This window comes from Nomascus leucogenys, chromosome 10 (assembly GCF_006542625.1).
Source record: "Nomascus leucogenys isolate Asia chromosome 10, Asia_NLE_v1, whole genome shotgun sequence".
Classification (NCBI taxonomy): Eukaryota; Metazoa; Chordata; class Mammalia; order Primates; family Hylobatidae; genus Nomascus; species Nomascus leucogenys.
The window spans coordinates 98,029,411-98,310,469 of NC_044390.1; the positions used below are offsets into that span (position 1 = coordinate 98,029,411).

The 281,059-nt window shown below is 48.6% G+C and overlaps 1 protein-coding gene and 1 long non-coding RNA gene across 2 annotated transcripts; one reads left to right on the forward strand and one right to left on the reverse strand.

Moving 5' to 3' along the window:
• Positions 1-50,609: 50,609 nt before the first annotated feature.
• ADGRD1 (adhesion G protein-coupled receptor D1) lies at positions 50,610-238,806 on the forward strand. The gene is made up of 25 exons (XM_003276131.2): positions 50,610-51,236; positions 51,329-51,365; positions 63,544-63,627; positions 68,452-68,574; positions 78,492-78,671; positions 83,744-83,998; positions 87,680-87,744; positions 88,906-89,061; positions 94,648-94,707; positions 97,521-97,638; positions 98,550-98,660; positions 100,213-100,288; positions 108,382-108,523; positions 173,684-173,757; positions 181,374-181,497; positions 201,828-201,931; positions 202,760-202,871; positions 205,929-206,082; positions 215,613-215,679; positions 218,079-218,145; positions 229,080-229,171; positions 233,390-233,516; positions 234,331-234,372; positions 235,469-235,561; positions 236,511-238,806. Exons 1-25 carry the CDS (start codon positions 51,171-51,173, stop codon positions 236,604-236,606), a joined length of 2,625 nt encoding a protein of 874 aa, XP_003276179.2. The 5' UTR covers positions 50,610-51,170; the 3' UTR covers positions 236,607-238,806.
• LOC115837020 lies at positions 87,292-90,633 on the reverse strand. The gene is made up of 3 exons (XR_004032098.1): positions 90,479-90,633; positions 89,018-89,137; positions 87,292-87,803 (listed from the first exon to the last, which is right to left on the reverse strand). It is a non-coding gene; the product is annotated as an uncharacterized LOC115837020 (long non-coding RNA).
• Positions 238,807-281,059: the final 42,253 nt, after the last annotated feature.

Below are 281,059 nucleotides of genomic sequence, written 5' to 3' on the forward strand. Positions count from 1 at the left end.
CCGGCTAACATTTTCTGTATTTTTAGTAGAGACAGGGTTTCACCATGTTGACCAGGCTGGTCTCAAACTCCTGGCCTCAAGTGATGCACCTGCCTTGGCCTCCCAAAGTACTGGGATTACAGGCATGAGTCACCACACCTGTGGAACATTTCTTACACTGTATATAAGACCATTTTATCCAATTGAAAATGTGATTCAATTACAATCTTAGAAAATATTTAGAATAATGAGAGGAGAGTCAGTCTTTTACAGTTAGTTTTCTTATCCAGGGATACAGTATCTTTTTCTATTTGTGTAGATCTTGTTTCATATCCTCCAATACTCCAATAAGATACTATGTTTTAAAGTTCATCTTATTCTGTTATTTTAACTGAAAAAAACTGAGTCTCACTCCGTCACCAGGCTGGAGTGCAGTGGCACCATCTCGGCTCACTGCAGCCTCCTCTTCCCGGGCTCAAGCAATTCTCCTGCCTCAGCCTCCCAAGTAGCTGGGACTACAGGCGCATGCCACCACGCCCAGCTAATTTTTGTATTTTTAGTAGAGACGGGGTTTCACCATGTTGGTCAGGCTGGTCTCGATCTCGTGACCTTGTGATCTGCCTGCCTTGGCCTCCCAAAGTGCCGAGATTACAGGCATGAGCCACCGTGCCTGGCCAATTTTTCTTCATTTTTAAGTGTTATCTGGTTATGGCTAATTTACAGAAAAAAATTAAAGACTGTATTTATCTTTAATCCAAGTGTCTTCACACACTCCTTTGTTTCCTTTGTTCATTAGTTTATTTTTCAAGTATTTTGCTTTTTCAAGGTATGTAATCGTAGACAGCAAAAGAGATTATATTATCACATTTCAAATGTTTATACTGATTATTTTATTTTCTCATTCTTAAGTATGCTGAAATTGCTAATTGATAATAAATGAAAAGGTATTAGTATTTACTGTTTTTTTAAAAAATTATTTGAGGCTAACGTGGTGAAACCCTGTCTCTACTAAAAATACAAAAAAATTAGCCAGGTGTGGTGGTGGGCACCTGTAGTCCCAGCTGCTCGGGAGGCTGAGGCAGGAGAATGGCATGAACCTGGGAGGTGGAGCTTACAGTGAGCCGAGATTGCACCACTGCACTCCAGCCTGGGTGACAGAGTGAGACTCCATCTCAAAAAAAAAAAAAAAATTATTTGATAGAGATAGGGTCTCACTATGTTGCCCAGGCTGGGGTCAAACTCCTGGGCTCAAACGATCCTCCTGCCTCAGCCTCCCGAACTGCTGGGATTACAGATGTGAGCCACCGTGCCTGGCCAGTATTCACTGTTTTAAATGATCTGTATTCTTGGGGTTCGACAGGTAATTTTTAACATTTAAGAAATTTATTTAGAAAGACTTTGTTAGAAATAGTTAATCAGCTTTACCAACTGCCTTTTCAGCATCTCTTCCTATGAAATTTGTTTTCCCTTCCTGAGTTATTTGATGTGACTTTCAAACGTTGACAGATTCCTGAACATCAATCATTCTTGAATTTCTGGGAAAAAGCCCTGTTTAGTTTTCATGCTTGGTCACAGTGTTTATCTGATTTATTTCTGTTCTCTTTGTTCATTTTTGTGCCTGTATTTCTATGGGAGATTGATCCACACTTTTCTAGTTTTCAATGACCATTGTCAGGTTCCGGTGTAAAGCCCAGGCGCCGTGGCATCACACAGGCTGATCTACACGGGATCTGGGAGCCGGCCGCCTGGGTTCGGCCCACCCCTGCCTCTCACCAGCTGTGTGCCCGGGACACTTGCTCTCTTCCTTTGATTGTCTTGTCTGTAAAATGAGAATATGGTAACATTTCCTCCACATGATTTCTGTGAAGATTAAGGCAGTTAGAAGAGCGTTTGGTGTGTAGAACACTAGGACATGTTAGAAAACTTTGCTCTGCTTTTGTGTGTATGAGACAGGGTCTTGCTCTGTCGCCCGGGCTGGAGTGCAGTGGAGTGATCATAGCTCACTGCAGACTTGAACTCAGGGGCTCAAGGGATCCTCCCACCCCAGCCTCCTGAGTAGCTGGGGCCACAGGCGTGTGCCATTCCGCCTGGCTAATTTTTTTGTTTTCAAAAATACAGATGGAGTCTCACTGTGTTGCCTAGGTTAGTCTCAAACTCCTGGACTCAAGCGATCCACTTGCTTTGGCCTCCCAAAGTGCTGAGATTACAGGTGTGAGTCACCAGGCCTGGCTGCCCTGTCTTTTTAAAAGGAAATGAGGACTGGGCACAGTGGGAGGCCAAGGTAGGCAGATTACCTAAGGTCAGGAGTTCGAGAGCAGCCTGGCCAACGTGATGATACCCCGTCTCTACTAAAAATACAAAAATTAGCCAGATGTGGTGGTGCAGGCCTGTAATCCCAGTTACTCAGGAGGCTGAGGCAGGAGAATCACTTGAACCCGGGAGGCAGAGATTGCAGTGAGCTGAGATGGCATCACTGCACTCCAGCCTGGGCAACAGAGCAAGACTGTCTCAAAAAAAAAAAAAAAGGAAATGAGGATCTGTCTGTATTCTGTATTTTCTATAGTCTGGAATTATTTAAGGAATTTATCTACTGACTTCAACCTTGTACCTGAGGCATAAAATATTTGTATCAAGTGGGCTTGAAATGATGAGAACAGCAGATAATGGGAAGGAAAGGTCTGTACTCAGTGTTCCCACAGTAGAAAAGTCATCAGTGTCTGGTCTTTGACGTTCTCTAAGCAGATGGGAAAATCTCCAAGGTTCTGAAGTTTGCTGGGGAGGCAAAATAATGCTGTTTCCTTCTCTCGGAAAAAGTCAGCAAGGAGCGTGAGGGTTCAATGTGGTAACGTAGCTGCATGTTCTTCCCTGAAGCTCTCAGCTTCTCTGCAGAAAACGTTGGACACACTCTATCTCTCATCTTCGAAAACCCCATTCTCAATTGGGCCTTTTAATGATGGGTTGTTAAATAACAATTTATGCTAGAAATTTCTTTCTTTAGTGAAGAAAGAGAAACTCCTTGGGAGCAGAGTTGTGCTTTGAAAATGTCTCACACGAAGACAGTTTTTTTTCCTTTTGTTTGAGACAGGGTCTCACTCTGTCCCCTAGGCTGGAGTGCAGTGGCATGATCTTGGCTCACTGTAGCCTCAACTTCCTGGGCTCAAACAATCCTGCCTCAGCCTCCTGAGTAGCTGGGACTACAGGTGCACGCCACTGGACCTGGCTAATTTTTAAAAAATTATTTTTTGGTAGAGACAGGGTCTCACTATGTTGCCCAAGCTGGTCTTGAATTGCTGGCCTCGGTTGGTCCAAAAGTAGTGCGTTATCACAATTGATTGTTCAAGGTCAGTTACAGATCAAAGTCCTTGTTCTTCCCTTCCCCCTTCTCACTACTGCACTTGACTAGTCTTAAAAATATATTAAATATATATATATTTTAAAAAAGCCCTCCCGACTTCAAGTAATCCTTCTGCCTTGGCCTTCTAAAGTGCCAGGATTACAAGCATGAGCCACCAGGCCTGGCCTAAGACAACCTAAAATGTAAGGGTGTGTTTAAATAGGAAAGTGAAAAGTGGGGGATTAAGTTCCGAGATGAGTCCATGAATATATTATTGAAGCAGGGGATAGAGTTAGTTTTTAAAGAGGTAGGCCAAATCATGTCACTTCATCACTCCTAATGGCGTCTGAGAGCACTTAGAATAAAACAGAAATCCATCTCAACATTTCAGATTCTTCTTGTCAGACTCCACATTGCTCCAGCCACATCCTCATTCTGTCTACTTTTTCTTTTTTCTTTTTTTTTTTTTTTTTGAGGCAGAGTCTCGCTCTGTCACCCAGGCTGGAGTGCAGTGGCGCGATCTTGGCTCACTGCAACCTTCACCTCCCAGGTTCAAGCGATTCTCTTGCCTCAGCCTCCTGAGTAGCTGGGACTACAGGTGCCCGCCACCACGCCTGGCTAATTTTTTGTATGTTTAGTAGACACGGGGTTTCACCGTGTTAGCCAGGATGGTCTCCATCTCCTGACCTTGTGATCTGCCAGCCTCGGCCTCCCAAAGCGCTGGGATTACAGGCGTGAGCCACCGTGCCCGGCCCATTCTATTTCTTAAATATACCCGGCTCATACTCTTCTTGGGATCTTAACATTTTTTAATCCATCTGCCTAGAAGGGTTTTGCTCCAAGTTTTTGAGTGGCTGGTTCCTGCTGAAGGTTCGGCTCTCTGTTCAGATGCCCTTTGCTGGCCACCCTCCCTTTAGTATTGCCGTGGGTTCCACCAGAGTTCTTCGGGCTTGTTGACTGCCTTATCCCTAATGTCAGGATCATGGTTGAATAAACAAATCCACTCACAGGATGGTTGGTGCATACCAGCCAGTGTTGTACACCCCGGAAGCAAGGTGCTTTGAGCGGGCTGGCCAGCTCATTGCAAAATGGTGAAAACAGCATTTCATGAAACTGTATGAAATTACCAATATTTTAATATTTTGATCTACAAAATAGCATGTCTTAGTCTATCTGAGCTATTATAAATTTAATTGTATAAGTACCATTAAACTGGGTGGCTTATAAGCAACAGAAATTTATTTCTCGTAGTTCTAGAGGCTGGGAAGTTCAAGAACAAGGCACTGGCAGAGTCAGTGTCTGGGGAGGGGCCACTTCCTGCTTCGTAGATGATGCCTTCTTGCTATGTCCTCAGGTGGTGGCAGAGTGAGACAGCTCTCTGGGGTCCCTTTCATGAGGGCACTAATTCCATTCATGACAGCTCCACCCTCATGATCTGCTCACCTCCCAAACACCCCACCTCCTGATACCATCACCTTGGGGGTCAGGATTTCAACAGATGAATTTTGGGGGGAACGCCAACATTCAGGTTAGCATGGCGGTTTCCCATGTTTTATCATGATGATCTGGCATCTTCCTGGTTCTTTGCTGAAATGTCTCTCACTAATAGTCTCACTTGGAACACAGCTCTTCCCACTTCCCACCCAAGTATATGATTCTACCAAAGCTTACTCTACCTCCTCCCCCAATTTTTGACTTTTTCTTTTTTTCCCCTCAGCTAAACTTATCATTTTTAGTTTGGTCGATCTCAGCTAGCTATGATGAGGAAAGCAACCAGAAACAAATTCATCTGAGTAGGTGAAACTATTGATAGCACTTTGCTCCTATTTCCTATGGAAATATTGGCATTTAAGAAAGATTCTTGGCACCCCTATATTCATGTTTAATTGACATAATTTATGACACTTTAATAAAGTGAAATGAAATAGTTCAGATTGGATGGCTGTATTTATCAGGTTTTTTTTTTTTAATTACACATGACAGAAAATCTAAATTAATGTGGCTTAAATACAAAAAAGTATTTTGGACAGATGTGGTGGCTCATGCCTGTAATCCAAGCACTCTGGGAGGCTGAAGCAAACGATCACTTGAGCCCAGGAGTTTGAGACCAGTGTGGGAAATACAGTGGGACTCCATCTCTATCAAGTCAATAGAAATAAAGAAATACATACATAAAGACAAAAAAGAGTATTTATTTACACAGGGTGAAAAGTCTAGACTTGCTTCTAGCCACAAGGGAGCAAAAGGGACTGGATTTACTTTCTCACCTGAAACAAGTGAAAATTGGACAGAATAGGTAAAACAATGGTTTTCAAAGATTGGACTTTAAGCAATGAAAATAGTGATACCTGAGGGATGGAAAACTGATGGATAAGCCCTTCAAATACTCCAGCTTACTGCCCAGAGAGGCCATGGCCCAGCGTGGGTGGCCCAGGTGGAGCCCAGCCATCCCAAGTTGAGACTTGGGGGTCAAGGGAGGTAACTTGAGTTTTCAGGGAGGGTACAGGGAGGGAGTTGCACAGAGAGAACTTCGTAGACCTGCAGAGGACCCTTCTTGTGTTTTTCGTCTGAGTACTGATAAGTGCATGTGAGGAAATTACCTGAGGCCAGAGAAAGAACCACCCAAATGGATTAAGGAGGACCAATCTGAGAGCACACACAGGGCTGGGAAGAGTTTCTGTTCTTGCCAGCATGAAAAACTTCCTATTTATGGGCATTAGGTAAAGTCCCCAGAAGGCTTTTTTTGAAACCTTAGAAGTGATGTAAAATTGGACTTTAGACCTAAAAACTGCCCTCACCTTGCCTCAAACCTTAAAATCAAGATCTAAAGGGATTAAATTGTTTCCAAGTAACGTGTATCCCAGGACAAAATAACATTCCAGTACAAAGCTCAAGAATATTTATAGGGATACACAGATACACAAATATCCAGCCACCAACAGTGTAAAATTTACACCACTTGACACCCAATGAAAACAATACAAGGAATGCAAAGAAGCAGGGAAATATGATGCTTTTTTTCTTGTTGTTGTTTTGTTTTTTTTGTTTTGTTTGTTTGTTTGAGACAGAGTCTCACTCTGTCGCCCAAGCTGGAGTGCAGTGGCAAAATCTCAGCTCACTGCAACCTCCACCTCTCGGGTTTAAGGAATTCTCCTGCCTCAGCCTCCCAAGTAGGTGGGACTACAGGTGCGTGCCACCACACGTGGCTAGTTTTTTGTATTTTTAGTAGAGACATGGTTTCACCATGTTGGCCAGGATGGTCTCGATCTCCTGACCTTGTGATCCGCCTCCTCGGCCTCCCAAAGTGCTGGGATTATAGGCATGAGCCACCATGCCTGGCCATGTGATGCATGTTAAGGAGAAACATCAATCGACCAAAAAAAAAAAAAAAAAAGAGTCCAGAAATGACAGAGATGATAGAACTGGTAGTAAAGGACATTCAGTTATTGTAAATATGTTCTACATGTTCAAGAGGCTAGGGGAAAGACTGATCATGGTAAGCAGTGATATAGAGAGTATTATAAAGACCCATATGATCTCTCAAGGTGAAAACTATAATTCAATTAAAAAATACAGGCCGGGTGTGGTGGCTCATGCATGTAATCCCAGAACTTTGGGAGGCCAATGTTTCAGGATCCCTTGAGCCCAGGAGTTCAATACCAGCCTGGGCAACATAGTGAAACCCTGTCTCTTCAAAAGATAAAAAAAATTAGCTGGATATGCTGGCACATGCCTGTGGTCCCAGCTACTTAGAAGGCTAAATCAGGAGAATTGTTTGAGTCCAGGAGGTCAAGGCTGCAGTGAGCTGGGTTTGTGCCATTGTTCTCCACCTGGGTGACGGAGGGAGACCTTGTCTCTAAAAAAAAAACACACACACATTTGATAGGATTAATGGCAGAAGAAAATATTAGTGAAGTTGATGACATAGCAATACAAAATATTCAAAATGAAATAAATAAAAAGGACAAAATAAAAATAACCATAGCATTGGTAATCTGTGGGATTACCACAAGTGTCCAGATGCTTCTCAAATTACAATAGGCCACGTCCTGATAAACCCATCGTAAGTAAAAAATATTGTAAGTTGAAAATTCATTCAATGTCACAGTAAACCCATCTTAAATTCAAAAAGTCATAAGTTGAACCACTGTTAAATCCAGATACCCTCAATATATGATGTGGTTATGTCCCAACAAGCCCATCATAAAGTCAAAAAATGTTAACTCCTCCATTGTAAGTCAGGGACCATCTGTAGATATAAAAGGAGTGGGGTAGACAGACAAAATATTTGAGAAGATAATTGCTGAAAAAGTTCTATATTTTATGACAGCTATGAACTCACAGGCCCAAGAAGCTCAATAAACCCCAAACATAAAAGACCTGAATAAAACCACAGCAAGGTGTATTATATTTAAAATGCTTAAAACTAGTAATCAAGAGAAAATCTTCAAAGCAGCCAAGGAATGGCAGGAAAGGGAGAAAGAAAGACACATTTTGTTTAGAGGAAAAAAGATAAGGAAGACAGCAGATTTTGCATCAGAAACAATGTTAATGGAAAAGACAGTGGAACAGCATCTTTAAGGCACTGATCATGAAATAAACCCCCCAAATGACAATTTAGAATTCTACAGCCAGAAAAAATATCTTTCATAAACAAAGGTGAAAGAAGGTTTTAGACAAACACATGCTGAAAGAATTAATCACCAGGAGACCTGTACTATAAGAAATGCAAAAGGATAGTGATACCAGGTGGAAATCTGTATCTACACAAGGGAACAAAAAACACTGGTTATGGTCACTATGTGGGTATATAAATATTTTACCTATTTTTAAAATTTCTTCATATCATAATCGATTGTTTAAAGCAATGTCATATGAGGTTTGTGACATATGTAGAGGTAAAATGTATAATGGCAATAGTACAAAGACCAATAAGGGAGAAATGGAAGTGTATTGTTACAAGGCTTTTATACCATACATGAAGTGATGTAATGTTACCTCAAGGTAGAGTGTGGTAGGTGTAAGATGAATGTGATACATTCTAATGCAGCTACTAAAATAATACAGTAAAGACTTATAGCCAATAAGCAAAGCATGGAAATACAATAGAATCATTTAAAACATTTAATCTAATAGAAGGCAGAAAAAGAAGAAGGAACAAAGAATAGATAGGATAAATAGAAAATAAATGGCAAGATAATAGATTTAGATCTAACCATACCAATAATCACATTAAATGTAAATGGTATAAATACCTCAAATTGAAAGAAAGAGATGCCAAATTGGACAATCTAGGATGCTGCCTACAGGAAACTCACTTCAAATATAAAGGCTCAAGTAAGTTAAAAGAATAGAAAAAGTTACAGTATGCTAATACTAACAGCAAGGAAGCTCACTACCATATTAACATTAGAGACAGTAGACTTTGTAGCAGAAAACCCAGGAATTAAGAGGATCATTACAAAATTATAAAGGGGGTAAATTCATCAAGAAATCTTAATAATCATAAACATTCATGCACCTAATAAAAGAGCATCAAAATATACACAGCAAAAACTGATAGATGTGCAAGAAGTAGAAAAACTACAAATATTGTCAGAGATTTTAACACCCTCACTCAACAACTGACAGACCAAGTGGACAAATACTCAGTAAAGATGAACATCATCATGAACAACATGAACATCATCACCCAAGTTGACACTTTTAAAACGATCTACTCAGCAACGGTAGGACACGTTCTTTTCAAGTGCACACAGAACATTTACCAAGGAAAACTATATTCTGGCCATAAGAAAAGTCCCAGTAAATTTAAAAGACTTCAAGTCACACAAAATATATTTTTTAGTCATGTGGAATAAAAAATTGGAAAAATTGGAAATCAATAAAAAAAATCTCAGCAAAATCTCTAAGTATTTGGAAACTCAATAACACATGTCTACCCATAAGTCAAAAAAGGAACCGAAATAAAAATTAGCATTTTGAAGTAAATGAGAATGAAAACACAGCATATCAAAACTTATGAGTTAAAGTGGTCTTAGAGGGAAATTTATAGCATTACATTCTTAGAGGGAAAGTTATAGCACTGAACATCAATATTTGAGTAAAATTCTTAAAATTTTAGCAAATCCAAACTAACATATATATAAAAGATAATACATCATGAACAAGTAGGCATTACCCCAGAAATGTAAGATTAATTTGACATTTAAAAATTAATCAATATAATTAAACATATCAGGAGCTACATTACACGATCATCTCAATAGCAGCCTAGTGGGCGTTTGACAGCCTTCAACATCCATTTCTGATTAAAACTGTCTGTCTGCAAACTACAATTAGAAGGCAGCTTCCCCATCATAATGAAAGAAATCTACGGAAAATTTACAGTTAATATATATTTATACTTAAGCAGTTAAAAAGACTTTCTCCTATGATAAGGGCAAGGCACGGGTGGGTGCCTGTTCTCATCATGTCTACTCAACGTTGTACTGGAGGTGCAGTGCAATGTGCAATTGTCCATGCAATAAGGCAAGAAAAAGAAATAAAAGGGAACTGGATTGGGAAGGAAAGTGTAAAGGCATTATTTATTTGCAGATGGTATATTGTATATGTAGAAAATTCTATAGGATCTACAAAAAAGGTGCTATAACTGAAAAGTGGGCCAGGTATGGTGGATCACGCCTGTAATCCCAGCATTTTGGGAGGCCGAGGTGGGCAGATTGCCTGAGCTCAGGAGTTCGAGGCCAGCCTGGGTAACACAGTGAAACTCTATCTCTACTAAAATACAAAAAACTAGCCGGGTGTGGCGGCATGCACCTGTAATCCTAGCTACTGGGGAGGCTGAGGCAGGAGAATCATTGGAACCCAGGAGGTGGAGGTTGCAGTGAGCTGAGATCACGCCATTGCACTCCAGCCTGGGTGACAGAGCAAGACTCTGTCTCAAAAAAAAAAAAGGATATAAAACATGTATTGAATTTTTATATACAACATGTATTGAATTTTTATGTAATCATAATGAACAAGCAGAAATTGAAATAGAAATATAACTTACAAAGGCATAAAAATGATGTATACACAAAAGATGTAAAGGACACTGCACTACAACCCACTACTACGAGAAAGAAGGTCTAAATGAATGGGCCATAGACTATGCTCTTGGTTTGAAAGTTTCAGTATTATTATGATGTCAATTCTCCCCAAATTGATCTATCGATTCAATGCCATTCCAATAAAAATCTCAGCAGACTTTGAAGAAATTGACGTGGCGATTATAAAATTTACATGGTAGTTCAAAGGACCTAGAAGAGCCAAAACAACTTGGAAAAAGATCAGTAGAGTTGGTAGACTTACATTACCCGACTTTAGAATTACTGCAAAGTTATCATAATTAAGACAGTGTGGTATTGGCATAAAGACAGGGAAAAAGATCAATGGAACAGAGTAGAGATTCCAGACATGAACTCATAGGCATATGGTTAATTGATTTTTGGCAAAGCAGCAAAGGAAATTCAACGGAGAAAAGATAATCTTTCCAACAAATTATGCTGTAGAAATTGGACATCCATAGGCAGAAAAAGCAAGCCTCAATTAATATTTTGTATCACCTATAAAATTAACTCAAAAGGGATAATAGAATTAGCTGCAACACCTAAAACTGCTAAAATTCAGGAAGACAACATAGGAGAAAATCTTTGTTATCTTGGGTGAGGTAAATAATTCCTAGATATGACACATGTATGATCTATAAAAAAGATTATAAACTGTACTTTATCAAAATTCAGAATTTCTTGTCTTCAAATGATACTAACAGAATGAAAACGTATGTATATCCCAGAGTGGGCAAAAATACTTGAAAGCCACATATCTGATACAGGACTTGTATCCAGAATATACCAGAACTCTTCAAACTCAAGAAGAAAAACATGCAACCACATTTTTTTTTTTTTTTGAGGCGGAGTCTCGCTCAGTCACCCAGGCTGGAGTGCAGTGGCTCGATCTCCGCTCACTGCAAGCTCCGCCTACTGGGTTCACGCCTTTCTCCTGCCTCAGCCTCCGAGTAGCTGGGACTACAGGCCCCCGCCACCACACCCAGCTAATTTTTTTGTATGTTTTTAGTAGAGACGGGGTTTCACCGTGTTAGCTAGGATGGTTGCGATCTCCTGACCTCGTGATCTGCCCGCCTCGGCCTCCCAAAGTGCTGGGATTACAGGCGTGAGCCACCATGCCCGGCCCATGCAACCGCATTTTTAAAATGCATAATTTCCTTTTTTCTTTTTTTTTTTTTTAATTTTTGAAATGGGGTCTTGCTCTGTCACCCAGGCTGGAGTGCAGTGGTGTGATCATAGCTCACTACAGTCTCGACCTCCCGAGCTCAAACCATCCTCCTGCCTCAGCCTCCTGAGTAACTGGGACTACAGGCATGTGCCACCACGCTTGGTTAATTTTTATTTTTTAATTTTTTGTAGAGATGGGGTCTTACTATGTTGCCTAGGCTGGTTTCAAACTCCTGGTCTCAAGACGACCTTGGCCTCCCAAGGTGCCAGGATTACAGGTGTGAGCCAAAATGCCTTGCCCAAAATGCATAATTATCTTTTTATTTGTATTTGTTCATTTGATACATATTTATTGATCACCTGTGCCAAGCCCTTTCTAGATGCTCAGTGATTATTGGTAAACCAAGCAGGAGGTCCCTGTCCTGTGGGACTTGTTTGTGGAGCACACAGATATTTGCTGTCCAGCTGAAATATGTGCTATGGGGATAGGGCGCCTGTCTGTCTAATGCACGTCCGCATCGCCGGCACCCAGGACCCTGCCCGGCTGCAGCCTCTCAGAATCCCTGTGCAATTGGTGATTGCAACATTCATGGAATAAATTCCCCTACGCGACACATGGGGGTGCTCACGCTCCATGCTGTGGCCACACTCTTACGAGCATTTGTTCAAATGGTCCGCGGTAATCATCCCTCCAGCTTACCTTCTCAGAAAGGGAACATGGATGAGGCTCTTACGATTAATGATCGCAGTACGGATTTGTAACTTATTACGGAAGAAAAGCCACATCAAGCAGGTGTCGTTTGGAACAAGAGAGATTCGGCTGCCTAAGCGGTACCTAAGGACGGTGTCCTTTTCTGGGTCACATTTTTTTTTTAGGTCTTGCAGAACAGTGATTTGTTCATTGCTAATGAAATCCTTAAGTGCTTCAAAGCATTACAACTTAGGGGAAGAAAGACTGGTGTGTCTTCTGAGACGCCCTGGGCAGCACAGATGACTAGAAATGCGTTTACGCTCGGCTACTTGGGCTGATTGCCTTTGCAAAGAGGCGCATGAAACCGCAGATATCTGCATGCACAGCCAGCAAAGGAATCGTAGAAATAACAACGTTATCAGGAAGTCATATTTTAAGCCGAGAGAGACTTTGTACCACTGAATACCTAGGGTAGTTCAGATGCACCTAATATCCAGGTTTTTAGGGAGACTAAGATGTGTGTGTGGAGCTGTGTCTTGAAATAATTTAATGTTCCAAGCCTCAGTGAAATCGTGTCTCTGGAAGGTCAATCATTGAAAGTATAACATAAAAACTCAAGAAAACAAGAAGACTTTGTGGCAGCTCTTAAGGTCGTGACGCCAGCTGCAGTAGCTCTGTCAATTGCGGGGGTATCAGATAAATCATTTTAAGCTGGAAAAGTCCTTTGAGGTATCCAGGTGGTTCGTAAGGCCACGTAACTCTGTCAAATATCATTGCTTTAGGGATTTCTAAGATTTCAGAGGATATTAGGTCTTGATGCTTGGAAAGAGGCAATCGGCAAGATTTTAGCAAAGGGACTCTGAGACAAAAGCCACAGGTGTTTGTTCGTTCATGCATGCTTTCCTCAGTTTCACTCTGCAGCACCTCTCAAACTCTCATGAGAAATTGGGGGTGCCCTGGCGCTCTGTGTTTCTAACCGGCCCCCGGCCGACACTGATGTCAGTGGTTCTTGAACCACGCTTTGGTATTAGGGTGCCGTGCAGTATGTACCTCGAGGAGAGCACTTCCTCACAGGGCAGTAGCCTACCTCCACCCTGTTTACCACCTGCAGGATTCATCTCATTCCTTTACTCAAGAAAATTGGGCAGCCCTGTGCGGGAGGCCTGACTTGCGCTAGTGGCTGGAGACAAAGGGTGAGTCAAACTCAACTTGGTGCCTCTCCTTTTGAGGCTTATTATTTTTGTTTGGGAGACAAGCACAGAGATTGGCAATTCCTAACTTTTAAATGCTGTGCAGTGAGGAAGCGCAGCGGGCAGCTGTGAACGCCTCTAACGGGGGCTGTGAGCTTCAGAAGTCAGGGAAGTGCTGAGGTTCAAGGAAGAATCGGGGTTCATTGGCCAACAGAGCCACAGGTGGGGCGGGGTAGATAATATTCCAGGGAGAGGGGGCGTGTGTGCAAAGCCTCTGAGGCAGGAGGGATGCGGGCTTTTGGAGGACCTGGCTGGTCCCTGTGGTTGGAACATGGTGGGCACACGCTGGGTGAGCGTGGAGTATCTGGAGGTGAGGATCCTGGGAATCCTGCTAGGACACCAGGTCGTCCTCCGTCATTAGATGATGGCAAAGATAGTGGATATTAGGGGAAAGTGAGGACTGACGGCTCCCCTTTTCCCGATAAGGGTGGCGTGTTTCCATTTGACGAACGGACCCCCTTACTAAGTACCTGTTAGCACAGGTGACGCCCACCTGCTCTGTGAGCTCAGTAGACACCCGTCTCCACGAGGGGGCAGCAGAGCAGAACGCTGAGGCTCACAGTCTAAACTGCATGAGAAAGGTTTTGTCGTAGAATTCTAGAATTGACAGTTCTGCAGACATACTCTAGATGTCTGGAAAGAAGCTGTGCGCTAACAGCGGCCCACACGCACCTGCTCACTCCAGCGGTCCTGTTTCAGTTCCTTCAGGGTGGCTGGGCTGGTGTCTGGGTGAGAACGGCATCTGGAGAGGGAAAGGTCACCCCTCCCTGACCCACATTGCACTCATCAGGAACGTGGCACAACCTCCCAGTATTAATTCCCACCGCGCCCTGTGGCGGGGCCCTGGCAGACATGTAGATTTGCCAGACGGCCAACGTGATTGCATCCTGCATTAAATATGAGGTGGGGCAGGAGGAGCCGTTGACTCCGGGGGTGGCAGGTGGTTTGGGGGCCAGGTGGCCAAGTTTATTGAGTGCCTATGGTCTCACCCCACCTCGCGGGCATCGGGCTGTCGGCCGTCGCCTCTGTGAGCCTCCCCGGCTTTCTGCACTCAGAGAAGGGAGCTGGTGGCAAACAGGCCTTGAAGAAGGGGAGAAAGTGCTACTCAATGCTGCCATCAGCTACTCAATGCTGCCATCAGCTTAGAATTGTAAAGGGAACTGTTTGAACCGGGGCATGAGAAGAGTGGTTTTCTTTTATTTTCTTTTGTTTGTTTTGGTTGAGGCTAAGAGTCCCCCATGACCTCAGAGCATCCAGGGCCGGCCCAATTCCAAAGGGTCTGCCAGTCTAACGTCTCTGCTGCTCAAACTTAGCACCTAAAAATCATATTCCCCCATGTCGAAATCATATTTCTCTATTTGAAATCATATTCCCTCATGTTGAAATCATATTCTCCCATGTTGAAATCATATTTTCCCATGTTTAAATCATATTTCCTCATGTTAAAGTCATATTTCTCCATGTTGGAATCATATTCCCTCATGTTGGAATCATATTCCCTCATGTTGAGGTCATATTTCCCCATGTTGAAATCATATTTCCCCATGTTGAAATCATATTCCCCCATGTTGAAATCGTATTTCCCCACGTTGAAATCGTATTTCCTCATGTTGAAATCGTATTCCCCCACGTTGAAATCGTATTTCCCCACGTTGAAATCATATTCCCTCATGTTGAAATCATATTTCCCCATGTTGAAATCATATTTCCCCATGTTGAAATCATATTCCCCCATGTTGAAGTCATATTTCCCCATGTTGAAATCATATTCCTCCATGTTGAAGTCATATTTCTCCATGTTGAAATAATATTTCCCCATGTTGAAATCATATTTCCCCATGTTGAAATCATATTTCCCCATGTGGAAATCATATTCCCCCATGTTGAAGTCATATTTCCCCATGTTAAAATCATATTCCTCCATGTTGAAGTCATAGTTCTCCATGTTGAAATCATACTTCCCCATGTTGAAATCATATTCTCCCATGTTGAAATCATACTTCCCCACGTTGAAATTGGAGCAGTCAATTGGGGTCACACTTTTATCATCTTGTCCTGGACTTTAGCTCCCAGGGGCAGACCAGGCAGTCATCAGAAACACCAACCTATTTAGAGAACTGCCTTCTTTCAACACACACCTGCCCCGATCATTCGGGTTGGAATATGGCTGCTTGCGGTGTTTTCTGCGCTCTCAGCCCCTGACCATTCGGGTTGGAATGGTTGCCTGCGGTATTTTCTGCGCTGTCAGCCTCCACATTGGAGAGTCTTTGCGTGGCTGAGTGTCAGCACTTGCCACCCGTTTCCTCTTCCTGGGCAAATGGCCTCACTCTCTGGGCACGTGGTAAGTGTCCTGGCCTCACCGCACAGTTAGATGTGGCCGATGGGATGTGAGTAGAAGCCGTACGTGACACTTGCATTCGTGACCCGCAAATATTTCCTCCACAGGGCCAGCCATTCCCTTTCCCTGCTACTGGCTTGATGTGACTAACAAGGCAACTTCACTGGCCACACATTACAAAGGGAGCCACGGATGGAAGGGACCGGGGTCCCTGAGTCACCACGTGAAGGACACAGTTGACAGCTGCCTGGAAGCACCCTTTGGACTTGTGAGAATGAGAAAGAAACATCCACCATGTGTGAGCCATTCTGTGTTTGGGTTTGTTTGCTGCAGCGGTGGCCACAGCATTAGATTTTCGTTCGGATCCAGGGACACTACAGTTGGAGGAGAGTTAATGGATCCAGAAGTTGTGTCAACTGCCTGGTGAGCCCAGGCATTGGTGAGACCACGGCAGGGCTGAATGGAGAGAACAAAACTCTGTCCCCTGGGCGTTCACTCTGGCCATCTCTCCTGTTCTGCCCTCTTCAGAGTGGAGGTCCGTGTGCTCAGACGAAGGAGGCGTTGTCCTGACCTTCCTCCACCCAGAATCGAGTTTTATCACTTACGCTCAGAAATCTGAGATTGCTCTTGGAATTCAGCACTGTCTTCATGGATCTTTCTCTGCCAATGTGCATTTTATGGCCAACGGATGACCAGGACTGGCTGGTTGGATTGTCGTAAATTCACAAGACATGTTCATGGAGATCTTGCCAAGGGTGTGGCCACTTCAGCCATTGCATCAGAGCTAGTGGAGGGGAGGTCGGGGTGGCCAGCTTGGCCGAGGATGCACGAAGTATGTGTAAACATTCTTTCTCCACTGATATCAAGTGTATTAGTCAGGGCTCTCGACTGCAAGCACTCTGACTTTCTTAGGCAAAAAGGGAATTTTTGAAAGGATGTCAGGGGTTCACAGCATCATTGTGGAGCTAGAGGGTCTATCTTGGAAAATGGAACCAACCAAGGGCACTTCAGAAGGCTGGACAGCAGGAATCACAGCCGAGGCCAGGATGCAGGTACAGACTGTTCATCACTGCTGGAGATTCAAAGTGCCAGGGGAGAGGGCTGTCTGCATAGAGCCTGAGTCACAAGCTTGCTCCCAGCTGCACCAAGGCTGGTGTATTGGTCTGTTCTCACACCACTGTAAAGAAATACCTGAGACAGGGTAATTTACAAAGAAGAGAGGTTTAATTGGCTCACAGTTCTGTGGCTCTACAGGAAGCCTGGCAGCACCTGCCTCTGGAAAGGCCTCAGGGAGCTTTTACTCATGGAGGAAGGCAAAGCGGGAGCAGGAGGAAGGGGGTCGGTGCCACATACTTTTAAACAACCAGATCTCATGAGAACTCTATCACGAGAACAGCCCCAAGGGGAAGGTGCTAAACTATTCAAGATAAGCCACCCCCATGATCCAATTACCTCCCACCAGGCCCCACCTCCAACACTGTGGATTACAATTCAACGTGAGATTTGGGCAGGGACACAGATCCAAAGCATACCAGTCGGGAAAGGAAGGATTTTACCCAGAGATTTGGGCAGGGACACAGATCCAAAGTGTACCCACTTCAGCTTTCATGGTAGGTGTAAATGTTCCCTTCTACTGCACCCACACACAAAGGCAAATTCCTCTAGACATTTCAGGGGCTTCACCTGATACAGGTTCATTTTCTGTGTCAGAGTCTAATGCAGGTGTTCCTAGTGAGTGTATTCCCTTCCATGCAGTGACTCAGGGATCCAGGCTCTTCCAAGCTGGGCTCCATTTCAGGACCCTCTTCTTTCAAGCAGAAAAGAAGGAGAGGAGTTACCTCCAATGCATCTTAAATGCCCTGGCTTGGATAGAGCAGAGGATGGGGATGAATGATATTCTTCACTTTTGCTTATATTCCCATAACCCATTACAAGGCTAACATAATTACAAGGGATGCTGGGAGAGGCATAGAAGCAGAAGGATGCTGCGTGGTGCCAACCACTTCTGCTATAAGCCTTTACAGGAAGAGAGGATGTTTGGTTTCTGGACAGATAAAAAAAAGTAATTGATATCTGCTCCTAGGGCTAAATATATGTGGGGATGGGGAACTTGAGAATATGGTCCTTTCTTGAACTTTGAGGAGAGAGGGATGGGTGCTAATATTTGTTGAATGGCTACTACAAGTGGGAACTTTGCAGATGTAAGCTCACTTAATCCTTAGGGGTGCTAATTTACCCTTTGGCATAAATACCGTTCTTTCCACTTTACGAATGAGAAAACTCAGTTAACAGGCGGTGGAGGTATTTTTTTCGGCTAGGCAGTGACAGAGCTAGGATTCACACGTTCCATTCACCACCCAACCTTAAGGGTCGCTGGGCTGCAGCCTTGACTTGAAATATAGTCTACTTTGCACTGGGAGGGTTTGGAATGAAACGCTACAATTTGGATCAAGATAAACCACAGGCAGTGAAAGTAAGCTGCAGGGGCCAGAGGCTGGATTTTCCCACAGATGGAATTTTGGGAAAAGCTGTACAGTTTGGAGGGGCCGGGTAGGGAGGAAGAAGGGAAGGGGGATAACCTCATCCAAGTGAGAGAAGTTATGGTCACCAAATATTTCTCTAATTGCAAAAAAATAAGGGACTTAGGGATGCCAAAAAAATAAAGTACAAGTGTACTAGGCGCTGGCTTTTTTGGCAAAGCAAATTTGTCTGTAATCACTCTTAAAAAGATATAAAAGGAATTGCCTCACACAATGTGATCACTTAAGCCTGGCTTTTATCTGTTTCTTCAGAAACATTGCATTTTGAAGGAAACCATATTAGCTGGAGATGGTGAATTTGTCTGGTAATGGCTTTCTATTATAAATCTAAGCAACATTTAACACCACTAGGGAATGCAAAATTATCAAGAAAGCTGAAAGAAGAAAAAGTCTTTTTCTGAGTTGAAAGTTCTGTTTTCCTAGTTGAAAATAGATGTTTTAAGGTTCACAGAACACCATTTTGTATCACTTAGCAAGATTATGGGGCAGAGCTTGTAAAGTTCCAAAACTCCCTGCTGGTTAATAGATCTTAGAAAAAGCGTCTGAGGCAGATCCCTTGACTGGCAGCCATGGTCTGCAGTATTCAGCTGTAATAATAACAATTATTTAAAAATGGGCGTGAGATGGGGGGCAATTGTGACGCCTCTTCTGGCCTTAAACATCTGCGATGATCTTTGCTATGGTCTGAATGTTTGTTACTGCTCTCCCTGTAAATTCGTATGTTGAAACCTAGAGCCCCAGGTGATGGTATTAGGCGGTGGGGGCCTGTGTGAGGTGATGAGGTCATGAGGGTGAAGCCCTTAAGAAGGGGATTAGTGCCCTTATTAAAGGGGATCCAGAGAGCTGCCTCGCCCCTTCCGCCAGGTGAAAACACAGTGAGAAAGTGCCTTCGATGAACCAGGAAGGGGGTCCTCACTGGACATGAAATCTGTCATGCTTTGATCCTGGACTTCCAGCCCTCAGAACTGTGAGAAACACATTTCTGCGGTTTATAATCTACCCCACTCATGGTATTTTGTATAGCAGTCAGGATGGACTAAAACAATCTTTGACCCACTTGCTATTATTTTCGTTGTCAAATCCATTTTGTACGTAGGTCAGCTTCACTATCTTTGTGAGATCAGGGCACTGGATGTCCCCAGGACTTACTTGGCTCCAAGGCATCCTTTTTTTTTTTTTTTTTTTTTTTTTTGAGACAGAGTCTTGCTCTGTTGCCCAGGCTGGAGTGCAGTGGCATGATCTCGGCTCACTGTAACCTCTGCCTCCTGGGTTCAAACGATTCTCCTGCCTCAGCCCCGAGAGTAGCTGTGATTACAGGTGCCCACCACCACACCAGGCTAATTTTTGTATTTTTAGTAGAGACGGGGTTTCCCCATGTTGGCCAGGCTGGTCTCAAACTCCTGGTCTCAGGTGATCCTCCCATCTTGGCCTCCCAAAGTGCTGGGATTACAGGCGTGAGCCACCGTGCCCGGCCCCAGTACATCTTTTCAGAGCACTTGAATGGTCAGTGTTGAAACATCAGAAGGTTTTACACAAAATTCTGAATTTTCAGCTTCTCCAAAAAACCCCACAAAAATCAGACAATCTTACCAAACTGAGTCCTCACTTCTGCCTGGCAGAAAGGACTATATTCCCAAGATCCCCACACAGGCGCGGCGCCTCTAGAGCAGATACTGATGACTTTTTGGCTTCCAGAGCCACTGTCTTCTCTTCCAGTGAGCACTCTGGAGCAGAAATGTTCAGGACTGCCGGCAACCGAGAGAGAATTCTGACTCCTCCATACCCTCGCTGACATTTGGGGTCCTCAGTCTTTTATGTTAGCCTTGCTCGGAGTGTGTGTGATGTGTTCAGTGGGAAATCATTGTGATTTTGTTTTCCTAATGACCAGTGATGTTGAGCAATGGTTCCTGTGCTTATTGGCCATTTGGAATTCTTTTCCATGAAGTGTCATTGTCCCAGAGGTGGGTCACTATGCTGGTATGTTCAGCTTCTTCTTGCCTTTATAGAACCAGTCTTCTTCTTCTTCTTCTTCTTCTTCTTTTTTTTTTTTTTCTTTCTTTTTTTTTTTTTTTTTTTGAGACGGAGTCTCGCTCTGTCGCCCAGGCTGGAGTGCAGTGGTGTGATCTTGGCTCACTGCAACCTCCGCCTCCCAGATTCAAGCTATTCTCCTGCCTCAAGCCTCCCTAGTAGCTGGGACTACAGGCGCCCATCACCATGCCTGGCTAATTTTAGTATTTTGAGTAGAGATGGGGTTTCACCATGTTGGCCAGGCTGGTCTCAAACTCCCAACCTCAGGTGATCCGCCCACCTCTGCCTCCCAAAGTGTTGCAGGCGTGAGCCACTGCACTCGGCTGAACCAGTCTTCTTAATCCCCAGCTCAGAGAGCCCAGCCCTGGTGAGGCAGGCCCCACTTCCTGGAGGTCTGACTCCAAGCAGAGCCAACCAGAAGCTAGAGGGCAAGAGTTCCTTGTCGATGGCAATGGGGGAGATCAGCCTCCTGGTGCACAGAGCGCAGGGGAGGGCGCGGCGTCACGTATGTGTGTCTGATCTCGGCTTCCATCAGCTGATGTGAGCCTTCGAGTCTGGGCTCAGGGCAGGAGTGAGTGAGTGAAGATCCTCATACCCCAAATGACCGCTTAGATAGAGGGGCTAAAAAGGGAAGCCGTGGGAACAACACGCCAACGAGTGCCTCAAGCGTGACCCCACCGAAGCACTGGGCTCACGTGGCAGAGGAAACCCCCACTAGACTCTCGTGGATAGAGCAGATGAGAAGACCCAGTGCCCGTCCCCACTGCCTGTAGATCTGTCCCGTTTCCTCCTGCAGATAATTTATAGTGAGGTCGAGATGCCCTTCAGCTGACAGCTGGTGCCTGCTGTGGCCGCTAATCACACACCACATTTGTGTTCGTTCTTAACTGGAGTTCCCTGCGGGTTTGTGTTTCCAGCAAGATTGAGAATTCTTTGGGTCAGAGACCACGCGATCTCTGTTCCTTCTGGCCCTCAGCAAGAGACCAGGCACCATCCTTGATCCTTATTTCTGACCCACAGCTAATTGCAACAAGTGCCAACCAGGCAATGAAAAATAAGAGACTTGTGGTTTTCCAAACATAGGCCGGTTTCTTACTACAGAAGGCAGCTGCTTCAACAGGTCAGCTGACGCTGGCCCCAAACAAGCAGTGATTCACAGCATCCTAGGAACTTCATGCTAAAGATAGAAGAGGAGAGAGGTCGGAATCTTGAAGAACACGGCGTTCTTTCATCTGCTATTTTAAAGTCTCTAACTTAGTGAAGAATCCTCTTTGTTTTCTGGTTCCGCGTGAAAGTAAGGGATAGGTTTGGTTGATGTGGTTTGGGAGGAGCGTGCTTTCCCGCCGGGCTTCTCGCTCTGCAAAATGCTGAGATGTTGTTAAGAGTGAATTACACAGATTTGGAAAAACAAAAGATGGATGAAGAATTGAATATATAATAAAGAAGAGTGCCACAGGCTGGTTTCTTAAAATGAGAAGCCTTAAGATGTGCTTGAAACTTTTATAAAACAGCATTTTTGGCTGGGCATGATGGCCCACACCTGTGTTCCCAGCACTTTGGAAGGCTGAGGCAGGCAGATCACGAGATCAAGAGATAGAGATCATCCTGGACAACATGGTAAAACCCCGTCTCTACTAAAAATACAAAAATTAGCTGGGCGTAGTGGTGCACACCTGTAATCCCAGCTACTCAGGAAGCTGAGGCAGGAGAATCGCTTGCACCCGGGAGGCGGAGGTTGCAGTGAGCCGAGATCGCACCACTGCACTCCAGCCTGGGCAACAGGAGCGAAACTCCATCTAAAAAAAAAAGAATTTTTATTACGTAAGTCATTGGTTGGATACATTCTTCTTGTGAAGATGTAAAATGTCACGACAAGGCTAGAGAGCTCTTTTTTTAAACTTCATTAATTTCTTTGAGACGGGGTCTTTCTCTGTCGCACAGGCTGCAGTGCCAGTGGCACGATCTTGGCTCACTGTATCTTCAACCTCCCAGGCTCAAGCGATCCTCCTGCCTCAGCCTCCTGAGTAGCTGGGATTACAGCTACTCAGCTAATTACCACCACACCCAGCTAATTTTTCTATTTTTATTAGCGATGAGGTCTCACTTTGTTGCCCAGGCTGGTCTCAAATTCCTGGCCTCAAGTGATCCTCCTGCCTTGGCCTCCCAAAATGCTGGGATTACAAGCATGAGCCACTGCACCTGGCCTTAATTTTTTTTTTTTAAGACAATGTCTTACTCTGTCACCAAAGCTGGAGTGACAATCTCAGTTCACTGCAGCCTTGAACTCCTGGGCTCAAGTGATCCTCCCACCTCAGCCTCCCAAGCAGCTGGGACTGTAGAATAGTCCCAGGCACACCCCTGGGCAGTAAAGACCTGTGACTTCTGGCCCTTCTCTCCATTCTCCAGAAGTATATTCTCTTTTGGTTTGCATCCTATCCTTCCAGAACTTTCCCTATACCTTTGCATAATATGTACCCAGGTGTCATTTATGTATATGCTGTATGTAAATAATATCACATGATCTTAATAGTTCTGTAACTTGTTTCTTTTGTTTTGTTTTTGTTTTCATGCGACATGTCTTGGAACTCTTCCCATGTTAGTCTCGTGTATTCTGTAAACTGCCACCCAGGATTGAAAAATATTAGTCAGGTTATTTAGGCCACTCTAAAGCTTTTGGAGAATTCTAGAGCCTCAAATTCATACATTTTGACAACTTGCTTCCTTTACCTGGCAATAGGTCATCTTGAATTTCTCCAACCTTCCTAAAATCCCCATTATTTTACGAATTTTCCCCTATATATCTGCAGCAAGTCAGAGTTCCTTCTTGGAACAATGGCCACCTTCTCCCCTGTGTGGACCCCCTCTTCTACGTATTCACTTGCTTGAATTAATGAGTTGCTATTTTCTATTCTATTTCTTACTAACCAACAAGAAAATGATTATGATTTCTCTGTCATGTTTGTCAGAAAACTGGTCTAATGAGGCCTGGCACAGTCACTCAAACCTGTAATCCCAGCATTTTGAGAGGCTGAGGTGGGAGGATCGCTTGAGTCCAGGAGTTTGAGACCAGCCCTATGAACAACATAGCCAGATCAAATTTTTTAATTTGTGGGGACAGGAGGTCGAGGCTACAGCGAGCCATGATCACACCACTGCACTCCAGCCTGGGCGAAAGAGGAAGACCCTGTCTCAAAAAAGTAATAACAGGCCAGGCACGGTGGCTCATGCCTGTAATCCCAGCACTTTGGAAGGCGGAAGCGGGTAGATCACTTGAGGTCAGGAGTTTGAGACCAGCCTGGGAAACATAGTGAGACCCCTGTCTCTACAAAAAATAAAAGAATTAGCTGGGTGTGGTAGTGCACGCCTGTGGTCCTGGCTACTGGGGAGGCTAAGGTGGAAGGATTCTTTGAACCCAGAAGGTTGAGGCTGCAGTGAGCTGTGATCGTACCATTGCACTCCAGCCTTGGTGACAGAAGGAGACCCTGTTTCAAAAAAGAAAAGAAAAAAAGAGAAAAGAAAAGAAAAGCTGGTCTAGTGACATAATTAAGACAAGTCAGAGAGTGACTCCAGGCTTGGCACTGCTTGTAAATATCCGCAGCAAGGAAAGGGTCTGAAAAGAAGGGCAAAGCTGAACTCCAGGTTGTCACCTGAGCCCTGGATCCAGTTGTGCCTGCAGCCAGCATCGCCACTGGCCTTTCCTTCCATGGACCAGGTTGTTTTCCTTCTGCTTCTGTCAGATGGGTTGGTAACTGACAGCCCTGACAGACAGGGCCGTAGTGTCAGATCCCATTGCTGTCTTCTCATGCCTCTTTCTGGTTTCAGCATCTGCCAGGAGCTTCTGTTATTCCTTCTTGGATGCTCTGCCCCTGTTCTCTATTTATTCCAACCCTGCAAAGAACCAAAAACGTCAACAATCTGTACACAGCGTAAATCGTTACTTGTCTGACTGCATTCATGGTTACTGTGTGTACTTGTGTATTAGTTCATATTTGGCTTAGGTAACACAGCAAAACACACACACACACACACACACAGAAAACAACAAACCCAGCAATGCTTTGTATTTATGCAGCAATAGCATAACTTATTTGGCAACACATTTTTGCCATGATTTTAACTCTAGTGTGTGGGGAGTGGCATGTGGAGAAGTGTCACTCCTTCCTGAGTTTTCTTGTATTTGTCATTCTTGAGTTCCTGCCAAAAGTTTACATCTAATTGCCCCGACGTCATCCTTCCTTCCCCTCAAATAGAAAAAACTATGAGTCCTGGAAATTTTTTTTTTTTTAAACAGGGTCTTGCTTTATCGCCCAGGCTGGAGTGCAGTGATGCGATCTCGGCTGACTGCAACCTCCCTATCCTGGGCTCAGGCGATCCTCCTGCCTCAGCCTCCCAAGTAGCTGGGACTACAGGTGCATGCAACCATGCCTGGCTAATTTTTCTATTTTTAGTAGAGACAGGGCTTTGCCGTGTTGCACAAGCTGGATGTAAATTCTTACAAACATGTTCCTTGCACATTTATTTTCTCATCCACCCGACTGTCACACTGGAAATTCTTCCCGAGATGCTTGTGACTGTATCAGGCAGAGTGGAGCGTGAGTGGTGCTCTCTTCACGAGGACACGGCTGGGTGTCTTGACCACCCATTTTTATTCTTCATTACTGTGGCTGAGGAACAGGGACTATTGTTAAAAAGACTTGAGCAAGGTCGGACTAGGAAGGTTTTTTTTTTTTCCATGGGTTAAAGAAAGAAACATTCTCTTGAAGATGCTGTGAGATGGGAAGGTTTCCAAAGCCTTTGAATAGCTGCACAAGAAATCATCTTAAAAACGTAAAAATAATCCTCTTGGTGGTGCACGTGATTGTGAGCCTGTGTGTCCATCTGAGATGTTTAGAGTGTGAGAGAATTGAGTTAGAGGTGACCACAGGTCATGTGTCTGGTGATGATACTGTCTTCAAGCACCACAGCATATAATATCAAGGTAATGATAAACTCTACTTGCGCACTTCTTTTTTATAACATATTTTTCTTTCAGAATGTTTAGGACACACGGAAAGGACGTGGTGGAGTGGTTAAGAGCTCAGGTGCTGGAGCGCGGCTCCCTGCTTTGGAACCTTTAATCCTCCACTCACAAACTGGCCTTGGGGAACTTACTTTACCCCTCAGAACTTCATCTTTAAAAGAAGGTTTTAAAAATAGTGGCTCATCTCTACAAAAAAATTTTTAAAAATTACCTGGGCATGGTTGCACGTGCTTGTAGTCCCAGCTACTGGGGAGGCTGAGGCAGGAGTATGACTGGAGCGCGGGAGGTCAAAGCCGCTGTGAAGTGTGGTCACACCACTACACTCCAGTGGGGGCGACAGAGCAAGACATGGTCTCCAAAAAGTAAAAAAAAAAATAGCATAAACTTCCTAGGGTTGTCCTAAGGAATCAGCAGATGCCTGCAGGTTGGCACTGGGGGCAGGGTTGGCATGGGGGGCTGCCCTACCAGTGATCACTTTGAGGATGAGGATGACATTGTCTCTGATCATGAGATGAAAATGGTGAAGGAAGGGGATGGTGATTTAGCCTTTACTAAGACTTGGCCCCACTGGACAGCCTGCTTGACTGAGGAGTTTCTCTCTATAAATTCAGAGACACAGAACTTAAGAGCAGTCTAAAAGTATGCTCGTTATTAAAAATCTCAAAAAGGTCATGGTTTCAGGTGTGCGTTCTTATCTTCCAGGATGAGTTAAAGCTTCCTCATTCCAGTGCTTCCTCTGTGGCACTCACAGGTCTGGGTGTGCTCGGGTCCTCTGGATGTTCGGCTCAGCAGCTGCACAGCTCAAGGTTATTTTTCTCCCGGAGGGAAACAAGGTGGGCTGCAGACACGGCGCTGAGTTTGGAGTAGGGCCGTGTGCAAGGGTCATCCCTTCCCACTTCTTTAGTGGCTGTTCCTGCAGGTCTCAGTGAGACGTGTGGCTGGCTGCACAGTAACTGCCAACTGGCTCTGCTGGTTATAATCAATGGTTCAGCCTTCTCTCTCTCTCTCTCTCTCTCTCTCTCTCTCTTTTTTTTTTTTTTTTTTTTTTGAGACGGAATCTCACTCTTGTTGCCCAGGCTGGAGTACAATGGCATGATCTCGGCTCGCCGCAACCTCCATTTCCCAGGTTCAAGCAATTCTTCTGCCTCAGCCTCCCAAGTAGCCGGGATTACAGGCGCACACCACCACACCTGGCTAATTTTGTATTTTTAGTAGAGACAGGGTTTCTCTATGTTGGTCAGGCTGGTCTCAAACTCCCGACCTCAGGTGATCCACCTGCCTCGGTCTCCCAAAGTGCTGGGATTACAGGCGTGAGCCACCTCGCCCAGCCTCTCTTTCTCTCTCACACACAACATCTTTCCCAGGGCTTTTTACTCCTTAGAAGTACTTTATTCTGATTTTTGTAAATAATTTTGAAAATATTTTCCTGAAATTGTCAGTGTACAGATTGGGAGCCCCAGTTCTCAAGGGGATTTTGGCAAATCCATCACCCCAACAGGGTATGATCGGGATCCTAGGCCAAAGGCTCTCAGAAGAATGTGCTGTTCTGTAGCTTAATATGATTCATGTAAATAGATTACAAACTGTTACTTCCCACATTTGTCATTACCACTTGGCATGCTTTGTGTTTAATAATCTCTGAGCACATGTACAAAAGAAATAAATTTAAAAAGAATAGTTTCTGGGCTGGGGATGGTGGCTTACGCCTGTAATCCCAGCACTCTGGGAGGCTTAGGTGGACAGATCCCTTGAGCCTGGAAGTTTGAGACCAGCGTGGGTAACATACTGAGACCCCATCTCTACAAAAAAATTAAAAAATTAGCTGGGTGTCATGTCACATGCCTATAGTCCCAGCTACTCAGGAGGCTGAGGCGGGAGGATCGTTTGATCCTGGGAGGTCGAGTCTGCAGTGAGCCATGATTGCATTATTGCACTCCAGCCTGGGAAACAGAGCAAGACCTTGTCTGAAAAACAAAAACAACAGAAAAAACAATAGTTTATACCATTATAGGAATAATGTGACAAAGAACCAGAGACGGAGTGAGGGCCGGGCATAGTGGCTCACGCCTGTAATCCCAACACTTTGGGAGGCCAAGGTGGTGGATTACCTGAGGTCAGGAGTTTGAGACCAGCCTGGCCAACATGGCAAAACCCTGTCTGTACTCAAAATACAAACATAAGCCGGGGTGGTGGCGCATGCCTATAATCCCAGCTACTCGGGAGACTGAGGCATGATAATTGCTTGAACCCGGGAGGCAGAGGTTGCAGTGAGCCAAGATCACACTGGCACTCCAGCCTGGGCAAGAGTGAGACTCTGTCTCCAAAAAAGAGAAAAAAAAAAAAAAGGAGTGAGGCACACAAGCGACGCCCCTGCAGTCACTGCATTTCTACTAAAAATGGTAATTAATGAGTTTAAAGTGACATGCAAGAGGTTATGCTCCGGATCAGGGTTCAGGAAATATGATCTTTGGTAATTGCCTAAATAGCATATTTTTCCTCAGTGATGTGGAACCACATGGTGTTGGTAAATGGGAGGCAAACGAATGAGCTCAGGGCATAAACATTTTCAATTTCCCAAATTCCTCACATTCTGAGTTAGAGAATTTTTTTAAAGTGTGGTTTATAGACATCCAAAATTTAGGGTCAAGGAAATAAATAAAATCATTGAGACACAGAAATCATTATTCATCCCTTCACATATGTTTTCTGTTGTCCCTCTCCCCCTGAGGCTGGGAGGCTGCAACTTCGAGAGCGAGGTTGAACGCTGGGATGCCGGGACACACACTTACACTCTTCCCGCTCCCCTCCTTGTACCCTGTACCCTGAGCCACGGAGATACCAGGAGAGCCTCTGGTTCTGCAAACCGTGCTCCCCTAAACCTGAAACCCCCAACCGCAAAGTCGTCTCCGTTATGGCATCTCTCTTATTTCCCTTCTAATGAGACAAGTCTCAGACTCATTAAACAGCCGATAGCTTTTGCCACTTTATTTTAGAACAACACGATGTGAGATAACCCAGCTCCTCTGGAGTTTCCGTGGGTTGTAAGTCTTTTTGGGAAATGAGGCCAACTAGAAATGCAATCTAACAGATGGGAAGTTTATGAAACCATTTTCTTCCAGATTTACTAAATATTTTAGCACCAGAGATGGCACAGGGATCTCTTAGCTATATTATCAACTAACCTCCGAGTAAAATGAGACTATAGATTAAAGCGAAAGATAAAAACACCAACCCTGATGAACTTTCTGCCAGCCAGGGAGAGTCTCCTAAGCTCATTCCCCTTCTTTTTATCATAACTGTAGTCAAAAGTGACATCTGATCTATTGCCTTCCGTGTGGCATCATGAAAGGACAGAGCGTGGCTGGGGTTTCAGGGCTCTGAGGTACATCTGGGGTCTAGCTGTGCTCTAGGGACTCAGCAGGTGCCTTTCATTCTGGAAAGATGAATGACAGCTGAGGACAGAAGAGAAGCTGACAGAGAAACAGACAGGGTGCTGCTGCTTCCTTGTTTTTTAAGAAATGATTTTTAAGGAATTAACGGCACTGATGGCCGCCTCCTTCTCTGTTCTATTCCAGCTCAATTGGCAACCGAGACACATTCCACGGACACTTAGCAAAACACCACATCGAAAACAAATAAATACGGGTGAGCCCTGGAGAAGAGATACAAAGGCAACCTCTAAGGGGCATGAAGGGCTCTTTTGTTTGCAGCTGGCAGGGGCGGGAGGCAGGGAGGTTCTCACCAGTGAAGTGGACGTGAACACATGTCAGACGGCGAGCCCAGACGTGGTGTCACCACCCCCTTCAGTGACAAGCCCCACAGTAGACACGGACGTTTTTGGTTGTGCAGGCGGCTTCTGAAGTGGTTCCCGTGGGCACTGCGGGAATTCCCCGGAGCCTCACAGTCCCCGATGTGGGATAGACCCAGAGAGCTGGGAAACGGGAGCCCGCCTGAGATGGAGGATCCAGGCCCCTCGGGGCGTCCCCACGTCAGATCCCGGGGGTGAAGCCTGTTCCCAGGATGACTCCCCAGGTTTTGACCTGATCGCTGCACCCGTGAGTCTCCCGGTGTCCGGGCACTCCTTAGGGCCCCGACGCGGAGGCAGGCTTGGGATGGCTGCAACCTGCTGTCATGAGTCACAGCAGGTGCCTGTGGAGACCCACACGGACCCGGGCGGGCAGGACCTCGGATGCTGATTCCCTGCGGGGTCAGGACCTCCTACCTCCGGGTTCTGCCGTCTGAGGCCACAGCCTGCTCCTCCCCAGCCTGCTTCTCATCCAGGGCATGCCCGCTGCCCCTGCTAGCTGCTTATCCCAGAGCTCGGGAGTCAGTCCCACTCCCCGGATTCTGCGCCTGGTCTCGTCCACTCCATCACTGCATCTTTTCAGCTCTGTTTCCAAAAGGATGCCTTGACTTTACCCACGTCTCTCTGCTCCACTCCCACCTCCGCTTCCCTGGTCCAAGCCGCCATCAGTCGTGGCTGGATGTCCTCAAAGGCATCTCAGCTTGACTTCCAGGGTTGCTGCCCTCCACCCCGGGAACCGAGGATCTACAGCGCAGCCAGCGCAATCTTCTGGCAGCGTCCATTGGCGAATGCATCCGGGCTTCCCGTTACCCTCTGAGTCCAGTCCAGCCTCCTTCCCATGCTCTGTGGAGCTGCTCGCGCCTGGACCCTGTGCACCCCCAGCCCCTTCTCAGCCTCCCCCTTTGCCTACTGCTTCTGGTCATGCCAGCTTTGCCAGCTCTCATAAACACCAGGCTCATTCTTGCCATGGGGAATGTGAAGATCTCTTCATCCAGCACACTCTTTTTTTTTTTTGAGATGGAGTCTCGCTGGAGTGTGCAGTGGTGCAATCTCGGCTCACTGCAACCTTCACCTTCCAGGTTCAAGCAATCCTCCGACCCCAGCCTCCTGAGCAGAGCAGCTAGGATTACAGGCATGCACCCCCACACCTGGCTAAGTTTTTTGTATTTTAAATAGAGACGGGGTTTCACCATGTTGGCCAGGCTGGTCTCAAACTCCTGACCTCAAGTGCAGGTGTGAGCCACAGCACCCGGCCAGCACTCTCTTTCTTCAGATATTTGCATGCCCGGGCTCAGCTCAAATATTACCTGTTCAGCAGAGTCTTCCCTGGCCCTTAAACTGCAGTAACACTTCCCTTCACCCAAGTCACGAACACCAAGCTGTGCCTCTTTCTCCCTTCTTCCTTTCCTTTCCTTTCCTTTCCTTTCCTTTCCTTTCCTTTCCTTTCCTTTCCTTTCCTTTCCTTCCTTCTCTCCATCTCTCTCTTTCTCTCTTTCCTTCCTCTCTTTCTCTTCCCTCCCTCCCTCCCTCCTCCTTCCTTCCTTCCTTCTTTCCTTCCTTCTTTTGTTTTGTAGGTTGATTCTCTTTTACAATTTTTACAATTTAAACGGACTACATTGATAAGCTGACAGGTGACGTGTAACTCTTTGCTGATCTGTTGTTACCCAGTGATAGCTGAAGCCTCTTTAGAACACAGATATTAGTAAAACATGCTTTGTTTCAGGGAGGGAGGTGGTGATGGTGAGAGGAAAGGCTGATGCTGAGAAAAATCTCATGATATCAGATCTCTACAATTTTGTGCAAGTTCAGAGAATTTTCTCCATTGGATAAGGGTCAGCCTCACTTGTCCTCTTAAAGCACTTACGACACCACCTGAAGGCTTTGGTGGCCTTCCCTCCCTCCTCCATCCCACAAATATGTATAAAGTCTTAATTTAATTCAATAAAAAGTTGATATGGTCTGGTCTTTGTGCTCTGGAGACTAAGAATCTATTAAGGGAGTTGAGATAAGGATACAAAGACTGAGACTTCAGGCAGAGTTTGGTAAGTGCCATGATAGGTGCAGACGTGATACTTTGGAAGTTCAGAGAAGGGAAGCAGGGCCCTGAAGTGATTAGGGGCATTAATGCAGGAGGAGGCCTGTCTGGGTTCAATTTTCTATTTCTCTTTTTACTACTTGTGTACTCTTTGCTAAGTTATTTAATAGTTCTGTGCCTCGGTTTCCTTACTTTCTAAAGATATAGAAACTATCAATACCCACCTCTTAGAATTATCAGAAATATTAGATAAAACGATGCACATAAGACATATATAAAACAGCATCTTACTGCTAAATATTCAATTTGTAGGACTAAGGATAGAGGCATTTTATCTTAAGGTTGAATAGAATTTAAATGTAAGATAAAAGTGGGCAAGGAACTTCCAAATGGGACCATGTAAACAAAAGAAGCATGAGGAGCAAGAAAGCATGGTTGGCAGTAGCTGGAATACTCAGTTTACTTGGGAAAATGGGAAGGAGAAGATGATAATATTGGGAAGTTATGTGGGATCATAATGGGGAAGAACATTAGTAACCATTCTCTTTTTGGTGAGTGATTATATGTCATCGAAAATCTCTAAGCAGGAAAGATGTTGAGATGGCTTAGTTTCTCCAACAATTATCTTCCTCAGAAATCATTGGCAACATATAATAATGTAATAAAACTTATTTTTTCCCTTCTGCTTGATTTAGGTTTATTTTGCTCTATCTTCCCCTGTTGCTTAACATGACAACTTACTAGATTATTTATTTGAGGCTCTTTTTTCTTTTCTAATATATTTTGCTCTATTTTCCCCAGTTTCTTAACGTGGCAACTTATTAGATTATTGATTTGAGGCTTTTTTTTTCTTTTCTAATATATGGATTTGATGCTATAAATTTCCCTCTAAGCACTGCTTTAGCTATACCCCACAAATTATGGTATGTTGTATTTTCATTTTCACTTAGTTCCAAATAGTTTCTAATTTCCATTGAGAGTTAATACTTTACCTATGGATTAGTTGGGAGTATATTTGTTAATCGCCAAGTGATTTGAGATTTGCCTACTATTTTTTCTGTTGTTGATTTCTAGCTCAATTTCATTATGTCCAGAGAGGATATTTTGTGTGGTTTTACTTCTTTTAAATTGATTAAGGTCTGTTTTATCTTGGTGAATGCTTCTCATGTGCACTTGAGAAGAATGTGTATTCTGCTGTTGTTGGGTGGAGTGTTCCATAAATGTCAATTAGATCCAGATGGTTGATCATGCTGTTCATTTCTTCTAAATCCTTTGCTGATTTTCTGCCTCATAGTATGGCCTATTAGTCTATAGTCACAGCTCTTTGGAGAAACGAAACCAATAGGATATGTTTCTATCTATCTGTCTACCTATCTACCTACCTCTCTATAAATAAGAGAGATTGATATGGAAATTGGCTTATGTGATGATGAAACCTGAGAAGTTCTACTATCTGCTCTCTGCAAGCTGGAGAAATAGGAAAGCAGGTGGTGTGTTTTTGTCTGAAAGCCTGAGCACCAGGGAAGACAATGGTGTAACTCCCAGTTTAAGTACAAAGCCCTAAGAACTTAGTGGGGCACTGGTATAAGTCCAGGAGTCTGAAGGCCCAAGATCCAAAAGCTCCCATGTCTGAGAGCAGAGAAGATGGATATTTCAACTCAGGAAGAGAGCAAATTCTTCCTTCCTCAATGTATTGGATCTTGGCTACCTACATTAATGAGGGTGGATATTCTTTATTCCATCTACTGATTCAAATGCTAATCTCTTCCCAAAACATCCTCAATGACACACCCAGAAATAATGTTTTACCAGCTATCTCTGCATCTCTTTGCCCAGTCAAGTTGACATATAAAATTAACCATCACAGTTACTGAGGGAGAAATGCTGAAGTGTCTGATTTTAACTGTGGATTTGTCCATTAAGCCTTTCAATTTTGTCAATTGTTTATGTGTTTTGAAGCTCCGTAGTTAGGTGCATACACATTTGGTATTGTTTTATATTCTTGATGAATTGGCTTATATATTATCTTTCTTTATCTTTTATAATTTTATTTGTTCTGAAGTCTATCCTGTCTGATATTAATATAACCAGTCTGATTTTTAAAATTAGTGTTTGTCAATAGCAAAGACTTGGAACCAACCCAAATGTCCATCAATGGTAGACTGGATTAAGAAAATGTGGCACACATACACCATGGAATCCTATGAAGCCATAAAAAAGGATGAGTTCATGTCCTTTGCAGGGACATGGATGAAGCTGGAAACCATCATTCTGAGCAAACTGTCACAAGGACAGAAAACCAAACACCACATGTTCTCACTTATAGGTGGGAAATGAACAAGGAGAACACTTGGACACAGGGCGGGGAACATCACACACTGGGGCCTGTCATGAGGTGGGGGGCTAAGGGAGGGATAGCATTAGGAGAAATACCTAATGAAATGATGAGTTAATGGGTGCAGCAAACCAACATGGCACATGTATGCCTATGTAACAAACCTGCACGTTGTGCACATGTACCCTAGAACTTAAAGTATAATAATAAAAAAATAAAATTAGTATTTGTGCGAGATATATATATATTTTTTTCCATTCTCTTACTTTTAACTTACCACTATTGTCGTGTTTGAAGTGAGTTTCTTGTAAACAGCATATACTTACATCATTATATAAAATTTAATCTGACAATTTGTATCTTTTAATTGGCATATATTAAATTTAATTATGGGTAAGTTTGGATTTAGGTCTATCATTTTAATATTTGTTGTCTGTTTATTGGATTTTTTGGTTCTTCTGTTTCCCCTTTTCTAACTTATTTAGGTTTATTGAAGCATATTTTAGCAGGTCATTTAAACTTGTTTTGATTCTGAGTATTTTTTGGTATATATCTTTCAGTGGTTAATCTTGGGATTACAAAATACAGTCTTAACTTTTCAGTTTATATAGAATCAACATTTTATAACTTCAATTTGTTTTTTCTGTCTGTTTTAGATACAAGGTCTTGCTATACTGCCCAGGCTGCTGGTCTTGAACTCCTGGGCTCGAACTATCCTTCCCCTTCAGCCTCCCATACAGGCCTGTGCCACCATGCCTGGTTTTACTACTTTAATTTGAATGTAGAAATCTTGTCACTCTAAAGTTCCTTTCTCCTCTTGTCTTTATGCAATAGTTGTCTTACATATTACATTTACATATATTAAAAACTCCACTAGACGATGTTATATTTTTTCCTTTCAACTGTCAAACGTATTTTTTAAAATTCTGGAAGGGAAGAATATTCTATCATATTTACCCAGATATCTACCACTTCTGTTACTCTTTCGCTATTCCTGATGTTCCATTTTTTTTTTCTTCTGGTATCGAAAGAACTTTCTTTACCATATCTATTTTTTTTTTTTATTTAAGATACAAGGTCTTGCTCTGTTCCCCAGGCTGGAGTGCAGTGGTGCAGTCATAGCTCGCTGCAGCCTTGAGCTTCTAGAATCAAGTGATCCTCCCACCTGAGCCTCCCAAGTAGCTGGGACTAGAGGTGTGTGCCACCGCACACTTCTAATTTTTAAATTTTTTGTAGAGATGGGATCTTGCTTTATTGCCCAGACTGGTCTCAAATTATTGACCTCAAGTTACCCTCCTGCCTCCCAAAGTGCTGGGGTCACAGTCATGAGCCACTGTACCTGGCCTCTTTAGTATATTTTTAGAGCATGTCTGCTGGATATAAATTTTCTTAGCTTTTCTTTATCTCACAATGTTTTTATCATCTCCCTGAAGAATATATATATATAAAATTTTTTTTTTTTTTTGAGACAGAGTCTTGGTCTGTTGCCCAGGCTGGAGTGCAGTGGTGTGATCTCCATTCACTGCAAGCTCCACCTCCTGGGTTTACGCCATTCTCCTGCGTCAGCCTCCCGAGTAGCTGGGACTACAGGCACCTGCCACCACGCCCAGCTAATTTTTTTGTATTTTCGGTAGAGATGGGGTTTCACTGTGTTAGCCAGGATGGTCTCGATCTCCTGACCTTGTGATCCACCCGCCTCGGCCTCCCAAAGTGCTGGGATTACAGGTGTGACCCACTGTGCCCGGTCTTCCTGAAGAATATTTTTGCTGGATGTAGAATTCCGGGTTGATAGTTATTTTATTTTAGTTTTTGAAAAATATTTTTTTCTTGCCTCCATGGTTTCTGATGAGAAATCTTCAGTTATTTTGAATAGTGTCTACCTATATGTAATGTGCTCTTTTTCTCTGCCTACTTTTGCTGCTTTTCCTTTGCCTTTAGTTTTCAGCACTTTGATTATGATGTCTCTGGGCATGGATTTCTGTTTGGGATTTGCTCAGCTTTTGAGTATGTAGGTTTATGTTTTTTATCAATCTTGCAAAGTTTACAGTTATTATTTCTTAAAAAAGTTGTTTTAGCACCACACTCTCTCCTCTTCTACCAGAATATCAAACACATAAATGTTAGTCTGTTTTTGTTGTCCCACAGGTCCCTGATATTCTGTTGTTTTTCTTTTAATCATTTTTCTCTATTGTTCAGACTGCTTAATCTTTATTGATCTACCTTCAAGTTCAACATCTTTTTTATTTGTTATTGTATTTTCTAGCTCTAAAACTTCCATTTGTTTTTTCTTTATATTTTTAATTTTTTTCTACTTTTGTGTGTGTGTGTGTGTTTCTAATTCTATCAAATGGTGTTGTAAACATAATTTAACTTTTCCTATGAGAGACATTTGTTATGGTACAGGTACGGTTGATGTTGTCCTAAAAGCAAATGAGCCTAAAAGCAGATTAGATGTTAATCCCAGAGAACTTTTCTACTTTCTATTTTAACTTTTGTTTCAACAGTGTTTGTGATTGCTCATTTGAACATTTTCATAATAGCTGCTTTAAATTCTGTCAGATAATTTCAACATCTATATAATCTATTATTGGTCATGAAAAGTTCTCTCTGAAGAGGTGGCAACTGAACTAAAACCTGAGTAATAATAATAAAGACAGAGGATTCCAGACAGGAGAAACAAGATGGGCAAAGTCCTCCAGGAGGGAATGACCATGATGAGGTGGAGAATAAAGGGCAGTGTTTCTGCAGCATGGTGGCTTAGCTTGGGCTTTCACAACAAAGTACCATAGACTGGGGTTTAAGCAACAGAAATTTATATCTCATCATCTGGAGGGTGGGAGTCCAAGATCAGGTGCCAGCATACTCAGGTTCTGGTGAGGGCTCTCTTTATGGTTTACAGACAGTTGCCTTCTTGTTTTGTCCTCATATGGCAGAGACAGATCATCTCCCTCATGTCTCTTCTTATAAGGGGACTAATCCCACACACGAGGGCTCCGCCCTCGTGACCAGCTGGAAGTTTTCCAGCAAAGAAGAGTAGGGTGGGGAAGATAATTCTGATGTTTTGAGCCCAGGGACATGAGGAATAGAGGTACCACTGGCTAGGAATGAAAGTTTAACCAGCAGTTTACCACTGCGGAGTGGAAATTGACTGATTGCTTGTTCAACATTCATTCACCCTTCTTTGAGTTCCAGATTCTGATTTTCATTCTATTCCTTACCCACTATATCAGTTAGTATAGGTTATAGGTATATGCTATAGCAACAACAGTTCCAACATCTTAGTGGCTTCAGACAACAAAATTTCATCTTATTTTTGCTCACATTATGTATAAAACTTGGACTGCTGGAGAGGGTCAGCTCATTGGAGTCACTCAGCTGAAGGTTTCATCCACTCACTCACATGTTTCTGCAGTCAATGAGACAGTGAAAACTTGAGTATGGTCTTCCATATGGAAGTGACATGTATCATTTCCACTCACCTGTTGTGAGGCACAGCAAGGCATATAGTCACACTAACTTCAAATGAGCAGGAAATGAAATCCTTGCACGTGCCTGGAAGTAGAACTAGAGACATTTGTTGAACAGCATCAATGACTGCTCTATTTCCTATCAGCCCTTACAGCCTGCACGTGGGTCTGCCCCAGGACCCAGGGATTGAACACCTAACTCAATCCTGCATCAGTCAGCTCAACACATTCCCTTGATCACAGGGATTGGTTTAGGGATGGGCACATGACCCAGTGAAATGCAGGAGACATTTTCTGCAGATGCTAGGGTGTAGGAAGACGTTTCAGCAGCCGTTTTGTGACAGTGAGGCACGAGGCTGATAGAGAATGGAGCCAACAGGAAGTAAGTGGAGACTGAGAAATAGAAAATAAATTCCTGATGCCATTGACTAGGCCCTGAAGATGGCCATACCATCCTCTGGGATTTTAATAGCTTGAGCGTAAATACATACTTTTCTCCTTTTTGGTTAAGTCTGTTGTATTTTCTGTTTCTTGCAAGAGAGCACCCTGACTGATACTGTCTTGAAGAAGGTTTTGTGGAAGGATATTATGGTAAATTCCTTTTATTGTTACGGGTTAAGTTATAGTACCTCATGCATCACAAAATTGTGGTACAATTCAATTGATTTTCAAACCAGATATCTTTTTTGATTTCTAGTTTAATTCTCTTTCTAGGGCTTTCACAAAATGAAGTATTAGAACACTTGTTGGTATAGGCTCTCCCCAGAATACGTCCCTTGACATGCAATTCTCTTTTTGGGGGTTTTTTTGAGCTTGACGTTGTTATTCACTGAGACAGTGAGTGAGGTATTAATTAATGGCTAGTTTTGCTGCAGTGGTTCAGCATGACTTTCTAAAAGGTGCAAGGTAATTGATTGTCTTTTCCCCTGCAGTTGATTTTGCTTCCAAATGACAAATCATTCTGTTTGCTGGACGATCTATTAATTGGTCATGTGATGGTGGTGGTGGTGATGACAGATGATAATGTAGTGGCTCACTGTCTAATAGGATTCCACCTTTTAATATCTAGAGTTGTTTACTCCTCAGTTACAGGTGGGTGAAAATAAAAATGGGCTCATAGGTAGGTATCCCATGACTTTCACTGAGTTCAGAGGCAAAGTAAAAAAGCCACTCTGGACTGAGAAATCACCTGAGTAATCAAGATGAGGCCCTAATCCACTTGTCATACTGTGTCAGTTAGAGATTCTTTTTCTTTTCTTTTTTCTTGTTTTTTGAGATGGAGTCTCACTCTGTCACCCAGGCTGGAGTACAGTGGCACAATCTCGGCTCACTGCAACCCCGCCTACTGGGTTCAAGCGATTCTTCTGCCTCAGCCTCCTGAGTAGCTGGGACTACAGGTATCCGCCACCACGCCCAGCCAATTTTTTGTATTTTTAGTAGAGACGAGGTTTCACCATGTTGGCCAGGCTGGTCTCGAACTCCTGACCTCATGATCTGCCCGCCTCAGCTTCCCAAAGTGCTGGGATTACAGGCCGCCTGGCCCAGATTATTTTTCAAGTACATGTAATAAACACAAGATTCCAGTGGCTTAGGTAAGTAAAGGGGCAATATGGCAGTTCTGCAATGTCACCAGGGACTCAAGCACCTTCTAGCCTGTGGCTCTGCCATTCTTAGCTTATGGGATATTTCAGGCAGGTGTATTTAGGTGTAACTCATACGAAAATAATCACTCTTTTTAGAGTACAGCTCCATGAGTTTTGACAAACACATAGTCATGCAACCACTACCATAACAAGACACAAAATTTGTCCAACACTCCAAAAAATTTCCCTAAAAAGGGAAGTATTTAATTTTTTGATGTTGTTATTATACATGGTAATTAAAAATTACATTTTAGATATTTAATATCATATGTAAAATGATATTTAAAATAGCATTTAAAAATTTAAATTCCCAATCATCCATTGCTATTGTATCAAAGCAAATTAATTTTTTTCATGTTGAACCTGTTTCTGTGACCTTGCTAAATTCACTTATTAGTTCTAGTAATTTATTTATTATAAAGTTCACTCATTTAAAGTGTACAGTTCAATGTTTCTCAGTGTATTGACACTCACATAAAAACCATCATAATCTAATTTTAGAACATTTTGTCACCCAAATAGTTACCTTTCTTTCATTTTGACTTCTAGTTCAATTCCATTATGATTAAGAGGACATACTTTATAGAATTTCAAAATTTCATATTTGCTGAGGTTTATTTTATGTCCCAGAGTATGGTCTAATCGGTGTATATTTTATGTGCACTGAAAAAGGATGTCATTTCTCTGTTGTGGGACGGAGTGTTCTGTAAATGTCATTAAGCCAAGTAAGTTGATAATGTTAGTCAGGTCTTCTGTATCCTTACTGATTTTCTGTCTACTTATTTTGTTGATTACTGAGAGAGCAGTCTCTAAATATAACTGGATTTGTCCATTTCTCCTTTCAGCTATAGTGGCTTTTGTCATGTATTTGTGGTTCTTTAGTTAGGGAGATACCTACCGAGGATTGCTATGTGTTGTTGGTGTGGGCGGCAAGCCACCCAGGGCCGAGGCAAGAGACCGAGGACACGAGCTGTTCCAGTATCATAAAATATAAAACAAGAATAGTCATGCCAGATATAGATCTTAGATATGATTATATATCAATATCAATAATCATTAGTTGGTAGTAATTACTCTTTATTCCAATATTATAATAATCCTTGCTCTGTAATCATAACCTAGGAAAAACCAGGCCATACAGAGATAGGAGCTGAGGGGAAACAGTGAGGAATGACCAAAAGACAAGAGTGCGAGCCTTCTGTTATGCCCACCCAGACAGGGCCACCAGGAGGGCTCCTTGGTCTAGCGGTGACACCAGCATCTGGGAAGACGCCCGTTGCCAGGCGGACCGTGGTCTAGCGGTAGCGAAAAGTGTCAAGGAACAGCACCCGCTACTTAGCAGACCAGGAAAGGGAGTCTCCTTTTCCCTGGGGGAGTTTAGAGAAGACTCTGCTCCTCCACCTCTTGTGCAGGGCCTGACACCAGTCAGGCTTTCCCGCAGTTGTCTGGAGGCCTAACCGTCTCCCTGTGATGCTGTGCTTCAGTGGTCACGCTCCTAGTCTGCCTTCATGTTCCATCCTGTACACCTGGCTCTGCCTTCTAGATAGCAGTAATAAATTAGTGAAAGTACTAATAGTCTCTGATATGCAAAAATAATGGTGTAAGCTGTCTTTCTCTTTGTCTCCTCTCTCTCTCTGCCTCAGCTGCCAGGCAGGGAAGGGCCCCCTGTCCAGTGGACACGTAACCCACGTGACCTTACCTATCACTGGAGATGACTCACACTCTTTACCCTGCCCTTTTTGCTTTGTATCCAATAAATAACAGCGCAGCCAGACATTCGGGGCCACTACCGGTCTCCGCACATTGGTGGTAGTGGTCTCCCGGGCCCAGCTGTCTTTTCTTTTATCTCTTTGCCTTGTGTCTTTATTTCTACACTGTCGTCGCCACACACAGGGAGAAGCCCACTGACCCTGTGGGGCTGGTCCCTACACACCCCTTTATCCTTACGTAATGACCCTCTTTATCCCTAATGGTCTCTCTTGTTCTGAAGTCTACTTTTTCCACTCCAGACAGCCGCTCCAGTTTTCTTTTATTTGATTTTAACCTCACTAAGTATTTATATTTAAAATGTGTTTCTTGTAGATAGAATATAGTTGGGTCTTTTTGTTTTATCCAGGGAATCTCTGTCTTCTCTTTGGTGTATTCAGATCATTAAAGCTCAGTGCAATGATTGATATGATTGGAATAAAATTGGACATCTTTGCCAGTTATTTTCTATTTGTTCCATCTGTCCATTGTTCTCTCCTTCCTTCTTTCTCCATCAGCTTTTGGATTAATTCAGAATGTATGATTCTTTTTCGTGTATATTATTGGCTTATTATTTATCCCTCTGTAACATTTTCTCCCAGGGGTTGTCCTAAGGCTTACCAAATGCTTTTTTCCTGCCCCCTGTGGTTGTCATAGAACCTATCTCTTCAAATTACCTTCTGATATTATACCACTCCATGTATAGTGTGGGCACCTCAGGACAGGGTGCTCCTACTTCCTTCCTCCCACGTTTTATTACGTTTAGTCATAAATTTTACTTTTACAAATGCTATCAACCCACAGCACCTTCTACTCTTTTATCATTAGACAGTCAATTTTTTCTCTCTATGGCAACTGAAAATAAGAAAAACACCTTTTATACTTACTTCAAATTTAATCATTTCCGAGTGTCTTCATTTCTTTGTGTAGATCCAGGTTTCTGTGTGGTGTCACAGTGCTCTGTCTAAAGAGCTTCTTTCACATTTCTTGTAGTTCTGGTTTTTGATAATAGATTCTGTCACTTTCTCTTTGAAAAATAGTTTATATCTCTGTCTTTTTTTGAGATATAATTTACACACAATAAAGTTCATCTTCAGTGTAAAATTCAGTGGTTTTGAGTATATTCATAAGGTTGTGCAACCATCATCACTATCTAATTTCAGAACATTTTCAACAACCCCCAAAGGAAGCTTGTATCCAGTAGCAGTCACTCCCCCCTACCCCCTTCCCAGACTTGTCATTCACTTCTGAAAGATATTCTTCCTGGGTATAGAATTCTGGGTTGACAGAGCCCTCCTCATCCTCCTGACCCCACAGCACTTTAGATACTTCACGACATCATCCTTTGGCTTACATAGTTATTGATAAGAAGTCTACTGTAATTCTGATTTTTGCTTCTCTGTACACAGTGTATATTTTTCCTTTTGCTGCCTTCATGATTTTGCTTTTATATTTGATTTTTGGCAGTGTGATGATAATGTGTCTAAATGTTTTTAGGGGTGTGTGTGTTTGATATTTATCTTGCTTGGGATTGTCTGAGCTTCTTGGGTCTGTAATTGAATATCTTTCTTTCTTTCTTTTTAAATTCTTAGACTTTATGTCTTCAAAACTTTCTTCTGTCTTATTTTCTCACGTCTACATCTACAGTTTCAATTACACATATGTTAGATTATTTGCTATTGTGACATTGCTCTTTCATGCTCGGATTTTAAAAATATATATATATTTTTTCACTTTGTGTTTCGGTTTGGATAATTTTAATTGACCTATCACAATGTTAATGGATTCTTTCCTTGCCTGTGTGGAGTGTACTGATGAACCCAGAGAAGGAATGTTTTATCTGTTACCTACCTTTTTTTAGTGATAGCATTTCCATTTCCTTGCCTGTGTGGAGTGTACTGGTGAACCCAAAGAAGGAATGTTTCATCTGTTATCTGCTTTTCTTTAGTGATAGCATTTCCATTTGACTCCTTCATATAATTCCCATCTCTCTGCAGAAATTCTCCATTTGTTCATCAGTGTTTTCATCATTTTTCCAGTAAAACATTTAACATATTAATCACAGCTGTTTAAAATGGTCTATCTTCTAGTTTTGATTGCTTCGTTTCTTGGCAGTGGGTTGTTTTTTCTTTCTCTTTTGTGTGTGTCATAATTTTAGAATGAGTGCTGGACACCACACATAGGACAGTGGAGACTGAGATAAATAGTATTTATGCCAGGAAATGGGGAAAAGTCTTTCCTGCTAGGTCATTAATGCGTGTGTGTCCTTGCATGTGTGTCTGTGTGTGTGTGCAGATGTGTGTGTTTACGTGCATATGTGTGAGGTATGGGTGTTGGTGTGTTTATGTGCATGTGTGTAAGGTATGTGTGTTGGTGTGTATACGTGCATGTGTGTGTGATGTGTGTGTTAAGTCAATCAGGCGAGTTGAGCTGGGTTTGGGTTCTGTTGCTATGGTTGCCTTCGGTCCACTGGTAGCTTCACATTCCTCTGGCAGAATCTTGTGCTTTGGGTGGGGCTTGGTTTGGCAGAAGGTTTTTCTCAGTGTTTCTGCTCTACTTTCAGTTTTAAGCGTTTCTTGTGTGCCAGAATGTCAGAGCGGCTTTCCTCTGGCTCCTGCCCTCTCAGTCCTAGAACGCTGGATCTTGCAAGCCTGGGCATGGGGAATAGAGAAGGTTCTGAGGCCCAGTCTCAGTCTTAGGTGGACCTTGTGTCTCTGTGTCTTGAGATGGATTTTCTTGGTGGCCCTGCCCCTCTCCCATTTGAAGGAGATCTTTGATGATCTGGGCCCAGGAGAGTCTCTGCCCCTGCCCTGGGAATAGAGGGTAGTTTCTCCCCACTGCATCCCAGAGGTTCTTCCCTGTGCCCTGGGGCTGGCAGGGCTGGCTGTCCTTCCCCCAGCAGCACAAGGACTTTGTTCCTTGGGGAGAAAGGTTCAGGCAGGGCTTCGTGCCCTTGCACAGTGGTGGCCACTCACGTCTCCAGCTGTGCAGAGTGATTCTCTCCAGCCTCCTGCCTGCCCCTAGTCCTTCTTCTCTCCCTGCTGGGCATCCAGGGAGAAGAAGCTGAGATGGGAACAAACTTCCTTGGTGTGCAGCTGCCAGCAGTCTATGCTCTCACTCCAGCCTACACTGGCCTTTAGAAATCCATCAAAAGCTTTTGCTGAATGCTTCTTACCTGTTGAGCTCATACTCTGCCACCTGCGAGATGACGCTCATGTCCCATTTCTCCTTAGACCTGTCTTCCCCTAGATCTCAGGCAGGGTGATTTCCTTGAACCTCAGCTCTCTGACGGGTTCAAGAAAAGTTAAGATTTTGTAGATTACCTGGCTTTTTCTCATGATGGGAGTGATGTTATTTCCAGCCTTTTACATCCCAGGAGGAAAAGCTTGTGGTTTTCATTCTTATGTTTGAGGATAGCTGCTCCACCTCAGCTTAGCATTTCCACATTCCAGCCAGAAAGGTCAAGGTCAGAAGCCTTCAGGAAGAGCAAAGGTCAAAAGGAGTTTGCCTTTTCAAAATGTCTTCTCAGAAGCCCATTCAAGAGACTTCTGCCTGTCTCTCATTGCATGTAGGTCACATGGCCACCCCTAGCTGAAAGGGAAGTAACCTTTTTACCTGTGCATATTGGCACCCAAATATATTTGCAATTCTGCATACAGAGAAAGAAGAGAACAGATTTGGGTAGGCAATTAGCAATGTCCTCTGTGCATACTCTTGCTGAAAACACTCCTTACTAACTAAGCAGTTTCTTACACTTTCATCCTTGCTTTCATTTTCCTTGAAAACTGGATAAAAGCTATGGACCTTCTCCCCCCAAAATTTACATATGCACATTCAAAATGTGCACATGGGCTGGGCAGTGGCTCACACCGGTAATCCTAGCACTTTGGAAGGCTGAGGTGGGCAGATCACCTGAGGTCATGAGTTTGAGACCAGCCTGGTGAATATGGTGAAACCCCACCTCTACTAAAAATACAAAAAATTAGCCAGGCATGGTGGTGGGTGCCTGTAATCCCAGCTACTTGGGAGGTTGAGGCGGGAGAATCGCTTGAGCTCTGGAGGTGGAGGTTGCAGTGAGCGGAGATCATGCCACTGCACTCCAGCCTGGGTGACAGAGTGAGACTCCGTCTCCAAAAAAAAAAAAAAAAAGTGCATGTGATCCAGAGCATTTCCTGATCCCTGAAGTCTATCTGTGAATGCCTTTGGGATCCTTGGTGATACCGGAGCTAAAAAGAAATGATTTAGGCAGTTAGTGAGGGTCCGGGAGGCCTTGGTAAGGTTTCCTTTTAATAAGAAAGCAGCCTCCAAGTCATTTCTTTTCTAACAAAAAGCAGCCTGAAAAATTGACCTGCCAGTGTAGATAAGTAAGCCGGAAGCCTGCATAGGTGAATGCTGGCAGCTGTGCCAATAGAAAAGGGAAACCCAGAAGTCAGGTATGTTCAACATGGAGGTTCCCTCTTCCCTTTTCTTTGTCGCCACGCGTTTGGGCTTCATGGCGCCAGCCAGGTAAAGACTTCATTTGCATAATAAAAGATTAGAGTGGGATAGCCAGCCTCTTTGGGGCTATGTAAATGACACATCTGGTCCGACCAATCCACTACACCTTATGTAAATCGACACCGCCTCCTCAAGCTCTTCTATAAAACCAAACACATCTCACCCCAAACCCCGAAACCCGCTGGGTCCCCCTTCCTTTACACAAGGAAGCACTCTTCTTTCTTTCGCCTATTAAACTTTCTGCTCTTAAACCTACTCCTTGTGTGTCTGTGTCTTTGATTTCCTTAGCAGGAGACAACAAACCCCAGGGATTTCCCCAGACAAACGATGCTGCTTCATTGGGACTAACCTACGCGAGTGTCTCGTTCTTGGTTCTCCGAAAGCAGAGCCCAGTGCAAACACTCACGTGTGAGCAGTGCTTTCAAGTGTGAGTCCAGGGGGCCAAAGAGGGGGACGGGGGCAACAGACACAGAAGTGGGGAAGCAGCAATGCAGGGAAATGCTACCGTGTTGCAACCACGATGGTTGGAGGGAGAAAAGCAGGTTTGTCCACTGGATCCTGCACTTCATGGGCTCGAGTCCCTCATGTTTCTGGGTGCTTATGCCTGAGGCTGCAGGGCTTCCCTGGGCCTCCCATCTGTTGAGTCAGAGACCCCAGGGTGGAGCACGCTCTGGCTTCTGAGGGCATCACCATCAGGAGCAAAGCTGGTGGAAGCCAGTGTGGAGCTGATCATCCTACTGGTAGGTAGATAAGAAGTAGGGCAGAGAAGATTTAAAGAGGTGAACGAGAGGGGCCCCATACACAGGCCGTCTTGATTATGTTGTTGACTCTCTCCAGCCTCAGCCCCTGTCACTTTTCCTACTTGTGCCTACTTTTCATTGAATATATAATTAATTGTGGTTTCTCAAATCTGTGTCATTGACCGGGACTCTTAATGACCAGGGACAGAAACCAAGCTCAAACTTGCTTGAGCCTAACATAAATTTCTCAGTGCCTGCCAGGGAATGCTGGCTTTAGGTCTTGTAGGATCCAAGGGCTCAGCTGACAGCATCAGGTTTTCTCTTGACCCTCTCCAAGGCTAGGTGGCTAGAGTCTCCATGTTTGCTTGTTATCTTCAGCTCTGTGTAATTCTTTTCTTTGTTGTGGGAAAAAGGGGCATCACCAGCCTTGATTGAAGACCATTCTGGATTAGCAACTGCAGTGGCGGAGGGAGTCTTTTCTCTCCCATGGTCAATCTATTGATCCCGGGGAAGACACTGATTGGTTCTGAGTGGGTCACATGTACACCTTTGGGCCATTCACAGTGCCTGTGGTATGGAGGAGCTGCAAGTGTTCCCACTGGGTCACAAGTCCCCCGCAACACCTGAAGCTTCTGACAGTCCCGTCTGAGCTCACAGGAAACGTCCTTCAAAAGGAAAGCCGACAGGAGCTGGAGGGGAGGCTGGGCCAGTAGAAACAACACACGCCCATGGTCCATGACACGCTGCATCGGAGCTTCAGCCCATTCCGTAGCTTCTTTCCAGAATGTCCCATCCCTTAACCGCTCAGAGAAAGAATTCCCGAACTCCTTCACGTGACTTCCTCAGTGAATTCACCCCCAGGCTTCTAACACCGTTCATTTCCATGTATGTTGCGTGCTGCACACCCCTCCTAGCACACTGCTTACGAACTGCTGCTCCGCCTTGCTTATCTACACAGGAGTAAACGTGATGGACACACAGCTCTTGCTGCCTCTCACAAATATGCCGGCGTATGGGAGGGTCTGAGCTGGAGGGAGGCGCACCTTGGAGTGGTGGGAATCAGGCATCAGGAACTCCTGTGCTCACAGCTTGTCCAGCTCTCCCTCAGCATTTGGGCCACTCCACAGAATTCTTTGTTCAGGCCCAATCTGTCCTCCTGGGACATCTGAGCTGCTCAGCACCAGGAAACACGCTCTGCTGTGCACAGGGCATCAGCTTTGCAAGTAATCCAGTTACGTTCCCATAGGCAGCTGGCGTCACACTTTATGTCCCTGTAAAATTTTGAGTGGAGTCTAATCACAACGTAAGGTCTCATTTTTAACATTTAATTAGCATCCTCCCAATAAAGTCTGATATATTTTACCAAAGCGTAACAATGTTTTTCATTCCTTAAGTAAAGTACACATGCATGTGGCCCAAAACTATGACTTGAATGTTGAATGTGAGGCTCCCTGCCGGGCACTCCCCACCCAAGCATAGAAAGAAAAGAAAATCGGGCCAGGCGCGGTGGCTCACACCTGTAATCCCAGCACTTTGGGAGGCTGAGGTGGGTGGATCATGAGGTCAGAGGTTCGAGACCAGCCTGGCCAACATGGTGAAACTCCGCCTCTACTAAAAATACAAAAAAATTAGCCGGGTGTGGTGGCAGGTGCCTGTAATCCTAGCTACTCAGGAGGCTGAGGCAGGAGAATTGCTTGAACCTGGGAGGCGGAGGTAGCAGTGAGCCGAGATCATGCCACCGCGCTCCAGCTTGGGTGACAGAATGAGACTCCATCTCAAAAGAAATAAAGAAATACAATAAAATCTTGGGTTCCTTCAAGGGGAATTCCAGCCACCTAGCTAGTCTTGAGAAATACATGAGCAACTTGAGAAGCAAGAAGGTAATAGTGGCGTGAAACAATAGTCAAGAGAGTTAGAGTCAGGAATTCATTGCTTCCCCATAGAAACTAAAGACAACATCGTAACAAACCACCCGGAGTTGTTTTTCAGAAGCTGGACCCCCACCAAATGGATCTGTTGACTTACAGACCTCAGATATGGGGGAGTGGAGAGCTGAACTCCACCACCGTTCTTTGTTCTTTGTTTTTTGAGACAGAGTCTCGCTCTGTTGCCCAGGCTGGAGTGCAGTGGCACAATCTCAGCTCACTGCAACCTCCGCCTCCTGGGTTCAAGCGATTCTCTTGCCTCAGCCTCCCGAGTAGCCTCCCGAGAACAGGCATGTGCCACCAGACCCAGCTAATTTTTGTATTTTTAGTAGAGACGGGGTTTCGCCATGTTGGCCAGGCTGGTCTCGAACCCCTGACCTCAGGTGATCCACCTGCCTCAGCCTCCCAAAGTGTTGGGATCCACCCCTCTGGGCCCACCACTATTCTTTGTTCTAAATTTCTTCCTGAGGGGTCTGGAGGAGGTCATGCCCACAGGCCAGAGCTAACATTCTTTTTTGCTGATCTCAAATTTTTTGACAAAGCCTTGCCTTCTTAACCAATCACAAATCAGAAAACCTCTGAATCTACCTATATGACCTTTGGGCCCCCAGTTCAAGATGTCCTGGCCTTTTAGGTCAAATCAATGTGCAGCCTCCAGGTATTATTCATGTGGGATTTAGCCTGTAACCTCTGCCTCTCCACCTTGAAAAACCCTCCCCCATCAGCCATGTCGGGGGTAGGGGGAGCTCAGGTCTGAAGTGTGAGCTGCCAGGTTCTCCTCACCTGGCGCCCTCCTCTAAATGCCTCACTCCCTCTCGCTGCAATCTCGACGTCCATATTTGGCTTTGCTGCGGGAGGGCAGAGCCAGGCTGGGTTCGGTGACAAATGCTGAGTACCCACCAAGTACCAAGCCCTGTTCTCGGGGCTGGGCTACAGAACGAACAAGCAGAAAGAAGTTCTCTGCTCTCATGGGGCCTACGCCTCAGTGGGGAGAGACTGACAATAAAGGAAATGAACGTCTAAGATATGAAGTACATTGGGTCGTCGTTAGTGGGATCGAGAAAATGCAGCAGCGGAAGGGCTTTAGGGAGAGGGAGACCTGCTGTCAAGGTGATGTTTGGAACCAAACACCGTGATGTTTGGAACCAAACACCCCGATGTTTGGGTGCCGAACACCCTGACGTTTGGGTGATGGAATGAGACATACAGAGACATCAGAGGCGCTTGGTTCCAGGCCCACGGACCACTCAAGGCCCTGTCTCAACTCTCCAGGCTTTAGGACACGCTGCTTTACATGGAGGCGGGAGGCAGGACGCAGGCAGATAGCATGAGGCACGAGACTGTAGTCCAGGATGGAGAGTCAGAGTGAGTCTGCGGATGAGTGCAGATGCCTGCAGGGCAAGCTCTGCTGAATTGCTTTTCTATCTAGTTTTCATTACAGCCATTGAATCGGGGTGTCTCCCGTTATCTGATGACAATTTTATGATTAAAAGAAACCATGCTGGCTTTGTTCAGTCATGGAGATGGGAAAGGTCTGCATATTTAGCAATCTGTTGAATTCTTCCAGGTTAAAACTGGGGCTGAGAAAAACCTGCAACTGCCTGTCCCTCGCTTCACCTCTTCCAGCGCGAGGCAGTGGGGGACTGGAGAGCTGATGAAATGGCAGAGGTAAAGGTTGTAAATTAGTTTTCCCTGAAGCCAACCAGCCTGAGCAACAGGATAAAGGTCGTTATTACAGACAGCCCCGGGCCTTTGGAGTTCACAGTTTCTCCAGTGCTAGGAGATGGAACTCTCTGGAACTCTTCTCCAGCTCCACCGAGAGGCTCAGGCTGTCAGAGGATCTGAGTGGTTGTAGGTTGCAGGCACAAGTTAAAAATAATTACCTAACGTTTTGACAGCACTTTCTGTTTTTCTATCCCACAGAGATTGGAAGTCATTTTCTTATCCTCTTTAGGAAGTATGTTGGATTCAGGATTCTTAATTCCCATTTAAAGTCAGGACAATTGAGATAACTGTATCAGCTAACATTTACTGGGTGTTATGTTATACTTGCTAATAATAATCATAGCCAACATTTACTGAGTGATAATTTTTCTTAATAAAAATAGCATTTATTGAGTGCCACGTATTTTCCAAGTACTGCCTGAAGAGCCTTGGATCTGTCCTCTAACTTATTGTCACAGCCCTGAGGAGGAGGAACTATTGACTCCCATTTTGTGGATGAGGAATTCGAAAACAAAGAGAGATCGAGTAATTTGCCTAGGAGCACAGCTGGTGAATGTTGGAGAAAGTATGAGGTGGTAAATATTAAATATTACTTAAATCACATAGCAAATATAGCTGTGACGGCAATTATAGGGTGTGTGTCTCTGTGTGTCCATGTGTATTTGGAGTAGATCGGATAAACTTTGGTCTTCGGTAAACTGAGGCATGCCTGGCGAAGGGGCTCTTCTCTATCACATTGAGAACATCCTCGTGGTGCTGGGGTGGGGGATATGTGGTATGGTATAATTGCGCAGCGTACCTTGTAATTAATTCCGTAGCTTTCACTGACGTCTGAAAGGATTAGAGAGAAAAATGTGGTCAACGCTTAATATGGAGGGCACAGTGGGTGTGCTGGTTTTTCATTTCCATCCCTCTATCAACTTCATTCTTTTTTGGGGGCAAACAAGACTCAGATCTAAACAGAGTTTATGGTTTGTTTTGCATTTTGTATTTATTAATATTTATGCTGACTTTGAAGGTGCTGACCAGAAGGCGTCAGTAACACACACACACACACACACACACACACACACACACACACACACACGTCTGTTTGGTTTGATTCTGAGCCTGAGATCCTGAAAATATTTCAGCCGTTGTTAAGAGGCTGGAGTTAGGACCCAGGAAGGACACAGCAGTGGGGATATAAATAGAGAAGGAGAACAGAACAAAGTTTGAGGAGAGAGACTTACATCACTCACTCCCCCTCCACCCAGAGAGCAGGACGGAGGTGTGAACTTGAGCCAGACCAGAAGGAGCTCGAGAGCGGCCGCAGGACAAGCCTGAGGAGCAGGCGGGCGCTCCAGGGAAAAACCACGCAGGAAACCTTCTTCAGAGAAAAGGGAAGCTCCAAACCTGACTGAGACAAACGGAGGCTCTTGAAATAAAAAGAAAATACCGCAGGACAAACAGCCTCGCGTCCCCGGGGCGCAGGTCACGGTCACAGCGGTGACCTGGGATTGCTTTCCCAGGACTGCCAGTCGGGTTTGGGTTTCTCCTCCCTGCATTCCACAGCTGCTCTGGTCATCGCAACGTGTTTATTGATCACTGAAGAACCTCAAGTTTTGAGACAAGGAAGAAACACCCATTAGGTCTCCAAGACAGCTGCGTTTCACAAACTTTAAGGAGACAGAACTTTTTCTCCCCTGGACCCTGTGAAAATGTCCCTTTTCCAAGGAAGTGAAGGTTAAGAGGTCCCGTTCTCACAGACCCTCAGGAATTTCACTTGGCTCCGAGCTTTGACCTCCGAGAGAGCCATGGAAAAGCTGCTGCGGCTGTGCTGCTGGTACTCCTGGCTGCTGCTATTTTATTACAACTTTCAGGTAATGTCCCCGAGTGGCCAGGATGACGACGGGCTGGGTTTCTCCGGAGGCTTTCCTTGAGCGTGTCTCACACTGTGGTCTTTTGTGCGCAGGTGCGTGGCGTCTACTCCAGATCGCAGGACCACCCAGGTAAGAGTGTTTCCTTCTCACTCTGAGCACAGCCCTCCCCCCGCCTAGTGTGGGTATCCCAGGAACGGCGCACTTGTTCATCTCTGAGGCATCAGCCAATGGCCCTTGTTGGGCTCCTCGTCCCCGACCTCACTGCCTCACCACACACTGTGGACCCTGGGCAGCTCCGCTAACCCTCACCGGCTGAGCGGTGGACGGAGAAGTGGTTCTGGGCCCCTTGAGCTGGGTCATATGAAACGCTGTGATTAAGGAAATATGATCTCCTTCACTTGAATGCCTTCTGTCTCTTTCTTTCTCTCTTTCTTCCTTTCTTCCTTTTTTTTTCTTTTTGAGATGGAGTCTTGCTCTGTTGGCCAGGCTGGAGTGCAGTGGCCCCAACCTCTGCCTCCTGGGTTCAAGCAATTCTCCTGCCTCAGCCTCCTGAGTAGCTGGGATCACAGGTGTGGACCACTACACCCAGCTATTTTTTTTTTTTTTTTGTATTTTTAGTAGAGACAGGGTTTCACCATGTTGGCCAGGCTGGTCTCGAACTCCTGATTTCAGGTGATCTGCCCGCCTTGGCCTCCCAGAGTGCTGGGATTACAGATGTGAGCCACCATGCCCATCTCATGTCTTCAGGGCAGATTCACTGGCGGGGACTTGGAGCTCTGGCCCATAGCAGGGTCTTGGGACCTCCAGCCTCAGAGTGCTGACCAGCTTAGCCTGGAGCAGCCACGAGTGGGACTCAGGATAGAGGGCCACCCTTGCTCCAGCCCCAGAGCCACATTCCTGTGGCCATTGTGACACCCAACCAGGAAGCATCAGGACGGGGCTTCTCTCGGAGGCACACACCCTTTGCTGTTGAGAGTGTGGGCACACGTTCCGGTCAGCCAGGGGCAGGGATGGGAAGACGAGGCTTTCTGGGAGCAGCGGGCAGTCACTGGGCTGTTGCTCCCTGCTGGAAGTTGCAGGAGGTGGGGAGGAGACCCTGCTAGTGCCTGAACCCCTGCTGAGAAGCCTGTTGTGAGCACAGCCTCTGCCCCAGCCCCACCAGAGCTTGGCTGGGCACCCCTCTGAGTGCTATTGTATGGCCCTGCCTGTCTCTCATGGGGAATCAGACTTTTTTAAAAAATTATTTTTATTTTTATTTTTTGAGACAAAGTCTCACTCTGTCACCCAGGCCGGAGTTGAGTGGTGAGATCTCAGTCTCGGCTCTCTGCTACCTCTGCCTCCCGGGTTCAAGCGATTCTTGTGCCTCAGCCTCTCAAGCAGCTGGGATTACAGGCCTGCACCACCACCCCCAGCTAATTTTTGTATTTTTAGTAGACACAAGGTTTTGCCATGTTGGCCAGGCTGGTCTCGATCTCCCGACCTCGGGTGATCCAACCACCTCGGCCTCCCAAAGTGTTGGGGTTACAGATGTGAGCCACTGCGCCTGGCTGGGAACCAGGCTTTAATGATCAACCACAAATGGACTCAGGCCAGCACTGTGGGCAGATCCCAGAGCGGTGCCCAGGCCTGCAGGCAGAGCCCCTTTCCTGGGTGGAGCACCAGGAGCCTGCTGGGGTCTAGGGCCAGGGGCTGTGCCCTCAGCCTCTGTCTCCTTTCCGGCTGCCCGGCAGCCCCAAGCCAGGATGTTCCAGGCATCTTCGCCTCGCCACCACCTCCATTCACCAACTCGGGGGTGGGGACGCTGCCACCTCTCTTTCGTCCACATGCATGGGGAGCTCCTTTTACAAAGGTGTGGAAGCTGTGAGTTTCCACACATTCCCCTCTCCTCAGCCAAATCGCTGAATGAAACAAGGGCTCCTGTGACTTGGGAATGAATAAACATGCCCAGCGCTGCGTTAAAGAGAGGACGTGTCCACCTTGGACACCTTGCTTCTTGTGAATGCAGGCCTCCTGGCTTGGGCTGGGCTCCAGTAGGGGAGAGGACTGAGAGGAGGGGAGAGGTAGCTCCTTGAACTGCAGGGTGGTCAGGCAGAGCTGCGCACCTGGCTCTTGCAGCAGGCAGGTGGCTCCCGAGGCCCCAGCATGGCCCTCACTGCTGGTCAGTGTTGGAGAAAATCTGTGCGGGTTCTCCCTGGACTTCTGCTTATGATACAGAGCCCACACGCATCCTCAAACATGCACATGTGTCCACATGCCCCCCATGCCAGATGTCTACAGGTGTCAACATATGCCCAAATGCACCAACACAAATCACACACATCCACACATGGTGACACATATGCATACACACACACATACCAGATGTCTACATGTGTCAACATATGGCCACATGTGCCAACACACATCACATGTCCACACACATAACTCACATCCATACACATCAGACATGTTGACACAGATGCATACACATGCAAAAGCATCCACACATATGCACACATCTGCATGCATCATGTGTCCACATGCATCCACACGAGTGTCCACACAATTCATATGTGTAGACACACATGCACACATATACACATCCATGCACACACCCACACCCACATGTGCCAACACATGTCTACATGTGTCAACATACATGTATTTACACATATTCACACATGCCCACACATATCCATGTGTCTACACACATGACCACACACAGTCAGACTACACACATCCACATGCATCCACACACATCCATACATTTCTACACACATGCATACACATGTGCACACATTCACACAAGTCCACGTGTCTACACACATCTGCACGTGTTCGCACATCTCTACATACATGCACATACATACACACATGCTCACACACGTACACCCCACACACATGTCCACACACGCATGCACATATCCACACACGTCTTCACATACTCACACGTGTGCACACACATGCACACACATACACCCTCACACATTCACACACATCTGACATCCACACACATGTACACTCATTTACACAGCTCACGTATCCACAACGTACACATATGTACACACATGTACACACACATGCACACACACATGCACACATGCACTTGCATTCTTGTATCTAAACTTGAAGGAGCAGTTTGAACTCAGTCTTTGTTCCATATAGAAGCTTTGTTCTTCCAAGTCTGGGTTTAGGGTAGAAATCAATGTTTCCTGATCAAGGCACTGTCTTAGAGAAACCATGGCCATGCTGATGACAGTAGAAAGGGACGGAAGGGCGTGGTGACCCGCAGTCTGTGTCGGAAAGCATGGTGAAGGCGGCCATGCCTCCTGAGCTCTTGAAACTGGAAGGTTTCTCTCCCCTCAGCTTTCCAGTTTCTAGCAGTCCCTCTTTTTCTCCTCATCCTTCCTCGTCCTCCTCTCACTGCAAATTGTTTTTGACCTTTTCCTTTTTTCTCTTCTTTCCTCCTTCCTTCCTTTTTAGAATAATGGTGAAGGTGGACACATTTGCTGAACGCTTAGGTGTCCTCCATGAACAAAACATCCTGCTGCCTGCCTGCCTTCCTTCCTTCTCTCCCCTTCCCCCTCACTGTTCCCCTCCTCCCCCTCCTTTCTCCTGCCTTCTCTCTCACTTTGTTTCCTGTCTCATTTTCTTTTTTCCGTTTTCCTCCCTCATTTCCTTCTCTCCCTCCCCCTCTCCCTCCATCCTATCCAATCCTTTCTTTTTTTTTTTTTTGAGACAGACTCTTACTCTGTCACCCAGGCTGGAATGCAATGGCGTGATCTCAGCTCACTGCAACTTTTGCCCCCTGGGTTTCAGTGATTCTCCTGCCTCAGTCTCCTGAGTAGCTGGGGTTACAGGCGCCCGCCACCAAAGCTGGCTAATTTTTTGTATTTTTAGTACAGACAGGGTTTCACCATGTTGGCCAGGCTGGTCTCAAACTCCTGACCTCAGGTGATCCACCTGCCTCGGCCTCCCAAAGTGCTGGGATGACAGGTGTGAGCCAACACACCCAGCCCCAGTGCTTTCTTTTTGTTTTCTCTTCCCACATCTCAGACTCTGCTCACCTCATTTCCTGCTGAAAAGCCCCATCCCTGGCTGTCTGTGTGAACCAGAATCTAGGGGCCTCCTTCATGTTCCAGCTTCCATCCTTGAGGCTCGCCTGCCCCCGAGGAGCTCTGGTAGAGGAAGCCTGGCCCTGGCGTGTCTCCTCAGGAGCGCTCATGACGGGCACGGGCGCCACAAACACACCAATAGAAGCAACCTGTTTCCATCGCAAGAGAACAGCTCCTTAACGTGTAGCATTTCATTCTAAAGAGTGCTAAACAGCTATGAAAACCGGCCAGTTTGTCTGCACGTTGGGCCTTTCAACGATTTTACATCATCCTCGCAAGAGCCCTGCGATGGTGCCACGCCCTCGCACCGCAGGTGGGGAAGCGTGTCTTTCAGACAGACCAAGCGATTTGCTCAAGGTCGCAGGGCTCAGAAGACATAGTATTAAGCCCAAGAAGCTCACAGCGTGAGGGGAATTAGGGGAGACAGATACAGACAGAGATTCTTGGAAAACAGCAGCCAAGTGGTCAGTACCGGAACATAGGTTCACTCAGGTGCTAGGGGAGCCTTAAGGAGGAGTCTCCAGTGCAGGGCAAGAGCCTACTGTCCACCACAACCACACCCAACTGGGTTATTTTGTTAAAGGTTCTCACAACTATTAAGCATTTCTTGTTTTCTCATTCTGGCACTCAGCACTGTGCCTTATGCATAGGAGGCACGCAATAAATATTTGTTGGGCTGGCGCAGTGGCTCATGCTTGGAATCCCAGCACTTTGGGAGGCTGAGCCAGGAGGATCACTTGAGCCCAGGAATTCAAGAGCAGCCTGGGCAACATAGTGAGACCCTATCTTTATAAAAAATAAACATTTAGCTGAGCGTGGTGGTGCATGCCTCTAATCCCAGCTACTTGGGAGGCTGAGGTGGGAGGATCACTTGAGTCCAGAAGTTTGAGGCTGCAGTGAACTGTGATTACACCACTGCACTCCAGCCTTGGTGACAGAGTGAGACCCTGTCTCAAAAAATATCTATATATTTATTGACTTGTCTATGCACAGTCACTGAAGATTTGCTAGACGTCTGGTAAACCGCGTCAATAAAGCTAGCCAACCAGCATGCATTCGGCTCACAGGTGGCTGTTTTGGCGTGTATTACCTGGTTTGCCTGTCTACACTGGCAGAGGTAGCCAGATATTTGCCAGATCTTTATGTCTACCATGTAGAGAGGTGTTTCGTTTTGTAAGTAATTGCCAAACAACTTGAAATCATGTTAAGCCTTTGCATACTCTGTGCTTATCTGTGACCGTAGATTGTCATTCTGGAGGCATTATAGAATGTCGTAGCTGAGGGACTGTCGGGACTATTGAGCCACCTTCTCACTTTACAGGGAAGCCAGGAGGCAGGTTTGGAGAGGAAAACCCAGGGTCGGCAGAGTCCGGGCCCCTCCCCACATCTGGAAGCTTTTCCAGGGCCCCAGGCTGCCCGATTTCTTGCCTCTGCTCCCCAGGGACACCCTTATGAAGCTGTGATGGTTGATTAATCTGAATCCATAAGTGGCACTGGCCAATAAATTGCAGGCCATTCTTAAAAAGTTTATAAGCATGCCCTTTTATAGATGACATTTGTAATGAGGAAAAGGGAACTTAAAACAAACCCGAAGCATGTCATTACCCAGCAGTTTCCTGGTCCCGGGGCACACGGCACAGCTGGCTCCAGCCGTTTCCAGAAGTTTGGGGCGGCTCACTTCACCCGCTCTATTTAGGGGTCTGGGAGCCAAGCAGATAATTACAGTAATTATCATTCTTTACATCTCCATCATGCCTTAGAGTTTCTAAAGAACTGTCAGAACTGCCAGGCCATGGCAGAAACTGGATTCTTCGTCTTCGTAGTATTTATAATAGAATTTTAAAAAAACAATGTTTATATCTGATTGAAGAAATGGAAATTTGGCAAATAGAGATTTTCTAAATACTAGAATTATACAGATAATTACATTCTATGTTTATTCATGTATTTATTTTTGCATTTTATCATTCATTCTACCTGTATAGTTAGTTTTTAAATTGCTAATATTAAAAATTTGGGAGATTTCAAATGCAAAAATCTGTCTCTCTCTCTCTCTCTCTCTCTCTCTCTCTCGCACACACACACACACACACACACACCTCCCGGGCCCCTTGTCTTAGACATGGAGGATACAGCGTAAATAGAACATTCAAGGAACAGAGTCTGATATAGGAGACAACACACAAATATACTAACAAAAAATCCCAAACAATAGTAAATGCCGTGAAAAAAACAAATAAGGACCTGAAAGAAAGAGTGGATGGTGGTGGCGACAAAGGGGTGGCATGAGGGGAGGGGTCCTGTGAACTGAGACCTGAATCAGGATCAGCTACACAAAACGTGAGGAACAGCATTCCAGGCAGTGGGAACAGCAGGCAAAGTTGTGCAGGAAAAATGAGCTCCATGCGTTGGAGGCCAAGGAGGATGGAGCCACGAAGGCCAGCCCGACCATCGGCAGGGGCCGGCGTTCCTCTGTGTGGTATAGATTCCAGCTGGACCAAGTCAGTGCAACACTGAAGATTATTTCCCTACAGGAAACCAAGGGATAAAGGTTTCCCTGGACTCACACAAGGAACAAGTAACAGGGAAGGGAGAAGAATAGGGAAATCTGGAAGAAAAATGGAAAAGGAAAAATTAAAGGTTTTATTAACTTGTTTTGAGTATTAATACTCTGTCTTTCATCTCTCTCTTATGTCTCTCTCTGACACACACACACACACACACACACACACACACACCCCAAACTTAAAACATTACATATGGATGATAAATTAATTCTGAAGAACTGTGGTGATGTGGGCTGAAAATACCCCTTTCTCTCTCTGCCCTTTCCTCTCTCTCTCTTGTTCTTTCTCTTCCTCCCCACCCCCCCATTTTCTCTCTGGCTCTGTCCCCTGCTATTTGTTTTGCAGGCTGGGGTTGTTTTGGAGTTCTCAAATGGGCCATGGTATTGCTTGGCTGGCCGACCTGCCTAAGAAGACGTTTAGTCTTTAGAAGAGTTTGGTGAAAATCGAGGTGGTTGCAGAGCTAGATGGTCTCATGCCACCTTCTCGATGGGAAAAGTGCCACAGAGTGCCTTCTTCCCAAACGAATGAGACTTTCTTGCTCTGATGAAACTTGTAAGACTATGAGTTATTTTACTCCTCGAGTTGGAGAAGGAACCTGTGGGCTGAATTCAGCTCATCCCATCAGCACCACACAATGTTTTATTTTAAAAAATGGCTAACATTAAAATTTTGATAGATTTTGCTTTAAAAAAATCTGAATTTCTGACTCCGCTTTAAAAAATGAAGACCTGACAATCCTGGGCAAATCTTCCTGCAGAGCCGCAATGCTTCGGCAACAGGAGGCGCTGCTTAATTTAGACAGGGCACAGTTTTCCGCGTCGCCACAGCCTCTCCTGCCCTATGACTCCGGGGGTACCAGCTGATGGTTTCCAGCACCTGCTCTGATGAGTCTGGCCTGTGCCTTCCAGCTTGTTAACTACCTTGGATGCCATCCCTGGACTCTGTCCAGTCACTTCTCAGGACTCGCCGGCCCCTGCCGGTGTCACGGCTTGCAGCCCCTTCATTGCTTGTTTCCAGTCAGTGTTGCTAGTTGCAAAACATCTGTGGCAACTGAGGTGTTTTACACTTGTCTGAAGTGCAGTGGTGTGGAGAGAAGGCAGTGTTCTGGCCTCAACCCCGCTCTTCTCATCACTGGCCACCTATGAACCCTGGCTGGCTTTGGGGTGAACGAGACACCATCACTTTATTCTGTCAGCCTTTCTGCCAGGACTGATTGTGGCCATTTGTAAATGGAAAGAATAGGAAGGGCTTTATCGTCCACAGGGTTTATTTTATAAAGATGAAGATTCTGAAGACACATCTGTTCTTTGTATAACAGATGTTATTTCCTTTTACAATTTTTTTTCCCAGATGACTTGAATAACAAGTCAATGAGGTTTTGTCCTCTTCAAAATGAATATCCTAGATATTAGGGGGAAAAAAAAGCACAGTAGGAATGAAAATGAATATTTTTGATTTTTGCATTTCAGATTTTTCATATTGCATTACAATAGCAGAACTATCCCCACTGGAAATCAACTGAAGTCAGGCATTACTTTCTAACATGCTACTTTATTTAGATAGGGCTATTTTATTTAGAGAGTAACAAGACACTTAAGTTATTGTTTAGATACTTCTCTTTAGCTCATATTACAGAGTTAACTTTGTTCCTGGCTTGCATTTTGAACTTGTGTACATGAAACTGGAGGGACAGATGCAAATTGAAAAGTGGAACCAAGGAACGGGACACGTGTGGATGTTTGGCACCCTGTGGACAAAAATTCAGATATTAGATGGGGTGCGTCAGTTCTTATCTGAAAATGATGGTATGCTCATAACTACCTATGGCACTTCAATTGTGAAAGCAAGCCTTAAAATATTTCTAAAGGAATACAGATTGAAAAATTCAAATAGAGGCCGGGTGCAGTGGCTCATGCCTGTAATCCCAGCACTTTGGGAGGCCAAGGTGGGTGGATCACGAGGTCAGGAAATCGAGATCATCCTGGCTAACACGGTGAAACCACATCTCTACTACAAATACAAAAAAATTAGCCGGGCGTGGTGGCAGGTGCCTGTAGTCCCAGCTACTCGGGAGGCTGAGGCAGGAGAATGGAGTGACCCTGGGAAGCGGAGCTTGCAGTGAACAGAGATGGCGCCACTGCACTCCAGCCTGGGCGACAGAGCGAGACTCCGTCTCAAAGAAAAAAAAAAAAGAAAAAAAGAAAAATTCAAATAGAACAGAAAGATAATGCAATGTAAATCTTCTTACACCTGCACTCAGTTTTTTTATTTCTTCACTCCCAAAACAGCAGTATTGGTTTCTGCGGTATCTCTCCAGACATCTCTCTCTCTTCTTCTCTCTCCTCTTCTCTTCTCCACCCCTGCCCTGAACCAACTATATTTTACACAAATAGCTCATAGTATACACATTTTTATCACCTTAATTTTTAAAAACTAGACAATATCAGTGAAAGAATATGCTATCTCAGTGCATTTATGAACCTTAGTATTCGTCCCAGCTGTATTCCAGTCCAGAGTGTAGATGTGCTATATTTATTTAGCCAGCACTCTGTAGATGAGCATTTAGGCTGTTCTCAGGTTTCTGATACTATTAAAAAATTCTGCAACAAACAAGCCTTGCATAGAGGTCTTTGATCATATATATAAGTGTATCTCTAGAATAAATTCCTAGGGGTGGAATTACTAGATCAAAGGGAATGTACACTTTTTTTTTTTTTTTTTTTTTGAGATGGAGTCTTGCTCTGTTGCCCAGGCTGCAGTGCAGTGGCGCGATCTCCGCTCACTGCAAGCTCCGCCTCCTGGGTTCACGCCATTCTCCTGCCTCAGCCTCTCCGAGTAGCTGGGACTACAGGCGCCCGCCACCACGCCCAGCTAATTTTTTTTGTATTTTTAGTAGAGACGGGGTTTCACCGTGGTCTCAATCTCCTGACCTCGTGATCCACCCGCCTCGGCCTCCCAAAGTGCTGGGATTACAAGCGTGAGCCACCACGCCCGGCCTGGAATGTACACTTAAAATTGGGATAGATATTGCCAAATTACCCTTCAGAAGGGGTGTACTGATTTGAACTCCCAACAGAAATGTGGTGGAAGTTGCCAGCTTAGTATAGCTAACTTTTTGCTTGCCAGTCTGATGGGTGAACTCTAATAGGCTCGTTGTTGTTTAATATACTTTTTAAACTTATGAGCAAGGTTGGGCATCATTTGATATATTTATACATAATTTTTATTTCTTTTTCGTTAACTATTTGATTATCTCCTTTGCCTCAATATTCTGTTGGTTCTTTTTAATAGTAGGAGTTTTACTAATATAATACGTTTAATACCTCTAAAAAGAAATCAGTACCTTTTTCTGTAATATGTATTATATAAATAACACTCCTCGGTTTGATTTTGCTCGTTTTTTTTTTCTGCACAGAAATTTTAAAAAGGTATATTGTCAAATGTATAGCCTGTTTTCTGCAGAAGCTTTTGTGTTTTGTTTTATTTTATTACATATAAATTTTGATCTATCTGGAAATTGTTCTGGTATAAAGAGTGAGGTTGGGATCTTAATTTTTTCCAGATAGTGAACTGCTTCCAATGTCTTTGTTGAATAATATTTCTCCCCTAATTTAAAAGACCAGCTCTGGGGCCAGGCGCGGTGGCTCACGCCTGTAATCCCAGCACTTTGGGAGGCTGAGGCAGGTGGATCACCTGAGGTCAGGAGTTCGAGACCAGCCTGGCCAACATGGTGAAACCCCGTCTCTACTAAAAATACAAAAATTAGCTGGGCATGGTGGTGGGTGCCTGTAATCCCAGCTACTCGGGAGGCTGAGGCAGGAGAATCGCTTGAACCCAGGAGGTGGAGGTTGCAGTGAGCTGAGATCGCGCCATTGCACTCCAGCCTGGGCGACAACAGCAAAATTCTATCTCAAAAAATAAATAAGTAAATAAAAACTAAAAGACCCCCTTTATCACAAACTAAATTTCCGTATGTACTTAGGGATCTTTGTGGATTTTTCTCCCGCTGAACTGTCTATCCGCGTGTAGCAATCAGCCATCTTTATTGTGGTTTTATGCTGTGCCTTATCATTGAGTGTGAACCTCCTCTCTTTATCCTCTTCTGTTTCTTCTCCAGATTTTCTTGCTTATTTTTTATAAAAACTCCAAAATCAGACATCTCCCCCACAAAATTCTCTCAGCATTTTTACAACAAATTTCCTAATACGCATAGATTAAAGTATAGTTTATGACATTGAGTCGGGTTTTCCAAGAATAGGTTGAATCCTTCATGCATTCAAGCGTTCTTTCACGTCCCTCAGAATTATTATTTTTTGCTTTCTTCATGAAAATCTTATACAATTCTTATTCTTGTGTTCGTAAATATTTTCTTTTTGTTGGCTGCACTTAGGAGAACTCTTCTTCTTTTTTTGTAGCATTATTGTTGGAATACAGAAAAGCAATTGACATTTGTATATTAAATTTGTACAAGCCTCCTTGCTAAATTCTTTTATTGTTTGTAATAGTGTTTCACTTACGAAATTCTTTTCCTATTTGTAATCGTTTTCCACTTTGGTTATCAGGCATACATCATTTGAAAACAATGATCTTATTATCTCCTCTTTAAAAAGTTTTTTTTTTTTTTAAACAAGGACTAACATAAGGACTATTAGTCTGTCCTTTTCTATGATCTAGCAGTCACTTGGGGCAGTTGATTATTGTTTAGTCATCTGACCCATTATTTCCACTTCTGGGAATGAATCCCACACGATTAATCCCAGAGAAGACTAAAATTGTATGCATAAAGCCACTCATGTCAGCGCCACCTGTACGAATAAGGATGGAAGCTATTGATTGTTCATTAGCAGAAGAATGGTTAAACCTGTTATGGGGCAGCCACTCAAGAGACTGTTACCCAAACTCAATTATGAGGGCTAGATAGAAACAAAGAAATAATTCATATAGCATTCAATGAGAAGAGCAGAATAGCAAATAACATACCTGCATAAAGTTATGTTTACTCAAAGTACAAGGATCATGAGGAAATTTTGAACCGAGTAATGCTTAGTGTGGAGGAAGCATAGAGGGAAAATGGAATGGCCAGGATTAAACTGAGAAAGACTTACCCTGTGAGTGTTGCATCTACAGTGAGCTGGCTAAGAATCTTACAGATTATTGTGAGCATGAAATGAGGAAGTGCTTGGTAGGGACCTCAGCGTCTGGCATACCATTCATGTTAGTTTTCTCCTCTTTTAAAATGATTTTACCCTTATTTTTTTCTATAGTGTGATTGCATTAGATATTAACTCTAAAACAATGGTAATAACAGCGGGATATGGAACATTCTTATCTTTTCCTGACATGAATGGGCAAGCTTCTAGTATGTCACCAGTAAATGCAGTGGCTTCTGTCTTCGTGCAACAAGAGGCATCTATTCCTATTTACCCTGTTTTGTCCAGTTAAGGAACTATTTACCAACTTCTAATTTAAGAGTTTCCTTTTCTAACCAAGAGTGTGTGTTGAATTTTATTAAATAAGTTTTCAGTATCTCCCATAGCCATGTGATCCTTTTACTCTTCCCCCATAATGTGTATGCTAAGCGGTTCTTACCCTTTAGTTCTTTCCCCCCTAATGATGATTTAAAACTTTTATTCTTTTTTCCCCAAGGATTTCAGGTGTTGGCATCTGCTTCCCATTACTGGCCGCTGGAGAATGTGGATGGGATCCATGAACTTCAGGATACAACTGGAGGTAGAGACACGGGTGCTGAGAGTGGCTGTGGGCCCGGGAATCCCAGGGCCATCAGGGGAGCAGATGTGGACAGAATCTGCTTTGAAGCCAGGGTGACAGAGATGAACAAATACTTGTGTAACTTCCCATAATAGTTATTTCAAAGCTTTTTTTTTTTGTAGAGATGGGGTCTCGCTATGTTGCCAGGCTGGTCTCAAGCTCCTGGCCTCAGCAATCCTCCGGCCTTGGCCTCCCAAAGTGCTGGAATTACAGGCATGAGCCACTGTGCCAGGCCACAAAGTATTTTACTAGAATTTCTATAGAGAGAGCTATTATATATTGAATGGGAGAATTTCTGATTCAAAATATGATTAAAATGTGCATTTTCCCCAACAATCTTGAAACAGAAGCTTGGCCTGAGGATGCCTCGATGTGCAAGTCAGGAGTCTGTTTTCTAGGTTGAATGGACTGGCGTCATCTGCACGCTGGCCACAGCAGGGGCCTATTTGAAGCAGATGTCAAAGGTCATGCCAACTAAGACCATCTCACATGTTTGAAGGGCCCCTGTTTCATTCAGCAAATGCATCCCCATCTACCAATCAGCTTCTCCACACATCAGCTCCATTTGAAAAGATTAAGCATCGCCTAAGACGTTTCCAATGAGACCCAATTCCAAATAGTCTCTGTTTGAGTTAATTCAGACATTTGCTGGTAGGAGAAACCTCACATCTTCCTGGGTATTTTTTTTTTCCTTTCTAATAAGGACTTTTTAAAAACCCTAAGTTTTGTATGACTTAGGATGGTTTTCCATTTTTATTTACTGATTGCTCTTGATCATGTCAGATGGCTGACATGGGCGGCGAGGGTTTACTGTACAGCAATCCTAGCACGTGCTTCGGTCGCCCCTGTTCTGGTTCCGTGGGAGGCGTTTTAGTTTTAAAACTATGTATTGCCGGTGACTGTGATTTCCACATTGACACACTGGCATTTTCCTCACTCCTGTGATTTAATATGTTGCTGGACATCACCACTGAAGCTTCTGAAATGTTTCCTTGAAATTTGCAAACTGAGAACCATCAGTGCTGCCTCTGTTGCTGGTGTTCTCAGAGCGGGGCGCAGTTGAGGAGCACGCACTCCGTGAAGGGCACCTGCGTGGGTGCCATGCACTCCCTGCCCAGCATCGCTCTCATTCGCCTGCCTGTAGGGCAGCAATATGGCCACATTTGGAAACCACCCTAGAGCCAGATGTCTTTTCCAAAGGGTCGGCCTGGCGGGGCTGAGAAAGCCCTTGTGCAAGTTTGTTTTACGACTGGCTCGGGTTCAAACAAACCACGTTCCCTTGTTGGCATCTAGTTTTCTTTTTTCAAGGCCTTTATTTTAAAGCCGTGGAAAGGGGGTCATTTCATCAAGTGGAAATGCCTTCTTGAAACAGCTCACTGTTCCAGGACCCAGCAATGAAAATGCTAGGAGTTTTTCCAAACAAGAGCTTGAATAACTCTCAGTGTCTTTCTCTCCTCACCCCTATACCTGAACTCATTGTGGTGGCTTAAATCAGTAACTCTTGGTGCTCTGAGACCTTTACCTATGAAAAATTCTTCTCCTAAGGTGATAGAATTACACAGATACAGTTACACACTGTGGCTGAATTTTGTTCCCTGAATATATTGACCTCCAGTAAAGCACTAATATATCCCTGTTTGTCCTGGAACACTGCAATGTGGAAGGTTTCTCTGCACTTCCCTACTGGATGCCTTCTCTAGGTTGTAATGCTATGCTGGCATATTTCAATTTGATTACAGGCTTCTTAAGGGAGAAAAGAAAAGAACAGACCCCATGAGCACATTTTGCTGCTGGGGACAGGCGAATGGCTTTGGCAAGCCTTTTGAGGATATGCAGCTTTGTCGTTTGTTGCCGAACTCTCCGTCGTTTTGTCCATTTGTCATCATCTCACACAGTCGTTTTCATGCAGAGTGTCTGTCTCATCAGTCCTTGTGACATCATAACCATTCATCTTTTTGTTGAGCCTGTGTTATAAGTGGCCAAGTTCAATTTCATATCTCTCAACTAAGTATCTACATAGGTGTTGGAGCCAGGAAATTAAAACTATCGCTTGCAGCCAATTCAGCAGCCATCACGCCCTGGCGTGGGAACTGAGTGGGGCCATTGGAGTGGCCGAGCTGCTGACCAAAGTAAACAAGGGTGGTGGAGGCTGGGGGACGTGAGGTCCAAAGAGAAAGTCCAGGGTGCTCTTGGATGAAAGAGCCCCTCCTCGTGCCTGCTGCAGGTTGAGAGATATGTTGGTCCCATTTGTCTTTTGTCTCACTCACTTGCTGTGCTTTTTCTTTTTGTTGTTTCACCCAGCATCCCGAACCCACAAGCTCACTGTGCTTCCTTCCCGTAATGCTACCTTTGTGTATTCCAATGACTCTGCCTACTCAAATCTCTCTGCAACCGTAGGTGAGCATTTATGTACTTTTGTTCTTCGTTCTGTCAAGTTTGGATCTACGATGAATTCTAAGGCCAATTCTGTTTGGTAGTATCTGAATTCACTATGTCTTGGCTAGCAAGTGAGCAAATGTCCCAGTCAAGAGAGCAGATCCAAGGTGTTAAAAAATAACCACTAGGGTGAAGTCTAAAGGAAGATTGCAATACATTAGAACAGGGGTCCCCAGTCCCTGGGCCACAGACTGGCAGCAATCCGTAGCCTGTTAGGAACTGGGCTGCACAGCAGGAGGTGAGTGGTGGGTGAGTGAGTGAAGCTTCATCTGTATTTACAGCTGCTCCCTATCACTCGCATGACCACCCGAGTGCCACCTCCTGTCAGATCAGCAGCAGCATTAGATTCTCTTGGGAGCACAAAGCCTACTGTGAACCGCACATGTGAGGGATCTAGGTTGCACACTCCTTATGATAACCTAATGCCCAGTGATCTGTCACTGTCTCCCATCACCCCCAGAGGGGACCATCTAGTTGCAGGAAAATAAGCTCAGGGCTCCCCCTGATTCTACATGACGGTGAGTTATATAATTATTTCATTACATATTATAATAATAATAGAAATAAAGTGCACAATAAATGTAATGCACTTGAATCATCCCAAAACCAACCTCTCCAACCCATCCATGGAAAAATCGTCTTCCATGAAACCGGTCCCTGGTGCCAAAAATGCTGGGGACCACCGCACTAGAAGGTATATATATTCTTTCAAGTTCCCAGGATCTTCTAAGCCAGCTGCTTGTTTTCAGAACAAAACAGACCCAAGATGAGACCTTTTCTAAACATAGAGATTGTTTGGATTTTTAAATGAATTGTCTTCTTTGGGGGAGGAAAAACATGCCATTTTAATGGGAAATTAAATTTAATTTAAAAATACCTCATCAAACATTTTATTTCTTACAAACATTAAAATCAGCATTTCGTCTGTAGCTGGACTTTACAAAAATCGTTAGAAGCTGTTTGTGAAACATATACCCACAAGAATCATGGTTAAATTGTTGTCTTATTTGATAACCTCCAGAGCCTACATGGCTCAACATGAAGCTCAAAGCAAAAGGGGTAGTAGCAACTGAGGCATTTATTAGATCAGTGTAGAAGCCAGCTCTGACCCTGTCGATCTTACCCTGTGATCCTTTGTAACACAGAAACTGACTGCTCTTTCACCTGTAAGGTGATTGGCTTCCAAAACTAATGTTTCCAGTCAAGCAGTCTGACTTAGGGGTTTATACAGCCTAGCTCAATCACGCAACCACTAGTGATCCATTTAACCTTGCAATATATAGGTCTCCTTCAGCAAAAATGGGATAAAATTAAAAAATGAGTTTAAAAGCAGTAAGGAAAGACTCTGAGGTCCCTAGAGCTGGTTATTCATGTGACAATGTGGCTGGAAAGCCTGAGCTGGGGTTGGGGTCAGGTCCACAGACCCTGATGGCTCTCCCGTGTGTCTTCAGCTGGGCTGATGGCTGCCAGGGGTTCAGACATTCTCCCCAACCCATGTGGTAGCAAAGATCTCTGAGCAACTATGACCCCAGTTAACAGTAAATCCTACTCACTCCTGATTTTTATAGTCTTCACTTATCTATTCTGTAAACCATTTACCCCACACCCTCACCATCAGATACCCTGGCCATGGGAACAGGACACAACAAGATGATCGGACGGGGCAGTGCCCCTCGGGGTTTGCAGCCAGCTGGGCTTGTCACCTGCAGGCTCTCCTGGGACTATGCAAAATGTTACTCGGGGTTTTACTCCTGGCACCTGAAAATGGGTTCGCTAAAATCCCGAATGTACCTGTCCAGATGCAGGGGATTTCAATTAAAACTCAAAAGGAGAAGGAGTTCAGCTGTAGTTCCATGTTCACACTTGCACTGAAATGTTCCACTTGGAACGCTCAGCCTGAGGACGGGAGTAGGGAGGGCTCGAAAAGCAGGTCGGCACAGTCAAATTCCAGGACAGGAGGCTGTCGCCATGCCATGCTTGGTAACCCATCTGTTGGCAAATATCACAATTATCACATCATCATATGATATGATATGCAATATGAAATCCATATGCAAAGGTCTGTATGCATTTGTATATAATACATGTATATTATATACAAATATATTAATATCATTTAATATTAAATTTTATCTGACACACATAAATTATTTACAATTTAATTACTAATAATTAAATATTACTGATGCTATGAATATTAATATTATAGAATAATATATGATGTTATAAATGTACAATTAAATAATACCACATACTTACACATAAGTTATTTGTAGGTCTGACACACATCTTCAGACTTTTAATCTCAGAAGGCTATTAACATATGATGTTGTCATTTTTCTTCCTTAGATATTGTGGAAGGGAAGGTCAACAAAGGCATTTACCTGAAAGAGGAAAAGGGAGTCACGCTTCTCTATTATGGCAGGTACAACAGCTCCTGCATTAGCAAGCCAGAGCAGTGTGGCCCTGAAGGTAAGTGGCTGATCCCTGCGGCATCTTTGTCATGCATTTCATTATCAGGGAGCACCTGCTCCTCTGGTGACTGGCAGATGTGAACCTGAGGTTCTCATCAATTGCAGAATGCGTGAGAATGTCAGTGACGGATCGGAGGGCAGGGGAGGGAGGAATACAGGCAAGGAAGTTACTAAGCAGAGACTTGTCCTGGTGGCTGGAAGTTATAACATCCTCTTACAGAGATGTGAGATCAAAATACTTAATCTTGTAAAAGATGAAAAAAAAAAAACCTTCCTAAAAAACAGACACAGCGATGTCACGGTGGGGATTGGACAGGGCCGTGGCATTTGTGGGAAGGAAATTGATGGCATGGCGCCTGCGTGTGATTTCGGCTCTGGGATGTTGACGGTGAGCGGGCAGGGCATACCCACGAACACTCGTGCCTGGTTTTGGTTCTTTTACATTTATCGAGAGTGGCTCGAACCGTCCTGGCAAGCAGTCGCAGGCTTGTGGCTAAAGTCGTGCCATGGACAGAGCGGAGATGCAAAAGAAAAACTGGGAATCGACTTGCTTTCGTTTGCTTTTACCGTGTGAAGTGTAACCTGCTGTCTCGTATCCAGGCTTCAGGCAATGCACGTCTGGACCACATTGCAAATTTTCTGGGAAATTGTTCTCTGCCATCCAAACCAGCTTGGAGCCTTCAAGTTCCTTTCTCCCAGGCAAAATGAAACTTATGATTTCTAGGGAGGAACAAAGCTTAATGCAGGCCTCGTATGAAGCTCTAAGGCATTTTGGACATCAGATGGCCTTCTGTGATGAGTTCATTGTACATGATTGTGGGACAATATGGACCATGTTCCAGTAAAAATAAACAACAGCTTAGCAAGGCAAAAACATGTGGGAGGACACGTCTTGGGCTTTGTGGAAACCAGAATTTGGAGTAATGGTTATGAGGCCCAAAACCACGGTCAGGTTTACAAACTCATAGTTTAAGCTGTTCCTGAGTTCAAACAGCTCCATAAACATCCCAGGCTTATTTATTTTTACAAAGTAAAAAACAACCATGGGCTCGGCATGGGCTCGGTGGCAGGGGCGAGGAGGACGGGAGAGTAATATGTGCTCTTTCCTTGCGTTGGATTCGGGAAGGGCGGGGGCATCTCTGTGGTGGCTTTTTCTGGGTTTCTAGGGAACGGCTTCTCTTTGGAGTAGAGGCATCCAGAAAGCTCCAGCAACCATGCTGGAATCGATCTCATTTGAGGACAAGGATGGTGCAGGTGCCAGGGGTTCCCGTGCCCGGGACTATCACAGATGAGGAACCCGAGAAAGGAGACTGTGGTGGGACCAGCAGGAAATCAGAGCTACTGGACAAGTTTTGTCTGCACACCAGGGTCACACATGAGAGGGCTTTGAGCTGATTCTGGCCTGTGGCTGTATTCGGTTGGACAGGCATTGGGTTAAAATTTTAAAATTAGCTGTCAACATTGAAAAATAGGAAATTTCCACAGATTTCCTGTTTTTCTTGAGAAATCTCTCCTGACTTCTCTGGCTGGCTGGAGCTAAGCCGCGGTGGCCCTGGACTTCCGTCTCCAGTTCCCCTCAGCCCGCACCAGACTTCTCGCTTCTTAATAATCTTCAGGTTGGACAGAGCCGGTCCGCAGCATGAACTCTGGGGCCAGAAGGCGTGGGTTCCACTTCCGGTTCCGACCTGTTTGTGGGGATCTTGGGCAACCACTGCCTCTCTTTGAAAAGCCTTTTCTGTAAAGTGAGTGAAGAAAAGGACCTTCCCATAGAGTTGCTGTGAAGACTGGACGAACTATTACAGCATATTCCTGGCACGTGGTTGGTCCAGCTGTCGGAGGCCATTTGGGTTTATCGCTCATGTGTCCATGATTCCAAACTTGCCCTTCTTCACTAGGGTATCATTTCTAAGAACACCACTTTGCCTGCTTGGAGGGTGACTTCTGACAGAGGGGCCGTTGTGGTTGAACTGATCATAATAGCCACATACCCTTGTTTGGGCCCCAACTCTGCACCACTCCTTGGTCTAATCCCAGACATGTATTCAGTCATTTCATGCCCCCAACATGAGACACACAAGAACCTGGGTGGAAGAAAGAGCCATGAACTCGGGCTTCATGTCCCACTGCTGACCATTTCTTTTGTGTCGCGGTTAAGCAGAACTTTTAAGATATTGTTCACGTGGCCACTTTCTTTAGAGCATGGCCAGATATAAAACAAAGCCGGGGGTGCGGTGGCTCACACCTGTAATCCCAGTGCTTGGGGAGGCAGAGGCAGGATGATTGCGTGAGCCCAGGAGTTTGAGACCAAGCCTGGGCAACACAGTGAGATCTTGTCTCTAACTTAAAGAAAAAGAAAAGAAAGGAAACCAAGTCAGGGAACCTTCAATCAATGCTGGCTTGGTGAGGGCTGCTCTCGTGAGGCCTGATGCAGATGCAGAGGGTAGGTGGGGCATTTCGCACTGGGCCCCCCTGGGTCTTGAGTTCAGCTTCACAAGGTGACGGGACCGTGAGCCTGTGCGAGGGCCATGGCATGCCCTTCCCACTTTCCTCTGCTGTATCCTTGGCTCAGGCGGATTCTCCTGGGGCCCCGATGAGCTTGTACTTGTGTGTGCGGGAAAACAAGCCGTGAACAGGGAAGACCCGCCCAGCATTTTCCAAATTAAAGTCCCTGTAGCAGGAGGCAGAGGAGGCCTTCTCAGGGGGCGCTTGGAGCAACGAAAACAAAAATCAATGGTTATGTTTTCATTTTAATATAATGGGCACATCAGAAATGAGTTTTCATATGTATTATTTAAGAGGAGATTTCAGTGAGCATTGAGCTTTAAAAATGGGTAGATGTAAAGGAAAATATTCCCTAAGAATCCTAATTCAGGTGTTATTCAGATCTGATAAAAATTGTGAATGATTAGAACGTGGGAAGCATTGAATTAGCCTTTTCAGATGTGTTGAGTGAGTCTTCCTCCACACTTATTGGTGTGGGCACAAACTTATAACCTGTTATTCTTATAACAAAAAACAACATTTAAATAGAGAAGTGCTCTCCGGCCCCTGCCTAACAGGACCACTGCTTTTATATTTCTGATTTCCAAATCCTGATGTGGTCTCTGTTCATATTTTCAACTGATTTTTTAACAAATAATGTTTCAGGGGACAGGGTTGATGCTGAGAAACGTGGCTATCCCCTGAGGGTGCCCATAGAAGGCAGAGGTCCCTGCTGCAGCCCCGCTCCAGACCCCCGCTCTGGGCCCTCCCTCCACCCCTGCTTCTTCCAGAGCCTCTCTGCTGCTTGTGTGCCTGCCTTCATTCTAGGAGCTACTGTGGGTCCTGTCTTTCGGCAGATGGTGCCTTCTGGGGACGTGTTCTTAAGGTCACCTGCTGCTAATGGGGCAAGCTTTGGAGGACATTGGAGAGAAAAAGGCTGTTTGGATCCCTGGCCATTCTTGAATGTTAAGCTTAGAAAACACAGTCTGTTCCCTCGATACTCAGGATTCTCTCTCTCAACTCCCCTGACCAGTGAGCACACAGGTGGGGAAGCTGAAAATAGGAAGGGGCACTTGCTGGAATGTTCTAGCACCTTCTTTCACCTACCTGGAGACCCTGAAAGCTCAGCTCAGGTGTAACCTTTACAGGGATGAGCTCCAGTCCAGGCGAGGTCCTCTGTCTCATGCCCTTATCGCTCCCCCTACGTTTCTTCCTAGAACTTGCACCACCGATGATGGCCTGTCACTTCCGTCTCCCTTGCTTGGTCTTCAGCTCAGTGAGGACGAGGACTGAGTCTGTCTTGGCCAGTGATGAGTTCTCAGTGCCTGGCACACCATAGATACTGCACGTTGAATGCATCTCCATCCAGGGTTTGCTGCACCTTCACTTCAATACTGAACAAGGGCCATTCACGACTCCTAGAGAAGTCATTTCCCCAACATTGAACCTCTAGTCAATACTGACTGGACACTCAAGCATGTTGCTGGGAGGTAGATCTCATGTGAAGTTTCTGACCATAATAAAGTAAATGAAAGGGAACTGATTGCATAAAATCCAAAAAAGGTCATTTCCAGCATCAAGGTGCAGATTATTAGGTAATTCTTCCTTGCTTACTCTCATTTCTACCTCTGATTTATTGCTATGTCAGTTAAGTTAATGTTATTTGATATAACGAGTAAAAACACGGACAACGGCAGAAAAAGAAGCCCATTCCATTGTCGGACTCCTCGACTTTTAGTGTGTTATTTCTCATATTGGGCTAGATTCTGTCTCGAGTAACTTCCGCCCATTGCTTCTAGTTCCAGCTCTACTGTGAATGGCTTTAGCAGCTCCTGGGAAAGGCAGCCTCCCTGATGAGCCCCTCAGCTTCGCCTTCCTCCCTCTGTGAATGTTTCCTTCGCTTTTTCCTCACACGCATTAAGAACTTCTTCTGCTTATAAACCCCAGGGAGGCTGCTGAAGTCCCGAGGCAGCAGCTGGAGCATCTCTGCACGGCCATTTCCCTCTTCTCAGCTTTGAGTTGACTTTTTCCCCCGGTGCATTTGTTTCCTAAATTTAAAAAGCTGTCAACAATATGCTAAAATACTTGCAGGTGGAGTTTTAGGATAGAAATTTCCAGAGGGGCCTGGGGGACATGGGCCTGGCAGGGATCTAGCTACTCTCTTACTCAGGTGATCTGGGGTCAGGGGGCTTGGAGACCTGTGGAGCAGATGATCCTCAGAGAAGCATTCATTCAGCACACTCCTTGAACAGATGGGGAAACCGAGGCCCAGGGAGGATGCAAGATGAGCCTGAGCTGCACGATGCTGTGGTACAGTGCATCTCCAAGTACAGCCCATAGGCCCTGGATGGCAGCAACTGCAGGTTCCCAGGCCTCAACCAGGACGTGCTGATTCCAAGTCTCAGTGGACAAGGCCTGGGAATCTGCATTTTTAGCCAGTCTCTCCAGGTGATTCTCGCAACTCACGTGATACCACATCCCGGAATCTGCAGCTGACTATACGTGCTTGGTTTGGTGGGTGCTGTGTTGATCTTCTGTTTTTATAGTGAGACTTTCTAGATTGTCTCCAGCCAGGTGGGTGGATCCAAATACCTTAGCCCACGAGGTTTCCAGTAATGGAATTTCTTCCGGTGCTTTCAGTGTTTTTCTTTTAAAATTAACATTCGATTCTGGCAGGACACAGTGGCTCACACCTGTAATCCCAACACTTTAGGAGGCCGAGGCAGGAGGATTATTTGAACCCAGGAGTTTCAGACCAGCCTGGGCACCATGGGAATACTCCATCTCTACGAAAAAAAAAAAAAAAAAAAAAACATTTAGCAGGGCGAGGTGGTGTGTACCTGTCATCCTAGCTACTCAGGAGGCTGAGGTGGGAGGATCACTTGGGCCCAGGAGGTCAAGCCTACAGTGAGCCATGATTGCACCACTGCACTCCAGCCTGGACCACAGGGCAAGACACTGTCTCAAAAAAATTCAATCTTTATATATGGGAAAATTTCATTTAAAAATCTACACTTCTGACTTCTCTTAAAATATGAGAACTGCTCCCCTGCACCCCACAGGCAGCAGCTGGTCGGGGTAAGGAGTGACCGCCCCTTAAGGCAGGGCCAGCATTTTCCAGTTGTCCTCAGCCTGCAGGACTCTCTGCTGTCCCTTGCTGTGGCTGAAGGCAGTGGCCATTCCCCAGGATGGCCTGCGTGTGGCTTTGTTAGAGGAGCAGGGAAAGGGGAAAGGGAAGAATTTCTTATTCCCGTGGGGAAAGTGAGTGTCCTACAGCCCCAGGCATTTCAGGAAGCGATTAGAGTGGGGCTTTGGGGTGGGGGTGTGGAGTGAGAATTTTAAAGGCTCGATATACAAACGAGTGTCTCCTCCTGGCCACACCAGGCACAGGGCCCATGAGGCAGCCGGGGAACGGGCTCTGAGTCTTGCGTGAAAACGTGTGGGACGCGCATCCTCGTGGCTCTTTGGGAAACGGGGTGGGCCACAGGCTGGTCCGGGTGCCAGGACGGCCATCCGACCCTGTCGCTGCCTCGCTCCGGCTCTGTTCTCAAGGCTGCTTTCCTGGTGTGGGAGCAGCATCCACTCAGAAGCTCCAAGTTCTGGTTTTGTCAGGTGACCTGCCCATGCCTGAGTCAGTCCTGGTGATTCTGATCGGCCCAGCCCGAGTCAGCCTTCAGGTGTGTGGTCTGCAGTGACTGGGGTGGGGGTATGGACGCCAGGCGGGCCCACACGCCTGTAGAACCTCGTGCCCTCCTGGCCCCCTGCTTCTTTGGCATGTGTTGATCATGCTCTTGCACGCTGCTGAGTCTGTGGGCCTGGGAAGGGCAGCTCCATGCATGATCTCCAAGGGAAGGGCAGGAGCCACAGCACAGTGGTTACAAACGCAGACTCCAGATCCAGGCTGCTTGGGTTCAAATCCTGACTCATCCCAGACCAGCTGTGTGGCCTTGGGCAAGTTACCTCACCTCTCTGTGCTTCAGTTTTCTCCCCTATGAAATGGGGACAGTAATGACCCCTAATTCACAGGTTGTTGGGAGGATTTAGCCTCAGCCCATATAAGTTCTCCTCACCTGCTAGAAATCATCCTTTGTTTTATGCAGTGGTCTTTACATATGAAGGGAATTAACTTCTCATCTAGTAAATCTATGACAAATATTCTTTCCCTTGATGGTTGTCTATCTTTGAGTTTGTTATGGTAATTTTTTTTGCCTTGCAGAATATTATATTTATGCACACAAATTTGTTAGTCTTTTCTTATGACTCCTAGATTTTTATTTTTCCTTTTTTTATCTTGTCAAAAAAGATCTTTCTTCATTTTATTTTTTGGATGTTTTAGGATTCAGTGCTTATAACAAGAAAAAATTATCAGATTAGTTTGTCAATATTGTGCTTGTTTCTCTTTCCTTCAGATTTTTCCTTGTTGTCTTGATGGCCCAACTCCATGAGGCAAAGTTCCTTAAAAGGCTAATATGGAAGGCACATTGTGAATTTGTTATGACTCTATGAAGACGTGAATTGATACTTAAATATAAGCTGTTGCTCATTGTTTTGTGGGTTGAGTTAACTAAATGAAAATCTTGGTTACCGGCACCATGGATGGCCTTCAATCTACTCTTACCTAACACCATATGGAATTTTTTTATTTTTCTTTTTCTCCTGAACAGAAAGACATTTGGCCAAGACAGGCTCATTTTGCATTGAGTGAAAGGAATTTTAAAATGCAGCAAAGTTTTAGGAAAAAATTAACTTCCATGAATCCTACTGGGAATTTGTTTCATAACAAAAATTTCACAACGCACTGTGCTGACTTCCTTGTGAAACGAGTTGTTTCTGAGTGTGGAGGGAAGTGGCGGGAGGCTTGGGGGTTTGTCCTGGCTTCTGTGCCCCTCAGAGCACAAGGCAGGTGTTGCAGGAAGCCGGTTCATGAGGCGGGTGTGGGTGGCGCCCGCCAGGTCTGGGGACACCAGCGTCAGCTGCCCCAGGCCTCTGTGCAGTCCCCACAGTCGCACCCTTCTGCGGTGACCCACGTTACTGGGCATTTGTGAGGGCTTTTTTCTTTCCCAGGAGCCCTAAGGACAGACGCCACAGGGCTTGGAGTTGTACATTGTAGCCTCTCAGAGGTCCAGAAAGGTCCAGGCCCCTTCCAATTTTTTTGAGGTGGTTCTTCTCTTAAAAAATAAAATGGAGAAATTCCATACCAGGGTTATGAAATGTATGCTGTGTTGTTCATGAATCCTGGGAGGGCTTTGAACTCACAAAGGTATAGTTGTCTTGATATATTGTCACAAGACATTTGAAAGACTTCTAACAGATACGTTAATTCATAAGGCATCACAGAAAGGACGGTGGGCAATGACACACCACCTTATACACGAATGACAAATGTCTTCTTTGAAGTCAGTGACTCTCTAAGACTGTGTCCATAACCTCATGTGAAGGTAAGGCCTAAGGTCTAAATTTGACACTATTTATAGAAATAAAGCCCAGGGCAAATATCCTTCTGCCTCTCCCCTGTGCCCACCGTCCCATCATGGGCCTCTTTGAACCAGTTCTGGGCACGTGTTCTCTCTCAGCACCACTGAACCCTCTTACCCATGTGCCCGGGCCAGGCTTGGTGGGGGTGAGGCAGCTGGATGTATTTCCAGCTGTCACAGGCAGAGTCCAGACAGCTAGTGTCACACACCACACACACACACACACACACACACGAGTTTATATACAAAGAAAGGCCAGGTGGGCAGATACTACTGGAGGCAGAGAAGAGGAATAGAGACAACCAGAGCTCCAAAATGCAACGCCAGAGACGCCCAAGCTCCACGGAGCCTCCAGCCAGGCCCTGCCCCGACTGCCCCTTCAGCAGAGAGCCTGGCCCCCAGACCAGCGGGTGTGAGTGCAGAACAGCGGTCAGGGTAGGTGGGAGCCATGCTCAGGAGCTAGGCTTTTGCAGTTCCTCTTTTTTTTTTTTTTTTTGAGACAGAGTCTCGCTCTGTCACCCAGGCTGGAGTGCAGTGGCACAATCTCGGCTCACTGCAAGCTCCGCCTCCCGAGTTCATGCCATTCTCCTGCCTCAGCCTCCCGAGTAGCTACAGGCGCCCGCCACCACGCCTGGCTAATTTTTTGTATTTTTAGTAGAGACAGGGTTTCACCATGTTAGTCAGGATGGTCTCGATCTCCCGACCTCGTGATCCACTTGCCTCGGCCTCCCAAAGTGCTGGGATGACAGGCGCGAGCCACGCGCCCGGCCTGCAGTTCCTCTTATGGTAAAAAGATGGAGAAATCCCACATCAAGATCATAAAAATTGCACTGTTTTCCATGTTTACACTGATCACAGTAGGACTTTGCACCCACAAAGGTACAATATCTAATTGTCGTAATATACTGTAATATACTGCCACAACACATTTGAGGGATGTCCTATCTGCTTCTGGTGGCGGAGGCAAAATGAACTAATGAGCCAGCTCATTCATGCTAACGTGCGTCGCTCAGACCATTTAATCCAGGTGCAATCCCTCCTCCCCCGCAGCGTGGGCCTGGGGTCAGGACTTACCACTAATGTGCAGACTGGGGTCTTGAAAAAGGTTTCAGCTGCTGGCCTCTCTGTAGCCAACTGTGGGAAATGAACAATTGAAGATATCAACAACCTTAAAAGCGTGCTTCCCTTTGGCAAGAAATCCCCTCTTGGGAATGTATCCTAAAGGCATATAATCTGAGATATGCAAAAAAATTTGCTTCAAGTTCTGTTTGAAAATTTCTTCAAAAAGTGGAAGAAAACCTTAAGATCCAGCAACAGGGGATTGTTGTTTAAAAAAAAGACTGTGGTGCTTGTTTAGAATGCGCTGCTGTGCAGACATAAAAATGACAACGTGAAAGTGTATTTATGGACATTGGAGGAAGTTCACGGCGGGGCAAATTTTATAGAAATGTTGTTTATAAACCAGTGTGCCTGAGATGGTTCATGTCTTTGTGAAATCTATTTATAGAAGAGGCTTAGGAAGGAGCCACCCTAACGGCATTGCTGGAGGAATAGGAGAGAAACCTGGAGGGTGTAGGTCTTCACATTTGCATGCTCCCGGGGAGTGGGGGCGGGGAACTGCCTGGGGCTGCAGCGAGCTTCAGCAGTCACTGGTGACCTGGAGTGAACTAGCCTCAGTTCCTTCATCAGTATAATGGGGATGAAGCAGGATTTTTGTACTTTTTAAAAGGCGAGAATTCATTTCAAGCTCCTAGAAAAGTGCCTGGCCCTGTGTGATCCCTTAATAAACATGAGCAAATATTACTGTCTGGATTTTCCGAACTGAACGTACACCGCCTTTAGAATGGGGACAAAACGCTTTTCGAATGAAAAATAAAAAGCAAAGAGAACCATGTGCTTGTGAGAAGTCAAGTCCCCTGCTCTCCGTGAATAACTGATCTTGTGACTTTCCTCTCCTCAGGGGTCACATTTTCTTTTTTCTGGAAGACACAAGGAGAACAGTCTAGACCAATCCCTTCTGCGTATGGGGGACAGGTCATCTCCAATGGGTTCAAAGTCTGCTCCAGCGGCGGCAGAGGCTCTGTGGAGCTGTACACGCGGGACAATTCCATGACATGGGAGGCCTCCTTCAGCCCCCCAGGTGAGTGACAGCGTCGGCCCCGGGAGGCTCTGCCTGGAGGAGTGGAGTCCTCTCTGAGAACGGGACGCTGAGGAGCCCAGTGCAGCCCAAGGGGCCCAGGGATGCTGCCGCCTCCTGGCACTCGAGCTCCTTTCCTTTAAGGGTTACTGGGGATGTGCACGGGGAGAGGCAAGGATGTGCCCTTGGTAAGCCGCCTTTGGGTGATGCAGAGCCTGGGCTCCATCTGCCTGTGCGCTGTGTGACTGCTGTAGGTTACCCGGCCACACTGACCTCAGTGATCACACCTGTGATGTGCAGATGATATGAACAGTACTTACCTCACGGTTTCCAGGAAATTAAGCTGAGGACATGGTGTGCAAAGTGCAAGCAGTGGTTACATTTCTCCTTCTTTTCCTTCTCATTTTCCCTCTTCCTCCTCATCCTCCTCCTTTTTCTCTCATATTCTGTCTCTTCCTCTTTCTCTTCCTCCCCCTCATCTTCTTCCTTCTTCTTAGTGGTATAGACTTGAAATTGTTTAAAGCATGACGAGAAGAAGCTTTTGGAGAAAGAGGCTGAAGAATCGGGGAGCAGAGGAAGGGGCTGGGGGAGAGGGCGTGAAGCGCTGGGCTGTGCGTGGTCTTGGAGGAGGGAGGGGCCCTGGATGTGTGGGAAGAGGACGGGGTCCCTGCACGTTGACTGAGTTGCAGGTGGGTGTTGAGACATGGACGTGGGGTGGGAGGCCGCAGAGGCTGACGAAGGTCTGAAGTGGAAGCTGGAGAAGGGGAACAGGTGGCAGGGGACGCAGAAGGACTCAGGGTGGCATGGAGTGGGGGCCTAGTTAGGACTGGAGCCCAACAAGGGAAGGGCAGAGGTGGACGGGGAAGCACAAAAGCCTAGGATGGTCTCCTCTGGTAAGAAACATCTTCGATGTATTTAAGGGAAATCCATTTTCTGGCTCGTTCTTAAGGGAGGCTGCATGGCCCAGTTATTAAAAAGTGTGAACTCTGGAGCCAAACAGGCTGGATCAAATCCCGCCTCTGGATGTTGGTAGTTGTGTGAACCTGGGCACCTTCCCTAACTGCCCTATGCCTCAGTTTCCTCATTCATAATATGACAGTAATAGCAGTATTACATCATAGGGTGACTGTGAGAACTAAGTGGGCTGCTATGCATAAAGCATGGAATGATGGCACAGTGGGCCCAGAAGGTGTTTGCCTTCTTCTGTGGATGCTTGGTGTGCTCAGATCAGCTTGTACCTCCACCTCTGTAAAGTGGGGCAGTTCAGCAAACATCTACTTCAAACTTGCCCTCTGTGATCCCTAAGGTCAGAAATAATCTCTGCCTCCCTACCCTGACACAGAACCCTCTGAACCCTGTCCGTGACCTTCCTGTTCCACTTGCTATCAGAGTCCGATTGTAAGCAGCTTATCTCTGTGCTCCTTGGGGCTGGTGGAACATGGTTTCGGGCACCCATTAGGTTCTTTGACCTTGAACAAAGGTAAAGTATGCTCAACTCTGGCTGCTTTTCCACCCAGGGAAAGGGCGACAATTAGAAACACTTCTGGGTGGCAATATGCTCTCTTGTGTGCATTGAAGGCATTTGTTATTCTTGCTTTCAAACTCAGGGGCAATAATACTTTGGACCAGCCTAGGGTCCAAGCGTGCTCCAGACTCAAAATTATCAGAAAGTTGCACAGTCTTGGGCAAGAAGCCCTGATGTCATTCCGGGTGACCTAAGATGCATAGCTGGCTGGAGGTGATGTGTGTCCTTTAAAAGGGCTGCCCTGTTCCTCCCAGCAGCAAGCTCAGGAGGACAGCTTACCACACACGCTGGCAGAACAAAGGGACCCTTCGTGGGGGAACTGACAGTCAAAGTCTGATGAACATTCTTGTTGATGAGTGTGGTTCTTAGGCCAGAGAGAAGAGTAACACAAAAGCTGGTTGATGGAGGTTCCTGAATGAGCAGGGAGGTTGGTCTTCCCTCTACCAACTCACTCCCATGTTGGTTAACATTATACACCCTCGCTTAGAGCAGAGGCTGATGCCAATGGCCTGTGGGCTGAGTCGGGTCCTCAGATGGGTTTTGTGGTCCTAGATTGTGATTGCGTAGACCATGTCTGTAAGAACAATATTTGGAATGATTTACGATCATTAGTTATGATTTCATTTTAAAATTAAGATTTTCCAATTTCTCTTGGAAATAAAAAGACTGGCAAGGCAGGCTCTTCATCTCTCGTGTTACTGATGGGGGAGGTGAGTAGGGGCCACCTCGTGATGGGGCAGCCGCCCTTCCACGCACCGCAGTCAGCACAGAAGCCACGTCCTCAGGGAAAGCTCATTACTGTGCTTACCCGCTCCTTGGCCTCTGCAGACTGGGTTTGTGGGCGCCACGGAATGCCTGTATTGCTGTTAGATTTTAACTGATTTTATTTTTTAGAACAGTTTTAGATTCACAGAAAAATTGAGTGCAAAGTTCAGAGAATTCCCATTACCCTCCGCCTCCACACAGGCACGGCTTCCCCCACTATGGACGTTCCCCCACCAGAATGATCCATTTGTTACATTGGATGAACCTACAGTGACACATCATTGTCACCCAAAGTCCATAGTTCACATTAGCATTTGCTCTCGGTGTTGTACATTCTATGGGTTGGTGAGGTAGATCTTTCGCCCATTTTAAAAATTGGATTGTTTTTCTTTCTTTTTTCCTTCCTCCCTTTCTTCTTCCTTTCCTCCCTTTTTTCCTTCCCTCCCTCCCTCCCTTCCCTCCTTCCCTCCTTCCTTCCCCTTCCCTTCCTTCCTTTCCTCCCTTTCTCTGTCCCTTCTTTCCTTTCTTCCCTTCCTTCCTTCTTTCCTTCCTTCTTGCCTTCCATCCTCCCTTGCTCCCTTCCTTCCTTCTTTCTTCTCTCTCAGTCTCTTTCTCTCTTCTCTCTTTCTCTCTTTCTTTCTGACAGGATCTGTCATCCAGGCTGGAGTACAGTGGTGCAATCATAGCTTACTGCAGCGTTTAACTCCTGGGCTCAGGTGATCCTCCCACCTCAGTTGCCCAAGTAGCTGGGATTACCGGCACGTGCCACCATGTCTCGCTAGTTTGTTTTTTGTTTTTGTTTTTTTTTTTTGGTACAGATGAGGTCTGTCTTGGTTGCCCAGGCTGGTCTCAAACTCCTGGCTTCAAGCAATCCTCCCATCTCAGCCTCTCAAAATGCAGGTTGTTTGTTTTCTTACTGTTGAATTTTAAGACCTTTTGGGTATATTTTGGATAATAGTCCTTTATCATGTCTTTTGCAAATATTTTCTCCCCATCTGTGACTTGTCTTCTCATTCTCTTGACAGCGTCTTTCACAGAGCAAACATTTTTAGTTGTAAGGAAGTCCAGTTTGTCAATTATTTCTTTCATGGATTGTGCCTTTGGTGTAGGATCTAATAAGCCATCACTAAACCCAAGGTCATCTAGATGTTTTTCCTATATTATCTTCTAAGGGTTTTATAGTTTTGCATTTTATATTAGACCTATAGTCCATTTTGAATTAATTTTTATGACAGGTTTAAGATTTTTTTTTTTTTTTTTTGAGATGGAGTTTGGCTCTTGTTGTCCAGGCTGGAGTGCAATGGGGCGATCTTGGCTCACTGCAACCTCTGCCTCCCGGGTTCAGGCAATTCTTCCTGCCTCAGCTTCCTGAGTAGCTGGGATTACAGACACCTGCCACCATGCCCAGCTAATTTTTTGTATTTTTGTGGAGACGGGATTTTGCCATGTTGGCTAGGCTGGTCTCGAACTCCTGACTTCAGGTGATCCACCTGCCTCGGCCTCCCAAAGTGCTGAGGTTACAGGCATGAGCCACCGCGCCCGGCCAAGATTCTTTTTTTTTTTTTTGAAAGTGGATATTCAGTTGTTGCAGCACCATTTGTTGCAAAGCCTCTCTTTGTTCATTGTACTGCCTTTTCTCCTTTGTCAAAGATTGGTTGACTGTATTTTTATTGGTCTATCTCTGGGCTGTTTATTCTGTCCCACAGATCTATTCCTCTGTTTTTTTCCAATGCCACACTGTCTTGACTACTGTAACTTTTTACAGTAAGTTTTGAAATTGGGTAGTGTTGTTCCTCCAGTGTTGTTTTTCTCCTTCAATATTGTATTGGCTATTCTGGCTCTCTTCCCTCTCCATAGTTTATCAATATCCACAAAATAACTTGATGAGATTTTTATTGGGATGGTGTTGAAGATATAGATCAGTTTGGGAACAACTGACATCTTCACAACATTGAGTCTTTCTATCCATGAATATGGAATATCTCTCCATTTATTTAGTTCTTGTTTAATTTCTTTCATCAGAGTTATACAGTTTTCTTCATATATAGCTTATAAATGTATTGTTATAATATATGTATTTCTTTTTCCTTTTTTGGCACCAATGACAATGGTAATGTGTTTTTAAATTGTAAATTCTACTTGTTCGTTGCTGGCAGATGGAGAGCAATTGACTTGTATATTAACCTTGTACCCTGTAATCTTGCTATGCTCAGTCATTAGTTTCAGCTTTGTTGTTGATTCTTTTGGGTTTTCTACATAGACAATCACGTCATCTGTGAATAAATATAGTTTTATTGCATCCTTCCCAATATGTATATTCTATCTCCTTTTTTTCCCTTTTTTGCCTTATTGCATTAGTTAGGACTTTCAGTACAATGTTAAAAAGGAGTGGTAGGAGGGGACATCCTTGCCTCGCTCCTGACCATTTTTTTCTTAACTGAGCTTATGGTCTGATTGGTTGGCGCTTGTGCCCTGCCATTTTTCAAATATTTTAATCACACTTGCTTGTGGGCATTTAAATTTGTAACTACTATGTTAAAATGACAAGGAGTCTCCTTGAACTGCTTCTGGAATTTAGGGCATGAGGATAAAAAGATAACATCTTTCCTGTGCTCCGAAGGACTGGGGAAAGTCAGGTCTGTGTTATACCTTGTATTAGGACTCACCAAAGTTAACAGTGATTGATCATCTTAAGAAAGAAGGATGGGCCTACAAACAGGAAAAGCCTGTGCATGGGGAGCTCGTTCCCACAGCACTCAGAATGGCGACCTTCACTCTTTTCCAGGCCCCTATTGGACTCATGTCCTATTTACATGGAAATCCAAGGAGGGCCTGAAAGTCTACATCAACGGGACCCTGAGCACCTCTGATCCAAGTGGAAAAGTGTCTCGTGACTACGGAGAGTCCAACGCCAACCTCGTGATAGGGGCTGAGCAGGACCAGGCCAAGTGTTATGAGAACGGTGCTTTCGACGAGTTCATCATCTGGGAGCGGGCCCTGACTCCGGATGAGATCGCCATGTACTTCACTGCTGCCATTGGTCAGTGAGTGTGGAGGGCTGGGGCAGATCTGCTGTCTGTTCCCAGGTTCACCCTGGTATCTGCCTCCTTTCTCCCCACTCTCCCATTACAGCTATCAGCACTGCAGGCGTGAGATGTGTCCTAATGAACCTTATAAACACAGTTGTGTGTTAGAACACCTGTTCCCTGAGATAGAGGAGTTAACAATTTACTAAAGATGCTCTGAGATGAATATTGTTCTGTTGATCATCACGGGGTTTCAAGGTATATGTGATGGAGGATTATAGAAGGCTTTGGAGAGCAAATATTCCAGATCCATTAGTGTTTTTGATCAACAAATGTTAGCCGTGTGCCTCCCAGGGGATGGGCCCTTGGAAAGCCCCAAAGATACCTCTTCCTATTCAGCACAGGGCAGTTGTTCGGGGCAGGGGACTATGGGTAGGTGGACTGGGATTCAAATATTCATTGTGCCATAATGCGCCGTGAGACTTTGGGAAGTCATTTTTAAAAACTGAGGTCAAATTCATATAACATTAACACAACCATTTAAAAATGAACAAGTCAGTAGTACTTGGCACATTCACAGCGTTGTGCAGCTGCCACCTCTACCTGGTTTGGAAACATTTTCATCCTCCTAAAAGGAAACCCCGCACCCAACGAGCACAGTCACTCCCCATCTTCCCCTCCCCCAAACTCTGGCAACCACGAATCTACTTTCTGTCTTTACCTACTTTGGAGATTCCACATAAATGGAAATGTGTAACGTATAACCTTTTTGTCTTAATCTCTCAGATTTTTTTTTGCTCTGTTAAATGGATAAAAATACTACTACTCCCTTTCTGGGGGTGGTGTTGATAATAAAAGGAGAAAAGGTGTGTAAGGCCATTAGCACAATGCCTGGCATATGGTAAGAATCCAGTGGTTCTTAGCTGTTTTTAAAATTAATATTCATCTTTCCCCTACAATTCCATTTTCATTTTGCCCACAAGTCAATGCATCATTTTTTCCCCAATGGGTTTATTTCCACATAAAATAATCTGCTAAAAAATGACAGACCCCATGTAGGCACTCACAACGTGGCTGCTGCTTCACTGGGACCCAGCACAGCGGGTGTCAGGACCAGGAGAGAAAGGCCTGAGTTCCAGACGCTGCTTGCCCTCGTTCCACTTCTGATGCTGAGTCCCTCAGTTGTTAGGACCCTATTGATTGTATGAGAGAAAACCCAATTCAAAATAACTTTAGCCAAGAAAGGCATGTGTTTCTTTTTCAGCTCTAGCAATGGAAGCTCTAGGGGAAACTGCTTCAGAACTGGTTTGGTCCAGGTGCTCACATGAAGTCAGTGGGAATCGCTGCATTTGACCCTGCCCTCTTTTGTTAGCCTCCTCCTGGTGCCAAGGTGGCTGTCATGCTTCTAGGATTGCATCCTCAGCCCTCAGCAGCCTCTGTGGAAAAGAGGGAGCTTCTTTCTCTTATCACCTCCCATGCTGGGGCTGGGCAGGACTCACATTGGCTCACATTTATCCATGCACCTTCCATGAGTCATTTTCTGTGTCTGGGAGTGCAGAATATGCTGACTGGCTTAGGTCTGGGTCATAGTCCCCCATCCCCAGCCCCCTTGAAATGACAGTGAGGTCAGCCTCGTCCAGAACATGTGGAGGAGAGGGGACTCCCAGGGGACAATCAGGGATGCTGGTCTCAGAAGGAACAGATGCTGTGCAGGCAAAACAGCCTATGTCCACTATAGCCTTCGACATTTACATCTTCCAGCTTCCACCCAGGACAACGGAATGCATTCCCTCTCCCAGCACTGACAGAGGGCAAATGATAGTGTCCTTCAGAAGAAAAAAAAGTACCAATCTACTGCATTTTATTGCCTAGGGTTTAGAGTTGTCACTTTGAAACCAAGATATCACTTGTATTTATGTTATGAAAAGCTTCAAACAAATCCTGCCCTCCTGACAGTTTACTTATTTTGGTAACACTGGAAAGAGGTGCCCTTGTTTCTGGTTCTTGCTCTTGTCAGAACAAACTCCCATTGCCAGAACCAGAACTGAACCAGAATTGAATCGACCAGAATCCCATCTCACCTGGTGACCTGGTCCTGAAGACAAGGCATGTGACGTAAAGCATGTGTAGGAGAATGGCTCTTGAAGTCCCCGGAAGGCCTGTGTGGGGCCCAATGTACCACTGCTCAGTGAGTCCAACACAGCCGAGTTCAGGGCAGCCATGCAGAGTGACAGCTGGAACTGAAATCCAGCCTGCTCCCAGCCAGGCCGGGCCTCGGTGGGGACATGGCCACACAAGTAGGTAGAAGTCTTTCTTTACATGAAGACCTGTCTGCATGTAAAGCTGTGCTGGGGCTGCAGGTGCCCAGAGGGGGCCTTTTTCTGAGTGACCTGGCCATAGGGGACACCCTCCTCTAATCTCATGAGCCAGAGCTGGCACCATTTGCTGACCGGTCCGTCCAGGTGTGGTGGCCTTTCCTGATACAAAGGCACAGTGCTGACCGTCTGTCACCCTGGCCAGGTGTCCCCTCTCCCCCACCACTTGAATGGACAGCAGCTCTTTCTGTAGATGAGGAAGAAGGTTATGTTCAGATCCATGCAATCGAAAAGCACGTACCTTTGGGCACTGGAAACACACTCAGCACATGGGAACTGGGACCGACTGAGGACCTGGCAGATTCTCATTTTCACTCCCGTCTCTGTGGTCATCGCTTGCAAGGGCTGGCAGGATTGCTGGACTGATTTTCACTATCCCTTACTCTGCTTTGTGGACACACGCCAGTTAAATGTGAGTTTGACATGACTCCTCTGTAATTCATTGGCACCTGAGGAGTGAATGTCACTCTGACTTGGAGAACAGAGCGGTTCTGGGGTCCAGTTCTCTCAGCAGCGTCACACCTTCTGCGTTCACCAGCAGCCCAGCCCCACCCAAGCCCAAGGGCTCAGTCACTCCTGCAGCCAGCAAGGGGTGATGACGTCATTTCCTCAGCTCATCCAAAGCAACTTCAAGAGATTTTCCGAAAATGAAGTAGAATATCTGGTTAAGTCTGTGTTCTCATCAGGAAATAGTGGGATTAGAAATAGCTGGGGGTGAACAGACAGAGAACAGCAAATCATGACTTAGTCTTCAGTCTTAAATGTCTTCATTGTTTGTAATTATTCATCATTAACCCCATGGGGGCTGAGCGCAAAGAATAGCTGGAATCCTTGGGCTAGAGGGGGCGCAGGAAGAGTTTTCTCCACTGCTTTACGGGGGCCTATTCTCACTTCATCGATCTCAGAGGAGGGCGCTCCCAGGGCTCCTGTCTGTGCTGGCCCAGCGAGTTGCAGCACTTCTCATTTTACCTCCGACCAGTCTGGATGCAACTGAAATCCATTTCTTTTGGTTCTTTATTTATTTGAAATCGGTAATCCTTGTATAAAATCATCTTTTGATATGCTGACTTGCATGAAGGGTGTTCAAAAGCGATTGAGAATACAAATGGAAAAGTAATGTGACCTGGGAAAATCCATACGGTCGACTCAGTCAGCTGATTTCTTAGCCCGTAATTTATCCCCAGCAACATTCCTACTCAAAACATTCTCAGACTCTCCTCCATGTGTCTGAAGTCAGTACATTTTTAATAAGGACAGGTCTTCCTTGTGGTGAAAAAAGTGACCATGTTTTAGTCCTTAATCCAGCATTGTTTTTTCCAGGAAAGCATGCTTTATTGTCTTCAACGCTGCCGAGCCTCTTCATGACATCCACAGCAAGCCCCATGGTGAGCAGATGCATCTTCCTTGGCCCCCCTTGCTGACGTCCTTCTACTTGGGCTGTTTGCTGGGAGAGAGAAAATTCCATTAGGTGTCTGGGCTCTCTGTTATCGGCAGTACATTGTCTGGGAAGAAATAACAAATGGAGGGGAAGCCAACTGCAGTATATAATTCTTGGTGCTAAGAGTGACTGAAGGGAAAACTCTCAGTTCCTGCCACCAGGAACCTCAGGTGCCCAAAAGGAAATACCGGGCTCATTCATGGGACGTGGGCACCGTGAGTGGGGAGTGAGGAATCTGCCCTGCTTGGCTTCTCTCTGTGTCCTTTTCGTTTGATGTTGGAGAAAAGTTCAATTCATATAGAAAAATTCTTGTCTGGAATTAGTGTTTGTAATTAAAGAACTGTCCTTTCCTGAGAACGTTAATATAATAGTGAGTAAACAGACTCTGACCCATCTGCTTGGGTTCAAATCCAAGTTCTACCACTTATTTTTGAGTAAGCCTCTCTGCTTAGTTTCATCCATCAAATGAGGGCTTATTTCGCAAGGTTGTTGTGCGGATGAAATGTTAATATAAGCAAAATATTCACAAAAGTGTCAGATACATAGTAGGAGCTATATTACTATTATGGTATAAAAACTTGTGACCAGCTGGGTGTGGCGGCTGCACCTGTAGTCCCAGCTGCTCAGAAGGCTGAGACAGGAGGACTGCTCAAGTCCAGCCTGGGAAACACAGTGAAACCCCATCTCTATAAATTAAAAAAAAGAGCAGCCAGGCACAGTTGCTGATGCCTGTAATCCCAGCAATTTGAGAGGTAGAGGCAGGAGGATCACTTGAGGTCCGGAGCCCAAGACCAGCCTGGCCAACATAGTGAAACCCTGTCTCTACTAAAAATACAAAAATTAGCCAGGCATGGTGGTGCACGCCTGTAGTCTCAGCTACTTGGGAGGCTGAGGCAAGAGAATCGCTTGAACCCGGGAGGCAGAGGCTGCAGTGAGCCGAGATTGCGCCACTGCACTCCAGCCTGGGCGACAGAGCAAGACTCAGTCTCAAAAAAAAAAAAAAAAAAAACTAAAAAAAGCATTCGACCCAGAGTAGGACACATTAAACTTCTGTATAATATTTTGCTTTTAGTTCTTAGTAGAAACTCATGTTGCCAATTTCTTTCAGATGCCCACAGATGCCTACCATCCCATTATAACCAACCTGACAGAAGAGAGAAAAACCTTCCAAAGTCCTGGAGTGATACTGAGTTACCTCCAAAATGTATCCCTCAGCTTACCCAGTAAGTCCCTCTCGGAGCAGACAGCCTTGAATCTCACCAAGGTAAGGCTATTTGATGTCTGTGTCTGGTGGACCAGGGGTGGCACCCTCACCGGGACCATAGATGTTTCTGTTTGACCTAGATTGAGTTTAAAAAAAGCAGGAACTTAAACGTTTGGGTTTCAGGCTTCTCATGAATGACCAGCTGGTGCGGCCCTTCTGGCCAGCTCTGTACAGCTCAGTGGAGCCTCCTTTAGGGGCACTTGAGTCTTTGCTGTGGTTTCCCAATGCCCAACCTGCCTGGTCCCCCCTGTGCAGCCACCTGGCCCCCGTGGGCGTGTGGGTTGGCAACTCCTAGTCTAAATAAACTCTGCTGCCTCCTGGCAACAGGTAAAAGGTGGAGGGGCCTCACTGGCAGATCCGGCCATGGGGCATGGACCACAGCCTGTGCACAGTGGGGATCCCCAAAGCTATCTAAACACTTAGAGAATGCAACATTTATGGCATTAAAATCAAGATGCTTTCTCTTTCTGCTCCTCCAAATAGTTTCCAGGTGAAGGCAGAGGGTGGATCGTGCGCTCTCGTAGGCTTGCTGTCTTCTGTTTCAGGGCTAGGGCTTATCTTGGTGGATGCGAAGACAGAAGGGGTTTTTAGATTGGCTCACCTTGAAAGCACAGCATATGGGTTAGCAGCAGGATATGTGGAGCCCCACGGCTGCACTGACCTTTGATCTGCAGTTACTCTGTGGCCTTGGTCAAGTGACGTAACGTCTCTGCCTCACTTGGCTCCTCTGAGATGTGGAGGAAATAATAACAGCACCCGCTTCATCGGGGATAAGTGGGTTCCTATGTGCACAGAACAGTGCGGGGTACGTGGTGAGCACTTCTCAAGGGTTCTTAATTCTTCCTGATTTCCTTGCTGAAGTCACACCCAAAGAAGCACATGCAGAGCCATGTGTTCAGGGACTTGAGACATCTTGGAATGGAGGGAGGTTGCCGTCAGCTTTTCTGTCCGCGTAAGAGAAGTTAGACTTCTCAGATTTTATTAATTAATTAATTCATTCATTCATAGAACATACTAGATTCTGGGGGTGCAGGATGACCAAGTGCTAATACCCCCTGCTTGCAAGAGGCTCAGGGTTGAGGGAGCGAGGACAGGTCATGGAGTCTGAGAGGGGCTTTAAAGGGAACCACATGGCGCTGCGGGGCTCAGCGGTCCTGGAGTCACAGACACCTGGCTTTGACCCCAGCTCCACCACTCCCGGCTCTGTGGCCGTGGGAAGGTTAGTTAACCTCAGCACACCTGCTTGCCCACTGTGACATGGGGACAGTGAGATCGCCCACGTCTCTCAGGTGCTTCTGGCTGTGAGAAACAGGGCCCTCTGCTCAGCGAACTTAGACTTCAGGCCATGCACTTGCTTCAGGCAACAAGAGGCCCAGAGGTGGGAATCCGAGGATTCACTCACTCAGTCTTCACTCACAGCAGGGGCTGGATAGGCGCCGCTACAATTCTCTTGGCACTCGGCCCTTTTCTCGCCCAGCTGCAGGCCCCCAGCACCCTCGCCTTACCCTAGCACGTCCAGGAAGGAAAGAACGGGTCCGGGTACTCCCTCCTCGTCAGGGGGAAATCTTTCCCCTGGTTCCCTTTGCTGAGACACCCCCTCACATCTCATTGGCCAGAGCTGGGCCACATGACCACACCTGGGCCAATCACTAACCAAGGGGAGTGAGATTAGCCACTAGCCCAGCCAATCATGAAGGAGCTCTAGGGTGGGGCCACGGCTGCCCAGTGTGGGAGCACTTCCGGGCTCTGAAGGGAAGGGCCCGCGGTGTTGGGTGGAAAGAAAGGGGGCGTATAGACAAGCTGGAGGGTCCTTATGCATGTATGCACGGGACCGGGTGTGAGGCGCCGAGACAGGGCTTGGTATGCAGTAAGTGCTTTATTAATACTAACACTCTTGTTTTTATTGAGATGGGCCACAAGGGGTCACTGTGACAGGCGGTGCCTTCTTTGCAGTTAGCACTTAGTAAACACACTCCGGGCACTAGTGCTCTGCCTCTAGCTAAGGTATGCAGTCGGGGCTTCATGCCCACTCTGGGCACTGGCCTCCCTCTAGCCGTGGTACACAGTCGGCGCTCAATAAACACTCACTCTGGGCACGGGCGCCCTCCCCTCTGACTGGCCGTGGGTACCCTGAAGCATCCTCAGGAATGTGCAGCAGACACTTAGCAGGCTCCCTCTGTGTTTCCGGGTGTCTAGGGAAGGAGGGAGTCCAAGCGAGGATTAATTAATTAGACGAATGTTGATTAAACACCTACTTGTGGGTGGGTTGCTCCATTAATTATAAAATGGATGGCTTAATGAGCCACAGTTGCATTCTCATGAGTGGGTTCACTGATGACTTTACTAATTGAGCACATTGGGCAGCCTCTGCTCTCTGCCAGATGCTGGGCTTGGTGCTGGGGATGTGTGATGGATGTACCAGGCATTGCCCCGGCCCTCGTGGGGCTTGTGGCCTGGGGCATGTCCAGTTATCTGGAAAGCTGCCTGTGGGGTGCTGGTCCAAAGGTCACTCCTCAGAATCTTCTAGAAGTGTGTGTCCTGCCCTAGGGCAGGCCGGAGTCACTGTGGCCCACCGCCTGCCTGGCTCTGTGATCTCTTCATCACGGGCTAGAAGGGTCTGTCTCGCACCTGACACTGCAGTGGCAGCAGTTAGCCGTGTCATTGTGGCCCACACCACCCAGCAGGGTGAACTGAGTGTGATAGGGAATGGCCAGGCTGGCAGGGCTGTGGGAAGAGTTGGTGGTGGGGCTTGCAGGAGTGAGACAGGGACAAAGTAGGACAAGCAGAACTTGGGGCCAAGGCCAGACAGGCAAGCACCCCAGAAAAGGCCAGGCAGGGCTGCCCTCTGTGGAGCCCAGGTGTAGGGGCTGGGGGTGTTGGGTGGGGATGGCATATGCTCAGTGAGGTGGGTGGAGGCCAAGGCAGCTCCGTATCCTTACTGGCTGTCTGGTTTGGAACACAAGGCAATGCAGGGCTACACAGGAAACACTTTCTTTTTAAGCTCGGTCACTTTTACTTTCCTTGCTGCTTCTCTTCCTTCTCTCCCTCAGCTATACCTGAGAGTCAGAGGTTGCAGACCCATGTGGCTTCAGGGGCCAAAGGAAATGGATGGCATGGGCCAGACAGAGCAACAGTGGGGAGTGGAGGTAGTGGCAGCCTGAATGCACCGCCTCCTCTGCAGCCAGCAGTTGCTAGCGACTCAAGGCCACCTGTCTGTAACCGTTAGGGTGACTGCTTCTGATTTTGCAAGAAAAGCCCCAGATCTGGATTTTTAAAATGGAACATCTCCCAATTTTAAGAAACGGGCAGTGAACTGAAATCTTAAATGAAATTCTATGCAGACCAAATACAAGACATCTGCGAGGCAGGCTCAGCCTGTGTGCCATCCATGTGGGACCCCTGGTGCAGACCTGTTTTGGGGTATCTGACTGGGGACCCTGGAGATGAGTCATGCAGATTTACCCAAAACCCCAGTGATCTCTGACCTGATGAGAAGTCAAAGTTTTTGGCATCCATTATACAAGTTTCTTCCTTCCTTCCTTCCTTCCTTCCTTCCTTCCTTCCTTCCTTCCTTCCTTTCCCTTTCTTTCTTTCTTTCTTTCTTTCTTTCTTTCTTTCTTTCTTTCTTTTCTTTCTTTCTTCCTTTCTTTCTTTCTTTTTCTTTCTTTCTTTTCTTTCTTCTTTTTTTTTTTGAGACGGAGTCTCGCTGTGTCACCCAGGTTGGAGTGCACTGGCATGATCTTGGCTTACTGCAACCTCCGCCTTCTGAGTTCAAACGATTCTCCTGCCTCAGCCTCCCAAGTAGCTGGGACTACAGGCATGCACCACTACACCTGACTAATTTTTGTATTCTTAGTAGAGATGGGGTCTCACTATTTTTCCCAGGCTGGTCTTCAACTCCTGACCTTAAATGATCCACCCGTCTCAGCCTCCCAAAGTGCTGGGATGACAGGTGTGAGCCACCGCGCCTGGCCCCATTCTACAAGTTTCTATGGTGTCCTGGCTTCTCACCTGTCCGCTAGCAGCTGGACAGGAAAATGGCAAGGGGTCATTTCCTGTACTGTACCGTGAGGCAGTGATTAGCTACGTGTGGCTCGTCCAACTAGAGATGTGCTGTGAATGTAAGATGCACACTGGATTTCTAAAACTTTGTGCAAAGAAAAGGGAAATATCTAATTAGTAATTTCATATGGATTCTGTGTTGAAATGATAATATTTTAGGTTTTTGAGCTAAGTAAAATACATTATTAAAATTAGTTTCACCTTTTTTATTCTACTTCTTAAAAATGTGCTTGCTGCTAGAAAATTTAAAATGATAGATGTGGCCCATATTATGTTTCTGTGTGACAGACTGCTCTGGATCAAGAGTCAGCAAACTATGGCCCTTGAGCCAAATCTGGCCCGTTGCTTGCTTTTGGAAATAAAGTTTTATTCATGCATGCCCATTTGTTTGCGTATTGTCTGTGGCTGCTTTCGCGCTGCCATGGCAGAGTTGAGTGTTTGTGACGCAGGGCATGACCCATGAGGCCTGACCTCGTCCCTGTGTGACACTTTAAGAAGTCTGCTGCCCCTGCTCCAGCTCAGGGGATGGCGATTATTCCCTATTTCATTAATTCTTAAGGCTTTGCACTCTAAGGTCTCAAAAAATATTTATCTCATAAAGATAAATGAATGCATGATGAGTTTTGATGATGCGTTCTCTAAGAATTTAGTGTCTCAGAGTGTAAGGAAGAACGTGAGCATTCTGGAGATGGCGGTTTGGTGGAAATATGAGAGTTTGGTCAGCCTCTACGTTTAATTCTGATGCTGATAGTTGGAGACAAACAGTTAAGAGTGTGTGTGAATAATGCAGATGAGTGAAATGGACGTGAGAGTATGAGGCAGTGGAGATGGCGGGGTCTGGAGTGGGCTGGGGACACATCCACTAAGCCGGTGCCACTCAGCTGTGGTCAATTACGGTTTTATGGGAATGTGGGCTAGAGGGTGTCCAAGATTCTGCTTTTTTAAAACGAAGTAGAACACCCACATGTTTTCATTTAAATCTCCTGATTAGGAAACAGTAGAAATTAATTTCATTGTTTCCTTAGAATAATAGTGAGCCGAACCAAACATGGTTTTAAGGTGACCTGACCAAGGGCCCGAGTAGCTTCTGCTTTCTAGGGAGGTCATTTTCAGTTAACACGAGTGCTTCCACGTCAATTTGGTTTCTCGCCCCAAGAAAAGCGCACCCAGCAGGCCATGATTTTCCCACGCGTCTCTCCACTCCACAGGCTTTCAATGAGGGCCTGCTCTGTCCCCCAGGCGCTGTGCTAGGGCCCCTGCCGTCACTGAGCAGTGTTCATTCTGACGTTCCAGTGCTGGTCACTGACTTGACAGGGCTGCCACGGGAGCAAATAAGATAATGTCCGTAAAAGGGCTTCATAACATAGCATGTGGTCCATGACTCAGCTATTTTTGTTGACTGCTGTGCATAAAACTGAACTGGTGGTTGATAGAGACCCATTGGAAGATGCGGGGAAAACTGAAGGTCTTCAAGTTTGTTGCCTAAGGACGGGTGCTGAGCAGTGTCATTTTGTCCACCTTTAGACCTTCTTAAAAGCTGTGGGAGAGATCTTTCTACTGCCTGGTTGGATTGCTGTGTCAGAGGTAAGAGAAAAGAACATGGCTGGTCATGGTGGCTCATGCCTGTAATCCCAGCACTTTGGGAGGCCAAGGGGGGTGGATCACTTGAGGTCAGGAGTTCAAGACCAGCCTGGCCAATGTGGCAAAACCCCGTCTCTACTAAAAATACAAAAATTAGCCAGGCATGGTGGTGGGCACCTGTAGTCCCAACTACTCGGGAGGCCAAGGCAGGAGAATTGCTTGAACCTGGGAGGCGGAGGTTGCAGTGAGCCGAGGTTGTGCCACTGCACTCCAGCCTGGGCGACAGAGTGAGACTCTGTCTCGAAAAAAAAAAAGAGAGAGAAAAGAACATTTTGATCTTCAAAACATATGTGGCTTGGGAACCATTTTGTCTTCCTAGAAGTGGCATATGGCCCAGTCACATCCATAAAAAGAATGATGTGTCTCCCAGTCCTGACATCTGGGATATAAGAGCTCATTTTGAGTAGACGTGCAACTGATTCAGAATGCCTTGTCCTCTAAGGCAAAAGAAATGCACGTGTGTCAGTAATGTGTTACTGTCCTAAGCATGGAAGAAGGAAATGATGGTTTGTTCCCCATGAGAAATGTGTATTTGGTTCATCTTGGTCATTTCATATAATATGTATTTTTTTTTACCATCACATCATTCTTGAATGATAATAGAAAGCTTTTTATGTTAAAAGTCACTGGATTTAGTAAGGAAAAGGAGAACACACGACAATATGTACTTCATGATTAAGGTGCAAAAAAATAAAAAGCTTCTCTTGTTCTCTGTACTCAAAATAGCTAGAAAGGAGAATGAAATAATTTTTCCTTTATTTCTAAAAATAACGATTGTACTTATTTAAAAAGAAAACAAATAGTTGTGGAGAAGTTAGAAAATGCAGATAATAAAAAACATAAAATAAAAATCACTTCAAATCCTAAAACTGTGAGATTATTAACATTCTTGTATATTTCCTTATAGTCTAGTTTTCAGTTCACTTATAGATATGTATTCAACGAATATATTGTATATTTGATTTAATTTGTTTTTCCTTAATTATGTCAATAACACTTTCCAATGATATTAAGTATTCACCTGCAACACTGTATTAGTCAGGACAGGCCAGGGTGCACTGCAGTAACAAATAGATCCCCACATCTCAGTGGCTCAGCACAGTAGAAATTTACCTCTCCCCCATGCAAAGTCCAGAGTGGGTCAGAGGAGCCTCTTCTCCACCCAGATACTTAGGGATCCTGGCTCCATCTGTCTTCCAGTGCTGGCTTCTCAACATGTGGTTTCCAAGGTTGCCAGGCAGGGGCAGAGAAGGGTGAGGAGGACTCTTCACTGCCTTGGCCCAGAAGAGTCCCAACCACACCGCCACGATATTAAAGTGCTCATTCTCCTAAGCCCTGATAATATTTTAAAATGTTTGCCAGTTTGAGAGGCAGAAGTGGCATTTTATTCTCTCATTATTAATAAGATTGCATTCGAGTTTACATTTGATAAACTTTTGTTTGAATAATTCAAGTGGAATGAGATTAGGTTTAACAGTGGCAAAGGGAGAAAAAAAAGGCTCAAGAATGTAAGATGGATACAGTGTTACCTAGAAAACAATTCTTTTTTAAAAGGTATTGACCTTTTTCATGATTTCAAGGGGACTTTGTGTCCAAAGCTGCAGGCTGGGAACACCCAGAGGACAGCCGACGGAAGATCCACGCAGACGTATTTTGTGCATGATTTTAAATTAACTGCTTTTGAAGGCAAAATATGCAAATCTGTTACAAAATATGAGTAACCAGGAAACTGTGCAGACTCAGGCAGGGTCCAACATGCATTAAAGAGAATATGCATGAATCGGTCTCTGCCCCACAGAACTGCATGCCAGAAACACAGACTTCCATGTGCTTAACTGGGCCTGGCTGACCGAAATCAGGCCATGGGCCTAAAAGCAAATGTCTAAAATTGGCCTCAGCGTTCTATTTCCAGCTCATGAGGCTCTCCTGGAGTACATGTCTGTGGGAGAATGCTGACGATTTAGCAGCAGGCAGGTGCTTCCCCAGAAAGGCGGGAAGAAGAGAAGCAGTGAAGGCAGAGCTCACTGGCCCAGCTCAGCAGGACTTCAGAGAGGCCTCTCCCCTGGCGATGTGTGTCTGAGGATGAAGGCAGTCAGCCCGAGAGTGGACTCGTGCACTGAGCTTTGAGCACCGGGCCCTGAGCTGTCTGCAGATTCAGATGGCCGGGAGGGCCCCCTGCTTTCTTGGGGGCAGTGTCTACCAGGATCCTCTGCTCTGGAACTCAGAAAGGAAAGAGGGCTCTTGGAGTAGAAGGCAAGCACCTGGGAAGTCAAGGCAGCCAGAGATAGCTCGGGGTGCCGGCACCTCGGAAGCAGCCACCCTTCATGGAGAAGGGGACAGAGCTGCTGGTGTCCCCATCCCAGAGTGGACCTGGGGGCGATCAGTCCCTCCTTGTGAAGCACAGGGAGGCAGGGGGAGGGTCCGGGATGTGCTGAGGGTCCCTCTGTGAGTTCAGGGAGGAGGCAGGACCAGGAGTTGGGTCCCCTCAGTCCCCGTGTCTAAGTGTAGAAGTGCAGGAGCCGGCGATGGCTGGGGTGATGGGTCCACCTGGGCTGTGTCCATGCTCCATGAGCTCAGTCGGGCATGTGGCCCTCTGTGTGGTCCCCTCCTGATCCATGGGAAGGGGCAGTTGTGTGACTTCCTCCTCCCTCATGGCCGACGTGGGGAAGCTTGATTTTGTGTGCTTGGTGCACCTGCCTGGTGCCCTGGCTGAGTGGGGTGGATTTTCATGGCGCCTGGTGCTTGTGTTGCTGCAGGACAGCGCCGTGGTACTGAGTCTCATCGACACTGTTGACACCGTCATGGGCCACGTATCCTCCAACCTGCACGGCAGCACGCCCCAGGTCACCGTGGAGGGCTCGTCTGCCATGGCAGGTAGCTGTCGCTTGTAAGGGTGAGCCACATGGCAGGGGCGGGGGCTGGAGGCTGCGTTTCACTGCCTGTCTTTTTACACCCTTAGCAGAGAGAGAGCCATGCTCTGTCTCCCTGACTGCTCTGCCTCGCGCAAACCACATTTGGAAGGAAAACCTGTGGTCAGATCAGGGCAGGTGTGTTTGGCCATGATATGCAGACAGGACCCATAAGCTTTTCCCAGTGACTTGAGGGCCAAGCTCCTGCCTGGGGCGATGGTCTCAGTTCAGAGCAGGAGGCAGAAGCAGCAGTGCCTGGAAGTGTCTGTGGAATAAAAGGGGTGGCCTCGGGTTTCTGGAGTCAGCTTGCTGTCAGCTGCGCTCCAGGATAATTGTCACAGTTGTCTAATTGTAGAGGCAGAGGTGATGACCTTTCCATTTTAAAAGTCTTTACCTGGAGTGCATCATCGTGCTGATACTTCGCTGCAAGAGCCAAGCTGGGGAAAATGGGCTGAAGCTGCACGAGTTAGTTTAGTGGCAGTTTGTCGGCCCAGACCTCTCCCTCCAGGCCATGTTGCCCTCGCCTGCTGCGCTTGGGGAGGAGCCGATGTCACCGCATTGCTGAGCACAGCCCATCCTTGTACCAGCCTTGAGAGCCAGGGGCTGTGCTGGGGCGGAGGGCGCCCCAGGTGAGGAGCCGCGTGCCCGTGGGCCGGAATGCTGAGCCTCCCCGTGCGGTCACTGCCTGGGCTCTTCATTTCTTTTTCCTTTTTTTTTTTTTTTTTTTTTGAGGCCATGCTTTCTAAAGGTAATTATACTTCCCGTGGGGAGCTTGTCCTGTCAAAAAAGAAAAGCAGATGGGGTTTTGCAGTCTGATTTCCTGCAGCCTGTGAGCTCTCTGACGGGACTTCTGCTCTCTCGCTCCTTCCACCACAGAGTTTTCCGTGGCCAAAATCCTGCCCAAGACCGTGAATTCCTCCCATTACCGCTTCCCAGCCCACGGGCAGAGCTTCATCCAGATCCCCCATGAGGCCTTCCACAGGCACGGTGAGTGTGGCCGCACCGGACTCCCTTCCGGGGCGGCTCCCACAAGTCTTTCTGAAGAGCCTCCAAGCTTTGGTGGGTGCCCACCACGCCTGTCCTGTCCTGCAGGAGAGGGGCTCTGGGCAGCCGTTGTCAAAGCGTGTCCTCAGGCCACCCTCATGGACACACTTGAGAGGATCCTTAGTGATGCTAATGCTGTGCCCACTCCAGGCCACTGAACTGGAATTTGGGGTAGGGTCTGGGAGCATCTAAACCTGCTCGCCTGGTGAATCTGGCCCACTGGGAAGTCATCCTGCCTACATCCTCCTAAATCAGCACACACCTGGTCAGCCGAAGATAAAAAGATGGGGCCACCTCCCCTTCTTGCTCAGGTAGCTGTGGGCCAGGTGAGGGGTTCATCCGTTCAGGAACCTGGGGTTCCACTCCTGTGCAGGCCCAAGTCAAATCACATAATAAAAAATGAGAGGCTCAGGGGACCCGCTGCCTCTGCAGGGAGCCCTGTTGGGAGCCCAGATGGCCCTGGCCATTTTTTGCTACAATGACCGTCACCCTCTCTGGTTCCTGGAAAAGCGAATATGACTCTGCAGACATCTCCTTCCTCTCCTTCCCTCCCTGGGGACCTCGGGCAAGCAGGGGAGAGCCTCAGATTTTTTCCCCTGTCACCCTGGCCAGAGGCCATGCCCCCTTCCCAGGATTGTGCCTTAGGGATACGGACCAGGACAGCCCTGATCAGACATCTCCCTCTGCAGTGGGGAGCCGGTCTCTGCACCCGCCACCATCTTGATTGTCTGTGGGAGAGGTGCCCTGACTGGTTCTCTGCCCTGTCCTCACCTAGCATGATGTCAGGTGTGCCCTGCTCCTAGGGCAGAGGCAGGGATGTCCCTACCCCAGAAGCCAAGGGAAGGGCCCAGGGACGATGCCACCTTCCACCAGCATCAGCAGGGAGGGCCCAGGGATGGTGCCGACATCCACCAGCATCTCCTGGCCACGTGATCTGCTGGGAGTGCCCTGATTTCCAATCCTGGCAGAGCCGTGGCCGAGCCATGGAGTGAAATAGCAAGAGCACATGTGACCCTGCTTCATGGCTGGATATAAGAGGGGTGTGGTCAGGCAAAGGCATACAGACGTCCCGGTGGCTGCTGCCCCTTGAAAACCACCTCATTCACTCAGTGGTGCCCTAAATCCTCTGTGTGCTGAGGGCAGACGGGACGCACTCGTGGGGCAAGGCTGGAGGCTGGCACTGCCCCCCATTGGCTTGCAGGGGCCCTGAGATCCGTGTGATGCCCTGGGTGAGTCTGGCTCTCCCTGGGGGGTTGCAGCCTCCACACGTCTGGAGCTGGCTCAGGGGATGGAGCAGGGAGCCACTGTCACGCTGCTGACTTGCTGCAGGGTCTCTGTCCTTGCAAATTCTGCCCGAGTGTCCTTCATTTCCTTCTCCTCGGAGAGTTCTTGGGAGTGAGGGGCGGCACCACGCATGGTGGGGCGTGGGGCTTTGTGTTTTTCCTGCCTGTGGCCTGGAGCGCTGACAGCGCCTGCCCCTCTGCTCTCTCTGCAGCCTGGACCACCGTCGTGGGTCTGCTGTACCACAGCATGCACTGCTACCTGAACAACATCTGGCCCGCCCACACCAAGTGAGTCTCGGGGGTGCCCAGCTCAGGGGCGTGGGTGTGCGTGGGTTTGCTGGGTGGCTGGCCGCAGGGATGCCCGCCCCACACGCACAACACTGAGAACTCTGGACACGAGTACCGGGCACTTCACCGCCTGGGCAAGGAAACTTGCAGCGTTTTGAAGGCCACTCAGGAACTGCAGGCCCGGGGCCAGGCTGGTGGGGTGGAGGTCAGGAGCACAGGCTAGAAGACCCTACCCACCCGCCTGGACAGAACTGTGTGACCTTGGGCAACGGACTTAACCTCTCTGAGCCTCAGTTTCCACTGCCGTGGAATGGAAGACAACAGACCTGTGTGTGTCAGTCATGGGCAAACACACAGATGGGCAAAGCCATTTCACACCAGCTTAAGTGGAAGGCCAGGAAACTGAGGGCTCAGGGGACTGAAAAGGGAGGAGCAGGTGGGCCTCAGTCATGGCTGGACCCAGGGACCCCGAGGATGCCGTCTAGACCTGCTCTGTCTGTCCCCTGCCTCTGCTGTCCTCCAGGCAGGCCCCTCCATAGGAGCAGGTCGCTTCATGTGGGTTTGGGTCCTGAGAACCCAGAGAGCAAGGAGGGTGGAGACCGCGAGGGGGACGGGGAGGGTGGGGAGGACGAGGGAAATGAGGAGGGAGGGGAGGGTGTGCCTCTTTCCTGAGGAATGTAGTCATCATTTTGTGATCTGGAGGAAACACCATCTTCTGGGTCAGATTTCTCGGGGGAAGCCTGATGCTTACCAGTTTCCTCCTAATGAAAGGAAGCGGGGAGCCCGCCACTCTTCACGTGTGATTTCCAAAATTCTTCAGGAAAATGGGCAAAGAAAAATGCAATCGATATTCCTCAAAAAGATGCCATCTCAGTTATGTGGGGAGGTCTTTCCAAGATAGTGATGAAAAGTTGACCCTTCCTCGGCCCCTCCTGCTGGAGTTTCCACCACGAAACTGGCCTTGCTGTGAAATGTATGAGACATGCATTTGTGAGGTGTTGCTGTACCTTGTGCGGCCACAGTGAGAAACTGCGTGGGAAAGCGGCATCCGTGCCACGGCCCACAACTTCACAAAGGCGGGAGGATTGCTTCCAGACGCAGGGTGCACACATTTCAGGGGCAATTCACTGCGACCACCAGAATCTGACTCCAGCCGGGTGTCAGCCAGCTCTTTCATGAAGGGCCAGCTTGTAAATTGCCTTGGCTTTCCAGAACTCTGCCCTCGCAGGAGGAAGGCAGCCAGAGACACTACGTGGGGGACCGGGGGAGTGGCTGCCGTCCAATACAGCTTTATTTACAAAACCAGGCAGCCAGCCCAAGAGCTGCAGTTTGCAGATCTTTGCCAGACCCTCCATTAGATCAGCGCTGGCAGGGATGGGCAGAGGAGAGGCTGGCGGGGCCTGCTCTGGGGAGCCCACAGCCTTGCAGATGGAAGACAGTCTGTCTCGCCTGTCCCCAGGGCCTCAGCCTTCACTCTCCCTCTGCTATCCTCACGGCCCCAGGTGTCTGCCGACAGGACACTAGAGCCCCAGGATTCAGGCCACTGTGTCCCAGAACAATGCAGCTAACTCTTGACTTCCCTCTGCAAACCGAGGGCCTGGAAATTGGACAGGCAAGTCATCCCTGGTTCGTCAGCATTGACACCAGCCCCACAACAAGTTCCATCAGCAGCACATTTACGTGCTGAAGCCAAAACAGAATTGCTGTGCAGCGATGGAACATGTTTTTCATTTGCACTGAAGTTGGATCTTCAGCTCAGGTGAAGTTCTCTTCAGCACTTGGTGCAGAGATGCCTTGTCATCAAAATTAACCTGGAAAAAAATCATGCAAACAGCTCATCCAGTAAAGTCTCTGTACTTGTTACATTGTACCTGTGTACCTTGTACCTGTAGCAGAAGAGGTGGTCTATGCAACTGGTACAGGTACAGGTACAAAGAGTTTCGTTCGCAGGTGCCCTCCTTATCTGTGTGACCCTGGGCAAGTGACTTGAGCCTGTGTCTCCTCTTAAAACAGGAGTAATAATAGCACTGATTTCTGAGGGCTGCCAGGAGGACTGAATGAGTTAATGGTGTAAGTAGGGCTTGGTATTAAACATGACATACAAGTGCTTGCTTTTGTGATTTTGTAAGCTGATTGGGCATTTGCGCCATTTTGCCTTTGAGGTAATTATCAAATCCTGGGCACGATGAGAAGCAGGTTAGTGCAGCCGCTGTGCGGGCAGCACATGTATGTGCACACATATGCCAGGTTCCTGCCAGCCTGCAGTGGACTTCCCTCTGTCTTTGTCTTTGTATTGTGTGCTGTCATCCTCATACGTCCGCAGTGTGTTGTGAGGATGAAAGGATGCTTTGGTGCCATAGTGTCCTTTAATTTCTTCTCCAGGGATGAGGGTGAGGATCTAAGTCGGTACATGAGTCTCAGTGCACAAAGGGTGGGGCCTGGGCCGGAAGGAACTTTTGTGTCCACAGCCAGCCCCAGGCAGACCATTCCAGGGCTCCTGTGACGACGGAGGGGATGATATCTGACCACCCACGGCCCGGTGGGGGCTTAGCCGCTTCCTGCCAGGCTGCCTGTACCCCTAGGCTCCTTTGAGTCTCACTTGCTGCGTGGCCCCGTAATGATGGAGACTGTTCAGCTTTTACGGGTGCTCGTGCTAGGCCCAGCCAGGCCCGGGATGGCCGGTTCCTCCAGGTGGATGGGGCTGAGACTGACCTGCTCCCACTCCTCCTGTGAGGATGGAAGCCACAGCCCACAGAGGGAAGGGCCTCTCCCCAGGCTGTGAGGGACTCACAGATGCTCGAGAAAGAGGAGTGGGGAGGTGGACCTGGCTCAGTGTGTCCTTAGTCACTGTAGAGTGACACGGAGCACCAATGGAACCGGTAGGTCGTGGTTCTGCAGCCCTCAGTGCAGTAACTGACCCCGGCAGAAGCTATCAGTGGATGTGCACACCAGCGGGAGCAGGGTTGCGGGGCGGGGGACCTCACCGACCTGCAGAGTCCTAGCTGTCACCAGGTAGGAGGGTGCCTGGTGATGGGGAGGTCTGCGGCACCCCTGCAGCCAGGTGGCCACATTCAACATTATCATCGTGGGACACGTTGTGTGCCCGTGTCTCTTGCTGCCACGTCATGGGGAGACATCCATGCCTCCTGTGGCATACTCCTGTCAGATGCATGGCCTGGCGCCCCTCACGAGGAAGTGGTCAGACACGCCTGAACTAAGGGATGTTGTGTGCTGCTGTGGTTTGGATTGCAAGGGAGAAGAAGTTGGGCAGTTCCGGACTGGGGGAGACTAAAGAGGTTCGCGCCTGAGCTAATGCACGTTCCTGGGTGGAGAGAAGTGGAGTTCTGGAGGACGTGGAGTTCTGGAGGATGTGAGTGACGGTGCGAGGTGTGTGCAGTTGACTCTGGGCTGTGCATTAGAGCATCTTGTGGGGTCCTCGTTAAATTTCTAAGTGTGATCATCATTTGATGGTTATGTAGGAGGCAGTCTCCATTTTCAGGAGACACGTGGTAGAGATGGAGTATGCTGTGATGCCTGCAACACACCACTAGTGCTTCAGCAGAAAGGAAACGTGCATGTGTGCATGTATTTGTGTGGTGTGTGTGTGCACACAGGTGCATGTGCATGTATGTGCTTATGTGGTGTATGTGTGTTACGTGTGCACACATGTGCATGTGTGTTTTGTGTGTGCTCTGGGCATGCAAATGTGCGTGTGTGCATTTGTATGTTGTGTGTGTACATGTGCGTGTGTGTACGTGTGTGGTGTGTGTATACCTGCATGTATGTGTGTGTTGTGTGTGTCAAGTGTGAGCATGACCATTGCCGGATAAAGTGAACATGGCAAGAGCTGAGTGTAGGTGAAGCGTACGGGTTGTACTGTTTTCTGGCAAATTTCCTCCAAGTTTGACTATTTAACAGTGCAAAGCTGCGGGGGTTCCTGGCATGGGCAGGAACTGTGGCTGTTGCTGTCCTTTCTGAAAGGCCCTGGCTGCAGTACTGCTCGAAACAGAGAACAATGTCACCTGGGCAGCATCGGCGCTGAGGAAGTTGCGTGTTACCCTCGATGCTCTCTCCTTCTGCTCTTTGCGCCAGTCAGGGGCTCAGGTCTCCTTCAAGAATTCACCGTCACCCAAGATCACACTCAGAGATGCCGCCATGTGCCGCCTTGTTGGCAAGATTTGGAGTTTCCTTCACACCGTGTTCCCAGGGTGGCGTTGAATTCTCGCGCTGAGGGAGGGTGACAAGCAGCGTGTGATGGATGGGTGAGGGGATTCCTTGAGCACACAGGCATGTGTCAGCAGGAGCCAGTTATCAAGGAGTTCCTTTCCCAGGGAATATTTTCATTTGCGATGTTTGTTCACTCCCCAGTGTGACATGATCACTGTGGGGACTTGATAATTCTCCAAATAACCTAATAACAGCCCTTTTTCTTACTCCACTTGTTCTGACTTCTTTGGATTGAGAGCCTGAGCTCGTCTCCTGCACATGCCGGGAAGTCTCTGTGTCCCCCTCATAGATTTCAGCACTCCTCTGAAGCCTCACATAACTTTCAAGTCCCCGCTTTGTGTAACGGAAGGCAGAGCAACAGCGTGGCTTTGGCACAGATGTGCTGCATGGGGTGAAGGACGCAGAGCCTGACCATCGGTGGGGCTCCGTGGGGCCAGGTAGTAACTTGGGGCACATCGAAGGAAGGAGGATTTACAAAGGTGCAATCAGGAGTGGAGAGCTCTGGGGGACAGCACAGTCACGGGCCAGGAACAAGAGTGGGGGCACGCTGCTTTCCCCAGGGCCAGCCAGGCAGGGAGTGCACCATGCCCGGGCAGAGATGGAGGGGCTCTGGGGCAGCAACTATGCTCTGGTGGGCTGAGGGAAGAGAATACTGGCCCCACTATCTGCTCCGACGCCCTCTGACCTTCTGGGGCTTCCCTTTTGCTGAGCACGTGAAGGCAGAGAACCCAGAGCCTGGCTGATGGGCACAGGACGGGGCGGGTGGAGACAGGGTATAGGGGGCAGAGGAAGAGCCAGCACAGCCCCTGCCCCACCCTGCCCCGCCTCACCCCTGCCCCACCCTGCCCCGCCTCACCCCTGCCCCACCCTGCCCCGCCTCGCCTCTGTCCCCACCTTTACTAGAGGAAAATGCTCCTAAGGGGGCGTCTGGCCCCATTCTCATCTTGACTTGGCCGACGTCTGGCGTCGCACTGATTACCAAACTGGGCCTGGTGGAGGCCACGTGTTCCCGGAGCGGAATCCAGGAAACCACTCCAGATTTGCTTTCATATCATTTGTGTTCATAGAAGGTTCTCACTTAATGTTTTCCTTATGTTTTTCCTAAGAAATGGATCTAAGTCATCGCTGCTTGCCTGTGAGTAGACTCATCCACTCACTCACTCACTCCCTCACTTACATGTGTGCTGAGCACCCACTGTGTCAGGCATGGTTCCAGGAGCTGGGAGAGCAGTGAACCAAATGGGAACGCCTCCGGGCCCCAAGGGAACTTCTGTTCTCGGTGGGAGATGATGACCACTGGTTGCACCATCAGGGAATGTCCACAGAGGGAAAGCCAAGGGGCAAATCATGCTGCGTGTTTAGGGCCTGAAGCCCACAGCTGCTTCTGTTCCGGCTAATGGCACAGCCCTAAGTGTTGCTAGAAACGTGGTTTTTCCAACGTGTTTGGTGGAATTGCACATGTGTTGAGTTCATGGAGCTCTGCAGAAAAGGCCACGAGCATCGGGGCACTGGGCACAGAGAGTGAGAACCAGGCTCCTGGCTGAAGCGAACGCACCACACGCCTTAGGGCCGTGGAGTCACGTGTGGGGCAGGGCCAAGGTGCTGCCGAGAGAGTCAGGCTGGGCACTGCGGGGCTCTGCCTTGGTGCCCCCTCACTTTCTGCGGCCTCGAGCCCACCCTCACTTTCTGCGGCGGGGACTGAGCCCACGCATGCGCAGTGGTGAATGTTCTCAGAAGGTGAATGTTGTTCTTCCGGGAAAATATCTGAGATATGACCCAGGTCTGCAGCTCTGCGGAGTGGAATGTTTATGTACGTTCTGTACGTAAACACAGCTTGTATCTCTGTGGGACTAAAACTTTCTGGGCAAGTTTATTAGAAAAAAATGTCTAAAAAGCCTCTTCAGAGGGGCTATAGTGAAAAAAATGGTTGAGACACATGGACCTAGGGTGATGCTTTCTTTTTTTTTTTTTTTTTTTTTAAGTTTGTGTTTTATTCCATGTGTGTCATCTGGACTTTGGGCTTGGATCAATAACATGGTCACATAGAGGAATCACCAGGTCAAGCAGTCGCTTGAGAATCTATGCCCCTGGTTTGCTCCAGACCCTGTGAACTGGTGATGATCTGCAGGAAGTCGCTTCTGTGGTGACAGACAGGGTGTTCATTCTCTATGGCGCCATCTTTGTAAACACTTTGTATTTACAGTTCCAGGAATAATTCTGCGTGCTTCTTGGAGGCCTGCTCTTTTTTGGGGTTGTGTGTAAGGAGACGGTGCAGAGGCCAGGGGTGAGGTGCGACGTGCTCCTGCTCCATGAGCCCCACAGCCCATCCCAGGCAGGGTCACTGAACATGGTGTTTGAATCTTAGTTAGAAGGAAAAACAAGTTGAGGGAGGAAAAATATGGTGCCCCCAGCTCCCCGGGCCCTATGGGATGTCCCAAAGGTGGTTCAGTGGGCGTCGAAACAGGGACCTGCAGATTCCTCAGTCAGTCAGCGCTTTGGATGGTGGACGGGGGAGGCGCACAGGACCCGGGGGAGGCCCACACAGAAGCAGATGGCTGGGTGACCGCGGGGGGCCCGGTGACAGCACGTCTCAGGCATCTTTGTGTAGTCACCCCAAATTCAAATTCATGGAGCAGATGCTTGGTGACCTGCTGTGTGCCAGGCAGGGCTGTGATCAAATCAGGCAAATGGGCTGAGGGCACAAAATTAAAGGAGCTGGTCACCCTTGGGGTCATGCCCAGTGTGAGCACCTTCTTCAATCTTGCCCTTCAGGTGCCTGGCTTCCCTCACCCTCCTCCTGGCCCTGAATATCTTTTCAAGCTCATAACCCCACGAGACAGCCACCGTAGACCTCAGTTAGGCTTCTTTAGATTGGGCTGCAAGGGGCAGAAAACTCATCTTAAACAGTTTTAGGCAAAGGGGGAATTTATTGGATCACATAAGCCGAGAGCTCCGCAGGCAGCTGGCTTCAGGAGCAGCTCGATCCAGCATCCCATTGATGTCACTGGGCTCCATCTCTCAGCAATCCCCTTCTCAGTCAGTCTCCCTCCTCATGATTGCAAGCAGCTCCCAGGGCCTCGTGCCTCAGGGCATGAGGAGAAGTCTGGCAGGGAGAATGGGGGTCTTTGAGCCCGCATTCTCCCCCCACCTTGCCTTGTGGCATCTCCTGGGATTTGACTGGATTGGGTGGCATTCCTAAATGGTCTCCATGGCCTGAGGGCTGCAGTGCACTGACTGATCCAGACCCAGATACCAGGGCTCCCTCCTGAGCCAAGATAGAGTCAACTCCAGGCTATATGGGCTGTGAGCGGAGAAGGGGATGGCCACCTAGAGGGGAATGCAGGTGCTTTGATCAGGAAAACGATGAATGAATACTGGGTGGGCAAAACAGCAGATGGCCACCGCACCATCCTATAATCAGGGAAACTGACATTCAGACAGGGTGAGTTACCTGCCCAAGGTCGCACAGCTGATTAAGTGGAATTGCTGAGATTCATGCCCTGTTGTTTTGAGCATTTCTGCTCGTCCATACTTCTTGGGCCATCTCACTTTTCTTATAAACTCTTTGAGGTCAAGGGCTCTGTCTCACCTCTTGGTCCTGGCATCAGACCTTAACGAGAGCAGGTATTGAAGACAAGAATTCAAGGGACAGAGTTAAAACACAGAATAGTTGAACTCGCCTGTAGGTACCGGCTTCACATCTTGAAGGAGAGCAGCTGGAGCTGAATGATAGCAATCACAGTTTCATCCAAAGAAGATTTCCGTCTCAATAGTTTCGGGTGGAACGCTGGCTCCCAGCCCAGGTTCTAGCTGTGTGCTGCTCCCCTGCGTTTCCCATTTTGTAATGATTTCCGTTTCTTCCCAAGGATCGCGGAGGCCATGCATCACCAGGACTGCCTGCTGTTCGCCACCAGCCACCTGATTTCCCTGGAGGTGTCCCCACCGCCCACCCTCTCTCAGAACCTGTCGGGCTCTCCGGTCATTACAGTCCACCTCAAGCACAGATTGGTGAGTGGTGGTGCCTTCACCCTTGTCGCCGCCTTTGATCTGGTTTCACACTGAGGAATGTTGGGTTGTCTGTGTGCTTGCATAAAGAATCGCCAACAGCCTTGGTGCCGGCCCGAACTGGAATCTTCCTCTCCCTGGAGCTCCTTTTCTTGGGCCTTTGTTTCTGAGCTGCAGGGGGAGGCCCCTCGCATAGTGCCTGGGCTGGCCGCGCGGTGTCAGTGTTGGGGAAGAGGCCTCGAGGTGGCTCTCTTAGACGTGTGTGGAGCGATCATGGATCTTCCTCATTTATAGCAAGTGTCCTTACTGGAGGAGGGGGTACCTTGGCCATCGCAGTTACCGTGTGTGTTAGCCATCAGCAAGATGCAGCACTGTGTTCTGTTAGAGAGAAACATGCCTCAGAGCTCAGGAAAAACCATTTTTATGCTTCAGGCATTGCGTGATAAGCTGTTGGTCCTGATGCTTCATAACCGCTCTCCTCTCCACATGTCGTTTGTTTTTGCCAGTGAGCAGGACTGACAGAGACATTGGGGATACTGATGCGCTGCCGTTCTTTAGTAAAAGGCAAAAGATGTATACAATCTGAGGAGCAACCAGAGTATAATGCTGCTGTTCTTTAAAAAACGCATGCACTGTTCCCCACGCCAGGTTCATGTCAGGAGGTATGGTGTTGATGTAACACTCAAAGGGTGAGATTTTTCGAAGTGTTTATTAAAGAACTCACTGTGTTATTGGTCAGAATTAACACTAAAGGCGTTTCCTGGCAGGATTTTCTATTTCATTCTGTTTCGCTCTGCTCTATGGCCAAGGCCGACTCTGTGCGCATACCTGGGTGGGTGCTCCTGTTCTTTCCGGGGTGACTGTGTTTCTGTCCCACCTGGGAGGGGCCCACATGCTCGTGCTGCTGGGTGAGCTGGGGCAGTCAAGAGATGGTACTGGACATGGAGATGGGACTGGAGTTGGAGATGGAGATGGAGAGGGGACTGGAGTTGGAGATGCAGATGGAGATGGGAATGGAGATGGAGAGGGGATTGGAGATGGAGATGGAGATGGAGATGGAGATGAAGAGGGGACTGGAGATGGAGATGGAGATGGAGAGGGGACTGGAGATGGAGATGGAGAGGGGACTGGAGATGGAGATGGAGATGAAGAGGGGACTGGAGATGGAGATGGAGATGAAGGGGGGACTGGAGATGGAGATGGAGATGGAGATGAAGAGGGGACTGGAGATGGAGATGGAGATGGAGATGGAGATTGAGAGGGGACTGGAGATGGAGATGGAGATGAAGAGGGGACTGGAGATGGAGATGGAGATGAAGAGGGGACTGGAGATGGAGATGGAGATGAAGAGGGGACTGGAGATGGAGATGGAAATGGAGATGGAGATGGAGATGGAGATGGAGATTGAGAGGGGACTGGAGATGGAGATGGAGATGAAGAGGGGACTGGAGATGGAGATGGAGATGGAGATGAAGAGGGGACTGGAGATGGAGATGGAGATGGAGATGGAGATTGAGAGGGGACTGGAGATGGAGATGGAGATGGAGAGGGGACTGGAGATGGAGATGGAGATGGAGATGAAGAGGGGACTGGAGATGGAGATGGAGAGGGGACTGGAGATGGAGATGGAGATGGAGATGAAGGGGGGACTGGAGATGGAGATGGAGATGAAGAGAGGACCCAGTTGTTGATGGAGATGGAGTTGGAGATGGAGATGGGAATGGAGATGGAGAGGGGATTGGAGATGAGACTGGTCACCTCAAGCTCCTTGCCCTTCCTCTCTGCAGGTGACCAGCCATGAGCCTGTTTTGTGTGTCCCCTGCCTTGCTTCCTCTGCCCCTCCCCGGTGTCCCTCTCCTTCTCAGTGACTTCTCACCACCTGGACCAGCAGCCTCCTCGTGTTCTGTCTGCTCCATTCTCCCCACAGTTTACAGATGTATTTTCAAACATACAGATCAGGTGGTGCTACTTACCTATTCAAAGACCTTCTGGGACTCAAGGTTCCCTGCAGGAGAATTTACACTCTAGGCCTGTTGGCATATCTCTAGTAGACCCTTCCCGTCTGGCTTTCCATCTGCACCTCCGGCTCTCCTTCCAAGCCCAGCAGGCAGCTGCTGTCATTGCTGGTGCCGTTCCCTGTGCCTGGTGGGCCTCTCCCACACCTCTGCTGTCTGAGTTCACCCATCTCAGGGGGAGCCTTCTCTCCTCCAAGCCCTCTGCGGCCTGCACAGAAGGGAACCTCCCTCCACGCCGTCTTTGCATTGCATTAGCACAGAGTCTCAGCTCTGTATGCTATAATCATTTATGCTAATCAGTAATCCGTAATCCCTTAAATGGCCTGCAGCTTCTCAGAGGCTGCCAGATCCAGTGTAGAGCCCACTGCCCTTCCCCACCTGCCCGCAGTGAGCCTTGGCACTGAGTGGAGGCTCAGGAGATGCTTGCTGAGTGAGTGCTGTGCTGGAGTCAGTGCCCTGTCTTGCAGTTGTGCAGTTGACATTTGTGTCTTCTCTTTGTATGGAGAGAATCCTGGTCCCCTGTACAGGCTGTCCCTTCTGCCGTGACATCAGTGAGGGTGTGCTCCACGGGCTCAGCCTGTGTTTGGAAATGTGGCTATGACGTGCAGCAGAGACAGACACTTGGAGCTTGTAGGCTTGAGGGTAGGGCAGTACTGCCCTGAGGTGTGTCAAGCCTGTAGTCAAGAGTCTGTAGCTGGGCGCAGTGGCTCAGCCTGTAATCCCAGCACTTTGGGAGGCCAAGGTGGGCGGATCACCTGAGGTCAGGAGTTCGAAACCAGCCTGACCAACATGGTGAATTCCCGTCTCTACTAAAAATACAAAAATCAGCCGGGCATGGTGGCACGAGCCTGTAATCCCAGCTACTTGGCAGACTGAGGCAGGAGAATCACTTGAACCCGGGAGGCAGAGGTTGCAGTGAGCAGAGATCACGCCAGTGCGTTCCAGCCTGTGCGATAGAGTGAGACTCTGTCTCAAAAAAAAAAAAGTCTGTAAAGGCAGGAGGTTTGTTCTGAAGGACTCTGGAACCTCTGTGTGCTCTGAGGTTGAAGCTGTCCTTGTGAGTGAGGCGGGCACTGTGAATCACAGCCCCCCCACAGGGGCTGAGGGACATTGAAGAGCAGGAGTCAGGGATCATCCCAGAAGGGGAGGCGGGGTCAAGTGGAGAGGGGAGGGCACGGGCAGAGAGGGGAGGCAGGAGATGAGAACACAGCTTGAGTGCCAGGGCTGCAGGGGGCCACACACCCAGTGAGGTTGCACAGCACACATGCACACGCATACATGTACATGGATATGCACACAGTCTGCACACACCCAGTCCACACACACCCAGTCCACACACACTCAGTCCACACACACCCAGCACAGACACAAACACCCAGTGCACACATACCCAGTATACACACCCAGTACACACACCCATCACAGACACACCCAGTGCACACACACCCAGTCCACACATGCCCAGTGCACACACGCCCAGCACAGGCACACACACACTCAGTATACACACAGCCAGCACAGACACACACATCCAGTGCACACACAGCCAGCACAGACACACTCAGTACACACCCAGTGCATGTACCTGCATCCAGCACCCATATGGGCACATACGTGCACATACCCAGCCTCGGTACACCACACACACCCACACACACACACCCACACACACCCACACACACACCCCCACATTGCATCCTTGCAGGGCCGGCAGGTAGGAGCTCTGGAATTTGGAAAGTGGAAAGTGATTTGTTTTGTCTGGTACGGCTTCTCCCTCTCCTGCACAGAGCGGGTCTCCAGAGTGCCTCACCCAGGGGCCTCACGCCTGTCTGCTCTCCCGCCCAGGCATCGCCCTCCTCTCCCACCCCTCCAGCTCCCAGGAAGGCAGGGTGGCATTAAACTGAATCACAGCCACATGGTTAGATTGCAGGGCTGAGGCCCTCATTCTCCCAGGTGTCTGCATGTCTGACCCTTCACCCAGGGATGAGGGGCTTCCGCTCGGGTTTTGGTTAAATCCCGCCGTGCCCCTGCTGTGGAGGACGGCCCCTGTGGTGCCTGATGAACCTCAGTCTTAGAGGTTGGCTCATCCCAGCGGTTTCCCACCAAGAGGGTCCACCAGTGAGACGAGACGGAAGCTCCACCTCAGGTCGGCCGCCTCGCTCAGCGCTTCCCTCCTGCTGCCCCATCATTCACTGACTTCAGGCCACGAGGACCCGTATGTTACAAAATCCAGCTATTCTATTTTCTTAGGAAACCAACTGGAGTCAGTTATGACTGGTGCAAAATGAAATAGAAAAGAGTCCACCTCCCTGATAGGGAGGATTTTGCCTTTTACACATGAAGGGCAAATAAACATATTCTGCTTAACGCTGTTTAATGGCACTATTGAAGCGTTTCTGTTAGCAGAGGTGTGGACATTCTCGTGGAACTTCTTTCTCAAAGCACAGCCGTTTCATTTCCACCATCCTTTCTCAATACGCTCAGTCGTTTTCTTTCAGGACAGACTAAGGTGTTTGAGAAGGACTTTGCTTTTGGCTTCCAGGGCCGGAAGCTTATTCTGGTTCTGTGAGGTCCTGCAGGTGGGGGCAGGAGCCCGGCTGGGGCCTGGGGACATGACAGGCAGCGTCTCAGCGAGGCCGGGGCACAGACTCACAGGTCTCTGGTTCAGAACAGCCATGGTGGCCCAGCCTGTGCCCGGGTGTGCACACTTCAGAGCCCTGCACAGACGCCTCTGCAGGATTTTGCTTTTTAACATTGTTTGCTCCCCAAACTATCAAATAATCCAGATTCAGACCCTGACCTTGGACCGACTCAGCAGTGGCCTCTGGTGGACCGGCTCCTGCTGCTCCTCCTTGGCCACCCTGACCTCTGGCCACTGTCCCACCCAGCTCTAGGGGCACCCAGTGGGCTGAGACCTTCTGCAGCTCAGGCTATGCTGTTGGGCAGAGCAGGTCTCCAGGGTGCCTCAGCCAGGGCTACGCAGGAAGCCTTTCCAGCAGTTCCACTGAGGGTCTGGACAGGGATGGTACCCACACACCACCCTGGGATGCTTGATCAGAAACTGCAGTGTTCTCTTCAGTCAAAATTGCTCAGTGCATTCAATCAAATCTTAAGTTTTAAATCAACATTGAAATGTCAATTTCCCAGGTCAGTGAAGATGAAACTTTTTTCCTTAGAAGGGAGCAAGGAATAAGCGAAGCAGAGTCTTGGGATATTTTAGAATTAGAATAAGCACCAAAAATACATATTGCAAAGAGCCCAGTGCTGTCAGTTTGATTGCTGTCGTCAAAAGTTTGCTCATCAGACGGCCTCAGCTCCATTGGAATGTGTCAGTCCCAAAGCCAGGCCATCGCTCAGGCTGTCACAAATTCTGGAAGGGACTGAGTGTAATGAGGGTGCTCCAGGGAGATGTTCCAGGGGCAGGACCCCAAGCTCCATCCAGGGCAAGGGGTGCTCGAGGGAGATATTCCAAGGGCAGGACCCCAAGCTCCGGCCAGGGCAGGGCTCTGCCCCTCATGCATGCCTAATAGCACCCCAGGGCTGAGGTCAGGGAAGAGGTTTGGTTCCCCAGGCTCACATGCAGTGGGGCACTGGTGATCTGAGGAGGGAAACGGAGGCACTGGTGGCAAAGGGAGGTCTGTAAGCTGAGTGCTGAGACTCCGAAACGTTGGCCATGCCCACCTGGACATGGGCCGGGTCTGAACGAGGCAGTTGCCTGAGCTGTGGATGCCCTCACATGAAGCCCTGGCTAAGGCTGAACCCTGGACATTGATCCGAGGCCCCCAGACCCCGAAGAAGCTGTCAGGCTCTCTCCTTGTGCAGTGCAGGGGACCTGTGTCATCAGGACTGGGCACCTCCTCAAACTAGGCCCTCCTCTAGGTGTGGCTCTCAGGGGCCAGGCCCAGGATGGCCAGTGTGAGGAGCAGCCCTGGACACAGGGTGCCTTTGGGCTGGGTTTTGACCTCCTCAGGGTGTCACCGTCACCACAGCTTGTGACTTTCGAAGAGCAGCCCGGAATCTGGGCTTTAAATTATATTCCTGGATTTGTCTTGTTGGCAGCTAATTCAAATTTGTTTCCAGTGTTGTCAAAGAAACCCTATGTGTGGGTTGCATGCAGCCAGGAGGTCAACAGTTTACAACCTCAATGTTTTAAGATTTTTATTCTGAAATGATTTTAAACTTACAGAAAAAAATGGCAAGAATAGTACAGAATTCCCCTGTATGTCTACAGACATACAGATCATTCACCCATCTTCCCTGACGGTGGTATTTTTAAGTACAATGATTGAAACCAGTAAATTGACACTGATATTAACGACAGACGTTTTTTGAATGGTGTCAGTTTCCTCACTTGCAGCTTTTTCTCAGTCCCGGGGTCTCACCTTGGCTGGCACAGAGCGTTTAGTTGTCACGTCTCCTAGGCAACCGCAGTCTGTATGGGTTCTTAGCTTCCCTTTGTCTCCCATGACTTTGACACTTCGCTGCGGCCCAGCCGGTGCTTTGTGGAGCATCCCTGGGCACTGTCCGATGCTTCCTCCTGATTAGGCCGGTGCTGTGTGTCTTTGACAGGAACGCCAGGGGAGTGAAATGGTCCTTTCTTATCGCAGCATCAGGCTGTGTGAGTCGGCCTGTGGGCTACCAAGCAACAGACACTTATTTTCTCATCGTTCTAGGGGTTGGAAATCCGAGATCAAGGTGTCGGTAGGTTTGGTTTCTCCCAAGGCCTCTCTTCTCGGCTTGCAGACAGTGTCTTCTCCCTGTATCCTCACGTGGTCATCCCTCGTGCGTGTCTGTGTCCTGATCTTCCATTTTTTCTTTTTTTGAGACAGAGTCTCTCTCTGTTGCCCAGGCTGGAGTGCAGAGGTGCAGTCACGGCTCACTGCAGCCCTGATCGCTGGGCTCAAACCATCCTGCTGCGTCAGCCTCCTGAGTATCTGGGACCCAGGCATGCATCACAATGCCCTGCTTGTTTTTCAATTATTTGTCGAGATGAGATCTCACTATGTTGCTTAGGCTGGTCTTGAACTCCTGGGCTCAGGCAATTCTGCCTCGGCCTTCCAAAGTGCTGGGATTATAGGTGTGAGCCACCGTGCTCAGCCCTGATCTCTTCTTATAAGGATACTGCTCACATTGGATTAGAGCCTACCCTGATGACCTCATTTTATCATAATCACTCCTTCAAAGACGCTGACTCCAAACACTGTCACATTCTGAGGTCCTGGGGTTAGGGCTTCAACAGGTGACTTTAGGGGGGAACGATTCGGCTTCAGCATAGCAAGTATGGGATGTGAATGTTCATTGTTGCTGGTAATGCTCACTGGGATGGCGTGGGTGAGGTGGTGTCTGCCAGATGAACCCACTGTAAAGGGATGGTTTTCCCCTTTGCCTAGAATAAATATCTTGGTGGTGGGGGATACTGTGAAACTACACAACCCTCCTTCAGCTCATCTTCCTCCATGAATTTCTACATCCATTGATGGCTCTTGCTTGCAAAAATTTTGACTGTAATATTTGCCTAATGATGACTTTCTATTTCCATCATTCCTTCTGCATTTATTAATTGAAATTCTATGATAAGTACAAACTGTGATTTATTTATTCAGTTGCTTGTGTTGCTATGACTCAGGGATACTACTTCATCCCACAGGGCGCCGTCCGGCTCTATCTGAGATCAGACGAGATCGGGCGCGTGCAGGGTGGATTGGCCGTAGACCCGGCTCTATCATTACGGATTCTGTTGCTCCCGTTGTTGCAGCTGTGACCATCAGGAGCTCTGTCCAGTTGGCTGCTGCCTCCTTTGATGCCTCCCTTATTTTTTGAGTCCCTCCTTATATTCAGGCATTAAAGATATGCTGGGCTCATGGAATCGGCTCATTCCCTGAGGAGCTCTGGTGCCTTTGGTTGGAGAATGGCATTTAGAAAGCAGGATCAGGGACAGGCGTGCTCATTTCTGCTGGAGCGTCACTCTTCTCAGTCCTCTCTCTTGGTGGACAGAGCCGGGAAATCTGTGTGTGTGTGTTCTCAGAAGCACACGCATGCACCTGCGTCTTCCTGCATTTTTCTGTGTGTCTGTGTGTGTGTCTGTGTTGCAAACTATGATTGCATTCTGATACCTGTTTCTGGTCTAAGACTGTGGGATTAATTTAGCCTTTCCTTGTATGTTCTTCTTTCTCCCAAAGTAGGAAACCTGTCTCTCATTATTCTCAATAATTTTATTTGTATAAATGTGCTGCACACACAGGTTCAGAATTGCTAACCCACACCCTTGTGGGAAACGTATGTACTGATGAGGGGACAGTGTTTGTTCACATCCTCTCTGCTTTTAGCCTTACACCATATAGTTAAGACACCGTTTCTCTGCGTTCCATAGCTGCCTCTTTTCTTCTGCCTCCCTTCCTGTAGCGTCACTTAGAACACAGCCAGGTTCATCTGCTGTCATTGGTACTCTCTTCTGGGTCCCCCACAGGTTGGTTGATTTTCAGTGTTGATGTATTTGAGGGGTATGTGAACTATACTGTGGTTCTAAAGGCAGATCTACACCAAGACTTCCTCTGAGGCATGGCCCACCCCCGCTCTGTCTCCATCCTCCATTCCCTGCACCCTGTTCCCACCCACTTCCCCAGGTAAGCAGGTCCCATTCATGTGTGTGTGTGTGTGTTTTTTTTTTTTTGTATCTCTTTTGTGCCAAATGAATAGATACATGTACTTTTTAAATAGCCCCTTCTGTCTCCTGTGAAGGGTGGTACACCATAGAAACTCTTTGGTACTCAGTTTATCCTGGAAGTCACTCCAAACCCATCTGCAGAGGCCTTCCAGCTTCTCAGCTGCACAGAGCCCCACTGTGTGGGTTTACTCAACCATCACCGGCTTATTCAGCTTGTCTCCCACTCATGGGCATTTAAGTTGTTACCCATATTTTGTATCAATAACTTGTTGCAGCAAATGGCCCTGTGAACCTGCATATTCCTGCAGTGGGCGGTCCAGCCTCTGTTCTGGAAACCCAGAAAGTTTCTGTTTACCTGCAGATGGACCTTCTTCCCCTTCTGTTGACCCTCGGGCAGTGTTGAGGGGCAATGAAGTGACAAACAGCAGGGAGAAGACGACCAGTCTCGCAGATAGACAACTCAGAATGGCCCCCAGCTAGCTGCCTTCTGCTGCTGACCCTGGTGTGTGGATTTAAGTCATTTCTGAAGATTCAACCTGATGAGCTGTCGACCACAGATGAAGACAGAACGGATCTGAGAGACGAATGATGTGTTTGGGGTTAGCATCTGGATGATCCGAGTAATGGTTTTGGGAGTGGCAAAGCCTAGAATTAGCCACCCCCGAGGGACAGTGCTTTCCTGCCCCCGGCAGAGCAGCCTGTGGGGAGTCGTGCAGGAAGCAGGTGCAGGCAGCCCCGCTGGCCGGGTCACTGGTGTTCTCTGTGACGTCAGGGTCAGAGAGGCCCACACGGAGGGCTGGAGCCTGGTGCTGGTGCCTGATGGCTAGCTCCTCAGTGTGCTGGCTCTCCAGGCAGAGGGGAGGTCGAGCGTGGCTTCTAGTGGTCCCTGAAGCCACCATGGCTTCCATTGTGGCTGGTGCTGCAGCAGACCCAATCGAGCGTCCTGTGTGTTTTGGAAACATTCAGTTGTGTTCCGGTCAGTGATAGATTGTGTATACCACAGTGGTCCCATCAGACTGTAAGACCAGATTTTCCCTGTACCTTGTCTATGTTTTGATGTGTTTCGATGCACAGATCCTTCCCATTGTGTTACAGCCGCTGGCAGCGTTCAGTACAGTAGTGGGCACAGTTTGTAGCCTAGGAGCAATAGGCTACTCCATACAGCCAGGGGCGTGGTGGGCTACGTCGTCTAGCTTTGTGTAAGTCCCCTCTGTGATGTTCACAGCACAATGAAATCGCCTCATGATGCGTTTTCACAATGTGTGCTTGTCATTAAGCAATGCAAGACTGTACTCCTTTTCCTTGAGGCACCATTCAGCCCTCCCAGACACGAGAAGGCAGCAATGGGAAGGGAGCAATGCAGCAGGCATGTCTGTGAGAAGCTCGGGCCGGGCTCTCTGGGCCATTTCCTCACTGGTCCTGAGGCCTGCTGGCCATGGCCCGAGGACAGGGATGGCATGGTGGCCTGGGGGAACCGTCTCTGCAGGCACTTCTTGCCTCCCTGCTCCAGTGAATTACAGGCCCTGTGGGGCTTGATGCCGTGGATGGAAGTTTTTAGAAGGCCATGTTTGTGTCTTCTGTGAAGTATGAAAGGTGCCAGTTTGAAAACCAGAGAAAAAGAAAGGGTGGATTAAAATGCAGTCCCCATTTTAATGGTTGGTTACTGTAGTTATTTTTAAAAAAAGAAAGTGTTTGAATAAGGAATCCTGTCTTGAAGAGAGGTGGAGAGGAATTTTTATCATACTGAAAGAGGATGGTAATTAAGGCTTGTCTTAGCCAAGTGTTCTCTAGGGTTTTGGGGTTTTTCTTTTGAAGGTTGCTTTTATATTTCTGAGGATGTTCCAGGGGCCTGCTCTTCTGAGTTAAAGTGATTTGTCTGATGGGAAGATTTCCCCTGGCGGCACTCTGTCACGGGCCGTGAGGAGGAGGTGAACTCGGAAGAGAGTCACACGTTTGTCCCCCACATCGTTGTCAGGGAACCGTGACATAGAGGCTGCAGGAGTTTTCTCCCAACATGGGCTGAGGTCTTGAGGCCCGAGGCTGAGACGCCTTCTTTTCTTTCCTTTTTTTTTTTTTGATACAGAGTCTTGCTCTGTCATCCAGGCTGGAGTGCAATGGCACGATCTCGGCTCACTGCAACTTCCGCCTCCTGGGTTCAAGCAGTTCTCCTGCCTCAGCCTCCTGAGTAGCTGGGACTATAGGCATGCTCCCTGCTAATTTTTGTAATTTTAGTAGCGACAGGGTTTCACCGTGTTGTTCAGGCTGGTCTCGAACTCCTGGCCTCAAGTGATCCATCCACCTCCGTCTCCCAAAGTGCTGGGATTACAGGCGTGGGCCACTGTGCCTGGCCTGAGATACCCTCTTTTGCTGGCACAGAATGGAGTGCAAGCTCCCCAGGGTGTGAGGGACACAGTTGCAGGCCCATCCTGGAGGCTCCGAGGGGGCACCTGGTAAAGCCTGGGGGTGAGGCTGGGCACTCCGCATGCCCCAGGGCTGCACCACGGAAGCCCACGGAGGCCCTGGGACACGTCACTGTGTCCCTGTGCCTGGTTCATGTCAAATGCGCCAGTGCCATCAGTGTGTCTGGGCCTTCAGGCTGCAGAGGGCAAGTGGAAATGGACAGTGAGGTGCCATCTGTGCTTCTCCCCTGCTGGGGAGCCTGCACTCTACAGACAGACGGGGCAGCCGCGGGCGTGGCTGGGCCACGGACTGCGTCTCAGTGGACTGTGTCTCAGGGCACAGACCGTGCTTCCGGCCTTTCCAGGTGCCCTCCAGAGGGCCGGGTGGCCTCATTACTCCTGCCCTTCTGAGCTGGACGGAATCCCTTATTCTCCCAAAGGGCTCATTTTAATGTCTGGGGCGGGGGGGTCCTTTGCCACTGACATCAGCAATCGTCTGTCCAATCTCTCAGGGCATTGGAAGGGAGTGAGCTGCAGAGCACTTCCCGACCACGTGGAGCTCCAGCGTCCGTGTCACCCCTGGACAGAGGATATTCCCAGGCATAGAGTGGAATCCAGACTTTGGCCTTTTGAAGTCGACTTGTGTTTCTGGGGCTTAATCTCCCAAGGGAACTGGTTCTGGTGTGTTGAGATGCATTGGTGTTGGAGCACTGTGGCTGTGGGGCTGGCCTGGGCATTGCAGGGAGGGTGTGGAGCAGCATCCCTGGCCTCTACCCACTTGATGCCAGCAGCCCCTCCCCAGGTATGACAACTAGATACATCTGTAGGCATCGCCAGTATCCCCCGGAGACTCCCAGGCGAGAGTCTCCCAGGGGTTATGGCAGCATTCACGGCTGGATGCTACTCGTCACTATTCCATATTCCATTATATGAATAGACCACCGCTGACTCGTCCTCGTAACCGTAATTTGGCTGTTTCCAGTTGCAGACTATTAAACACAGTCACTTTCCTGTGCTTCTCAGATTCAGAACCATATTTGAGGGAGATGCAAGCAGGCGGGTGGCTTCTCTTGGAGGCAGGAACTTTCTGGTAGGGATTGTGGCACGCAGCTGTTATTTCTCTAGGATTTGCTGTGAATGAGGGAAAAACGGTTGATTGTGAATGAAGCAAGGTTCATTTTCTTCCCATGGTCATTCCTTGGTGCACCGTAGACCCAGGATATTCCTACTCTGCAGGCTGTTTAAATAACACACACACATGCACACGCGTGCACGCACACATAGCCAAACATCGTTTGAAATCCCATCCCCCAGAGATGACCAGTGTCAACATTGTGGTGACGTCTTTCGGAGGCTTCTCTAGGTGTGTGCGCACACAATTTTATATAAATGGGGTTCTGCTGTCTGTGCTGTTTTGCAGCTTCAGTTTTTAAATTTACCATGTCTATATTTCTGTGCCGGTAACTCAGACTGTATCATCATTTTCACGGCTGCTTAATAGTCTACGTTTGTCATCCTGCTGGTGTGCGTCTGGCTTCGGGTCTGCATTCTCACAATGCTGTAATGAATCTTCTGTTTTCTTGCTGGGCTATCTCTGTGGGATGAATTCTTAGAGGTAGAATTGCTCTGTTAAATGTCTACACATTTTTTTCTCATTTTAAAATTTATTTCGGATGTTTAAGCCAGATCTGTATTTATTTACTGAGGGGAGCAGGTAGAATTGTAGAGTCATAGACAAAAAAATTAGAGCTAGGGGTTCAGGTTACTCAAACCAAACTTCTCATCACCCTGCATCCCCCTGCCAGCCATGTTTTAAAAGCAAACGTGTTATTGGAGTATAACATGCCTGCAGAAAAGCATGTACATGTGTGTATGGTACGAAGTTTTTACAAAGTGAACATACCCAAGAAATCACCCCTCAGATCAAGAAGCAGCACATGGCTGGCACCACGGAATGCCCTTCTACATGCCGGCGGAACAGAGCTGCCGGATGTTCTAGTGAGCTCATTTCTGCTGGTGAACCTGACTGTGCCCTTCTTTGTGGGATCTGCCCAGGATGGCGTCGCTGGGTCGAGGGGCATGTTCAGCATGAACAGATGGTGCCCGGTGCCTTCTCCAGAGCGGGCACTGGTTCACTCTCCCCTTGGCAGAGCATGAGAAGCCCAGTGTCCAGCATTGGGTGTGGCCTGTCTTTTCCAGGTCAGCCATTCTGGTGGCTAATGTCGTCTCATTCTGTTTTTCATTTGCTTTTCCTGAATGACGTTGGTGACCTTTTTATGTTTACTGGACATCGATATCCTTTTAAAAAAATCTACTCAAGTCTTCTGCTCATTTTTCTGTTGTGCTGTCTGCTTTTCTTTCTTATTGATTTTTTAAGGAGTTTTTGTGTATTTTGAATATGAGTCATTTGTTTGATACACATATTGCAAATATCTCTTCCACTGGGTCTTGCCTTTTGACTTTAATGGTGTCTGCTGGTGGACAGCAGTTTTCAGCGTCAGTGCAGTCTGGTTTATCAAGCTCTTCTGTGTTCAGTGCTTTTGCGTCCTGGTCGAGGAATCCTGCCTAACCCGAGGCCATCAAAGTAGTCTCCTGTGTTACCTGGAACATTTGTTGTTTTCACTTTCGTGTTTGGGCCTGTGGTCCTTCTCTACTTGTTTCTGTGTCTGCAGTGCAGTAGGGGTTGAGACTGACCACTTTCCCCAGACGGATATGTAATTTACCCAGCTCCACGTGTGGGAAGACCAACCTCCCCGCTAGTGCTGTGGTGCCGCCTTTGCCACAGTCACGGGAGGGGCGACGAGGCTGTTTCTGGACTCTGCTCTGTCCGTCATCCCATTTGCATGCCGGTACGATTGCAACTGCCACGTTCTATGCCAAGGCCTGAGATCGGCTCGTGTAAACCCTCCAGCTTGTTATTCCAGGCGGCCTCGGCTATTTTTGGTGAGACACATTTAAAAATTTGATGCGCATCATGAAACTGCCCTTCAGAAAGGTTGTAACCATTTATCCAGCCATGGGTGGGGCTTGGCAGTGCCGCCTCTCCCACGCCATTGCAGACTCTGGTACACAGGGAGTCACACCTGGTTGTCATTCGTAGGTGCGTTGCTTTGCTTATTGGTGAGGCTTCCTAAGTGAACTGGCCATCTGCATTTTTCTTTATGTTGTACACCCACTTCTTTCCTGATTTCTCCGGTGGAGTGTTTGTTTTGTTAGTGACTTCTGAGAGCTCTCGATATAGTTCCAACGTTAACTCATTGCCTGCTGCTGCAATCTACCAGGCCTATTTTTCATATTGACTATTATAGCCAGTGCAGATGAACACTTGAACCTGCAGTGCGAATCTGTTCCCCTGACTCCAGCATCTGTGCCTCTCGCTCCTCTGCCTCTGTTGAACCTGCAGTGAGAATCTGTTCCCCCGACCCCAGCCTCCGTGCCTCCCCCTCCTCTGCTCCTGCCTCCTGCCTCCCTCTGTCAAGACCCTTGGGATCACACTGGACACATGTGGCTCATTCAGGATCACCTCCCACCTCCAGACTTTTAATTTACCCACATAGGAAAGGTCCCTTTTGCCATGTAAAGTGACATTTCCAGGCTCTGGGGTTAGGTTGTGGACCTGTCGTACGGTGACATTCCCAGGCTCTGGGGTTAGGTTGTGGACCCCTCTGGCGGAGGGTGGGCGTCGTGTTTTGTCCGCCGCAGAGGGTAAATTAAGAATCTGTGGGAAGCCCTTCCAGACCGTGCTGCTGAAATTCTCAGGGCAGCGGCTGGATCTCCGAGAATGCAGCTAGATCTCAGAATGCATCCCCAACGTTGCAGCGTGCACAGGCCCTTCCTCCTGAGGGCTCCCACCTTGGTGAACGGGATTTTCTGTATCCAGATGTCTCTGCTCCAGTTGATGTGACAGACATAGGGTCACACAGAAGCTTGCTGGACATTGTCCCTCCCCTGAGGCCAAGGCCGGATGAGGGGTCTCTTCAGCTGCACATCGGGGCAGGTGAGGGGTGTCAGCCATGTCCCGGGGAATAGTAGCCTGCCCGCCTCAGCAGAATGGCGAACTCGCTTTCCCGTGGCCTTTGGCATCTGTAGCGTGGATGCCATGGAGTGTGGCGAGTGACAGCTCAATGTGGCACACTGAGACTGTAAAGAACAGAAGACACCAGTACTTTAACCCGCGGCTGAGGGCTCATCGCTTTGAATACGCCAGGGTGTGCAGAGCACAGGTCAGCCCAGTACTTTAACCCGCGGCTGAAGGCTCATTGCTTTGAATACGCCGGGGTGTGCAGAGCACAGGTCAGCTATTGTGTAGGCGAGACACTGAGCAGTGTCTGCAGCCTGTTGTTCTGGGGTCGCCTTGGTTACAGCCGCCTCTGTCACAACGCGCAGTGTGTCGGAGCCTCCTTCCAGAGGAGCACTCATCCACAGCCAGGGCCCCCACCGAGGGCCGCTCTTTTCCCCAGGGTTTCTGAACAGGCCACATGGGAGCCCGGAACGCAGGAAGGGCAACATCTCATCCCAACCCACCACACTGGGCCCCGGGGAGCCGGGGGCTGGGCGGTCTCAACTCTGAGCTCCACTGCCGGAAGCTCTGCTGCCTTGGGGGGTCCTGTTGAAGCTGCTCCCTGCCTCCCACCCTCCCTTCCTGCGCCATGTCATTTGTGGGGGACTCTGACAGTGGAGCCACTCACGTCTGGGGCAGCCTTGGGTACTGCGTGCTGCCCTGGTGCGGCTCAAACACTGGACAATGGCCTTCATCCCTTTAGGCCTGGCTTAGCCTCTTGCAGGTCTGAGCCCAGGTGCAGGAGGATTCGGGGAGACTGTGGGGCATGATTGGAATGGGGCTGAGTTCTGACATGTTGCTGGGATAACCATTTACACAGCTTGAGACATAAATGCAGTCCCTCACCCATGCGATTCTGTCGACGAGTTACCCATTGCTCACCGCTTCTCAGATTTGCGTTTGTCTGTTGTTTTCCCAAGGTTCCAGGATTAGCAAACACGGGCCCCCCCATCCTTCCTTCAGGCCTGGTCTTAAACCAGGTCACCCACTGGCCCCTCCCCTTGAGGCTGCAGGAGTTCTGGGGCCCCTCTCCACCATCCCATTGTACTGGACCCCCAGGGCCACCTCCACGGATCTCTGTGTCTTTGATTCTTGTGCCCCCAAGGTTGGGCCTGGGTGTCAACACCTTGTCTCCCCAAAGCCTCAGGAAGTGACTTGGCTTCTCCCCAGGGGCCAGCTCTGCATACCAAACATCCGGGTCACTTCTGCCAATGCTCGGAAACCCTGAGAGGTGTCGTTGCCTCCTCCCTGCACGTGCCAGGTGTCTACCTGCCTTCCCTGTGGGAAGCTGGGGAGCCATTTGTGTCTGTTTGGTGAACTGCTGCTCCGGAAGGGAGGCCTTCAGATGAACCAGCCTGACTTCTCTGCTATTGCAGACTCCACCCTTGGCCCTGGGGTTCCTGCTGCTGTGCCCCACAGATAGAGGGGGTGACATTTCTTTCCAAAGTGCAGCCCTTAGCCCTTAGACACAGCCCAAATGTCCTCCTCCAAGTGTCAGGCACCAGCTCCAACCCTGTCCCCCGCAAGGGGCACACAGGGCTCCCCCAGGCTCTGCTGAAGCCCCCTTCTAGGCTACACCGGCATTCAGTAGGCGGCAGACCTTCCCTCTCCACCCTGGTGGTGGAGGCAGAGCTCACAAAATAGCTCTATTCAAAGACAGTCTCACAGGTTCACAGCTTAGTGTTCCCCTTGCGACCCCGCTTAGATCCTCCACGAGCACGAATCAGCTCACGGGTTCTGACACCTGCTTTGAAAATTCAGCATAGTGGGAGGTTTCACAACTCACTTTGCTACCCTGGAAGTACATGTAATGCCTCCGCTGACACTTCCCCCACCGGCGTGTTGCCTTTTCCCCGAGTGTTCTTGCTGCAGGCCCGGGCGCCAGCACCTGCCCATGAACTTTCGGCTGCCCTCTTAGGACAGCAGTGAGCAAAGAGGGCTCTGCAGCTCCACGTGGTCGCTCACTGTGCTTCCTCCAGGGCCCCTCTGCTTCCTCTCGGTATGGCGGGGCAGTGACGATTATGCTTATTAGAGAAATCGCCACCCCGTCACAGAGATGACGTTCATTAGAGAAATCACCACCCCCGTCACAGAGATGACGTTTATTAATCACCACCCCATCACAGAGATGACGCTTATTAGAGAAATCACCACCCCGTCACAGAGATGATGCTTATTAGAGAAATCCCCACCCCGTCACAGAGATGACATTTATTAATCACCACCCTGTCACAGAGATGACGTTTATTAGAGAAATTGCCACCCCGTCACAGAGATGACGTTCATTAGAGAAATCACCACCCCCGTCACAGAGATGACGTTTATTAATCACCACCCCATCACAGAGATGACGTTTATTAGAGAAATCACCACCCCGTCACAGAGATGACGTTTATTAATCACCACCCTGTCACAGAGATGACGTTTATTAGAGAAATTGCCACCCCGTCACAGAGATGATGTTTATTAGAGAAATCACCACCCCGTCACAGAGATGATGCTTATTAGAGAAATCACCACCCCGTCACAGAGATGATGCTTATTAGAGAAATCACCACCCCGTCACAGAGATGACGTTTATTAATCACCACCCCGTCACAGAGATGATACTTAGTAGAGAAATCGCCACCCCGTCACAGAGATGACGTTATTAATCACCACCCCGTCACAGAGATGAGCTTATTAGAGAAATCACCACCCCGTCACAGAGATGACGTTTATTAATCACCACCCCGTCACAGAGATGACGTTATTAGAGAAATCACCACCCCGTCACAGAGATGACGTTTATTAGAGAAATCACCACCCCGTCACAGAGATGACGTTTATTAGAGAAATCGCCACCCCGTCACAGAGATGACGTTTATTAGAGAAATCGCCACCCCGTCACAGAGATGACGTTTATTAGAGAAATCGCCACCCCGTCACAGAGATGACGTTTATTAGAGAAATCGCCACCCCGTCACAGAGATGATGTTTATTAATCACCACCCTGTCACAGAGATGACGTTTATTAGAGAAATCGCCACCCCGTCACAGAGATGAGTTTATTAGAGAAATCGCCACCCCGTCACAGAGATGACGTTTATTAATCACCACCCCGTCACAGAGATGACGTTTATTAGAGAAATCACCACCCTGTCACAGAGATGATGCTTAGTAGAGAAATCGCCACCCCATCACAGAGATGATGTTTATTAATCACCACCCCGTCACAGAGATGATGCTTATTAGAGAAATCATCACCCCGTCACAGAGATGACGTTTATTAGAGAAATCACCACCCTGTCACAGAGATGACGTTTATTAGAGAAATCACCACCCCGTCACAGAGATGACGTTTATTAGAGAAATCACCACCCCATCACAGAGATGACGTTTATTAGAGAAATCGTCACCCCGTCACAGAGGCCACTCCATTTGCAGCCTCCTCTCCTCCCCAGCTAAATGGCGCGTGACGAGCCCCACCCTGCCCTCCAGGACATTCGTGGCTTGTGTGGGGCAGTGCCCTGGGTCTCCTGCATGCCCACCCTCCGTGTGCAGACCAGGCCGGCCCTGCCCAAGCTCTTTTTTTTTGTGGGCAGGGCCGTTGGGTGGGCCCCCTGTAGCCGTGTCCAGATGGGATTGTCTTGTTTTTGTGTGGTAGGGCCTGGGGTGGGTGGGAAGGAAGGACTTACAGGCCACAGGGGTTTCCAGAGCTGGTCATTGCTGGGGCGAGGGTGCCCTTCCATCACGCACCCCACAAGCACTGCCCCAGCACCACATCTGTACTCTGCACCGTCAGAGCCCTGGAGGCACAGTGAGCAGGACAGGCGTCCACACGCAGCCTTGTTCCTCTCAGAGAGTGGCATGCATGGTTGGGTTCCTTATGTCTTTTCGGAGCCCCCTGAACACAGGGAATTCTTGTCGTCTGCTGGGCTGGGCTGGGCTGCGCGGGTGTGCGGTGACGGAGGCAGCGAGGCAGGTTCTCAGTGAAGAGGGGAGTGTGTGTCTCTCTTGCCTTAGCTGACAGGGCTGGGGTCCCAGTGGAGTGGACTGGAGCCGGCCCTGGAGGGGGATGACCGTGGGCCTGGGTGGCCACAGGGGCTTGCAGGGGCACAGGATGTGGCGGTTGCCAGGTCCCTGGAGCAGGTGCCCAACCAGGGCTGCATAGCCATGTGTCCTCTGTGGTCATTTCCATGGCTGCTGTGTCTGCCAGGGGGAAGCAGCCTCCCTGGGTGGTGTGGGTGAAGGCTGGGGACACGTGGTATCCGCAGGACCTAGGTATGAGTGTCTGTGCATTTTCACGGCGCCCCTGGCAGGACAGAGTTCCACCCTCTGCCAGTCCTCCCCGGGGGATGCCGGCTCCACCTGCAGCTCACATCTGATTTCCACTAGTACCCATTGTCACCATCACCAACCTTGCCCCTGGTTTCACTGTCTCCCCTGGAGGCCAGTGCCGGCCTCCCAGCCGCCCCCCACTGCACACAGCAGCTGGAGTAATATTCGACATGGCCCTCAGGTGGCGTCACCCTGTGCTTGAACCCTCTCGGGGCTTCCTCTGCATTTCCAGTAAGATCTACACACCCTTGTTCCCCTACCCACCCCGCTGCATTCTGGGCCACTCCCCGCCCCCAAACTCCGCTCCCGCCGCTGCGTCTGCCTTGCTTTGCACCACATCAAGTGCATTCCCACCCCAGGGCCTTTGCACACCTGTCCTTTTGGGTGGAATGCTCTTCCCCTGGGTCCCCGCATGGTTGACACCTTCCCAGAGTCGCCACTGCAGACCTGACTGTCGTCCACTGCCCAGCCCAGCCTCGCCAGCCACTCATCACATCAGTTGGCTCCATTTTTTTCCTGGAAGGCGGCACTGTCTGCTGTGTTTGCTTATTCTTTCTTCTTTGTCTCCTTCACTAGAAAGTAAACTCCATGGGGTGGAGGAAGGAAGGGAGGGAGGAAGAGAGAGGGACAGAGACAGGGAGGCAGAGCGGGAGAGAGAGGGAGTTGGGGAAGAGAGAGGCTGTCATGTTTATTGCTATTTCCTGAGTCTAGAACAGAACCTGGCATATGATAGGGTCTCCACAAACATGTTTGTTGAATGACTGAGGCTAGGACACGGTGGTGGCCCCTCGCTGGGCAGGGTGGGCTTGCCATGTGTCCCCCAGCTCTGGAGAAGGTGGCTCTACCTTAGGCTCCCTCCTTCACCAACCTGGTCACATCACCTTGGAAATGTCACCACACCGGCTCCCGCTCCCCAGCCTCCATCCTGAACACAGGGCCGCTCTTGCCTGGGGCCTGCAGGGCTTTCTCACTGGTCCCCCACTCCTCCAGCTGCTCCTCCAGCCCCTTCAGCCCTTCCCTCCACAGCAGGACGAGTGCCCTTTAAAAGAAGCAAATCTGGTCACTCCCTCCTCTGCTGTGGACTCTTCTGGGCCCCTGTCACTCAGGGTGGAGACAGACCCTGACCTGTGACTCACAGCCCTGTGTGGTCAGCCCAGCCTCATCTTGAACCTCTCTCCTCCTCTGTCCATGCCCTCGCCTCTGGGCCTTTGCACACACTGTCCCCTCTGCCCAGAGCACTCTCCTCCTCCCCTTCCTGGTCTCTCCTGGCCGTCCTCCTGTCTCAGCTCTGCTGCATCTCCTGGGGCCCTTTCCCAGCACTCCTGGACCGGGTGGGCTCACTGCGCTGTGTCCTGTTCCCGTGGCTGTAGAGTGCACAATTGCCTTTCCCACCAGGTGGTGTGCGCCATGCATTATGCTTGTCCTGAAATGCACGGCCTGTGCCACACAGTAGGGCCCTTTGCCAACAAGGAAGCTGAGCTTAGAAGCAGCATGAGCTGGTCCGGGTGACGCAGCTGGGCAGTCACGCCCCAAGGGGCCGGGAGTTCTGACTGCAAGTGCGACTTCAGTAGCGTCTGTTTTCTCCATAGAATAAATTCAGACTGCAGTCTGCACCTTCAGACCGCCTCTGCATTTTAATGCCTCAAGAAGGAAATCCACTGAGCCGAGACACAGCTTCTCTGTGCTTAATTGATGATGGGGTGTTAGCAGCTGCCCCCACACATGATATCTGGTTGCCTGTTTGAAAATAGAAACACAGCAGCAGTCAATCACTTACATAGTATGATGTTGTTATCATTTATCGAAGAAACTGTATTATAACAATGTTAATAGGAGCCAAATCAAAAGGAGAAAAATGGATCCATTTTCCTAGATATAGACCTGTTATGCCTTATGCACATAGACATGAATGTTTTATAAGTGGAAATTATAATGTAGATAAAAATGTTATTCTCCTAGTTAATTATTTTCACTATATCTGTAAAAGGCAAAATGATTGCTTGGAGATTTATTCACAGCCAAGCCAAAACCGAGTCACATTATGCCACTACTAAGGTTCTCCTGTTCTCCTTTTCGTTTATCTGCTTTAAAAACAACAAAGCTTATTTGGGTTTAAAAATAAAAAGAAATTAACTTTGATGAGGCTGCTGCTGTTCCTGGCCCCTTTATATCAGGCCCCTGGAGAGGCATGGGGACAGCATGGCTCAGCCTTGCAGCGAGTCTTACTCACTGGAGGGAGCTGTACTCACTGGAGGGGGTCTCATTCATGGGAGGGGGGTCTTACTCACTGCACCGGGTCTTACTGCATCAGGCCTTACTCACTGCAGCGAGTCTCACTTACTGCACCGGGTCTCACTCACTGCTCCAGGCCTTACTCACTGCATGGGGCCTCACTCACTACACCAGGTCTCACTCATTGCACCGGGCCTTACTCACTGCATGGGGCCTCACTCACTACACCAGGTCTCAGTCACTGCATGGGGCCTTACTCACTGCACTGGGTCTCACTCACTGCACCAGGTCTCACTCACTGCACCGGGCCTTACTCACTGCATGGGGCCTTACTCACTGCATGGGCCTCACTTACTATACCGGTCTCAGTCACTGCATGGGTCTTACTCACTACACCGGGTCTCACTCACTGCACTGGGTCTTACTCACTGCACTGGGTCTCACTCACTGCACTGGGTCTCACTCACTGCACCAGGATCTTACTCACTGTATGGGGCCTCACTCACTACACCGGGTCTCACTCACTGCATCATTTGGGGGTTTGTCCCATTTCTGCTGATTTTCGCTCTAACTGTTGAGACATGTGGGGACCATCACCAGGCCCCTGTGGAGGGGTTCAGATGACCCAGCAGTCTGGAAGCCCTGGACTTCCCCCATCCACATAGCCCAGTGTCTCCACAGTGCCAGGAGGGCCTGTGCACTGAGCCCAGGGCAGGTGGCAGGTGGCGCAGGGCAGCCATGTGTTAGAATTCCTCTCAACCTTCAAACCTGCATCTCGCCTGCCTGCCGCCTCCGGGTTGTCAGGCATCCACTCTGATTTGGTATCGCAGAGCCGACACTCCTCCCACAAGGGAACGAGCCCTGCTTATTCCCACCCAGGACCGTCCAGTTGAGAGCATCTTTCTTCTCTGTGACTGGGACCAGACAACAGAGGGGCCGATACTACAGCTAGGGGGGCAGATGTGACAAGTGGAAATGCCTGTGAGGCTCAGCCACTGGAGTGGCCCAGGGTGTGGGACAGGTAGACACTCATCAGCGTGGGCTGTTTCCTCATGGCTGGAAGCAGAGGTGATGGAGGGGCCACCTGCCTCTGACTCTGCCACGAGAGCACAGCCGGGGCGCAGGCGAGGGGGACGGCAGTGACAGGCTGACCTTTGACCTCAGGGTCAGAAGCAAACCTGATGTGATGGGTCCCCCAGACCCGTCCTGTCCCCCAACCTGCTGATTTTCCCAGAAGAGCTGTTTGCCTGGGACTTCTGATTTTTAAATATTTGCAAAACACAAAAGGGAAAAGACTAGGTCGCAGGCCGACACCCGGGGCAGATGGAGCAGGGTGGTTATGGCCTCGAGTGGAGGAGGGAGCAGGGCCATTCCCCTAGGGAGGAGGAAGCCTATGGTCGTCTCCCCAGAGCCTCTCCAGGCTGAGCTCAGAGGGAACCACCTGCGGAGAGGCCGGGAAACTGCTGAGTCTAGTCCTCTGTCGGAGGCCCCGAGCTGTGTGTGGAGCAGGAACGCATGGAGCCTGTGCTCCTCCAGGCCACTGCCCGCTGAGCCCGGACGGTGCGGAGAGTCCTGTGCTCCCGGCCCCCGCAGGCTCCAGCTCAGCCCCCAGTCCCACCAGGACCCTCATGGGGTGACCCTTTCAACGCCAGGGAAATGGGGGAAAAGCCAGCTCAGCCTGAGAGGAGGTTTTCCATAAAAATAGATTTCCCGGTCCAGACCACCTTCGGTCGTTATCCAGAAAGTTGCGAAAAAGTCACACAGAGTTCACGATGGCCGTGCCTGAGATGGAAAGATACAACAAAGACAAATGAGTCCTGTTCCCTGCAGGGAGCTCTGACAAGGGACAGCTCCGAACATCTGGCCCTGGAGGCTGGCTGTGTAGACTCCGAGGGGGTCACTTGTTTGTTGAAGGCTTTCCTGAGTGCTTTGCCATTTCAAACATGGGGCGCACCCACCCGAACCCAACCCTGGGGCGTCTTGGCTGGGGCGGCACTCCCTGGAGGAGGGTGGCTGGTCCGCGCCCCTGCCGCTCAGCCCAGGCCCACGCTGGGAAAGGGCCCAGACTCAGCTGGGCCTGAACAGGGCTTTCTGCTTTAAAATAACGAATTACGTGCAGACATTTCAAAGCTGGGAGATGCCACATAAAAAGCTGGAGTTCTATGTTCCCTTGGCAAATAGAGGATCTGAGAAGGGGCCGCCGGCCAGCTGTGCTGGTGGCCCTGACGGCGGCCCCTGAGGCCGGCGCAGACAGAATCATTCTGTCCCTGTTTTATGAACAAGACAGACACCAAGGGCCACAGAGGGACCTGGCTGCTCTTCCAGAGCCCCACCCCACCAGCAGCACCCTCAGGCATGACCTTCCTGGCCCCTGTAGAGCCTGAGTTTAGACCCATGAAGTGGCTCCTGCTCCCAGGGGCTGCTTTATTGTATCTCTGATGCTTTTTCCCAGGAGTCTGGAGGAGATGAATGGGGTTTGTCATTAACAGGACAGGGATTTGAGGTGTTTTGTCAGCCAGACATGCAACTGGTGCAGAGAAGTCAGTGGCTTCCTCCTCTCCCTCCTGCTCTTTATCCTCCCCTTCTTCTCCTTTTTTAGAAGAAGCTGACATTCTCTCATTAAAAAGGTGAATCGTGGTTTTGATGTGTGGTTATATATGTTTAGATTATACATTAAAGTAAATGTATATTATTTCTTAAGGGCAAAGTCTTAAGCAGTAATCTCCATAAAATCATGTGTTTAGCACGCCCTTTTAAAAATGCATTAAACACTTAACTATTAAACAAAATACTCACAGGCTTCTCATACTTGCAGGGACCTACGATCGTCCTGTGAGCGCCGCAGTGGGCAGCCAGACCCTTGAGCCAGGGCAAGGAACTAACAGAGGCCTGGGCCAGGCAGCTCAGAAGCAGCCCCAGGTGCACACCTAGGTGAACTGTGATTTTGGGGTAAACCACCCGCCCTCCAGAGCTGCCTTGTTATCTGTAAGACAGGGATAGAACAATCCTGTGTGTGCCAGCCTCAGGGGCTACTGGCTGCCAGATCGCATGTGACAGTCCTTTGGGAAACGGCAGGCTTGCTTGCTCTTGGACCGGAGCCTTCCAGGCAGCGGCCTTTGCACCATTCAGCCTACAGGTGACCCAAACACTGTTTCAGTTTCAAGACAGTGGCCAATATTTACATCAGACGATTCTTAACTTAGCATCAGAATTGCTAGCTTCTTCCTGAAACCTGAACTTCTCGCCCTGCAGGTCTGACCTGCTGTGTGGCAGGACAGCGGGCTGAATGGTGGCCCCCCTGGAGTTTGCCATCATCCCCACCTGGACGGTCCCTGGCGACATCTGAGTTGTGACCCCTGGCGATGATGCCGCCATTTCTCTGATGCCCTCGCTTGTCCTGGGGTGAATGTTTTGATGTTGTTACCAGGAAAGGGTAGCAGGGACTTCATTGAGCACAGAAAATCAGGGGTCTTGGTGCTGGCCACTGGTGCAGAGAGTGTGGGGAGGCGCCCAGAAGGATCCTCCAGGGCTTGGTTCTTGGACGATCTTGTGGAGCCGGAGGGTGTGGGTGGGAGATGTGGGTGCAAAGGAGCTGCAGAGGATACCAGCCCTGGAAGGAGCAAGTTGTCTGGGGAGAAGAAGAGCAGGTGTGGACGGAACAGCCGTCTGCACTTCCCCCGGCCAGTGGAAAGCCTCGCTGGGGAGCTGACCCAGCCACCTGAAGCGGCTTTTGCCTCCCACCCCACCCTTGAGGGTATGACTAGTAACCTTGGCAGGGAGACCGAGACCACTTTGTGAACCCCGCAGGGAGACCGAGACCATGGTGGCCAGGACAGCATGTATTCAGAATCAAAGAAACGGAAAAGCAAACATCCAGTTATAGCTGGAGAGGCAGGTGTGCAGCTTAATGAGGCTCTGCAGAGACCCAGGGGCCTGGCCATCCACTCTGGGACACCAGGTGCCAGAGTGGACATGTCATGCATGAATCAGGGAGCAGTTCCCAGGGAACACACCGCATGCCGTTGCCACAGCCTCCGCCTGCCTGGGGCCTCTGCCTGCGCCCGCCTGGGAAGCACATTCTCGCTCTTTTGGGGTCTTTGCCCACGTCACATTCCCTCCCCAAGGTCCTCCTTTCCTGGGTTATTTTTCTAGATGCCGCTGCTGACATTGACATGACCTAGGGTTCCCTTTGCAGTCTGGTTTGTAATCCAAGTCCCCGAGGAGAAGGTGCCATGTGTCCTTGGGCGTTTTATTATCATCTGCACCCCAGGCACCTGCACAGGGCAGTTGCCCAGCAGGTGAGGAAAGGGGGCCACTGTGCCCCAGCTGCCACTTGCCCACAGGGATGTTTTTTTACAGAACTGGCGATCCAGATTTTTTTGGTAAAGTTATGAACTGTCCCGATTTTTAAAATATTAGCAAGTGATTCAAAACAGCTTAAGTGCTGAACAGGCCAAACTCAGCCCTTCCGTGGGGCCACATCCTGGACCTCCCAGAGCCCTTGGTTGGCATCATCCCGAGAAGCCTCCCACTCCCCAGTGAGCCTCAGGTTCCGGAGCCTGCTCAGTGCTACCCCCACCCTCCCCGAGCCACGTTCTTGCTGCCCCGACATTGATGAGCCCCGAGGAATGTTCCAGAAACAGCCTCATGGTACACAGTAAATATTTGTTGAATGAATGAATGTAGACTTAAGAAATTACGTGTGAGTTAAAGAAAATCCAGCAGACACAGCTCCTGACTTCACGTCTATACGTCCTCCACTTGAAAACCTTGAGGACTCGTCACTCTCCCAGCTCGGATGTTTGGTTTCTAAAGGAAACTCCCACCAGGTAGCGGCCTTGCCGCGGGCTTGTCCCACCTCCGTGTCCGGTCCCGGTGGGGTCACAGGCGCTGCGGCTCTGTCTGCAGCAGACCAGGAGAGCCAGCAGGGGGATGCCGACCTCCAGCCCCGGCGTGGCGTCTACAACACAAAGGCTGTTCCTCCTGGGCGTGTGGGAGCAGCACTGGAGCCAGAGTTTGGAATTGATGGCTTTAGGCCAGCAGAATAATTTGATTTAGCTGGCAACAGTTAAGAAATGGTTGATTTCACATGAAATCTGGACCAGGGCCTGCGGGCACCGCTGGGCGCATTCCCCCGTGGTGACTGTTGGATTGTCCGCAGCTGAGTGTCTGCCCATGCGAGGCTGCGGCCCTCCCGCCCTGCGGCCCTCCCAACCTGTGCCCTCCTGGGCAGGGCCCAGCCTGGCTCCTGTGGGCAGGTGAGTTGTTGCCCCTGCTTTCAGCTGGGAGCCTGCAGACCTCAAGTGCGTCAACCCAAAGCCGAGCAAAGAGCAAAGTGCGGGGTGGGGTTGGGGGCGAGACAGGCCGGCGGGGTGGGGTTGGGGGCGAGACAGGCCGGCGGGGTGGGGTTGGGGGCGAGACAGGCCGGCGGGGTGGGGTTGGGGGCGAGACAGGCCAGGGTCCTGTGCACCCTGGAGCAGCCCAGCCCGGGGGTGGGCATGCCGTGCATTTTCTCAGAAGGCCTCCTGTCCGGGTTCATTGCTTCCTCCCACAGCTGTGGTGAAGAGCTGGGGAGAGGACTTACTACCTTTTTGCAGATGAGGAAACTGAGGCTTCCGGAGGTCCTGTGACTCCAGACCTGCCACTAAGCACTGGAAACGGGAGTAGGACCCGCATCTTTGGGCCCCCGGACTGACAGAGTGAAAACCATCCCTTTGGGTGTATACCAGCTCTGGGTTCCTCCAGCAGCCATGCTCACTGCCCTGGCAAAACATGACTTGGCTGTGGGCGTGTGGAACGTACGGCTTTGTCCTTGCAGACACCATGCAGGCCTCTCTCCTGCAGGCCGCATGTGGGCAGGAGGCTGGCTCTCCTTCTCTGCACCCTTCGGTGAGGGAGGCAGCGCTGCCTGAGGGCCATGGGGCGCCCAGCAGTGGACAGAGGAAGACGCGAAAGCTCGGGTCCCGGGATGGAGGGCCCTGCACACACACACAGGGCCACACGGGGATGCACGTGGGGCAGAGTGCACCTGCAGGGCTGAGGAACGGGCTCGTGCGGCTGGGGAGCAGGCTTGTAGTGACCGGAGGGCGGGGTGCCCTGGTTCCCTGGGGAGGATGTGAGTGGCTTCTTGGATAATTCTGCAGGCGGGTGGGACTGAAACCCGCCACCCTGGGATGAGCAGGAAGTGCGCCTGGTCCCCATGAGGAGGGGGGTCTTTTGGGGACCTTACTCCGAGGAGCAGAGTTGGGAGGGAAGCCTTTGGCGGGGCCACTAGAGGCTGCCTGGTTCTACCAGCTGTCAAGACAGGATGGAAGACTGGGTGTTAACGTAGGGCCTGACACCGTGTAGGAACCCCATCAGTAAGAAATAGAGGTTCTAATTGGGTTTCTATAAAGTGAACTGAATCTCTACACACCTCTGTGGGGACTTAGAACAGGTTCTCATAAAGCATCGATTTCTCACTGCCAGCTGTGAAGTCCTAGCTATGTGGGAAGTGGTGTTAGGACCATTTAATGATCGCTGAGCCTTGTTAGAAGGATGAAGCGGCTGTCCTCACGTGGGTGCCCTTGTGTCCTGCGTGCACAAAAGCATCGGGGCCGAGGAGACCACGCTGTGTCTGCAGAGCTGGGTCCGTGTGTGTTGCCGTCCGGCTCCCAGGAACTTGTCCACCCAGGGGTTCCCCCCTTGACAGGAGAGGCAGAAGCACACGGGGCTGAGGGGACTGGTCCTGGGTGGGGTCACAGGAGACTCACAGCTCCTGGTCTCGGAGGACTGGCTCTGCACCCTTTTACTTTTAAAAGTGGCCCACTTAAAATATTTATTTGTAATTCTGTAAACATAATTACATCTCCATTAAGAACCTGAAATATTCCAAATGCTGGCAGCGTCCTTTTCACCACGATTCCCAGGCCTGGTTTATCTTCCCCTCCCCCGAGCCCCCCTGCTGCCCTCCCTTCCATGGCTGTCCTTCCAGATTTCCCCTCGTGTTTAGATTTGCACCCATTGGAAACCTCTGGGTGTGCAAGTTTCTTTTTACACACTTATGACGGCACCACGCTGCCAATGTGGTTCTGAGCTGCAGCGGCCCCCTGGGAGACTTCCTTCCAGCGCGCAGAGCTACTTCATGAAAGGACAAAAATGAAAGCAAACCCCAAGAGCACGCCTGCCTCTCGCCGTATTCCACCGCGTGGCTGCGCCGTGGCTCTTGGGGCTGGTCCCCGCGGGGCCGCTCTGTTGCCGATGTTCAGGCGTCGCCCTCTTGTTCCTCGTGCGTGGTGCTGGGGAGCGCCTTCTCCGCAGGCCGGGGTGCTCGTGCTGGTCGGTTTCTCCGTGCTCAGTGCTCCTCCCTGGTCAGTGCTCCTCCCTGGCCAGTGTCCTCCCTGGCCAGTGTCCTCCCTGGTCAGTGCTCCTCCCTGGGGAGTGCTCCCTCCTTGCTCAGTGTCCTCCCTGATCAGTGCTCCCTCCCTGGCAGTGTCCTGGCCAGTGTCCTCCCTGGTCAGTGCTCCTCCCTAGGGAGTGCTGCCTCCTTGCTCAGTGTCCTCCCTGGTCAGTGCTCCTCCCTGGTCAGTGTCCTCCCTGGCCAGTGTCCTCCCTGGTCAGTGTCCTCCCTGGGGAGTGCTCCCTCCTTGCTCAGTGTCCTCCCTGATCAGTGCTCCCTCCCTGGCCAGTGTCCTCCCTGGTCAATGTGCACCATGGTCAGTGTCTTTGCTGGTCAGTGCTCCCTCCCTGGTCAGTGCTTCTTCCTGGCCAGTGTCCTCCCTGGTCAGTGTCCTCCCTGGCCAGTGTCCTCCCTGGTCAATGTGCACCATGGTCAGTGTCTTTGCTGGTCAGTGCTCCCTCCCTGGTTAGTGTCCTCCCTGGTCAGTGTCCTCCCTGGGCAGTGCTCCCTCTCTAGTCAGTGCCCTCCGTGGTCAGTGTGCCCCCTAATCAGCGTTCCTTTCCTGGTCAGTGTCCTCCCTGGTCAGTCTCTAAGGCAGGGACGACCCAGCCCATTGAGGGCAGGGGCGAGTCCTGTAAGGAGCTCCAGGCGTGGTTGTGGCCAGTTTCTGTCCTTGTGTGCTGGCCTGAGGGAGGGGAGTCAGGTGACCCATGGCCAGGAGACGCTGTGGTTTGGAGACGGCTCCGGTGCCCTCCTCACCTGGAGCCTGGACAATGGGGCGACGGCTCTGAAGGGCAGATGGGTGGGAGCATTCCAGGAGCAGGCAGCCCCCGGCCCCCTTTTGCGCCCCCTCCCCAGCCATCCAGGGAGCCCCCTGTCGGGAGGAGAGGGGCAGATGCAGAGTCAGGTCAGCGGCCTGGTGAGAGGAGCCACAGAGGCAGTGACATAATGTGCGATGTGAGGACAGTTGCACCGCCCTGTGAGCTCATGTGGGGACACTTCCTCTGCTGCGCTGGGGCTGGGACTCTCCTCCATTGCCGTGACCATTCCAGACAACAGTTAGCCAGCCAGTGTCAGTGCCAGGGACGTCACGACTGTGCGTGGCTCTGGGGGTTGGGTGAGGTCATAAATTCCCCACCTCAGCATTTCTTGGAAGATGTGGGTCAGTGGGAGGAGGCTTGGCTCAGCGTAAAGACATCGTCACCAACAGCCACCCCCAAAGAATGACAGCCCTGCTGATGGCCTGCTTCTCCCTCAACTGAGGGTCTGAGATTGAACATCCGATACTTGCAGGACCAGGCCCTGTGGACCTGGCCCCCACTTCCAGCCCCTTCTCCTCCAAGCCCAGGATGGGGCTCCGCTGGTCACCTCCACATCCCATGTCACAGGGGTGGGATGGGGGTGGCAGAGGCAGAGTGTCGGCTCCCCTGAAGGGGGCTGGGGCTTCACATGTGCTCTTGACCTCTCCCCAGCTGGACTTGCTTGGTGGTCAAAGGCCCTTCAACCCTGAAACAGGGAGAGCAGATGCTTGTCGGACACAGAGCTCTCTCTGGCCCCGCCCAGGCACCTGGGGCTTGTGCATGCAGTGTGCTGAGTGGAAGGCTGAGGGCGCAGGGTCAGCCGGGGCCAGCAGCGCTTCTGACACTGTGAATCCAGCAGTGGACGGCACGGTGGGTGGGCAGCCCCGCACCATCTGTGAGTCTCACACTCCCCAGGGAGCATGTTTCCTTTCACACATCCTGCAGCTGGCCAGGGGTGCACCCATGTCTGTCGTGGAGAGCTGGAAGCAGCTGCCCATCCTCGGGTGTCTTCCTGCACCCCCGCTGCTACAGCTGTGGGGTGGCCCAGATGTGCAGATGTCTTTCCCGGGTTTGAGCCCACAGCCTACGGGAAGCGCTGAGATGGGTGTGTGGCGTGTGGCGTGTGGCGTGTGGGGCATGGCTACCGAGGGAGTCTCTGGTGATCCGGGGCTCCATGGATTTGCGGGGCGGACGGCCCAGCCGGGCACCCTCCCAGCTGACGTGCAGATCAGTAATTTCTTCCACAATGATAATAGGTTGTTGATCCAGTAGCTTTTTATAGTTCACAGAAAGACTCTTGTCTTCTGAGAAACCAGTCTTCATTTGTGGGCAGGGCAGGGATCATTTTCAGATGCTGGCATGGCCCTCCTGTGCACCACGGGGCTACACCCACATCCCAGGAACCAGGTCCCTCCTGAAGGGCTGGGCGGCAGGGCCTGCTGTCTCCCCTCTCCGAGACTGTGCAGGGAAAGGGCCTCCGGGGGGTGGGGAAGCAGCCTGCTTAGCTTCCTGACACTCAGGGCAAGAGGAGGGGTCTGAGAAGGAAGAAAGGAGAAAGGAAGCACAAGGAGAATGGGTTTTAAGGGATGAGAGAGAGAGAGGGTGAGAATGGGTTTTAAGGGATGAGAGAGAGAGGGTGAGAATGGGTTTTAAGGGATGGGAGAGAGAAGGTGAGAATGGGTTTTAAGGGATGAGAGAGAGAGAGAGAGAGAGGGTGAGAATGGGTTTTAAGGGATGGGAGACAGAGCGAAGCCGAAGGCCGAGGAAGGGAGTTTGGAAAAGCGGATGATACTTCATATGCCGTACGTCACGAGCACTCTGAAGCTGGACCCTCGGGCTCAGGTGCCTGCTCCTTTGTGGATTAGCTGTGTGACTGTGGGTCTCTGGTCTCAGCTTCCTGCCTTATCAGGCGGGGCCTTGGACACTGTCTGAGCCCAGGGCTGCATGCCACACATACGGTGGGACCTGGCCTTGGCGGGCAGGTGGTGAGCCCTGTGCTTCCAGGCATGGCCCTGATGCCCATCCTCTGCTCCACTCACTCCCGCCCCACCTGCGTGCCTCCTGCACACTCTTGCCCCATGCACTTCCTCCACTCGATGTGGAGAAACGTCTTTTCCACCTCCATGCCTGCTTTTCCCTCACTCTAAGCCATTATAGCCAGAGATTCTGGAAACAGTGTTAACTATGTCACTTCCTAATATGCCTTAGAATGCACATGTCACTAAAATAAAGTGCTCATCCGTGCACCACCCAGAGTGACCTTGTAGATCAGCAGTGACCTCATCACCTGTCTCCCGGCAAGCGCTGGTTAGTGGGATTGCCAGCCTCTTGTCTGCCCCACAGGACCATAACCATGTGCTTTCAAGTGTGTGCTGCCGGCTGGGGTGCGAGCAGGGGCGGCTGTGTAGGCTGCAGAGCAAGGGGAGGTTTGCGGCTGGCCAGTGGGGCTGCCTTTAGGAATGGCTTTCCTGGGGCGGTGGAGAGCATGGGCCCAGCCGTCCAGCAGGACCAGCTGTGCCTGTGAGTGGGGTCCGTGGGGGACTCGGAGCCACTCCCAGTCAAGGTCTCTGGCTGGAGAGGGAGTCGGGGGAGACACAGCAGGAAAAGATGTGAACCGAGCATCTAAAACCTGGACAAGCAGGACAGTTGTTTGTGGTTTGCAGATGTCACCCTGGTGGTCCAGGAAGAGTCGTCTGCCTGGGCTTGGCCCTCTCCCTGGGAAACTGGGCACGAATGCTTCTCTTGCATAGGGCTTAGGATGCACAGGGGTCCAGGAATGTGTGCAGGAAGCTGGGAATTCAGTGTGTCCTGCTGGGCCAGAACGAACCTCATCGCCTGTTGGTGGCCTGTTATATAACAGATTTTCCTGTCTGGAGTTGAAATCACCATCATCATCGTCGTCATCATCATCATCAATGAGATTCTCAGTCAGGACATCTGGTGGTATTCGTAGCCAGAAAGTGCTGTTAGTTGGGCAGGCCAAGTACTCCGGAGTTGCTTGAACTAAAATTTGACTTGTGTTTTTCTAGCCCAAATTTCCCAAGATCATGAGCCACTGTGTGTTGCCCTGTGTGTTAGTCTGTTCATTGCTATAAGAAATACCTGAGGCTGGGTAATTTATTTTAAAAAAAGAGGTTTAATTGCCTCACGGTTCTGCAGGCGGAACAGGAAGCATGGTGCTGACATCTGCTGAGATTCTGGGAAGGCCTCAAGGAGCTACAGTCATGGCAGAAGGTGAAGGGAACCAGGCACGTCTTACATGGGCAGAGCAAGAGAGGTGGGGAGGTGCCACACTTTTAAACGACCAGATCCATGAGAACGCACGATTGTGAGGACAGTGCCAAGAGGGATGGTGTTAAGCCAGCGGTCCCCAGACATTTTGGCACCAGGGACTGGTTTCGTGGAAGACAATTTTTGCACGGATGGGGTTGGGGGGATGGATTCCGGATGAAACTGTTCCCCCTCAGATCATCAGGCTCTAGATTCTCATGAGGAGCTTGAAACCTAGATGCCTCACAAGCAGAGTTCACGGTCAGGTTTGCATTCCTATGAGAATCAAACGCCCGGCTGATCTGATAGGAGGAGAGCTCAGGTGGGAATGCCTGCTTGCCCACAGCTCACCTCCTGCTGTGCGCCCCGTTCCTAACAGGCCACAGGCTGGTCCCAGTTCATGGCCCGGGTGTTGGGACCCCCTGTGTTAAACCATTCATGAGAACGCCGCCCGCATGATCCAATCACCTCCCAGCAGGCCCCGCCTGCAACACTGGGGATTATAGTTCTACATGAGATTTGGTGGGGACACAGATCCGAACCACGTCCTGCCTCAGACGGGCACTGCCCTGTCCGGCTGGGGGAGGAAGATGCACAAAGTCTCGCCCATGTCCCGGGGCGCTCGTGCTTGTGGGGAGTTCAGGATTATGCTGCTCCGGGAACGATGCCTTGTTTCTTGTGATTGACATCAACAATAGCCAATGGCCTGCTTCATTTTCCTTCTTTTCTGCTATTTGATTTGAAACAGAACTTGGGCGTTTGTATTCAAATGGTAATTTTCCATCAAAATTCCTGTTTAAACAAATTGGGAATCTCAGGAACAACATATAATGTTCTGGAGGAGAAGATCCTTGGGAGAGCAGTGGATATCTGTTTTCTTTCTTTCCTTCCTTCCTTCTTTCCTTTCTTCCTTCCTTCCTTCCTTCCTTCTTCTCTTTTCTTTTCTTTCTTTTTTTTTTTTTTTTTGGAGCCAAAGTCTCACTCTGTTGCCCAGGCTGGAGTGCAGTGGCGATATCTTGGCTCACTGCAACCTCTGCCTCCCAGATTCAAGCTATTCTCGTCCTTCAGCCTCCTGAGTAGCTGGGATTACAGGTGCCCGCCACCACACCAGGCTAATTTTTTTGCATATTTAGTAGGGACGGGGTTTTACCATGTTGGCCAGGCTGGTCTCGAACTCCTGACCTCAGACAATCCACCTGCCTTGGCCTCCCAAAGTGCTGGGATTACAGGTGTGAGCTACCGCACCAGAGCGACAGCTGTTTTCCTAACACTTTCTTAGCATTTCTCTACCAGTAGGCAATTATTTAAAGAAGGAGAAAACATTCTGTTTCCAGAGTGGTGGAGAATTGAATTGAATTGAATTGAATTGAATTGAATTGAATTGAATTGAATATGAATTAAAACATACATATGGATAGGATCAAGCTTGCTTCAAAGGATGTTTCCAAACTCGCATCTCCCTGCTCTGCATTTCTTAATTAAAGGTTTATGTTGAGATCTCCTCCTCCTGCTTCAGAAATCACATCTTTCATAACCCTGCATGGCGAGCTCTGATCTGAAAACCTCCAGCTCCTCCTGGGGTCTGCATGGGACCCTCCTTTATTACCCCAAGAAGGACAAACGGCCTGGAGAGAATGGCTTGCGGGAGCCGAGCTAAGGGGAGGCTGCTGCTGCTCCGCAAATTGGAAAAGCTCTGCCTGGGAACACTGGGCTGTGCGAGCCGCTCCTGGGGCTCATTTCCTCTGAGATGAGACCCCCTGCACCAAGTCCCACCCTGGTCAGGGCCGTGTCCCGAGGCTGGCGTGGGGGCGCTCCTGCTGGCTTCCTGCCGTTTCACCCCGACCTTGTGCCCACATCACCATCACATCTCCTGTCTTCTCACCTGTCCCTGAACTCAGTCCCCAAAGCGAGCTCTTCTTCTGTAGCTGGAACATTCGGGGCAAGAGCTCTGTTCTCCCTGAGGGCTCTTGCTTCACATTCACTGAGGAATTAAAAGGTGCTTCCAGGGCTCTCCTGGAGGTCTGCAACCAGGCATCTGCCTCTGCCAGGGCTGGCATGGTCTGCTTTACTCAGGAGCAGCTGGGGGGATAAAATGCACGGATTGGCTTAGACCTAGGGAATGGGGAGTGGTCTTTGTGGGGGGAGGAATGAGAGGCCCACTAGAGTAAAATTAAATTAGGGTTAAATGGACAGAAGTGTGAGTAGCTTCTGAGTAGCCAAAACAACCCACCTCTAGGACTGCATTTCTTCCTGTTGGCCTCATGGCATTGACTCCAGGAAGATGCTGTGGTTTCATGAGCCCCTAAGGAGCCGTAGGTAGCTCTGGAGGGGTGAGGACCCTGGAGAGGGCAGGTGGGAGCATCTGCCACTAGACCTGCCAAAGGCCAGCCAGTCCCACATCTCCGCTTGTGGAGAACACGACACTGTCTGCCAGGTACATCCAAGACTTGGGTCCCAAGGCACCTCAGCCCCAGTTTATAGCACAGAACATGTCCATGGCTGTTTTTCTGCCTGATCCAGAAAACATGAGCTCCCTCTGCCATACAGTGGGGCCAAATGATGCTCTTCTGCACAGGCCTGGGCCTTTCTTGGTCAGATCTGGGCACTGGGGCCTCCCAAGTCACTCCTGGTGGCATGCTGGGTTCTAAAGCATAATTGACAGTCCTTCTGGTAGCTTTTTCTCTGACAGTGTCCACAGAGTCACTGTGATGACGGAGCGCAGGCTGGTGATGGCCTGGGCCCTCTGCTGTCTGCTTCCACTTCCCTGCCCCATTTCCTGTGCCGTGAACCTTTGCACCCTGCCTTCTTCACACGCGTGTGCCGTGGCATGTTGTCAATGTTTTATTTTCTTGGAAACCCATCTTCATTCGATCAAGGCTGCTTAGTTCTGCTGAAGTGCTCTGCTAAATCAGGAAAATGTGTATCTTTTAAGTAAAGGGTTTTTTGTAGAAGCAAACATAGTGATTTAGAGAGGACCTGACATGATTTTTGTGGCCTGGGAATGACAGGTGATCATTTCGGAAGTAATTGGCCATCACCCCACAGTAACCCCATAAACAGGGCTGTTTTTAAGAATTTTAGACTTTCCATAACATCAGTCAAAGTCAATGAACCAGAACGGTGCTAATCAACATGGATAAATCTCAAGAAAGTCAACCCAAAGACAAACATCCAAAATGGGAGGGAGGTAGCGTGCCGCGACAACCCCACCACTGACTCAGCCGTTACTCTGCTGATGGTTATTCATGTCGTTTACTTGGGGGGTGTGCTTGGGAATGGGGTCACATGGTGAGAAACATTTCAGTTTTGCTGATTTTTGCCAAATTTCTGTCCAGAGCAGCACTGATAGCCCACCAGTGTAGTAGACTTAAAGTCTTGCCACCCTCACTGGTGTGAAACAGGATCTCTCACTGAAGATGTAATTTGCATTTCCCTGATTACCTGTCAGTGTGAGCATCTCTCACCTGGTTATAGCCTATCCCATTTACTGTCTCCCTCCCATCTTCGGCTTCCCCTCACCTTGGTTTCAGCCCCTCACCATGAGAACCCAAACCTGTATCAGAGTCCCCAGGCCTAGAGCTGCTTCACCTGCATAGTTACAAACAATAAAAAAACAAAAACACACTTATTGAGGTGTAACTGGCAAAAAAATAACTGCACATGTGTAAAGTGTTCAAAGCATATACCCATAAAACCATCACCATGGTGAAGACGATGAATGTGTGCGTCACCCCGAAAGTTCCCTGGGTCCCCTTTGTAATCCCTGTCCCCTCCCTGTCCCTTCCCACCTCCCTCCCCTGTCCCAAGGCAACCGCTAATACTTGTTCTTTTGCCGTGGATCAATCTGCATTTTCTAGAACTTTGTATGATGGAATTGTATAGTATGTACTCTTTTCTGGCCTGGCGTTTTCCACTCAGCATTATTGTTTTGCTAAGCCATTAGTGTCAAGCTAAGTCCAGTTTTGCTCACTGGACTAGCGAGCCAAGACCCTTCTGAGCACTCCACCCAGTGCCCTAGAAGTTCCAAGGTTTCCAAGCCGGCAGGTGTGGACTCAGGCTATTCCCGGCCCTGTGTGAGCTCCAGTTCGGTTCCCTGTAATCCGTTGGGTGGTTCTTTCCCTGCTCTGGGTGCTTCCTCCCTGCACGTGCCAGTCTCTGCTGTGCCAAGGACTCGAGGGGCCCTCCGCTCTGTGCAGCTCTCTCCTCTCCGGTCACTGATCTTGGATATCTGAGCACCAGGGTCTCTGCCGGGTCTTGCCTAGGTTCCCCTCGCTGCTGCAGCGTCTGGGAACTGTCTCAAGGCTGAGCTCCGGGGCAGTCATAGAGCTCGCTTCTGCGCTGTTTCCTGTCCCTCATGCACCCCTCCCCTTCATTGCCTGATGGATGTCCAGTGCTGTGAAAGGCACAAATTCACAAAGTCGCCCTAGGTTTCAGTTGGTGCCAAGGGGCGGGTAAGTCCAGTCTTGTTACACTGTCTTGGGCACAAGTCTCGACTGAGCTTGCTACTTTATGTTTCTATCCCATTTCTGGTGCATGGAAATTTTATTTAAATTTTGAACTTGGCCATATCTTTTTAGTTTGGAAAGTTAGATTTTAAGAAATACACTTAATTTGTGGAGGGAAGAATTATGGAAGACTTTGAAATAGACCAAAAAGATTGCTGAATGCGTTTCATGGGAAGTGGGCGTTATCTGGGTTACCTGATTGTCGGGAGTCTGTGCTCCCCTCCGTATCCCTGAGCCACCTCACAACCCTGTGAGTGACAGCGTGCCCACAGATTCACGTGAGCCTTGGCCATTGACATGTAGGTCTCGTCTGGTTGATTCAGTTGATTCTTCTCCCTGGACATCGAGTTCCGCCAGTTTTGTGTCTATTAAGCACATTGATTTCAGCGTTCGGGATGGGCTCACGTACGTATGGTTCTTTGAATTTCCCTTTGAAGTGACGGTCACATCTCACAGGTTCCCTCATCCATTAACACATTAAATAATATCTTTGATATATGTTCATTTTATCTCTGTATGAGAGTCATGATTTACCTTATTAAAAGTTATCCTTTAATATGTGGGGGAGAATTTCAAGGGGTAGGCTTTCTATGTTGTTGACTTAAGAGTTCTTATGCGTGTGTGTGCTCAAGGCCTGGGAAAACCTGGTTTAAACTGTTTCATTTGTGAACTTACAAAATAGCATAGCAAATAAGGGAAACTGTGACAAAGCAGACGAACAGAAATATGAACGAGCACAGACTCTGGGGAGAGCCACAGAGCTTCACGGAGCACATCTCTCCTTAGACGGTTCTAGATGCAAATTGTGGGCTGTCAGATTCCCCCATTCTTTTCTAAGCAAAACCACTCATCTTTGATGGAAAATAACATCATTTTTGATGTGGCATATCAGAGGGCTCAAGACCACAAACATGACCGGTTATTATTAACAGCCACAGAGCTAGGCTATAAAATAGATCAGAATTTTACAAACTTTGAAACCCGTAACATTATTTTCACAGGAGTGAGGATTACACCCCTGGGAGCTCCTGATATGGTCCCCTGGGGGCAAACCTATGATGGAAATTTTCCCATCATCGGAAATCTTCCACCCTGAAGGAATATATTGGGAGTCCTGTTTTGTAGATTGTGTTATGAAAATATTATTTTTTTCCTCTCGGTTGAGGATCACTGATATACAGAGGCAGTGTTAACTTGTTCTGATCGTAAATGCTTTTTCAGACACACATTAGAGGTTGTACTTTAGTTTACAATCCAAGAGGAAAGTTTGCCGGCTATAGGGAAAAATCCCAAGTTGTGGCATTGGAAACAGGAACCAGTGAGAATGATCAATGCAGAGACCACTGCCCATTCTTTTGATCTTTATAAAGAATGTTCTCCTAAGGCTCAGGCCTAGCCACGCTGGGGCCCTGACTCTGTCAAAATCTGGGGACAAGAGGCCAAGGTGGAGGATTCCTCTGGGAAGCGTGGAGCCCATCATTGCTGAGGCTGTATTTTAAGCTGGGCTTCTCTTTTCTTCCTCTGATACTGTGCTATATCACAGCGCCAATAACATTAACGTGAAGTTGTGGAGAACTTGGCAAAATTCTAACCAAGTGTCTGGAGAAAAATAATTTATAACATGAATATTCCATGAGCAAGAGGCACCTGAGAAGAAAAATATTCTGGAAAGAGACCTAGAGGCAGAGCCAGCACCTTTGATGTGGGTGGACCATGGAACCTGACACAGGACGGAAGGCCAGGGATGGACCCCGTGGGGATAATCACTTCCCTTGATGCTAGCGTGGACCACACAAGAGATCCTTGTGTTGGAAAGAGAAAACAAAGCACACACTTCTGGATGCAAGCAGGTGTTAATACAGCTTCCAGGGCCCCAGGACAAGGAAGGAAGCCATGTCCCAGGGAGAACTGAAGACACCCATGTCCCAGGAGCCGGTTGTGGAGGCGTTGATTGTCGTGGGTATTGGACTCACATGTGTTGACATTCGACAAATAGATGAGATTTAGGATGCTGGGAAGGAGGGGGAGGATAATGACTAATTATGGTAGCGTTGTCCACAATGATTAGAGTAACGGGATAAAATTTAGAGAGATGATTTTGTGGCAACGATACGGGTGTAATTTTCGAAGCGGAGGAAATTGTTGCAGGAAGTAATCACAGGCTACCCCCGCTGCGATAAACAGGTTTGAAGAACTGCACGGAACACCACCTGGCGAGCGCCTGTTGGTGTTTGAGAGAAACTCTGTGCTTCACCCCTGAAGCTGGGTTGGACGGCATCAGTGGTTCCTAATGTGTTGAGACGTGCCGCGTACCAAAGAATGCTCGGAAGGGGAACGGTGGAAAAAAGGGGCCAGATGGCAGCGGAGCCAAGTCTGCGCTGCTGTGGCCATTTCCTAGGGCCACCGTGACAAATGGCTAGTGGCTTTAAACAACAGAAACCCATTCTCCTGCAGCTCTTGAGTCCACGAGTCTGAGACAAGGCGTCGGCAGAGCTGGTTTGTTCTGGAGGCTCAGCGGGAATGTCCACCCCGCCTGTCTCCTAGCAGTCCTGGCCTGTGGCAGCCAACTCCAGTCTCTGCCCCGTCTCCCCACAGCCTCCTCTTCCGTGTGTCATTGTCCTTTCTGCAGGGTACAAGGACACTCTGATGGGACTGGGGGCTCGTCCCCATCTAGCACAATCTCATCTTCAACCTTACATTAATGACACCTGCAAGGACCCTATTTCCAAATAGGGTCACATTCTTTTTTTTTTTTTTTTTTTATTATACTTTAGGGTTTTAGGGTACATGTGCACAATGTGCAGGTTTGTTACATATGTATCCATGTGCCATGTTGATTTCCTGCACCCATTAACTCGTCATTTAGCATTAGGTGTATCTCCTAATGCTGTCCCTCCCCCCTCCCCCCACCCCACAACAGTCCCCGGAGTGTGATGTTCCCCTTCCTGTGTCCATGAGTTCTCATTGTTCAATTCCCACCTATGAGTGAGAACATGCGGTGTTTGGTTTTTTGTCCTTGCGATAGTTTACTGAGAATGATGTTTTCCAGTTTCATCCATGTCCCTACAAAGGACACGAACTCATCATTTTTTATGGCTGCATAGTATTCCATGGTGTATATGTGCCACATTTTCTTAATCCAGTCTATCGTTGTTGGACATTTGGGTTGGTTCCAACTCTTTGCTATTGTGAATAGTGCCGCAATAAACAAACGTGTGCATGTGTCTTTATAGCAGCATGATTTATAGTCCTTTGGGTATATACCCAGTAATGGGATGGCTGGGTCAAATGGTATTTCTAGTTCGAGATCCCTGAGGAATCGCCACACTGACTTCCACAATGGTTGAACTAGTTTACAGTCCCACCAACAGTGTAAAAGTGTTCCTATTTCTCCACATCCTCTCCAGCACCTGTTGTTTCCTGATTTTTTAATGATGGCCATTCTAACTGGTGTGAGATGGTATCTCACTGTGGTTTTGATTTGCATTTCTCTGATGGCCAGTGATGATGAGCATTTCTTCATGTGTTTTCTGGCTGCATAAATGTCTTCTTTTGAGAAGTGTCTGTTCATGTCCTCTGCCCACTTTTTGATGGGGTTGTTTGTTTTTTTCTTGTAAATTTGTTTGAGTTCATTATAGATTCTGGATATTAGCCCTTTGTCAGATGAGTAGGTTGCAAAAATGTTCTCCCATTCTGTAGGTTGCCTGTTCATTCTGATGATAGTTTCTTTTGCTGTGCAGAAGCTCTTTAGTTTAATGAGATCCCATTTGTCGATTTTGGCTTTTGTTGCCATTGCTTTTGGTGTTTTAGACATGAAGTCCTTGCCCACGCCTATGTCCTGAATGGTATTGCCTAGGTTTTCTTGTAGGATTTTAATGGTTTTAGGTCTAACATATAAGTCTTTAATCCATCTTGAATTAATTTTTGTATAAGGTGTAAGGAAGGGATCCAGTTGCAGCTTTCTACATATGGCTAGCCAGTTTTCCCAGCACCATTTATTAAATAGGGAATCCTTTCCCCATTTCTTGTTTTTGTCAGGTTTGTCAAAGATCAGATAGTTGTAGCTATGCGGCATCATTTCTGAGGGCTCTGTTCTGTTCCATTGATCTATGTCTCTGTTGTGGTACCAGTACCATGCTGTTTTGGTTACTGTAGCCTTGTAGTATAGTTTAAAGTCAGGTAGCGTGATGCCTCCAGCTTTGTTCTTTTGGCTTAGGATTGACTTGGCGATGCGGGCTCTTTTTTGGTTCCATATGAACTTTAAAGTAGTTTTTTCCAATTCTGTGAAGAAAGTCATTGGTAGCTTGATGGGGATGGCATTGAATCTATAAATTACCTTGGGCAGTATGGCCATTTTCACGATATTGATTCTTCCAACCCATGAGCATGGAATGTTCTTCCATTTGTTTGTATCCTCTTTGATTTCATTGAGCAGTGGTTTGTAGTTCTCCTGGAAGAGGTCCTTCACATCCCTTGTAAGTTGGATTCCTAGGTATTTTATTCTCTTTGAAGCAATTGTGAATGGGAGTTCACTCATGATTTGGCTCTCTGTTTGTCTGTTATTGGTGTACAAGAATGCTTGTGATTTTGTACATTAATTTTGTATCCTGAGACTTCGCTGAAGTTGCTAATCAGCTTAAGGAGATTTTGGGCTGAGACAATGGGGTTTTCTACATATACAATCATGTCATCTGCAAACAGGGACAATTTGACTTCCTCTTTTCCTAATTGAATACCTTTTATTTCCTTCTCCTGCCTGATTGCTCTGGCCAGAACTTCCAGCACTATGTTGAACAGGAGCGGTGAGAGAGGGCATCCCTGTCTTGTGCCAGTTTTCAGAGGGAATGCTTCCAGTTTTTGCCCATTCAGTATGATATTGGCTGTGGGTTTGTCGTAGATAGCTCTTATTATTTTGAGATACGTCCCATCAATACCTAATTTATTGAGAGTTTTTAGCATGAAGGGTTGTTGAATTTTGTCAAAGGCCTTTTCTGCATCTATTGAGATAATCATGTGGTTTTTGTCTTTGGTTCTGTTTATATGTTGGATTACATTTATTGATTTGCGTATGTTGAACCAGCCTTGCATCCCAGGGATGAAGCCCACTTGATCATGGTGGATAAGCTTTTTGATGTGCTGCTGGATTCGGTTTGCCAGTATTTTATTGAGGATTTTTGCATCAATGTTCATCAAGGATATTGGTCTGAAATTCTCTTTTTTGGTTATGTCTCTGCCAGGTTTTGGTATCAGGACGATGCTGGCTTCATAAAATGTGTTAGGGAGGATTCCCTCTTTTTCTATTGATTGGAATAGTTTCAGAAGGAATGGTACCAGTTCCTCCTTGTACCTCTGGTAGAATTCGGCTGTGAATCCATCAGGTCCTGGACTCTTTTTGGTTGGTAAGCTATTGATTATTGCCACAATTTCAGAACCTGTTATTGGTCTATTCAGAGATTCAACTTCTTCCTGGTTTAGTCTTGGGAGGGTGTATTTGTCGAGGAATTTATCCATTTCTTCTAGATTTTCTAGTTTATTTGCATAGAGGTGTTTGTAGTATTCTCTGATGGTAGATTGTATTTCTGTGGGATCGGTGGTGATATCCCCTTTTTCATTTTTTATTGCATCTATTTGATTCTTCTCTCTTTTCTTCTTTATTAGTCTTGCTAGGGGTCCATCAATTTTGTTGATCTTTTCAAAAAACCAGCTCCTGGATTCATTAATTTTTTGAAGGGTTTTTTGTGTCTGTATTTCCTTCAGTTCTGCTCTGATTTTAGTTATTTCTAGCCTTCTGCTAGCTTTTGAATGTGTTTGCTCTTGCTTTTCTAGTTCTTTTAATTGTGATGTTAGGGAGTCAATTTTGGATCTTTCCTGCTTTCTCTTGTGGGCATTTAGTGCTATAAATTTCCCTCTACACACTGCTTTGAATGTGTCCCAGAGATTCTGGTATGTTGTGTCTTTGTTCTCGTTGGTTTCAAAGAACATCTTTATTTCTGCCTTCATTTCATTATGTACCCAATAGTCATTCAGGAGCAGGTTGTTCAGTTTCCATGTAGTAGAGCGGTTTTGAGTGAATTTCTTAATCCTGAGTTCTAGTTTGATTGCACTGTGGTCTGAGAGACAGTTTGTTATAATTTCTGTTCTTTTACATTTGCTGAGGAGAGCTTTACTTCCAACTATGTGGTCAATTTTGGAATAGGTGTGGTGTGGTGCTGAAAAAAATGTATATTCTGTTGACTTGGGGTGGAGAGTTCTGTAGATGTCTATTAGGTCCACTTTATGTAGAGCTGAATTCAATTCCTGGATATCCTTGTTAACTTTCTGTCTCGTTGATCTGTCTAATGCTGACAGTGGGGTGTTAAAATCTCCCATTATTATTGTGTGGGAGTTTAAGTCCCTTAGTAGGTCACTCAGGACTTGCTTTATGAATCTGGGTGCTCCTGTGTTGGGTGCATATATATTTAGGAGAGTTAGCTCTTCTTGATGAATTGATCCCTTTACCATTATGTAATGGCCTTCTTTGTCTCTTTTGATCTTTGTTGGTTTAAAGTCTATTTTATCAGAGACTAGGATTGCAACCCCTGCCTTTTTTTGTTTTCCAGTTGCTTGATAGATCTTCCTCCATCCCTTTATTTTGAGTCTATGTGTGTCTCTGCATGTGAGATGGGTTTCCTGAATACAGCACACTGATGGGTCCTGACTCCTTATCCAGTTTGCCAGTCTGTGTCTTTTGAATGGAGCATTTAGCCCATTTACATTTAACGTTAATATTGTTATGTGTGAATCTGATCCTGTCATTATGATGTTAGTTGGTTATTTTGCTCGTTAGTTGCTATAGTTTCTTCCTAGTCTCGATGGTCTTTACAATTTGGCATGTTTTTGCAGTGGCTGGTACCGGTTGTTCCTTTCCATGTTTAGTGCTTCCTTCAGGAGCTCTTTTAGGGCAGGCCTGGTGGTGACAAAATCACTCAGTGTTTGCTTGTCTGTAAAGTGTTTTATTTCTCCTTCACTTATGAAGCTTAGTTTGGCGGGATAGGAGATTCTGGGTTGAAAATTCTTTTCTTTAAGAATGTTGAATATCGGCCCCCACTCTCTTCTGGCTTGTAGAGTTTCTGCTGAGAGATCAGCTGTTAGTCTGATGGGCTTCCCTTTGTGGGTAACCCGACCTTTCTCTCTGGCTGCCCTTAACATTTTTTCTTTCATTTCAACTTTGGTGAATCTGACAATAATGTGTCTTGGAGTTGCCCTTCTCGAGGAGTATCTTTGTGGCGTTCTCTGTATTTCCTGAATCTGAATGCTGGCCTGCCTTGCTAGATTGGGGAAGTTCTCCTGGATAATATCTTGCAGAGTGTTTTCCAACTTGGTTCCATTCTCCCCATCATTTTCAGGTACACCAATCAGACGTATGTTTGGTCTTTTCACATAGTCCCAAATTTCTTGGAGGCTTTGTTCATTTCTTTTTATCCTTTTTTCTCTAAACTTCCCTTCTCTTTTCATTTCATTCATTTCATCTTCCATCAGCGATACCCTTTCTTCCAGTTGATCGCATCTGCTACTGAGGCTTCTGCAATCTTCGCGTAGTTCTCGAAACTTGGCTTTCAGCTCCATCGGCTCCTTGAAGCCCTTCTCTCCATTGGTTATTCTAGTTATCCATTCTTCTAATTTTTTTTCAAAGTTTTTAACTTCTTTGCTGTTGTTTTGAATTTCCTCTCGTAGCTCAGAGTATTTGATCGTCTGAAGCCTTCTTCTCTCAACTCATCAAAGTCATCCTCCATCCAGCTTTGTTCCGTTGCTGGTGAGGAACTGCGTTCCTTTGGAGGAGGAGAGGTGCTCTGTTTTTTAGAGTTTCCAGTTTTTTTGGTCTGTTTTTTTCCCCATCTTTGTGGTTTTATCTACTTTTTGTCTTTGATGATGGTGATGTACAGATGGGTTTTTGGTGTGGATGTCCTTTCTGTTTGTTAGTTTTCCTTCTACCAGACAGGACCCTCAGCTGCAGGTCTGTTGGAGTTTACTAGAGGTGCACTCCAGACCCTGTTTGGCTGGGTGTCAGCAGCGGTGGCTGCAGAACAGCAGATTTTCGTGAGACCACAAATTCAGCTGTCTGATAGTTCCTCTGAAAGTTTTGTCTCAGAGAAGTACCGGGTTGAATGAGGTGTCAGTCTGTCCCTACTGGGGGGGGTGCTTCCCAGTTAGGCTGCTCAGGGGTGAGGGACCCACTTTAGGAGGCAGTCTGACTGTTCTCAGATCTCCAGCTGCGTGCTGGGAGAACCACTGCTCTCTTCAAAGCTGTCAGTCAGACAGGGACATTTAAGTCTGTGGAAGTTCTTGCAGAGTTTTTGTTTGTCTGTGCCCTGCCCCCAGAGGTGGAGCCTACAGAGGCAGGGAGGCCTCCTTGAGCTGTGGTGGGCTCCACCCAGTTCGAGCTTCCTGGCTGCTTTGTTTACCTAAGCAAGCCTGGGCAATGGCGGGCGCCCCTCCCCCAGCCTCGCTGCCGCCTCGCAGCTTGATCTCAGACTGCTGTGCTAGCAATCAGCAAGACTCTGTGGGCATAGGACCCTCCGAGCCAGGTGCGGGACACAATCTCCTAGTGTGCCGTTTTCCAGGCCCGTTGGAAAAGCGCAGTTAGGGTGGGACTGACCCGATATTCCAGGTGCCGTCTGCTTCCCCTTTCTTTGACTAGGAAAGGGAACTCCCTGACCCCTTGCGCTTCCCGAGTGAGGCAATGCCTCGCCCTGCTTCGGCTCGCGCACAGTGCGCTTCACCGACTGTCCTGCACCCACTGTTAGGCACTCCCTAGTGAGATGAAACCAGTACCTCAAGCAGAAATGCAGAAATCACCGGTCTTCTGTGTCGCTGGGGCTGGGAGCTGGAGACTGGAGCTGTTCCTATTCGGCCATCTTGGCTCCACCCTCCAAATAGGGTCACATTCTGAGGGTTCTGGGGAGACATGAATTCTGTGGGGAAACTGTTCAACTCACAACACGGGTAGAGCTGGGATGAGGCAGAAAATGGGTCTCCATGTCTCTGTCTTCACTGGCACCTCCCTAGTCAAGGACCCTGTGTGCTTTCCTGCAGGACTGACCGCAGCCGTCTTCCTGCTCATCTCGCTTCTTTCTTGTTCACGTTTTTCCTTGTCTATGCACCAGGGAGAATGAGCTTCTGTCATTTTAACCTTTGTAACTTTATTGGGAAATAAAAAGTATTAAGAGAAGCAGATGGCAACTTCCTAGATCCAGAAGTTTAGAGCAAGAGGGGCTTCAGAGGTTACTCTTTTGATGCTTTTCATTTCTGACAATATTTTTTTCATGGATTCTGGCCTTGCCCTCCCCATGAGACTAGAAGTTCTTTGATGGCAGAGTCTGGGTTTTGTATTTGATAGCATCCCTCCAGAGGGCTCAGATTCCAGACCCTACAGAACACATTTTCAGTAGCTGGGTCTGTTGCTTGCTGGATTCTAGGGAAGCATCGAGAGTCCTGGGTCAGTGGAGCTCCTCGAGAGGATGTGACCCAGGGTGGGGCGGCTGCTCGGCCCAGCAGAAACCTCCATGCCCTTTCAGTGGTCTGTTTGGAATGTGCTGGGTTTGAGTTGCTGAGCAAGGTACCACTGTACACATTTGCAGGCTGGGACCATATTTTTATTTTCCACTGATCTTTCTTCATACGTGATGTTTCAAGATTCCTTCTTTTATCATTTTCCTTTCCATTTCCAGAAATGTACTTTAGACATTTTTTATGTCTGGCCTGTTGGCATCAAATTCTCTGTCTTCCTTTGAGAACGTTCTTGTTTCTTCTTCATCCCTCAAGGGTGTTTTCGCTGGACATAGAACTCAGGGTGCACAGTTCATTTCCTCCACGTCTTGACAGAGGCCGCTCCCTTCCATCCTCGGCGGTTTCTGATGGGAAATCCACGCTGTTCTAATTGTCTGGCCCTGTAGGTGAGATGTCCTTTCTCTCTCCCTGCTTTCAACAATTTGTTTTCTTTGTCTTTGGTTTTCAGAAGTCTGATTATGATGTGTCTGGCAGTGATTTGTTTAGGTTTTCCGGTTTGAGTTTGCTCAGCTGCTTGAATCTGTCTGTTTATATGTTTTGCCAAATTTAAGAAATTTTGGCCATTGGACTGTGTTTCCAACCCCACTCCCTTTCTCTTCTCTTTATGGGGCTGCAGTGACACGGACATTATATCTTTCATTGTTGTCCCACAGGTCCTCAAGGCTCTGTTAATTTTTTAAAATCTATTTTATCTCTGTTTTTCAGATTGGGTAATTTATGTTGTTTTTCTTCAAATTATCCTTCCGTCCACTACTCTTTCCTCTGTCCTCTCTATTTTTATTTTTGCTGTTGAGCCATCCATTGAGGTGGGTTTTTTTTTTTTTTTTTTTTTGAGACAGAGTCTCACTCTGTCACCCAGGCTGGAGTACAGTGACGCCATCCTGGCTCACTGCAGCCAGCCCCCCAGGTTCAAGTGATTCTCGTGCCTCAGCTTCCCGAGTAGCTGGGACTACAGGTTCACTAATAGGCACCGCGCCTGGCTAATTTTTTGTATTTTTAGTAGAGACGGGGTTTCACCATGTTGGCCAGGCTGGTCTTGAACTCTTGACCTTAAGTGATCTGCACCCCTCGGCCTCCCAAATTGCTGGGATTACAGACGTGAGCCACCACACCCAGCCCATCCATTGAGATTTTGATTTCAGTTACTCTATTTTTCACTTCTAAATTTTCCATTTGGTTCTCCTTTATACAGGTTGAGGATCCCTAATCTGAAAATCTGAAATCTGAAATGCTTCAAAACTCCAAATTTGCTGAGCGCTGACATGACGCTCAAAGGAACTGCTCACTGGAGCACTTTAGATTTTGGATTTTCAGCTTGGGCGTGCTTAGCCGGGTACGTATAGTGCAGAAATGTCAAAATCTGAAAAAGTCCAAAATTGGAAGCACTTCTAATTCTTTGCTGAGACTCTGTCTTTTTCATTTGTTTCGAGTGTCTGTAACTATGGAAGCATTTTTATGATGGCTGTTTTAAAAATCCTTGTCAGTTAATTTCACTGTCTGCATCATTTGATGTTGATGTCTGTTGGTTTTCTTTTCTCATTCAAGTTGAGATTTTTCTGGTTCTCGGTATGACAAATGATTTTCAGTTGCATCCTGGACACTTTGGTTTTTATGTTATGACACTCCAGATCTTATTTAAATCTGTTTTAGCAGTCCTCCTCTGACACCCACCACTGGGAACGGCCATGTGCCTCAGCACTGCGGCGTGGGGGTGAAAGTCCAAATGCCTGCTCCGTGTCCCTTGGCGTCCTGGTGAGGGCTGGGTGCCGCACAGCTGCTGGGTTCCCCCAGGGCTCTGTTGATGCCCCGCGTTGCTTCTCCCCATGGCTCCACACTCGTTCTTCTCCAATGCCACCTCTCTGGGGATGCTTGGGGCATCCGCCACAGCCCTGTGACCCACTCAGCCTTTGCTCATAGAGGCTGGGTGGGGCCACACTTTCTCCCGTGGTATTTGGAGTAGCTAATTACTGACTGTCTAGGTGGCCCCTTTCCTGGTCCTCTGTGGTTACTGGACATATCAGATCAAATAGCTCGGGAGGCAAATAATCCACGCAGGCAGCAACAGCAGGGGTCGTGTTCAAAAGACACAGCAGCATGGACACTGCTCTGTCAGAGCGATGCTGGCTGTTAACTGCTGGCTGGGCCACACCATGCAGAGACTGGCCAAGTCAGTCCTGGGTGACAGAGGCCATGGCCAAGGGGACCATGGCCAAGGGGGCCTTACGGACACCAGCAGCCTCTCCAGGCGCATCAGCAGCTGTGCCACTAAACCAGGGGACTTGGATTCTGATTCTTACTCTTTGTCCAACAACATCAGAGTCAATTACCCCTGCCTGTGACACTTGATGGTTCTGTTTCTTCCTTCTTTCCTCACGTATCAATAGCTACCCCTGGTTTCTTTTGATCAAAAACTTTGGGATATGGAATGTAAAATCACTTACGACCTCACTGCATGGAGGTCCCACTGCCTGGATTCTCAGGCAGCCCTTCTTCTCCTTGACCCTCGGGCCAAGCTCATGGGCTGTGGTAATTCTGGCCTCCCAGGGGCTCATCCACCCCATCCATGTTACCTGGATGGAGGACAGAGTGGACAGAGTCCTGAAGGTCCCTCCTCCTGGGGTGCATTTTATGTAACACTGCTCAGACCTGGACACCCGTGAGACTCATCCCTGTGAATGAACTCAGGATCATGCAGGGCGTCATATTCTCCCTCCCCCAGCCCCCACTGCAGGCCTCAGAACAAATCCTACAGGTCAGCGGTGTAAGTATAATGAGGCTTATAACATCAGGATCTGCAGTCAGGAGCCCCGCCCAGCTTCTCAAGGTGATGCCTGTGGCCCCCAAAAGTCCCTGTGTTCCCACCCCCAGTGATTCAGGCTGGGATTATGCCTTGAAGGCAGGGGAGGAGAGACCACAACCCATCTGACCTGGCTTCGTGAGAACGTTAGTCATGGGTCCTCTTGGGATCAATAGCCAGCTGTCAGCTGCCGTCCCCTTCACAGGCTTACCACTGACTTCCCTGTTCCTGTGCAGAACTCAGCAAATCAAAATGAGACGTAAATATTCAAGTGTCTGGCTTAATAGTAGGATCCTCTTCTCACCTGCCCACGCTTGTGTTTCCTCCGGCTAGAAATCTTGACTCATTTATAGTTGATTTGATGTTGATTTAACTGTTTTTTTAAACTTCTATTTTGGAATAATGATAGATTCACAGGAAGTTGCAAAAATAATTACAAAGAGGTCCTGTGCACCCTTCATCCAGTTTCCCCCAGTGATTACAAATGAGAGAAATACAGCACAATGTCAAACCAGGAAACTAACATTAGTGCCATGTATGTATATAGTTCTGTTATTTTAACACAGGTGTAGATTCATGGAAACACCACTGAAATGAAGATACAGGCCGTTTTACCAGCCAGCAGATCTCCTCGTTGCTATCCCTCCTTCCTTCTACCGTCCCTAACTCCTGGCAACCAGTGTTCTGTTCTCTGTATTTATGATTTCGTCATTATGACAGTGGTCTGTAAATAGAATCATACAGTAAGTGATCTTTTGAGATGGACTTTGCCACTCAGCATAATTCCCATGGTTGTGTAGGTCAATTGTTTATACTTTTTCATTGCTTAGTGTGGTATTTCATGGAATGGAGGAACCACAGTTTGATTTTTTTGTTTGTTTGTTTGTTTGTTTTTTGTTTTTTTTTGAGATGGAGTCTCACTCTGTGGCCCAGGCTGGAGTGAGGTGATGCAATTTCAGCTCACTGCAACCTCCACCTCCCAGATTCAAGCGATTCTCCTGCCTCAGCCTCCCAAATAGCTGGGACTACAGGTGCATGCCACCATGCCCGGCTCATTTTTGTATTGTTGGTAGAGACGGGGTTTCACTGTTGGCCAGGCTGGTCTCGAACTCCTGACCTTGTGATCCACTTGCCTTGGCCTCCCAAAGTGCTGGGATTATAGGCGTGAGCCACCGCACATGGCCAAACCACAGTTTGTTTAACCATTTGCCCACTGAAGGACGTTTTGATTGTTTCCAGCTTTTGACTATTACTAACAAAGCCGTTGTGAACAATTGTGGACGGCATTTTGTGTGGACATAAGTTTACGTTTCTGTGACACAAATGCCCAGGAGTACTATTACAGGGCTGATATGGTTTGACTGTGTCCTCACCCAAATCTCACCTTGAACTAATCCCCACATGTCCAAGGGGGGGGCCAGGTGATGATAATTAAATCACGGGAGCACTTTCCCCCATACTGTTCTCATGGTAGTGAATAAGTCTCATGAGATCTGATGGTTTTGTAAAGGGGAGTTGCCCTGCGAAAGCTCTCTCTTACCTGCCGCCATGTAAGACCGGACTTTGCTTCTCATTCACCTTCCGCCATGATTGTGAGGCCACCCTAGCCATGTGGAACTGTGAGTCCATTAGACCTCTTTCCTTTATGAATTATGCAGTCTCGGATATGTCTTTATTAGCAAGGTGAAAATGAACTAATACAAGGGTCATGTGGTAAATATAGTTAATATTAAAAAAAATCTTCCAAACTATTTTCCAGAGTGTCTGTACCTTTTTACATTTCCATGAGCAATGCATGAGTGATTGAGTTTCTTTGACAGCATTTGGTATAGTTACTATTTTTTGTTTTAGTTGTTCTCATCATGGTCTTAATTTGAATTTTCCCAATGATTAGTGATGTTGGAAATTTTTTCTTGTGCTTACGTGTCATCTAGATATTCTCTTCAATAAAATGTCTCTTAGTATCTTTTGCCCATTTTCTGATTGGATTCTTTTTGGGTTTTATCATTGAATTTTAAGAATTCTTTCTATTTTATAGATATATAGAATTACAGATAGAATCTATAGATATTATAGATAGATATGAGTTGTGGATCTGGATTATTATAGATATGAATCCTGTGTCAGCTACATGGTTTGTAAATATTTTCTTCTTGTCTGCAGCTTATCTTTTTATCCTTTTAACAAGAGTTTTTCACAAAGCTGAAGCTTCTAAATTTTGTAAAGTCCAATTTATTGATTTTCTAATTCTGTGGATCATATTTTTGGTGTCATCACTAAGAACTCTTCATCAGACTCTTGGTCCCAAAGATTTTCTCCTTTGTTTTTATCTGAAAGTGTTATGGTTTTATTTTTTACATTTAATCTATGATCCATTTTGAATTACTTTTTTTGTATGAGTTGCTGTTTCAGCACTATTTGTTGAGGGGGAAAAAAACTCTCCTTCCTTCATTGAATTGCTGTTGTTTCTTTGCCAAAAATCAGTTGGCTGTACTTGTGTGGGGCTGTTCCCAGGTTCTCAGCTCTGTCTCATTGATCTAATTGCCTGTCCCTGTGCCAGTCCCACATAGTCTTGATTACTGTAGCTGTGTAGTAGGTTTTGAAATCAGGTAGAGTGAAATCAGCTTGAGCACATGATTCATATCACATTATTCTTCTTTTACGAAATTGTTTTAGCTTTTCTAGTTCCTTTGCCTTTAAAGATGAACTTTAGAGCAAGATTTTCTGTGTCTACAAAAATTCTTGCTGGGATGAATAGGAATTACATTAAGACTGTATATTAATTTTGGGAGAATTTATATCTTTATTGTGTTGAGTCTTCCAATCCATTAACATGGCATATCTGTCCATTTATTTAAAATCTTCTTTGGTTTTCTTCATCTGTATTTTGTAGTTTTTGGCATACAGGTCCTATGCATGTTTTGTTAAATTTACACCTAAATATACATTTTTTGAGTGACTATGAACTCAATAATTGTAGGAGTTTCTGTCTGGATTCCTTGAAATTATTGACATAAATGCTCATACCATCTGCAGATAGGGACAGTTTTACATCTTCCTTTTGATCTGTGTGCTTTTTCTTCCTTTCTGTGCTGGCTGGAATCCTCCGTACTATTTGAACAACAGTAATGAGACCAGACATCTTTGCTTATTCCCTATCTTAGGAAGAAACCATTCTGTCTTCGACTAATAAGTTAGCTCTAGGTTTTTTATAGGTGTTCGTTATTCGACTGAGGAAGTTTCCCTTTATTCTTAGTTTTTTGAGAGTCCTAATCATGAACAGGTATTGGATTTTGTTGGTTTTTCTGCATCAGTTGATATGATCACATGATTTTTTCTTCTTTAGTCTGATAATATGGTGAACTACACTAATTTTCAAGTATTGAGCCAGGCTGGTATTCCACAGCATTCCAATTGAAGACTGGGGCTATATTTATATAGTGCATTTTCTTTCTAAATCTTCATTCTGTGTATTAGGAGAATACTATCATCTTTTGCTTCACGGGGCATGTGAATATATGGGCACATAATTTATGAAACACTGTAAGGAAATGTGTTGGCACTTGGTCTCTTTAAGGAGCACATTTTCTAAATGGAGGAAATGACTCAGTTGAGGATCCCATGTCTTCTATAGAAAAGACGCTTTCGCTACTCAAGTGAGTTTATCTTAATTCAGAGAAACCTTAATGTTTTCCCCACTCTCATATGTTGTTTCAGAAAGCAAAGGGAAAGGAGAGTTTTCTTTGGGAACCAGTGAATCCTCAAGTGCTGAGATGCTCCTTTTGGGTGCACTGGTCTGGGTGAGCGTTCCTGCATTATAGATGCAGGATAGTTCCTGCATTATAGATGTGTAAATTAATTCCATCAGAATGCCCAGCTCTTGAGCCAGTGATCCAGACCTACTAAGCAGGATGAGCAGCACTAGGCAGGCTGTTATCTCAACCGTCATTCATCAGATTCTCCCTCTCCTCTCTCTTTGTGTGCATTTACCTTCTACTCCCTTCCCCACTCTCAGAAGTCCTTTTCGAATAAATCTTTCCTTGGCCCTTGTAGAAACCACGTGGCCATCCCGTTCCCCACACTGATGCCATAAACATCTGCTCTGCAAATCTTAAATGGTGCCGGGGTTCAGGGTTGATTTTTTTCTGTACCAGGTGAGTGGCTCAGTAGAGGTGAGAGAAAACAGAGTGACAGGGTGGCTTGGGAAGTGATTGACCAGAGTGAAAACACACCTGTTGGTGTTGCTCGTGCCAGGTTTGATTTCTGAACAAGAGTGAACCTTGTCTGAAAAGCAAACCATCATGAGAAGGCTCAGGCCCTGCTGTAGCAGCGTGGACCCTAGGCTCTGTCTGCTGGAGCCACTGACCAAGGCCGGTGTGCGGTGCCAGGACCCAGCTCCCTCTGGAGACAGAACTGGAGTCACCCCTGTCCTGTGGGAGGAGGCATCAGAGACAGGCCCTTGCCTGTCACTGTCTGTGTTTCCTGATGCGGATCTGTCCTGGGTTGGGCAACTTCCCTTGTACGGATCTCAGGTGAGAGGCACCCAGGCTCTGGGTCCCTTTTGAGACCAGGCCGGAGTCTGTGATGGGAGGGAGGGGGCCAGAGTGCAGGGAAGGCCCCTGCCGGAATCCAGGTGTGTTTAAAGGTGTGATTCCTTGGCTGTTAGTGTGTGCACGAGGGAGGGGGGGTGTTTTTATCAGTAGATGAGGGAGAGGTTTGCCTCTCTCTTCCCCACAGAAGGTAGGATAAAAGTCGTTGTGACTTGCTTACCACAGACTGAATTTCTGCTCCTGGCTGGAAGCCCCCGTCTCCCAGGTTAGGGCCCTCTACGGGGATGGAGGAGGAGACCTGGCTCAGCCCTGGTCTTTGGGCCTCTCAGGAATGCTGGGGACCTTTTGAGCTGCCCAGTCCCTGGGGAGTTTCTGGGGACACCTGATGTCTCTGTGGTGAACTCTGGCAGGGGTGAGGCTGAGGTTAAACCTTAGAGCCCCAGGGCCAGGCCAGGGGCCTTTAGTCCATTTGAGCCAAACTGGAAGCAAATTTGTGGGGCAGCTCCAGACTCACGAACAGGCAGTAAAGAAATAAAACCCTGAGTCCAGCAGTCATAGGAGCCACAATAGGATTGTGACTCACAACAAGATTTGAATATTTTTAGAAAACAGTAATCCTGGCCGCTCATCCTCTGCCATGGGGAGGGGCGCAGGATATGATCGCACATCTGCAAGCACCGCAGGCTTTGGTTCCCTAGGGTTTCCCGCCGAGGCGCCTGCACCTGCTGCTCACTCCAAGGGGTGACTCCATCAGGATGTTTAGGGCTCGGGTGGCCTGTCAGCACCTTCCAGGCTGTGGGGCAGTGGCCCTGTCCATTCACTCCCAAGAGGGACTCCTGGCTGGGCCATTGTCCTCAGCCCCCTGTACCCTCCCTCCCGCAGGCCACCTTGCGTGGGTTCATCCCACCGAAGTTCACAGAGTGCCCCTGTGTGCCTGCCCCTGTTCAGGCTGTAAGGGAGAGGACAGAGCCAGACAGACTGAATCCTGCCCTGTGACTCTCACATCCCAGTGCTGGGGACCTGGGGAGGTGACAGGCAGGCAGACAGACAGGCAGTGACAGGTACACGCAAGATCAGATCCCAGGGAGCAGCACCTGGGAAGCCTGTGGGCAGGAGCCTGTGGGAGGCTGCCCTGAGGAGTGACCACGTGGATGGGGGGATCGTGGGGCATCAGGGGAGAGGCATCACACACCTGGCGGTGGGGGGGCACACCTTCAAGTCTGAGGAGTGGCCGAGGCCGAAGGGCTGGAGGAGGCAGGTCAGGGGCCATGGGCAGATCTTTCCGGGCCTGGGGGCAACTTTAAGGGCCTCGGCTTTCCCCTGAGTAAGGTGGATGCCCCCGGAGGGTCTGAGCAGAGGGACGAAGCGATGGACTTGGGCTTTCACAAACCCTGTACAGGGCAGGGTGAGCAGGTAGACAGGGCCGTCGCGGGGAGCCCTGCTCAGGATAGGAGTGGAGGGTGTTAGCTTCAGGTCTGCTATCGGGGGCTTGCTGACAGGGTCAAGGATTTGGGGGCTCAAAAAGCTGAAGGACAGAGTGGCCACTAACTGACAAGGGCATGACCCTGGCACAGTCCAGGGCTGGGAGTGAGGTCAGGAGGGAGGTTTGGACATGCTCCGTTTGGGAGGCCTGTGGACGCCCAGGTGGGGAAGTTGCATTGGTGGTGGTGGAGCTGGAGCTGGAATGGAGGACGGAGATGCAGATTTTGCAGTTTTCTAGCTGGGCACGTTGCCACCCCGAGCAAAGTTGCTTCTGTTAGTGAGAAAGAACCAGAGAAGGAATACTGGTCAGGCGTCATCAGGCTCAGCCCAGGCCCTGGAAGAGGTGTGCCTGGCTCTGTCAGGCCTCTCTGGGCCTCCTCCAGACCTGGCTTCTGAGCAGGGGCCGCCTTCTACCTCCTATATGTCTGATCACTGTGCACCTAATCCTTCTGGAGGGAGATTTCAGACAAGTTCCACCAAACCCTAAAGACCTCAGCCACTTTCCTGAGGCCACCAGATCAGTCACCATGGGGACCTGGGCTGGTTCCAGAACCCCATGGAAACTTGGAGTCCCGGACAGGCAGAGGTCTGGGGCCGAGTGGGCTGAGTGGCTGCACACCTCAGCCTGTTCTGTTCTGGAAAACCATGTTGCTGGGTTTGATGATGCACGCTCATGTCTCATGGGTGGCACTCGAACGGTCAACTCTGGGCATTTGGGTCTTTTCTCTGCCTCTGGCCCAACATTAGACAGACCAGAATCTCAGATATTCTACTAGGAATGAAAGAAAGTTCATCTTCCCCACCAGACAGAGGGACAGGGAGGGAAGGCGTGGAGTGGGATGAGCTTGGCCACTCTAGGCCTTGGTACCATGATGACTTTTCCAACGTGAGGAGGGTCCAGGTGGCTGAGGCTGTTTGACTCCGCACTGATTTTGACAAGATTCCACATACAGACCTCTTTGAACCCCTGACTGTTCTCAGGCAAAAAACCACAGCATATCTGCTTCTCCTGAAAGTTTAAAGACACTCTGGCATTAGCAATGCTTTCCGCTTGTTTCTGTAAGTCATCCAAAATTCTTCTTGGGTAGAGGCCAGCTATAACGAAATAAATAAAAGGATAATGAATGGATTGGATCTTTTGATGGAAACCATTTGGCCAACTTCATGACAAGAAGAACAAAGGGAAGGAAAAAAAAAAAAACCTTTAAATTCTAGTTGAGATTTCAAGTAGCCATGGCCCAGGAGCCAAATTGAAAAGCTGTAACACTTTTATAGACGTTTATAGGTATTGCTTTTCTGGACTGACTGCAGCACTGAGATTAGGCAGAAGTGCCCTTCAGCAGGTAAACTTGTTCATTCCGAGCACAGCAGCTGTATAGATTTTCTGTTCTGCCTCTTTCTTTCCTCCTGAAAAATGCCATTAGATGGAATTTGGATGCTCTGGGGCCATGGCCTTCCATGTTCTGGGAGGCAGGTGGATTCCTGTGGCTCATCCCCCCACCCCGAGGCTCCTGGAGCTGACAGAGCCGGGGAGCCCAGCAGGCCCATCCTCCATCTCTGACGTGACAGGCATCTGAGGGCAGGGCCATGTGCTACAAGTCCATGATATACCAGGCAGGGGGAGCCAGTGGCCATTCTAGGAAAATTCCATCCCCAGGGCATGAAAAGACAGATAAAGATCAGTGTAACTCACCTGTGCTGAGTAACATGGGGGGTCAGGGTGGGGCTCTGGAACCAGGATGTCTTGACCTGAGTCCTGAATTGGCCCCTTCCCAGCTCCGTCACTTGCCGTGAGTCCTCCAAACACCACGTGGCTTCGTGGCTTCGTTTGTAAAGTGGGCAAGAGTGTGCACAGCTGGCAAGGGCTGAGCAATTGAATGACTTCACTCATGTAAAACAGAGCAGGACCAGGCGCAGGGCAGGTGCTTGGAAAAGGTTAACTATTGCCATTGTTAGGAACCATCAAGGGGCTCACACACATGATCTCAGTGGAGGCTTCTAGCAGCCTGTGAAGAGGTGTTAGAGATGTCTGGATGTCAGCAACAGGCGCTGACTCTGGTTCTCCCGAGCAGAAAGGTAGTTTGTTGGAAGGTTAAGGGGAGCACAATGTATCAGAGCGGAGTCATGAAAACAAGACAAAATCCAAGGTCTTAGAGAATATCTTGTATCGTATTATTATATTATTTTTGTATTCGGCACAAAAAGGGCAGGCCAAAAATAAGCCCTAATGAGACAACTGTATAAAAACGTTTTGAGTAGCCTAATGAGTGAAAATTATTTAAAACATAAGTGTTAATTATTATTGCATGTATGAAAGAATACAGGTCGCCTTGTTGTGATAGAAATGCCAAAGTCCCTTGCTTTCCAACAACATGGGCCTGAGACAATTCAGTGTCACTCATCCACGACGATCCGATGTGGAGGTTCCTATTCCCACGGAGATGAAGCCACAAGCAGAGGCCTGTCCGTGTGCAGGTCTGTCCTGAGCATGAACGTCCTGTCCCAGAGAGAAAATGCTCCCTCTGGGAAGAGCCTCCCTGGGTACCCCCTGGGTCCTTGGAGCCCTTCTGGGCCACATCTCTGCTTAGCGTTGGGGGACCTGTCACACCCGAGTGGGGAGACCACAGGCTCGCGACCTGTGGGAGGCGAGACTCCAGCATTCTAGGGGGTGACCGCAAAACCAGGCCCTCAGCAGAGACCGCCCCCTTCCAGAGCCTTCTGTGGCTGGGCGGGGGTCTCCAGGCAGCTCCGCAGCCCCCGCAAATACCCCCTGGTGCTGAGTCCGCTTATACAGACAGAGACGAAGGGCAGCGACACCATTTTTCTTTTCTGAAGTGGGAGGGTCGCGTGTCTGCAGCTCAAGAGCAAGAGGGGGCTCAGGCTTTGCAGGCGGGTAGGAGTTTGGGTTGTACTCGGAGGCTGGGAGCCCCTGGGGCTTCTGTAGGGAGAGGTGGTCTGGGCCGCACTTTAGAAGTTGACCTGCTGCTTGGCGGGGACTCGGTGCGGGGGACAGGGGTGGAGGCTGCTGCATCATCCAGGTGAGAGGAGAGCCAGGTGCGCAGTGAGCCGAGGTGGGAGGAAAGCTGGTTGCCAGGGAATGAGGGCGTGTCCATCACCGCAAAGCTCCACCCACAGCACTATCCTGGGCAGAACCTTCCTGGCCCCACCCACAGCCTTAGCTGATTGGAGTATGGAGCACATGTGACTTCAGGCTGTGTCCTTATAGGTTGGCTGGCCTCTAGTGCCCTGCCCATGTGGCCATGGAGTGTCTGCACTGGACGTCCTGGAGAGTCAGGGGTGAGTCGGCCATCCAGGATGGTGGCGAAGAGTCCTGGGGTCAGAGTGGGCCTGAGAAGGGGCTGTGGGCTGCACCGCCAAGGGAATGTAAGAGGCTGGTGCCACTTGATAGAGGGTGGGGCTATGTACAAGGAGGTGGGGCTAAGTGAAAGGAGGTGGAGCCATGTGCAAGGAAGGTGGGGCTAAGTGAGTGGGGCGAGGCCACTGAGAGAAGAGGGGCCATGTGAGTGGGAAGGGGTCATGTGAGTGGGGCAGAGTTAAGGGGGCGGGGTCTCTGTGGTTAATTCTCCAGTTTGTCTCTGGAGAGTCTTCCTCCTGGTTCCCAGGACATTCAGGACCTCTTTCCCAAGGATAGAACCTCTCCACACGTACCATGGCCACAGTGCAGGTGACCCCAGTGCTGCTGGGTCATAGAGGGCAACTTGTGCATGCACTGGCGGGTCCTATGTGTCCAGGAGGCCTGAGGAAGGAGAGGGTGGAGGCCCGGATGCCGGGTTCAAGGCTCACCGGGGATGCGGGCACCAGGGTTCTCCCTCCCCAGCCTCTGGCTGACAGCACTGAACTCAGCCACCTCGCCCGGCTTCTGGTGGCTTCTGGTCCATGCTCTACCTTCCTCTGTGGGCTCCGTCTCTGCAGGGTTCTCGGAGACATCGCAGCTGCTAAATGCCAAATGCAGAACCTGTGCTGTGGATCCCGGCCTGGCTTCCTGTGCTGCGCTTTCCACTGAGAGCCGCATGACTGGGTGCTACCTGGGGCGAGGGGGTGATGCGAAAACACTTTCTGTTCAATTTCGAGGCAAGCTGCCCTAACTCCAGATCCCCACGCAATGTCAGAGTTCTTTCTTTTCTTTGTGTTTTGAAACAGCAACGCAGTTTCCTCTCTGGGTGCCTCTCCGGCTTGCAGGCTGGCACCTGTGCATAAACCGAGCGTGAGAATCAGGTGTCTGCGGGCCCCTTTCTTCTCAAACGGGACTCCCGAGGTTTCGCAGAGGAGACAGGGACTTGGGGACCTCAGAGGGAGGGACACAGTTTAGAGTCCAGTTCACACTGGAGGGTGGGTCTCTTACCAGACCAGCGTCCCACATTGACGATGAACAGACAGGAAACTGAAGCTTTTTGGTCTTTGACAAAAACCATGTTTCCTGGGGTCTTCTGAAGTAGGGGGCATCGGTGGGTCTCTCTGACCCTGGCACGTCCCAGGTGGCCATGGGCTGTGCTTGTCTGCACAAGTCTGCCCCTCTGCCCAGTGTCTCTTGGCTGTGCTCAGTTGCCTTTGAAGAGGGAAGCAGTAGGTTGTGAGGTTGGGGAGGCTGCTCTCTAGGGTTGAGGTCTGGCCCCATGATCTCAAAATAAGGACGTGCACATGTCAGCACCATGTGTGTGGGGGGTGGCGCCTTCATTCTGTGGTCAAGACTTGTTCCATTGAAAGGACAGACCCTACGGCCGCGCGCGGTGGCTCACGCCTGTAATCCCAGCACTCTGGGAGGCCGAGGTGGGTGGATCACGAGGTCAGGAGATCGAGACCATCCTGGCTAACATGGTGAAACCCCGTCTCCACTAAAAATACAAAAAATTAGCCGGGCGTGGTTGTGGGCGCCTGTAGTCCCAGCTACTGGGGAGACTGAGGCAGGAGAATGGCGAGAACCCGGGAGGCAGAGCTTGCAGTGAGCCGAGATCGCGCCACTGCACTCCAGCCTGGGCAACAGTGAGACTCTGTCTCAAAAAAAAAAAAAAGAAAGGACAGACCCCTTCAAGCTGCCTTAACGCCAAAGAGGTCTCTGCAGGCTCATGGGCCTGGGAGGCCTGGAGCAGGAAGACTCGGGGGTGCCATGTTCCAGGGCTTCTGCTGTTGTCCTCAGATGGGTTGATCACATGTTGGAAGAAGGACGCCTCTGGTTTCTGAAGCAGCCTGGGCTGAGTGGGATGTCCTAAGGGTCTGAGCGCTGCATCTGTGGGTATCCTTGGTGCCACAAGGCACTGCTCACCTCCTTCCAGGAGCCAGAAGTGGGGAGAGTGACTTAACCAGACAGGCCCACATGCAGATGACACTAGTGGGGTGAAGGCAGAGTAGTAAATTCCCACCATGAGCCCCTGCTCCACTGGGCCATCTGTCCCAGGGTCTCACCTGGCCTAACCTTTCCTTCTCAGCACTGGGGTGGCCCAGCTCATCACCCTGTCCTGAAATGCCTCAGTCAGGGTCCTGCCCACCTCCCACCTTTTTCTTCCTGTGCTGGAACCAGGCTCTGAAAGTCCTGTCTTAGCCTCCATCAGGCTGTGGCTGCCTCAACCATGCTGGACTGTCTTATGACTCTTTGAAAGCAAGAAACCTCAGAAAGCACCAAGAGATAGAGGCTGGTTCAAGGTTTTTCCTTGTCGTATCTCTCCCATTACTTCTGTTATCCTTGATTTCCCTAAAGGTGGGACATTTCAAGCATTCAAAGCCCTGAACCCTGATTAGTTGTGAGATGGGCTGGAGAAGAGGGTGGCACAGAGGGCTGCCCCAGACTTTCCACTGAGATCCACCTGCATCTGACCCACTGCTCTGGGGTCGGTATTTCGGCTCCTTATATTGCTTTACTTACCATCAAATTTAAGGACCATGGTGCCATCTCTCTTTTTCTTGGGACAGTGATGGACACGTAGCTCCCCAAATTATTTACAGGTAAAACTGTACACCTAGTCCATTTTCTGTTGTTATAATAGAATATCTGAGACTGGGTAATTTATAAAGGAAAATTTATTTTGGCTCGCAGTTCTGGAGGCTGTGAAGTCCAAGTTTGGGCAGCCGTGTCTGGTGAGCACCTTGTGCTGCTTCATCTCTTGGTGGAAAAGGGAAAGGGAAGCCAGCGTGAGTGAAAGAGCTGTAAGAGCGAGTCGAGCTTGCTTTTTGCATCAACCTAATTTCATCAGAACAAATTCACTCCTGCAAGAACTAACTTACTCCCATTACAGTGACATTAATCCATTCCTGAGGGCTCGGCCTTCATGACCCAGTTGCCACTTAAAGGCCCCATCTCCCAACACTGCTGCATTGGGAATTAAGGTTCCAACACATGAGCTTTTGGGGGACACAGTCAAACCATAGCAATACTTACATAAAAGCCAGCATATTTCTAAACAAGGGGCATTCACAGACTATCATGAGTATCAAATATTTTTCTTCTCTCTGCATGTATCTCCTAGAAGGAGACACTTTGGTGTATCTTGCCCATGAACAGTAGGCAATAAACAAGCAGTTGGTTAATCCCGTTTGCTTCTCCCCGACTGGAAAGATCATGATGGTGGTTGGAGGGCATCTCAGATCCTGTGGGAGGTATTCCTGAGGGCTCACAGGCACTCCCCATTAGACATACTCCAGTGAAGTGTGTCTGGTGGGAAATTAGGTCACTTGCCATGGAGCCGGCCCTGTGAGGAGGCCTTCACTTCTGTCCAGCAGAGCACAGTAGCTCTTGGCTTGAGGTTTCAGGAGGACGCTCAGGTGAATGTGGCTGTCCCCCAACACTGTTGAAGACTCCACAGGGAGGGAGCACCTCATTCCCATTCCCCAGCCACCTGGTAATGAACTGAACTGGCTTCTGTGCCTCACCCAGGCCTCAGGGAGGCTGGTGGGCTGTGGGCATCTCCCACATTTCTGCATGAGATACGGCCTGTATGCAGATGACTCACGTTCTGGCAGCACCACACTCCCATGTCAAAAACACACCCACCCCATGTCACACCCCTGGGCGCCCTGGAGGCTACCTTTTCTGGAGACTTGCTGAGAGCATTTGTTCCCGGTCAGTGGGGAACTCCACACACATGAAGAGTCAATGTGCTTTTCTCATCCCAGGAGCGGAGGCTGTGATGGAACCTCTGACAATGGAGGGGAGGGAGTTTCCCCGTTTCAGGGCGTGATCTTGGCTTCAGATCCAAGAGAAAGCTAGCTGCCTTCCCCACCCTCCGACCACACACATGCTTGGCTTGTTGCGGTGGTGGCTGTTTTCTACATTTCCTTTGAAGAGTGATTTAGATCTGAAGTCAGAGTGTCAGGACTTCCAGAGGCCACTGCAGCCTCTTCTCTGCTCCCTAGGGGCCATGCTGCCACACCCAGGGCAGAGGCGGGGGCTGGCGCTGGGTGAGGGGGTGATGGGAAGAGGCGTCGCCTCACTCCTGAGAAGCCCTTGCCCCGTGTTGATGTGTATGGGTCTGGCTGCTGGCTTCCCCACGTCACCGACTTATTTTTTAAATTTCCTTTAAATTACTCAAGTAACACACAAATACGCCTCCTTGTTTAAAAATTATATATAACGCTGTCTGCTGGAGGCTTTGGCTCTGGGGTAGCCTGGGGCCAAGGAAGGCCTCATTACACCCCACTGAGAACCGGGCTGTGGCCACCAGGTTTTTGTTCATCTTTTCTATTATGTGGGGTTGGTGCTGCAGCTTCCCTGCCGATGCCCCTCTGTGGTCCAGGTGGCTGCAGGACACAGGGGCCTCTGTTGTCTGTGCAAGAGTTCACAGCGGGCTGTGGCTTTGGGAAGACAGAGGAGAAGATGTCTTTTCCAGGCGGTTTTAAGAGACCCTGTGATGGATTAAAATAACCCTAAGATACGGGGCGGTGGGGATGGGGGACAAAGCAAAAGGAGTAAACATTCCATTTTGCCAAAACGTTAGTAATAGACAGTGCTAGGATAATTGGATTGAGGCCGGAGGAGCTGTCAGACAGACACTGCAATGAGAGCCCTGTGAGCCCTTTGGTTCTGCAGTGGCGTCCGAGGTGCTGTCAGCGGCACCAGAGCTGCTGCTTCCTGGGAAAGGAGGGGCTTTTGGTAGAGGGCAGCATTGCACTCATGAGGGGGGCTGCCCTCGCTGCTCTGTCCTGCACGAGTCAGTGCCTTCCTGAGAGCTGGTCACCCTGAAATGGGGGAAGGGTCTCACTGGAGCAATGATGGCTCAGGAATGGGTCACAGAACAGAGTGGGCATCGGGCAAATAAGAGATGCTTGACTTGACTGACTGGGAATCCATCAGACACCATTCATCCTGGAGCCATGCCGCCTCTGAGCAGCTCTGGGTCCTGGTGGAGTCGCTGGCCTCCTGAGCCTCCAGCTGTGGCTCCTGAAGGTGTCTGTGCCTCTCATTTAGGGTAGAGCCATAGCTGCAGAGTCCTCCGAGCTGGCACCCAGGAGCAGCCCAGGAGAGAACGCCAGTCTCCGGAACAAGGTGGTCTCATGGACCTGTTCACTGATTCTTTTGTTCATTCACTGAACAGATATTTAGTAAGCGCCTGCTGTATGCCAGATGCCCCTCTAGGTCCTGGGGATGCAGCCATGAATGAGACATAAGCTCTGTCCTTTCTGTAGTGGAAATTGTAGAGGGGAAGGTAGCAAACACACAGTGGACAGTGGATATGTAATATGCCACATGGTGATCAAGACTATGAAAGCATCAGTGAGTGGAATGGAGCTAGAGCGGGCAGGGGGCTGGTGCTGTTTAGAACAGGTAGGGAAGGGAAGGTCTCTCTGAGGAGCTCCTCCTGCAGAGGCCTGGTGGGGAGTGGGGAAGGAGCCTGTGGCTGCCTGGCGGGGACCACCCTATGGGGAGGCACGTCCTAGGGGGAGGAGTGTCCTAGAGGGAGGGCCTGGCACCTGCCAGGGCCCTCGGGTGGGTTGGGGAGGGCAGAGTAGAGGGCAGCATGACCTGGGCCGGGGTGACGTGGGACCACACCCACAATGAATGGAGATGGACATCGGTGGCTGTGCCTGTCCCTGCCCGAGGTCGCCCAGCTGTGAGGGTCTCACTCTCACGTCAGTGCTGAGAACCAGGGGCCTCTTCAGCAGCGTCATGCATCGTGTTTGTTTTCTTTCATTTCAGACACGTAAGCAGCACAGTGAGGCCACCAACAGCAGCAACCGAGTCTTCGTGTACTGCGCCTTCCTGGACTTCAGGTACCCTCTGCACAGGGGAGAGCAGGTGGGCACGAGGTGTCCATGCCCAGGCCCGCCCCATGCTAGCCCAGGGGAGGATCTGGGTCACCCATTTCCGCAGCTGACATGGTTGCGTCATGTGAAAATGCCGGAAACGCTGGAGACGTGGGCAGGGCCTGGCGGCAGTGCTGGGTGGAGGCCTCCCCGTCCAGACCACGCGAGGAGGGGCCTGCTGTTGCACGATGTGTCTGGACAAAGCCTCTGAGCGCCCAGGGTGACTTTCAAGCCAGTGCAGCAGATGCTTGGGGGAGCTGGAGGATGCTGTCCATTGGGGCAGGCCCTACGGCCCTGGCTGTCCCCCTCGGGGGTCCTGGAGCGGCTGAGGAAGGGGGTTGGGGGAGTGGCTTCTGACTGGCCACGTTGGCATTTTCCTGTTTGAAACCTTGGCAGCTCCACTGGAGCAGGCTGACCATCAGGCCTGCCTAAAACTCTGAGGCCTCAGCCTCTGTCACTTGGGCCCCAACCGAGACGTCCTCCCCAGCATCTCCCACGTCCACCTGTCACACCTGTCGTGTGCAGTCACCTCCCGCCCTCCTAGCCCCCGCCCCAGCTCGCCTCCAGGGCTCACCTGCCCGATGTCCGGGGGATCTCCCGCCATCGCTGTGATCACAATTCTCCTCCAGACGTGAGCCCACCGTGAGTGGCTCCCACAGTCAGAGTGGTGTTGAAAACTCAGCTCCCTGCAGGGCCCGGGAGTGGAGGGAGGGGCAGGGCTCCCGGATCCTCAGCTGCTGCTCAGCTGTGGCCCCCGGGGTTTGTTCCATGTGGGATGCAGGTTGCAGGTCCTGTGTTGCCAGGTCATCAGTTTTCGTGGCTGGATTTTGTTTTTGTTTTTGTGTTTTTGAGACAGGGTCTCACTCTGTCACCCGGGCTGGAGTGCAGTGGTGTGATCTTAGCTCTCTGTCCTGGGCTCAAGCAATCCTTCCGCCTCAGCCTCTCAAAGTGCTGGGACTACAGGTGTGAGTCACTGTGCCTGGCTGTGGCGAGATTATTATATGAACTTTCCCAATGTTTAAAACACTGCACAGGCAGCTGGAACACATCTGGGACATCCAGTTCACACGCTGCCTAGTGGCCCATCACCCTGCATGTTGTCAGGGCTCCCCGACACCTGGGCATCTTCCTGTGCCTGGACTCACTTCCCCAGCTCGCTCCTCCTGCTGCCTCAGGGCAGGATCCACACAGGCTGTGCCACCTCTGCTGGTACGGTCCCTGTCAGAGAAAGCGTCTCTGCCCCCTGCACCCAGAGGGCCAGGAGATTGTAAGACGCTGAGCTGGGGCTGCAGCAGTGGGTCGGCATAATCCCCCTTTATCTCTGTTCTGTGAACAGTGAGGAAAATGCAGCCCAGCTCCTGTCACCTCCAGCAAACACTGCTTACATTTTTGTCCCCGGGGATGCCTCATTCTGGCTATGGCCGTCGGCGTCTGGCTATGACCGTTGGCGTCATGCCTCTGCAATGTGGATGGATGCTCTGTAATTTCAGTGATTTTGCCCTGGTCAGGCTCAGCAGGTTGCAGCTCTTTTTCCTTTATTTGTAAATTGTGAAAATTTGGAAGCACGTGCTCCTAGAAATAGTTATCCCAATTCCGGGGCACTGTTTGGAGGAAAAAATTATGACTAGAAAACGGGATGGGGTTTGGTAAGAACTAAATTGACGTGTTGGTTCTTATTTTTGAAGGAATTGTAAGAACATAGAAAAGTATGGAGAATCATATAACAAATGCAGGTACCCATTGCCCCAAATTTATAGTTATTAGCATGTTTATATTTTTGTATTTTTAAGAAGGAAACAACTAAAACATCGCAGATGAAGTTAACGAACCCTCCACCTCCTTCTGTTCTTTTTCCTCAATTCCCAGAGGCAGCCACCATCATGAATATAGTATCTGTATCCTTCCTGTCCATTGTGCAATTATTACTTATTATTATATAATTGATATTCAGAAAAATCCACACTTGCAGATGATTGTACAGTTCTGTGAGTTTTGACAAATGAATACAGTTGTGCAACCACCATAATCAGGATTAGAACAATCCATCACCCTCAAAGATGCCCCCATGTCTGTTTGCAGTCATTCCTTCCTCTCACATCCAGCTCCTGCAAGCACTGATTTGTCTTTCGTTCCTATATAGTTTTGCTTCTGCCAGAGTGTGCATAAATGGAATCATGGCACAGGCAGCCTTTTGGAGTCTAGCCTCTTTAATTTTGCATAATGTGTTGAGCGTCGCCACACGTGTATTGTTGGATGTATCAACACCTCATTTTCACGTTTCACTGCTGAGGGGGTATTCCGTTACATGGATGTACCGTAGTTTATTTATCTTCTCCCGAGTAGAGGAACATTTGGGTAGGTTTCAGAGTGAGATCATTATGATTAAAGCTGGAAGTTTTACCAGCTTTGCTTTCCTGGGGTAAAGCACACTTGGTCATGATGTATTATCTTTTTGTATACAGCTAAATCTAATTGGCTACAGTTGTTGAGAATTTTTGTGTCTACGTGCATGTCGGATGTTGGTCTGCAGTTTTCTTTTTGTGGTAATGTCTTTGTTTTTATATCGAGGTAATGATACCTTCATAAAAGTTACACTTTGGGATGCACTTTGGAATAGTTTATATAGAATTGATATTATTTCTTCCGTTTTAGTAGAATTCACCATGAAGTCATCTGAGCCTTCGTTTTCAATGTTGGCAGGTTTTCAACTACACATTCAGTTTCTTTTATGGATGCAGGACTATGTAGGTCATCTACTGCTTTTTAAATAAGTTTTAGCTGTTTATGTTTTTTTGAAATATTCATCAGTTTCATCAAAGTTGTTTATAGGCACAGAGTTTTTTGTGGTACTCCATCGTTAGCCTTTTTCATGCCTGAACAGTCTGTGGTGATGTTCCCATTTCACTTTTTTATCTATAATCTGTGTCTTTTTTTTTTTCTGAGTCACTCTTACTATAGGTTTATTAATTTTATTGATATTTTTCCAAAGATACAACTTTTGGCTTCATTGATTTTTCTCTCTTGTGTTTCTCTTGTCAATTTCATTGACTTATCCTCTTTGTCTTTAATTTACTTCCTTCAGCTTTCTTTGAGTTTAATTTGCTTTTCATTTTAAAAATTCTTAAAATGTAGGTTTAGGTTATTACTATGAAGCTTTATTATTTTCTAATATAAACATTTAATGCTCTATTTTTTCTGTAAGCACTGATTTAGCTGCATCCCACAAGTTTTGATATGTTGTTTTTATTTTGATTAAATTTAAAATATTTTTTAATTTTCCTTGTGACTTCCTCTTCAACCTATGTGTTATTTTGAAGTGTGTAGTTTAATTCCAAATAGTTGGGAATTTTCCAGAGAGCTTTCTGCTGTTGATTTGTAAATAGTTTTTTATGATCAGAAAATATTCTTTGTGTAATTTTAGTTCTTTTAAATTTGTTAAAAGTTTTTATGAGACCTGTATATGTTCAGTCTTTGATGAAAGTCCCATGTGCACTTGAAAAAAAGTGTATTGTTGGTAGAGTGTTCTATAAATATCAATTACACCAAGTTGATTGATAGTTATGATTAGGTCTTCTATATTCTTACTACTTTTCTGTCAACTTGTTCTGTCAATTAAAGAGAGAGGAGTGTGAATTCTCCAAATTTAGTGGTGGATTTATCTATGTCTACTTCTAGTTTTATTCTTTTTTTTTTATTTTTTTTGAGATGGAGTATCGCTCTGTCGCCCAGGCTGGAGTGCAGTGGTGCAATCTCGGCTCACTGCAAGCTCCACCTCCCAGGTTCATGCCATTCTCCTGCCTCAGCCTCCCGAGTAGCTGGGACTACAGGCCCCCGCCACCACGCCCAGCTAATTTTTTGTATTTTTAGTAGAGACGGAGTTTCACCGTGTTAGCCAGGATGGTCTCGATCTCCTGACCTCATGATCCGCCCGCCTCGGCCTCCCAAAGTGCTGGGATTACAGGCATGAGCCACTGTGCCTGGCCTAGTTTTATAAATTTTTCTTTAATGAATTTTGAAGTTCTGTTATTAGGTGCATGTATGTTTAGGATTGTTATGTCTTTGTGGAAAATTAGCCCTTTTATCATTACGTGATGTCCCTCTTTACCCCGGGAAATATGCGTTACTTTGAAGTCTACTTAGTTTAATTTAGATAAAACTACCCTAGCTTTGTTGGTTAGTGTTTGAGTGCTGTATCTTTTCCCGTAATGTAACTTTTATCTTATTTATATATTTATATTTAAAGTGAGTTTCCTTTAGACTGCATGTAGCTGGGTCTTGTCTTTTCTTTAATCCAGTCCTGAAATTTCTGTTTTTAATTGACATGTTTAGACAATTTATATTTCATGTAATCATTGGTGTGGCTGGATTAAAATCTGCCATTTTGCTAGATGTCTTCTAACGTTTCTATCTTTTTAAAATGTTATCTTTTTCTGACTTCATTTGGATTGTTGGATATCTTTTATGATGCTGTTTTATCTCTACTATACATGATTTCTAATGTATACATCCTTTTAACTCTTTTGATAGTGGTTGACCTAAGCTTACAGTGTATATATGTCTAATTCATTCATGCCTGCCTTCAAATACTACGATAGCATTCCAAATGTATTCTAAGACACTATAGCAATAGGTTCACACTTCCTCCTGCCTGTTCTGTGTGCTATTGTTATAGTACATTCCACCTTTACAGACACCACAAACACAATGCATTCCCAGTATTTTCCCCCAGACAATGAGTTATCTTCTAGAGCAATTAAAATTGAGACAATAATAATTGCCTGTTTACCTTCACTTATTCCACTTCCAGCTGTTCTATTTCTTTGTGTAGATTTTTGTCTAGTATCATGCTCCTTTAATTCTTCTTGTAGTTCTGGTCCACTGGCAATAGATTCAGTTACCATTTGAAAAAGTTTTCTCTTTTAGTCTTGAAAGATTTTCATTAGGCTTAGAATTCTGGGCCGCTTTTTTTCTAGACTGATACTTTAAGAAATTATACAAGTGATATATCAATATGTTATTTTGTTCAAAAGTAAAACATTATAGAAAAGCAAGTGTTCCCTTTGATCTTTACCTCTTATCCTGATCTCCACCCCTTTCCCCAGTAATAACCACTGTGGGAGGGTTTTTTGTGTGTTTTTTCAATAATTTATATATAATTCTTATTTATAACCATAGGAAATATATAGTGTTGCTTAATTCAGTGTTTCTTCCATCGTTCCTCCACCTTTTGTTTCTGTGTTTTGCCTGTATGGACACACATTTTTTACCATATTTATGTACGTTACATTTCATTTATGCGTGACTGAACATTTTTGTGTTTAGATGCAGACTTCCTGGGTCACAGGGCTGTACATATCTTTAATGTTATTTGATACTGCTTCATCTGGCTTCCATAGCAGATTTATTTATGCACAAGCTGCAAGCCTGCCTCTTTGTTTTCACTGTCCCTTGGAAGTAGATCTTCATTGATGCCACTTAAGGCTCTTCTCCTCTGGCTGACTAGGTCATCGTCACACCTTTGCAGCTCCCTCTGAGCAATGTGACTTTCATATGGTGTAGCTTACCCTTTGTGTAAGCAGAAGGGGCAGCTCATCCCCATGGCCATGTTCACCTAATCCAATGCCTGTTAATGTTCGGGCCCCCCCCTCAAATTGAAGTATGGTATTCATGCAGCCAATTGACAGACAAAGGCGCAATATATAACACAACAGCTGGTGTTTGCTGACTCCCTCCAAGGTCCTGGGAAAATTAGATCAAAAGGGGTGGGGAGGTACAGGAGGAGGACATGACCCCGTCTTTAAGTCCCATCAATTCTGAAGTTATTAATGGAGTTTTGCTTCTGTCAATTGGTATGTCTGAGTGGCTCTCACTTTGTCCTCTGCTCTCTGCTAAATGCCTTCTCCCTCCCCTAGAAGAGCAGATCATTAATCATGAAAATCACCACTGAGCTGCTGTCTGAGTCTCCATCCTCAAACTCAGAGCCACCCCTGGGTCATGTCTGAATGCCTCCCTCGGGCTCCGCATCGCCCAGGGCTAACGCAGGGTTACCGTTGCCCAAGGCTGCCGGTGGTGCGTGCTTTATCTGGTAGACATTGGCCAGAGAGGTGCGAGATGGGTCTTCATCAGTCCTGTCACCGGACAGCCACAGTTCTCATCTGCCACATCCATGCTGACACCACAGTTGAAAGTGAATACAAAGCAAATACAAACTAGAGGCTTTAATTTACTCGCCTTTATAAATGCTTTCCCCCAAGGGCCATTGCCTTTGGCTGAGCAAGGATCTGTCATTACTGATAACTTGTTCTAACTTCAGGGAAGAACCATTTAAATCTTCTTTTTTGGAATTTGAAAATATAGAAGACAGGGTACAGTGGCTCACGCCTGTAATCCTAGTACTTTGGGAGGCTGAGGCAGGGAGGTTGTTTTAGCCCAGGAGTTTGAGACCAGCCAGAGCAACATAGCAAGACTATATCTCTACAAAAAGAAAAAGAAAAATATTAATTCGGCACGGTGGCGTGCACCTGTAGTCCCAGCTACTTGGGAGGCTGAGGTGGGAGGATCGCGTGAGCGCAGGAGGTCAAGACTGCAGTGAGTTATGATCGCACCACTGCACTCCAGCCTGGGAAACAGAGTGAGATCCTGTCTCAAAGCAAACAAACAAACAGAAAAGAAAATATAGAGAAATACAGAGAAGAAAATGATATTCACCAATATTCACACCAACAGGATTAACCACAGTTAACCGAGAGCACGTTTGCTTCCAGTCATTTTTGTCTAGGTTTATATTTTACAAAGTTATGCAAGCAACATATCCACACATTATTCACGTAAAAAGTAAAACATTATAAAAAAGCAAGGGTCTCCTTAGACCTTTGCGTCTCATCCTGATCTTGCCGCCCTCTCTCTGGCGGTAACACCGCGGGGAGTTTCTGTATGAGCGTTTTCGCTGTAGTCTCTGTATAGGTCATAGCTGTGTTCGTGGGAAGTGTGTGCTGCTCTTGGCTCCCCGGGCCTTGCGTCATGGTTAGTCACTGTACGTTGTGTTTTGGTGTTTTATCCTTATCAGTACACATTGGTCAAGGATGTTCTTTTTAACCGATGTGAACTCTTTTATCATATTTCTGTCTCCCACACTGCACTCACCTGTTTCCCCCGATGGGCATTTAAGTTACCGTCACTCACGATTCAGTGACCGGGCCTGAATGTGGTCCCTGGCATGTGCTGCTGCCCGTTCTCTAGGCGCAGGGCTGTGGGCTGTGTGCGTTTCATTTTGTGCTGGGCCTTGTTCAGGTGCTTTTCAGGGTGATTGTGCCGAAGCGGCTCCCCCTTCCCTGTCCCAGAGGGAGGGCCTTGCTTGCTGTGGCCTGACCAGCAGCAGACACTCTCCAGCTCTCGCCGGCCTGATGGCCAGAATCTCTCCTCCCAACCCCCACACCACGGTCCGGCTGTGCATTCCTGGCATGGCAGGCGTGGGCACCGCCGTGAGTTCACGGGGCCCTGTGTTATGGGGGGTGCTGCTCTCAGTCCCCTGCCTGCCAAGGGTGCGGTGCTGCCTCCTCTGATCCTTTCTCCTGTGTCCTCAGCTCCGGAGAAGGGGTCTGGTCGAACCACGGCTGTGTGCTCACGAGAGGAAACCTCACCTACTCCGTCTGCCGCTGCACTCACCTCACCAACTTTGCCATCCTCATGCAGGTGGTCCCGCTGGAGGTAAGAGCCAGGCCTCAGGGGTCCCGGGACCTGGGGGATGTGCCATGAGGCTGCAGGTGGGGGCGGGAGGCATGCTTTGCCCGCCAGTGCCCACGGGCCCTGGGCACATTACTCTATGGGGCCTGTGTTTACAAACGGAATCCATTCTCTTGGCTTCTGTAGTCCAGGGCCCTGCATGTATTGGGTGCCAGCAAATATCCAAGGAGCCCATGATTGTGTAAGCCAAGTCCAGTGTGGTGTGCTTCCCACAGCAACGCCCAGACTGCACCTGGGGGGGATCCAAGGAGGGACCCCTCGTCCCTGCATCCATCCCTCTGGCAGATTCTCACTGGGCGGCTGCTGTGAGCCGGGCGCTGGGAGCTCTGCTGTAAACAAGAAAAACAACACAGTCCTGCTTGTGAGGAGTTTGTGTTCTAGTGGGAAAGACAGGTAGTAAACAAACCAGCAGATAAATTAGTCACTTTGAATCAGTGGAAGAAGAAAGTGGGAGAGAACAGCCCAGTAGAAGATGACAGCAGGGAACGGGGCGTCTTCATGGAGTGGTGAGGAGACAGCAGGGAACGGGGCGTCTTCACGGAGTGGTGAGGAGACAGCAGGGAACGGGGCGTCTTCACGGAGTGGTGAGGAGACAGCAGGGAACGGGGCTGTCTTCATGGAGTGGCGAGGAGACAGCAGGGAACGGGGCGTCTTCACGGAGTGGTGAGGAGAGGCGTCTCCGGGACGTGGCATCTGAATGGCCAGAGGAAGCTGATGTCTTGAAAGCCTGGGGGGAGAATGTTCTAGGCCAGGAAACAGCAAGTGCACAGGGCAGGGGGGCAGGAAGGGGCTTGGTGTGGCCGTGGATGGAGCACCCTGAGCTCCGAGGCCCTGGGGAGGCAGGAGGCTGAGAGGAGCAGGCTTGGTTCCAGCATCCAGGCCTCAGGGAGGAGCGTGAGTTTCATTCTAGGTGCATAGGAAGCCTTTGGAGAGCTGTGCCCGGGAGCAGCTTGGTCTGAGCTACCCTGGGTTTGGGGTGGGGCAAGTAGACGCTCATGTAGGTGGAAACCAGGAGTGGAAGGAGGTGTTGCTGTTGACACTGTGCCCACCCACACTCACCTCTGTCGGTTGGGCTCACAGAAGGGCTGGTTTGGACAGCATAGATGTGGCTGCTCCAAGCCAAGCTGGGTTTGGCAGATGTGTTGGGAACCGGCGATCTGTTGGATGCTGGGCTGTAACCTGTGGCTGGCATTGAGCATTTTGGGGGCTGAGAGAGGGCCAGCCTGGAGGGTAAGTCAGGCAGGGAAGCAGTGACGCCTCCAGCGTCTCCTGGACAGATTTGTCACGAGACTCATCTTCTGCGCGGGGCCCCGGTCTTTTAGAGCCTCGTGTGCTCATCGTGGCCACTCACTCTGGAGGCTCGTCCCAGTCTAGGGCTCTTCAGGGTGGCTGTGGGAAGAGTCAGGATGTCTCTGATCACAGCAGCTCCCGGGAGGGGGCACCAAGCTCGGGTGGTTCCCAGCAGGCACTTTGTCGCCAGGGCTTGAACACCCGTCCCTGCCTGGGTCACTGCCTGCCTCTGTGGTCACATTTATCAAGGCCGTGGACAGGCGGAATCTGCCTGAATCCACTAGCGTCCACAATGTCTGCACTGGGCCAGAGGGTGATGCTGCCCCACGTGTCCTGTGTGGTTTTGTGTGGGTTTTGTGGAGGTTGAATGGGTTGGGCTTCCACTGTCCTGTTGACCAGGAGACAGAACTCTTCAAGGTGTAACGGAGGCAGAATCCTGGCTTCGCCTTCTCCCATCCTGGGAGACTTTTCCTATTCCAGAAAGAGGGCCCAGAAATGCAGCCTCCCAGGGTTACTGTGGGAAGGACACGAGTTCACTGTGACACAGTCACGGGTCCAGTGCTCAGCCCAGGTGCCCCTCAATCCCCAACAGAAACCACCAGCAAACCTGAGCCACGGGGTTCTGTGTGCAGAGGCCTGGTGGACTGCAGTTACTCTCAGATCAATGGAGACAGGTCCCTGGTGTTTGGAAGTGACTTGTAATGCTGCTGGGGCAGATGGAGATAACCTCATCTTTAAATTCCATGGAAAACAAAATGGCAGATGCTTCTGAGCTGCAGCCCCTCATGGGGCGAAAGACACACGTGACACCTGCAGCCAACATGATCCCGGCCTCACTCACAGGGTGAAAGACGCACGTGACACCTGCAGCCAACGTGATCCCGGCCTCACTGGCTGATGGGCTGCTGCTCACATGAGCGCATATGAGCCTCACTCTGCAGAAGACGCCGGAGGGAAACAGCTATTCCTGTTTCCAAAGAGAAGGCCCTTTCTTTTCACAAAATGCATGCTTGATGTCACACTGTGAATTACTTATGGAGACTGCAGAGAGATATCCAAGCCATATTTTATTTTTATTAAATTAAATAAATTAATTTTTAGAGACAGGGTCTCACCCTGTTGCCCAGGCAGGAGTGCAGTGGTTCGATCATGGCCCACTGCAGCCTTGAACTCCTGGGCTCAGGCTATCCTCCCAGCTCAGCCTCCCAAGTAGCTGGAACTATAGGCACATGCCACAACGCCTGGCTAATTTTAAATTTTTCTGTAGCAATGGGTTCTCATCATGTTCCTCAGGCTGGTCTTGAACTCCTGGCTTCAAGCAATCCTCCCACCTTAGCCTACAAAGTGCTGGGATTACAGGTGTGAGCCACTGCACCAGCTTTTTTGTGTGCATGTATTAATTTTCTGTAAAGATGGGGCCTCACTTTGTGGCCCAGGCTCTGAGACGTATCTTAAGTGGATAGGAGGGGGCACCACTCACCCTCGGGTCCCTCGTGCACAGACGCACACCCGGCATCCTAGACCTACGTGCTTTGGAGCCTGGACCCAGGAGCCTTGGCGCTGCGTGAGATGAAGCGTCAGGTGACAGGGGACCGGCAGCCTCCTCAGTAGCTTCCAAGCCGTCGGGGTCCCCCAAGAAGGGCCGGCTGTGCAGCAAGTGGAACTGCCAAGCCCTTGCGTGCCGGGGCTATCTGGCTCAGGGCCGTGGGGTTTGAGAGGTTCTGAAGTGGCGGCTGTGTCGTGAGGCTGGTGGGACCCAAGCCCACCCATTGCCCGCACACTTCAGTGGTAAATGCTGTGCAGGCAGGTGTGACCCGCCAGACAATCCCAAGGGGATGTTCCTTAAGGAGTGGTACCCCGAGAGCAGCTGCCCAGCCAGCGACTGCCCCTTCCCAGTCCCCACGCTCCCCCATGCCTTCCCAGTGGCCCCTCTTCTCCTGGCCTACAGACCCCGGGGCCTCCATGTGGAGGTGGGCCGTTCGCGGCTGGGGAGAGCCATGACCTGGATCATTGGTGGCAATTTAAAGAAAATTAAACAGAATAAATGAAACCCACACCAGAGTGCGGTGAACGTAGAAACAGTTCCTGGGTTTAAATTTCTTGCCATGGAGCAGGCCTCAGTCTGAGGAACACCGTCCTCCATGGACGGCCGTGACGCCTTCTCTCGCCTCCCACGGGCTCCGTTTCTCATCTTCCCTCCTGCCAGGGCCCGGCCCACAGGGCTTCCTTTGGGCTTCCCTCCTGGTGTCGTAGGGAGCAGCCCAGGGGAGAAGGCGCAGAGCTGCCCCCACGGAGAGCACCTGTTCATTCCTGGAGATGGGCGGTCTGCACGGTGCTGTGGCCAAGGCTGCTCGTCTTACCAGCAGAGAAACTGAGCTCCAGAGAGAGGGGGGCGCTTGCTGGTGGTCCCCCGTCGTTCAACAGTGCGTTACTGAATTACCGGTAGAGCCTGGGCTGTTTAGGTAGCACCCGGGCCATGGGGACCTGGCGGTGAGGATGCTGTGGCACTCACAGAGACACAGCAAGTCAGTGCACACCACGTCCTGCCCCGTAAGGGCCACGCGGGAGATCATGTAGGATGACTTGGGAATAATTAGGCGCTAAAACAGTGCTGGTGATGCTGGTGCTGTTTTAAAGACGGAAGCCCAGGAGGGCCTGCCTGAGAAGGTGGCAGTGGATTCTACATCTCAGGGTGGAGAGGATGGAGCCTCCTGGCCCTGAGTGAGGACAGTCCAGGCAGAGGACAGGGCGGGGACAGAGGGCAAGGAGGGAGCAGCCAGGGTTGGTCCTCAGGGAGACGCCAGGGCTGAGGCAGGGGCTCCAGGCCCAGGGGTCGTGAGGGGCAGGAGGCAGGGAGCAGGAGAGGTGGTGAAGGCTGCTGCAGTGACTCAAGAACTGGCACCCTGCTGGTGTGGCGGGGGTGGAGGGGCAGGAGTGCCACTGCAGATGACCAGGGTTGCCCCATCTTCCGACTAAAAGGCTGGCGATCTGTTTCTCTCATGAAATCTTCTGACTGTTAGAAGTGTCGTCAGTTATTACTTCTGAGCCATATGTGAGAGGTCATCTGTGTGCTGACCAGACGCCCGGGGTCTTGGGAAGATGCAGACCCCACATTCAGTGGGTCTGGGGTGGGGCCTGGCATCCTCGTTTCCGACAAGGCCTGGGTGGAGTGAGGCCCCACCGGTCCCAGACCACCCTCTGAACAGACCCAGGCACAGGCGCCCAGTCTGCAAACATCAGCTCACATTTCTGTTCATGTCCTGGGAGATGCCTGCAGCAATTGTTACCAAATCTGAGGACAGATAGTCTGGCCCCACATGTGTGCTCATTGGCATGTGAAAAACTTCCCTTGTCCCAGGAGCTGAAGAGGGAGTTGGAGAGACAGGTCCTCAGCCTGGAAGTGAGTGAAGAGAGAACCTGGAAGATTCAGAGACAGGAGAAACAGACCGTGGCTTAAAAAGGAGCCCAAACCAAGGGCCAGTGGGCGGGGCTTCTGGACACAGGCATTGCCTTCAGGGAACAGGGAACGGCTTCCTTCATGCACAGCTCTGCAGAGTGGGCACCGGCCCCACTGGCTGCCAGGAGCCGTTTATTGAATGCTGGCTGGTGATTGTGGCCTTCACACAGCCGACCACCCGGGAGTAAGGGGAAGACAGTAACAGGCGCCATTTCAGATGCTCCCTGCCTGTAGATGCTCCTAACTGTTGGATACTCCCTGCCTACAAGTGCTCCCTGCCAGTGGGTGTTCACTGCCTGGTAGTGCTCCTGGCCAGTGAGTGCTCCCTACCTGATGGGTGCTCCCTACCTGATGGGTGCTGCCTGCCAGTGTGTGCTTCCTCCCTGTGGGTGCTCCCAGCCAGTGAGTGCTCCCTACCTGAGTGTTCCCTGCCTGTGGATGCTCCCGGCCAGTGAGTGCTCCCTGCCCGGAAGGTGCTCCCTGCCTATGGGGGCTCCCTGCCTGTGGGTGCTCCCTGCCTCATTGGGGCTTGCATTCAGGCCTGCCCTCTCCTTCAGTCCACACCACATGAGTGAGGTGCTGTCATGTGGCCATCACAGACAAGAGTCATAGGTGATTCCCTGAGGTCACATCAGGGGGCAGAGCCCGGCCTTGAGCCAAGTCCTGAATGTTGGGGCTGTGCCCATGCTCTGGAGCACCAGCTGCCTGGGAGCAGAGCCTCCTCCTCTGGATCCTCTCTAGGCTGAGAACTAAAGCCCAGTGTGGCTTCCTTCTTGGCATGGCCAGAGAGAGGGGGAGTTACACTTTCAGCCGAAAACTGAGTTTGTGCGTGTTGTGTATTTGTGGTAGAGGAAGGAAGGGAAGGGCCCGGCCCAGCAAGTAAAAAACCTGGAACAGAGAGGACTTATGGTGTCAATCCGTCACCGTTCCCTCTCGGTGACACTGGATTTCGACAGTCTGTGGGTGTCTCCGTGGGAGCAAATCACATCTTTTCATTGCCAGAAAAGGTTGATTTGAAAATGGTTTAAAATTATCCATGCTAAAAATGAACATTCTCATCAACATTAAGAAAAGTTAAGGCTGATATCATAAGTAGAAACCAAATTTGCAGCACACTCAGAGAATTAATAAAAATAGCACCAGTGACCTTATTTCTGTGACCTGAAGTCATGTCTTCCATGGGGCCCTGGGCTCGCACTGCTGGCCTTTGGGTTCCTGGTACAGGCTCTCTGCTCAGGAGCTCACGTCCTCATCGTGTCCCTTCTCCCTCCGAGGTTTTCCCCTGGCTTTTCTCCGTACCCAGCCTCCTCCTCGGTGCTGGTTTCAGGAAGCCCTCTTCCTCCTAAGTGGGCAGTACCCTTTTTGTGGAAAGCCCATCAGACAACAGGGTTCACCTGAGTGAACTGGACCTAGCTGGGGTGGGCTCCAGGGCTGCTGTCCAGGGGAGGGAGACCCCAAAACGACACTCTGTCTTTGCATGCTGCTGTCAACGTGGTGATTAGACCCCAGGCCCTGAGAGGCCATGTCAAGGCATCTGCTGACGGACACTGCGATGGCTTCCAGCGTCTGGCGACTTCCAGTGGTTCCGGAGTGCATGACCCTGCACATGCTTCTTTAGAATAAATTCCTGGCAGGTGAATCTGTGGGCAAAGGGCACAGGCATTTTGATTTTGAAAGACATTGCCGCATTGCACTCTGGGAACCGTGTACCAATTTATTCCCCCTCCAGCCGTGGGCAAGAATGGGTAGCTTTGCTTTACGTGTGAGTCACAGAAACATGGCGTCATCTCTGGGTGCTTCTAACTTTTCCTACTGAGTGCAGTCAAGCAGGGGAATGAACCCTGGGCTGTCCAGTAGATCTGCATCCAGACCCACCCCTCACCACCCCAACTGCTCCATTCCCCAGGCGTACTTTCTGCACCTTTGAAATTAGCAACCCCAGATTCAGTAAGAACCCAGAGAAGACAAGTTGTTCTTTTAATTGGATAAAATTATCCTAGAAAAGTAGGCCATTGGAACAGATAGAGAATTCATCCAGAACAGACCCTGTAACTTCTCAGTACACCCATGAGAATCTACGTCAGAGAATTAAAAGAATCAGCAAGTAAGATGACATAAAAAAGTATAAAATCAGAATATTTAAATTATTTATAGTAGAAATAACAGAAGCATGAGTAAACATAACACTAATGATTGCATAAATTCTAATACATCCGGGCTAAGGGAGATTATTCATCTCTATACTAAAAGAGGAATGATGAAGTCAGGAAACGTGGTGCAACTGTGAAAGAATGGGGTTGTCACCATGCCAGTGCCTTTGCAGGGATTTCCAAGGTAACATTATGTGAAAAGGACAAGATGTAGACTGGAGTGATACATATCCCATTTTTGTAGAGACACGCCGAAATCCCCTATGCGTGGGTGTGTTTCTGTATATATGTTTAAATATGTGACATTTGTATCTTGGCATGTGATTAGCAGAAAGGCATGGACAGTGCATTCAAGGTTGTCAGTGGGCGGGGACAGGAGGGGGCCACACAGGTGAGGCAGTGGCAGGAGCTGGGGAGAGAAAGGACTGTAAATGCCAGCCTGTGGGCTCTGACCCAGGTGTATATTTGTGTGGAATTGTGTGATATGATCAAATGAATAAAGTCAGCCAGCTGGAAGAGGTGTTTCTGAGGCCTGCTACCCAGGGGTGGTGTTTCATGTTCACCGCTCCTTCCTGATGCCCAGGCGCTGAGACACGCCCATGCCCGTGTTTGCTGTGTGAATGAGGGTACGGAGGAGCGAGTCTGTTCCACAAGGGGAGAGGAACTTAGGGAAAGAGATGCGTTCTCCTTGGAGGCCAGAATGCCACATGCATGCTGGTTTAGTCGGTGGATCCCAGTCATGCTGACACAGCTGGTCTGTACTGCTGCAGGCAGGTGGGAGCTCAACTTTCTGTCCTCCCTAAGGACTGGCCAGCAGGGTCCGAGGGAGCGAGGACCTGAGGTTAACACAGGGGTGGATGCAGGTGTGGGCTGGCTCAGCCAGGGACTGAGAGGAGGGCTCAGGCGTGGACGCCCCAGCATTTCTTGCTGAAGCCACACATCCAGTGAAGGTGCTGGGCATGGGGACTGGTGCCGTGGAAGGCATTTGGGCCCGGCCTTAGGGAAAATTCAGCTGCACCTACTCCTGGCACTTGTGTTCCCCGCTCAGGGTGTGCAGGCCAGGGAGATGGTCTGGTTGTCTAAGGTGGAAGAGCCCTGATATTGACCGACAGTCCTGCCAAGGCTGTACCCAGTGAGGAGGGGCAGTGGTGGAGGAGCGTGTGGGGGGTTGGGAGGAGCCCCAGGGCCCGCCACGGTGCGCTCTTTCTTCCTGCAGGTAGCCACTTCCTCCCAGGCGGCCACTTCCCAGGCTTCAGGCGTAGGAAGCGTCCCAGGCATGGGCACCTGCCTTGGGGTGGCTCTGACCTGGGGGGTGCAGGAGCCCTGTGCCAGTACAGGCGCACCTGGGAATGCCAGTCCCCGAGCACCCCTCCTGGGGCCTGGCGGTCACAGGGAAAAAGCACTTCAATAAGACGGTCATGAGCCGTGGTCTGAAGGCTGACTCTGGCCAGTGAATGGGCTTCTTTTAACCCACAGAGGCTTAAATTTTTAAAAATTGGTTGTCAATATTCCAAAGCACAGATATTTTATCTAAAATTTGGGATTTCTTTTTTTTTTTTTTTTTTAAATAAAACAAGAAGAGGAAGATGTGGCCACGCTGGGCTTCCCCCTCTGGCTGGAAATGATGCTGGAGGCGAGTGGCTGCCACCCCTGCACTCAGGGCGAGGTCCCCAGGGCCCCCCGGTCCCCATGGCCTCCCCGTACCACAAGCAGCAGCCCCTCCTCATCATGTTCTCATCGCTCTTCTGCTTTTAGGAGACAGTGGAATGCTTCCTGCTCTTGTCTGGGCGGGAAAGTGACATATCCACTGAGAAGGACTTGGGTTAGAACTGTGGGAGGGAGGATGCTCGTTTTGGCAGCACAGTCCTACCTGGTGGTTATGTCTGCAGGCACCCCCTGGCCTCCTGAGCTGATGCCCTGCCTCTCTGGAGGCATTTGAGGTTGTGGTTTCTGAGTCAGAGGAGGCCGTGTCCTGAAACCAACTGCAGGCTTTTCTGGGCATTTCTAAATCTAGCTACGGGTGGGAAAGGAAGGGCACCGTGGGGGCACACCACGCCTTCCTGAGGCAGGAACGGCAGCGCGGCCTCCGCCCTGACCCACGGTTCTAGGCCCTGTGCCCCGCGGTTACCCAGCCAGGTGCAGCCTTGAGCCCCTCAGACGGGCTCTGGCTCCAGGGAAGGGCACAGGGTGGGCAGTGGCAGGGGCCTGAATTACACGGTGTTGCTGGGAGCTGTGAGAACCACTCTGAGCAGTATTTGCAGTCCCGAGGGTGTGTCACGGTGGGGACTGTGCCAACAGCAGTGCCGGCAGCTGCAGCATGTACAGCTCAAGTCAGAAACAGGCTCCCTCCATGGGGTCTCTGTGTGAATGTTAGCCAGACCACCTCCCAATAACACCTCCTGCATGCAGCTGGTGTTAGTAGTGGCCCCTCTGCCTCCCAGCCAGCTGGACGCACAGGTCCCTCCCAGTGATGTGCCGAGTGGCCTTGGGCAGCTGCCTGCTCTGAGCCTCGGTTTCCCTGCTGCGACATGGGTGGGACCCTTTCCTTGTGGAGCTGTGGTGGTGATCAGAGGAGGCAGAAGTAGGCACAGCTCAGGCCCAAGCACCCAGCCCTGAGCACCCAGCCTCAGCACCCAGCCTCAGTCCCCAGCCTCAGCACCCAGCCTCAGTATCCAGCCTCAGCACCCAGCCTCAGCATCCAGCCTCAGCAACCAGCCCTGAGCACCCAGCCTCAGCACCCAGCCTCAGTCCCCAGCCTCAGCACCCAGCCTTGAGCACCCAGCCTCAGTATCCAGCCTCAGCACCCAGCCCTGAGCACCCAGCCTCAGTAGCCAGCCTCAGCATCCAGCCCTGAGCACCCAGCCTCAGTCCCCAGCCTCAGCACCCAGCCTCAGTCCCCAGCCTCAGCACCCAGCCTCAGCACCCAGCCTCAGCACCCAGCCTCAGCCCCAGCCTCAGCACCCAGCCTCAGTCCCCAGCCTCAGCACCCAGCCTCAGCACCCAGCCTCAGCAACCAGCCCTGAGCACCCAGCCTCAGTCCCCAGCCTCAGCACCCAGCCTCAGTCCCCAGCCTCAGCACCCAGCCTCAACACCCAGCCTCAGCATCCAGCCTCAGCAACCAGCCCTGAGCACCCAGCCTCAGCACCCAGCCTCAGTCCCCAGCCTCAGCACCCAGCCCTGAGCACCCAGCCTCAGTATCCAGCCTCAGCACCCAGCCCTGAGCACCCAGCCTCAGTATCCAGCCTCAGCACCCAGCCCTGAGCACCCAGCCTCAGTCCCCAGCCTCAGCACCCAGCCTCAGCACCCAGCCTCCGTACCCAGCCTCAGTACCCAGCCTCAGCACCCAGCCCCAAACACTGCCTGACAGAGTGAGGTCACAGTGAGCCATGAGTATGAGGTCCCTGGGGATGTCCTGGCCCTGAGGACTCCGTGAGAGTGGAGTGGGAGTGGTGTGGGGTGGAGCAGGCCTGACTACTGCACCTGGGACCGCAGCCGTCCCAGCACTGATCCGTTCATGGCCACAAGTCTCCTTCCATTCACTCTTCATAAGGAAGGTTCAGTCCTGTGGCTGTGGGCACCGGGGCAGGGTGGTCTATTGCCCTGTTGATGGGGGTGGGGGTAACTGTGGAGGCTGAAGGGGCTCAGAGGAGAGGCCCCTCTACTCATCCCTGGACCCCTCTAATCCTGGAGGCAGAAGAGGGTCCTGCCTTGCCCAGGAGTAACAAGGAAGTTGGTTTGTTCAGCATCCCCCCCGACTCCCCAAGCAATGCCATGGTTCACCAGTGTCTTCCGGCCGAGTGGGGAGGGCATGCATCCTCAGTACCATCCTCTTAGAGACCCAGAAAATTGTCACTATCCCTTCTGATTTCCCAGCCTGTGCAGTTCTTCCAGAAGGAGAGGGTGGTGGGCAAAGCCTGCTGGGTCCTTCTGCATGGGCTCCTTACCATTCCACCAGCAAGCCCTCCAGGTGCACGGGTGCGTGCTGTTCGCACCCCGCCTCACGGGTGAGTTTTCCTGATCCCTGTCCTGGGCTGCTGAGAGCTGGGCTGGGGATGGGAGCTGGGAGCTTGCCCAGGGGAGGCTCAGGGGCATGTGTCCTTCCACCCCCTCCCGTCTCCCGCCCTACCCACCCCTCCCATGCCCTTCCAGTCTCCCTCGAGACGCCCCCTCTCGGCCCCCAGGGCCCTCCCCTGTACCCTGTGGCCTGTGCCTCTCTGAGTGGAGAGCTGAGTGAGCCCTGGGAACAGGGCTGACACCTGCCACCCCCATCTCTCCCTTCAGTCCCCCTGACTCTCAGGCTGCTGACCACCTGGGACATTGGGAAATGGGCCTAAGAGGTGAAAACCTGCACTTCGGGGTGGAGCAGCAGCCAGGAGCTGCCAGGACTCACCTTTGCTGTCAGCTCAGCCCCAGCCCTGCCTGGGCACCTCGCAGTCCTGGGGGTAGGGAGACGTAGGTTCAAGGTTCTGAGGGTTCCACCCCTGCCCCTCTTGACAAATTCAATTGCCGTTGCCTCCTCCAACCAGACCCAGGCTGCTCCTTTTAGAGGAGAAGCACATGTTGCTTCATTTATTCCAATTCTCCTGAAGAAGTGTCTGTGCTGGAGCCATGCTGTGCTTGATCCGCTCTGCAGAGGGAGCTGCAGCAGCCTCTGGGGTGGACCCGTCTCGGGGGATCTTCTTTCGGGGCTACCCTCAGAACTGGGGTCTTACTCTGTGGGGCTGAGGGTGGGCGTGGTGGCCAGGACTGGGAACACGGTCGGGGGCCAGACTGGACGTTCCCGGGGCAGATGGACGCATAGCCCGGCCGAGGGATCGGGTCGCTTTGGCGGGCAGCTGTGGGCTGCAAGGCTGTGGCCAGGGCTCGGCGTCTGAAGCGGGCCAGGTTTCTGGTCAACACGTATTTTTTGTCATGAGTGTGTTGAATCTTGGGAATTAGAGCGGGGATGTGGCCCGTCTTTGAGAAGCCGGCAGCCCCCGTCTTAGGAGTGGGGACAGGAGCTCGAGGGCTCTTTCTGGGATATACAGGAAGCTGGGGTGTCAGGAGACAGAGGGGTTCTGTAGGTTGGATTGTTTTTAAAGATGATACACGCATGTGGGAAAATGCAAGAACACAGAAGACAGAGTGTGGAAACTGATGGTCACGGCCACCGTTCCTGCCTCCCGGCCCTGCCCAGAGCAGCGGCTTAGGGTCACGGCCACCATTCCTGCCTCCCGGGCCTGCCCAGAGCAGCGGCCTAGACACGTGCTTGCTTTTCTGTCATTCCAGACACAGTTGCTGAGCCTGGGGCCCCGCTTTGCTCTTTGTTCTTTTTTTGTTTGCTTTTTAAATTTTCTGTACCTCAATGGATGCAAACCTATTTGTTCTTTAAACAAAGGGTAGTGAAGTATAAAGACTGCTCCCTGTATTTTTATTTACTATTTATTGGTTTTAGAGAAGGTTGCACGCCATGGCCCAGGCTGGAGTCAGTGGCGCCACCTCGGCTCACTGCAGCCTTGACCTCCTGGGCTCCAGAGATCCTCCTACCTCAGCCTCCCAAGTAGCTGGGACTAGAGGTGTGCACCACCATGCCTGGCAAGATGGCACACTTTAAAAAATGTATCCACGTATGTTGGAGGTTGCTCCTTCTCGGGGTACACAGAGCCACATCTCCCGTGTTAACCACTGTGTAGCTTTCCCGTGGGTGGACACTGAAGTCATGGCGGTCTTTGGCCGCAGCAAATGACCAGCATCCTGTGCACACATCCCGCCTCCGTCTGTGAGGATGGGTTCCCGTGAGGCACTGCTGGTCCAGTTTTACATCGCCACAGCTGTTTAAAGCAGCCATCGTCTGGGGCACAGCGGGGACTGGGCCCTGAGTTCCCGGTCACGATGGGTCCTGGGTTCTGCTCTGAGATCCACCTGCCTCCTGCTGTCCGCTCTGCCTCCCAGGGCCGACCACTGTGCTGAGTCCCAGGTCTGTCACTTGGGGCAGGCGATGGGAGGGGAGGAGGCCCAGCAGCTCTTCTCTCTCGCCGCTACAGGTGGCTTTTCGGGCAGCGGCCGCGCCTCTGCTGTGGCTGCAGCCCTGCTGGACAGTCTATGGATCTGGCTTCCACTGGGGGATTTGTGACCTGGCTTATTCCTGGGCCACCTCACTACCCCTGTGAGGTCCCCCTTTCTCTCCCCTCCCGAGGGTTAGCAATTCCCTGAGTCAAATGTTCCACTCTTTGAAAGGCTGGAGTGGTTTCTGTTTTCCCAGCTGGCCCCAGACTGATGCACAAGCTGTGCGGCCAGGGGAGGCAGCAGGAGCCCCCAGGGTTCCTGGTCTGGAAAACAAGGGGGCAATGGTCCCCTCAGCTGACACTTTCAACAAGGTCACGGTGGCCTGAGGCAGGCCAGTCCCAGCATCTATTCAAACACACAGCAGCCCAGCTGGGTCCTCGGGGAAGATTTCCTGCCCGTGCCCAGTCCTCTCCTGTCCCGCAGCACCCCTCAAGCGGCCAAGCAGCTCATTTCCACCTGTCCCCGGGCTCTCGGCTCATTTCCATCAGTGGACGTGAAATGTGCCAGCAACTGGACCCAGCCCAGGGGGAGGTTGGCTGCATGCTGCTGGCACATGCTATGGCTGCCTATGGCCAGGGACGGCCGCCAAACCAGGGATGCCTGGAGTCACAGATCCGCCAGGGCCTGGTTGCTCGTGCTGTCCAGGAGCCCAGCCAGGGGCTGAGGGCTGCCCTGAGGGGAGACAGGCCCCGTAAGAGCCTGGATGTCAGCCGCTGAGAAACCAGAGACAGGGAGGAGCCAGCCTGGCCGGGACAGGGTGGGCGTCAAAGGTGGAGGAGCAGATGGTTGGTTCAAGGGCTGGTGTGGGGGTGGAGTGTGGACCCAGCCTGGGGGTCCTGCTCTTGTGCCTGGGAACCCATCCTCCACTCGCCGGGCTCTCTGCTCTACGCTTGGCTTCCTGCCAAGTCCAACCAAGGAGAGATGGTGCTGCTGGGGTGGGCGAAGGGACCAGCGTCCTGCCTGGGCCCCTGCTGGCATGGGTGTCCCCCTGTGGCTCCAGCCCCTACATGCAGACCCTTCCCTGCACCCCCGCGCCAGCCTCACCTGGGCCAGGCTGGTCTGGTTGCAGCTTCTGCTGGTGGCCCGGCCTGGCTCTGCTGCCATCCCGTCTCCCGCCGTCCTCCCACGGTGGCCGCTGTCTGGGCTGCCTCATCAACACAACACTGGCAGCCTTAAGTATTTATTCATGTTTACACATCCACGTCTTTGTCCATTACCTGCTTCCCCACTGCAATGAGACTTCCATGCCGGGCACACAGTAGGTGCTGAGTACATGCTGCTGAAGCAGGGGCCATCAGGGGTCAGCCCCAGCCCTGCCTCTCACCAGCTGGGTCGTGGTGGGCAGTCACTTACTGCGGCTGCCTCGGTGTCCTCATCTGTAAAGAGAAACCACGCTGTCCACTCACAGGCTTGCTCTGAGGATTCGATGCCTTCAAGCAGCAGGTGCCTCTTTTCTGTCATTTCCAACCACTCTTCTGTGATTCTCCATGATGCCTAGAGTTTGTCAGATCCTCTGTCAGGCCCCGGGGATTCAGAATTAAACAAGACAGTCGACCTGTCTTCATGGAACTTACCGTCAGAGCTCACATCACTCTGGTCTAGAAGGCTGTCTCCTGTCCTGTCTGTCAGGTTCCTGCCCAAGCATTGAGGCCTGTGTGAAGCCCTCTCCCTCCTAACGCCCACTCAGTATTTCTCTCCCCCTCTGTCAGATCACCCTCTCTCCCTTCCAATTTCCTAAGGCTGTAGGCAGGTCGTGGTGGAGTTAACGTTTAACACAGGTTGCAGGGTTAAGTAATACAATGACAAATCCATGGCTGAATGTGTGTTACAACTAGGAAGTCCCTGTAGTAAAGAGAAGGGAGTGAGCCACTATCAGGATCGCCTAGGTTGTCACTTTCTGCCCCAGTCCACTCTGTGGACCTGAAAGCTGTGTTGAAGCAGAGAGGTTTGCAGACCCTGACGTGTGCATGCCATTTCTTCTTGATCCCTCCTGAAGTCTGCCTCATTATTCAGACCATTGTGTGGAAGAAGAATGTATGATGTTACGTGCAAAAGCCATGGAGACTCCAGTTTATGGGGGATCTCAGGAGTTTTCAAAGGTCATTTTGATCATCTATCATTTTTACCTATGGGCTCACCTTATAACTCAAGCCCCATGTACAATGTGACCCTCCAGTATATCTGGCCTTATGTTTCTTACAATCATTTCAAGGCTGCCTGGTCAGGGTATTAGCTCTGTTCAAGGGAAGAGCCATACGTCTTTCTTTTTAGTGTTCCTCATTGCGCCTGGCATGATGCTGGCTTTGGGTGGGTTTGATAAAAGTACATGATAAAGAGATTTGATTGATGATGGGGTTGGTTCATGGTGGGGTTGGTTGATGGTAAGGTTTGCTGGTGGTAAGGTTGGTTGAAGATAGGGTTGGTTGACAGTAGGTTGGTTGAGGGTAGGATTGGCTGAAGGTAAAGTTGGTTGATGATGGGTTGGTTGACGATGGGTTTGATTGATAATCAGGTTGATTGATAGGTTGGTTTATGATGCATTTGGTTAATGGGTTGGTTAATGGTTAGGTTAGTTGATAGTGGGTTGGTTGAAGGTCAGTTTATGATGAGTTTGGCTGATGATACATCAGTTGATGGTGGAGTTGGTTGATAGTGGGTTACTTGAAGGTAAAGTTGGTTGATGGTGGGTTTGGCTGATGGTGGAATTGGCTGGTGGATTGGTTGATGATGGGTTGGTTGACGGTAAGGTTGGTTCATGGTCGGTTTGGTTGATGTTCAGGTTGGTTGATGGTGGAGTTGGTTGATGATGGGTTGGTTGATGGTAAGGTTGGTTCATGGTCGGTTTGGTTGATGGCCAGGTTGATTTATGGTAGAGTTGGTTGATGGGTTGGTTGGTGATGGGTTGGTTGATGTTAAGGTTGGTTGATGGTGGAGTTGGTTGATGGTGGAGTTGGTTTACAGTCAGATTAGCTGATGGTGCATTGTTTGAATGTAAGGTTGGTTGATGGCAGGCTTGGTTAACTCCACCATCAACCAACTCCACCATCAACCAACCTTAACATCAACCAACCCATCACCAACCAACCCATCAACCAACTCTACCATAAATCAACCTGGCCATCAACCAAACCGACCATGATTGATGATGGGTTGGTTGATGGTGGGTTGATTGATAATGGGTTGGTTGATGGCGTGGTTGGTTGGCGATAAGGTTGATTGATAATATGGTTGGAAAGCTTAAGGCATAAGTGGGTAGGTGTGGGTCTGGGGCTAGGGCTAGACTCCCATTTGTCAGAAATTCCCAGGAGAATGGGTGGCCAAGAATGGAGATTAAGATGTTTTAGAAAGTTGGCTGACCAACTGCAACCCAATGTGCAGTGAACTCTCATGTCAGCCCACTGGAACCTCACTGCATTTGCAAATAGATGAGCTAAAGCTTTATTTTCTCAATTTAAAAGATATTAATCAGTGATGTAGATTTAGGAAATCTCTTTGTTGAATCAGTGGCAGAGTCAGATGCGTAGATGTGAGGGCTCTTTCTCCCCTGATGCCTTCAGCAAATACCTCTGGTTACCATTGTGCCCAGTAGTGCTCACTGCTGTTCTTAGAGCTGCAAGATGAGGTAGGAAAAGCTTCCCTAATGCATCCTCAGGGCTTCCCATGTCCCTGGGGGAGAGACGATGCCCCATGAAATGCAGCTGTGGTGTCTGAGAGCGATACGCATCCCTCTGGTGGGACATGAGATGACTTGGGTAGAGCAGAGATGATCGGGGTGGGGAGGAGCCAGGGCCTTGTGGGGTGGAGACCTGTGTGGGGTGCACCTCTTGGGGGGCTTCCCAGGGCAGTGGGCCAGGCAGGCTTTTGGACACCACTGCTTTCCTTCCTTTACTAGCAGTGTTTCCACTGATTTTTCTTCTTTTCTTTTCTTTCTTTTTTTTTTTTTTTTTTTTTTGAGACGGAGTCTGGCTGTGTCACCCAGGCTGGAGTGCAGTGGCACGATTTCGGCTCACTGCAGCCTTCACCTCCCAGGTTCAAGCGGTTCTCCTGCCTCAGCCTCCTGAATAGCTGGGATTACAGGTGTGGGCCACCATGTCCGGCTAATTTTTGTATTTCTAATAGAGACGGGGTTTCACCATGTTGGCCAGGCTGGTCTCAAACTCCTCACCTCAGGTGATCTGCCCACCTCGGCCTCCCAAAGTGCTGGGATTACAGGCCTGAGCCACTGTGCCTGGCCTCCATTGGTTTTTAACTGAATTCAGTTTGGTGACTGCTGAAGGGCTGGACGTTCGTTTCCAAGAATCATTCCCTCTGCTGAGGCCCAAAACTCTTGTAGCTGACCCTTACTTCCATCTCTAGGCAGAGATCAGTGTGAGAGACAAGACTTTTCAGTTGTCTTAGGAGACAGCAAGGAAAGATTGCATATCCGGTATAATGTCAGTGTGTCCTGTATTTGGTTTTATTCTTAGTTTCTGAAAAATCTCACTTCCTCTAAAACAGCATTTCTTAAACCACATCTCTGTTGTTGTCATTGGGTCTCTTCCCTTCCTCCTGCAAAGAGTTTAAGAGATGCCAAGTTGAACACAGCTGAACAGGGGGGTTTTATTTTACCTGCAGAATCCTCAGAACTCTTAAGTGGCTTTATATTCATCCAAAAAGTCTTTTAAGGGGTGCAGAGAATGGAGCTTTTTCCAAACTTATCTGAAACCAGAAACATCATTTCATGGACGATTTACTAATAATGTCATGCAGAAACTGGAGTGTCACACACTTAGTGTGGGGAATGTGGCCTAGAAATTGAGTTCCCTTCACCCACTGCGGCTATGCGATTAATGGGAGTAGCTGTTGGCCCGTCCATCTGCAGGTGGAGACGTTTGTTTCCATTGCCGAGAATGCTGCGGTGGGAAAGCACTGGCAGTGCCCGCCTGTTGAGGAACTTGTTTTGCCAAACGTACTCGGAAGGTGACTGATGAGTGCCTACCCCTCCCACAAGGCCCCTTCTGCTGGCAGAAGACGCCTGTGACCTCAGCTCCCACCTGGTGGAGCAGAGATGGGCAGCACTGGGCAGCCTCGGCCCCCTGGGAGGCCCGTGTTCGCCCACAGTGTCCCAGGTGCTCTGGGTGTTGCCAGGCAGGGATACGGAGTGGGCTCTGGGCAGGGTCAGTGTGAGTTCACCAAAGTCTCCACCTTGAATTCCTCGAGCCCAGTGCAGGAGAGCCCATGAGGGTCAGGGAAAGCCGAGATGGAGGCACACACCCAGGGGACATCGTGGCATCTGCTGCAGGGAAGCCCACGGGCGTGGCTGTGATTCCCAGGGGGCAGAGGTCAACAGCCTGAAGGTCTTCTCAAATATGGGAGGCCAGGCCCAGGAGTTGAAGGAAAAAGGTTTATCCATGGGGGAAGGAATAGTGGGGCTCTCCCACCCCTAACTGGATGATTCTGCAATAACCAGAAACAGGAACAAGAGACCGCAGCCATTCTCCCGAGGGGACAGGGGGCCCCGTTTCTTCAATGTTCCCTCTCATCCTCAGGGACACTGATGGGCTCCCCTGTGACTGCCCCTCCTCCCTCCCTGGGGCATCATGAACCTGGAAGGGGGATTCTTCCGTCTCCCTGGTCCTGGCTATGCAGTGCCCACCTTTCCCGTGATAGCCACGACATCCGTGGGGAGGGAAGTCCAGCCCCTGGGAAATTGGAGCTTGTGTGCAGGTCCTTGCCTGCTGAGGCCTGAGCCGGCGTCCGGCACAGGTGGCTCTGCCCAGCCCTCAGCCTCTCTGCCTTGTCCCTGAGCCCGAGAGCACAAAAGGGCCCCTCCAGGGGAAATGCTGCTGGTGTCACGGCAACCGCTGTTTCACTCCTGAAGGGGGCCAGGCCAAGGCCCTGCCTCCACAAGCACTGGATCTCAGAGAGGACACCAGGGCCTGCAGGGTGAAAGTGAGCTCCTGCTAAAGCGGGAGGCACAGGCTGTGGGGTCCAGGCTGCCCCTATCCCAGCCCCACACCCCCAGGAATCTAGCACGTCCGTAGCCCACTCCTCTGTGAATCACAGTTGAAGGCGGTGCTTGCTGAGTGTTCGGGCTTCCCATGGCCCCCTGGCCCCCGGTTGCTCCCCGTGGTCCAGTGCACTGCCTGCCTCACCCTGAGCTGGGGCCCCCTGGGCCTGCAGCGTCTCCTCCCTCATTGCCAACAGCTCCTTACACACTAGAGTGGCCTCCTTTTGTTCCTTTGTCCTGGTGATCAGGGGAGAAGGCATTTAGACTCCCCCTACCCGCATGCCACAGGAGGAAGCTGGAGGCAAGGGTCTCAGAGGATGGGGGGGATGTGGGTCTGGGGTCTCAGTGCCGGACACAGGGACAGCATGACGCAGGCTTCAGGCTTCAGCTGGGCCTCTGACAAGAGCCATGGGCCACAGGAGGAAGCACGAGGCGCCCTCCTGCACGTAAGCAGCTGGGAGGCTGCCCTTCCAGGCCTGTGGCTTAGGAGCCCAGAGCCTCCTGGAGCCCAGGGTCACATCTGGCTGAGCTGGAGGCCCCGACTTCAGAACCGAGGGAGCGCCGTCTGGATTGTGCGGTCGGTGAACTGCGGCTTCGGTTCTATCCTTTGTGGCTCTGCAGCCGCTTAATCCCCAGGTGTGTTCTGTTCTGCCTCATTCCCACAAGGTGTTGGGACCCAGCAGACACGGGTGCGGTGATCACCACCGTGTCCATTTAGAGAGCTTTCCTGAGGCCCACAGTGTGCAGGCGGCAACCATTGTGTGGGGACTGGGAGGGTTGTGGCCTCAGGCAGGGGCGGTAGCCAGCTCTTCCCTAGCACTGCTTTGTGCAGGCACTGGGAGGGGCGTGGCCTCGGGCCGGGGCGGTAACCAGCTCTTCCCTAGCTTCTCCAGCACTTTATGTTTGTAAATTCATGGAGTCCTTGCGGCCACTGTGGGAGTGGAGAGCGGTCATTATTTTCATTTCACAGCCGAGTGTCACGTGGCCCAGCTGGGACTTGAACTCGGGAGGTCTGGCTCCGGGGCTGACTGTTTGTCTGCAGCCCTGTGTATTGCAGTGTAGACAGGAGGCTCAGCACCTGGCCAGGCCAGGCGGTCACAGTCTGGAGACTGTGGCTGAGGGAGCCTGAATGATCTGTAGGGCACCTCGGGGCACTGGACATGCACGCACAGAACCAGGGCTGCAACCCCAGCACGGGCCTCTGTCGGTGGCAGCAACAGACATTTGGGCTGGGAGGCAGGGCTTGGTGGTCAGCACCACACTCCCAGGGGACCAGCTGTGCACCCACCTGGGCCCTCTGCAGCTTCAGGCTCTGATGGGGTGCCTGGGCCTGCTGCTGACGCCTCTGCTCTGCTCCCCGCAGCTTGCACGCGGACACCAGGTGGCGCTGTCGTCTATCAGCTACGTGGGCTGCTCCCTCTCCGTGCTGTGCCTGGTGGCCACGCTGGTCACCTTCGCCGTGCTGTCGTGAGTCCCCTTTTCTGATCCACCCAACAGCCCCTCGGCCTCTGCCTGCACCCCAGATCCCAAGATGGAAGAGACAGGGGAGAGGGGAGGGGCTGTGGAGGTAAGAGCACCAGGCTTAGCTAAGCTGGAAAGGTCTGGAGAGGCCCCCAGCCCAGGCACAGGAATTCTGGTGGAACACGAGCCAGGCAAAAGGGGGTGGCCATGGGCCTGGGGACACCTCAACCTTGTGCTCAGTCATTCATCCTGGCTCCCACGTTCCTCAGCACAGGCATGTGGTGGCTTTGAGGGCCCGACTGTGCCCAAGAGAGATGAGAACATGCTTGGGTGGGGGCTGGACAATAACCAGGTAAACAAAAGCGAGAACAAACATCTTCACTGTGGTCACGCCACGAGGCAGCAGGGCAGAGAGGGAGGGGTGCAGCTAGGTCCCAGCAGTGGTCAGGAAGCTTATGCTGAGGGAGACATTCAGGCCGCCATGCAGGGACCTGGGAGAGGGTTTACCGCATGGGAAGAGCTATGCAAAGGCCCCACAGCTGGAGTAAGCTGGGGCTTTGAGAAGCAGGAACATGAGCTGGGAAAGAAAAGAACTAAGTCAGAACAGAGCCATGGCCCAGGGTCAGACTGTGTAGGGCTGGGTGGGCATGGAAGGAGCTGGGATCAGATCCAAGAGCAATAGGGAGCCATTGATGGTCCACAGCAGGGAGTGACAGCAACCCCTCTGGCTGCTCTTGGAGGAATGGATACAGGGACTTCGTGGGGCCAGGGAGCCCAGCCTGGGGGACTGGGTTGGTGCAGGGCCCAGGCCTCACGCCCTGCCTCTGTCCTCAGCTCCGTGAGCACCATCCGGAACCAGCGCTACCACATCCATGCCAACCTGTCCTTTGCCGTGCTGGTGGCCCAGGTCCTGCTGCTCATTAGCTTCCGCCTGGAGCCAGGCACGGTGAGTGGGCGCAGCTCCGTGTTCCTGCACTGTCCTTCCCCTGCCTCCTCGGATGTCACCGGGTGGCACCTTCTGCTAGCTTTTTCCACTCAAATTTCAGAACCTATCTCCCCAGACAACCAGGGCTGTGGTTTTTCGGGGGAAGCAGAGATCGTGACGTGCACGAGCTGGTCTCTGTGCTGCACGCCAGCCTCGGGTAAAGCTGCCACTGCCGCCACCCACTCACACTGCCCAGCACTAACTATGCGCGAGGCACCGTGACAAGGGCTTGCATCTGCGAAGCCATCTCACCCTCTAACCAGCCTGTCATCCTCTCAGCCTACAGATAAAGGAATTGGGGCACAGGGCTTACAGGCCTTGGCCAAGCTGACGGCCTGGTGTGGGCAGACCAGGACTCTTGTCGGCTGCAGGCTGTGCCCTTCATCAGGTGCTTGACAGCAAACAGTTGTGCCACCTCTGCTCAGCGAAGCAGACCTGCAGACCTAGATGCCACCTTTCCCTGCCCTTTGCATGGAGTGGGGGGTTCTCTGGGGCCCTAAGAAGTCTTAGACCTCGCAGAAGGCAAAGAGCTGAGACTCTGAAGTGACCCAGCAGTGGAGTGACGTGGGCTTGTAAGCCAGTTGATGGAAGAGAAAAACAGAGGTCTGTCTGCTTCATGTGTGGGAGGAAAAAGGGAGCTGATTCTGGCAGAAGCTCTTAGGAACCCAGCAGGATAAGCCTGTGGTCTTAGGGTGCAATCAGCATTGGCCAACAGAAGATGAACGCTTTATCCCATGGCTAGGGGGTCAGCAGAGCCTCTCCTCCTCACTGCGCAGCAGAGCCCTTTATCCCCATGCATGTCCTGGGGCTGCTGCCTATGGACAGACCTACCTTCATGTGGCAGCAGGCACCTCCCTCACAGGGCACCCCACCTCAGACTCAGGGGAGCATCTGAGAAGTTCCTGGATGTGCCGTGGAATGGACGGGGTGTGCACTGGCCTCATGTTCTCCTGCTGGACGCTTCTCAGGCTCCGGTGTGAAACCTCCCATGAGGATTCCTTACAGTGCAGATTTTGGTTCAGGAGCTCTGGGTGGGGCCCAGAATGCTATATTTCTATCAATCATTCAGGGGATGCTGACGCTGCCTGTCCAAGTCCATACTGGGGAGCGAGATCCCACTGTGTGCTGGCAGCAGGAGGGGAGGCAGGTCTGCAGCAGCTTCAGGTGTCTATAATCCCAGCTGGTGGCCCTAGGGGACTGGAGAGCATCTTTCCTCCAGAATCCTGTGTCTAAATCCCAGGGAAGGGCTCTGATGGCTCCCGCTTTCCCAGAGACCTGTGTCTGAATCCCAGAGAAGGCTTCTGATGGGTCCCGCTCTCCCAGAGACCTGTGTCTGAATCCCAGGGAAGGGCTCTGATTGATCCTACTCTCCCAGAGACCTGTGTCTGAATCCCAGGGAAGGGTTCTGATGGGTCCCGCTCTCCCAGAGACCTGTGTCTAAATCCCAGGGAAGGGCTTTGATTGGTTCCGGTCTCCCAGAGACCTGTGTCTAAATCCCAGGGAAGGGCTCTGATGGGTCCCGCTCCCCCAGAGACCTGTGTCTGAATCCCAGGGAAGGGCTCTGATTGGCCCTGCTCTCTCAGAGACCTGTGTCTAAATCGCAGAGAAGGGCTCTGATTGGTCCCACTTTCCCAGAGACCTGTGTCTAAATCCGAGGGAAGGGCTCCGATTGGTCCCACCCTCCCAGAGACCTGTGTCTGAATCCCAGGGAAGGGCTCTGATTGGCCCTGCTCTCCCAGAGACCTGTCTCTGAATCCCAGGGAAGGGCTCTGATTGGCCCTGCTCTCAGAGACCGGTGTCTGAATCCCAGGGAAGGGCTCTGATTGGCCCGCTCTCAGAGACCGGTGTCTGAATCCCAGGGAAGGGCTCCGGTTGGTCCTGTTTGATTGATATGCCTACAGGGTAAACCTTTGTGCCCAGATGGGAGAGGATGATTGTAACGGTTGGTCCCTCCAGAGCCTCTGGAGTAGGGAGGGGCTGCTCCCCAAGGGAAAGGGGCAGCTGGTCCTGGAAGACACAGGGCCAAGGGTTGCTGAGCCAACAAAAATAATAGATGTGTCTTATTTTGTATCTAGATATAACAGATCATGAGGACAAGAAACACATTTAGTGGCTTGTACATTCCTTCTCTGAGAACTAACTGCCTTGGGCACATCTGAAGGACAGAACTTGGAGCACCAGCAGAGCTGGGTTGTCCTGGGGTCCTTGGTTTGTGTTCCTCCCTGGGCTCTGATTCCCTGGACCTTTTATCCAGAGCTAAGGGACAAGCCCTGGCTGTTCCTAGCACCTGGACTCACAGGGAGCAGAGCAGTGGAGCCCCAGGAGGATCTGAGGCTGCACTATGCAGGGCCCAACTCTCTCCATCCTGGGCATCTGGAGCCTCCAGGCCACATGCGAGGAATGGAGAGGTTCCCAAGGCCCTGCCTTTCTGTCCCTGAGCCCTATCGAGGGGAAGCCTGTGGAGCAGCGTGGTCACCTGAGCCCCTTTCAGTTCTGGGTAACTACAATTTGGAAGCTGCAGTCAATTTAGTTAGAACTAGAAGTCCCAGCATCTAGGGTTCAGCCACATGGCAGGTGGCAGGCTCCACACCTCTCTGGGAGCCACGTGGCTTCCAAAGTTCCCTGCTCCAATCCTCACTTGAGGGGAGGGAAACTCTTCCATAGTCCCTGCCTTAGGCCGAGAATCCACCCTGATTGGACCAGGTGAGTCATGTGCCCATCCCTGAGCCAATCCTGTTGCAAAGAATGGATGGTTTGCTGATTGGTTGGGCCTGAGTCCTGTGCCCTCTCAGAACCAATCAGCATCCCTGGGAGAAACATGGTGCTGTGATTGGCTAGCCCTGAGTCAAGCGCTACACCCAAATCCCTGGGTTTGAGCAACAGGAAGATACCCTGGGAAGAAACATGGTCACATGACCAAAAGACCACCCAGGACATGGATACTGGGAGGCTGGGACCATAGCCACACCCAGGGCCCACCCAGGGCTGTCTCACCTCCCATCTCTGGTTAAATCCTAGACCCCCTGCCGGGTGATGGCCGTGCTCCTACACTACTTCTTCCTGAGTGCCTTCGCATGGATGCTGGTGGAGGGGCTGCACCTCTACAGCATGGTGATCAAGGTCTTTGGGTCGGAGGACAGCAAGCACCATTACTACTATGGGATGGGATGGGGTAGGTGGGGCAGGGCAGGTGGGATGGCAGGGCGGGAGGGACAGGAAGAGACAGGTGGGGATGGGGCAGGTAGGACAGGATGAGACAGGTGGAAGTGGGGACAGAAGGGGCAGGTGGGAATGGTGGGGAGGTGGGAATGGGGTTTGATAGGATGGGACAGAGAAAGTCAGATGTGCTTTCATATTCATATTATCCTTCTTGGTGCCTCCTGGAGACCCAGATAGGAAGGAGAATCCACTGGCTAATCAAAGGCAAAAATTCCCCATCACTTGGAAACATTTCCAACATTCCTGACTTGATTTATCAATTTTGGTGATCTTTTCAAAGAACCAACTTTTGGTTTGATTTTCTTTTTTGTTTTTCTATTATCCGTTTCTTTAGTTTCTGCTTCAATCTTCATTATTTCTTCTGCTTATTTTAGCTTTAGTTTCTTCTTCTTTTCCAGTGTGTCAAAGTGAAAGTTGAGGTTACTGAGTTGAGATTTTCTTTTTTAATATAGGCATGTATGGTTATATATTTCCCTCTACTCACTGCTTTAGCTGCATCCTGTATGTTTTGTGTCTTCATTTTAAATTCATCTCAAAGTATTTTCAAATTTATTTAGTTTTTATTTGACCCTTGGTTATTTGTGTTTAATTTGTACATATTCATGAGTTTCTCACTTTTTTCTATGATTGATGTCTAATTTTATTTCATTATGGAAAGACAACATATTTTGTATGATTTCAGTACTTTTAACTATATTAAGGTTTGTTTTATGCCTTAGTAAGTATCTATCCTGGAAAGTGTTCCATATGCCCTTGAGAAGAATGTGTATTCTGCTGTTGGATGGAGTGGTCTACAGATATCTGTTAGGCCTGAGTTGGTTTACAGTGTTGTTCAAATCTTCTATTTCCTCGCTGATTTTTTAATAGTTGTTCTGTCCATTACTGAAGTATTGAAGTCACTACTTGTTGTGCTGTCTGTTTCTCCCTTCAGTTTGTTGATGTTGTTTCCTGTCGCTTGGGGTTCTGTTTTTAGGTACTCATATGTTTATACTTACGTCTTTCTGATGAGTTGACCCTTTTACATTTATAAAACACCTCTTCATCTCTAGTCTTATGTTTTGTTTTAAAGTCTGTTTTTCCCATATGATCAGTAGAGTCGCTCCAGCTTTCTTGCGGTTGCTGTTTGCAGAGTATATATGTTTTCCATCCTTTTACTTTCCACTTATTTGTGTATTTGAACCTAAGGTATATCCCCTGTAAACAGAATACAATTGGATTTTTAAAAATCGTCTGGCAATTTCTGCCTTTTGGCTGGGTCATTTAATCCTTTCCCATGTAATGTTATGACACATAGGGTAGATTCACATCAACAATTTTTCTCTTTGTTTTCTATATGTCTACTGTCTGTTTTGTTTCTCTATTCTTCCTTTACTTCTTTCTTTTGAATTAAGTGAATATTTCCTAGTGTAACACTTTAATTCTCTTAATGATTTTTTTCACTTTTTTTTGGTTATTTTCTTAGCGATTGACCTAATGCTTACTATATACATCTTAGCATATTAGAATCTATTCCACATTTATACTAAATTACAAGATATAAACATTATTTTTATATGGGCATATTCTCTCTTCCTTTGTTCTGTGATTATTGCTGTACATGTTACATCTGTATAAGGCAGAATTCAATAATACATTTTTATAACTGTTTCTTTAATCTTGTATCTTTGAAAGAAGCTGGGATGAAAGGAGAGCAAGTACATATTTATAGAGTTACATTAACCTTCTGATTTCCTATTTCTGGTTCTCTGTGTTTTTTCCTGTGAATTTTGAGTTTCCATCTGGTGTTGTTGCTTGCTATGTGTGTATATGTTTCTGTCTGTGCTGAGATTACTTTTTGGGGTCATTTTCTTTCAGCTGGAGAACTTTCTGTGTTATTTCTTGTAAGGCATGTCTGCTAGCAACAGATTTAGTTGTTGTTTATCTGGAAATGCCTTTATTTCACCTTCATTTTTAAAAAGTAGTTTTTCTAGATATAAGATTCTTTTTCGCTTTTCGTTCTTTGATTATGTCATCTCACTGCCTCTGGCTCTATCGTGTCTCATAGTAAGTCAAAACTTAATCTTACTGGGGTCCCTTGTATTTGAAGAATTGTTTTTCTGTTGATTCTTTCAAGCTTTCTCTTTGTCTTTTAGCATTTTAACTGTGATGTGTCTGGATGTGTATCTCATTGTGTTTACCTTTTTTTTTTTCTTTTTGAGACAGGGTTTCAGTCACCCAGGCTGGAGTGCAGTGGCACCATCTCGGCTCACTGCAACCTCCGCCTCCCAGCCTCAAGCGGTGCTTCCACCTCACCCTCTTGAGTAGCTGGGACCACAGGTACCTGCCATCATGCCTGGCTAATTTTTGTATTTTTGTAGAGGCAGAGTTTCTCCATGTTGTCCAGGCTGGTCCTGAACTTTTGGGCACAAGCAGTCCGCCCACTTCAGCCTCCCAAAGGGCTGGGATTACAGGTGTGAGCCACCATGCCTGGCCCACTTTTTGGTGTTTATTGAGCTTCTTAGATGTGTAGAGTAATTCTCTTAATCAAATTTGGGAACGTTTCAGCCATTATTTGTTGAAATACTTTTTATGTTCCTTTCTCTGTCTCCTCTCTTTCTAATATTCCCATTATGAATAGGTTGTTGTGCTTAATGGTGTTCCACATTTCTCTAAGACTCTTGATTTTTCTTCATTCTTTTTTTTCTTTGTTCGTCAAATTGCATAATCTTTCTTTATCTCTCTTCAAGTTCACTGATTCTTCTGCCAGTTTGGATCTATTTTGGAACCCCTCTAGTGGATTTTTAAAATTTCAGTTATTATGCTTTTCAACTCCAGAATTTTCATTTGGTTCTTTTTTTAGAATTTTGATCTCTTTATTGCTATTCTGTGTTTGATGAGACAGGGTCGCTATGCGTTCCTTTACTTTTTCAACGATAGTTTCATTTAGTTCTTTGAACATATTTATAATGATGGCTTTGAAGTCTCTTTTTTTTGATAAATATGACAACTAAGCCTCCTCACAGGCAGTTTCTGTTGCCTGGATTTTTCCCCATGTATGTGTCACACTTCCTGGTTTCTTTGTATATCTCATAGTTTTTTGTTGAAGACTTGTCATCTTAGATGATACATTGTAGCCACCCTTGATTCTGATTCCCTCCTTCCATGGCTTCTCCCTGCTTGCTTATTTGTTTAGTAACTTGGTTGGACTATTTAGCACAATCTGTTTCCCTTGTGGTGTGATTCCTCTGACATCACTCCCCAGAGGGAAGTCTTAGGCATGTGCAGTCACCCTGGGATGACTGGTTTTAGCAGGGCTCTCTCTGTCTCTTTCCATGACCCCTCTCTCAAGCTATCTACTTATGTTTGTGTAACACCATCTGTTAGGTTCCACTGATTGCCAGCCTATGGCTCTATTGTTTCCAACAATAGCTTGGGGCACATGCTGCTCTACAGCTTGATCTGATTAAATCCAGGCCCCTTTGTAGGGGTATTTTTGAGGCCAGTCTTTGAGGTTTGTTCTGACCCCAGGAAGGCTCTTGTTAGCTGTCCCTTCCCTGGCTCTCTCCGGTAAACCAGCTGGAATATGGTTTATCTTGGTGTTGTCACGGAGCCACCAGCTTCTTCTTCATTCCCTACTGCAAAGGTTCCATTCTTTCCCAGACTACCTTAGGCTCGAACTTCTCCACTCTGTTTCAAATCCGTTCCCATGGGGAGCACTTTGGAGTTCTCTAACCTAATGGGTAGCTTCTTTTCCTGGGAAGAATTCCTGAGGCACTGCTCTGAAGCTGCAGGCAAGGACAGTGGCCCACTTTTTGTGGAGTGACATGTCTGCCTCTCATGCAGGGCACTGGGTGGGGGAAATAGCTTCGAATCTTCAGAGCTTGTCTCTCCCAGTGTAGAACCTCTGCCCAATGAGTCAACAGAGATGAGGGCAGTGAGGCCCCAGTGTTCTGAGCCTGCTACACCTGGACAGACTCTGCATACTATGAGTTGGAGGAGGAAGGGAGTCCCAACCTTTCAGCTGCTTTTACCTGGAGTAGAGCTTCTAAAGCACAAAGTTGGGGGGAATGAGAAATGCGGGCAGCCTTCCCCACCTCCCCCAGCCTGGAGAGATACCGTAGCCCTGGACTGGGAGCTGGAGGGAGTGGAGCCCTGTCTTCTTGCCCACACCTACTTGGAGCAGAGCCTCTCTCATACCGAGCTGGGCAGGGAAGCAGGTTTTGGCTGAAGTGCCACAGACTCAGTCTTCTTAACAAGATTTAGTAGATTTTCTTGAGCCGATTTTTCTTAATTTGCTGTATACCCTTAGGAAAATGTACAGTGAATTTAAATGATTATGTTTTTTAGAACTTTTTTTTTCAGTGATAGCTGTCTCTGGGGAGGGGTCTGCTGAGCGACTTGTGCTGTCATTCTGGAAGTCAGCTCCCCAGTGATGGGGCTTCTTTGCTGAGCTTTGCCCTTGCCCATCCCAAGGGGTCCCAGTGAGCACTCTAGGCTCTGGGTCGGGCTGTGCGTTGACACTTAGCATTCTCGCAATTGTTGTGAAACACTGACCAGACTTGAGGGACCTGCTACTTCTTTCAAATACATTGAATTTTCACAGTCTTCGTTATGTAAGTAGCAGGTAAACAGGCCTACTTTGTGCTTTGAGTTGGCAAATGTAATTTATGTGAGGATTAAGTGGAGGTAGATTGTGCTCCCCTCGTGGCTCCCTGGGAAGACTGAAGCGGCCACTAGGGCAGCCACCTCCAGACTGCGGCTGGTCACGCAGGGAGCTCCCCCAGTCACCACGGACGTCCTCCGTCCTGTGTCGCTGCTCATGCTACATCATCACGAGGATGCTTTTGCACACGCTGGTCCTGAGGCCCATGTCCTCTGCCCTCCCTCCAGGTCACGCATGACCTGCTCCTTCAGGCCTTCGTGACGCCCCAGAGAGGAGAGCTGCCCCTTCTGATGATGTCTGACCTCATCAGGGAGGATTTAGAGGATGATTTACGGCCAACTATCTGTAGTTTATTACAGTTTCTTTATGGATACAGTCACGTAATTTAGAGGCATGTGTGCACGCACACACACGCACACACATTCACACTCTCCATAAGCCACAGAAAAGACAGCTGGGTGAACGAGAAGTGTCTGCAGGATTTGTTGCTAGAGTGAGAGGAATCTATGGAGCGGGGCTGTCTGTGTCGCCGATAGGATGGGGTTGGGGTGTGTGTGTGACAGACAGAATCTAAGCCACACCAATCCAGGCTGGAAGGATGTTTTATTTGATCTGCACAATGCTGGAGGGAAAAAATGAATGATTTGCCAATATTTTAAGATTGAAGGATTTTACACAAGATTACAAAGTTCTTTTGAAAAATGAGGAGATCCGATGCCCTGAGTTTATATTCCTCCTTGACAACAGTGGCGAGAACTGTGTGGTTTCTGATACCAATGCGGCCCCAGTAGGAGACCGAGCTTGTAGTCCCTGACACAGCTCTCGCAAATGGAGTGCTGGCTGGTTCTGTGAGTCCTGCAACCTCCATCTATCTCCCTGCCAGCTTTCCCTTAATTACTTTCATCAGGAGCCCAAGAACTGTGTCTTTCATTCCAAATGGATTGGAGCTCGCTACAAGCTGAAGTCGGGGGGTCTGCAGGCAGTTGAGTTCTCTCGACCTTCGGTTTTTAATTAAGGAGCTGGAGGCCCACCCAGAGCATGGCGGGGGGAGCCGCTGGGAGAGTGGCTTCTTCCTGCAGATTTCGCCCTGGCCTTACTCTAGTTTTTGAGCAATATTATTATTTTTTTGGAAACCTAGAGACTGTTCTGAAGCTGAGGTGGGGTGGTGGGGGCATCAAATCCACACCTTACCTTAAGGTGTTGTTGACTGCTAGACTTGTGCTAGGACTCTGAAGGGAGGGACAGATAACCTCTGTCCTCAAGGAGCCCACAAGTTAGCCAGGAGGGCAGAGTGACAACCACTGGAGAGTTCACACATCGCTGAAGCAGACAAGAAACTCTGATTGCAAACTCAGAGGTGAAGGGAATGTAACTCGTTTTATTTTTCTTTATTGCAACTTAGTTTCTTTTGTGAGCTCCTATTCCCCTGGGGACAAAACTTCATCTTAGTTCCAGGCCCCATCTTTCTCTGAAGCTGCATTTTCGTTCCAGGGAGATTGCATAATGCCATGATCACAGGAGGGGGATCAGTCAGGGTAGGCTGGCAAGGCTGCAATAACAAACAGCTTCCATCCCTCCTTGGTTTGAAAGAACAAACGTCATTTTCCTGTGCATGCTACATGTCCACGGTGGCCAGTGGTGGTGGACAGTCAAGAGCCCAGGCGGACAGAGAAGGCACTGTCTCGAGCCATTGCTGGATGCTGTGCAAGGGAAAGGGTCAGAGAGGACACTGCACTGGAAATCATGTGCTCAGCCCATAAGACATGTGTCCCTTCTGTACACAACTCAGTGCCCAGCCCCAGCCCCGTGGCCTCAAGAGCCCCGAGGGGCAGGGGTGCGGACCTCCCCTGTGCCCACATGTGGGGCATCTGGAAATAGGTGGCACTGGTGACTGCCACAGTTCCCTGGTATTGTCTCCCTCCACCCCATCTGTCGAGACACTTTGGCCCTGTGTCCATCCTCCCAGGCCTTCGCTTCACCCACCTCGGTTAGTCTCTCATAACACATGCTCCTCACCTGACCCTCAATCTTAGGGGGCAAATGCCAAGGACAGCACCGGTCTGGTCCCTCTAAAGGTCACCATGTTGCAAAGAGGAACACCCAAAGTAAATGTCTGTGATGACAGGGCCAGAGGGACTTCAAATTGTCTGCAGAAGCATGTTCCAGGTCTGCCCGGGTTACTGTGTGAGAGTTTCGGACGACAGCAGTGGTGGGAAAGGGGTGAGGTCTGAGCTGGTTGATGACGGAGATTATTGCAGGATTAGCTTCATCATCGAGGGGCTCGTCATTCATAGATAGCTCCTGTCATCCTCACATCCTGATGAGGAAGGCAGCTCATTACATTCCCACGGTCTGAGCACAGAATTTTGGCTGGTTCCTTGCAGCTGCAGAGCTGGTCCTGGGCAGCCCTAGGAATAGCATGAGGTATCATCTGGCCCCAGAGCGCATGCTCTTCCCACTCACTGTCTTCATCTTACCGCCCCTCTCCTCATCCTCCCCCTTAGGAATGTTTTCTTCTTAAAAAGCCCCACAAACTCACTCACCAGACTTCACAGCTCCCGCAGCTCATTTTGGAGAAAGCAGACAGTAGGGCCCACCCTGTTCTCAGACCCTTTGTCCTTGCCCATAGCTTGGCCTCCGCTGGACACAGGGGTAGATGCAGGGGAAGAAATGGCAGAGGAGCTCATGTAGGGAAACTCAAAGTGACAGGATGACAAAGGCCCACAGTCACTGCTGGGCCCCAACTGAGCGCCTCTTCCACAGAGGCTGCCTGGTCTTCTTCTGGACAACTTTATTGCCCAGACATTCTGTAATGCATTTAAATCCTTTTGACATTTAAAACAAAGTATTTCAGAGACGAGACTGTCCAGGAAATGTCTTTCCAGGGTAATTAACTTAAAACCCAAACCCTGATGTTTGGAAGGGCAGGCACGGCGTGTACTCCGCCCCCAGAGGGCACTGGAGGGCTGTGGCCTGGAGGCACTCGGGCAGATGCCAGGAGCCACCTTCCCTCCTCCTTCTTCTTCTGGAGCAGAAATCTCCCAGAACCTGTGTGACTTCAGCTACTGAGGCAGAGAGCTGCATGCGCTTCGTGCGCTTCCATCCCCCACCCTGCGATCCCAGGGATCCGAGATGTGCCAGGAGCTGCTTCTCTTGAGCATCTTCCTGGGGAAAAGGTTCAGGGGTGGAGGAAGGAGCTGGTCCTTTGCAGTCTCTCCATCTCTCTCCCATCCTTCCCTGCGGAGGGAGCAGAGGACAGAGGCTGCTGTGCTCACGGTGGCTGCACCAGAGCAGGCCCCGGGGACGATGCCCCACTTTCTGAGTAACCAGAAGTGTGTTCTTTTCAGAAACAGATTCCCATTCGTGCAGGATCTGTTTCAGAGTTCACATGTGCATGTGGAAGCAGAGCCATGTTTCCAGACAAATTCCGTGGATGGCCGAGCTTGAGAAGTGTTGCAATGTGATCTTCCTTTTGGAGAGTCATCAGACACATTAGCATACAAAACCTCTGCACTTTCAAAGCGAAAGTAGAGGCCAGGTCAGATTTGGGTTAGGTCAGTTTCTAAAAGTAGTTTGGCCGTAGAGTGTTTTCGTCGCAGAATGACGAGGCTCTGGGGACTGCTGTGATCCAGATGCTCTCTACCTCATTCGTGGGCCTCCCTTCTATCACCACCCCCCAAAGTCTCACTTGGCTTTGTCAAATATTAAACACATTTAATTTGTCACACTCAGTTTCAAGTAATAGAAATCCAACTTGAACTGGCTAAGGCAAAAAGGGAATGTAATGGCTCATATAATAAAAAAGTTCTAAGATGTTGGCCTTCAGATATGGCTTGATCCATGAACTTAAGTAGTATAAGCAATATTTTGTTTTCTTTTTCCATCTCTCAGATCTGATCTCCTCTGTGTTGGAGCCACACACTCACTTGTGGTGCCAAAAGGGCTGCCCGGACCCCAGGCTCACTGCCATCCTTATCCTCTTAGGGGCTCAGGTAGAAAAGAGAGTTTCTTCTCAGCAGTTTCCAAGAAAGCCCTTGATTGAGTCTCACTGGGCCAGCCAGGTTCACATGCCCATCTTTGAACCAATAGCTGTGGCTGGGGGATTTGATGTTCCAGTCAGCCAGTCCTGGGTCACATGCCTCAGAGCCAGGAAGGAACCAGCCTAGCTGGACCTCATGGAAAGATGGAGTGTGATAGGTTCCCTAAGGAAATTATGGGCTCAAATACTATAAGAATGCGGACCGTGTGCGTGGCAAAGTCAGCCATGTCCGACGTCCCCTCAGTCCCAGCTGATCTCATGCCTTTCCGCCGCTGTTCTGGAGCAGGGCTTCTCAACCAACACTATGGATACTTGGGCTGGGTGACTCTTGTGGGGCAGTCTTGTGCATTGTAGGGTGTTTAGCAGAAGCCCTGGCCTCTGCCTGCCTGATTCCATCCCGATATGACAACCCTAGATGACTTAAGCCATTGCCAGTTGTCTCTTGTGGGGCCACCTTGGCCCTGGTTGAGAACCACAGATCTAGAGAGACCAAGCAGAGCTTCCCTTCCTGCCAGTCACAGTGCCACATCTCACCCACGTGGTTTGTTCTGATCAAGACTCATACACTTTCTTGTCTACTACTTAAATGTGAACATGTGAGTATGAGTGTGAGTGTGTTATTCCTTTGTTTAGACTAAAAGTTCTTTGAGGACAGGGGCTGTTCTGTGTCCCAACAATTAGCACATAGTTCCCTCTCTGTATACATATATCAGGTGTACAAGGAATGAAGAAAGGGCGGGGGGAGGGGGAGAGAGGGAAATAACTGGAGCAAGTGAACATGATCTTCTCTGGTCTTCTGCAGGTTTTCCTCTTCTGATCTGCATCATTTCACTGTCATTTGCCATGGACAGTTACGGAACAAGCAACAAGTAAGTGTAGGGCTTTGCCTTGCTTTTGGCAGACGTTCCATGGAACAGGTTGTGGCGAGAGCCCCATGGCTCTTGCCTTCCTGTGCTGTTCTGGGTGCAAGGGTGCTGTGCAAAGCTGGTTCCCACAGGCCTAGCCAGTGAGAAAGTTGTGGTCCAGGGAGAGGGAGAAACAACCCAGCTGTGCTCTGGACGTTTTGGGGCCTTGGAACTAGCAACAAAGACCACAGAGTGCCTCCCGGAATAGCAGGGGGCCTGGTAGGAGTTTCTGCTTGGCAATTTTTCACCCATATGGTCTCAGACACAGTTCTGCTCATCCATGGAGGCTAAATTGTGATCCTTTCACCCTTTCTTGGGGTTGTCAGCAAGGGCACTGTGCAGACCGTGTGCCCAGTAACTGAGAGTGGAGCAGGTACATGCATGTTGGAGTAAGTGGGGCCTGCTCTGCATCAGGCAGGTGGTCTTGAGGGTCCCATTGCTTGGGTAGTAGGGGATGGACCTTATGATGTCCAGTATCTCCTGTTGCCACTTGAAATGCAGCTCATGGGTCCACAGTTGTGTCAGGAAGAGGATGGGATGGTGCTGAGGGACCAGATCAGCTGTTTCGGTTCCAGAAATATGATTTTCTTTCCTTACAAGTAAAAGAGCTTTCACTCAAATGTCTCTTGGAAGCTGCTACCTGTTCTAGCCAAGCTGAGAAACCACTGAGTGACAACATGGAAGATAAATATTGACGGTGCTTACAAACAGAAAGGAAGTTGAGCATTTTCACAGCTTCAAAATGAGATAATAGTACAGACGAATAGTGAAACTGGGAGAAATCCAGCCTTTTCCACGTTGGTGCAGGTTCCCTGAAGGCGAAGCATTTACAGAAGGCAGTGTCTGAGTGCATAGTGAAACAGGCGTGGTTACGCAGACCACTGTTTTGGCCTGTTCCTTTCAATTCTGGATGCTGTTAGAAGTTGAGGGACTAATTAGAAGAAGAATATCCTCCTCAAACACAGCTCGAGGGCATTTGTTCCCTTTTATCGCATCTGGAGCTTGGGGACGATGGACTCACCCACAGTCCCGAGTCCCAGGGTCTGACTCTAATACAAGCCTTTTCCCACACTCTTGCCCGAAAGCCAGGCAGCACCAGCCAGGTTCAGGAAGCTCCCTGGGTTTCTGAACAGAATAGAGTATCTATCAGAAGCCCCTCGTTGACTTAAAATTCTGCATGAAATGCTGGAAAGCACAATCTCTCTGCAGAAGCATCCCACTCTCCAGAGAGCCTGGTGTGAATCGCACCTTTGCAGAGGTACCGTTCAGACTTGCGGTGCATTTTCCTTTTAAACAGGGCATCCTCAGATGAGAGGTTTCTCCTCTCCGTGCTCTGGGTGTGCAGCCATGAATGGGCCTCTTGCAGGTGCTGTCACTTGTTTTGGGGCATTTGCCGTCTCCTGGTCCGGGAGGCTTTGGGGAGGAATGGGGGCAGGGAGGCGGTGTGCCCACAGTGATCTCTGAAGTCACCTGAGCTTTTTAGGGCTCAGATTCCTCATCTGCAGGATGGGAGTGATCATAGCGCCCACCTCAGGGGCAGCATAGGATTAAATGAGATGATGGAGTTTGTTGTGCTGTGGGGCAGACCTGCTGCTCAGTGAGCAGTCACGGAGGGAGTGAAATAAGCCAGCCCCAGGGAGACACCACATTGTGTGCTAGTGAGGACAGCGCCACGCACCTGCCCGGATCCAATTAAAGGCACTTCAGGTCCTTGGGAAAGTGTCCAGGAGTCAAGAAGATCAGAGGTCCTAGGGAATCTTCGGCTCTTGACAGTGCCATAGGCTCTGGAGATGAAATTGTGAAGGAGCTGGCTTTTTTTTAACCTGAGTTCTGGGGGTCACTTCTCAGAGGCCAGATCCTCAAACTGGACCCTGCTCTCAGGACATCAGAGCAACCACTAGGACCCTCTGGAACGTTTCCGCTCAGCTGGAGGGCACTGAGGGAGTGGAACTGACCCCAAGCTTTGGGCATATGGGAATGGTCAGGTGCTGCGTCGCTGACGACTCATCAGTATGGTAATCCCTCATAGAAGGCCCCTACTGGGTCATATTTGAAGTGCTCTGCAGGAAAGCCAGTCCCCAGCAAAGGTCTGTTTCATAATGAAATTAAAATCTATTTTGGATTTTGGCTAAACTCTCCAGAGGTTGCTGTCCTGGTCTGCAAACCTGGAAAGTCCTTTCCAAGAATGAGACGTGGGATCATCACGGATAAAAATACATTTGCAGGGAATAGGAATGTTTTTTGACTGCCCCAGGTGGACCCTGTAGCCGAGAAAGACATCACCTTAGCAACTACTTTTGGATGAAGGTACGCTGGCAGGTGGAACGAGGTTGTTGAAGTAACGGCTCTGCTTCCCTCCGCAGTTGCTGGCTGTCGTTGGCGAGTGGCGCCATCTGGGCCTTTGTAGCCCCTGCCCTGTTTGTCATCGTGGTACGTTTCCTGCCCTTGTGGGCGCAGAGCGGGGCTGGGGAGGGGCAGGAGGAGAGGGTGCGGGGCTCTGGTGATGGCGCGGGGCTCCCTGAGGAGCTTCTGAAGGATGCAGCATTGTTCCTCGGTCACTCCTCGCTAGGGCTCCTCGGGGCCAGTGACTGAGGTTCTTATTTCCCTGAATGCCCAGGAAGGTGGTGCTTTCCAGGCGGGTCCACTCAAGGCCCCAGGGCTCTTGCAGCCGAGGCGGCAGGTGCAGGCACACAGCCCTGAGAACAGCACAGGCGCGGGCTCGTCTTTCCCCATCCTCTGGCGCCTTCTCACCCACCGGCTAGCTCCTTGCTCGGGAGTCACCAGGACTCCAAGGCTGCAGAGGGGCATCTCAGCAGAAGCCTCCTGGGAACCACATAACAGTTACAGTTACAGTGGTTTGCAAGTGACAGGAAACCCAACTCAGAGTTTTTTGTTGTTGTTTTTGTTATTTTTTTTTGAGACGGAGTCTCACTTTGTCTCCCAGGCTGGAGTGCAGTGGTGCGATCTCACTGCAACCTCTGCCTCCTGGGTTCAGGCGATTCTCTTGCCTCACCCTCTTGAGTAGCTGGGATTACAGGCGTGCGCCACCACGCCCAGCTAATTTTGTATTTTTAGTAGAGATGGGGTTTCACCGTGTTGGCCAGGCTGGTCTCGAACTCCTGACCTCAGGTGATCTGCCCTCCTCTGCCTCCCAAAGTGCTAGGATTACAGGCGTGAGCCACTGTGCCTGGCCCCAACTCAGAGTTTAAACACGGATGGGGATTTACGGGCTCCTGAGTCAGGACCATCTGTGGGGAGGCTGGGCCCAGGGCTCCTGCACCTGCGCTGGGATGAGGCTTGTCTCTCAACTTTCTGCCTCCCCGGATGGAAACGGAGGCTTTCTCCCAGCACTCCCAGCGCAAGTCCCAGGCTGGTTCTTATTGGCTGTGGTGAGTCATGTGTCTGTCCCAGAACCAATCAGGGAAATGGGATGGAGTCGAATGATTGGTCGGGTCTGCCTCACATGATTTCTTTGTGCAGTTAGCACCGGTGGACACCAGGAGTTGCTGGCGTGGTGGGGTCGTGATCAGAGGGTGTGACCTCAGCAGAGTCTGTGCTTTCCCTTCTGTACTTTCACGTGCCTGAGGGTCCTGGCTGTTTGGGCCCGGGCTGCACGTCCTGGCCCAGGCTTCCCGTCTGCAGGTTGGGTCAGGGCCCCGCAGCGAACTGGAGCAGCTCCCTGGACTGAGGGGCGTCAGGGGCCCAGGGGTGTTGGGCGGGACGCCACGAGCCGAGGGGCAGGAATCTTTGTGCAAGCAGAGGAGGTCGCAAGGGAAAGGCCTGTGGCATCAGAGCCTCCCTCACAGCTTCTACAGAGCTCCGAGCAGGGCTGGTTTTCCTTTCAGTGAATCGCTGTCAGCTGCAGAGGGGACGTCTTTGGGGCTGCGCGGTTGAGCTCTTAGGGTCTGGGGGCCGCAGCGCCTCCCCGGGGCTGCGTGAGGATCACCTGCCATCGCTTTACCGACTCTACCCTTTAAAGAGTGTCAGAGGCTTCAGTGAGAGGTCCCCGCGCTCCCTGGGGGTCTGGGAGGACCATTAACTTTGTCAACCAAAATGCAGAAACGCTTTCAGAGCGGACTCCAGTCCCCTCGGTCATCAAACTCCTGGCTGGAGCGTGGCCAGGTGGGAGGGGGTTTAAAGGACGTTTAGTGACGGAGGGTGGGAAGGGCAAGTTGTATTCAAGTCTGCTGTTCTTGTTCTCCCTTTCTCTCTACTGACTTAAACCCTCTAGAACCGCAGGGCCTGGGCAGGACAGGCGCCTGTCTCAGACGTTGTCCTGGTCATCTGGCTTTCATGTCTCACCGTGGTCAGTGACAGCTGGGGTTCCGAGGTGGCTCTGCCTGGCTCCTTCACCACCCACACGGTGTGGGGCCCAGTGCCAGGAGCCCAGCACCCCTGTGTCTCCCAGCTTCACTAGAGTCCCTTTTGTCATTCCTGAGGGGACATTACCTTCAGGGCCCCACCCCCTACCCCATTCCTTGTTGTCAGTGGCCATCATTCCTGGAGGACAGAACGACTCCTCAGACTCATTACGTAATTGAATTACCTGGGGAGTTTTGTTTTGTTTTGAGACAGAGTCTTTGCTCTGTTTGCTCTGTCACCCAGGCCGGAGTGCAGTGGCACGGTCTTGGCTTACTGCAACCTCTGCTTCCCAGATTCAAGCAATTCTCTTGCCTCAGCTGAGACTACAGGCAGGTGCCACCATGCCCAGCTAATTTTTGTATTTTTAGTAGAAACAGGGTTTCACCATGTTGGCCAGGCTGGTCTTAAACTCCTGACCTCAGGTGATCCACCTGCCTCGGCCTCCCAAAGTGCTGGGACTGCAGGCATAAGCCACTGCGCCCGGCCCTGGGAAGCTTTAAGAGTATTCCTGCCTAAGCTCCACCTCCTGAAGTTTCGGCTTCTTGGCCTTTAGAATCTTCCAGATGATTCTCAGCACAGCTAGCTTGAGGTCCTCATGCCCTCCTGGGACATTGGTAGCAACAGGCAGATTGGAAGGGAGGCAAGAGCTGAATGGGGCAGCCTTAAAAGATTCCAGGTTCAGGACGGGCGCGGTGGCTCACGCCGGTAATCCCAGCACTTTGGGAGGCCGAGGCGGGCGGATCACGAGGTCAGGAGATCGAGACCATCTTGGCTAACATGGTGAAACCCCGTCTCTACTAAAAATACAAAAAATTAGCTGGGCGTGGTGGCGGGCGCCTGTAGTCCCAGCTACTCGGGAGGCTGAGGCAGGAGAATGGCATGAACCTGGGAGGCGGAGCTTGTGGTGAGCCGAGATCGTGCCACTGCACTCCAGCCTGGGCGACAGAGTGAGACTCCATCTCAAAAAAAAAAAAAAAAAAAAAGATTCCAGGTTCAAGTGCAGAGGCCAGCAAACGGCAGCAGTGTGGCCCACTACCTGCTTTTGTAGATCGGGTTTTCTTGGCACACAGCCACGTCCATTGATGTGCACATTGTCTGTGGCTGCTTTCAGGTTAAAACAGCTGAGCTGAATAGTTGCAACGACAACTGCGTGGCCCACAAAGCCAAAAATACTAACTGGCTCTTGGCAGAAGGCATACCAACCTCTGGGCCAGGGGGTGCCCTGGCGGTTCCAGCCGACCCCTGCAGGGAGCGCCGTGGAGGAGGGATGGGGGTCTTGTCCCTCTCACGTCTTCAGAGGATCCCAGGGTTTGTGCCATCTGGGTTAATTCCTCATTTACCGACAAGTCCTCAGCCTTATTTCCCGATAAAGCAGGTTTTGGGATCACAAGTATAGCATGACCCCATTTGTTTAAAAAGTTAAAAGCCCTATATGGGTACACACTCACATGTGGACATACGACTGAATAAGAAAATGCCCGGACAGATGCCCACAAAATGACGGTTCCCTAAGGAGAGGTTTGGGTTTGGGGAGTGTGTGCTTCAAGATCGTATGCATCTAAAAACACCCATGTATTGCCTGCATAATTGAAAATTAAAAACTTTTAGGAAGCTGTGTGTTTGCATAAGGACATGCGGTTTCCCTGTGTCCTGGCAAGGTTCATCCTGAAAAGGCAAGAATTTGGGAGACAGTAAAGGGTCACTGTGGGGCCTGCTGCGCCTAAGGTTGAGGAGAAAAAGACAGAGCCCAGCGACTTCCAGTAACACCCCCACCAGGCATCTACCGCCAAACACACACACTGCCCACTGCCCCTTCTCAAATTGTTCTCTGCTATAAGGCAGGGAAATGGATTTTCATTCACTCTGTGATTCCAGTTACACAAAATGCGAACATGCCCGTAGGCCCAGCGCTCCCTGGTGTCTTAGTCTATCGGGCTGCTGTAACACAGGAGCACAGGCGCTACAGCTTAAACACATTTATTTTCTCACAGTTTTGGAAGCCAGAAGTCCAGGATCGAGGCGTCGCCAGGGTTGATTTCTCCTGAGGCCTCTCTCCTTAGCTCGTAGATAACTGTCTTTTCCCTGTGTCCTCACATGCTTTTCCCTCTGTGCATGTCTGCATCTTAATCTCTTAAAATAAATGACAGCTTAAGCCAGTCATTGGATTAAAGCTCACCCTAGTGACCTCGTTTTAACTTAATTACATCTTTAAAGAACCTGTCTCCAAATGGTCTTGTTCTTAGGTACAGAGAGGCTTAGGGCTTCAGCATATGAATTTAAGGGGACATAGTTCAGCCCATAACACCTGATTTTCCAGAAGCCACAGAGCCTAGACACCCCATTCCCCCAAGGGACAGGGACTCTGTGGATGCCAGGGGCACTTCAGCCTTCAGAATGGCTTGTTCTGTGCTGGAAAGAAGGAGAGTGCCTCCAGGCCTGGGGGAGAGAAGGAGTCTCTGATTTAAAATCTTTGTCTCCCTTGGGGAGAAGCCAGGGTAGCTACGTGTCTAAATAGAGACAGATAGAGATATGGTTACAGATATATGTACAGAGGTATAGATGCAAACAGATACATAGAGACAGATACACAGATAGAAATGTAGATACAGATATAGGCAGATACATGGATACAGATACAAATACAGACATAGATACAGATGAATTGCTAGAGATGCAGAGGTACAGATAAGCATAAATATAGATACAGATCGATACAGATGCTCCTGAACTTACAATGGGATTAAGTCCTGATAAGCAGAAAATATCGTAAATTGCAAATGCATTTAATACATATAACCTACAGAACATCATAGCCTAGCCTACCTCAAACATTCTCAGACCTCTTACATTAGCCTCGAGTCGGGCAAAATCATCTAACACGAAGCCTCTTTATAATGCAGTGTTGAATATCAAATGAAATTGAATACTGGAAGTGAAAAATTAGTTGCATAGGTTTGCAGAGTACAGTTTGTACTGACATGTCTTGCTTTCACACCACTGAAAAGGTGAAAAATTGTTACTTGAACCTTCCTAAGTTAGGAACTGCCTGTAGATACACGTAGATACTGATACATAGATACGGATACCTAAATACAGACAGACAGAGACACACTGCTGTGGTTTGAGTGTTTCCCTCAAAGTTCATGTAACTTAATTTCCAGTGCAAGAGGTTCGGAGAGGTGGAACCTTAGGAACTGATGAGGTCATGAGGGCTTTGCTCTCGCGAATGGGTTAATGCTGCTATTGTGGGAGTGCTTTCATTATTGAACAAGTGGGTTTCTGATTAAAAGATGAGTTTTGCCCTCTTCTCTCTCTCTGTGCTCTCTTGCTTTTCCGACTTCTGCTATGGGACAATGCAACAAGAAGGCCCTTACGAGATGCAGGCCCCTCAACTTTGGATTTCCCAGTCTCCCAAACTGTAAGAAATAAATCTCAGTTCTTTATAAATTACCCAGTCCGTGGTATTCTGTTATAGTAGCAGAAAACAGACTGAGGCACACACTGTTGTGTAAACTACATATTTGTGTATGTGTGTATGTACCTGTATAGCCCTTTCATTGTGAAATAGTGGTGTCCCGCTCAGTGTTTATTCACAAATCAGCATTCTGGTGACCCTGAGCTAGGTCAAGAAACAGAACACCAGGATTCCCACACAGTCCTGCCTCCCTCCTCCCACCAGAGGTCACTGTGATCTTGGCCTTCGTAGGAGCCACGAGAGCTTTGCTTTACAGTTCTACTGCCTCCACGTGCATTCCGGTTTTTCTTCTGCAGCGAGGACTGTGAGTCGTTTCTTTGACATCTGCCTTCAGTGGGGAGGTGCTTAGCTGCTGGAACACCTGTGGTACCCACACTGGACATGCCTCACTCCCAGGGCATTTTCCGATTTGTAGTCGAGTGTGGGTGTACCATACAGCAAGGCATGGGTGAGGATGAGTGAAATGGAGTGAGGGGGGCCAGGCCCGATTCTGTCTTATATTTTCATGAAATGTCAGATTTGTGCCACTCGCAGCCATAGTCCCCCACTTAACTGCACCGATGCAGGATTGGAGGCCGTGGTGAGCTGCTCCTCCTCTTAGGAAGCCACAGCAAATGTATCATCCTGATAAGATGGAAAAAATGTGCCTGGAAAATGAAACCAGACTGACCCAGGCTAAAAGAAAAAAAAAGAGACCCAGCAAAATCTTTGGAGAAAAAGGAAAGATGACTCATTCTGACAAGTAATAATGTGATCAGCTTAACTGTTATGAAACACGTAGAGTGGATCTTACGCAAAGCAGTCAAGATAAAGTAAAGGACTTGAAATCTCAAATTAATCACTTGTAGCGTTTCACGTTGGCAAAACATTTTGCTGCAAGTTGATCATCCTTTCAGTGGCCTTGTCCCAAAAGTCTGGGAACAGTCATGTGTGCATCTTTCAGCTTTACAGCTGAGAGGTCTGGGGCAGAACCACACTTTATAGCCTCCAGCGGCAAAGCAGGAGTGATGATGAGACTTCTGAGCTTATGTGGGTGTTGGTTGTGATGGAACCCTGAGCTCGGATGGGGTGTTGGTTGAGTTGGTTGTGATGGGACCCTGAGCTCGGGTGGGGTGTTGGTTGTGATGGAACCCTGAGCTCAGGTGAGGTGTTGGTTGAGTTGGTTGTGATGGGACCCTGAGCTCGGGTGGGGTGTTGTATGATGGAACCTGAGCTCGGGTGAGGTGTTGGTTGGGTTGGTTGTGCTGGGATTCTGAGCTCAGGTGGGGTGTTGGTTGGGTTGGTTGTGATGGGATCTGAGCTCAGGTGGGTGTTGGTTGGTTGGTTGTGATGGGATTCTAGCTCAGGTGAGGTGTTGGTTGGTTGGTTGTGATGGGATTCTGAGCTCAGGTGGGTGTTGGTTGGGTTGGTTGTGTGGGATTCTGAGCTCAGGTGGGGTGTTGGTTGGTTGGTTGTGATGGAACCCTGAGCTCAGGGGTGAGGGTGGTTGGGTTGGGTTGGTTGTGATGGGATTCTGAGCTCGGTGGGGTGTTGGTTGAGTTGGTTGTGATGGGATCTGAGGTCAGGTGGGGTGTTGGTGGGTGGTTGTGATGGGATTCTGAGGGGGGGGGGGGGGGGGGGGGGGGGGGGGGGGGGGGGGGGCTAGGTGGGGTGTTGGTGGGTTGGTTGTGATGGGATTCTGAGCTCAGGTGGGTGTGGTTGGGTGGTTGTGATGGAACCTGAGCTCAGGTGAGGTGTTGGTTGAGTTGGTTGTGATGGGATTCTGAGCTCAGGTGGGTGTTGGTTGGTTGGTTGTGATGGAACCCTGAGCTGGGTGAGGTGTTGGTTGGGTTGGTTGTGATGGGATTCTGAGCTCAGGTGAGGTGTTGGTTGAGTTGGTTGTGATGGGATCTGAGCTCAGGGGGTGTTGGTTGGGTTGGTTGTGATGGAACCCTGAGCTCAGGTGAGGTGTTGGTTGAGTTGGTTGTGACGGAACCCTGAGCTGGGGTGAGGTGTTGGTTGGGTTGGTTGTGATGGGATTCTGAGCTCAGGTGAGGTGTTGGTTGAGTGGTGTGATGGGATTCTGAGCTCAGGTGAGGGTTGGTTGAGTTGGTTGTGATGGGATTCTGAGCTCAGGTGGGGTGTTGGTTGGGTTGGTTGTGCTGGGATTCTGAGCTCAGGTGGGGTGTTGGTTGGGTTGGTTATGCTGGGATCTGAGCTCAGGTGGGGTGTTGGTTGGGTTGGTTGTGATGGAACCCTGAGCTCAGGTGAGGTGTTGGTTGAGTTGGTTGTGACGGAACCCTGAGCTGGGGTGAGGTGTTGGTTGGGTTGGTTGTGATGGGATTCTGAGCTCAGGTGAGGTGTTGGTTGAGTTGGTTGTGATGGGATTCTGAGCTCAGGTGGGGTGTTGGTTGGGTTGGTTGTGATGGGATTCTGAGCTCAGGGGGGTGGGGGGGGGGGGGGGGGGGGGGGGGGGGGTGTGGCTGAGCTCAGGTGGGGTTGGTGAGTTGGTTGTGACGGAACCCTGAGCTGGGGTGAGGTGTTGGTTGGGTTGGTTGTGATGGGATTCTGAGCTCAGGTGAGGTGTTGGTTGAGTTGGTTGTGATGGGATTCTGAGCTCAGGTGGGGTGTTGGTTGGGTTGGTTGTGATGGGATTCTGAGCTCAGGTGGGGTGTTGGTTGATGGGAACTCTGCACTCACTCAAGTTGCTCGAGATCCTCTCCATCTCCAGGCATCCCTCTTGTGGCTCCCAGGCTTCACGGTTTCTCCATCCCCTGAATCACTGCAACACTGCATGGCTGAGTTTCTATTCCACCTGACCCCGAGGACACTGCTCAGTTGTTCACAGGAAATGGGCTTCATATTATTTCCTTTTAATTTATAATTGTTTAAAACTAAAATTTAAAGAATTTGATTTTTGAATTGGCAACACAAAATTTAAAGGAAAAGCTTAAGAATCTATGCATGAATGTGTCTGCCTATGTATGTTTCTGCATTCCCTGGTTTCCACCTTCCCTCCAAACAGGCAACCCGTGATGCTGGTTTCATGGGTATCCTGGGGTTTTGTGCAGATAGGGGGACTGTAACTACACCCACCCATCGCGGCCTTCAGTGTATGTGGGGGCTGTGGCTTCTTCACCGAGGAAGAGCTGCCTCAGTCTGTCTCAGACCCACAAAGTGTTCCACAGAGTGGGTGTGCATGGCAGCCCCTCCCTGCTGTCTGGGTGTGAGTGACAGGCCCGCCCTGCTGTCTGGGTGTGAGTGACAGGCCCGCCTTGCTGTCTGGGTGTGAGTGACAGGCCTGCCCTGCTGTCTGGGTGTGGACATTCAGGTTGTTTCCAATCTTGTTACAGATAAGGCCCCCGCCTGTGTCAGTAGGTGAGGCACCCAGAATGGAAACCCCTGAGTGGAAAGGGGCATGAGATGCAGAATGGCAGAGTCAGGACCTGGGGAAATCTCCACCCCCAAAACAAGGAAAGAACTGGAAGAATTGTTTTGAAAAAATATTCGGAATTCTGGCAACAAAGGCATGCACACTAAAAGCATTTATTCAAGAGAAACTTCTGAATCTCAGTAAGAAGAGCAGGCAGGGTCTGTGGCAGTTTGACCTGGGGCATCTTCCGTCTCCACATCCCTCTCTGTGTGATGCTGTAGCCACCACTGGAGGCACGAAAGTGCTTCCCAGGCAGATGGCCAAGGCCAGCCTGCTCTGAGGGCACGGGCCGCACTCACACATCAGTGACCATCAGCCGTCTGCAATTGAAATCCCCACTCGAAGTAATAACTGCACATTAGTCACTTACGCGTTTGTCACTGTCCTAGTTGAATCATCACTGCATTTGAAAACCACTGCCCTGTCCTCCACGCTGCTCCCGCTTTCTGCTCCTAGTTGAGTGTGGCTTTTCTTGTCGTCGTTACACAGTGAGGTTGGCTGGAGGGCATCAGCGTTTCTGGACATGCTCTTTGTGCAGACGCCATGCTGGGTGGCTAATATGTTCACTTCTTTTCCCTTCCCTGGCCTTGGGACACTTGTATTATTAGCCTCACTTTACAGATGGGAAAATAAGGGCAACTAAGGTGCATCAGACTGTCAGCTGAGCTGGGCATGAGCTGAGCTGCCAGGTGTTGAGGTGGTCAGTGAAGACAGGAGCCGAGGAGCGAACAGTTGGGGTGCTCACTGCTACAATAGTGTCCTAAGGGGCTAGGCAGGAGGGGGCGGCCCCACCGCGCACCATTCTCCCCCAAAGAACAGCACCAGGAGGGTCTGAAGCCTCCGTGCAGACAGGGCCGGTCTGCTGAGAGAGCCCTGGGCGGCGGGCTCCTGCTGGCTCTTGGGCTTGGGAGCTGCTCGAGGAGGAAGGGGAAGGGTTCACAGTGGAAAAGTCCTGGGCACAAAGGTGCCTTCAAGGCCCCTAGGGTGAGGCGGGCTCAGCAGGCGCTTCAGAAAGGCCTGGCGTGGGCGCCTAGGCGAGGGGTGCAGATGTGTGGAAGAGTGAGGCTGGCCCACCCCATGCGGGAGAACAGCGAGGCTGGCCCATCCCGTGCTGGGGAAGAGCGAGGCTGGCCCATCCCGTGCTGGGGAAGGGCGAGGCTGGCCCTTCCCGTGAGGGGCCCCAGTGCCTTGCCCTCTCACCGCAGCTCCCTTCAGAGACTGCCAGGCTCTCGCTGCACCCAGGCTGGCGTGGGGACAGCAGCTGCCCTGTGAGGCTGCCAGGTAGAGCCCTGTTCATTGCCTGAAAGTTCGAGCCTGAGGGTTCACGCAGAGGACTTTACCCTGGAGCTGGACTCCTTGCTGACTCTGTACACGGCCTCAGAATTTTTCAGACACAAGGGAGAAGGCTAACCCTTATCCTAACCCTGCAGCCAGCGGGCATTGGGGGGCTCTTCCCCATGCTGTGCCTGCCTCGCCAGCCTCCTACTGACGGAGCTGCCCAGGTGAGGGGCAGGTTGTGCTGAAGCCTCTGCCAGGGGCCCCTCAGTGCCCCGCCCTGCCCCATAGGTCCCAACAGGAGCCTTCCAGCAGTTTCCCAGCAAGGAAGGGTGCTGGCAGCAGATGGTCCCCCTCTGCCGCAGCTTCTGTGGCTCACACAGCTGCAGGCCTGGGCCGGGGCGGGAGATGAGAGCCAGCTGCCGTGCCGGGGCCTGGCACATTGAGCAGTTGTTTGCACAGTGAGCACTATCCTTCTCGTCGCCTGGGGCGCTGAGGCTCGGAGGACCTGGGTGAGTTGCCCACGGTCACACTAACGAAGCAGATGCTAAGATGAGGTCTGGCCCAGGCTCATCCCCTCCTGCCCGGATGTGTTCCTGGGACTAGAACTTGTCTCTGCTGTCTTCTCAACGCAGGAGCTCTCAGAGGCGAGCTTGCATGTTGTGCATGTTGGTAAAAGCCCACGGAACAGGGTGAGATTTGTCCCAGCGACGCCTCTGTGTCCCAGGAGCCCTGGCTGGGCAGGGGTAGCCTGTGGTGAGGGCAGTGGCCAGGTGGACTCAGTTCTCCTGCAGGTGCGGCCCAGGCCCTCCTCACCTTCCTCCATGGCTTCTTGTGCAGGTCAACATTGGCATCCTGATCGCTGTGACCAGAGTCATTTCACAGATCAGCGCTGACAACTACAAGATCCATGGGGACCCCGGTGCCCTCAAGTAAGTTGACCTCAGGCTGCCAGCAGTGCCGTGGCCCTTCCGCCCCCAGAGGACTGCTCTGAGGTCACAGGAGAGACAGCCACTCCTGCCTCCCGTGGCCGGCACCAAAGTCCTCCACTTGCTCGGTGTCCCTGTGATCTCGGGGCAGCTCTGGCTTCAGGCCCTCGCTTGGCTGTCATGACCCAGGACAGGGCCTTTACCCAGCCCCAGAGCTCCCATGTGTAGAAGAATGGAGTCTGCGGATGTTCTCCTAGGGATCTCTTCACCCCAGGGTGATGAGCAGCTGGGGGGCTGCAGCGGGGAAGATTCTAGAGCCAGAAAGCCCCTGCCAGTCCCGCCTCTGCCCTGGCCATCTGCTGGGCTCAGCGAGTTATTCAGCCCGTCGGCACCTCGCCTTCCTCACGTGCAGAACGGGATGATGACAGGTTCGCCCTCAGCTGGCACATCACGGAAGGTGCAAGTTAGAGCCACGTCCTGGCGTGCTCTGGGCTGCCAGCCTGGAGAAGGGCGGGGTCTCTGGGAGGGATTCCAGCCACACAACTCACTGCCATCTGGGGTGTCCTGACCCACATCTGTTAGGGCCCAGCCGATTGCAGGTGACAGAAATCCCAGCATGCACTGGCCTAAGCAGAAGGGGGACTCACTGACGCAGCTGACTGTCAAGTCCAGAGCTCAGAAGCCTTGGCGTTGCAGGAATTCTTTGGCAGTTGCAGCACTGGGGCCCAGCTCCTCCTTGGCATCCTCGGTGTTGGCTTCAGGCTGAGGTCGACTCTGCCCCCTGGTGGCAGAATGGCTGCGGCAGGGGTTCAGGCCCACGGGGGAGTCCCTGTCCCACCTGCTGAGACAGAGGCCTGTGCCTGGAGGAGGATGGGGACTCAGGCTGGACCTGTGCCCTCCCTGAGCCAGACCCTGTAGAGCGGGATTCACTCATATGACCGTGTGACTGTTCAGTCAGCACCTCCAAACCACAGGGCTGAAAGCTGGGGGGGCCGTCCCTTACAGGGAACTTGGGGGCTTTATGAAAAGCAGGGCATGGGTACCAGGCAGCTGACATTCTGTAATGTTACTTCAGCCACTGTATATCTTTTCTGATGTGAAAGCAAAAGTGGTAAATATGTCAGCAGCGAATCTATGAGAGAATTAGTCTGTAATGAATTCCAAACACCATAAATTAACCTGACAAGAGGCTGCAGCCTCCTTGGGCTGTTCAGCTCCTGGAAACCTTCAAGGGTTGTGCCCCGTGCAAGAGATGCTTGTGGGGTCAGAGATCACGTCCTTTCCTCTTCCACTGCTGAGACCAGGCTGGTCTCCTGGACCTCTCATGGCCTGGCCGGGGAGGGACCTGTCCCTTCCTCACCCCAGCCCTCAGCTCCCCACGCCCTCACCTCAGCGTTCAGGGTCAGCCAGTCTGTTGCCAGCTTGTCTCCAGCAAAAGCTCACACTCCCCTGTCTGAGCCCCATGAGACCACCACTTCCACTGCCACCAGAACACCCCCGTGCACCTGCCCCGCACCTGTGCACCGCCTTCCATCTCTACCCCACTGCCCCCCATCCTCCCATCAGTGCCCACCCAGGAAGCAGCTTCTGTCCACTGCCTTTGCTTCTCCATGGAAATGTCCTCCAAGCGACAGGCTGGCACTGTGTCTGCAGCTCTTGTGAAGGCTCGAGGTAGCGTGGCCCCGGAGAGCATGCCCAGGTCTTTGCAGGGCACAGCTGAAGGCATTGCCCATCGTTCCCACATGAGTCTGCACCTGGCAGCCCGGGGATGCGTCCCTCCCAGGGAGGCGCAGGCAAGCATCTCTGGGGACAGACCCTTCTGGGTCCCTCTCCATTGTGCAACCCAGCGCATTCCCCAATGCCTTCAGCTCCTCTCCTTTGGGTGGTCAGGTCTACCCCCCAGGGATGCTTCCTCACAATCTTCTTAGTGTGGATTGTGTAACACTTGCCTCCCGGGGCTGATGAAGCACAGCCGGGGAGCCGCAGGCGCCAGGCAGGAAGAGGCAGTCACTGCCTCATGAGGAAGCTTCCCCAGCACCTTCCTATTCTTCATCGTCTGGTTTTACTCTAGTCATTTTCTTAGTGCCAAGCAGCCCAGTACTCAGTGAATAACAAGATGAGATTCTTCCTCAGGGGCCCTCCACAGGGTTGGCTTTCACTTCCCCGCCACCCCCACCCCGAGAAAAGTGGAGAAGAGAATAGGTGAGGTCTGAGAAGGGGGAGAAGCCTGGCTTTCACTTTTTAAAAAGTCTCTGTTTATTGATTATGATTCCACACTCCTGAAAAAGAAGCAGAGAATGGTCAGGTTTTACAAGTGGGACCCTGGGGGCGGGGGCGTGAGGGTGAGACCCCCACAGAAGTGCACCCACGAGCAGGTGGCTGTGGGGGCTGGAGACTCAGGGCCTGAGCCCCCCAGGCCAGGGCCAACCTTGGAGGAGCAAGAGGGGGTCATAGATCAGAGAGGAAAGCACACCCCTGCCCAGAGCCTCCTTCAGATCCAGGGACGCCTCTCCTTTCGCTTTTGACCAGGGACACTGACAGCTCTGGCCGTGTTGAGAGTCCTCAGAGCTTCAGCTCAGCGCCTTCCCCCAAGATCTTCTATTGTTCATTTTAAGAAAAGTCAAACCATCACTTTAAAAGTAGCACATTTTGGTACCTATTTCTCGGTGACCTTTCCTTTCAAATACGGTTTCCCGGGATCTAAAGATCGTAGCTGAATAATGCATATCTTTGTTTCTCAGAGACAGATGTTTTACTTTTATTGCATTAGTGTTATGAGAACAAGCTGGCTGCAGCTTCTCTGAGAGCTGAAGTGCTGGAACACTTCTGGGTTTTACAGGCACCCATTGCCAGGAGCTGTCAGTACCAGGCTCTCGGGCTCTTGACAAGGAAGCTCATTATGGCCGCATCTTACCTCCTCCCGGGGAGGTGCCAGATCCGTGTGCAGCACTGCTGCATGGCCATCCATTTGTTCATCGTTCATTCATTCATTCATTCATTCAATGTTTATTTCCTGAGAGCCTCTGAGTCCTGGTGCTGGGATGCACTTTGGTGTTACAGAGACAAAAAGACCAAGTTCCAGCCTTTAGGGAACCCACAGTCTATGAGGGAGACAATCTCCGTCACTGGGCTGAGTGATGAGGGGTAAACCGAGGCATGTGACAGTGGCTGACCTGGGCAGCAGGAACCCCGTTAGTCTCTAGACTTTTCTCTAAAGCTCAAAGGCAGAAGGGCCCTGCTGTGGAAAGCCCAGCTGTTTCAGAAGTCAGGATGGACTGGACTTGAGTTAGTTGGCCATGATTGACACAGCACATCAGGAATGGCTCTGAGGCAGGCAGCTGGTGGGCCCAGTCAGAGTGGGTGCTAACTCTGGCCCAGGTGGGGACGTCTGCAATACCCTCTGGTTCTGCCCCTGATGAAACCCTGTGTCACCTTAGCCATTACTAGGGGCTGTGGGGCCTCAGTTTCCTTATTATACAATGGGGTCAATATATAACCTGCCTGTCCTGTGTCAAGAGGGCCCATGGGGCTCTAGGGAGATAAAGACGCATGCTGATGGGGGTGGTGTGTTCGGCGACAGGACTCTTCAATTCACAGTGCAGTTCAGCAAGCCCTCGTTTAGCACGTCCTTTGAGCATGACCAGGGCCATGAAGATGATCACTTGGTCCTGCCCTCTGAGAACTCACCGTCAGTGTCACAGGAGGGCTTGGGTGATCAGCGGGGGACACACAGGCTGCAGCCCAGCGAGGCCTGGCCAAGTCTTCCTGGCCATGGCCTCATTTCAGGCCCAGGCCTCATTGCCCCCTTCCAAGCGTCTCACAGGAGGCCTGGGTTCCGGACGCTGCAGGGCACCCTCTGCTGCTTCCATCCCCCGAATCTCTCCCCTCTGGCCTGGCTCCTCCTCATCTTTACAAACAGCTCAAATGCAAGCCCTGGGCCTGGACAGATTCTCCCTATGGCCTGGGTGAGCCCTGGGTGCTACCTGAACTTTTCCAGAGCTCTCTCCCACCCACCAGCTGTAAGGGGATGGAGGTGTGGAAACACCGAGGCTTCTCCCAGGTAAATGCCTCAACCAGGGCTACCTGCAGGGGGGACCCCAGGTCTTGCTCCCAGCAGGGCGGTGCCTGCACCCGTCTGGAAGCCTGGCGTCTCGAGGGCAGTCCTCACAGCCTGCACCCGCCCTCCTGCTGCTCAGGGTGACTGTCGCTGTTTCTCTCCAGGTTGACAGCCAAGGCAGTGGCCGTGCTGCTGCCCATCCTGGGCACCTCGTGGGTCTTCGGCGTGCTTGCTGTCAACGGTTGTGCTGTGGTTTTCCAGTACATGTTCGCCACGCTCAACTCCCTGCAGGTGAGAGCCCGCGGGGACTGGCAGGGAGGTGGGGGCCGCCAGCCGTCAGGAGCAGGCTTGCAGGGAGCTACGGCTGCAGGTGTGGGAGGGAGGCCTGCCCTCCCCGCCACACCTTAGGAGCCTGTAATGCGGGGCGTCCCCGAAGCCTGAGGACTCTCAGAAAGTGGGGCCTGCAGGATCCTGACCCGTTCAGGGCGGGGCTGCCTGTGCTTCTGGCCAGCATCTGTAGTTGGCATGTCCTGGCTGGGAATGGAGGACAGTAAGACAGTCAGCCTGCGGCAGCTCTGGAAAGAAAGTCAGGCAGAGAGGTGGCCAGGGCGGTCCCCCCAGGTGCTGCCCTCTGTGTGAAGGGCCAGGGAGGGTCACCTGGGAACCAAAGACTTGGGATGCGCAGGGTCAGGGCCCTCAGACCCACAGGCCCCCAAGGAAGGGCAGGGATGGGTCCCCGTCACCATCCACGGCCCTCCCGACTCTCCCTGGGCTACTCAAGTTGCTTCTGTGTCTGCAGGCCGGTGGCACGTCTTCGGAAGTGCCTGCCCTTCCCCGCACTGAGCCTGCCTAGGAACCCACCTGCTGCTGCACCTTTGCCCATGCAGCACCCCCTCTCTGAACTCTGTCCGAGCAGCTGTCCGAATCTAGGTTGGATCACAGGGTGGGACCCAGGACGCCCCTCCGTGCTCATGGGCCCCAGGTCATGGGACCTGTGTCACAGCATGCGGTACCAGTGCCACTCCCAGGCTGCATGGGAAGAACCTCCAGTGTTCCTAACTACGCGCAAAGGGCTCTAATCTCTGTGTTTCTTCCTTCTTCCCAGGGACTGTTCATATTCCTCTTTCATTGTCTCCTGAATTCAGAGGTACGTCCACTCTATTTCCTGGCAGTATGCAGCTGGCTTTTCCTTTCTGAAAGGTCACAGGAGCAGGAATAGCGTTGCCCTGTCGGGGTGGTGTCTGGGACTCAAATCCTGAGCCAGCCGCGTTCCTGATGACAAGTGTGTGCCCTGGGCCTGCTGCTGAGCAGCTCTTCTCTCCCTGCCTAGTTGCTAAGCGATGTGTAAGCATCCTCTCTCCCTGGAGAAGTGGAGACTGCATCTTGGGGAGAGTGAGATGTAGGCGTGCTCCCCACAGTCCTCCTCAAGGGCCTTGGGGAAGCTGGCCTGGCTGTGAGAGGGAGGACTTCTGTCCACGGGAGCTGGGAAGAGGACTTTTGTGATGTGGCCTCCTTGGACTCTGGGGCAGCCAGTGCAGGCTTATTCTCGGTGCTGCTCTGGGCCTGGCACCTGCCGTGTACTTGGCTGGGGGGAAGTAGGGGCTGCCCCAAGGACTTCTGTTCCTGTGGGAGAACTTTTCCTAAGTCAGCTTTGAGCCCCTGCCAGGCTGAGGTTGTGGGAGCTGCCTTGGGGTGGGGAATGGGCCCAGGGCAGAGGGACTGCCCTGCCTGGTCTGTCTCAGTGGCAGTGTCCGTTTGCAAGGACAGGCCAGGTCGGCCAAGGAGGGCAGAGCAGAGAGTCGCTGAGCAGGATGGTGGCCGGGCAGAAGGGCTGCATGACCACAGCGCCCAGTGACCCCTTGCAAGGCCTGAGGTGGATCCGGGTGGCAGGAAGGCAGTGCAGCCATGGAAGCCTGCCTCCCACCCACCCACCCACCTGCCTGCCTGCCTGCCACACATTTATTTGCTTCTCTCTCACACTCACCCCGGGACATTCATTGCTGGGTGGGAGGAGCCCAGCAGAGGCCACTCCAGACCCAGCTTCCCTGGCCTGCGACACAACCTGGGTCTGCCCCACAGAGCAGCGATGCACAGCTCAGCTGTGGAGCCACCAGCTCCGACTGATACTTCCAAATCCCAGCCTCCCTCATGCATCCGGCTCTGGAGTTGCCCCGGCACAGACTCCTGGTTACAGCTGTTGCAGCCTCTGAAATTGCTCTCATGATCCCTTCCCCGCTTTCAAGGTGAGAGCCGCCTTCAAGCACAAAACCAGGGTCTGGTCCCTCACGAGCAGCTCCGCCCGCATCGCCAACACGAAGCCCTTCCACTCGGACATCGTGAGTGCAGCCTCCTTAAACCGAGGGTCCCAGCCCATCTTCCTTCACCAGGCTGGGTCCTCAGCAGGATGGGGTGTGCAGGCAGCAGAGGTGGCTTCGGGTGCCCAGCAGTCTTTGTCCTCCTCTCATGCCTGACTGAGGCCTGCAGGCTGCACATGCTCTGGGCTTGTGTCCCCCACACAGTGCCCTGTGTCCTGATGAAGTCACCACAGCCCTCCCCCTTGACCCCAAAGAGTCAGGGCTTCTTGTATTCACTTAGGGATGGGAGGACATAGAGATCAACTGACCATGAGGTGGCCCATCCACGCTGCCCTCCAGAGCCCAGGCAGGCCCCCAGGCAGTCTGGAGCAGGCCCTGTTAGGGTTCTCACTGCGCCGCTGCTTCCCACCTGCTGGAGCCCTGCTCAGGTGTCCCATCCTCAGGAAGTCCTTCCCCGCACACGGTGCTCAATCAAGGCGCTCCCACCCATTTTCGCACTGCGCCTCTGCCTGCAGCTGTGTGGCTTTACATTTGCTTAGGGACCATGTCTGCCCTGCTCCATGGGAGCTGGCTGGCTCATGCACTGCTCTAGCCCCACAGCTACATCTGTGCCGGGTGTGTGGCACGCTCCATGAGTCACCATGGAATGAACGCAGCATGGACAGATGCATGGGAGTGAAAGCGTGGGTGCCGGGCAGATGGGTGCGCAGAGGAGGGAGTGAGCGCTCAGCACAGCACGCCTGCAGTGCCCTTAAGGGAAGTCAGCGTGGAGAACTCTGCGGGTGGAGACGCCACAGTGTGCACATCCTCATCTCCCCCAGGAGCAGGGGGGCTGCCCTCTCTCTGCACCTTTCCCCCCGCAGGGAGAATCCTCAGGCAGCTATGGGCCCAGTGCTGCCCGCACTCACTGGGCTTATGGCTCTCCCCCTGGGAGCAGGCCCTTCACTGCTCATCCCCTTATGCTTTGCAGATGAATGGGACCCGGCCAGGCACGGCCTCCACCAAGCTCAGCCCTTGGGACAAGAGCAGCCACTCTGCCCACCGCGTAGACCTCTCAGCCGTGTGAGCCAGGAGGCTGCCAACCAGGCCAGGCTGCGCTCAGAACACACCCCCCAAACGGAATGAAATGCCCCACCTTTGCCCATGGGACCCTCTCCTTGCTGCTGTCTGGACATGGGCGTTGCGGCCCCGAGACAGCTGTCCTCCCCTGTGACTCTGGGTGTCAGAGCACACTGCTGAGCCCAGCAGCCTGATGCCCAGGCCCACGTGGGCCCTCCTGCCTCGCGTCCACCTGTGGGCTGAGTGACTCCCTCTGGGGACTCCCAGGACACAGTGGCCTGACTGTGATGGTGCCCTTGAGCCTCCCTTCGTCACTGAGCACCAGACCCAGTGAGGCCAGGACACTCGGGGCCCGGTCCTGCAGCACCAGGAGGGGACGTTCAGCGTCTGTGCCTTGGTGGGACTTGGGGACTCAGGGCCAAAGAGGTGGTTCCGGTCCCCATGCACCCTCAGTCAGGTGCAGGCAGCTGGGGGTGTGTGGGGAAGAAGATGAGGAGTCCCCAGTGTCTGAATCCACTGAGTGGTGAGTTCCCCACAGCCGGCACCAGCCGTGGTGTGTGTCTCCGTAGGTGGTGCCGGCGTGGGCCAACCTGCGCTGTGTCATCAGTTTGGGGCTCCTGCCCAAGCCGAGCTCAAGCCGTGGGCGGGAGTCGTTGACTCTTCAGGTGAGCGTGACCCCTCTGCCTTGTCCTTGGGGGGTCCCCCCTGCTCACATGAAGAGCCGCTCTGGGCCTTGAGGCTGCCTGATGGTGCCTGTGCTTGGGGGAGCTTCTCGGCCGTCCTCTGTGAGTTTTGCCTCTTTGGACCCCAATTCGGCCTTAAGATGCCCTCCTTCCTCATGTGCGAGCCTCCTTGGTTGTTCTTGGGCCACAGGAGCCGGCCGTGTCCCTGCAGTGCCTGGTGTCCGGGTGGAAATGAAGAGCATTTTCCAAGGCACCACTTTCCCCGAGACTTTCTCATGACTCACAGGCACTCTACTGTTTCTAATGGGCAGACCACGTGGCAGGTAGCACAGTGCACTCCATCTGGTCCCCATGAGACCGACCTGCGCTGAGTCCGCACTGACCTGGAGAGGGAGGGCTGGCGACAGCCGTGTCTTCTGTGTTGAGGGAAATTTATGGACTCAGACTCAGCCCCAGAGCAGATGGGATAATTGTTATGGACCCGTGTGTGGGCGTGATCCTGTGGAACATAGGTTTGGGATCATAGATGTGAATTAAGACACCACTGAGATACGGGCTGTGAGGTTCATACTGTGCCGACAGCACTCGTGGTGTCTGTGAAATGTGGGTAAGACATTCAAACCTGGGTTTGATACTGGAAACTCTTCCTTTAAAACTGTGACCATGATTTCATTCGGCCCCTCCGCACCCCTATGTCTGCCTTGTTTCAGAGTGAGTTTTCTATGGAGCCTGTGGCCCTTTTGCATCCCACCTGGTGGCTTCTTAATGTAACTCTTCCCCTGGTCACCTGGAGTGGACCAGTCATCCGCGGGCCTCTCCTGCATGGGGAGGGTAGGCAGGGAGCAGCATGTCTGCAGTGGTGAACCTTTGCTCTTCTGTCAGGCGAGGCCCAGGCTGCACCAGCCACCTGACACATGGTGACAGTGCCACGGGCCCTGCATATGGCCCCTGCAACCGTGCTATGACGGGCACACCTGGCTGCTGCAGGCCAAGGCTGCTGGTCAGTGAAGAGTCCCATGTTTAGTATGGACTAAAGTCCCATGTTTAGCCACTGCCCCAGGCTCCCGTGACCCCAGAAACCAGGTCACGTGGACCACAGTGCCAGATCCTCATCACGCCTGTGAGCACCTAAAAGTGAGAACACTGTATTCCTACAATTTACACTTGGATATTTTTCCTTATTTAGTTTCTAGTGAAACAGATCAAGTAAGGAACTATCTTTAGTTTAGATGGAATTGTTTTTAACTGTTGCCATATTCATCTATATAGCTAATATTTCAAGATAAGTAATGAACAAAACCTGTCTAAACCTTTTATTTCCAAGGAATGAAAGTCATGCACTTTATTTATAGGCTCTATGTTTTGGCTTCTGCAATACTTTTATTATCTATACATAATTTGGCCAAAAATAAGAAATTGGAAAGAATGAAATGTTTAGTTTATAGTAGAAGAAAGATGATGACACTAAGTTGTGAAAATATGTTGTGATTTTATGAAATAAAATCGTCACGTCCTTAAAAGAAAGTGCGCTCCTTAAAATCTGTTGCTAGTGGAATGTGAATGGGACTGTGAGTCTCTTAACACACATCAGGAGAATCCCAGGCTGGGATCGACTCAGCAGACATTCACTCAGCACCTACTATGAGCCCCACACATTCTTGCTCTGGGGATGCCCCGGGAGCCTCTGTCCCAGGGATGGGATATGAACACAAACCGGGGGCAAGCAGCACGCCTGGGAAGGAAGCGTGGGAAGGAGGCCTGGAGGGACGTGCACAGGCCTTTGTCTGCCCAGGGTGATTTAGTGCAAAATACACGGCCGCTGCTTCAAAGGAGGCGGAGTTCAGCCACATGCCACACCCCCAAATACACTCATTTGTTCCTTCCCCATGCTGCTTTTCCGCTCTTTACAGAATTTACAGAGATGTAATTTACATGGTCCTACGTTGCCTCTGTGCAGCCATCTGCTTTTATTATTATTATTTTTTGAGGCGGAGTCTTTCTGTCGCCCAGCCTGGAGTGCAGTGGTGCCATCTTGATTCACTGAAACCTCCGCCTTCCAGGATCAAGCCATTCTCCTGTCTCAACATCCCAAGTAACTGGGACTACAGGCACGCACCACCATAACCAGCTAATTTTTGTATTTTTAGTAGAGACGGGGTTTCACTGTGTTGGCGTTTCACCATGTTGATGTGGCTGGTCTTGAACTCCTGACCTCAGGTGATCTGCCTGCCTCGGCCTCCCAAAGTGCTGGGATTACAGGTATGAGCCACTGCACCAAGCCCACCGTCTGCTTTTAAACTTAATATGCACTCATAAACCACTTTCCATATTACTCTCTGTTCATAATTATGATTGTAATATAAAGTGTTCTGTTACATATTATATTTTACCAAAAATCTTGCACTGTTTTATAACTGGATTATTTCTATGCTTCTGTGTCATATATCAACATTTACATATTTATCGTATATATATTTTTATTTATGTAACATTTCAATATTTTTTATATCTATATAATAGAGGGATAGATATAATGTCTTTGTGCTTATGACTTTTTTCCTTATTTTTTATGTTGATCATTTTTTAGGTTAAAAATCTGAAAAAAAATGGGTTTTGCATCAAAAAGTAAAGAATTCCATGACTCTTGAAACATTCTGCCAGATTCTTTACCAAAAGAGTTATCGGGTCAGTTTTCACTGCTGGTGAGAACTTATTAATATTCTCAGAACTTACTGATACTCTCATTTCTCAAAACTTTTACGGGAAAGGTGAGCAGTGTTCTCATCACCAGCTTAGTATGTGTGAAACTTATCATTTGTATTTTCTTGATTACTACTGAGTTTGAACAGTCTTTCATATGTCTTTACTTTTTATTTTCTTAGGAAGGTGGCCACAATTCTGAATATACAGGGGAGATGTTTCATTTGTTTACGGTATCACTCACTGCCCTGCACCCATCCCAATTGTGCTCTCCTGTGGTGACGTGGGACCGGGTCCCAGGGAAGCCGCACACATGGTGACAGGAGCCAACAGCTGTGGCCGTCCTGGGTGCTTGGAGAAATGCCTCCACCGGGGCCGCCCATCGAGGGTGGTGCAGGGCCCTCCCTCTCCCACAAGCCACTTGACACCCAGCCTTGGCCAGGCCTCTCCCTTTAGCCTCTAGGGATGAGGGGACGAGTCAGGTTGGTGGAGCTGCAAGCATGGGGCAGAGGGGCCACCCTGGAAGGGGGGGTTCCCCTGAGTACCCTCCTGCATCCTGGCCCCTCCTCCATAGCGAGCTGCTCCTGCCGTCCTCTGACTTCCTTCAGAGGCATCAGAAATTACTGTTCACAAATGGGAGTCATTATTTTCGTGCTCCAACAGGCCTTTAAAAATATTTTTTTCAGCTAAATTCAGGGAGTTTGGATGTGAGCAAAGAAGATGTGGGCAGTCTGCATCATTGTCCGATTCCCTGCTTGCTTCTAAATGGCATTTGGTTCCTCTTTGCACAGCCTCTATTTTTAGCCTTTATGCCAGTTAGCGCTAGGATGATTCCTTCTAAAGAGCGTATTAGTGGCTGTGCTTTCAAAGCCAGTCTGAGGATCTCTGCATTTAATTGGGGAGTTGACATCTTGATATTTATGTGATCTATTTGTAACATTTTGCATCCGTCATTTTATTCATGCTTCTTGGGTTTTTTCGTGCTGGGGGGTTGCGGTGGAGGGTTGGGGGGAGTGTTGTTCTGTTATTTCTTTTTTTGTTTTGCTTTTTGATGTCTGGGTTGCAATCTTTCAATCTTTTACGATAATTTGCTTCAGCGCTATCTTGGCTTTTCCCTGACTACATCTGCACTAATGCCATAATACAGGCCCATAAAGCTTAGTATTTAGTGTGCCCTTACTGTTGGCAACTTTGTTTCTGTTTGGTATTTAAAGAAAGGATTTTCAGGCCAGGCACAGTGGCTCATGCCTGTAATCCCAGCACTTTGGGAGATCAAGGCAGGCAGATCACTTGAACTCAGGAGTTTGAGACCAGCCTGGGCAACATGGCAAAACCCCGTCTCTACTAAAAATACAAAAATTAGCCGGGCGTGGTGGTGTGCACCTGTAGTCCCAGCTACTTGTGGGGCTGCGGCCGGAGAAGCGCTTGAGCCTGGAAAGTTGAGGCTGCAGTGAGCCATGTTCCTACCACTGCACTCCAGCCTGGGTGACGGAGCAAGACCCTGTCTCAAAAAATAAAAAATAAAAGGATTTTCATATTAGTGTTTTTATTCTTAAAAGTTGTACATATTCATGCTATTTTAATCTTATAAATTAAGCAAATTTAAATTGTTAATCTACTTTTTAAAAAATAATTGGCTTTGTTTTTAGAGCACTTTTAAGTCTACAGAACAACTGAGCTCCCTCATACCTCCTTTTCCCCATCCCACTCCTGCAGTTTCCCCGATTATCAATGTCTTGCGTCAGTGCGGTGCATCTGTCACAATTGGCAAATGAATGTTGATGCACTGTTGTTAACAAGAGTCCATAGTTTACACCAGGGCCCACTCTGTGTCATACTGTTCTATGGGTTTTGACAGAGGTATTGACTTACAGCATCACGTAGCTTCACTGCCCTAAAACGCCCTCTGGGCTTCACCTGTTCATCTCTCTCTCTCCCCAACTAAGCCTGACAACCACTATTTTTTTTTTTTTTTTTTTGCTGTTTCTATAGCTTTGCCTGTCCCAGAATGTCGTATAGTTGGAATCATACAGTACATATGTTTTTCAGATGGGGTTCTTTTGCATAGCAATATGCATTTACGGTTCCTCCCTATCTTTTTATGGCTTGACAGATCATTTCTTTTTATTGCCGTATAATATTCCATTGTGTGGAGGGGCCACACTTTATCCATTCACCTATGAAGGACAGCTTAGTTGCTTCTACATTTTGGCAGTGATGAGTAAAGCTAATATAAGCATTGTGTGCAGGTTTTTGTGTGGAAATAAGTTTTCATCCCATTTGGATAAATACTAAGGAGCGTGATTGCTAGATTGTATGGTACGAAAATGTTTAGTTTTGTAAGAGACTGCCAAGTAGCTGCACCATTTTGCATTCCCGCCAGCAATGAATGAGTTTCTGTGTTCCACATCCTCGCCAGCATTTCGTGTTGTCAGTGTGTTGAATGTTAGCCATACTAATAGGTGTGTAGTGACATTTGATTGTTTGAATTATCAGTTCCCTAATGGCATACGATATTGAGCACTACTCCCCAAGTTTTGGGTATTTGTTCTAATCCAGCCAGTATCTGAATTGGCCATTTCTCCTTGCAGTTCATCAGTTTGCCTCACGTATTGGGGTGTTGTGTTGTTTGGTGCATACACAGTGAGGACTGTTATGTCTCCTTGGAGAACTGATTGCTTTATCATCTAATGTCTCTCCTTATCTCTGCACCCTCTTTGTTCACTGGTTCTCTGGTGATTCTGGAATTTGTTCTGAAGTACTTTGCTGGGTGAACACTTGCCATGTGAACATTTTAAGTTTATTAAAAAAGAGAGTATCTTTTGTTTTTTTTTTCTTTGTAAGTCAAGATACAGAATTCTGATGTCACATCCTTTTCCCCAGAAACATCTGTAGGTATGATTGTTTAACAAAGAGAAATTCAGAAGTTAATAATATAATTTTATGTGAAAGTCAACTTACCCTCGTCTGATCTCTTTGGAAAATTTCAAGATGCTTTCCCTGACAGTTTAATTTTTAACCAGATTATGTATTGATACTGTTTTCATTCTCAGTTTTTAGTAGAATACAGACATGCCACTCTTTTGAATCCCAGGCCTTTTGTGCTATCCTTTCTGAGCTGCAGCTCCGATGGCGTCTTTGAGATGTGCATTCATCTCCATTAGGACTCCCGTCGTTCACGAGTTGGGAATCTGTGCTGTGTCCTTTGTGTTTTTCATCATCTCTTATTTTTCTTTATTTTATTTTTACATTTTCTTGATATTTTGGATATATTTTATAAAATAATCGATACTTACCAAATTTATACTTCTTTCGGGGTCAGTTCTCCATTTCCTGCTTTCAACAAAGGTTTTATTTAGTCTGCTGTGGTTTTCATTCTGCTGCACAGCACATTTTATCCAGATGGTTTCTTCCTGATGTGATGCAGTGTGTTCTTTTATCTTATTGATAAAAGAAAACAGCCATGCTGTGAATTTTACTTGCTTCACTTGAAAATCTTTTCCAAGAAGAACATTTTCTCCTTTTTATGATGTGTTTGCGATGCAAATCTTTTGCAGTGCCAGGACTTTTTTTCATACTCATGAGTTGACTCTGGAGATCAGGGTTGTTTTCCTGAATCTCAATGGATTTTCCCATGGCTAGGGTGGCTATTAATTAGACTTTCTGGAATACAGGGATGGGACTAGATTGTGGGTTGAGTGGAAATAACTCTATGGCAGACCTCCAGGGTACTGATCCGTGGTTCCCAGCCTGTGGTGGGCCACACAGAGCCGTTTTTTAAACAGGGTATCTGCTAATCAATCTCTACCCTAAGCATTGTCTACAGTTTGAATAAACAATGTGTCTCCTACATCTAGGTGGCTGTCTTTCCAAATGTAGATCATGCTGTAATTAATAAGAAGATCACTAAAAAGCTTCATTGCAGTCATAACTGTAGATTGACCTTGTGTATTTTTTAACTGGTGAATATTTATCATGCAGTTCCTCTCATGGGAGGGAGAGAGAGTTCAACCAGTCATTTTTATTAGTGAAAGTCAGGGCCCTCCCGCATAAGCAATTAAAATCAGCTCTGTGTAAATCAAAAGGTGAGACTTGGCTGCATATCGATCCCGTTATTGACCTGATGGTTTTGTCTTCATAAAGAATTCCTACTGTCCACAGATTGGATTCCTGTGTTTTGTTCTCCGTGTCTCATTTAAAAAACATAAACATTTTATTTTAGAGCATTTTAGGTTTATAGAAAAATTGTGAATACAGAAGGTCTCCATGTAACCCACACCCAGTTTTCTCTATTATTAACATCTTATGTTAATATGGCACATTTGTTACAGATAATGAACCAGTATTGATACTGTATCACCTAAAGTAGTACTTTATTCCAATTTCTCCAGGTGTTCCCTTGTATCCTTTCTCCCACATTACATTTAGTAGCCGCGTCTCCTTAGGTTCCTCCTGGCCGTGACAGTTTCTGAGTCTCTCCTTGTTTTGATGACCTTGACAGTTTTAAGGATTAATGATCAGGTATGTTGTAGAATGTACTTAAGTTGGGATGGATCTGATGTTTTTCTCATGCCTGACTTGGGTTATGGGTTTTGGGGAGGAAGACCACAGAGGTAAAGTGTCATTCTCATCGCATCATGTCAAGGGGATGTACATACTATCAACATGACTTATATGTTGACTTGTATGTTGACATATGGCTTATATGTTGATGATGACCTTAATCACTGAGCTGAGGTAGTGTTTGTCCGGTTTCTCCAATGGGAAATTACTCCCTCCCTGTCTCCCCATTCCATCCTGTTTAGAAGGAAGCCACTGTGCACAGCCCACACTAAAGGAGTGTGGAGTTATGTTCTACCTCCTCAAGGAAGGAGGCTCTGCATAAATTATTTTGAATTCTTCTGCATGGGAGATGTCTATTCTTCCCCATTTATTAATTAATTCAGCCATTGATATCAGTACAGACTCATGGATACTTACTTGATGGATTATTATCCAATACTACTTTAATGATTTTGTTGCTCAAATTATTCCAGCTTTGGCCATTGAGAGCTTTCTCAGTTGGATCTTGTGTCCCTCTGACATGCCATGTGTGTGTGTGTGTGTGTGTGTGTGTGTGTGTGTGTGTGTGAGAGAGAGAGAGAGAGAGAGAGCACTTCCTCTATTAGTATGTGTTTTGCAGTTATTTTCCTCTTGTCTGTGGCTTGCCTTCTCATTCTCTTAGCAGAGTCTTTCACAGAGCAAAAGTTTTATTTATTGATGTTTTTAACTTTTATTTTAGGTTCAGGGATACATATGCAGGTTTGTTACAGGTAAATGCATGTCACAGGGGTTTGACGTACAGATTATTAAGCGTAGTGCCCAGTAAGGTAATTTTTCAGTCCTCACCCGCCTCCCTCCCTCCACTCTCAAGTAGGCCCCCCAGTGTCTGCTGTTCTCTTTGTGTCCATGTTGCTCAGTGTTTAACTCCCACTTATAAGTGAGAACATGTGGTACTTGGTTTTCTGTTCCTTTGTTAGTTCACTTGGGATGGTGGTCTCCAGCTCCATCCATGTTGTTGCAGAGGACATGATCTCACTCTTTTTTATGGCTGTGTAAGATTCTGTGGTGTATATGTATCACATTTTCTTTATCCAGTCTACCATCGATGAGCATTTAGGTTGATTCCATGTCTTTGCTATTGTGAATAGTCCTGTGATAAACATACATGTGCACATGTCTTTATGGTAGAACAATTTATATTCCTTTGAGTATATACCCAATAAGGGATTGCTGGGTCAAATGGTAATTCTGCTTTGACTTCTTTGAGAAATTGCCAAAGAGAAGTTTTATTTTAATAAAGTTCAATTTATCAATTTTGTCTTTTGTACTTTTGGTATCATGTCTAGAACTCTTCAGCAAAACCTAGATCCAAAAGATTTTCTTCTAAAAGGGCTATAGTTTCAGCTTTAAATTTAAATATAGAATCCTTTAAAAAATAACTTTTGCATAAGGTGTGAAGCTGAAGTCAAGACACATGCTTTTTGCCTGTAGTTATCTTAATGGACATCCAGTTGTACTAGCCTCATTTGTTCGAAGATCTCTCCTTTCACTATTGACTTGCCTTTGCTCCTTCGTCAAAGATCAGTGGACTATACTTGTATGGTTATAGTTCTGCGTTCTCCATTCTATTCCATTGACATACGTGTCTGTTTGTTTTCCTTCCAGTACCACACTGTCTTGATTATTGGGCTTTATGGTAATTGTTCAAATCAGGAAGTATGAGTCCCCATACTGTGTTCTTCCTCAGAATTCTATTGGCTATTCTAGGCTTTTGCCTTTCCATATAAATTTTAGAATCAGTTTGTCAATATCTACAAAATGCCTTGCTGAGATGTTGATTGGGATTTCAATGAATCCACAGGTCAATCTTGAAGAATTCATTTCTTAACAATATTGAGTCTTCCCATCCATGAATATGGAATATGTCTCCATCTATTTTGACTTTTAGAATTGGAATAATTTCTTATTTAAATGTTTGGTAGAATTTAGACTTACTTTTTAATTCCAATTTATATACTTTTAATTAATTAATTTTTAGAGACAGGGTCTCACTCTGTCACCTAGGATGGAGTGCAATGGCATGATCACAGCTCACTGCAGTCTCAACCTCCTGGGATCAAGCAATACTCCCACCTCAGCATCCCAAGTAGCTGGGACTACAGGTGTGCACCACTGCACCTGGCAAGTTTTGACCTTTTTTTGTGTGTGTGTAGGGATGAGGTCTCACTCTGTTGACCAGGCTGGTCTCAAACTCCTGGACTCAAGTGATTCTCCTACCTCAGCATCCCAAAGTGCTGGGATTACAGGCATGAAATACCATGCCCAATGTCTATTTTTAACTAGTTTTTATTTTATTTTTAGTGATTACCCTAGAGATTGTAACATAGATTTTAATTAATCTAAATCCATCTTCAAATAAGAGTATACCACAGATATACAGGTATCTTAAAACACTGTATCTCAGTTCCCTCTGGCCCCATGCCCTGTTATCATCCGGTTCACTTGTCTATGTGGTATAATTATCTATTACATTGATGCTATAAGTTTAAACAGCTATTTTTAGGTCAATCAAGAGCAAAAAAAAAAGAAAATATTTTCTTTCACCTCCATTTATTTTTCTCTGATACTCTTCCATTCTTCATGTAGATCTAAGTTTACGTCCTGATTGTATCATTTTCCTTCTCTCTGGAGAAATTCTTTATACATTTTTTACAGGGAAGTTCTGCTGGCTAATTCCCTCAAGTTTTGTCTGAAATAGTGTTTATTCTCCTTCACCTATTTTTATTTTATTGTTTTATTTTATTTTATTTTATTTTATTTTATTTTATTTTATTTTATTTTATTTTAATTATTTTATGAGATGGGGTCTCACTCTGTTGCCCAGGCTGGTCTCTAACTGCTGATCTCAAGTTATCCACCTGCGTTGTTATTTTATTTTATTTTATTTTATTTTATTTTATTTTATTTTATTTTAGAGATGGGGTCTCACTCTGTTGCCCAGGCTGGTCTCTAACTGCTGATCTCAAGTTATCCACCTGCCTTGGCCTCCCAAAGTGCTGGGATTACAGGCATGAACCACCACATCCAGCCTCATTCACCTTTATAGAATCATTTTGCTGGATATTATGTTAATTTTACATTGGTGATTTTTTTCTTTCAATAACTTGAATATTTCACTCCACTGTCTTTTTTTGCCTGTATGGTTTGTGACAAGAAATCTGCTGTAATTCTTATTCTTGCTCATCTATAAGTAAGGCGTTTTTTCCTCTGACCAAGATTTTCTTTTTGTCTTTGCTTTCTGCAATTTTAATATGAAACATCAAGATTTTCTTTGTATTTATCCTGCTTTGTATTCTCTGAGCTTTCTGGATCTGTGGTTTAGTATCTGTTATTAATTTTGGAAAGTTCTCAGTTACTATTATTTCAGATGTTTCTTCCAACCCTTTCCTCTAATTTCTTTTTCTGATGCTCCAATTACACGTTTTTTTGGTTTTTTTTTTACAGTTGCCTCACAGGCTTGGGTGTTATTTGTTCCAGTCTTTTTTCTCTTTGCATTTATGTCTGGGAATTTTCTATGACCCTATCTTCAAGCTCACTGATTGTTTCCTCAGCAGCATTTGGTCTACTGATGAGCCTATCAAAGCCATTCTTCATTTCTGTTAAAGGGTTATTTCTAGTGTTTCATTTTGATTTTTTCTTAGTCTTTACAGCTCTGCGTACATTAACCATCTGTTCTTGCATGTTGTATACTTTTTCCATTATAGCTCTTAACATATAATCATAGTTATTTTAAATTCCCTGTCTGATAATTTCAACATTGTGTCATATGTGAACCTAGTTCTAATGCTTGGTTGGTTTTTTTGTCATCTGTAGTCTTGCAATTTTTGTTGTTATTGTTGTTAAAAGCTGAACACTTTGTATTGGGTATTAGGAACTGAGGTAACAAGGCCTTTAATGTCAAGACTTATGTTACCTGGCTAGGAATTGGACTGTTTAATGTTTGCTGTAGCTGTAGGTGCCAGAGGCTTCAGATTCCTCTAGTGTCCTTGCTTTTGTCTTTTTTCTTGACTTTGGACTTTTCCCGTACACTCCTCACAGAGTCTGCATCTTGCATCTCTTCCAGCTGTAGTCAGTTCCTGCTGTTCTGTATTCTTGTTGTCATGGGGATAATGTGTGGGGTAGGAGAAATGTTCTATCATCTTACAATAAATCTCAGCCTTTTAGTGGGTTTGTGTCTAGGTTGGTAACCCTCACTAGTGTTACTCCAGTGATAGCATTTCCCCGCTTAGTGTAGATAAAAAGACATGAGGGGGCTGGGAGGAGGGACCACCCTCCCAGGTGGGGTGAGGCTTTGGTGAATACTTCACCCTGGAAGATAGGCTGCCTGCTGGCACCATGGCAGGAACAAGCTACAGTTCCCATTCTCTGGCTGCCAGCTGTCTCCTGGCATGTCACCAAGGTGCACTTTAACTACATTGGAAATGTTCTCTTCCCCATCCTCTTCCCTCTTTATTGTCTTTCTAGGGACTTGGAGAATACTGAGAGAGGAATGAGCAGTGTGCAGGCTCTCAGCTACAGAAGTGGGGATCCGATTCCACTTCTTGATACTTTGGTGCTACAGAAGCTCCCTGGAACTTGGACTCAACTCTGGACAAATGATGGAGACGGCCTGAAGCATGAGGTCCAGGCTGCCAGTTCTGGGTGGAATCCATGGCCTGGAGTGGGAACATACAGTGCTTTTTCTGGGCCTGCCCATGGCAGCACACACTTCCTCCCTTCTCAGCCCATAAAAACCCCTGACTCAGTCAGACTCACACAGATGTTGGGACTAGCAGCTTCAGAGACGATCTACCCATTGCGGGCCTCCTCTCTGCTGACAGCTGTACAGTCACTGGGACGACCTGCCAGCAGAAAGGAGCTACCCACTGTGGCTCTGATGCTTACTGAGAGCTGGACACTTGGGATGACCTGCCAGCAGAAAGAAGCTACCCATTTCAGGTCTCCTGAGAGCTGTTCTGTTACTCAATGAAGCTCATCTCTGCCTTGCTGACCCTCCAGTTGTCTAAGTACTTCATGCTTCCTGGCAGGATAAGAACTCAGTCCTGCTGATTGGTGGAACTGAAAGAGCTGTAACACAAACAGGGCTGAAACGTGCCCCCTCCCCAACTTGCCATGTTGTGGAAGATGAGGAGAGAAGACCTGTAGCCCTTTGGGGAGCCCAGACCTAGGAGCTCCCCAAGCCAGGGCTGTGACATCCTCTTTGGGGCTCTGCAGTTCCTGGTGTCTCCAAGTTTCTGACCACCACCACATTCTTTGTCCAGACACAGGTGCCTGTAATGGAAGCCACATGTGGTACATCTGGTCCAGCTGCCACCTCACATGGAGCTGGTACCTGGAGCTGCCCACCCCACCACAGCAGCTGGTGTGCCTGGTTGTACACAGTGGCCAGACCCCACACTTGCTCGCTCACACACCCCTTGCTGCTCTACGTTTGGCTCGCCCTTGGCAGGTGTGGGATCTGGGTCAGTAGTGTGAGCTGAGCGCAGCCTGCTGGGCTGAGTGGACATGAGCCCAGTGAGCATGAACAATACTCAGGCAGAAGTGCTGCCAGCAGCAGAGGTTTCTGGCTGGTGAAGTGACACTCCAAGGATCCCATGACAATATAAGGGCATCTTCCCTGTCTCTCCCCTAGATGCCATGGTGTCCACCCAGGAAGTCAAGAACCATCATGTGATGCAGGAGATCTAGTCAGGCTACAGCTAACTACCAAGAATGGCTCTGGAGTTGGAGTGAGCTGAGGTTCCTGATTCTGGGTGGAGCTGCTTTATGGACCGGCCCTGGAAATCCCCTTAGGGCCACTGCTGGACGAGAACAATTCCTTCATTCCCTTCAGCCAGCAGGGCAGTGTTTCTTGTTGTTCACAGCTGGGGGCCTCCTGGATGTCCCCCCACGGCAGGAAGGCCCATGCCCTGGTTGCTTCTGACTTAGGGCTGAGGGAGAATGAGGGGCTGTGTGGACAGATCTGGAAGGGGCACCACCTGTCACCCTCACCCTCACATTTCCTCCAGCAGATGCGGTTATTCTCTCCCTCCCTGGACAGACATCGTTAGAGAAGATTTAATCAAGGAACAGCAAGGGAGGCTGGGTATGGTGGCTCACACCTGTAATCCCAGCATTTTGGGAGGCCGAGGCGGGCAGATCATGAGGTCAGGAGTTCGAGACCAGCCTGGCCAACATGGTGAAACCCCATCTCTACTAAAAATTAAAAAAAAATTAGCTGGGTGCAGTGGTATGCACCTTTAATCCCAGCTACTCGGAGGCTGAAGCAGGAAAATTGCTTGAACCCGGGAGGCAGATGTTGCAGTGAGCCGAGATCGCAACACTACACTCCAGCCTAAGTGACAGAGCAAGACTCCATCTCAAAAAAAGAAAGAGCGATGGTCTAATGGAGTCTGTGTAGATGAGTGAGATAATGGCCAGACTGATGCCTGCTGCCCAGCCTGCTCACATATTCTGGAGACTCCTCTGCTCCTATTAGGTTAACAAGCTGTGGTTGTCAGTGAGATTGCAAACAGTGCCTTCCCTCCATTCTACTCCCAGTCCTGCAGATCTCCTGGGTTTTGAGAGATGTTTCCCAAATGAAGTGACTTTCTCTCTTTCCTCCCTGGTGGGTCCTGTAGACGGATGCTGGTCAGGCTCTTTCCATGTGGTGTGGGGGACACAAGGCACACAGATCCTCCTGCCTGGCCCCACGGCAGAATTACTTAGGCCTTCCCAGGGCTCGTCCCACGATGCAGGCCACGGCTGCCGGGCTTTGTGTGAAGCTGCGCCCAAATGTGGAGGTGACTGGAGAAGGTGGGAGAGTAGAGTCACATAAGGATGGTGGCCTCCCTGTCCCAGGCTGATGGAGTGCAGTGTGGGGGCTGGAGCTCAAGCAGCCATCATGGAACATGAGGAGGATCAAATATTGAGGATGCATGGGAAGCAAGATGGAGGAGTCCCCCTCCCTTATGGAGATGAATGACAACACCAGGTCTGGACTGCACTTCTGTAGACTGTTTTGTGAGAAATAAGTACACTCCTGTCTCGTTTAAGCTCCTGTGTTTGTGGTTTTCAGTGGCTCACAGCTGATCTCACCTTAACCAACATGGCCATAGCATGTGCATTTCCTGACCCTCTGTGCGGTGCTGCTACTGGAGAAAGCAGCTTCCCTCCTGCTGTGGCTTAGCCCCATGTTCCTTAGAGCACTAGTTAAATGGCAGTTGCTGATTCCTAGGTCTGGGCGGGGGCCTGGGATTCTGCATTTCTTACAGGCTCACAGAGGATTCTGTGCGGTAGGTCCTACTCCACGCCTGGAGTAGCAGGGGCTTACATGCCTTCTGGGGTCCCAGCCCAGGCGTCTCACATTCCCCACCTAGGACACTTTCTGTCCAGCCCCACCTGCAAGAACAGCCTTCAGAGAAAAGCAATCAGCAAAGAGGAATCTAACATGGATGTTCCCGGCAGAGAGTGAGGGCTCTGCAATGTTGTGAGTCCTGGAGGCCACCCCATTACTCTTCAGCTGCAAGTGACAGTTAATATATTACCTTTCCTCACCTGGCTGCCCCTGTGAGTTTCATTCCATAGCAGGAGACTGTGGCACCATTGTGATATCAGAGGCCTGGGGAAGATCCAGACGATGAGTTAATAGTTTCCATTCATGCTTCTCCAAGTCTGTGAAGTAGTCTTTATCAGCCATTTTGCTGGGTTTTAAGATTGGCTTCCCTTCTGTCTTCTGAAGGTTGATTAGAAATTGGAGGCTGCAGCACAGGAACCCTGACTGTACCTGAGGATGCTAAGCACTCTTCAAGACAGCATGTCTGCCCGCAATCAGAAGGGATCACTCTCCCACACCTCCTCCCGTCCTCTCTTTGGCTCCTGCACAGACTCTCACTATAAACGCAGAGGGGAAGCTGCAGTGCTGGGCTGGAGGGCCAGGCTTGAAGGAACTGTCAACTTGGTTTCTCTTTGGGCCCAATAATCCTCAGTGTCCTCTCAGGACAGCGCTGCAAGGAACCAGCCTGGAAATTAGCTAGTTCTCATGATGAACCCTCAGGCCTTCCACTTGTTCTCATGAAGTCTCCCCTGATTGCTTAAAGATTTCTGCTCCTTCCTGAATGAAACATTTTCACTCATCACTTTTTTTGAACAGTGAATCAAGTTTGGCCTTATTCCAGGAAATCATCTATTTATTGGTGTGCATTTATTAATTTTTAAAGAGCATTTTCTTGAGCAACTACTAGAAAAAAATTTAGCGGTTTAAGACTCCAGGTATACATATTTACCTCTATTCATTTCCAACTCTCAACCATTTATATCAGTCTATAAAATCATGAGTTTTGGGATTTTTCCTCTTGTGATAATATTATTAGTACTAACAATATCTTACATATCCATTCTGAAGTATCCATCTGCCAACAACTGTTTGGAAGCTTAGAAGCAATTTTTTTTTTATTATGGAAAATATGTCAATTATTGATAACCAAAAGGAAGGAAAAGAACCACCTATAATTATGCCACTGAGAAAACGGTGGTGAATATTTCATAGCTTTTCAGGTTCTGTGCATGTGAGAGCTTGTGTATACTTACACATTTGTGCATTGTCTTCATGAAAATGGATTCATCCTATGTTATAACTGTCTTCTTCAGATTTACTGAGGTATAATTGAGAAACAGGAATTATATATATTTAAGGAATGCCACTTGATGTTTTGTCTACCTTGTGAAATGATCACCACAAAGTAATTAACATATTCATCACCTCACATAGTTACTATGTCTTCCCTTCTTTCTCCCTCCTCTTTCTTTCCCTTCCTTTCTTTCCTTCCCTCCTCCCTTCCTTTCCTCCTTCCCTCCCTCCCTTTATTTGGTGAGAATACTTAAGATCTACCCTCTTAGCAAATTTCAAGTATACAATACAGAAATTGTTAACTAAAGTTGCCAGAGAAGTTTCCTCCAAAATTAAAAACACAACTACCATATGCTCCAGCAATCCCACTTCTGTGTATATATCCAAGGGAAATGAAATCTGGATCTTGAAGAGAGAAATCTGCACTCCCATGTTTAATGCAGCATTATTCACAATAGCCAAGATACGGAAACAACATGAATGTCCTTCAAAGGATGAGTGGATAAATATAAAATATCTCTATCTCTGTCTCTCTATCTAGACACACACACACTGGAATATTATACAGCCTTAAAAAGAAGGAAATCCTGCCATTTGTGACAACATGGATGAACCTGGAGGACATTATGTTAAGTGAAATAAGCCAAACACAGAAAGACAAACACCACATGATCTCACTTACATGTGCAATCAAAAATAGTCAAACCCATAGAAGCTGAGAGTATAATGGTAGTTACCAGGTGCTGGGGGGTGAGGGAAATGGGGAGATGGGGTTAAAGGCTGCAAATATTGGGCTTTTTTCTTAACAATACAATGTAACAATACAGTCTAACTTTATTTTTAATGGCATTGATCTTTCTTCTCTAGCATGAGTTGTCCCTGGTTGAACTTCAGAGTCACCTGAGGAGCCTTGAAGGGCACACCCAGACCCTGGGCTCCCCCAGGAGGCTGATTGACTCATGCTGATGTGGTAATGAATAGCATCTTATTTTATGGATGTCTGAGTCCCTCTTTAACCATGGCCATGTAATTGGAAATGGGTATTTTCACCTTTGTAGATATCTATGGAGTATAATTGCCTTTATAAGTACGTAACATACTAATAGATATATCTTTGTATACGTCAGGTATTGTGGATACATTCTGGAAACTGGATCAGTGGGCCAAAGAACCTTTATCATATCTAAGGCAAACTGTCACCGACACTCCAGAAAGAAGAGACCAGTGAGCACTGCACAGTAGGGAGTGGCAATGCCCATCTGCGCACAGCTTAGCCAGCATTGGGTGTCAAATGGTTTTACTATCTTCCAGTTTTATAGGTTCAGTCATTTATTCACTCATTCAGTAATTCTATTTTGCTCAACCACTCCGGGCCATGTTCATTCAAGTGATAGGGCCTCTATGGTGACTCAAGACAGACATAGCCCCTGATCTTGTGCTGCTCAGTTTAGTGGGAGATGGGCTTGAATCCAATAGCCACAAACACTCATGTGAAGGAAGCTGGGACAGCTATGAGGAGAGATTCATGGTGCTGTGGGAACCTGTGGTGCAATTTGACCTGGTCGAGGAGGTCAGTGTGGGCTTCCCTAAGGAGCTGACACTCACTGCACTCTGGAGAGGGGGAGTGTCTGAGGGAGCAACTGGTCTGCAGGAGGGAGAGCACATGGGAATGGGGACTGTCTACAGTGGCTGCAGTTCATCAAAGGTACATTCAAATAGGTGAATTTTACTGTAAGTAAATCATGCCTTGGTAAAGTGGGGCCCTGCCAGCTAGGCCCATGGTACCCCTCTACTCCCAATGCTCCAGCAGCTGGCCTGCCTCTCATAGTAGAGCCTGCCTCCTGGGAATGGCCTACAGGGCCATGTGGTCTGGTTCCCATTTTCTCTTGGCCTCAGCTCTCTTTCTCTCTGCATTTATTCTGCTCTGCACACACTGTTTGAATGCATAGTTCCTCACCCTCCAGGCAGGCTCCTGCCTCGGGGCCTTTGCACATGCTCTTTTCAACAACATCTACTACTAAACTGCTGTGTTCATGAGGGCAGGGCCAGCTTCATGGGCATACACTTAGGGCCCTGCATTTTGAAGAGATCCATGCTTGATTTAATGCTCTGTTATTACTAACAATTGTTCATTTTTGAATAAAATGCATTTTTTTCGTTCATTTTTGAGTGAGGGGCCCTGCATTTTCATTTTGCACTGGGCCTTGTTAGTAAAAGCTCTACACACCACGGCTTGGGGGACCTTCCCAGGGTGGCAGTACTTCATGTGTGTTGTCACACATTGTTGCTGGGAGAATTAAGTGCTGTCCATCTGACTTAACTGCAACAAGATACCTGGAAGTTTGAACCTGGCTTCTCTGGGACTCTAACCTATGCACTTTTCCTTTTTGCTGATCTTATCTGTATCCTTTCATGAAAGTAAATCATAACTAAGAGTATCACAGCTTTTATAAGTCCTGCAAGTCCTTCTAGTGAATTATTAAACCTGAGGGTGGTCTTGGGGATTCCCAACACAGGAACTTTGCTGCACACACACTTCACCAAAACTTGTTGGAGGCAGGGGTGCCATTAAGCTATGGGGCCTCAATGGGGAGGGACCCACAAATTCACCAAGCCTTCTTCCTTCTTCTTCTCTATGTCAATGTGACTCTCAGATCAATTTTTTTTCTGTGAGAATCAACCTACAGAGCTTGGCATTTCCTGGCCTAGCCAGCCAACACCATTGTAGAGAGGCCCATGGCTCTGGTCTGAAACCCCCGGTCAGAAATTCTGATGGGGGCTCCTGGGGTCTTGTGCCCTCCCCTGTAGGGGACATACTTGTTGGACACTATGATTGTCAAAGGTTAAATATGTAAAAATATTCCCCACAGATGCTTTCCAGCTGGGGGTAGGATTCCTGATACGTTCAACCTAAGCTCTTGGATGGTCCTAGAAAGGGGACAAGAGTCAGTGGCTCTGCTGTGGTTTGAATGTGTCCCCCAAAAAGCATGTTGGAAACTTAATCCCAAAAGCAACAGTGCTGAAAGGTGGAGTGTAGTGAGAGGTGATTAGGCCCCAAAGGGAGAATGAATGATAATGCCATTATTGCAGGAATGGGTTCATTATAAAAGGGGGAGTTCGGTCCCCTTTTGCTCTCTCACTCTCTCTTTGCCCTTCCACCATGTGATGCCTTCTGCCATGTTATGATGCAGCAAGAAGGACCTTACAAGATGCCAGCACCTTCATCTTGGACTTTGCAGCCTTTAGAACTATGAGAAGTAAATTTCTGTTCTTTATAAATTACCCAGTCTGTGGTATTCTGTTTTAGCAGTACAAAATGGATGGACTAAGACAAGTTCCTACATGCACGAGAGAGGGTGAACCTGGAGAGCTGGGTGAACACCCAGTGGCCACACAAACATACAGGCCTGGGGTGTGATCTCAGGGCTGTGTGTTCCCCATCCCTGGAGGTTGGGTTATTGATCACCACTATTTGTTCACATTCTTTCCTACAACATTGTCAAAGTCAGGTGATCCCCATGGCAGCAGAATGCACAAGACTGGGACTGAGCCCTTACTCCTGTCAAGGTTCCTCATGCAGGGGTAGAGTGGGTAGCGGGTGAGGGAGAGGGATTCTATTTGGAAGAGGCAGAAAATAATTTGAGGCAATGTAATGGTCCTTAGGTTTGTGTCTCCAAACTCGCTAAGACAAAAGCATCAGGATAGCGTTTCTGGAGAAACTTCTGGTTTCCTGATGAGCCATGGTCCTTCTCTGGTGGTATCTGCCTTTTCCGAACATGCTCCCCTGCGGAGCTCTTAACTGGGGCATCATGAGGGATTTGATCACAGCTCTTAAGGGCCGATAGGTGGCACTAAGGATAAGGAGCCCACCCTCTCCCTTTCCCAAAGGCGAGGGAGGCTGTAAGCTATTCCAGTAAGGTGGTTGGGCACAGTCTTGGGAGACAGACTGTCAGATCTGAATATCCACGGGCACTATTTTCACCACTGACAATCTGTGTGACCTTCAGGGAAACACCAGGCTTTGTAATCTCACTCAGCTGCCTGGTTCAAAAATCTCAGCTCAAATGTTGCTTCCTCAGGACTTCTCTCCTGAATTTCTCTGCTTTATGTTCTCATAGACTCCTGTATTTTTCCTTTTAATGACTATTAGTTTAACTTTGTTGGTAGGATTTCTCAGTCCTTCTTTGTGTTCCTCTCTAGACTGAAATCTCCTTGAAGGCAGGGGCTCTCTCTGTCTTGCAAAGTTTTATGCCATCAGTAACACACAGAGACTGGCTCATGGTAGAAAATCAGAAAATGCATGCTGAGTGACATGTGACAAAGCTCCATCAAGGCCCCTGGTGGACACATAGGGTTAGTTTTACATATCACGAGACTTAGAAAATGAGCTATTATCAATCACATAATTATCCTCAGAGAATCTGTGTCCTTTTTCCTTTTAAATACCTTTGTGCATTATAAGCTTTTAATTACAACTAAGGTGGGTATCACTGTGCATTAAGATCTTGCATAAGAAATGAGGAGATGGAGACAGGTCTGAAAGGGTCTGGGTGTTTATAATGCAAAGTAACAGCAATGCTGTACCATGAAATGCATTTTGTTCTTGAAAACTGAATTTGAGTTTGATGTCTTTTGAGAGCCTTGATACATTTTTAATTCACACAGAGCCTCCCTTCTCTATGCTCCACTGAGTGCACAGGGGACAGGTGACATTCTGGGAGGGGAGCTCGGGGTAAGCTTGGGCAGAGATGCTGTAGTAAAAATGTCCAGCTCCCAAGTCCATGCCATGGTGGACATCAATGGGGGCATCTGGAGTCCGAGTGCGAAGGGTGAGGGTGCCAGTCCTATCACAGCAGAGTTGTGACGGGGATTTGCAGAAGGGCCTTTCATTTCCCAAGTAGCCTGAGTCCAAGGCTGTGCTGCACCCAAAGACACCATCTCTGCCAGGGACAAGTCATAGTTCTTGCAGGTCCAGGTCTTGCAGCAGACCTGGACTCAGGCCAATTCAGATAAAATGGGTTCAGTGAAAGGATGGGGATCCTATATTTACTCATTTATCCTTACAATCATGTGAGGGGGTAAGTCCAATTATCCCTATTTTATAGATAAAGAACTTGGCCAGGGTTACATAGATAGTAAATGCCTGCATACACATGCCAAAACCTCCATATATATCTCCATCAAGCCCAACGTGAAAAGACAGAAACATTTTGAAATGTAACGTATATCCACCTGAACTTGAGACTTTTGCCCTGTTCTGACGCCTCGTGCATGCCATATTAAGGAGAGATGAAAGTGAGCTTAGATCACAGCCGCCTCACATTCAAACATCTGTGAAACTGCATCCTCACCCCATCCTGGTAGGGGTTCCCCTAGGGGCCTCACCCCATCCTGGTAGGGGTTCCCCTAGGGGACCTGGTGCATAACACCACCTCCCAGGTACAGCTTCCTCCCTAGGCCCACCTTGGCAATGCTGGGGGACTTATGAGTGCAGAAAGACAGGATGTCCAAGTCGCTTGAAGGGTAAGGATTTGAAACTGCTCTCAGGATGGAATGTCCAGGTGCAGCATCACTTTCCACTGTTTCATTATAAAATTCCCAGGGGTCCATGGCCTCCAGTTTCTTTGAAGTATTAGGAATGGGTGCAGTAAACTCGAGTGTCACCTAACACCAGCTCCACTGTGATTCCCAGAGTTGCATGAGGCCTCCTAGGATCTGAGGGGGGTCTCTCCAGTCTCAGCCCAGCAGTTTTAACATCCCAGTAAAAACCTGCTTCCAATAAGGGGAGGGGTGCTTGGACAGGCCTTGGCAGTAGGACACAACCAGGAAGATTTATGAAGCAAGTCAAAAAGTAGTGTCTGCTCTTTTTTTAAAATCTAAGAAATGAAGGCTTCACTGCAAAGTATTTACTGCACCAGTGATGCTGAAAAAGGAAATGAACTCCTGCGAATTACCTTATTTAAACATCGTGATGTTCTTTTCTGTGGATGATCTTAAGATAATGAGTTAGAACTGTGATGTGCTATAGCAAGGAGGGGTCAGCCTAATGCACTATCGAAGCCATCTCTTTCTTAGGACCAAGCAAGGCAGTCAGGCCAGTTATCCTTCTCTACCCTCCGCCCTGGTTTCCAAACAGGTTGCATTTCCCAGAGCATCTGGCATTCAGGATAGAAGTAATATTGGGTCCATATCTGGACCTTCTCCAATCTTACCTCTGAGCCTGGGGTCAGAATCAGCCATGTATGTGTTACCTGTGTGCTGCCCGTGTCTGTATCTATGGATGTGCATCCTGTGGGTGGTATCTGTTACTTGTGTGAGTAACCTGTGCCTTATCTGTCTGGTCCCCATGTGAATTGTGACTTATGGGCTGCCAGTGTGTGTTACCTATGTAGGTCCTACGTGTGTAAGCCTCTGCATGTCACCTGGGTGTGACACATGTGCTCCTTCCCGGTGATCTATGTACTACTGTGTTCCCAGTGAATGTGGTATCTGTGAGTGTTTCTCGTGTGCTGCTACCTGGAGGTTATCTCTGCATATGTGACCTGTGTGCTACACTTATGCTCCAGTATGTTACCTGCATGTTTCCTGATCATATGCTCCCTTGATGCTGAGTGTGGATCTTGTGTGCGTGTTATCTCTATGTGTGTACCACCTGGCTGCATTTCTTTAAGGGCCGTTCCATGCATTATGTGTATATTAACTGCATGCCATCTACATGCAACCTACACATTCACTCACCCGGGGAGTGAATGAGTTGCTCATGTGTTATTATAACCGTGCAGGCTGCTCGCGTGTGTTATGATGACCGTGCAGGCTGCTGGTGTGCACTGTCTGTATTTCCTGTGTCCATGGTGCCTTCATGTTACCTAAGTGTGTCACCATCTTGTGTCACTTGGGCCTGTCATCTGTTTGCTGGTGGTCATTTGTGTTACTACGTGAGTCTTGTATTTTACCTGATATGTCGTGTGTGTGCGTCCTGCTGCAGGCTACTTCTGTGCGTTTGCTTGTAAACAGCCTGTGTGTGCCACCTCCTATTACCTGGGCCTGCTGCTCTGTGTATTAAACCATTCCCGCATGCTCCCGTATGTGCGCTGCTCGTGGGAGGAGTCTGCGGATTCCTTCCTTGTATGACTTGCCTGGTGCTGTGTGTGGCGCTGCCTGGGCGTATCTGCATCACCCATGTTTGTGCCACCTGCACCTGTACTTATAGGTGTCACACACGCAGGCTGCTGACATGATTATTACCTATGTGCTACATGTGGACACTGCCAGTGTCACCCAGGCATGGGGCCTCAGGGATACTCACATGCTGCCGCCCGTGGAACGCACCCTTCTCTCTACTGCGGCGTGGGGGCGGGTAGAGACGAAGGCTGGTAGGAAACTGGGGAACTCCGGGTCCTCAAGCTGCTTCCGACAGGGCCCTCCGGGTCACAGGAAGATCCGGCCGCTGCCCTCACAGGGACGGGGACTGGGACCGCGACGGCATCTCCCCACCCGTCCCTGAGCCCCTACTTCCGCTGGCCTGGACCCTTGGAAGCGAGCCCGAGCCACTCCCGCTCCGACCAGGGGTCGTCCAGAGGCCTGGCTCGGGGGGCCCCACTGCTGCCCAGGTGGCAAGTGCTGCGGCCCCTCTGTGGACTCCTGCACGGCTGGCGCAGCCCCTCTCCGGCCTGACCCTGTCTGTCTGTCCCGCACGGGCAGACGCGGGGACAGCGGGCTCTGAGGGCTCGGGGCTGGCATCTAGGCGGGGTCCGCCTGGTGCCCCCCAATGCTGCCTTGAGGCCCCTCGCGCTTCCAACGCCTGCGCCCTCCGGGTTCTTTTCATAGCAGGGAAACTGAGGCCACGGGCCCAGGTCAGGACAGCGCAGCGAGCAAGGGGAGTCTGGGGTTCCGGATTCTGATCCGGCTCTGTGTGGATGACGACTCCTTGGGCTAGGAAACCCAGAAGCCAAGAAACGCTCAAATGAGCTCAAGGAAATAAAAGCGGGGAGGGGACCTGGCCCTGGAAACGCTGCAGCACAGGCCTGGCTGCAGGCTCGACTGGATCCAGGGCTCCAGTGATCTTTTTTTCTATCTCATATCTGGGCCTTCAGCGGCTTTGGCCCCGCTAATGCCCCAATCAGGGACCTCTACCTGTCAGGCTCCCCCTACAAAGGAGTAAGATGGCTGCAGCTGCTTCCTGGCTTCCTCTCAGCTCAGTAGCTCTCCCGCCAGCCCTGGGGCAAGTCCTGGCATGCACTCTGATTGGACTGGCAGAACCATGTGACCAGGTCTGTACCAATCATAGGCCCAGGGCACAGCCACCTGACACTCTGATTGGACTTGCTCAGGCCATGTAGCCAGCTCTGCACCAATCACAAAGCCAGGGCACAGGCTGTGGAAGTGTAACAACCTTTCCCATTGGCCAGGGAACAAATCCTGATGCTCACTCTGATTGGACTTGCTCAGGCCACGTGACCAGCCCTGCACCAATCACAGAGACAGTGTAAGGGGCTTCCAACCACACCTGGGCCACAGGCCCCTCCATAGACCAAGAGCCTTTGTAGCGGTCCCAGTGTCTTAGGTGTGGGTGGGCGGGCTCCTCAGTGAAACTTGGGCGGTCCTGGAAGGAGCTGGGAGGCCCTCAGCAGATGTGGAGTCTGTGCCCCGAGGCCCCACACTGGGAACAGGAAGACGGGGACGTGGCCCGGGGCATGGCCTCCTCAGGCCCACCAGACACCACGTTCAGGCCTCCGGGACGGTCCTGGTGGGGCTTGGCGCCCCTCGTCCTGCGTCTCCTCTGGGCCTGCAGGTCCCCAGCTCCCCCAGCCCCGCTGCAGGCCGCACCTCTGGACGGCGCTGTCAGGAGTAGTCGTTCAGCCCCAGTGCATCCGCGCCAGGACCCGGACTCTGCGGCCACTGAGTGCAGAACACGCCGAGCTTCGGAGGTCTGAGAGTTCCAAGTGGAATTTGAATTTTTAATCTAATTGTCTGATTCGTGAACTCGGAAACTGACATCACGCCCAGAAGTCCCGAAGTATCAGAGAGCTGCAGATATGCACGTGAGCGCTGATGGGAGATGCCAGACTGGGATTTCCCATCGATCTGGGAATGAAAAATGCAACCTAATGACACCCGGAGCTCCTGAATCACCCGAGGAAAATGACGAGAGACACTCTCTGGTGGGAACGTCTCCTAGAAACAAGGCCTAAGATGGGGCGACCACAGCCCCACAGCTGTGTCCAGATGCAGGGAGTACTCGCTCGTGCTGTAAGTCTGTCCCACAGTGGAGAAAGGCCCAAACCCCACGGCCTTGCGGTGCACCCTTCAAGTGACTTGGGCTTGCTCTCTTTCAGCACTCATGAGTCCCCCAGCAGGTGGGGGCTGTGGGGGGAATCCACATCAGCAGTGAACCCCCTTACTTTGGTCTGTGAAGCCCTACATGCTCCTCTGTCTTCATTTCCTCAGCGTCATGTCCTTGACTTTCTTCACCTCCAACCTGCTCTGCCTCTGTGATTATCTTCCTTTTTCTTTACTTCGGGGCCTTTGCACTTGCTTTTCCTTCTGCTTGGAAAGCTCTTCCCACAGCCAGTTGGGTGTCAACTCTTTCCCATCATTCTAGTGAGAGAGTTACCTCTCCAGAAACCCCCTCTGGGACATCCTTTTTCAAGCCTACCCTACTCTCCACCGTTTCACCCAATTTGGTTCCCTTCATAGCTGGCATCACTGTCTTGATGAGGGCAGAGCCCATGTGTGTCTTGCTCACTGTCATGTCTTCAGGATTGAGAGGCTGTTAGTACACAGTAAGTGGTAGGTAAACATTTGGTTGAATCCATGAACATCTATCATGCACGGTGGCCGCCCATTATGGGGAAGATACTGGCTCAGAGGAATATGCCCAGAGTGCCCTGGAGAAGTAGATGAAGGCTTCACAGAGGAGGGGGTTTTCCATGAAGGCGGATTCACCAGGCTGACAATGAGGAGAGGACATTCCAGGGGTGGAAACCAGCGGGGCCAAGGCTTAAAGAGTGCACACAGTGGGGTGGAAGTGAACTACTGGGAGTGGGGGAAATGGGAGATGGAGGAGGGTGGGGCAGCAAGTGAGGCTGGAGAGGAGGCAGGGGAAAGCCTTCTGCCCCAGGACCGGATCCCCTGAGGGAGGGGGTAAAATGATGGTCACCAAGATCAGATTTAATCTGCAGGCCTGTGAAGGAGGCACTGAGCTCCTGGTAAATAAGAAATTTCCCAGGGCAGAGACTTCATGCTGGAGGACCACATGCTGGGCAAGATCCTCAGGTGTTTGCTTAACATGATCAGTGTTAACATTTGAATTAGTGGCTGATGCTTAAAATTGAGAGGTTTTGTTTGTAATCCAGGTTTCTGGTTTTCCTGAACACTCAGGACTCTGATTACCTCAGGCCCCATTCTCAAATGGCAGCCATGGTTGAGCAGTGGACATCCCCTCCTGGGGGCACGCTCTCACCAGCTCATCCAGCCCACCTGCTCCATTTCTCCTGTAGCCATGTGCCCGAGGGTGTTCTGAAGATTCCAGCTTTGCATCAACTCATATTCACTGAATGGATCTTTGGAAATTGTGATACTGTTTTTGACCTTGAGAAAGTTTGACTCTCATGTTACATGAGATGAACAGACAAGCAGTTCCACATATCACAGGACAGTATCTGTGTGTGGAAATAGTGGGGAGAACCGGGATGGTGTGGTTGGCAGAATCACGCCCCCCCCCACAATATGTCCATATCTAAATCTGTGGGATGTATAAATATGTTACTTCACATGGGAAAAAGGGCTTTGCAGATGTGACTAAAGGTATTGGCCTTGAGATAGGGAGAGCATCCTGGGTTGTCCAGGTGAGCCCAGTGTCATCATGTGAGTCCCTAAAATAGGATAAGTTTCCCAGCTGGGTCAGAGAGATGAGTCAGAAGGAGGAGAGATTCAAAGCTTGAGAGAGCCTCACCGTATTGCTGGCGTGGAAGGTAGAGAAAGCTGCCAAGGCATGCACATGGCCCCTAGAAGTTGGGAAGGCCCTGAGCCGATAGGCAGAGAGAAAACAGGGGTCTCAGTCTTATAACTACAAGGAAATGAATTCTGCCAACAACCTGAATGTGTCAGCAAATTATCCTCCCCTAGGGTCTCCAAAAAGGATCACAGCCTGTGGACACCTTGATGTTAGTCCAGTGAGGTCCACGTCAGACTTCTGACTTACAGAACTGCAAGAAAATATATTTGTGTTGTCTAAGCCACTAAGTTTGTGGTGATTTGTTAGGGCCATAGTGGGAATCTAAGATAGGTGGTTATGGTTCTGGAAGTAAAGGAAAGCTGCCCTTCAGCTTGCAGAGACTGGAAGGCAGCTCCACTTGAGGCCAGGGGTGTACGTGCAAGGTATTGGGTGGGGAGAGCTGACCTTAGGATGGAGAATAGAAACAAATGTGGTGAGAAGGATGCGTTCAGCTGCCCAGGAGAGAACGTTGGCAGTGCTCACCAGTATCCTGAAAGGTAGAACAGGGTGAGTCAGCCCCAAATAACCACCACCGTGAACTGGAATCCTGAGAGCTAATTACCCGCTTAGCAGAGTGCTGACGCTGCCGTTTGCTTAGCAGACTTGGCAGAGGATCAGCAGAACGACTTCCTAGAAATGCTGGGGCAAAGAAACAGGTTGGAAAGTGTGTGATCTGCTGAAGTGTTTTTATTTTCTATTGAAAATGTGTTTGTGCTTTTTGTGTCCTAACTGTGAAATGATACATTGAAAGATTGATTTTGTTAAGAAACTGCTCTTTGCTTGCTATGATCTTCTGATATTTTTGAAAGGTTCTCAGGGAGGGGATCATTTTTTTTTCTTTCACTGGCAGGTCTGAATCACACACTATTATTTATAGAGTAGTTGGGCAATTTCTCTCAGCTTTTCTGATCACCAGCTGTACCAGCTTTGGCATGGATCCTAGAACGTTGTCTGTGACCTGTGGCGGTGATGACTTCCTGGAAAAAGCCCACATTGAATTCTTATGATGATGTTGAGCCTAGGTATAAGTCTATGTCCATGACAAGGACCTGGCTGAATGGCCCTGGGAACCTGGCCCCCCTTCCACACTTCCCTGACATTCACTCTTTAACCTGATCTTTATTGAGTGTGGATTGTGGACCAGGCCCTCCCCTGGATGCAGGGTGTGAGCATCAGTGGGAAGATCAAGTCCTGTAAATCAACTCACATGTCAGAGATTTGGGGAGCGGAGATGGTGGGATTGTAGCAGGATGAAATCTGCACTATCTGTATACCACGAAGGAGGTTATTTTGACTTCACTCCTAATACGTTAAACATTCTAGATTTCCAGAAAACTTATGCGTTTTCACCAATGTGATGAACTTCAGCTGTGTCCTGTTGTTGCAGGATCTACCCCTGCTATCTCCCCGAGTCTAAGAAGCGTTAGTCAGATGAAGCTGCAGCCCTTACCTGCAGGCTGCAGAGTATCATCCATCCTGAGAGATGTGGGGTTATAGAGAGCAGGAGGGGCTGGATGGTGAGTGGCAGGAGAGGAAGTGTGAAATATGCCTGGAAATGGGTGAAGGGGATACCTCCAGCTGTAAGGATGCTGAAAGATTTTCTTGAGGGATGTTCCATTGTTTTGGGGGTCATTTAAATATGCTTTATATGAGTGAATATTAGAAAGAGAAGAAAGAGGGACCACTTTCAATAATGGGTACAACTTACAGACAGAGACGAATAAGAAGTAGAAGACAAACAACAACCAAATGCACATTCCTAACAAGTGCACATGGAACATTCTCCAGGATAGTCTATATACCAAGTCACGAAACAAGTCTCACTAAGTTTAAAAAGATTGACATTATATGAAGTCTCTTCTCTGACTACTATGGAAGCTAGAAACCAGTATTAGAATAAAAACTGGAATTGTAGGCCGGGCACAGTGGTTCACGCCTGTAACCCCAGCACTTTGGGAGGCCGAGGCGGGCAGATCACAAGGTCAGGAGATCGAGACCATCCTGGCTAACACGGTGAAACCCTGTCTCTACTAAAAATACAAAAAGTTAGCCATGTGTGGTGGCAGGCACCTGTAGTCCCAGCCACTTGGGAGGCTGAGGCAGGAGAATGGCATGAACCCGGGAGGCGGAGCTTGCAGTGAGCCAAGATCGTGACACTGCACTCTAGCCTGGGCGACAGAGCAAGACTCCATCTCAAAAAAAAAAAAAACAGCCACAGCAAAAACTGGAATTGTTTCTTCTTCCTCTTCTTCCTCTTCCTCTTCCTCTTCCTCTTCTTCCTCTTCCTCTTCTTCTTCTTCTTCTTCTTCTTCTTCTTCTTTCTTCTTCTCTTTCTTCTTCCTTCTTTCTTCTTCTTCTTCCTCAGATTTTCACTCTGTCACCCAAGCTGGAGTGCAGTGGCACAATCTTGGCTCACCGCAACCTCTGCCTCCTGGGTTAAAGCACTTCTCCTGCCTCAGCCTCCTGAGTAGCTGGGATTACAGGCGTGGGCCACCACACCCTGCTAAATTTGTATTTTTAGTGGAGACAGGGTTTCACCATGTTGGCCAGGCTAGTCTTGAACTCCTGACCTCAAGTGACCCACCTGCCTTGGCTTCCCAAAGTGCTGGGATTACAGACGTGAGCCACTGCACCCAGCCTGGTGTTTCAAAAATACATGGAAATTAAACAATGCTCTTAAACAACCAGTGGACCAAATAAGAAATCACAAGATAATTTAGCAAATATTTTGAGACAAATAAAAATACAGCATACCAAAACTTATAGAATGTGGTGAAAGCACTTCTTACACACAGATCTATAGCAGTAAACATGAACATTACAAAAGAAAGATCTCAAACCAGTAATCTAACTTTATACCTTAAGGAACTAGAAAAAGAAGAGCAATGTAAACCTAAAACCTAAACGTAGAAGGAAGTAATTAATAAAAATTACAGCAGAGAAAAATAAAATAGAGAATAGAAAAAAAAATAGAATTAATAACATCAAAAGTTGGTTCTTTTTTTTTTTTTTTTTTGAGACAGAGTCTTGCTGTATCACCCAGGCTGGAGTGCAGTGGCACAATCTCAGCTCACTGCAACCTCCACCTCCTAGATTCAAGTGATTCTCCTGCCTCAGCCTTCTGAGTAGCTGGATTACAGGCGCACACCACCACACCAGGCTAATTTTTGTATTTTTGGTAGAGACGGGGTTTCACCATGTTGGGCAGGCTGGTCTTGAACTCCTGACCTTGTGATCCCCCTGCCTTGGCCTCCCAAAGTGCTGGGATTACAGGCATGAGCCACTGTGCCCGGCCCAAAAGTTTGTTCTTTAAAAATATCAAGCCAGGCATGGTGGCTCATGCCTATAATCCCAGCACTTTGGGAGGCCGAGGCGGGTGGATCACTTGAAATCAGGAGTTCGAGACCAGCCTGGCCAACATGATGAAACCCCGTCTCTACTAAACATATAAAAATTAGCCAGGCATGGTGGCACACACTTGTAATCCCAGCTACTCAGGAGGCTGCAGCAGGAGAATTGCTTGAACCCAGGAGGTGGAGGTTGCAGCGAGCCGAGATCATGCCACTGCACTCCAGGCTGGGCAACAGAGTGAGACACTCCATCTCAAAACAAAACAAAACAAAATTACCTAGACTAAAAAAAAGTCCAAAACCATAAATAGTCATAGATAGTCATAAATAAATCATAAATGTGGGGCCATTACTACTGTTGTTACAGAAATGAAAATGATTATGAGAAAATACTCTAAATGATTGTATGCCAAAAAATTTAGATAGCCAAGACAAAATGGATAATTTCTTAGAAACACACAAATTACTAAAACTGACTGAAGAAGAAGTAGAAAATCTGAACAGATCTATAACTAGGAAAGCGATTGAATCAGTAAACACAAACCTTCCAATAATGAAAAGACCACAACCAAATAGCTTTACTAAATTCTACCAATATTTAAAGCAGAATTAACACCAACTCTCTTCCCAAACTCTTCCAAAAAAATCAGAGGGCAACACTTCAAAACTTATTTTATGAGGCCAATATTACCTGATACCAAATCTAGACAAACATACCAGAAGGAAGAAAACTGCAGACAAATATCCCTTAGAATATAGAGGCAAAAATGTTTAACAAAATATGAGCAAACCAAATTCAAAAGCATAGTAAAAGCATAGCATAACATGACCAAGTGTGACTTATCCCAAGAATGCAAGAGTGAGTCAACGTAAGAAAATCAGTCAATGTAATATGTCACGTTAATAGAATGCGGGGGAGAAAAACCACGTGATCATTTATGAAAACTACATGATCAGGAAAAGTATTTGACAAAATCCAACACTCTTTCATCATAAAAACACTCAGTAAACTAGTAATAGAAGGGAATATCCTCATCATAATAAAGCATATTTATGACAAATCCATAGCAAACAATATACATAATAGCAAAAGACTTAAAACTTTCTTCTAAGATCAGGAACAAAACAGGTAAGCTCATTTTCATCACTGTTGTTTAACATTATACTGGTGGTTATGATCAGAGCAATTAGGCAAGAAGAAAGAGACAAATGGCATTCAGATTGGAATGGAAGAAGTCAGACTATCTCTATTCACAGATGACATGAGCCTATATATTTTTAAAATCTCAAAAAAAATACACACACATACAACTAGGGCTAACAAATGAATTCAGCAAAGTTGCAAGATACAACATCAACATACAAAAAACAGTTGTGATGGTAGACACCAGTAAAGAACAATCAAAAAATTAATAAAACAGTTCCACTCATAATAGCATCTAAAGGAATAAAATACATAGGAATAAACTTAACCAAAGAGGTGAAAGACTTACACACTGAAATCCACAAAACTTTCCTGAAAAAAAGGAGACCAGAATAAATGGGATGACATACTGTGCTCATAGATTGGAAGTCTTAATATTGTCAGAATGACAATACTACCCACACAATCCACAGATTTAATGTAATTTCTACCAAAATCTCAATTTCTTTCTGTAGAAATAGGAGAATTCATTCTAAAATTTATATGGAATCTCAAGGGGCCCTAAATAGCCAAAACCACCTTGCAAAAGAACAAAGTTGAAGGTTTTGCACTTCCTGATTTCAAAAATTACTACAAAGTTGCAGAAATCAAAACAGGCTGATACTAGCATAAAGACAGACATACAGACTAATGGAATAGAATAAATAACCCCAAATAAACCCTCACATATAAGGTAAGATGAGTTTTGACAAGTGTGTCAAGACCATTCAGTGGAGAAAGCACAGTCTCTGCAACAAATGGTTCTAAGAAAACTGAATTATCGCATGCAAAAAATAAACCTGTACCCTTATTTCACACCATGTGCAATAATGAACTCACAATGGACCAGCAGCCTGAACATAAGGACAAAAAAACATGAAGCTTTTAGAAGAAAACATAGTGGCAAATCTTCATAACCTTGGATTTGGCAATGGATTTTTGAATATACCAAAAGCACAAGCAGCAAAAAGAAGAAAAGAATAAATTGAATTTTGTAAAAATTAAAATCTTGAGAAGCAGTGAAACAAGATGGTGGGCAGAACTCTCCAGGGATAATTCCTCCACAGAAACATCGGTTTGAAGAACTGTTCACACACAAAGAAAACCTTCACAAGAGCTCAGGAAACAGCTGAGAGGTCACAGTACAGTGTTTTAGCGTAATAATAAGAAAACATGTAGTGAAGTGGGTAGGAAGGACAGTTTTACATTACCCACATTACCCCTTCTACAACCCCATGGAGAACAGCATAGAAAGAGACATGGTCCACTTGGGGGAAGGAGAAGGAAGTAAGCATAGGACTTTACCTTGCAACACAGTAATGTGCCTGCCACAGTAAACCCCAGCACTGGGCACAACCCTTTGGTCTCTGACACCAGGCTAGTACCCACAGAGGGAACATCTTGACCTATTCTGGTACCATCTGATGCCAAACAGGGGCCTCTGGTCCCAGTGAGATGTACTCATGTTCTAGCCCATATCACTGCTGGTTGACTATGATGGCCTTGGGCTCTGAATAAATCTCAGTGGCAGGCAGACTATAGCACCTATGGGCCTTAGACATGCCTCAGTGCTGTGCTGATCTTGGAAGTTGTGGGCTTTGGATGTAACCCTACGTTGTCAGGCTCAGTGGCCATGGAATTGCTCATGTCACCCTTTTCCAGGCACTGCAGTGTAGTGCAGAGAGAGTACTCACTTTTGGGAAAAGTATGGGGCTTTGTCTTGGAACTCAGTACTGGGACTGCCACAATAAAACTCAGCACTGGGCAGAACCTCATAGCCCCTGATACCAGGTTGGTACCAATGGGCAGATCCTGTTAATTGCATTGGTGCCGGAGGGAAACCCATGCCCCTGGGAAGATGGATGTGAGATCTGGCCCACACCACTACCTGCTGACTATAGCAGCCTTGGGCACTGAATAAACCTCAGTGGTGGGCAGGATGCAAAAGTCATGGGTCTTGGGCATGCCTCAGTGCTATGCAGGTCTCCGTGGCCATGGGCTTTGAGTGTGACCCAGTGCTGTTTCAGCCTTGGTGTCTAAAGGATTCCAGCTGCAGTAGTCCTGGTCCTGGGTGACCTCTAGGGCTTTAATGCTTGAAGCAGTCATGGGCTTAAGGTTCTCCAAGTCAACCTGCCTGGAATTTCTGGACAGGCTTCCTGCTGAAGGAAACTCCAAAAGCCAGACCATAAAGACTGGATTGGGTACCGACATCAATGCACAGACATCAATATATGGCCACAAGGATCAAGATTAATGAGAGAAACATGACATTGTCAAACACAAAATAAGGTACTAGTTACTGACCCTAAGAAAGTGGAGATGTAAGAATACAAAGAATTCAAAGCAGCTGTTGTAACCGTTTCCCATTTTCCTTGAGAATACTCACCAGTGGTGCTTGTGCTGTAGTGTTTACCTCGAGATAACTTTGCCACAAAATATCTCACTTTTATTATTATTTTTGCATTGCTGTAGTATATCGACTTTGCAAACAAAAGACATTATTCTATTTATAGCATTCTGTTTTTAGTAGTAGCATTTCCATTTACAAAATATAGTAATTCTTGATCACTGAAAATGTCAAGTCCTAGAAAATGTAACATTCCTATGCATTATGTTAACATTGTTCTCAAACAGTTGTTGGCTGAAGATTCATTTGATGAATCTGATTTTTTCAAAATAGACAATTTTGATGATTCAGATGATTCTGATGTTACTTCTGTTTAGAAATAACTGTAAGAACAGTTTTATATTTTATTTTCACATTGAAAATCAGATTTGCCTCAACTTCAAAGAGCGTATTTACATAAAATTTAGTGAGTGCTGGCAGTGAGCTGCACTTTTTTTTCTAAATGGGAAAGGGTTAAGGAAGCTCAAAAAGTATCAACCAAATACAGAGAAGTAATTCAGAAATTTATCAGAGACATTTAGCAGAGATTGAAATAGTTTTAAAAATCAAACAGAAAGCCCAGAGTTGAAAAATACAATGAAAATTTAAAATGCAATAGAGAGCGTAACAGCAGAACTGATCAAGCAGGAGAACAAAATATGTGAGCTCAAAGACAGGTTAATAAAAAATATACACTTAAAGGAGAAAAATAATGAAAAGGAATGAAGAATGCTTATGGGATTTATGGATAACAACAAAACAACAAATATATGGGTCATCAGTGTATGAGAGAGTAGGCAATGAGAAAGAGGTAGAAAGTTTATTTAAAGAAATAACAGAAAACCAGAAAACTTTGCAAATACAGAGAAATATAAATACCCAAGTACAGGAAAGTCAAAGGTATTCAGTCAGATTCAATCCAAATAAGACTACTTCATGACATGTTATCGTCAAACTATCAAAGATCAAAGACAGAGGATCCTGAAAGCAGCAAGACAAAAGAAGCAGAAAACATATAAGGAAGTCTCAATATGTTTAACAGCATACTTCTCAGTGGAAAACCTTACAGGCCAGGAGACAGTGAGATGATACAGTCAAAGTGCTGGCGGTGGTGGGGAAAAACAAAAAACCTCTGCCAACCAAAAATAGTGTATTCAGTAAAGAATATAGTATCTTTACTGTATTCAGTAAAGAAATTCAGTAAAGAAATGAAGGAGAATAAAGACTTTTCCAGACAAAACAAACAAACACAGACACACACACAAAACTGAGGAAATTAATCACCACCAGACTTGTATTACAAAAAATGCTAAAGGGATTACTTCAAGATGAAAGAAAAGAGTGCTAATGAGTAACATGAAAACATCTGAAAGTATGTAAGTCACTGGGAAAATAAGTAGGGAGTTAAATTTTCAATACTCTAAATTTAATTGTGGTGTGTAAATCATTTATAGTTTTAGTATGAAGGTTAAAAGACAAAGCTATTAAAATAATAAGTACAATAATTTATTAAGAAATAGGCAATATAAAACATGTAATTATGACATCAGAAGTAACAAAAAAATTTCTAAGAAGGCAGATTGGAGATATTGTATGCATCTCCCACTGTAAAGACAAAATGGCGGTTCACTCATGCCATGAACTTTTTTCCAAGAAGCACTACAGGAACTTAAGAAAATTGGGCGCCTGTAGTCCCAGCTACTCAGGAGGCTGAGGCAGGAGAATGGCATGAACCTGGGAGGTGGAGCTTGCAGTGAGCTGAGATGGTGCCACTGCAGTCCAGCCTGGGCGACAGAGCGAGACTCCATCTCAAAAAAAAAAAAAAAAAAAAGAAGAAAAAGAAAACTGAAAGAAATCACAGACCCTTTGAAAGAAGTGGTGGGCTGAAGCCTACACCATGAGCCAGGTGGAAAACTGTGAGTCCTCAGAGTGAGAGGGAGGAGGAACGGCCTCCAGCATATATGCTCCCACTGGGAAACCTGGCAATCTAGGCAGTGGGGGAAGGCCTTAATCCTACCCAGTGTTGGAACTAATTTGGTGAGTGGTGAGGGTATATAAGAAGGAGTGGCATCAGGATGTGCTTTGTATGCACTCCCAGACTCCAGTGAAGACAGAGGGATGCCATTTCTGATCCTGCCTCACAGGGATCTCACAGAAATCCGCCAGCTAATCAGGCAGCAGTCGCAGGTTGAGAGAAGCTCCCAACTGAGATTCATGATATAATCTCAAGTGGGGATAACCGCTCTTGTCCAGAACTCGGGAGAGTGGGATGTGTGCTGTAGTCACAGAGGCAGGAACTGCATATCCCTGCTTCATGGGAAGACTGGTAGTGGTGTGCCTGAAAGCCATGGTTTCTCCCTTAGTGGGAAGGCTTGTGGCCTGTAGCAGTTCGAATTCTGAGCACAGACTGCCTGGAACCTAGCTAGCTGCTGCTAGTGGACACTGCCGGTGTGAGACCTGCCTTGCCAAGTGCATGGGAGCTAGAAGCAGCTTACTGACACCTGCTACTCCTCACTCCCTGTGGACTTTTCTGTGCAGCAGAGACAGCTGTGCTTCTCCCTGGAACACTACCCCAATAGCCAGAGAACTGCCCTCAACTCCCTGCTGGGCTGCTGCTTGTGCCTGCATGTGAGGAGCCAGAATGTGGACTTTCCTGACCCAGTCCCTACCTGGCTTTGCTCCTCCACCCCCTCTGGTAGCTAACACAAAGGACAGAAACTTTGGGAGCTCCATTCCTTGCCCATTCCCTGAGACATCAGAGTACTTCCCCTAGGTAACAGCAACCACAAATCCCACTGCTAGCTACCACTGCAATTGGCACTCTTTTGCAAGCACCACCTCCTGCTTGAGGCCAGCCAGCAATCTATTATAACATCTGCAGGTAGAATAACACAATGCCCAGGAAAGAGAAAACTTATGTTGACTTCAGCTATTACCATTGCCTGTATTACCCCAGCTACAGGAGTCCTGATGTCCATGTGACCAGTTCATTATGACTACAACTGGCATTGAGAAAGCCAACACACTAAGGCTATTGTAACCAAGGAAATCTCACAGAATCTATATCACCCCTCTGCCACCCTCATTAGAGCTGGTGCTGGTACCCACTGCTGGGAGACTTGAGGACAGGTCACATCACTGGATCCCTTGCAGGCATTCCCCAGCACTGGTCTGGGTAGCTATACCCAGAGGAGGAGCAGGATTCACAGTATCTGGCAGGGACTCAGGGACTCCTACTCCTAGGGGAAATGGGAGTGCACCACATGAAAGGAGCATTCCATGGGACAGAAGTATCCAGGTGGCAGGACTTGAGTCCCAGAATTTCTGCTTATGGGATGTTTCTTTCAGCAGAGCTACAGGGTAGTGCTGGGCTCAGTGGGGAAAGTCTGCAGCTCTACCTCAACAGTCAGGCAACCCTGGCGCTTGTGAAGGGTCTTGGAGAAGAAAATTTCTTCTCCTCCCACATCCCCATCACTGCAGTCACAACTGGGGCTTCTCCCAAGGAAATTTGGCATGAGTGCACCGCACCCGTAGACAGCCTTTCTGGAACACTTCAGGGTGACTGCATCCCCACAGGAAAGTGTCCTCCAGGTTCAGGCTTGTATGAGGGTAGAATCATGATCCCTCTCTACATAGGACATCAGCATTCCAGCAGATGAAAGAAGTACCTGTCTGATCCAATAGCTGGAACACTGTGTCAGGAGTATGACTGGGAGGTAAATCACTTTCCTTTTGGCCTGATAGAGGAGCTGAGGTGGCTCGTTTCCTTACCCCTGTAAAGACCTCAGTGTGTCTCACTGAGCTTGTGCTGGTACCGCCTGCTGGGAGACTTGACAACAGTCACATCATTGGATCCCTTGCAGACATTCCCAGCACCACCCTGGAGTTGGCAGCCTCACTAGGTGGCTAGACCCAGAGGAGAAGGAGGATTCTCTTCCAGCCTCCTTTGGAGAAGCTCCCCAGCCTCCTCTGTAAAGGCTGGGACTACTGCCTACTATTGGATATGCATTTACCCACCTGCTTTAGCCACAACTGTTTGTCACTTGTGGACACCTCCTACGGCCTGAAGCCTGAACTGTTCAACCCAGTGAAAAAACACTGAGAAAATATAAATAAATTAAAAAGTGCACACCAATGGGGCATGAGATAAGCTTCATGAGACCTTTGCCATTCCCAACCTGCTCACACACTGAGCAGATTGCTACTACAACCAGCATCTGAGAAAGCCATCATACAAAGACTGTCTGTAACCAAGGAACTTATGCAAATCTTCATCCTGAAGCACCAGAGCCAAATTAGTTACAATAAACTATAAATTTAAATCACATCCTCAAGGGAGGAAAAATAACACAGTTGAATCAAAACTATTAAAATAATTACAAGAGATAATTACCCAAATGATAAAAACCATAAAAATAATTCTGGCAATATGAAAAAGCAGGTTCTATAAACACCCCGAAAAAGATTACCTAGCTATCAGCAATGATCCAAACCAGGATGAAATCTTTGAAATACCAGGAAAGGATTCAAGAGCTTGATTATTAGGTTGCTCAAGGAAAATACAACAGAAAAGTGAAAACAACATAAAGAAATTTTAAAAAATCAATTCAGATATGAATGAAAAATTTTCTAAACCATAGATATTTCAAGAAAAGCCAATCAGAATTCTGGAAATGAAAGACACATTTAGGAAATTACAAAAACAGTGGAAAGTTTTAACAATAGACTAGACCAAGTAGAAGAAAGAATTTCAGAGCTCTAAGACAAGGCTTTTGAAATACCCAATCAGACAAAAATAAAGAAAAAAAGAATTAAATAAATGAGGTCTCCAAGAAGAAAAAGCAAAATGTTTGGAAAACATATTCAAGGAATTATTGAGAAAAACTTACCTGGACTTTCTAGAATTTAGACCTCCAAATACAAGAAGCTCAAAAACTCCTGGGAGATTATTGCAAAAAATAACATCACCAAGGAAATTGTCATCATGCTACTAAAGTCAATGTGAAGAAAAAGAATTCTTAGAGTAGTGAGACAAAAGCATCAGCCATCTATAAAGAAAAACTATCAGACTAACATCAGATTTCTCATTAGAAACCTTAAAAGCATAAGGATTGGGTCCTATCTTTAGCCTCCTTAAACAGAATAGCTGTCCAACAAGAATCTGTATCTAGCAAAACAAATTTCTTAAATGGAAGAAAAATAAAGTCTTTTTCAGACAAGCAAATGCTGAGTAATTGCACTACCAGACCAGCCCTAAATAAATGCTAAAGATTCTAAATCTTGAAACAGCGGTCAATATGCAACACAATAGAATCTCTTGAAAGCATAAAATTCATAAAGAAAAGAAAACAATAACAGAGAAGAAAACAAATAACTAGGTAGCAATCAACATGATGGCTGGAATAGTACCTACACATTTCACTATTAACGTGAAAGTAAATGGTCTAAATGCCTCCACTTAAAAGAACAGATTGCAGAATGGATAAAAATTTACAAACCAAATATCTGCTGTCCTCAAGAGACACACTTAACTGTTCACAATAGCAAAGACTTGGAACTAACCCAAATGCCCATCAATGACAGACTGGATAAAAAAAATGTGACAATATACACCATGAATACTTGCAGCATAAAAAAGGATGAGTTAATGTCCTTTGCAGGGGCATGAGGAAGCTGGAAACCATCATTCTCAGCAAAGTAACACAAGAACAGAAAACCAAACACCACATGTTCTCCTCATAAGTGGGAGTGCACAATGAAACACATGGACACAGGGAGGGGAACATCACATACTGGGCCTGTCGGCAGGTGGGAGGGTAGGGAGGGATAGCATTAGAGAAATACCTAATGTAGATGGCAGTTGATGGTGCAGCAAAACCACCATGGCATGTATATAACCTATGTAACAAACCTCCACCTTCTGCACATGTATCCCAGAAACTTAAAGTATATAATAAAAAAAGAGACACACTTAACACATAAGGATTCTTATAGACTCAAGGTAAAGGGTGGAAAAATATATTCCAAACAAATGGAAAACAAGAGTGAGCAGTAGTTATTTATATCAGATAAAACAGACGTTAAAGCAACCAAGAGTAAAACAAAACAAAAAACAAAGAATATCGTTGTATAATAATAGAATAATCTAACAAGAAATATATCACAATTCTAAAGTATATTACACCTACTCTTGCAGCTTCCAGACTCATAAAACTATACTGACTAGATCTAAAAAAAGAGGTAGACAGCCAACACAATAATAGGGGACTTAATATGCCATGACAGGACAAGACAGATAACTAAGCAGAAAGAAAAAACCCACTGGACTTAAACTGCACTCTAGAATAAATTGACTGAAAAGATATTTACAGAATATTCTTGAGTAGAATGTGACAGAAGGTTCTACCCAAGAGCTGCAGAAAAGGCATTCTTCTCATCAGCACATGGAACACATGTCCAAGATAGACCACATGAGGCCACAAAACAAGTCTCAATAAATTTTAAAAATTCAAATCATACTGAGTATATTTTCAGACCACAATGGAATAAAACTATAAATCAATTCCAAAAGGAACTCTCAAACTATACAAATACATGAAAATTAAACAATCTGCTCCTGAATGATTTTTGGTTAACAATGAAATCAAAATGGAAATTAAAAAATTCTTTGCAATGCATAAACAGTGACACAAGTTATCAAAACCTCTGGATATAGCAAAAGCAGTGCTAAGAGGAAAGTTTATAGTGTTAAGAGCCACATCAAAAAAGTCCGAAAAGATCACCAATTGACAACCTACCATCACACCTCAAGGAAACCAGAGAAATAAGAACAAACCAATCCCAAAGCTAGCAAAGAAAAAGAAATAACAAAGACCAGAGCAGAACTAAATGAAATGGAAACAACAAATACAAACAATGAAACAAAAAGTCAGTTCTTTTAAAAGATAAACAAAATTGATATACCGTTAACAATGCTAATCAAGTAAAAAAGAGAGAAGGTTCAAATAATCTGTTAGAAATGAAAATAGAGACATTACAACTGACAACACAGAAATACAAAAGATCATTTGAGAATAATATGAACACCTCGATGCACAAAACTAGACTACCTAGAGGAAATGGATACATTTCTGGAAGCATACAACCCTCCTATCTCGAATCAGAAAGAAGTAGAAATCCTGAACAAACCAATAACAAGCAGTGAGGTTAAATCAGTAATAAAAAAATGCCAACAAGGAAAAGCCCAGGGTCAGACAGCTTCACGGCTGAATTCTATTATACATTCAATGGAACATTAGTACCAATCCTACTGAAACTACTCCAAAAGATTGAGAGAAGGAATCTTCCCTACTTCATTCCATGAAGCCAGTATTATCCCGATACCAAAGCCATGAAATAATATAACAAAAAAAGAAAACTACAGACCAATATCTCTGATGAACATAGATGCAAAAATCTTCAACAAAATACTAGTAAACTTAATCTGACAGCACGTGAAAAAGATAATTCACCATGATCAACTGGGTTTCATCCCAGGGATTCAGGGATGCTTCAACATAGTCAAGTGAATAAATGTTATTCATCACATAAATAGAATTAAAACAAATGCCATATGATCATCTTAATTGATGTTAAAAAGCATTTAATAAAATCCAGCATCCCTTTATGATAAAAGCCATCAACAAACTAGGCATAGAAGGAAGATGCTTCAAAATAATAAAAGCTATATATTACAAACCTACAGTCAACATCATAGTGAATGCGGAAAAGTAGAAAGCACTCCACCTAAGAATTGGAACAAGACAAGGATGCACACTTCTACCACCTCTATTTAGTATAGTAATGGAAGTCCTAGCCAGAGCAAGCAGGCAAGAGAAATAAAGGGTATCCAAATTGGAAAAGAGGAAGTCACGCTGATGATATGATTGTATACCTGGAAAACGCTCTATAAACTCTTCCAAAAGACTCCTAGATTTGATAAATGAATTCAGTATTTATTTATTCCTTTTATTTATTCAAAATCAAAGTATACAAATCAATAGCACTGTTATACACCAACAATGACCAAGCTGAGAATCAAATCAAGAACTGTCTCTTTTACAACAGCTGCGAAAAAATAGTAAAATATCTAGGAATATACTTAACAAAAGAGATGAAATATCTCCACAAGGAGAACTACAAAACACTGCTGAAAGAAATCAAAGATGACACAAACAAATGGAAATATATCCCATAGTTATGGATTGGAAGAATCAATACCATGAAAATAACCATACTGCCCAAAGCAATCTGCAGATTCAAATTCCTATTAAAATGTCAACATTATTTTTTTCATTGAAATAGAAAAAAATTCTAAAATTCATATAGAACCAAAAAGGAGCCTGAATAGCCAAAGAAATCCTAAGAAAACAAAAAAACTGGAGACGTTACATTACCTGACTTCAAATTATACTACAAGCAAGGCTACAGTAACCACAACAGCATGATGCTGGTATAAAAGTAGATATATACACCGATGGAAAAGAATAAAATCCCAGAAATAAAGCCAAATACTTACAACCGACTGATCCTTAACAAAGCATACAAAAACATAAATTGAGAAAAGAATACCTGATTCAGTAAATGGTGCTGGGAAAACTGAAAAGCCACATGTAGCAGAATAAAACTGTATCCCTATCTCTCACCATACACAAAAACCAACTTGAGATTGATTAAAGTCTTAAATCTAATACCCCAAATTATAAAAAAATCTAGAGGAAAACCTAGGAAAAACTCTTCTGGACATTGGCTTAGGCAAAGAATTCACAAGTAATATATCAAAAGCAAATGAAATAACAAAAAAAGGGACCTAATTAAACTAAACAGCTTCTATGCAGCAAAAGAAATAATCATCAGAGTAAACAGACAACCCATAGAATGAGACAAAATATTTGAAAACTGTGCATCTGACAAAGGACTAATATTGGAAACCTACAAGGAACTTAAATTAGCAAGAAAAAAAATCCCACCAAAAAGTGGGCAAAGGACATGCATAGGTATCTCTCAAAGAAGACATACAAATGGCCAACAAACATGCAAAAATTCTCAACATCACTCAATCATCAGGGAAATGCAAATTAAAACCACAGTGAGGTACTACATTACCCCAGCCAGAATGGTCATTATTAAAAAGTCAAAAAGTAATAGATATTAATGTTGATGTGGGGAAAAGGTAATGCTCATACACTGCTTACACTGCTGGTGGGAATGTAAATTAGTACAACCTCTGTGGAAAATAATATGGAGATTTCTCAAAGAACTAAAGTTGACCTGGCATTTGATTCAGCAAGCTCACTACTTTCCTTTCTCACTACTGGGTATCTACCCAAAGGAAAAGAAGTCATTATATAAAAAATGCACCTGTATATGTACATTTATCACAGTGCAATTCACAACTGCAAATTTATGGAATCAACATATGTGCCATTAACTGATGAATGAATAAAGAAAATGTGGCATAGGTACACCATGGAATACTGTCAGCCATAAAAAATGAAATAATGTCTTTTGCAGCAACTTGGGTGAAGCTGGAGGCCATTTTTCTAAGTGAAACAACTTAGGAATGAAAACCCAAATACAGCACATTCTCACTTATAAGTGGAAACTAAGCTATGGGTACACAAAGGCCTACAGAGTGTTATAATAGACATTGGAGACTCAGAAGGGAAAAGTGTGGAAGGTGGTGAGTGATAAAAAGCTACATATTGAGTACGTTTTATACTACTTAGGTGATGGGTTGTATTAGTCCATTCTCATGCTGCTATGAAGAAACACCTGAGATGAGTTAATTTATAAAGAAAAGAGGTTTAATTGACTCACAGTTATGCATGACTGAGGAGTCCTCAGGAAACTTACAATCGTGGTGGAAGGCACCTCTTCACAGGGAAGCAGGAGAGAGAAGAATGAGCAAAGA

Excerpts from the sequence above, each read along its gene's own strand:
- ADGRD1 (XM_003276131.2), top strand. The coding sequence starts at position 51,171 with ATGGAAAAGCTGCTGCGGCTGTGCTGCTGGTACTCCTGGCTGCTGCTA. Across the intron at positions 51,366-63,543 it reads CAGATCGCAGGACCACCCAG|GATTTCAGGTGTTGGCATCT; the intron begins GTAAGAGTGTTT and ends TTTTTCCCCAAG. Across the intron at positions 201,932-202,759 it reads GTCACCTTCGCCGTGCTGTC|CTCCGTGAGCACCATCCGGA; the intron begins GTGAGTCCCCTT and ends CTCTGTCCTCAG.